Genomic DNA, 212726 nt, shown 5'->3' with positions numbered 1-212726 from the left:
GAGTCGGAGCGGCTGACAGCAAAAGTAATTCGTGCTTTGCGCAACTGTGTCCACTGTGTGACAAGGTTTCTTTTTTTTTTTTTTTTTTTTTTTCTTTACCATTGAAACCTCAGGGAAATAAACATCATTTACCTGCATCAGTCAACCCCGGGTTTCACCTGTCATCTGCGCACACGCGCACACGCACGTGCACATCTGGGAGAAAAGTCACTTGAACTTTCTGATAAAGCAAGCTGATTTAAAACAGATATCATTTCTAGGTGGAGCGCTGCAGTGATGCGAACTTCTTTTAAAGAAAAATCAACAAAACAAAACAAAAAAAAAACAACTGTATACCCAGTGACACTAGGAGCTTTTTTTAATTAGGCCACCAACACAAAATGCCTCAGGCCTTCTACTGCACAACAGCCCAGGAAACAAAAGATGCTTTGAAGTCCCACAATAATATGTTTGGCATCATCTTCATGACTTTGTGGTGCCACAGAGGCAACAATCCTCCAACAGCTCCTTTAAAATAAAGAAAAAAAACTATAGATATTAATTCTTTTTACCTCCACATTTTGTGTAATTCACTCATTTTTACAGTGCACATTTGGAAAAATTGAGTTTCAGCCAAATCAATATGCCATTTGAAAGGTATTAGTTTCAATTAGTGGAGCCAAATGAATCCTGAAAGGCATTTCCTCCTTCTTGCTGACAGAGCTCTCTGTCTCTCTCTTCGGTCCTTGCTGAAATTCTGTCAATAATTTTTAAGCCTTTTTCTTCTTATTAAAAAAAAAAACTTATTAGAAAAGCTCATACAGACATGGCTGTTTTGTTTTTAAGATAATCAAATAGCTGCCAAAGGGGCAAACAATGAACAAAAGAACTTCTAGTGTTCAAAGGCCATCGCCAGATATGCCATTGCATGTTCCACATTGGGATACACTGAAAACAATTACTGCTTCTTGTGGAGGTAAAAGCCAGTCAGTGACATTTAAACTTGCATAAATATGTCAAACAGCCCTTTTGGTTATAAAACAAACGGTAAAAATCCTACATTTCTCTTTCTGAGGGTGAACACAGGACTTGAAAAACAGGTAAAACGGCCATTTTTCAGAATTCCTATTCAAGGCTGCAGCTTGTTACTGTACTGAAGCTTCGGTCTCCGCGGCAAAATCATGCATCTACTCATCTGTAAAACGTAGCACAGAGGGGGGATGAGAAAAGTCACAGTCAAGCTGCACAGTGAAGAACAACACAAACCAGTGGAGGGGCTGACGCTGACACGGGAACAACACCTTCCAAACTTGCTTGCACACATGTGCAGACAGCACAGTGACAAACAAACACACACACACACACACAAAAAACAGCAATCATGAGGTTGGCCATCAATGCCATTCTCCTCAGAGGGTTCGCTTCTTGGTCACCGTATTTTGGCACGGCTGTACAAACAAATTGAGATTCATACAAGTGAGGGCTCCGGGCAGCAGGTGTTACTGTTGCAACTCTACCGCGCGCGCCAGACAGCTAACTCTCTCTACAGGCCATTCCCGCTAGAACGCCTCTGCAATGAGGGGGTAATTGGACTGATCACACTCTGTTTACCCATTATGCTGCAAAAATGAAGTGGGTTGTTCCTAAACACACTGTGACAGGCCAGCGAGGGAGGAGGAGCCTTTTCCATCAATGACACATCTTTTAATCTGTACTAACCTTGGGGCCGCGAGCAATGTGCGGATTCACTGTCTGCCGCTTTATGTGTGTGCGCGCGCGTGTGTGTGTGTGTGTGTGTGTGTGTATCTGGAAGGTAGAGACGGGGGGGAAAAAAGACAGAGGAAGAGACAGGCATTTGTGTTTGTATGAAGAAATATCTTGGGGCGCAGTTTTCAAGTGTCTGTCTGTTTGTGTCTCTGCCCCACATCCTGCGTGTGCGCTTAAACTATGACAAGGAATATTGCATATCTTCCTGGGTGGAGAACATCTCAAATTCTGCATAAATCGGAGCGCAAGTGAAAGAGAATAAGAAAGAAAAAGAAAAAAAAAAAGAAAACAGATGAGAGGCTGAGACTGAAACTGTGTACATCGGTGTAGCTCATTCAATTTTATGTGCTCTCCTCCCCAGTGTCGATCATTAGCAAGATTATCAGATGTAATCATCTCATTTCTGTTGGCGCGTAACTCAAGAGGGTCCGCCCGCAAACGCTGCCACCCTCTCTCCTGTGTCTGCCGGAGACGGGGAGCAAACTCTAAAGCTTTCAGGACCAAAATCCCATTTGTGCATCCGCTGTCTGCATCCCAAGCTTGTTAGTTCCAACACTTCAGTGATCCCGGCGGAGAGGACGCACAGGCAGTAGAAGGAACCATAATGGCCATCACCCAGACAGCTCGCACTCGCATGCAGGAGATGAACAGCAAGGTGCACTCCCCGCCCGGCTATACCCACGCCATTAAAACGAGAAACTTCCTTTTTATTGCAGATGGCAAAACACTTATTTTGCGCCTCCTTCATCGTCGAGATGAAAGAAAGGCATTTTAAAATCACAGTGGGAGGGGCAGTTTAGGACAGTTTGCTAGCGCAATAAACTGCACCCTGTCACTGAAAACACGGCTCTCCTCATTGGCGAATCCCTGTTTTACTATTATCTCTTTGATGTCTTTGTTCTTCACCCGTCTTCTGTACAGGATGAAGGCGGCAGCAAGCCTGTCAGGATATCAATACAATCTACTTGATCTCCTCAAGCTGGAAGTTCATCTGTAACACACGGCCGAGATGTTTCGCTTCGCAGGGAGCTCTGGAACGTCCGGGGCCAATTCTAATCTCACAGCCCTTCCTGTGAATCTTTGTCCATAATTCACTGAGGGAGGGTGTTCCCAGCTGATCACAGTGCACATCACCATCGCTTACCCACCTGCTCGGTTTATGGAGATGGAACCCTGGATACCTCGGGGTCCGAGGCCGGTTTGGAAACCAGCGGTATTATCAGTAATTCACATGATTTGTAGCTGGAGTGGCGTAGCAGGATAAATCCCCCGTTTCAGAGCTTGAGTCACATTACGAACCTCCAGCCCAGGTTGCTGCACCAAGAAGTCATTTGTGCTTGAATGGTAGAATTGATTTTTTTTTTTTTTACCCATTTTATAAGATATTAGAGTTATCAGCTGTTGACATCTGGCAAGTGTTGTCATACAATCTGAAACCATTAACAATTACATTCATTGATTCGTAGAAAACTCCACATAGTACACATTTCCACCTATTCCTTTAATCCCTATTTTTTTTTCAAAACATTAAGAGGAAAAAGGCATGACCTCTGACCTGTTGCACCCTGAGAGGACCCCCCCCTCCTCCCACACAGTTTCACACATAATCAGGCTGTAATGCAAGTGAACATATTTACAACTTTGTGAGGTGTTAATCTGAAATAAGTAATAAACCATTCTAATTGTTTTTCATTATAATCCCGATCCAAGAATATCCACAACCGTGGTGTAAATATGATCAAGGTATTTCATTCTATTTTTTTCATGCTCTGTTTCAATTTAATTGCGGAAGAAAATGTGAGTTTATCTCTCTGTGTGTTTGCTCTGTGATAGAACAGCTGGAGTTTTTCATGATCTCAAACTGTGTAAAAGTTGATATTGTAAATGTATGCAAGCAGCAGCAGCAAACTGTCCTTCACAAACAGTCTTAAAATGTTTTCGTGAGCCGAGAGTGAAGCTGCAAACCCCAGTTTATTACATGAAAGCTTTGTATACCTGTCATCAACCCTGAACTCCTCCTCACATGTTGTGAACAACTGGAGCTGCGTGAAAAATAATGAAACTAATGGGGAGAGAAGGTTGCCAGGAAACAAAACCTTTGCAGTTGTTGTGTTTCTTCTTAAAACAAAATTGCTGAAAACAAATTATTTCCATATATAGATAATTTCCAGGAGACCGGGTTGCTCCATCCCGCTAACTTTGTTCTCTGGGTAAAGAGTTTGTCTGTTGTTCTCTTTTGCTTTTCCTAATGAATCTTTGAATGTTGAATAAACCTGATGCTTTTTTAAGTCCTGAGTAATATCATCACAGTCAATCAATTATTTCAGTCAGCGCAAAGTTAAGGTCACCATTAGGATTAATGGCAAAACCCACAAAAATTGATCCCCGTGTCATAAAATAATAGGATGATCCTTTAACAAGAAGTGCAGAGTGCCTGGTTGAACGGCGCTGTCATTTCTGTCTCCAGGTTTCAGCTCTGGGTTTGCATGTCTCACTTCTTCTCCCACATCCAGCCTCGGCAAAATCCGTGCTTGAAACTGACATCCTGAGCCCGACTCGCTGTCGGTGTCAGCCACGTGTTGGACTGACAACCTTCAAACTCTGAGCAAGACACCAAGACGTGAGGAAAAAATGAAGAAATGAATTCTTTTCTCTATTAAACTACGTCTGGACCAATATGTGAGAGCGAATTGTATGCGGCTCCAATTAATGTTTTTGAATCCTCTTTGCTCGAATATGTCAACACACTCTGTCCGGCAATTATGGCCAACAATTATAATCATACAATTATGAAGCTGGTCTGTTCGTTCATAATGAACATGTTTGTTTCTTGTCACCAGGGAGCAAAGCGTCATCTGTTATCAAACAGGAATTCTTTGACCCACTTTAGAAATACCTGATCTGTCTCCTAAAGAAAAAAACAGGAAAACATATTTTTTTTTATTGCTTTCAAAAGGCAAATTGACCTGCGTAAATAAATATCTGAACCCTTTCAGATGTGCTCTCAAGGCTTTTCAAACTAACAGATTAATTTAATGTTAGATGATTCAGATAAATCTGTATATAAATAAATAAGTGATGTAATAAATGAAGCATCCATTGTCATAAATGGAGCCTCACAGGATGAAGACAAGGGTTTACCGCTTGGCCAGTGGTTTTTATGTTGAGTTTGCACGTTCTATTTAGTCTTGGACTGTGTAGGAATCCCTGCTAGAACGTTTGTAGACGACTGATGCTTTTAAAATCTAAAATAAACACAGTAAATGCAGGAAGGAGCAGAAACCACAAGGTTAAAGCCTGTTTGTTCCCCAGGGGTCACGCCGTTCTGAATAATTCTCCCCCTATTTATATCTATAGCTGTTGATCTATCTCTGAAAGGCTGCCGCACACCAAGCAGGACAATGAACTGCTGACACACACTTGGTCAAATATTTAAATATTTATGCTGCTGAGCCATATTGTATCTTAGATTTGATGAATTAAAACGGATTCCAACAACAGCGATCCACAGAAAACTCAACATTAAAGAACGCACAAAGAATATGTAGAATCTGTTCAATCAATGGGAAATGTCTTTCCTAAGCTCATTCGGCTCAATAATGATCTGAACGCCATGCGAGCAGGTGACCACCTCTATCGATTACTGACACACCCACAGAGACTGCCAGCTCCCGACTTCTACAGAGAATATCTCACTGAGTATAGAATACATGAAACCAGTAGCTGAAGGACACAAAGAGTGGACACAACACAAGTAAGTGACCCCCACATTTAACCTCAGTCTCACGGTCAGCTGACGACATGCGGTGGCGCTGGGGACCCCTGTGTTCATATTTCATCTCCTTCTCTGTTAACAGAAAGAAATAAAAATGCTGCCCTTATACATATGCATGGCTATTTGTAATGAAGACTTCCATAGACAGAGGAGCCAAATTCTGCATAATTGCATTGCAATGTATTGAAGAATGAAGTTTAGATGGGATTTGTGAAGAGAAACTCAGCTCTTCTTCCTGAAGTGCAGAAGTGTCTTTTTTTTTAATCTGCCTCGGTGCACAAGTCTGAGTGCAGCTGATTTAGTTTTTATATGAATATCATTTTTGATGCTAGGGTTAAGGAAAGACATCGTCACACGGACACAGGCTGGATTTAGTGGCTCCTGGCTTCCAGGCACTTTTTATGTCAGACCATTTTGTGGGAGTGATACACTTCTCGCATGGGTAGAGTTAAAAATCAAGTGGGATTTGTTGTCTAAGGTAGCTCCAGCATGACTGGATGAGAAACAACAACAACAACAGCAGTAGATTAGTGATAAAGAGTGATAAAAATCGGCTTGACACGAGTTCATCTACTCCCCTCCTTGTTAACATTAGTATGATGTTGGGGCAGATTTATTGTGGTGAAACATGGCAAATTAAAAGGCACCTGTACGTGTTTGGAATGACAAGTGATTAAAACACACACACACACACAAACACACACACACACGCACACATCCTTGGCATCTTCTCTGCTCCAGCATCGTAAACAAGTAGTATCAGTTTACTGTCCTGTTATATTTTATGCTGACAACAGAGAAGCCAGGGGAAAGAAACGTCTTCCCCATTATGGATTTTTGTCCCACATTTGCACGTCAGCTGTGTGGGCTCACTTTGGACTCCGAGTGGGTTTCCTTCAGGCTTTCCTCGCAGACTGAGAGGAAAGTCGATACCGCTTAAAACCCTCTGCAACTTTTCTGGGAATTTTTTTTTTTTTTTTTTTTTTAAATGAGCACTTTAGAATTTGGCCAAAGGTGAGTCGCCCTCTGCTCTTTTACTTTTTTAGAGGGTCTATTGGCTGGCAATTGCTTATCACCAACAACCGTTTTCCTCCCACCACACACACACACAGACACACACACACACACGCAGACACACATCTTTTTGTTACCCGGTCTCCCTTTCAAGTTCATTCCCACCCTTCTACCCAATCCCACCCTCTCTGTGTCTGTGTGTCTCCACTTGCACTTCCTCGCTTCTTTCCCATCTCACCCCCTTTTGAAGTCTGAGACAGCTCGAAATCCAACGTGGTTCTTTTTTGGACAGCCGAGGGGAAACAGCTCAGAGAGCGAGGCTCAAGTTCGATTACAGCTGTTAATCAAAAATCTACACTGCCCAGCGTGGCGTGATGTGAGAAATGATTTTGGTTTTTCGATCTGTCAGAGCAGCTATATGTTGCATGCAGAGGCTTATATGAAGATGTATTGTGCATCCACACACACACACAGACGAAGAAATGAAAAACTGGCCAGGACTGCTCTAAACACACACACCCGTGAAGATATGCAAGAGGGGACAAATGAAAATGAAAACTGAACAAATACACCCCCTCCTGAAATCTCCCTGCTCAAGCGACTGTGTCTTCTGTGGCTCGGTGCAAGTCGTTCCCCACACAGATAAAATATGGCTGTGTGAATCCTGGATTATGTTCAGTTCATGTTATTGGACATTCACTCTCAGCCCGCACATTCTGCGATGGGATTATTACATTGTGAAATCATTCTGATGGCATGTTTTTGTTTTTTCTGATAAATTATGCAATCTTGGCAGAGACACGGAGTTCACAACATGTCATTTTCTTCCTCATTACTTTATAAATCAAGCTACTGTGTGACGATTTGAAATATTCTGAATCCCGATGGCGGTGAGATTCAAGCAAAATGTCCTTTTTTATTTTTGCCTCTATTTTTGCACATCGTTCCAATCAGGCGTAATTATGAGTGTTATTTGAAAAATTTCTCATTGGAAAAGTAATTACGCGACAAGTAATTGGTTGTCTCACTCACTACTTCACTTTACTCTCGCACCTCATCTCCATCAATCTTCAAACAAATGCAGAGGCAACCAGGAATGAAAACAAGACCCCGTGTTCCACCCAGCAGCTCACCTGCAGTGGGTGGGGGGTACAGGAGATATCTATCAAGCCCATCTTTAAAACCTGAGAACTAAAACTGGCTCAACGTGAATGTTTCGCAGGCAGCTCGGAATCCAACAGTCGCATCACTAAAAACAAATCAAATGTGTTGGAAAGGGACAAAAAAACCAGAAAAACATCCAGATTAGTCAAATTGAGAAATGATCACATCGCTACTTGAAGTCACTGTTTTAACCATGAAAGCGGGATCGGACAATAAATTAGGCCAGAATGTGCATTTTCAGGAGGAAATGCAGCGCGGTAGCTGCAAGCTGCTGCAGGTTACCGGTGGATTTCTAGCTGTCAATATGTGGGAGTGAGAGCAGAAAACTCCTACTGAATTGAAGTAACCTGCTGCACAGCCGCATTACGGTTTGGAAAAGACTGTTGGACGGGTCTGGAGTTCATTAGGCTGCTGCTGTTCTGACTGATGAGCGGCTTGTGTCTGTTGTCCTTTCAGGCTTTACTCAATTCAAACGATGCAGCATTTGCCAGGACTTACAATTTTCCAAATTTCTCCCCATAAAAGCACAATTCCTAAAAACTGGAAGCCATGTGGGATGCAGAGGTCATTGAAATGCCATCACATGCTTTCATCTGCCACGGGAGGAAATAGGTGGAGAAAAAAAAAGAGATGTTGGATCATTCTGGAACTCTGGCATTAGTGGGGATTGGGTCTTTTTTTAAATTGTATTATAGAATGTGAGATTGTGTCAGAGTTCTAGGCTTTGTGGGAATTTTAAAAAAGCTTGTGAGTTATGGAATATGTGAGAGTTCTAGGATGGGTCGGTTAGAGGATCATTGAAAATTAAAGAATTTGTTAGAATTCTACACGCGATCATGAGTTCTGAATTTTATACAAGGATGTGACAGAGTTCTTGAGAATGTCAAAGTTCTATTCTATTGAAGGGTTCTGGAATGTTTCAGTGTCTGTGTTCTAGAATTTGTTCAAGAGACAGAGTTTTATAACTAATTAGAGTTGTACAACTTTTGAGAATAGCATACTTTAAGGGAACTCTAGAATGTGTCAGAGTTCCAGAATGTATTAGTTTAAGACTTTGTGATGTTCTAAGTGCCAGTTCTACGATGCCGCAAGAGTATGTGAGAGTTCTGAAGAGTGTCCCCATCAAGAATGTGTGGAAGTTTTAAAATATGTCAGGGTCCTACAGCAGGTGCTAGAGTTCTATATGTGGTTTTAAATAGTTTATTTTACAATTTCAGAGAAATGGATACTTTCTAAGAATCGTAGTTTTGTGCCAGAGTTCCAGAACTGGACTAACTTCCACATTTTAAAACGTGTCAGACTTTTAGAAAGTCTGAGTCATTCAGAAAGTGTGAGATTTTGAGATCTTGTGTGATTCTCAAAAGTGTCAGAGTTGTTAAATTTGTGAGCAAACTAGATTGTCTTGAAATATCCTAAAGAATATTCTGGGATGTACATGTTCAATTTTCAAGTACTTAACTGATCGCCCTGCAAAGCACCATATTCTGTCATCAAACAAATTACACTAAAACATATTTCTCCCAGCCTACAGATTACGGAATTCAGTTGATTATTACAGTATTTTACAGTTCTTACATAGCAGAGAACATTACGTCAAGTGATTCATTCATAGAGCGTTATGACACATGTCTTGCTGCACACTGCATATTAAATGACTAAAAGGTGATGATTCCACTGCAACTATGAAAACTGAATGAAAACTGTTGACTACTTCAAATCTGTGAAAATAATTAGTATTTTGTATTGCTGCTTAAAACTGTAGTATCTCATTCATGGCTTCACATCTTTTCGGTAGCTTTGTGATTTGCCCTTTTTAGATTTGTTGAACTTATTTTGCTCCCAACAGATAAGAAAATGAGCATTTTATAGAAAATAGTAGTAGTTCTGCATTGCACTAAAAATTGCACCTGTACCCATATGTGCACACACACACACACACACACACACACACACACACACACACACACACACACACACACACACCGATGAGTAGTTTTAGGGTTCAGTTATTTTGCAGTTTTCACTTCTTGAAATTTTCTCCAAAGATTCTTCAAATTAAGGAGAGAACATTACACGGCAATTTTTGAGAAATGACTGTAAACTAAGATTTGTTGATGGTAATTGTTACAGTAAATGGCTACAACATCCTGGACAGACTGATAAATCCAACCATTCACTGAACAGGTTGACCTCTAACATGTCACTACGCATTACCTGTAGATGTCAGCAAAACAAAACAAAACAAAACAAAAAATTTTGAAAAAGACTAAAAAAAAAAGAGTAGTCTAAATTTATAAACTCATTTACTCCCACCAAAAGCTACCTGTAACAAACTATCTCTGTTGGTTAGCTATTCAGCTGTTTTGCATCATAACGCTCCAGTAAATGTTGGGAATAGCAACATTTAAAAGGCATAAAATTAAAAAAAAATCATTCTTTAAACAACTTTGTGAGAACATTTAGCTGCTCTGATTGGTATTGCAAAATGAGCGTGAATGAATGAACATGAATGAATGAAAATGAACATGATAGGCATGTAGATATATCTTCCCCATCTTTGTTGTGCTGTCTCTTTTGCAGACTTACTATATTTTGGGTTTTGCAGCAGTTTCGGATTACGCTCCCTGACTCTGTTTTTACTTCTGCCTGAAGAAAGTGTTGAGCAATGAGTCGTACAGCCTGGAAATAACTTCGTATTTTAGCACTTCAGTTTGCCTCATTCTGAAGGCGATGAGTTGTTTAAATGGATCTTCAGTCTAAAATAGGTCTGTAGTTAACATTAGGCTAAATGAATGTTCGCCGTTTTATGTATGATGTAAAACATGTCATTAACTGCACTAAAACAACCGCTTTTTGTATTTGTACTCACAGTTTTGAAAACGATCTTTACTCGAAGGCTTTAGAATAAAGTCCTTAAACAAAAAGACCTATTTGAACGGGGTCAACTGAGAAATCAAGGTAAAGATTGGAGTCGATAACGATGTTAAAGTCATGTACTTGAAGGGGACCTGAGGATTATTAGCATTTGATATTGGATGGTTGTAATTACACATCACGGCGTATAAAATTGGTTTTCAATTGCTCAAGCTCAACAACTCTTCAAAATCAAAAAAGTAGTAGTTGTTTATTTTCTGGTCGAAGGCGACTCCCAGGTTCCTCACGGTGTTACTGGAGGACAGAGGAACACAATCCAGAGTCAATACATGTTTAGATCATTTCTCTCTCTGGTGTTTTGGGTCAAATGCAATAACTTCTGTTTTGTCTGACTTTAGGAGGATAAAATTGCGACTCATCCAGGCTTTTATGTCTTTAAGGTGACAAAAATACATTTTCCTTGAAGGACCCTGGGTTAACGATGGCTGCTCTGCTGCTAATGGCATAAGTGAAAACAAGACAGTAAATTGTAGAGAGGACAAGATGCCCACCAGCTGCACTTTGTTGTCTGAAACGGTTAAAGGATTCTTATGAGAGATACATTTCCCACCATTTTTCCAATGGTTCTATGAGCTAGTTTGGTTAATTTACTTTTTTAAAAAATGTCCATTTTGGGCCAAATAATTGTCAATAGATGATCCAACTTTCATATTTTCTTATTTTATTTAGTGAATTCAGGTTTTCTGACTGCTGTTGATCCCAAAAGACTCTGGTTGAAGGCAGGTTACACACCACAAACACACTCACATTCATGCTTATGGACACTTTTTTATCGTCACCATTCAAACAAACACACTTTTTGGGACTGCTGGAGAAAACCTATTCATGCACACTTCACACAGAAAAACCCTGTGACCTCTGGGATGGTCTCACTTGAGGCACTTACCCCAGTGCGACCTCAGGAAATAAGTATTTTCACATCGAATTGCATCCTGTTGTCTGACCTACGTGTCTGACAACCCAGTTTGCATTTGAGGAGAGTTTCTTCACCTGCCATCTTGATCTATATGAAACTTTTCACCTGAATCTTTCCACTGCGCTGAGAGCGGCGAAGGCTTCAGATATTGCCATCTCCTGAAATTGTGGTTTTTCTAAATCCTTGTTAGTTTGGAGCGGCGGTCTGCTGCAGCTATAAAGATGTGACAACCGTCTCCCATTTCAGCAGTGACTTTGACGACAACAATGTTAATGGAAGCAATAGAAGATGATGACATCTATTACTAACGGAAGGACGTGGACATGTTAAACAATAAAACTGCATAATTTGACCTCTGGTGCTATTAAAGTCATCTACGGCCCTCGTTCCACTGCCTATGCAATCAGCACATCCACGCCTGCCTGTATTCGGTCAGTAACTCACCCGCATGGTAGCATGACATGATCAGGTTCAAGACCACAAAACACTCACATCAGGTGAATATTGAATAATAGCATTTCTACTGTTAATTCTAAAAACGCAGAGCAGACAAGTAATGATGAAGACTGATTAGTTCAGGCTGAGATGTTCAGGACTGCATGAGTCACTGGGAATATGAAAGTAACCAGAAAAAGCTTTTTTCTCACAAAAGATTGAATGAATGACCAAATTACAGCTGAACTGTTGACTTCCCAGTGGTTTTAATTCATATAATGACAACCTTCACAGCTTTTTGGATTTGGGGATATGATCAGAAAGCTACGCGTGAAGAATATAATCAGTTTTTTATAAATAGTGTAGAAAGACTTGATGGCTCATACTGAGCCTCCATCCCAACCTTCCAAACCACCTTTGGGAAGAATTGGATTGTGAAAATGTACCAGATTATATCTTCCAGCATCAGTAGCGAAGCTCATTCATCAAATCCCTGCAGCCAAAGTCTACGTTCTGATGAAAAACCCTCCCAGAGCATTTGAGGCCATTACTGCAGACTGGTAATTGTTTCTAGAATGACTGAAAATTATATGTCAGTCTGATGTTCTGGAGTTAATTTGTTTTGCCATTTATGGCTTTAGAAATGTAATTGCTGCTTGGATTACGCTCACAGTCAAAGAACTGCAGTGTTTTTGTAAGGATAGGAGAAGCCGTGGGTGCTGGACGCACAAAACAAAAGGTATTTAACAGTACACAGAGCAAGATTTAAGCTATATGTTACGAAGGTTTATGTCAAATCACACTTATATGCTGTAACATCAAACCCAAATCACCGTCGTTCCATAAAGTCAACCAAGCAGAAAAAAACATGCAAGAGATTCACCGCGCTTGACTTGTTTTGGACAGGTAACTTTTCAAATGCTGGCGACAAACACAGACACATTATGACTGCTGAATATTAAGCACAAGATTTCACTTACACTGTGATTATCAGCAGTTACACATCTGCAAAAAAAAAAAAAAAAAAACAAGCCAGGGCTCTCTAACCAAGAGTGTTTTGATATCAAATTCCATCCTTTTCACTTCCTGTCAGCATCAAATGTGCACCAAATGTGAAATTACTCTATTTAGTAGATTTGTAAACACTGCACTAATAAAAGCATTTTGGTAACATGCGACACTCCTCTAAATTAACAGCAGTGAACGCTTCAGACATCGGCATCTCTAAAACTTATGCTTTTCTAAATCTCTGCTGCAAAAACAAAGGGATTTCATATAATTATATTTGTTAACTCACTGAGTTAATGACTGATAAAGGTCCTGCATTAGGGCAGCCTAATGTTACTGAAATCACAAGCCTAATTGTTGAAGCTGACCTTATGTTTAATTTTGCAGCAAATTTTGCTGAAAGAAGCAGGTGAAGGGGCTGCTCTGCACAGTCGAGGGATAAAATGCTGCTGCAGCTAAAAATCAGGAGCACCGCAAATAAATACAAACACAAGGCGAAAGTTCTTTTTATTATATAATCCATTTAAATGAAAAAACAGTGAAACCTTTTTGATCAATTACATATAAGTTTTGATTAAGTCTTTGCAATGTTTGATTTGTAAGTCATTTTAATATTTTATGTTTGTGTTCAGATAAAAATCAATACTAAAATTTTCAATGATGTCCTTTTTTTCTGATGCATCTTAACATTATAAGCAAGTTTTAATTCAGCGAATGCAGTGCTGTGGTGAGAAGTAAACATATCCGGTCAATTCCCACTGGACAGTCCGGGATCAGGGCGTCAAGGACACCTATAGGGACAAAATTTCACCGTTTCACCCAGTGAGTGTTGCCCGGATGCACCATTATCTGCTAGAAACGCTTCATTTGGGGAGGAAACAGGTTCTGGCGAGCCTTCGGGTCTTTGGAAGGACACAGCAGCGTCCTTCAATGGATGCAAGGCCCTTAATTAGAATGTGGCGAGGAACAGTGTGTGTGTGTATGTGTGTGTGTGTGTGTGCGTGTGTGTGTGTGTGTGTGTGTGTGTGTGTGTGTGTGTGTGTGTCCTCCAGCTGAGCAGTTTGAGTCAACAAACAAATGTATCTCAAAGTATTAAAGAAAATTAATTAAATTTCAATTAAAAGAGTAATAATATATGTCATTGGAGACAGAATTTAAAGGGTAAATAATGTAAAATTCCACCTTAAGTTCAGACTCCTGATGTGTCGTCGAAAGCCTTCAAACTTTGTACAAGGATTAATCACTTTGGATGATAATTTCCAGCATAATGATGGAAGTATTTACTAATACTGTGAAGTGAGCTGAGCTGAGCAGTCTGGGAAGGATAAAAGCAATGATAGCAAATGATATGATGTGAAACATTAAACATATTCTACTAATTAATTGATTATAAATGACAAATAGCTTTTTGTTAGATCAAATACATTACAATTATTTTAATTATCATTTGTTGTATTTAATTGTAGCTTCACGCTTCATTCAATATTATTGAAGTTGTAAAAATACTTTAACATCTGAGAATTAAAAAAAAAAAAATCATGACGCAAATAATCAGTATTTCCCTTCTACTGATTAACATATCGTCTTTTCATCACTGTCTTTATAATGCGTCTCAAATGATTCCAATCAATTAAAATAATATGTTGTATCATGTGATTGTATTTTCGGTTGTTTTGCTTCAGTCACATCGCTGTAATCAGCTGATATATTTTCAGTGAAGTGTCTGAAGATCCATCCAGTGACAGAGTAAGCAATAAGCATGGCGATACGAAGGAACAGTCTGGTATTTCCCTCAGGAGAAATGCAGAGTCCCGGCTGCTAACACACTTCCACTTATCAATACATATCCACGGGTGAACCCTGGACAAGACGCCAGTCCATCACAGGGCAAACAGACACACACACACACACACACACACACACACACACACACACACACACACACACACACACACACAGTCACACCAACAGGAGATTCTCAGTCATCGGTTTACCTCAAACATGTGGTTTTGGACAGTGGGAGGAAGGAAAACAGAACACTCGGATAAAAACAGGAAGAACATGCAAAGTCCAGTAATCCTGAGAACAAGCTGGGGGTGTTCTCACTGTGAGGTGAATGACTGAACCATCTAAAGAAGATTCAGAACATGAAAAGAATCAATCTTTATGAACAAAGAATTCAAATATGTCTGAAACTTCAAATTGTCCAAATGGATTTTTTCCAATATACTCAAATCCAGCCAGTTTGGCAGAGAAACTTAGAGTTCACGTTTTGCAACTTTGGTGGTTTTAACTTTGACAACAGGAATTTTCAGGTTCAGCTTCAGAGGTTGAGGCACATTGTTCCACTTTTAACTCTGATCATGGCGAGCATGCTTTGACTCTCGCTGTATTCCTTGGTGAAAGTTGGAAACTGTCATACACATCTGCTGAGATGCATTAGCAGTAAAATGTCCTTGTGTAAGTTTGATGATTCAAATGAATCTTAATATTTTGCATGAAAGCATATTTCATGGTTTTTTTTCTGATGGTTTCTTAAATAAAAAATAAATATATCATGCTTGAGCAAGGCATTCCCCAGATCGAAGATTTTCCTCGCTGCTGTGCCCTCTGGTGCCACGGCACGAAGGCCCACTCACACTAAGAAAAAACAACCCACTGCTCTACAAGCTTCAGCATCACCGGCGCACCCTGCATGAATCCAACACTAATATTTCTCGTCTGCAGCTCTTTTGCCCGAAGCGTCTATGACGGCTTCATTAGACACCTATTTGGATGCTCGTCTCGAATATACTTATGTCGAGTTCAAAACCTTAAACAGTGAGATAACAGTTAAAAAAAAAATCTCATGAATAAGAGAAGGATCACATTTAATTTGGTGTTTTACAAAAGTGCCAACATTGTCATTGCAAACCACTGGAGCAAAAAGAATTAGTGGCACAGAGCTTTCCAGGCTGAGAGTACAAACATGGAGTAAGAGTCTGGTGGGCATTCATAATTTCCAAAGTTTAAACTGCCTCCTGTAGGGCCAGGGGCTGAGTCTTATCAGCCATGACATGACTTTTACTCTCCGGATCCCCCGACTGCTCGCTGCTGTTAACTCTAATGCTTTACATTTTTTTCTACTGCGTTTTGAGAGGGAAACATAGCGGCTACGGCGCTCAATGGTTACAGAGCGAGGATACCGGCGATGGGGGTGTGTGTTCATTCCCATTACGCAGTCACTCCTCATCACAGCAGATCTGATGGAGGCACGGAGGGGAGCCGTGTGAGAGGCCAACGTACGGCTGCCACTCGTCACGCTGTGCGCTCCCTCTCTTGTGGGATGGGGCGGGGCGGGGGGGCTTAAAGCTTTCTTCTGAGACTAAATTAAAGGATCTTCCCCCCCTTTGCCCCGGCTCCTCTCGCTCTCTGTTGGGTGGCTTTCACCACAATGAGATGGAAATGTGGCACAGTTAGGTGGGACTCCTGCCTGGGCCTGTACAGAGGAGTGGAGGTGTGTGTGACATATTTCCAGCGACTCCGAGCTGCTCCCAGAACAGCTGCTGAGGACTGTTATGACAGCTTTCCACTGAGAGCACAGGAATCCATCTTCTCCCCACGACACTTCTATTCCAGTTCAGTCACTCTCATTTTTCCTTTTTCCACAGTTTTTGCAATGCTGTCATTCACGCAGCCTAGATTGGGTTTAGGGGGCTGAGAAACCGGTGGAAAACATTACTTTTCTTTTTTTTTTGAATAACACTTGGCAGGTGTAATTACTTAGTTCTGCGAAACGCAGTTCCTGAATGCTTGTAGTACTTAACAGCAGATATTAGAAAGGCGAGCTTTGATCTTCTCCTGTCTCTAACCATCTTGTCGTGACACTTTTGACAGCTTTATCAAATCAGGGATAATAATTTTGGACAAACCCGGAATCAGAAAAAGCATAACGACTTTTTTTTTTTGTGTTTGCCTGTTTCTTTTCAGTTCATGCCACTGTACAGCGTTTAATTTGATGCGCTGGGTAAAAATACATGTTTTGTACTTTCTATGAACTCTGTGGAAGGTAGAGAAGTGCGCGGTTCAGCTCCAAATGTTTCCCCCCTACACTGAATAATCTCAAAACGGGCACCTGTTTATCCTGGCTTTGCTCTGCAAAAACCAACAGCAAACCAAGAGGAGACACATTTTCTGAACAGCAGCTTATGCAAAAAGCTCTGCTGCAAGACACAGAATGTAAAATAAATTAGGGGGAAAAAAATAAATTAAAATCCTTCTGGAAAAAAAAAAAAAAAAAAGAGGCCCAGAAAACAATAGAATAGGATTTTGTTTGTATTTGTTGTGAGTCATTCGGAGGGCGCAAGGCAAATTTTTCTTTTAATAATCTCTCTGAAACAGATGACACTCATGTTCCACTGATATTGTCTAGCTGTGGGTTAAAGGCTGAAATATTCATGGGCTGCTGCATATATATATGAGTGCAGATGAGCGAAGAAGTAGGCAGCTAAACAGTCAACCGCAGGGCAGTTAGTCAGGCTAGTTTGTGGAAAGGGAGGGGATTTGTTTTCAGCCAGTGGAAAAAAAAAAAGGAAAGAGAAAGCTTGACTCACTCGTTCAACATGGCAACCAACAGTATGCACCCGTAAAAGAGTAAAAAAAATGAAACACGATAATGCGCACTGGTCAAATATTAATCGCATACAGCACCACAGTATAGAGAGCGAACATGCAGAACAGGTTCCCTGCACAGAGAAGGTCTTCGAAAAGGCTCCAATTCAAAGTTTATTCTGTTGTGTGAGCAAACAAAATACAGATTTTGACTCTGTGTTGCTATTATTTAAAACCATTAGCGAACCTTAAGTGGTTTCAGTGTGCAGCAGTGTTTTTTTTCCCAGTATGTTTCAGTAAAAATAATAGAAAAGACTTTAATAAAATAAAACCCCCGGTGCTGCATTCGCTTGCGACTTGACCTAGAGTGGAGACGACTCAGGTCTGAAACCAGGACTTGGCGTGAAAATTAGGCAAGTTTAAGTTTGTTGTGCGAGTTGCAGTGGCTTGCTGTGGTGAACCTGTTAAAAGGAACAGCAGAACAGAATAGATTGTCACAGTTTCAGAAACAAGAAGTGAATATAGGAATAAGTAAATGTTGCAAGTAAGCTTTCAAGAATTGGGAAATTTTTGATCATCACATCTTGTGTGCTGGCTGTATGTTATAAAAGTTGCAATATTTGGGAGCAATTCTGTTTTATAACAACCAGTGGGGAGATAATTCCTGATGCCCTAGCAAAAAAAAGAGGACAGTAATTCTCTCCCAGCATAACAGCAAACCCATCTTTGTGTCAAAGCTCTGATTTACATGGCTTTTGTCTAATGCTAGTGGTAGACTGTAGGTAGAAAAACAGAAATAACCTTGTTGAATGTTTTAAAATCTCATAAAAATGTTGATACAGTAATTACAGAGATGCATGCATTTTTATTGATTCAGTTACTTGTAGTTAAAGTAATGGATGTCAGAGGAAAGCCTTGGTACTCTGTATATATATACGTGTGTCTATGTATGATTAGGATACAGATTTATGTGCAACACCAGTCATTGCATTTACTGACTTCAATCTATAAATCCCAGCTAAATGGAGACGGCGGGGGCTGTGCCTGCTGATTGTACGCTGGGACAACATATTCTTCCCCGTGTATATTTTCATCTGATACACTGTGCTGCGGCTCTAAACGACTCCAGCTCGAGGATCTGCAGTGCAAATGAACCAGTGAGTGTATGGAAATGCCGGTGCCACGCTCTGAATTGTGCCGGACAAAGAAAGCAATCGTTCCGTCTCCGTTGGATAAAGAAAGATAAAGGTTACACAAGAGGGCAATTTGTGCTTTCCAGACAGCCGAATTAAATTTTTCTTCTTCTTCTTCTTCTTCTTCTTCTTCTTCTTCTTTATGTTTTGGGGTGACCTTGCAGTCAGGTGGGCATCAGGCAATAGTTAGGCGTCTGATTCTCAATGCCGACTGGAAGAGGAGCAGATCAAACTCTGCCTAAAGCCTTTCTAAGCTCCAAACTCTCAAATCACCACTTCTCAACCAGCGGACCACAGTGCGTGGCCTCTCTGGCTCTTGTCGGCTTATGCGTATGTATTTCTGCCACTTTGTTCTGAGCCGCTATGCCTCACACCAGCAGCTAGCCACCTCTCTCTCTCTCTCTCTCTCTCTGCCTATCTCGATCTTCCCCCCCCGTTCTTTCTCACCCTCTTCCACCATTTCCTGCACACGCCAGCAGGATTTAGATACCCTATGTATTATGGATGGGAAAAATAAACAGAATGCGCCAGCCATTTATATGACACACTTGTGAGATCACAGGACAGGAGCGATTAGAGCGGTCAAATAAAGCTTCAGCGGGAGACAGGGAGGGGAAAAAAATGGCTGAGCTACAGTATAAATCTGTTTCGTTCTTTGTGCTTCCTGCCTCGCCATGTCATCTCGTAACCAATTACATTAAGGCGCCACTCCCACACTTGCAGGGGAGTCTATTAAAGTGGGTTCCTAATCTAATAGAGGACTTATGTATGTTGTTGTGATAATTACTGCTTTCATTGAGGGTGATCGCACCTTCATCAAGCTCAGCCTGGGTACAGAGGACCTCCCCGTGCACGAGTAAATTAAAAAAGCTGCATATGCAGCGTTGATTCCTCAACATTATACGTAGAAGTATCATCACTTTCAAAGTCATGAAAGAGTTGTTTACTGTTAAAAGGGTCTAACTTTACGATGCAGGTACATACACAGAACATCTGAGAAAAAGAAAATACATAAAGCGATAAAGGGTCAAAGAGAAATTTGCAACAGCATCAGAGAGAATAACAGTTTGTTTTGTGAAGGTGCAATTAAAATAATGAGAGCATCATCATTTACCAGAGCTTACCATTTTTCTGTTTTAGATGAGTATCATCTCCCTCCTGTTTTGGCTTCTTTTTCTCAGTGAGGAAAAAAAAAAACAACAACAATATTATTTTCAGTGCAACAATTAGGATTTCGCAACAGTGCAATCAAAATGTGATGACAACTATTAACCTCAAGGTGGAGCGACCACAATTACCACTTTCCCACTTATTAATAGCATGCACACCAGAGACAGTGTACTGTTTCCAATGTTTCCTGAAAGCTACTGTGCACTGATTAAAGATTGAAAAATGCAAACACATCTGAGTGAAACAGATGCAATTAAAGTCAGAATTTTAATTGATGTTGGGAAGTACAAAATTGATGCACTTGCTTTTCTTCATGATGCTTTTTTGGTTTTTTTTTTTTTGCTTCAATTTAAAAAAAAAAAATGTTTTCAGTGGCCCGGAGACAATTATGTTTCCAGGATGTTTGTTCATCCCATTCTTGTTAACGGTGAAATGACTGGCCAAGTGGCTCAGAAAACACACACGGCGGAAGGAAAGATCTTCAGGCGTTGTTTGGTTTATTTACAGAACTAAAGTCATGGCTGGTTTTTCAGAGTAATGAAAGAGAGAGAGGAAAAAAAAAAAGCTTGTTTAAAGGGAAAAGAACAAGCCAAGCTACCTTTTATAAAGAAGTCGGAAGGACCTCACAAAGCATCTCACCATGATGACCATTACTGAACAGTAAAGGGTGGTTAAATAATAAATAATATAATGCAAGATAATCCAAACAATGTTGTACAAGTTGATATAAATCAGTGACCATTTAAAAAAAAATGAACGATTGTGGTACCTGTTCACATAAATGTGGTATTGTAGTAAACAGGAGTTTACAAAATAGTAACAGGGAGGATTTTTTTTTTTTTTTTTTTACTAAAACAACAGTTTACAGCGATGGTAAGCAAACTCAGGAGAGACAGCAGCTCTGCGACTCTTTATGCAATATGAGCAACATGTCAGGCCATGTTAACCACAGTAAGTGTCACTGTGCTGCAGCTTTGCGAACAGAATCACTGACGCGTCTCTGAAAAGCAGCGGTGTTACTGTGTTTCTCAGCTCTGGACACGGAACAAGCACAAGCTTGCGGTTTCTGTAACGTCGAAAAGCAGAAATGTCCTCAAACATTGTCTCACAGTAAATCGTACTGCATAAAAGTTGTACTTTTTCCCCTCAACTTTGGCAGGTTAGCCGAGCGCTGCCTCAGGTAATCTATTACACTGCAGGGAGCAGATGTAAGAGAAATTCAACATGTCTGAATAACAGCGCTTCATCTGTAACTTGCGAAGCGTACACGTGTCGCCGCTGCAGAATCTCCCAGAAATAATTTGCCGGGATTCAGCGAGCAAAAAAAAAAACCAAAAAAAACAAAAAACTACCGAAAGCCTCGCAAATTACGCAGCGCACCTCGGCGAGAAGCAAACAAAACCGCCTTTCATATCACGCTCAAAAGTTCATAATATCAAAGGGCACTGGCTGATGATAAGATATCCAGGAAATGTGAAAGCCTGCAGAGAAAATTACACGTATCCCAACAGCAATATCTTGGCCAAAATGAAAGTGATAAGTGTGTAACCTGGGTGGGAATAAAGCTATGAATATATCAGTGTATTAGGCTGCAATTTTTTCTGATTGTCAAAGTATATCTAAAGCTCATGCTTTGGGCATTATTGATATGTATAGGAGAAGACATCTATGACCTCTATTTACTAACTACGACTGCAGTGTGATGGATCAGGCAAACTTATGACAAAACAACAATCGGTAAGACACCGCGGCTGCTGGAAATCCTATCCGCTCTCCGAATGTGTGCTGCTCCCTCTGTATCTCAGTAGACACTTCATCTGGAATCACAGACTCTGTTGTCACTTTACTCTTTCGCAGGGAAAGGAAATTCAGCGGCTGCTGCATCTGAGGGTATTAGATATGAGACATACAGTGTTAAGCAAAAGGAAGAAAAGAAGGGGGAAAAAAAGTGTCCCGATGTTGCTTTTCATATATTGAGCAAAAAAAAACAGATCCTGGAAGCAACCAGACCAGGTATTTCACCACCAATATGCAGTGAATTTGACGCTGTCTTCTTGAGAAGAGAAAAGGAGCGGAAAGAAAAAGAAGTGCACACAGTGCTCACTTTTATCTGCTTCTCACCTTCCAATGCCCACCAGAGTTGGGAGGGATTGAGATTACTGTCCACAACGCTGCACAAAACTGTTCATTTTGCCAGAGACACTGAACCATTTTCGCACGCGCCAACCGCAGTGTTTCCTGTCAGCCGCATGACAAATAACACTCAGGGGTCCTCAAATGCACCAAGTTTCCGAAGTTGGATAAAGATGAATTCAAGTTCTCATTTATGCATAATTCATTATCATTATTCTTTCTTTCCTGTCAGTCGGCAATGTGTTTGAGTTCAAGGGCAAAGATGAAATGATAGTACAAAGGGGTTGGATAACTCACAATGGTAAAATGGCATTATATCTCTTCCTTAATGTTTAATCAACGCTGTCACTGAGCCCACACAAGGCGCAGTCAGACTACTCAATTTCAATGACTCCGCTCTGTGTGTGTGTGTGTGTGTGTGCATGGATGGTTGTGTATGTGACCGGCTTAGAAGCTAACATTCTCTGTGAAATGTCCTAGAAACTTTCTCCCTCCGTCGCCAGTGTATTTTTGGTGCAGAATGAGAGCTGAAAATCACCAATTAAAATGTCAATGCTAAAACCAGCAGCGAGGACAATGACAGACTTTCATCACGCCGATGCAGTGTGTTCCACATACATATTTCATAATTGCTTTACCAGCTATATTAATGAAATTTCTTCGCCTTTCATCACGAGAGGCTGCAAACCAAACCTGGTCATCTCATTCACGTGCCCGGCCAATTTCAGGAGGAAAAATTTAATTATTAAAAGTAGAAAATACAGTATTGTCTGTTTTATTTTTTTATGAGCTGTTGGTCTCTGTCAGGGTCTTTTAATTACGTGCAACAGAGGTTCTCAAACCTTATAGGGAAATGGAGTCACGGTGTTTAACCAAAACCTTTTAAAAATGCTGTTTGGAGCCATTCATCATCGTCCAGGGCACAACACAACGACGGCTCTCGCTTTCAGAGTTTTTACTCCTCGGAGTGCCTAACGAGTCATTAACAATCCCGTCAAATAGGAGATGCTCACAAACATAAAAATTCACGTTCAGGCTAAAACAAAAAAAAAAAAAGTTATTAAACAGTGCTTGCACTTTGTCAAACTCCTTGACTTTATTTTTTTCCACAGTCTTCTGCTTTCTGTCACAGATGTAGCCAGGAAAAATAATAACAATAAAAAGAAAAAAAAATCATAATAAAAAGCCCCCTGACCTGATAAATTATGTAAGAGTTTCAAGTCCTTCAGGTAACACGGTGGAAATAAAGCATGCACTTTAAATGATGCTCTTTCATTCTGTTAGGACTCAACAGGCTTGCTTAATAGCAGAAAGCAGCACAGCGGAATCATTCCGCGCACGTTTTATTTTCAGGCGGCTGCCGTAGCGGTAATACCGCGGCCGCACTGGTGAAATCAGCTAAAGCCACAAAAACACAACAGTTCCTGGAGAATTTCTCTGCTCTCTCTCTGCTCCTGCTCCAACGTTTTGTCGATAAAAAGTTACAGAAATGGGAAAATAATGTTCCGCGAGCTAACGAGCGTAGCTAACGGTCAGTTAACATGGCCGTTAGCGGGGAGAGCTTTGTTTCATTTAAGCTGATGGGACAGGAGGCATGTGTGCCACATCAGCTTCTGGCTCAAATCGCTTTGTTTTTGTTTTTTACAGCAACGCGTGAAGGTGACATAAAAGTCAAATGACAGTCTCCCCTCCGCGCAGTCAGAGGTCAACGCAGAAATGTCTCGTTGCAGCAGAAATTCACAAGTCAGTGTTCACTTGAGTTAAACTGGCGCAGAGGCGCAGCTCCATATTACCCTAAATAAGTAACCGAATCACTGGAACAATGAGAAATTAGAAGAAAAACAAACAATCCAAGCTGTAACATGATTTCTTTCTGTGATTTCGAGATAAACTGCTTTCTGGATTCACATTTTTTTCCAATTTCTTTTTTATTTACACAGCTATTGTTTTATGTCTGAGTTTATTGTGCAGTTTTGAAATTGGGTTACATGAGATAATAGAAAAGAGAACCTGTTCACATAACTGCACCAGTTTTATTTTCCCACCATGTGACTTATTTGGGTTTATTTACTGGGTTGCACATCACCCAGTATTTGTCTCTAGTGCAGAAAATAAAAATCCACAACTGTTCTCCAGGTACAGAATTTTCAATACATTGCTTAGAATGAAATGTACATCATTGCAATACATTTGAGAATGCATTTATTTGGAGAGTCTCATAAGATTTGCTGTTTTTGGAATATTTATCAGTATGATGGTGGCAAAGTGGAGTTTTACAACTGGAAGGATATCTGCACATTTGGGCTTGCATGATCAGAGATGGGTTGTGCTTTCTGGATTAAGTTTTCACTTTAAATACAAAAAATTGTGGAAGATATTTTATTTTGATAAACATGCTACATTCAGTTTAATGGAGCATTTTTGTTCAATCACTAACCGAGAATACATAAACTAGGCTGGCGGACACCCATCCGGGTGGGTGTGAGACATGTGCCTGATATGTAATATGGAAGAAGACTGCTTATGTGGTGTTGCTCGGGGGCCTGATTCCTGGTCTATGGGGGCTCAAGCCGTGGACGCCGTGAGACTGGTGCCATCATGGTGCCAGAACCGCTCAAAAACAAACACGCAACAATACTGATATTGGCACGTAAATGACATGTAAGACATTTACTTTTTGACAGATGATCACATTATGGTACAACACCCAAGCTAGTCCTGGTTCTCAGTTAGTCTCCCTTGTTGCTCTCCAGCCCCGCCCCCTTCCTGTCTTTTTTTTTGTTTTTCATGTCTGGTTCCAAAAATCCAAGATGGCCGCCTCCAACCTGGCTTCATTTTCTGAGGGCAGAAACCAACTACATCTGTTTTTAAAGTACGATCTATGGGCAACACAGGCAGTGAATCACACTGGAGCAGGTTAAGAGTTGGAAGTGTTTCAGTGTTGCCTAAAATAGTCCAAATACTTTGTTACTGATTACTTCTGAGTTTTACCAAGCAGACACCAAACTCATACGTAGGTTCAGCAAAAACATTAATAATTACTGGTGTCTGCATTATTTCATGGTAGTTCAAAACATGACTAACAAATGTGAAACAGCTCACAAAACACAACAAAAAGATAGTGGGTTCAGCTCGCACAACAGTCAAGTGGTGCAGGTGCTCTCTCATGACCTGAGCACAACGTGCCTGGTTCAAAATAATTTGTCTCAGATTGATTTCTCCTTCGCTCATTATTTCTCTTAAGGGGGGATTTGGGACAAACAGGTCAGAATTCAGTAATCTCCGAATAAGAAACTGATTTACGGCTAATGAGGAAAGACTGTTGTGAAGCCATAAAAGTCTCCTCTGGGTTCTTCTGGCTTTGGGTTTATGATCTTGATTTGGAGCTTAGACACTTGGAATAAACACCGCCAGCTGGAAGTTGGAATAAATTTATCAGAGGCTTTCTTTTATTGATTTATTGCCTCCAGGGCATCAGCTTATTGCGGTACAGTAGGTATGCGTTTTCCCTTCGGCTTTTTTTTCCATCATAATCTTTAGTCACCTTGGAGAATCTTGTTAGGCCGAATTTGAATTAATCAAAAACACAATTAAGTTTGGTCTTCAGTCAGACACAAAAACAGGTGAAATCATTGTCTGGAATCAAAACAAACATGAAACAACCGTGAATGACAAGAAAATCTGCCGCCTTTTGTCACTGCGAGGCGCAGATCCGTTGCATTGCGTTGCTGCACACTAGGCCGTCTCACTGTGGTGAAAATAAAGGCTGTCACTTTAAAATGGTAAATCGTTTCTAATGCCTCCTCCTCATGAAAGAAGGAAGTTCACATATTCAACAAAGGCTGCATGGGGCACACTTACAGCCAGCATGCTATACGGCGACTCTGCAAGACTCTGCACCCATGTGACACCACACAAAGAACAACACGTACATCCTATGAATTTTACATTTGAGGAGACAAATTCACCTGGAACAAAGCACAGCAAGAACCTGTCTGCAAACAGTAATGTGTATGTGTTAGACTTTGTTTAATAAAACACATATTGCTTGAATAAGTGATATCTATTTAAAATTACATGATCAGAATAACTTTTGCAGCAAACAGATATTTTGATCACACACAATGTCTTTTTTTTTAATCCTGGGCTCATCTAATGATGGCAGAACTGTACTGAGGCACGGCGGTGGACGCTCTTGCCTCACAGTGAGACTATCATCGGTTCGAGTCTGAACGTAGACGCTGAGCTTGCTTGTTCTTACATACAAGGGTTCTCTGTGGTTCTGAATTTGATGCTCAATTATAACTAGAAATTGTGCAAAAGTGTCAGGTGGGATGGGCTTCGGTGGCTCTAAATGACATAAAGGTGCGAGGAAGACGGACGGATTTATGAACCTAATTTACAAAGCTCAGAAATAATTGTGAAATCTTCAGAGATCTGCCAAGATCTGCAGCTGAAAGCTTCCCAAGTGATCCTAGAGGAATATTTAACCTCACTCTGTAAGTATCTACGCTTTGCTTCGTTGTTCGTTTGCTTTCATTTACCGTTTCCTGCTGCACTCATGTTAAAGCAGTAACTCTGAAAAGCTCAATGGACTCTACAGGTGCAGCCCTGCTCAGCTGAGAGACAACGTTAGCCTCTTGCTGCCGAGGCAGTTAGCAGTGAAAGAGCCTGATATTTCCCCCAGGAGTTACTGCGGAGCAAAGCAGAACCATAAGCAGAATAAATATTGGACTTGCTGCCATCAGGTTGCCTGTAAAGCCAATCCGAATGAGTGTTGATGCTACCCTGCGCTTCAAGTATCCGTAAACACTGTTCGGCGCCGTGTGCTGCATATCAACTTTATTCAGAGTATCGGCGTTGAGGTTCCAGCGTGTCGACTGGGCAAACAAATCAAGATGAGCAACCTGAAGACGTGAGAGCACAATCCAAATTCAACTAAATATTAAAGCAGGAGCACATGCCATCTTTTTCCTTCATATTACATTTTAATGCTAAGTGCCTTGAAATAACTACGTTCTAATTTTCCCCCTACATAAATAAAACAGAATTGTAAACATGAATGATGTTTTCAATACAGGTGTCTGAGGTACAAGTAATTACTGTGAGAGCAAAAGCACTAAACTGCAGTGTGTCAAATACAGGCTCAAATTGGATTTCCAGCAAGTGTAATTATGCCTGCAGAGGAACAAGATGGAGAGGAAAAGATAAAAAAAAAAAAGATAAATACAAAGAATCAACAAGACAGGAAGGAACTAACACCATAATTTCAACCAAGGAGACACACTGTGAACCAAAAAGTAAACTTTTACTAAAGGGATGTAACATATTTAGGTAAAAGAAATATCAACTGATTTTAACTCAGCTATTCCTTTTCAGACCAACCTAACCTGGCAAAACAAAGAGCTCCTCAGAGGCTGAGTTGTCTCTCACTACATTTATTTTGGACAGTTTAAAAAAAACAACAACCAACATGGTCTGTCAATTTGAAGCATGTGAAGAAAGGAAATGATCCAATCCAGAGAATATCTTAAGCACTGTATCTCAAATGAAGATTATTAATGGTTGTTTGGAATATATGAGAAGCGACAGTTGAGGCTGGTGGGATTATATATGGATAGATATGTTCCTTATACTTAAAGCATGATCATGCTTAGTCATTATAATGATCATTTATTGGGCTGTTGTGTTGCAGCACCTGATTCTCTCTCCCCGAGAGGGAACATGTATTATAGCAAAATTCAATACAGTTTTCCTGTGAGAAGCTGCCCTCTAAAAAAAAGATCGACTTTCAGCTTGGATCACCATGCAGTGTCTGTGCATACAACAGTCTGTCACAGTGCATTTGCATTCACTTCACCTGCATAGCTGCTCACAATCTTTATTATGACACAGCTGATTTCTTAGATACCCAATTATTTTCTACTTTCCTTACTCTTCTGCTTTTTTTTTTTTCTTTTTTCCACGATTCAGGCCTAATCAATCACACTCCCTCTCTTCATCCATCCTGAGGAATGGGGTGAAGAGGTTGATGAACAAATTGTCTCTCCTGTGCTCTCTGGGTAGCTGCAGCAGACGCTCAGGCCATTGCTCAAGCAGTCAACTCCCAACTAGATGTCCACAGGTAATGAGAATCAAGGATAAACATGTTTTTTTCCTCCTCTTAATTATGATGATCAGACTGCGTAACTTCTCTCACAGGAAGAATTCACTTCTCCATTTTTCATACAGACATCTGTATGTCCTTCACCCTCTTATGAAATTTCAATATGCTGATAGGAAAGCGTATAAAAACGCTTGTGTAAATTCAACATCGGTCTTTGTCTTTGATGGTGAAGTGATCCATTCTTCACATTATTTTGCAATCATGAGCAGCATATGCCTCCGGTGAATAAAGGCAGTCCGGGCCCTCCAAGCTTATTTGGATGCACAAAGTGCCGCCGTTGCAGACTTTTAAGATTTTCAAATAGGGGAGTCATTACATTTGACGAGAAAATATCACTATCATTTCCCTCTCAAAGCAGTCCTTTGAATGCAAAACAAACAAGCCAAGGCGTCACTATATACAAGGCATCATGGGAAGAAGATTATGTTCTCTTGACAAGTCTTATTTAGATGTGCAAACCAGAACACATTAGGCTCTTTATTTACTCCCTCTCAAGACATTACAAACACTTTGCGGCCCGGAGTGCCAGCCAGATCTGGAAGCGGGTCTAATTTTCATTTCAAATTACATGATTGCCAATTTGAAACATGTGTAAACAACATTATCTGTTTTTTTTTTTAAAGTGCACACAACCATTAATTCCACATCATATCTCTTTAAAATAAAAATCACCGATTATAAGCTGTTAGATTTACGAGATTAATCGTGCATGCAACTCTCCCACGCTTTTCAAAGGGGAAGGGAGGGAGGCAATGGAGAGCCTGCATGACTTTGTAGCAGGCAGATCCCATATTGCTTCTGTTTAATGTCATGTAAAGTACATCCATCTGAGAGAAAGCAAATAATCTACTACCACAAGGAGCGCCGCTGGCAGCGGACCACTCTCCTGGTAACAGATAGCGCCGGGGTGTTCAATCAGCAGTCAGGAGTGTAACAAGAGTGAAATCCTTTCCCGTGGTGTCTAATAGCATAAGTCCTTCCATCACCAACATGGGGGAGAGTCGGGGGCAAAGGTGGTTCTGCCTCCCATGTTATCAGAGCCGCAGTGACAGATCTTCAACAGATACGTGGGAGGAATTCAGAAACAGTCAACGTTTAATGACTGTGGCACGCTTCCAAAAATACAACTCTCTCCCCGCGTCTATGAACTGTGAAAGTTATCCGACTGGGCGAGAGGTGCTCTCTCCTGCACCCGCAGTCAATTTGTGTCTCGAGTCAGGCCCTTTACAGATCAAGCCGTTTGATCCGGCTCCATCGGCTGTGCCGCCCGGTCCTGAGCAGCTCTGGCCTATTGACCGAGGCAGCTGCGTCGCCTGCACCAGCCGCCGCCGCCGCATTTCCATTCGGTTCATCTCACAGTTTGGGAAAAAGCTCCAGCTCTGGAAATAAGGACGTGTCACCACCCATTCATGTCAAAAAACGATTGTGTTCCAGTCCCTGATGAGCTTCTGTGTGTGTGTGGTGTGCGTGTGTGTGTGTGTGTGTGTGTGTGTGTGTGTGTGGTGCCGATATTGAACCACTAGTTTTATACGACAGGCTTAGCATTGCAGTAACACCTGAGCTTATAATTTCCACCCATGAGCCTTGAGAGCCATGTACCTGGCATGAAGAAATATCCAAACCTGCCAACAGCAGGCAGTTCTGAAAAATAAATACGGCATAATTTGCAGAAATGTAAATATGGGGCATTTAGAGGCTTTTCCTCACATATTTTTGTCCTTTAAAATATAGGTGAAATCATGATTAGAAAAAGAGAAAGACCTCTGATGATGGAAAAAACTGATGTGTGCTATCATTTCAGTACATAATGGAATAATTGAAGCAAATTGATATTATTATATAAACGAGAGATCTAACTTTTTTCTTTTCTTGGAGACCTCTTGAATCAAGAGGAGTCAATCTGACTAAAGAAAACTTTCCATCTCTCGTTTTTTTCCACACTCCAAAAGGGTCTCGTTGGACCTTTCTTTGTGTGAAGCCCACTTGGTGCAGGCACTATATGTAGAATTCCCATGTCTTTCATCAGCAAATGAATATAATTAAAAAAAAAACAAAAAAAAAAAAAAACTGAAATAACAGTTTTAACATGGGGCAAAAACCTAAAGAAAGCCTGCACTCTGTGAGAACCGACTTCTTGCTGTGAGACAAAGTGTGTGCAAAATATAGGACTGAGTTCAGTGTTTTTTTTTTAAAGCAAAGCTGTTGTCAGTCTTGAAATATATATATTTAAAGTCTTTATCCTCTCAGCTTGTGAAGCAGGAATAATCTCTCGTAAGCACTCTGGCACTATATAATACAGTTGTAAAGCACTCTAAGTGATTGTATTTTATATTACTTTGCACATTTTCTGTATTGCCTCTCAGTGGAAAAAAAAGTTTTTTTTTCATATATTCCTTTTGATGTATTTGACAGATATACAGTCAATTTAACTTGAAACCAATTCTGTGATGTATTTTCATTAAGGAGTGTGTTCTCACTGTAGCAACACAAAAAGGCTTCTGTTTTCGGTTTTTGGTTTTAATTTTAATATGATTGCATTTTTTTGGTGCTGCTGAACTGCGAAGTTTGGATTTCAAGTATCGACATGAGTCATTTGAAAGTGAAATACACAAACCGCGGCCAACAAATTGCACAGTAATCATACGAGACATGGGTGCACAAAGGTATATTTTAGTTTCCTTTTGTTGCGGCGTAAAATGGAGAAACCTGCCTTAATTTTGCTTTATTTCAACCCTTCAATCATTTCTACACAGTTTCACAGCGACGCAGGCTAAATTTAGGAACTTAGGAAATTGGATTTCTGAAAAAGACGCTTTTCTGAAATGATTCACTGTTCCTGCGAGCGAAATAAGTGTGTTGACAAGCAGACTGAAAAGCTGACAACGCTTGGGAATGGATAATAGGAGATTTGAGAGTAATGTGTTTAGATCGATATGGACGACACTCCTCAGAAATTCAACATTCAGAAGTTTCAACAAGAAATTTGAAGAAATCTGAGGCAACAATGGCAACTTTGTTTAATCAAATTTAAAAAAAAAAAAAGTCTTCCCCCCCATTTTCTATGACTGCCACAGTCATCATGTGAGCTTGTTTGCATTTACATAATGGCAATAATTTAAGAGAAAATTAAATTACATTTTGCAGCCATAACTGATGCATCATATGTATCCTCGGTGAAAGGATGTGACTATTCTCATCACTATTTCTGATAAGCAAACCTCATGAAACCAGCCCAAAACGTTTATTTGATTGAAATGCATCCCTATTTATGTATTATTACATTGATTGCTTTTAATAGGGATTAAAAAAAAACTACTTCAATAATCTAATAATTTATGAGATTATTGCCAAAATGTCATCGCAAACACAACTTAAATATCGGGTTACACAGTAAGCTTTAAACATTGTGGATTTTTGTTATATTGAAAAGGCAAAAATTATTGCATTATTTGCGGCTGTTAATAATAATAATAATGCATTGGTTTTATATATTATGCTATTGATCATTATTAATTACTGGTTGTCATATGATTCTCTATGAAACACAGCAAACCGGCAATACCAGGACGCTGTGAACTTAAGGAACATGTTTTGTTGTTGTTGTTGTTGTTGTTTCTAACTGTAGCTTTGTAATACCAATGTGAAACCACAGAAATGTTAGAAATACACTTAAGCTTCATTCTCATTTTGGGACTGGTGATCGGTATTTGGGTATTTTGCAATGCATCCGAACTGAAATGTTTAACATTAAAATTAAAGGTCAAATCAAAATATGAGAAGGTAATGTGGCTTACACACACACACATACACACACACACACACACACACACACACACACAGAAAACACATGCTTCAAGGTGCCACAATCCCTTCCAGCTGCCCATCCAATCTACACAAGTCTTGAGCTGCACTAACACCTCAGATTGCTTTGTACTTTTCATTTATTCATTCATTCTGCAAAGCCGAGACAGCCAAAACAGCTTCTCGTTTTTTTTCTTGATCCAAAATATTCTATCTGATTCTGAGTGTGAAACAGTGTAAACTGTTCAACACCAGACAACGCCGAACATTCATTTGTATGATTGTGTTTTGGGTCCCACAACCTCCGCACCAGCAGACTCAACACACTCGTGGTGTTATTTTTACCGTCAGGATCACTTATAAAATGTATAACAGAGTTACAGCGGGAGGAGAAACTCCTCCTGTGCTCTCAGCAACAAAGGCAGGAGTCAGCAGAGCCGACACCTGTCACAGCACACCGGTCTGAGATTTCAATCAAAACCTCACCACAATTCGTTTGTAAGTCGACTGAAACTTGCTCCTCATGGGGTCTCGGTCCGTCTCTTCTGTGCACACGCCTTTGTTTGGATGGCAGTTAAAAATTGTTACAGCTCCTTTATCTGAGGTAAGTAATAAAATTGGTTATATTCTTCCAAATAGGCAACGTTAGGCTGATGGCAGGACAAACATATGATTGAATAGTGGCTTTTATTGAAAAAGGAGCTGCTTGTGCAGGATTTCTTGAATTTGTGAAAATGATGACAGCGCATGCTATTTATTCCCACTGTGTACTTTTCACAATAAACAATACTTCATAATTCTTCTGACACTTCTCAGATTCTCTTTTTTTCACTTAGTGCATTTGCATTGAAGAACATGGTGTGGAAATATGCAAACACACAGTACATAAGTAGTGCAAGCAGCAGTATATCTCCATATAAACATACACCAAATGCATCTGTCAACTTTCTCAGACTCTTTATCCAGCACAGGGGGGTGGGGCCCTCTCTATGTCTGTGTCGATATGTGTTTTTTAAGTCACAGAGGTAAGAAACTCATGATATTTTTGAAATATCAATGATTAAAAATAAGAGAAACCTTAATTCCAAACTCAGAAAAACCCTTGTAAGTTTGGGTGGGTGAGGTTTGCCGCTTTTCATTGTTAACATGTTAAAAGTGTGTGTCCTCAGTAATGGATATCTCTGCTTTCATGCAGCCATAGAGGCGCCTGTACCTCCAGAAGGAGAATGGGGCTGACCTCGATATACCAAACGCAGGACTGTGACGATCAATAAGAGTCTCACACAAGCCCACTTCAAATAATCCAAACTACTCTTTGAAAATGTGTCTGTCATTACACACAAAAAAAAATAAAAATGGGACCTCCATTTATATAATGTGTATCCTACTTCCTTCGGACTTTTATCTGCCTGTTTCCCTGCCGTGAATCAAGGCGCTCCTCCACGCCGGAGGCTGCATTTTCCTGCTGTTCTCGGAGAAGTCAGGGTCAAGCCTGAGCCGCACGCTTCTTCAGCGCAGACCTTTTGACTTGTCAAAGCCGGGAGAGTTAATGATGGCGCAGATCCATTAAGCGTCCCAATGCGACACGACAGCAAACCAACATGCACAATTGCCAGACCTCCCTCTCTGTGGAGCGTGGCCATCATTAATACACTCGCGTTTCGCCTGCAATGACTCGGAGCAATTGGTAAACAGAGAGGTCGGCGGTGGCAGCAGCCTCGGCGGCCGTCTGGGAAGGAGCACTTGTGGGGTTTTTTTTTTTGTTTTTTTATTGCAGAATTACACTGATTTCAGAAATAGTGGCTAATGCAAGTAATTTATTTTCAACCTCAATTTGTTTAGAAAAAGCATAAGAACAAATTCCACAAAAACCTTCAGTGAGTTGCATGTTTTTGCCGAGTGGCTCATGCCAATCATGATCTATAATGCCGAGTGAAAGAAGCTATCGAATGACGACAGGAGTGTAATTAAAATGTAATTACAGCAATTACATGTCATCTGCCTTGCATTATTTCAATTTAGCACTACAGTGAAGCAGCAGTGTTTATATGGCTGCTAATTGCTTTTGCAGCAGTATCGTGTTGCGATGGACGCTTCAACATGAACAACGTCAAAACCGCAAGCGGCGATAAATACAAGCAATTGTCTCTCAAACACGTACAGAAAACTTTCTCCATATGCAGCCAATGATGTGAATTTCAGAGAATTATAATAATGTTGATGCTGCAGAGATGGAAATGGTGAGAACGAGAGGATGGAGAGAACATGGCATATTTTTCTGTGTTTGCGGGACGTATCATGGAGGGCCTTGGCTTACATTGAGACGAACATGAATTCCAGATGATCAAAAGAACGAAGGCAAAAGTGAAGCTTCTGTGCTTTAATACACCGTTTGAACATTCACAGCATTTCCAGTAAATTTGCATATTCTTTGGTCTGCCTGTGCTTTGAATCGGCAGACAATGACCTAATAAATGTACTGTGGTAGGATTAAAGATCTCTGTAGACAATTTCAATGCTCAGAGAACTGTTTGTGAGGATTAAAAAAAAAAAAAAAACCCAAAACCTTGATTGTTTTCACCATTTTATATGTGGGTCAAGTCATAAGCAGTGATCTACAGGTTCTGCCAGACATGAACACATAGAAGACAAACTTTCAGAAAAGCTTCATGAAAATAATTGGATCCAGGTCCTCAATGCAAAGAGATGCCCAGTCGAAACTTTACAACAGGACACAACAGCTCCACAGTCTGGGACCAAACTCCATCCTCTGAGGTGACAACGCTCACTCATGCAAGGCTCAATAATGAAAGACTACCTTCAGAAATCTGGAGTGTAGAAGATGGAAAGCAAGTCAGCAGACCTGAACTCAGCTCCGCTGAACTATCAGCGTTTGAAGGTTTCTCTGTTCCTTTTGACTTTCATCATGTAATCCACCAAGCAACACAAAGCAAGAGGCAAAGAAAAGCTGTTGGGCATCGACAGAGGAGGTTTTGGGATTTTTTTTAAGGTTGCAACCCACTTACTGTACTTACAAACCGCATGCACCATTCAAACAGAAAACAAACAGGAATTCCAACAGTAGAAAATGTATTGTCAGCAAGCATGCAGTTTGTTCAATTGTCAAAATTAGTCGAGAGAATACTTGAATACTTGAATACCATTAATATCATATGAATCTATGGCAACATTAGATAACATGACTAACTTAAGCTGAACTTGATTAATAAAAGAGGGATCTCACAAATCTCAGATGAGCAGTTAAACAGTGTTTAGTTACCTGACAGCCTGCAGTCCATCACTGTGAACGCTGCCAAACATGCATCGAGAGAGCTTGACCACTTCCGGTACGATTTCTGAACATGGAGGCACCTGGCCAAGCAAATGAACAAGAACAACTCCTCTGAAGACACCATGCTGTCCCGGATGAAACTCAGGCTACAATCATGATATCAACCATCAGCTCACAGTGGCGGCGGCAGGTCGTATAGTGCAGCCTAATGAGCCCTGATCTACACTCTCCTCGATCACCCAAAACTTCTGCAGAGAAAACAGGTTTGTATTCAGTGGTGGAATTCTAGGACAGGACACAGTGCAGAGAGCAAGAAATGTATTTGTTCACTCATTTATCTATTAATTTAGTGTGTGTGTGTGTGTGTGTGTGTGTGTGTGTGTGTGTGTGTGTGTGTGTGCGCACTATAGGTCTTCAGTAATATCTGACCTCAATGATCTTTGGGTTCTACGTGTAGGACTGGTTGTACGGGTAATAGAGGAAAACTTCACAAGAAACAAGAATGAGCGATCTGTAACATGGTGATAGGAAATAATGCCATCACATTGAGTTCTGAGAATGCAATTCCTGGTTCAAGAAATTAGCCAAACAAATAATGAAAAACTGATAACAATTATTGAATTTCTTTCTCTATTTACTGTAAAACAAAAACGACTTGTTGCTTGTGAGCCTCTTGCTGCACTTTCAGATGCCTTCTGCAATCATCTTTTCCACGATTATCAATGTGCTGATGTGACGTATTAGCTGGGCTGTCAGCACTGTGTGTGTGTGACTCAATGCAGAATTCATTCACATTTCCAGCAGAAGATGCTTAATTTAGTTTGAGGACGTTGTATAGTCTGGATGTTGGTGGTTCTTGAAGGATATGGAATGATGAAGTAGCGACAAAGAGAAGAAATGGGAACAAACAAAAAGTCAGTGGTGTTGCCAAAGTTCATTGTTTCATAGTAACGTGCTTCTTTATTTGTTCACAAAACCAGCGTGAACTAATGTTTTAAACAAATATTTAAATCAGCTCCAGTATTGATGATCAAGGCTCAAACACACACCTAATTGCCTGTGCTGGTTTCCACGCCGCACATCAGTTTGCAAATATTTGCCTATGAGATTCCGACCACCGACCCCACTGAAATAGGCAGCTCACACCATTAAAAACATCCCAATTAGAAGGAAATTCTTCTGCTTCAACTTTTCTTCTGTTTTTCAGAAGAAGAGTAGTTTTTTTTTTCCAATGCGTGTAAGTTTTGGGGGGCATGTTTCTTGGTTTTATTCCAGCAGCAGTGGAGAAATCAGTCAATTCCCTGACTTTGCTGCTGACTTTGTGTGTGTGTGTGTGTGTGTGTGCGTGTGTGTGTGTGTGTGTGTGTGTGTGTGCGTGCGCGCGCATGGTGACATTAGTGTTGGGTGTGGCTGCCAGTGTCAATATGTATCATTCAATAACAGAATAAAATGAAGGGCACATTTCTGCAGTTTGAACAGGCAGATAAAATGACAGTTTGATTAAGGCTAATTGTTCATTGCTTTACTACATTAAATAAATCTGAGTTGCCCGGCTCGTATTATTATTTGTCCGACTTGTATCTCGGGGAGAATCACTCAGTTTTAATTACTACTACAAATTACTATGATTCCTAAAAGTAGTTTTTCTTTTTTTTTGTGTGTGTTTTACATGAACAGATCAATATGACATCTTTTCCACAATCTCACTGAAGTTGCTTTGTTTAGTGAGCAACATTGACTCTTATGTCTGTATCTGGCAGTGTGCTACCACAATATGAGTAAAGATACTTCAACAATAATATTTTCTCCATTTTAGTGAGGAAAAAAAATTGTGCTTATTCTGGTATTTTCATTAGCAATCAGCCAAATAAACAAATAGACAAATATTTTTAATTTAATTTTTTTTAATACTTGAATTACTCTGAGTGATCTGTGGAAAAAGAAAAAAAAACTAGAATTCAGCTTTAAAAGGGAATTTGAAATATTCACCTTGAATTCCTTTCCTCTGAGACATTTAGGTCAGTGTGAATGAACAGCAATGCATGTCATTTATATACAATAAAATATTTAGGAAAGAATGGAATCACCAAATTATTATATATAAATATATGTAATGTATTAAAAATTCGAACATTTCTGCAGAAGCTTTCATCGGGTCGTAGTGTCTTTCCACATATTACTGCACACTAGATAGATAGATAGATAGATAGATAGATAGATAGATAGATAGATAGTTAGATACTGTATTACATTTTTTATCATGAGACAAGGAAAACTATGGAAGAACAGTTCATTTAATTCTTCAAGTCTGACGGTATTGCATTGTTTTTGTGGTGGTGTTTGTTCAACAATTCTTCAGAAAAAGTTCTCCCACTCTTCAATATCCAATATAGTCAAATCGTGCTGAAGGAAATAGGCCTACAGTAGGCTATGCTCGGGGTAGATATGGGCCGAGCGAAATTGTATAAGAAATGGAGGCAATACTCATCTGCCTAGAGATTGCAGAGTGGAGTGACATTTTGATTTCTTCCCTGCAAGTTTGATGTTAATGATTTGGCTTTGGATGGGGGACCTTCATAGAGTCTGAGCCATATGAGTGCAATTTCCGTCCTGGGGATGAAAGCACATCGATTGCCCTCTGATGGTTTTTATGGGGGGCTGCTTTCATCCAGACTGAGACATTATTGAACTGCGCTCACCATTAATGCAGGGCTGATTCTGTGTAACTATATCAACAGGAGTCCAGCAAACATCCAATATACTATACTTGTATGGTGCATTCACTGTGGCGCGGCGTAAGTGTTTCTGAGTGAATATGCAAATATCAAAGTAAAGTGGGATAATTTCATTTCGCTGTACAATGAAGCACAAACCCTCACACGATCCAGTGAATAAAGAATACAGGAAGCCAGCATGCCAGCCGCACATGGTAGGCATAAAAATTAGCTTTTTATTCTCCATAATTGATTAATATTGCAATTAGACTTTGCAGTCGACAAACCCCTCTGCATTGACATCAGGGAATTTCATCCCTGCTGGTGTGCAGTAGGGAGGATGCTGTTGGAAGCCTTTCTGCCTTTATGAATCCCTCTCTCAGTGTCTGCTTGGATTAAGGAATCATCCACAGCTGCTTCTGCAGCGCTGATGGGGTTTGTGCTCGGGTTAAATGCTGAAATGTGCTCAAGTGATTCCCTTATAGTCCAAACCTTATTGAACTGACCCACAAAGAGATGGAGGAGCGCAGCTGTCTCACTGAATACATGTGCACAAAACCTACTTGTGAAGACATCACACACATGCTATTACTGCCTGTGTTTTCTTTGTATTCCTACAGCAGCTAATGAAAAAAGATCCAAGAGTTACTTTCATATAGATTGTTTGAAAAAAAAAAAAAAGTTCATATCTTGCATAAATGTATATTTTTGAATTGAGTTTTAATGTGCCTGTCACACTCAGGGACGCATGCTTCACTTCTAATGTGATTTGGCGTGATATCATTCAAGGTAGCTCATTAAAAGCGTCACATATCTGTTCAAAAAGCCATGTAAAATACAACTGGCAGGGGAATTATGGATTTTACAGTTGCTACGGAGCCACATGTGTTTCCTCAGGTTGTCCTCTTCATGGATTACATTCAAGATGACAGGACAAAGAAGATTTGGAAAAAAAAGAAAAAAAAAAGAACAACCTTCCAGTTTAACTGTTAGCTGTCTGCTTGAGACAGAGTCGTCGTGAAGCACCAGCAGAATGTGCAGCGATGCCTCTCAAGGCATGAAAAAGCATTCAATCTATTTCATCAATCTTGCTGCCTGGATGCAGTGAACAGTTGAGTAATCATCGATGTTCCTAATAAGCTTTTTATTTGTCTGCTTAAGCTGGAAATTCCCAATGAGGCTACCTCCACTAACCCAGTAATAGGGACACTTGCTGATTATATTTAATACCCGACACAGGACTGCACAGCGTGCATATTTACCTGGAGCCGAGGTAATGACCTCTGCTCTTTTTACTTAATTTACCGACAAATTATAAATATGGAACATCGAGGACTCACCTCCGCACTCTAAATTAGCACAGCACAAGGTGAGCTAAAGGTCAGGGGTTATTTTAGAGACCAGATGCGTTTGCATGACAGTGCTATAAACATATACCCACATGCATGTCAAGAGGTCCAATTAGGTACTTCCCCATCTGATTCGGGTAACGTGGCTCCTCCTTACTGTTGTTGAGGAATCAGACATCAGTGCTGCTCGCATACGATGCTGCACATTATCCACGGCGCCGCTCGCCCCTGTTGATCTGAGATCTCCTTATCCCTTCACTCCTTCACCTAATGGTCTGGAGTTAAGGAAGCAAGACTGATTGTCGGCCTAACCTGAACAACAAGTTACACAAAAGCCACACTGGGCGCACCCACAGGACACTTGCATCTCATCCAATTTGCAGTTTTGTTCTTTTGGCTGCTCGCTCCTCTCTTTCTCTTTTTCTTTCTCAACTAAGACCCACAATCCCCTCAGATCTCAAGAGGCTTAATCAGTGTCTGTGTCAGACTACTTCAAGGCAGCCTTTGGCCACAGCGGATATTATCCATCTTTTCCTTCTAACAAATCTGTCAATCCACTCAACGGAAATGAAACTTCTCCTTTTTGCAGACAAGAAAACTGTTTGTCTGCTGCAAAGCCTTCGCAGGAGAAAAACAAGAGGGGGAAAAAAAAAGAACAACATAAATTCAACATTAAACACTCAAAGATGAGAGCTCAGAGGTGATGTGGAAGTGGCACAGGCTTCACAAAAAAAAAAAGGAATATCAGGAATGAGATATTGGTTTCAAATTCACAATGTATGCAGAGGGGTAACCAACCAGGGGAAAGCTTGCTTTGATTTGACTCAATTTGCATAAACCCTCCCAACTATGCTTTCAATAAGTGATCTTCACCCAGGGAGTTGCCGGTGCATAGCAGATTAGCATATTCCAGACAACATAACCACTGGTTGGTTGAGGAAAAAAATGAAATAAAAGAGGGAGAAAGGGGAAAAAAAAGAAAGGAATAGAAAGTGGTATGAGGGCAAATTGGCAGAGTAGCAAGGGGGAGGGGGGATGAAGGAGGGGCGGGGGGGGGGGAGAAATGTACCAAGCAGACCTGTTTGTTTTGGATTTCATTTTCAGTAACACAGCCATAAACAGCAACTGCCTGAGACATAACCACCACTCATGACTCCCCTGCTAATTTGCTAATGGCTGGGTTGTTTCATAGTGCCCCCTAGTGGTTTGAGAGGAGTCTGTTTTTTTGTGATGAAAGAGAAAGTGGCTGATCAAAAAAAAGCCAAATGTATGTAACAGAAGAGAGAGAGAGAGAGAAAAAAGTCCAGCAGAGACTTGAGGCAGCTGAGGGCAGAACATGACAGGACAGGAAGGGAGATGGGCAAGCAAGACATCAAAACCAGATCCTATTCATTTGGCTGCCGCTAAAACATGCTGCAATATGTGGATAACAGACTGAAACAGTTGGATGTATGATGTATGAGGGACATGGGAAAGGAGGACCTTTGAGGCACGAGGCTCCTACGTGATCATTTCTTTACACACTAGAGGGGGCTAGATCATTGGGAGCAAGTTCCATTAAATACGAACTGATGATGATTACAGAAGGTGCTTCACTGTATGGAAGCATTCACACAACAAGACTCTGCCTCTCTCTCTCTCTCTCTCTCTCTCTCTCTCTCTCTCTCTCTCTCTCTCTCTCTCTCTCTCTCTCTCTCTGTCTCAGCTGCTTCCTTCTCTGCTGAGGGAGAGAAATTTGTATTTTTTTCCAGTCACATGGAAAAGATAAACAGCTACATCAGTGTCAGCTGAATCAGATATTACAAGTTGGGTCAGGTTAATCCCCTTCCCATCATATTACCCCTGAGAATGAACTGACATTGACGGCAGGGTGAATTAATGACAAAATAAAAGATATAGCACAGAGGGTCCACACTTCAGTGCCTGGGATAAGCTGGAAAGCCAGTTAATTTGCTGCAACTTTAATTTGCATGTATTTGAAAGGACAGAAACTAATTGGTATTAGATAGTTGCATGTTGATAGAGGAGAACTGTCAGAATATTGGCAGGACGGGGAATGCAGGGTCCATTGTTTAATTGCCTTCCACAGGGAGCAAAATCTCATTCACTGACACAGTGAAATTGGAGTCAATTATGAATTCCACCTACAAAGACCCAACATGCTGACACAATTTTCAGATTCCAAATACACATTTCCAAAAAAAAAAAAAAAAAGACTGAAAGCGGAGGCTTGATTCCAGTGCGAGGAACTGTAATCACGCTTGTTGTGATGTGTTTACTCAGCGCACATTATTATGTGTCGCAGTTTCTTTCACAGATGTGAGCCTGTGAAGACACATGCAGCAGTCATGAATTATTCTATAGCCCCACTCTCCTCTCAGCAATATCTCATCCTTAAAGTGGCTGCTTAATGCCAGAAATATCACAGCAGAGTCCATTTTCCCTGGGAGAAAGAACACTTCTTACGCTCTCTGTCACATGTGACAATGTTCATTTGCAGGGGGAAAAAAAAAGGACCTTTTTCTCCCAGAGACTTGCAACAGGTAATGCAACAGTTGTATTTGATAATGCATTAAATATGGACTATGACTGAAGTCTTGTCATCTTTGTAATTCACTGTTGTGTTTTTCAGTTTTCTAGGATGCACTTTGCCTTTGAACTGTGGTCATTTGCAGCCGACTGCTAACCTTACTTCCTTAATGAGGTCTAAAAGACGTTTGTATGGATTTTCTGATGCATTTTGCCTTTACATCATTTATCGTGCACAGTGTGACTTGGTTTTATAAGTGCTAATTTGAATATTGCTCGGCTGTGAATTCAGATTTCAAGATTTTTGAAATTTCTTTACTTTTGCATGACTTTCAAAATTTTGACCGAGCCGCCACAATAGCATCTCAGCAGAAGATGGAAATGAATACATGACACGTCCACTGACACCCACTCACACCTATTTTCCATCCATAAGCTACTAATTTGTAGCTTTTTTGCTCAATTAATTTCTTTTAGGTTGGTTCTAGTTTGCTTTTTTGTTGAAACCAGAGGCTATTCTTAGGATGCAAAAAAAAAAAAAAAAAAAAAAAAAAAAAAATTCCAGTGTGATTTTTGTCGCTCTAACAATGACGAATGCCAATGGAAATTGTTGTATATTGTGAAAAAATGTGCTCAATGTGATTCCACCCTTTACCTGGGTTATAACAGACATCAGTAGGCGGCAGGGATGAAAATGGGCGGGATTTAAAGCCTCTATGCTGGCAAAACAAATGATATGAAGCAGAGGTTGAGGACTGTGCCTCCGGATTTCTCTGTCTGTGTGTGATGGTCAGCACTTTACTCTGAGCTTCCAAGGCCACCTGGATGCTGACCAGTTTCCTTGACAACAGAGTGCAACATCTCAGCCATTATCTCCTCGGTGTCCTTGGTGATCCAGGCTAACTCTAATTAGTGTGATTCATGTATGAAGAAAAAAAAAAACCCAGCAAGGTTAAAAAAAGAAAGAAAAAAAAAGGTCCCAATTGCTCCAAGCCTGAAAGACAGAGACAATATTGTATTTCCCTTTTTTTTTTTTTTTCACTGACCTTCACTGTGTTTGCTTTGGGGCTGCATCCTGGATCCCGTCAGTTGTTTTAAGCAGATGCCTGTTGTTGATTTTGATTTATTTATCCTCTTATATCAGATCCCAGTGCTTGAGAGGCATCCACAGGCCCTGTAGTGGGGGGAGGCCGTGTGTGTGAGTGTGTGTGTGTGTGGATGATGTCAGCTTTACAGTGTGAGTAAAGACAGATGTGTTGAAGACAGACTGTGTCATGAGTGCAGGCGCAGTGGAGAGAAATGCGAGGCAGGAGTCCACCCGCTGTGCATTTTCCCGCACTCATTAGGCGATCTCTCAGACTTTACAATATGGAGAGATTTTTTCATTTCGTGTCATTAAAGGCAGCTTTGAATCAAAATAAATTCATTGCACTGTGAATTAACTCTTAGAATATAATAATGACTTGCAGCTTTTGTTCATTAAATTACAGAGTTGTGGAGGGGGGGGGGAAGAAGAGAGCAAAGTAAAAGACACTCTTGCTCAACTCTCAGAGCGCCGGGAGGTTTGCCTTTGTGCAGTCTCACGTGGTTTGGTACAGGCTCCAGTTACAGCTGTTATTGTTATCTGTGAGACAAATATTTAGAAGAGAAAATGTATTCGTCACATTAAACTGCATCAGAAATCGTAAATCATCAAAAAAAGTATTGTACTGGTAGAACATGTAGTATTTGAGTTTATTGTACGTCAATATAACCTCAAAGAATAAGCAGAATCAGTCAAAACAACAGTCACATTGTCATCCATCCATCCATCCATCTTCCATGCTTCATCCAATTTAGAGCTGCAGCCGATCCAGACTGGCTATGATTGAAGACGGGTTCATCCTGGAGTGGTTACCTGTCCGTCACAGGACACACACACACACACACACACACACACAGACAGACACGAAATTTAGAATCACAAATTAACCTCATCCGCATGTTTTGATACTGTGCGTGGAACCTGGAAAAAATTTGCACAGGAACAATTGTAACTCAACACTGCCACCTAGTGCACCGCAGGGAAATTCATTGTATTTTACAAAGAGCCCCTTTAAGGTCTCAACACTTTAAAATCCTTCTTGGATTCTGTTTGTAGGACTGATGACTAACTGGAACAGCCTCACAGTTGTCATCACATTTTAATTCGAAATGTTGAGAAGCTCACATTGGTGCACAGATTTCAACATGTCTACTTCCTGCTGAATCCCACCCGCCACCTGTTGATGAAAAAAAAAAAAAAAAAAAACATTGAAACCTTACAGAATAACAAAATGAAAAAAAAACCCTTTATGACTTGGGTATAAAACTGTATCTTCATGAAAGGCTTCACTGTTTGCTGTTACAGACTGCTTGAATTCTTATTTCATGACTCTTTTCTACTTGTACTGCATGTACTGTTAAATGTTTCAGCATTTATCATCGTCTCATAATGTATTAATCTTTTAACAAGCAGTTGCCTGCTGGAAAGTGAGTCAGTGAGTCATTACAAATGTCTGCAGTGCATCTAAAAAGTTCAACCCCCTCTGAACTAAATGTAAAAACAAATAAAGCTTTAAATACGAGTGCGGATCGCAAGGTTTCCCAGGATACACTCATAAAAAATGAAAACAGAAATAATGTTGTTCTAAGGTTTAAATCCGGAGAACAGAGTGTGTGGGATCCTGGTGGAAAATGTGGGGCTCAGGTGCAAAAACATGCAACAGCTTTCAAAGGGGTCTTCAAAAAGCTTGTGTTTAACCCTGCAGACCAGGGTTTTTTAATATTGCCTGCACACATGTTGGTTTGTGTCACACCAAGAAGAAATTTTGCTTCAATGCCAGATTTTCTAATGTTTTTACCCCGGATATAAAATCTGATTGTTAACCGCTGTTGGGCTCCATAGGCAATAAAAAGCACAACTCCTCTTGTGCTTCTAATCTGAATACTGTCTTAAACTGTCACCACTGCTGCAATGTCATATTGTTCTTAATAAATCTTTTTTTTTTTTTTATAAAAATCAACTTATCAGTATAATTCAGAATAAGTTCAGTAATAAAACCATGTGTTGTTATAATAAATGATACATTTCTCTTCCACTTATTTCTTTCTATAATAGTTTCATCTCAAAACTGAATAATAAACCATAATGTTTGTGCTCTCGGATTGGTTCTTCTGCTGCTTCCTCCCTGAAACTCTCAGGACCCCTCTGCCTCATAGGTCACTTATTAAAATACATATAAAAAATGAACTTTTTCACCCAGGGTGCTATAAAAGCATGTAAACAAGGCCATTAAAGGACATCAATAGGACTATAAACTTCTTAGCATGTATTTATTTGCAATCAAATTTGTTGTAAACCTAAATAATAATCCATAGTTATAATTTTCCGTTCAATTTTTCTCTGTATAAGGAATAAATCAATCAATAGTTTTCTGCAAACACTCTCTTATTACAACCTTGATCAACTGTAGTCCATTGATACTATTTGATAAAATTAACAAAACATATGTTAAACGCTGCATATTATTCATATTTCACTCTCTCGTGGTTGGATGAATGTAAAACTGATCCAGACCAAGAATTTCTCCATTGTAGTAAAACATACAATCACAATCACAATGTATAAATAGCATATCTGACATTTACTACTGGTTGATTTATCCTCAATAAATGTTTTAAAGAGCAGGGAAAGTGTATTTTTAGCTTCACCATTCGCTTTGACTCTGTAAAATCCATTTCAACTCTGATCCAGAACAGCCTCAGGGAACAAACATTTATAGCACAAACACAGAGCTCGGCAATCTTTATGACAACAAAAAAAAAATCCAAAGCAAAACACTTTTTTTTTTTTGTTGTTGTCATTTTCACTAAATAAACTTCATCTTCGGCAAAAGACTACAACAACTAATTGAACCTTTAAAATGAGTTCATTTTGAAAATTTCATATGTAAAATTTTTCATACAGCTTAAAATAGGAGATTTTGTATTGCATGTTTATCCATTTGGTTTTTTGGTGTGTTTTTTGGAGGTTTTCTTTTTTTTTTTTCTTTTTTCACCATTTGCTGGACTCATCCTTTCAAGAGGCGTGAAGTGGAATCGTCATACAAGAATTCCCAGACAAGCTGCACTTACTTTAATATTCATCACAATTATCTTCTCGTGCATTCTGTGACTGTCAACACATCAGGTCTCTTGCCTGATAAAGAATTCTGGTTCCCCGCAGCGTCCATATATTTTGGATGAAAGCCTGGAACAAGGCGATATAAAATAGCATGTCCTCACAGGAGACCACGGCGAGAGGTTACTCGTCCGAGTGAACCTTACGTAATGTTGCTTTTAGGCACTTTACATTGAAATCTGTTTTACGGAGCGCTGAGCAGATGTGCACGCTTCCTCCTCCCACATGTAAATAATGAAAGATTGAAATGGAGGTCAGAAAAATTTGCGAGCTGTGAGGTAAGGATGAGGATGAGCAGGCAACAGGAAGTCTTCATGTAAACACCATTAGAGCACTGGCCCACTTCTGTTAAAGTGTGTGTATCACAGGTGGGATGTCAGATCTGGAGCAGAGGTCGTGACCTCCCCCAGCGAGCGTCTTTGCATGTTTGAACAATTCCTCCGAGCACAGATCACGCTATCGCGACTTTCCAGATGACAACTCAGATGCTCGGCCTCTTATTAGCCTGATTAGCGAGAGCCAAGCAACCCACAAAGGTGATCGTATTTCACACAGCTGCCGGCCTGTCTGTTAAAGTGACGGCCATTGATCTGCGAAGCCCACCCTCAGTCTAACGACGGGCTGAGGTGCGGCGGCGTTTTGACAAATGCAGGCGGGGCCACACAACACTTCATATGAGCTTAATGCTGTGCACCGCCGTCACTTTGGGATGAAGACCAGATGTGAATAAACATACACAAACTGGCAGGCTGGATTTACAACAAACTTCCAAATAAAGAGTTGTTCTGGGACATGCAAATAAAATTAAAAAAAAAGAAAAAAAAAAGAGAGAGAAGAAAGCTTACTGGCATCTGTTCATGAGCAAACAAGTACACACACACACACTGCAGCAGACACCCCTGAAAGCTATCATGGTGAATGACAGTCTATACGTGGGGTGTCTCTGAATAGAGGCCGTGAAGTGACGGAGCGTAACTCCCATTGCTCAGCCAAGTATGGAGAGATTTGATGGAGCATCTGTTTGGAGAGCATCGAAACAACAGGCGGAACAAAAGTGGAAACCTGGATCAGGCCGTCTGCACAGTCATGCAGCTTCAAATTATCACCCATAATAGACACAGGAGTGGAACGTCACATGCACAGGACATGCACAATAAAAACCAACACATATGAATAGTTTTCCCTTAGTACACTTTAAATTGTTAACTAACACACATGTTGCTCTTTGTTGAGGTGTGTGTGTGTGTGTGTTCTGACAGAGGAAGAGGAGGAAGGTAAAGAAAAGTGAAGTAATTTATATCGAGAGCAGAAGGACTGTCGTTCAGTGATACTGTGGCCTTCGCCTTGTTGTCAGCTTAATATGATTGTGAGTCACAGCCAATGACGGAGCATCTGTTTGTGGCGCGGAGGAATCAATACTCCGGAGTGAAGTGTCATTCATCTTGTTACGCTGTGACTTTGGAAATACAAGCATCAGTTCATCCTGGATGTGAAGAAAAGGATAATAACATAGGAGTGCAGATATGAAGGATGCTTTAGATTTAAAAGAAGCTTTAGGGATTTCTATATCAACACAGTTATATGGTATTTTCTAAGAGTTTGAAAGATGCAGATGTGGCGATATCTTAAAATAATGCAATGTTTCCAATCTAGATCTGAAATACAACCAGAATCTAATATGGCAAGTCAAAAACAAAAAAGGAGCAGCTGAAGATGAAGAAGTGAAAAGTGGGATTTAATGAAGATTCATCCATTGAAATGGAGCCGATCCCAGTCGACAGACTGAGTGGATGGAGACGGCTACGCCCTGGACATGTTGCCAGTCCATCACAGAGAGACACACACTCCTATAGGTAGACATTCACACTCATGAGCAATTTTACAGTCGGTAATTAACCTCACGCTTTTCGACGGGGCGAGGAAACTGAAAGACCCCGAGAAAAAACCTGTACAAACAGCCAAACTGCACACAAAAAGCCAAAAGCCATAAGACGAGAGTGTTCACCATCACAGCACCGAGCGAGCAGCCATACTTGAACTTCCCAAGCAAAAATTGAGAAACTTCCTGCTGCTGCATGTTCAGTATACTCCCTATCTTCACAACAGACATTTCGAACTCACAAAGTTAAGTTTCCAGTTAGTTTGTCCAGGTGGGTTTTGCCAGCAAGTTCCAGAAAGTGTGTGGACGGAAGTCTCAACTTTGTAAACCGAACGCTTTGTAAACCTGTCTGAAAGATGACATGTCTGAGCTGCTCGCTCCATTAGCCTCTCCGTCAATGCTCTCCCTCCCCGCTCGGTCCCACCGTGATTTATGGGGGAGCGGAAAGACTGCGGCGCTGCAATTTGTGTCCTCTCTGTATGTCACCCGAGTGGTCTTACTATTTAAACCATCTGTGAAATAAGATGCTGCCGCCGGAGAGCCGCACTGTACGTTTACAGGTTGCTGTTGCATTTGTTTACCTTCCGCACAAGCTGACTGTTGCTGCATTTATTCATGAGAAAACAAAGTTGGAGTCCTTCTTCTATAAATCCCTTCCATATGCAGAAAGCCTTTTTATGTTGAAAATTTAATAACTGTTCAAAAATGCTTCACAATTCTCAATTTACTATTACTTACTACAGTAAAACCAATACGCTGGATAGAAATGCTATTGTATTCAGAAATAAGTGCAGCAATAAATGAAGCCAAATGTTGGAATCTTGCATTTCCTCTACCGGGACACTTAAGACAACGTTCAATACCTTTTTCATTACCAAAATCTTTCTTCTTTTCTTTTCTTGTGTCAAAAATAAGCTGTTTTGACGGGAAGTGCTCTGCCAGCCATCGCTCTGCAGCCGGTATTAAGAATATATCTGGCAACCCGCAGCTTGTTTTCCTCAGAAATTAATGCAAACCGAACTATAAATCTGAAAGAGTGAAGGTCAAAAATTCAAAAGGTTTTCCAAGTTTCATCTCGTTGCCAAACCACTGAGATTCTCACCAGATGGCATTAAATCTGGGGATTACCTCAAGAGGAATTACTGAAAGTCTCTGTGAAATTCGCTGCATTACTCAGCACAGCATGGCAAAGCTTCAAGCTTTTATGGTGTTTCCCCCAGAATTTTAAAAGGAACTTAAAGGTTTAGCACCATTTTTTTTCTGAACTACATTAGAATTATTTCTAAAAGAAGCATGGTTTATAAAAAAGAAATATCTTAAGCAAAAGCTGGAACTGACCTAGGCTCAATTGATCAACTACACAACCTAAACAATTAACAAATAAGATACAAAGTGACATTTACTCCGAGGTAAATGTGCGTGTTTTATCTGAAAAAGAAAGCGAATTGTGACAATGGACTTTGAGTTATATATAGTTTGTGTTATAACTTCCAGTTTAATACAATGAGATCTGACAATATTTTGTGAATTATGTTTTTGTGAAGAAACGAGCAGTAAATGAATCTAGACTGTGTGGTTTATCAGATTAACAATACAGTCAGCTGCCGCTTTGCTGACAGTGTGCAGGTGATGTATATGGTTTATATTTAAAGAAAGCATATCCAAACTCTTTGCCTGTGAGGGCCACATAAACAAAGACATACCAAGGGGAGGGCCACACAGTGTTATTGGGGCAGATGTGGGGCAGATTTTGTAAGCAGGCCACTGTAGTGTGGGCAACTTTGATTTAAACTTGTTACGATATGCCGATGATGCACTGATTTTCATGCGAATACATTTTATTGGTTACTGCATTGCTTTATCCAATTCATTATAGCTGATTTATTTATTGTCTAGAGCTGATTTCCGCTGACTATGAATGACAGGGAGCAAGTCCATCACTGGAAAACAAACAGAGACAGAAATGTATTCACACCTTCGGGCTATTTCCAGTCTCCAATAACCCCAGAAAGATGTTTTAGAACTTGGGGAGGAGAAAGCACACAGAAAAATTCAAAACATAAATAGAGGCTTGACTCTCTAAGGGAATCCAAATGAGGATTTTATTTTACTGTGAGGTGAAAGTCTGAGAACACAATGCAAAGACACTGTGTAAGCTCTTAATATAACACTTTCAGGCTTGCGCATGTAGTTTCTTATTAAAGGTAGTGTGATGAATTATAAAATAATGCACTGAAACTGCACATTTCGATCACAAAGCTTTAATTCCTGCTAGTCTTACAGATACTATGCAATACACACCTAAAAAGAAATATACAAGGATGAAATAAAAGCTGTAGTACTTTCTTCATACTCAACCGCAGCGATCCTCTTTTGTTTAGTTGAATACATGAAACTCTATCAGTGCCTTTTCAAACATTTTTTGTGTAGGACTCAAGTAACATGAAAAAGTAAAAAAACTATTTGGCAAAGACAGATCCCTAATAATCCCTAAAGTTAATCTCTGTCTGGTTCGATAAAAGAATACAATCTGTGTCAGCACTTGCCTCTGCCAGTGAGGCATGTACTCTATGAAAAATTCAATAAACACCATCGGTTCCTGGGCCTGATCAAACAGGCTTTTCGGGTCTCACCCTGATGCTCACCAGGAACTTCTGCACACTCCAACTGTAACTTCAATCACTCAGATTGGGGTTGTTTCTGAGTGTGGCACACATTGCTTCCATCATTTTAGTTTTTCACATTGTTGCAGGATTATTTATTGAAATTGATCAGATGACAGTTGAACGTGGCTATGAGTCAAAAAAAATCTGCAACAACAGAAATTTGATTCACAGCTTACAGTGTGTTCTGTGCTTCAAATTAAACAGATTTCAGTAAATCTCATAATACTCCCATGCTTTCAGAAGATTCAAATTGGTGGAAAGAAACAGTATACATGTTAAACCATGCTTCAAATAACACAAAGTGGAATAGATCAAAATGTAAATAAAGCCTGCATAAAAAAAACAGCACTAAATCTGTGGAGATGCTGTTAGAAACAAAAGAAGCTCCAACAATGTTCCACCTTTGGCAAGAGCAGTATGGAGGACAAAAACCTGAGATGTCTTCTGTACTCAATAAATCAATGACTAATGGCAAATTTAATTCTGTTAAATATTTCCAGAGATTTATATCCTCTAGAAATGACATTACAACAAAGTTTCTTCTAACATCATCCTCAGGCGACACTCTCCACTCAACACACCAGGAATGATTAAATCCGATGAGACATTTTCCCGAGTTCATTTGTGCCGTCCGGACATTGAAACACGCTGGATTATGTGACTGGATGTTTTCCCTCCGCTCAAAAGCTGTCATTTTACTTGTGCAATAAACAAAACTTTAAGCTCAGTTTCAGTTTACTTTTGTGGGGAAATTCCTCAGTGAAACGCAGCTGCAAGCTGTCCAACGCGCCGTATAACAAACCCCGAGCAGCACTCGAAGATCAATACGTTACACCCCATAACCATATGGAGACACAGAGTGTTCGTGTTATGTCCTTTATTGTCATTACGTCTCTATGAATTTATGTAAAAGCACTTTAATTATGCACAAAGCCAAAGCTAGAGGGATACTTTCAATATTTATTGATTATGAATGTCATGTTTCATCATAAACTCGTATTTATTGGATAGTTTACTCTCTGCTTCAGTTGACATTCCGGCGTGTTTGTAGCCTTAGCTGTGCTTTACAGGCTCCACATCAACAGCAGTTTAAACAGTTTATAATACAGCGCTAACAACGGCTGAAATACTGTAAACAGCCGCACTGCACAGCGCCATCTTCTCCATACTGCAGCAAGACTTGCACGTTCGTTGGTTCTGATACTGAGCAGGAAACAGGCATTTTGAATGTTTAAGTTCTGCGCTCCAGCGTGTTGCATGACCTTACAGTCATTATGCAACTAGACCACAACAGCGAGCCGCAGAAATAATGGGCGGTGAGACTCTACCTGGCCTCGCATTATTAGCGCAGCTATTCCTATTCAGTTTACCTCCTCAGCTGTGGGAGCTGTTTGAGAAGGAGGACAATAAAAAAAGAAAGAAAGAAAGAAAGAAATGCTGCACTGAATACATCTGATTTCCTTTGTTGCATCAAATGAAGCACAAACCGAGCAGATGGGAACATCTGTAGGGTGGATGTGCTTGAAATCAACCACAGCTACAGCAGCGATCGGAAGTGTGTGTGTGTGGGGGGGGGGGAGAACATCCTCGGAAAAATATAGGACTAATTAGTTAACGCTCTGTTCTTCAGCACTGTCTGCTGAGCGCCTCCATTATCTGTTAGTGCAAAATTAGTTGCCATTTTAGTATGCATATTTTCTAGGTCAGCATACATTATACAAGATTTACCCCCCCTGTTTGAATTCTTTCATATTTGTATGGGAAACTGTACTGAATTGCTCAATGGAAAAGTGATGAAAATCAAGCCGGCCCCTGGTTCTGTAATTATAAGGATTCTTTCTCTTCCCCCTCCCTGCGGCTTGGATTTTATCCTCCCTGGAGGGAGATCAATTGTAATCATCTGAACTCTCCATAGTAATGAAAGTGATGGAAAGCCTGCTTTCAAACGCTGTTTTCACAAGCTTCAATAAATGCTCCAAAACGAGTCTATTGGGTTATTGATTATCACATGATAGCAAACATCCACGGCTCCAAAACACGAGTAATCATTCTGAAGACTCACAGTCAGGAGATACTGGAGGATAAGAAATGTGCGTCATCCAGAGATACCAGGATTAACATGCATCGGTGTTCCTCTTATGAAGCAATAAATAATCGACCTTTATAAAAACTGATCTTGTGAATGTAGAAGATAAAATAATCAAAACATTCCATTTAAAGTGGATTGGTTTTTTTCCATGTCTTTTGAGGGATATATTGCTATAATTTTCGTATTCTTGCATTTGTTTTTGAGCCCACAGAGATCAGATTCCACCATGAACATTAAAAAAAATGCAATCTTAGGTCACAGAATAGTTGAATTTTTCCTCTCTCAAAGCACTTTGAGATGACCGTGTTGTATTTGGCACTATATAGATAAAACTGAACTGAAAAGACGAGATTAACGTTTAAAAAAACACCAGATGTACCACTCAGTGGCTGACAAATCAGCTAAAATGTCTGGGATTGCTGGTGGGGAAGGAGTCCTTAGACCAGACGCCACTGTCTAAATCACTCTGTTAGAAACACCAGGGGAAGGCTCAATGGAGCGCACACAACAAAGCCATGCTGACCAGACAAAAAAATCCAAACAGAGAGGAAAAACCTGGAGCACAAGGAACATAGAAATCACAGGAACACACCAAACACATATGAACCAAGAAAAGCCCAATATATATAGCAAAGCCACCAAGTGAGGCAATCTCACACTCAGGCACAGGTGAAAGACATCGGGCTTCGAACAACAATCAAACACTTCACCTCCATGTGTCTGAATCCAAAGATGGACACAGAATCTCAAAATAACACAGGAAAATTAAAAGAAAAGATATAAATATGATTTCTTCATAGTAAAACACGCCTTGAAATTAAAACATAAAAAAATCAACCAAGGTATCCACATGTGAAAATAGCAGCATAATTCTGTTAAAAAAACAACAAAAAAAAAAAAACGTGTAATTTAGTAATTCAATTTTTACCTGCAAAAAAGTCACTGTAAAGATGTATTCAACACCAACCACTCAGCACCATCTGGAACTATAAGACATTAACAGCATAACCACATGTTCAAAGACGGGACACATTTATGTTAAAACAAAAAAAAGGTTAAATTTTAAAAGCATTTTTTTTTCCACTGACGAATATCAAACTGAAAACCAAATGGCTATCAGTGAGTCTGACCAGTCCAATGTAAATCTGAATAAATTTGGCTACAAGGCAGCAACGCTTTTCTTTTTTTAACTCCACCGTAAGGTTGTGTTGAATTATTTTAAATCATGAACAGCAACGCTACCTTATGCTGCCATCAGCTCATGGGAAGAATATCCTTGAATCCTGACTGTCAAGTTGAGGTCTGCGTGTTCTTCAGGTACGCTCACTTGATTTTTTTTTTTTTTTATGTCCAAAGACAAAAGTTCTTCTCAAGTGGCGTCTCTAGATTGCATGCAGGCGTGAAGATGAGCAACCATGTCTGTTTAGGTGGCTGTGTTTTGTTATTTTTGGTCCTCTCATTTTTCAAACGGTGAAAATGATGTTATGACCAACAGGCTCAAAGGACATCCTGAAAAAATGATTCTAAATGAAGATTTTTCAGCATCTGCTTGTTAATACAATGATTTAAAAAAAAGTGTTTAATATAATTAAAATAATTTACTGTCACATGTGGGTTTTTTTTTCCATTTTCAGCACTTATAGAGCTAACTGTGTGACATAGTGATGTCTTATTACTCCCAGCCTCAGTGACAAACACTGGTAAGAAGACAGTCGTTGGAAATGGAGTAAATAATAGTGTAGACAAAGATAAACTCAATGTAGAGAGACCTTATTAAGAAAAACAATTAGTAACTGCGAACACTTATTTGTTTAGTCATACGGCCTTGCTGCTGCCCAATCCCATCAGATTTGCTTCTTCAAATCTTCAGTTCTTTGCTATCCGCCTGAAGGAAGCTGGAATTTATCCAGAGTTCTGAATCAAAAAGGTCAGACATTTATATGAAAGTCTGTGAAGTACCGATTAAGATGTAGACAAGCCGAACATGATTAATTGTAAAAGTTTAAAAGTTTCCTCAACCGGGCAGCAGCCACAACCCTGATTTATTTCTGGGATTCTGACCACATGTTCCCCCGTGCTACATCGGCTTACATGAATCTCGACCTTAATAAACATTGACAAATAAAAACGTATTCAAGTAAACACTGTTAACCACGGACAATTAAAAAAAAATGATTGCAATTATGAGCGGAACTAGGAGGAATTATGAGAGGAACTAAGGTCACGGATCAGATGTGAACTCTTTGGGGATTTTCAGCAACTTTTCTGAAATGAAAACAAACAAATTAGCAACAATGTGGAACATTTTTAATGACATTTTAACAAACACTCATATAAATGGACATGACTGACTTGCAGATATGTGTGTGTGTATGTGTGTATGTGTGCATGTGTGTGTATGTGTGTGTGTATGTTGAGACTAAACACATCAGTCACACCCTTGAAAGTGCATGTTGTTAATTAAGCTCCAAATGTGTTGAATGTAGAAATCTGAAACTTGAAGAGATACGATCAAAGCAACGTGTTTTTAGAAGGCAAGTGATGATGAACTTCTACAAAGAAAGATGAGGCTGGAGAAGCGTTCAAATTGATAAAATGCACCACTTCACATTTCCTCTCCACAGTTAAAGGCATGTGAGACTCCAGCTGGGTGCATCAATGCCAGTTCTCATTTACAGTGTTAAAAACTGTCATTTTGATTTAGCTGTTTCCTCACTTGAGCTCCAGCACTCTGTCTAGATTGGTCCCGATGCAGTCATGCTAATTGTAATTCTCACAGAAAATGGTTTGAAATCCTGAAAGCTTGTTCATCACCAGACGCTTGACCCACACAATAAAACTCACAGGTAACAAAATGGTCCTTCTCTTGAAGAGGCAGCCGGGGTTTCTTTATCTCAAAATTAGAGTGGCTTGGGATGGCGTTTTATTTTAAAGAAAAAGCAGCTTCTGCAAACTGAGAATAAATGGCTACATCAGTACACAAGGCTGGTCTCATTTGTAATTCATTCTACATTCCCTCAGCCTTGTATGTTTAGACATGTATTGTTGGCACTGCAGGTGCAGGCCTGTACAAAACAATACAGAAACTAAACTGTCTCATTTCTTCTTAACTTACCTGAACTTAATGTTTTTCTCACTCAGACCAAAGGAAAAAAAAACATGGATACTTAAACCATCATTTAAATGATAAAAACTTTAAATATTTGGTCTCAGTATTGTTAACTTATTGCCTGTTCTGTCCACATGCGGTGGAAGAGGAAACATGGAGAGATAAGCCCCAGTGTTTCCGTACCCTGCTCATCTCACGGCACTCGAAACCTCTTCACAAATATATAATCGCTCAGCATGTTGGAGTCTCTTAATGTGGACCCCCATCGGGGGAGAAGCTGTGTGGTTCAGTCCAGGGCTGCACAGTATATTCTAAACTTCTTGTGATAGCGATATCTACATGGACAATACACAAATCCAAAAATCTGAATGAGCGAGACAGAGACAAGTGAGAAAAATAGGACTCCTGAGGCTCTGTTTACACAATGTTTTCAAGGGGAAACAGGAAACTTGTTGCATTCTGGCAGTTTGTTTGGATGAAAAGGACGCGGTGAGTCCCTGGAACAGCCACTTTTGAAAACAGCTTCCAGAGTACAATGGTTTTAGTATACTTCCATCTCTGTGTCAACAAGAGAAACAAAAGCTTTTTGAAACGTGTAGCGCTGGCACATGTGCACGATGGCAGCATTCAACAGCTCTCCTGCAGATGTGAGTCGATCAACAACAATAACGGTGAATTTAACAGTTCTTCTTCAACAGAGTTTTACATTTCAATAAGGCTTAAGTGGCATCAGGCTCAGCTTTGGAGGGTCAGGGGTGTGGCCGGCATTCACAGTAGTGCAAGATAATACCTGTGTTTCCACCTGAAGCGGCTCAAAGCTTCTCTCTCATTCACAGAAGCTACATCAAACTGTGCAGGAAAGATTGACACAGACAGATAAAAGAAAAAAAAATCTGCTAGAAGGCAGAAACACAAAAGCACAAAACCAAACAAAGTCGAGAAATTTCTTAGCTTAACTGCAGAAGCATGTGATGGAAAAACAAACAATTTAAACACAGCCTAGTTACAGTTCATGTCAATGAGGAGCAAGAGCAAGACCGCTGTGATTTGGAAGAGAAATCAATACCCAACATTATCGCTATCACAAGTTAGACCTGTGGGTTGGATCTCCAAAGGCGACCAGGCCAGGAGTTAATCATCAGACGAGCACAGTCCTCAAACGCCTCACTGTATTGGAACACAGTGAGAGGTTTACCCTGCATGACTCAAGTGGGATCACCAAGTCCCGCCCGTGGATCCGGGCCTGGTGGTCGGACTCACCGGCCAAGTGGCATGGAAGCTCGCCTCGCTTTGCCAGGCGGAGCAAGAGTGGGGCTAAGTTGGCGGGCAAACTGATGAGGTGTGGTGGAGGGAGGTGGGGGTACTCGGGGATTACATGTGCCTGCCAACCACAAAGTCCAGCAAAGGGGAGCTTCCAGTGCTGCTTCGAGGATCGTCTCGAGTGAGGAGCATTCTGGCTTTGTGGTTCTCTGCAGCCAAAACTTTCCCTTGGTCCAGGGCTCGCTGTCAAACCACTCCTACTTCATTCTCAGACCACACCTTCTTCATGTGAATGAAAACAGCATGACAATCACCCACAGTGGATGAGATTTGGACATATCATTCAGGAGAAACAGCCAAACTGCCCATCACTGGAAATGGCTGAAGTCATAACAGAGACCAGATCAGACACATCTGGCATCGAGCAGTTTGGCGAGACCGGGACTTTAAAGAGTGGCAGTCTCTCAGTGTGTCAGCAGGCATCAAAAGCCGTGAGTATAATCAACAGCGGGATCTTGTTTTTTCTGATTTTATTGTAGCATAGAGATTATTTTTATTGTTAGGGTTTTGAGGGGTACCTGCATCTGCTCTATGGTTATATTTCTACTGAAACACTCAGTGACATGAAATATGATGATAGTTGTGCAAATATCTGAATAAAACTACTGAGCTTTATATTTATAATTTTTAACAATACTTGTATCTGCATTTAATATTTCATGTAAAGTAGGTTGCTGTTAAATGATGAAAGTCCTGAATGACTGATGCATTTTTTTTTTTTTTTTTTTACAGGTTACAATGAAATGTTTACTACTTACAGATTTGATCTAAAGTCCCACAGGTCCCTGAACACATCATCGTCTTGATGAAGATCCTCCAGTTCCACGGTCTCTGGATCACTGCACACCGCTGAACGTCAGGCTAAATAAGAACAAAACCAAGCTCAGAATTTTGTGACGCTTCTCTTGTTAGATATGCAACTCTTAGCTTTTAAGCAGATGAGGATTCTGGACGAATCTGCACGAAAGAGTGAAAAAAGGATCAATATGACCTGATAAACACTGCTTATGAAAGCAATAATGAAGTATAGCCTACAGAGGGAACTTGGGACACAGATTTTGCCTTGTTTAACAGCTCAAGGTCTGTTTATTTGCATGTTTGGCATTGCATGAATGTACACTGACAGCTATAATTACAGCTATAGCTGTAATTCAAATAAATCTCTCTGCATGCACACTAAGTGAAACAGATTTAAGCCATATCTGATCGGTGGTGCGAGCCCCCTGTTGCTACAGCTTTCCTAATAACAACCTCATGATCAATAAATGCCTCCTTGGCTTGGCTCTTATGTCACTGTCACTTAGTAATGCTTTGTGACAACTTGATTTCACCTCAGATATGTGCCTGCTGGGTGGGGTTCCTTTCCTTCTGACGCCCCCCTGTTGAGGATCATATGATGCTCTTGTGTTGCTTTTTAATGTTTTGCATATGGCTCCAGGGCCAGGATCCAAACTCGGAGTTGAATGGTGTTTTTGTTCAACAGGGATCATCCCCGAAGAGAGCCAGAGTGCACATGGCTGCCTGAAACAAGGCTGTCAAGATGTCCGCGGAGGCCCCACGCCAGCACGCCCCACCAGGCAGCTGCTGCCTGCCAGGCGCCCATCTACAAATAATCTACTGTAGGAGGAGGTGTCAGTCTGTTCTGCCGGAGCTTACAGTATGTATCCTATCCGAAGCGAAAGGTTCGAAGCTATTGCACAAGAAACTGTGCAGCAATAAGATTCTGAATTATCCTGCTGAAACAGTGAGTTTAGGCACTGCTGAACAAACTCAGCCAACTCTGAAAATTAAGCTTTGTACTGTGTTTCCATGCATGGATGACTAAACGGGCCTACCGGGCATGGGCTCCCATCAAGAGCAGTCAGGAAAGTAATTTATTGGAATGATTATAAAAAGTCGCACAGTATCTTCCAACAACTACACAGTGGAAAAAAGAGAGAAGACAACTGCAAACAAATAAAAAAAAAAAGAAAGAAAAACTACCAGAAAGGATGCAATTACAAAATAACTAATAACAGAGAAGACAGAGTAGCATTACATCAAACAGGATACACTGTGACAGCAAAGAGATGATTTGCAACTGTAAAATCATTCTAAATTAATAGTCACAGCTGCGAAACAAAAGCGCACACAAAATGATTGAAATGAGCTGCAAGACAACCTCTGGGAACAAACACAACTAAACAAATACACGCAAACACACGCACGTACACAAAATCTAGCAGACAGAGAACAGTGCAAAATGATCACAAGCAGTTGCAAAACAACAAGAATGAGATTATAAAACCTTGAAATATGAGAAATAGTTGCATACTGATGCAACGTGGATGAAAAGGGATGTAAAACAAAAACACGTAGCTTGATAATTAAAATAGGAAAACAACGCAAAACAACACAAAAAGCATGCTGTTTTAGGGAGCGCAAATTACTGAAAATAGAAGCAAAATGGCTATAAAGAGGTGCAAAACAATTACAGGCAGCTACGAAGTGACAAGGGGAGACCAGGGACAGTTTCAACACCGGTAATTAATTTGGAAATTAAACTGAACATGCTTGCAGTCGTCCTCTTTATATGGCACAACGCTGGATGATGCTAACAGACACTACAAAACTTTTGAGACACACAAGTTATGTATTCATTTTTTAATTTGTTTTTGTGAGTGTGAGACTAGAATTTGACATAATTTGAAGGAGTTAGTTTAAGTTAAGTACAGAAAGACACAGCACTGTTTTTCCACATAAACTGCAAGACAACAAGATGGCCTGTGTGACTGTGTTAAACTGCTGCGTTCTGAAAATAGAATCTGAATAATATCACAAGACCTGTTTGCAAATGAGTGGACATTGTTGAGTTATATTAGGTACATTTCAGCTTTTTCGTTTTTGCACTTGACATTTTGCAGTTTGTGGACATTTCCCAGCATTTCGCGTGTGCATAATTAGGAATGCAGGCTTGATATCACCGCAAGACACGAGGCATCATGCTTTATCATTTCACAGCAAACTGAACTTCTTCTTGTATTACAGCACAGTCAATCAGACGTCGACAGTCCAGCGATCAGGTGGCATGTCATTCTACATTAAGCAAGACGGCGATCGCTCCGGGGTTCAAGCTATAAACATTTAACTGTTCCAGTCACACTTTTTTGTTTTGGTATTTTTAGTTCATCTCAATTTCCTGTGACAAATAAAGACCTCTTGACTAATTTTCCTAGAAAATCACTATGCAAATTGCTGCATGAAGGCCCTGCGGTTATATGGCTCCGACCTTATCGCAAATTGCTTGCAGACAGTCAAGTTAACTGCAATCACTTTGTGTAAACAACTGGAGAGTATAGCTCATGCAGTGTTTCAGAGGCCGGACCGCCGACGGATGTTATGCGAACGCTCAGGCGACAGAGCAGATCCTGGAGGAGCCTGCCGGGGAGCGGAGGGTCATCACGTCAACCCTGAGACACCTCAGAGTTCAACAAGCTGCTCCTCCACTTGGGATTAGAGGAAGGACGCTTCTCTTTAAATACAGCGCTGATGTGACAGTGTGCCGCCATGTTATCTGCATGAACATTTAGCAAACATCTTAAAACCAGCCAAATAAGTTTCTGTATCTGACAGATGCTTAATCCATCCAGCTGCTAGACTGCTTCATTCATTTCAGGGATCCAAAAAAATCTAAAAGTGATCCCAACTGACTAGTGACGACACAAACCAGTGTGCAGATGGAGCGGTATATTTCTCTCCAGAGCTGCGCTGAGGAGACGGAGTGGCATGATGCGCTGAGAGAACGCCATACCATCATTCATTCAAAGTAAGTCTGGACTCTATAGGTTTCCATTTCAGTGAAATACCTCACAAAGCTGATTAATCTAAAGGTGGCTCACTGGACTGCGGTTCTTTGTCAGCAGCAGTATCACATGAAAGCCGGAGGCTGTGGTGCGTCTGCCGGGTCATCGCTCCGACTTCGCTGCCAAGACATATCATGGTATCTGTCAGAATTCATCTCCACAGCCGCTGCCAAGGAAATCCTGAAACCCTACTGGTCTGAGGAGAAATGCTGGCGTAAGATGAACATAAACAAACAAAGCCTTTAACCTGTGGTTGAATGAAACGGACCCGACCGGGTGACATCTCTGCATCTCTGGTCAGTTTCAATAAAGTGCTGGAGATGGATGCTTGAGGTTTCATTTGGGGGGGGGGTTTGAATGGGATCCTGAAAAAAACAACTGGATAGAAATCAGCCACTGCTGTTGGGTGTTTTCTTTAATTTCAAGAGAGGGTTTTATGTGGAAAAAAAAAGTTTGTCAGGAAGTTGGAGAGGAGGCAGCAAACAGGTTTGTCAAGAGGTTGGATGGAAATACCCACAATCACATGAGTGACTGGAACAAGAAGCAATCTATTCCAACTCTTTGGGAGAATATTCTAATAAGTAACTCAAAGAAGAAACCTTGTTCTGCGTGTGGGGGTCTCCAGTCTACGCGCAGCTCCCCGCTGCTGACCCTCCTGAAGTCCCCTCTTTGGTGCGCACAGCGTTAATAGTCCCGGGAAGCCCCACCTCCTCCACCGCCACCTTTTATGTTAATTTCAGCGTGATCCGCGCACGGACCGGAGACAGCCTCCTCGCCGTGGATCGGCGGATCCGCCGCCCCCTTGCTTCATGTCGGCCAGCCTTCCCGGAGAGACGCCGAACCCCCGCCGGGACTCCGGATCGTGATCGGCGCCGCGTCCGGACCATGAAGGCGCGCAGCTGAGCGCTGAATATCGCGGATCAGGCGCAGAAGAGGAGGTGAAGCCCACCTTGCATCCAGCCATGGGAGGTCAGATCACCAGGAATACCTTCTACGGTAAGGACAGCGGACATCAGGGGGCTCAGCATCGACACGTTATTATTCATGAATGCATTGTCATTATGATAGGGGGGGAAAAAAAAGGGAGATAAAATCGAGTTGTTCAGGCGATTGTGCAGCTGAAGGCAGAGAGCATGAAAACTGTAGGCGTCTGGATGCCTAAAATAAATCAGAAGTGAGAGCGCTGGTTGCTTTGTGCAAGTTTACGCACCGTTTAATAAATTCTCCCAGACTCACTTGGAATAAAAACAAATCATGTTTATTCAAATGTTACAGTCCATGACGGTTTAGAGCAACGACTGCATGTCGGAGATGCAAGTTTGATCTTGTTCTTCAGGTCACAATTAAAGCAAAACAGAAACCAAGTCACGTCCTAACTTTTTTTTTTGTTTCTTTCTTTCTTTCTTTCTTTCTTTCTTTCTTTCTTTCTTTCTTTCTTTCTTTCACCTGACTCATTGTATTTACTTCCCCGTCTCAACACTTACAGTAATTGTGTTTTCTGTCTGGCAGCAGGATAATAGCTAACAGGTGCATCGCATTCAAACATGTTATTAGTAGTTATTTACTCAAGTTTAGTCTTTGATTTCTTTAATCTCTACGGCATTAAGTGAAAGCATTTTATTTAATGACATTTCTAAGACTTTCTCCAAGAGTTATGAACATTATAAATAAGTTTTACTACGAATAAATCTGTTTTTCTGCGGTTCATAATTTGGTCAAGTCCTAAACAAGTATGCAAAACTACATTTTGAACTTTGAAAGTATGTTGATCTGCTATTTGATTGTTGTTTGTGCACCTGAAATTGAGATGTCCTCTATGGTGTACCGTGTTGCATGGTTTTGCAGCATTATATGGACAGATTGTAGGATAAATTGTTCTATTGCTTGCAGTGATAATCAGTATTTACTGCTCTAATTGAAAGCAGTTGTTCTTATTTAATTGTGGTTTTTGTGTGCACTGGTCTTGTGATGTTGTCCTCCAGCTCTTTTTTACAGTGTTCCAGTTGTTATGATGAGAGAATGAACAAAGGCGGACAAACATGGATGGGTTTTTTAATAATTTTATGCAATTTTATTGCTGTTCAACAACAGACAGACAGGGTTGCTGTTCACGTTTTTTTGGCCCTTTGACAAGACTTTTAGCCTGGGTCCTGGAAATGTAAATATCCATAATCCCCGTCTTGAGCGTTGGCTGCTGCATTGTTCTGCTTTGGCCTTTCCCCATTTGGTAAAACCTGCATGGTTGTTTCATGGATGTTCCTTAGCAGAGACGTGGGGCCATTAGTTAATGTGTTGCAGAGTTGGAAAAGTTTATCCCAAAATAGATGATTAGTTAGTGCAGTTTTGAGTTTAAGTTTTCTTTTGAGTTATTAGAAAAAGCCACAAGCACATATATTCAATCTTTATTCGTGCTCATTTGCCAACATACAGTATCATAAGTGTTTCTCCATCTTATGAAAGTTCTATCAGGATTGCAGGTGCAGATGAAGTTGGTCTCTTTTGCTGACTTTTGGAAAGTCACTCTTTAATCACTCTGGACAGGTAGCAAGTCCTAGCAGGGCACACACACACATTGGCAAATGACCACACACACTCCCACTTCAGAGCAGTTTAGAGTTGCCAATTAACTCCAAATGCCTGTTTTTGGAATGTGGGAGAACTTGCAAACTCAAGACCCAAACTGGGGAGAACTTCATTATGAGGTGAGGATACGCCATTATACCACTGAGCCGCTCAGACGAAGTGGTATTCCATGGAAGTAAAAAGCTCCATTAAACCAAAAATATGACCAAACTTTAAAGATAAAGCAGACTTTTCAACAGATCCCTCCTTGTGTGCATTTTCATCCTCAAACTCCAAATTAAATGTGCTTTCTTTTGAGGTTTTTTTTTTTCTGAATAATTTTGCTGAAGTGCAACACTGACTGTGAAAATAACCTCTCAGTCATGAGACCATGCAGGAAAAAAAGTGCTATTTTAAATTCAAGTGTTCCAGAATCACACTTGTTTACCTCTGATTGACATGACTGATGTATCTGAGTGAAAAAAAAAAAAGGTAAAAGAGCACTTTGAGCACTCTAACCTGCCGTCGAGAGTGTTTTGTCAGAGAGAGCCACCAAACCTCGTCGGCCAGTGAGCCTCAGAAGCCCAGGTGACACTGGCCAGGTACCACTCCTCGTCTCCGTTTGTCCCTTCCTAATAATGACAGCAAAGGCAGCCGCGTTGTGTGCGGCGCTGCTTCGAGTAACATTATCCTTCCTGAAGTTCGTCACGGACCGCTCCTCCATCACGGCGGGGCTCTGGTCACTGTTCGCGGCGCCGTCTCCGTCGCGTCGCGTGACTTTTTAAACACACTCTATCTTGTGGCACAAACCAGCTGTCATTTCCAGTAAATCAAATGCTACATTCTCATTTATTCTTTTATTTACTTATTTGACTTTCACAGAACGTGTCGTCCTCTGAAAGCTGTAAATTTATTCCCCCCGCTGCCTGAGATGAGGAATTAAAGCTCCTCCTAAAAGAAAAAGAAAATAACTCTGAGGAATTTGATTTCAGCAGCAGCAGAAACAACATTAATACAGTGAGAATGAAAGAATACATTGGATTCTGTAGTTAGGCGGCGAAGCATGCGACAGGCTGAGGTGTTGCTTCTGTTTTCGGGTCTCACAGGAAATACTGTATTCAGCGTCTGGCCGGGTCACCAGCAGAGGACAAAGCCGTCCTGTGGTGCTGTGCTGAAGACGTCACGTCTGACATGACATCATGGACGCAATATGGTCGGAGGACTTGTTATGACTTCATTTAGGACTGTTGTGCGCCGAGCACAATTCGACATTGTTCTCCAGTGACAGGAGCTTAACAAACACACAGCGCCGAGCCCAGAACACTTGGCAAAGATTCTCCAATTGTGATTCGAAGGGGAAGACTGCAGCAATATGGGACAAGATGCCCAGTTGTGAGGACATGAATTAGCATTCCTGCTTGGATTAAGTGTAATGCATTGTGGATTTTATCAGTTTTAAAGCTGGTAAATAAACAGTTTTGCTTCTAGATTTCAATAATGTGAAGTGAAGTCACATTTACCTCCAGGATCTGTTCTGAACATTTTGATCCTTCAAGGTCAATCACAGAGACCAGGAATAGCTGTCTTTCATCATTGGCTATTTGGCTCATATTCTTTTCTTGCAGACAAACACGAGCAGCTCCTACACATAGTGTGAAAACACAATTGAAAGTGTTCATTTGTGCCTAGATTGCTTTAACTGCCTTCGAGCCCGGGCAGACTGCTTGGACTTAATCGTACTTGATAGCCTTTAGGTGCAACTGCAGAGACAACTTCAGGCTTTGCAATGCATTGGATCCTTCAAGAGATATTTATCAGTGGAATCCAAATATTCCTGCTTTCGATTTAATGAAAGAATGAAGTCTGTGAGAAAACACCTCCTCCACTAAACCACAGTGACCTTGGTGTTGCACTTTGAGGAGGAATGTGGAAACAGGATGGGGAGAGCCGATCCATATGAAAGGGGAGGCAGCTCGATGACTGTCTTTTTGGGGCTTTTCACTGATAAAAGATTCACATTTTCACACGGGGAAAAAAGAAAAGTCTGCAAAACTCTTGTTTTGTCCTGTGACTCACTTCGTACCTGTGCCTACTTCCTCCCGTCTGAAAACCACAGTAAATCCACTGCTTTCTGCAGGAGCCATTATGATGCTGCTTATTTGTTTAAGCATGATTAAAAGCAAGCGTGTTGGTGACTTTCAGGCGTAAAGATCGCGATTGATATGGCCTCATTTAAACACGAGCAACCACAGATAACATGTTAATAGCTATGCCTTGCTATTAATAGAGTAGTTTTGAATAAAGCATATCAGCCATCTGAACATACACATATTGAGAACTTCTGCACAATCCTAAAGGTTGTTTGCCGCCGGGCTAATTGTACTGTTGTTGTACCCACGCATGTTAGCCAATCCACGCTTTTCTCTTCATTCTGCACTTTCATATAAGTTCTTCTTCTTATTATTGGACAGATGTGTTCCAACACAGAGCAAGAAAACAAAGAACAAATCATTTTCAAACTTGGCAAGATGTTGAATAACAAAAAGGAGGCTGGCATGAGAGGAAATAAGCGTTTACTGAAATTAAATGATTTTGGATGAACTCGCAGCTGCGTTGGTCTCATTAACCCAGGAGGCCATTCAATCTGCGTTTTGTTTTGTCCTTCAAGGAGATTTTGCATTTTATACGTTGTTTGTATCTTCAGTATGATGGCGGGTTTACTGTCCTACATTCACTTGCCAGAAAGCATTTGAGCATATAACTGTATTTATATCAAATGGAATGTTACCGGAGAAGATAAGAGATAAAGGAGAATGAAAGAATATGTCCGGGTTCACATTGAATGGTATTCTATTAAAGTGGAAATCTACCCCAGCGCAGATGGGAAAAATGCAATGCTCTGATTCAGAAAAACAATTTTCCTTCGACACAGATTCTCTGAACGGGCCATTTCCCGCGACATCCCACCGATGCCACCACAAGCCCAAGCGCCTGCCCATCCAGCCCTGTGGGACCTTGTCCTCCTTCCCCCTGCTCTTCCACCCCAGCACCAAGGGCTCGCAGATTGTTATGGACATGTCCCAGAGGACGGTCAAGAGACAGGCCAGCTTCTGCAACGCCATCACCTTCAGCAACAGGCCCATTGCCGTGTACGAACAAGTCCGGCTGAAGGTAAACTGTTTGTGTGTGTGAGAGAATGGACAGCTGGGAAAATAAACACCAGAAAGTCAGTCAAGTCTGATCCACTGCATTCAGCTGAGAAATAATTATGCTGCAGCTGGGATTAAATTGAAAAAGATATATATCAGTCTTCTATTTCTGACTGCTTAAAAATTTTTGAGGAGCAACAATTAATGTGGAAGCGAGAAACTCATCTTCTTTCTTTATCAAAATATTAAAAAAAAAAAATCTTTGTTTCTGTTTGAAAGGAAGGATCATAAGAATGAATCTGCATATTCTATTCTCACCTTTAGTTTGTCGCAAATTAACATGTATGAATGAATTTCATGTCTCCTGGGGACATGTAAACATCCAGCAGTCTGTCACAAAAGTAAAAGTAAAAAGTGATGTAAAGCACCCATTTCTCTGTCTCTCCCCCTTATTCTGACAGTAAGTTTTTATTTGTCTTCCTCCCTGTCTCCCCCCTCTTCTTTGCTCTCTTGTTTTCATTTTCTCTACTCTCTCTCTCTCTCTCTCTCTCGGTGTTTCTGCTCCTGTGTGGGCCAAAGCAGCGGCAGCTCAGAACAAGTTTCCACTTCACCTATCAGGCCATCTATGTCTCGAAAGTGAGAGAGCAGGGCAAGCACTGCCATGTGAGGAATACTGTTATCTTGCACAGCAAATGCAAAGTAAATAGAGGTACAAAATAAGACAAAAATCGTTTGCAGGTGATAAACATACCAAGATAACCAGGCTTACTGTGCCTGAAACAGATATGTTGTTTTTTAGTCCCGCTTGTGACTTGGCACCACGGATGGGAATGTCTATCTGTCGGCTGGTCCTGACCGAAATACCTGGATCGCTCGCAATGCAACGAAGTCCAGTCATCACGAGATCGAAATTCTTTTCAGTTAAATGTTTGCATCATATTTAGGCTTGTGACAGGAAACCTGTGCATCATCACTTCCTGTGTAAGTTGTTACCATACTGGTAAAAACAAAACAACGAGGTTTGACTTTATTTTCACACCAGAGGTCACAGTAACTAAATGTTTTCCAGGACGGAACAATTTGTTTTGAGCAAAGACAGAAAATATTAGACGCTATCCGTCATTTGGACAGAACAGAACGATGAGTGCAGCTCTTTGGCCATGACTCTGTCAGTCAAGATGACAGACAACAAAAAAAGGTGTTTCATACAGGAGTCAAATTTCACCTGAGAAATTACCACTCGTTTTGAAGCTTTGTAGCACTGTGGCTGCAGACAGGAGCGATGTCAGGAGGAGACAGATGAAACCAGTGGATAATTGCAGCTGTAATTATTACAGGGGTGGAGGGGAAAAATTACCCCCGTACAAGTCCTGGATGAGATAAATTAATCACAGATCAGCACCGGTACTGTTAACAATACCCGTCCTTCACAGAGATAAATGCAGCCGAATGTGAGCTTCCTTCTTTTCAGGTGAAAACGCTGAGACAATCTGTTTTGATTAAAGCTCTTGTTCTCTCCAGATCACCAAAAAGCAGTGCTGCTGGAGCGGCGCTCTGCGACTTGGTTTTACATCCAAGGACCCATCGAGGATCAATCCGGACACCCTGCCGAAATATGCCTGTCCCGACCTGGTGTCCCAAAGCGGCTTCTGGGCAAAAGCCCTCCCGGAGGAGCTCTCCAACGAGGGGAACGTGATCTCCTTCTGGGTGGATAAGAAGGGCCGGGTCTTCTATCGGATCAACAGCTCCAGCCCCATGCTGTTCTTCAGCGGCGTGCACGTCGCCGAACCCCTCTGGGCTCTTATCGACGTATACGGCCTCACCAGGGGGGTCCAGCTGCTCGGTGAGTCATCAGTTCAGAGAAACGCCTTGAGGGATAATAACTTACTTGTATTTTTTTCTTTTTCTTTTTAATAACGACTTTTCAGTCTTGCTCTTAAAGATCAAGTGATTCATTCTTATGAAATTCCACACATCCGTCAAACCTCCACCTTTATGTCGAATGCAGTACAACAATTTAATGTGCCAACACCTTCAGAGATGGTCAGACTCTCAACAGTCTCCATCTGTTTTTTTATGTTGAGAGCATACAATAAAATATAAGTATTGAAACGCAGTAAAGTAGATAACATCAGCCGCCATTGACCTCAGCGCGCTCGCGGAGCAGAGCGTGCGCGTTTGAACTCTTTGACATGTTGCTCCGACGCTGGAAAGCATTCAGCAGCCCGTGTTTTCTTTTTGCAGCGTGAGTGATTAAAAAGTGATGTTACAAGCAGCTGTGTTGGTTTTCCCACACCAAATAGCTCAGTGGAAAAAGATGGTGGAAGATTAGGCACATTTTGTAGTTGCCATGGTTGTTAGCATCAAAGAAATTCCCCCTAAAGTGAGGATTTCAAGACGAAATGTCAGAAAGGGATTGTGACACGACGCTTAAAAAGTCATTAAATCAAAGAAATTAAAAGCAAAGAAGTCATTTCCAAATATTAGCCGATTCAAAACCGACTAAACCATCTGAAGTGTGTTTGGATTTCAGTTTGAGATGATTTAAAACCCACCGTCCTTGGAAAATAGAAGTCTCCGGTTCTGAAAACATTATTAAAAAACAAAACAAAACACATAAATAGGAATCCTTGTGGATGCCTCAGTACTTATTTATAACCATTTCCAAGAATCGCACAGCCTCTCTCCAATGAATAGAGGCTGTCAGCACTGCTAATAAAAATAGAAGAGGCTCCCATATTGTGCAGATAGTGCCATTTAACCTCATTTCTCGTGGTGTGGTTGACAGCGAGAAGTGTGCTATCTCCTGATGGGCTGTTTGGTATCCAGCGCCAGAGTGCGACTATCTGGGGTTCACTGGCCTCGTGGTGCTGACCAGCACATAGTGCTTGTCGAAGAACAGGAGTGGTGTTTTGGTGATCCAAGAGGACGGACGGGAGGAGGCTTGATGTCAGGCACTGACATACTGCGGGGGATTTTTCCAAGGCGATGAATCCATCACTCTTTTGGATCCCGTCTTTATTTTTTATTTTTACATTTGATCTCCTTGTCGCCACCTCCAACTCACTCGAACATGTTTCAATGAGAGTCATGTCCAGCATATTGTGTGTTATATATAGCAACCGTTTTGTTTACCCGCTGTATAATTAAAGAACTGGATTTTCTAGAATGGGTAGAATGTTTTTTTTTTTTCTTTACCCCAATCTTCGCCTGTGAACGAGGCCAGCAGCTATAAATCCCTCTGTTTCTCCGTGGGTTTTCCCACATCGATCACGTTTATCCCTACATTGACGGCTTAAACTGAAAAGCCCCTGCCCTCAGTCAGCTGAAGGATCACTTAGCTATCAGCTTTCGTCCGCAGCCTGAGAGCGTCACTACTCGAGACCACAGTATATCTCAAAGGCCCAGTATTGTCTCAGGAGTTGGCTGCAGTTCAACAAACACTTGAGTCTCTGAAAAATGGGCGTGCACATCAAAGTCTGCTGTTGTGACTGGCAGACATTTTTATTACCGAGGGCTGCGTTTCGAGTCTTAATGAGGCTTACGTTCTCAGCTCTAAATTTCTAAAAATTTCACCTGTTGTGGGGCTTTTCTATCACACTATCTGGCCAGGTGGGAATTGCAGATTTCCAGCAGTTTTCCTTGTTTTTCTTTTCTTTTTTTTTCAAAGTCAAATGGAGCGCAGAGCTGTGAATAGGTGCTGTGGAGTGTGGAGAATGGCTTGGTTAGGTGACCTTGATTTGCCTTTTGAGATAAATGTGCAGCACAGTGAAAATATAAGAGTTAAATTGCGAGAAGCACGTTGTGCAACCGAGGTGAAGCGTTTTAAGAGCTTCAAATTCATTAAAAGGTGCACTCCACCCATTTTTAAGACGACTGTACTTATCAGTAAATCTCTAAAGTGAGCTTGTGCACGCCGCTGATTGACAGAGTTAAAGAGGGAACAAAAGCACCACGGCGCTACAAAACAACTTGGCCCCACACAGTTAAGACATGGGAGTGAATTCGCCTCAGGCTGCTGCCCTCCAGAACAGCCAAATTTCAGACTCACAGATTTTTGTCAAGGTTTTTTTTTTTTTTTTTTTTTTAAACTTAAAGAAGTCCTCAGACTCGACCAACACTGATTTAAGTAAAGCTGGAGGCGGCTTATCAAATTCCACACGGCTCATGTTGAGCCACAAATGCTTTTTACAGTGGCTCCTCCAAACAGCTGTCAACAGGCTGACGTATGAATTTGCGAGGTTACCTGTTGAAAGTAACATTCCGATGTTCAGCTTAAAAATGTGACCCTTCCTGGATTAATAAATATAGAAGATATACACATAAAGTTGCTTTGTGGGAAAAGTAAGATTTAACATTTCTGACTCGTCATCTGGATCGAAAATGAGGACATGATCATCACTTGTCCAGATTCCCCTTTGAGCTCATTTTCAGAAAAGATACGAGTCGTGATAGAAGATTTCCACTTGGCCTCGGCATTGAACCGCTGCTCCTGCCAGCAGAACTGCTCTCGTGTTCTGACCCCGTTTCCCTGCCGACACCGCGGGTCAAACCGGCCTTCACTCCTGCTCTTTTATTTCGCAGCACATGTTGGGAGCGTAGCGGTGTCTGATCTCATCCCATTTGTGAAAAAGCATCGTCCTGTTTAATCTTTTATAGAATACCTTAAAGTGTCCCTTCTCATGTGTCAGCTCACATCTACGTAACTGCTGGTGTTTCTGAAAAATGCCGCCTGAGGAGAAACCTCTGCAGTGAGTCATTTATAATTATTTTGCTTGAGCTGATGGCTTCTGTGACCCATACTTCCATACAGCTTCTGCCCCTTTAATTAGATTTGATGAAATTTCATCACTGAGCATTTTTCCTTTATCTTATTTCCTTTTTTTTGTTCTTGTTGAACGCATTGGCCCTTTTATTTTTCTTTCAGTGACAGAGACCTACTCCACAGGGCTACTCTCAAATGTCTGTTGTTTTTAGACCGTGGATTATCAAACACATGCTCCACAGGATTCTCATACCTTTATGTGTGTTTGATCTTTTACAACCTCACACGCTGCATTCAGGGATTCATCAAAGCTGCTATCCGTCACCACCTTTTCACTGGCGCCGCCGCTCAGTGAAGCCTGTATACCGCCAAACTGTTTTTTTTTTGGTTTTTTTTGCTTCTCTCAGGTCTTATTCTGATGTTTAAGGATCTTTTCAAGCACAGCGTTGTTTCCTCGCCTAAGCTGTTATCAAGGGAGTGCAGTTCAGTAGCTAGCCACCCATGCAACGAGTCAAAGGTGATCCCGAGATCACTGAGACTGCTTGAAAGCTGAGATGGTGTTGCGTAAGAGAGGAAGCTAAATTAATCTGCTGAAATCAAACTGAGCCTTAGGGGCTGTCCAGACCAACAATGCTGCTCATGCAATTTAAGAAAGACCTGTTACATCACCACACTTGTCCTACTCACGCTGCTATCAATAAAGACCAAAGTGCCCGTCTTGGGTTTTGTAGAGAACGGACTGTTCTGTTGAGGATGTGCGGAGCTACACCGAGACACTTTAGCCCTCAGGACGGACAAAAGCTTCCTTCAAGTGTATAATTTTGTTTCAAGCAGCATAACTTTTTTCAAAGCTTAATTTTTCAAGTGGATTTTAACAGATGTCTCTCCTTATGATATTCCTCAAAGATGTATAGCGGAAAGCAACTTCAGTTGGAAAGGTCGATTTTCTTTCAAGTTAACTTTTTCTGCATTTTTATCAACTTCTTGCTCCAAGTTCCTAATAAGTTGCAAGTGTTTTCTCTTTCATTTCCCTGAAGCGAAACACATATGGGAATGGTATACCTTTGTGCAGTCAAAAAACACATAATGGGGACTGGGAATGCTGCCTTGACACATGTATGGCTGCGGTCTGAACAGAATGTGTTTGTTTATGGGATGAATCCCAAGAGACCTCGCAGCATCCTCCGTTCTGTACAGGTATGATGGATTCCTTCCAAGTTAGATAAGCCGAGCGAGTCAAAGGCATCTTTTGATGGATGCAAGATGCTCCATTGGGGGTTTGTTTACTAGAGGTAGATGAGTCACTTAATCACTGACAGAATGGTAGTGATCTGCGAGGCCGGCATCAGCTAACATCATCTGCAACCTGCCTCTCCCGTCATTAGAGAAGAATCCAAAATGGCTGCCAGACTGTCAAGAGGCTGCGTCCCTCTCAGGTGATTAAGAGGAGGACGCTGACATCAATCTTCTATGAACAGGGGATTGCAGGCACCAGGCCTGTAGAGCGCCGCAGCAGGGAAAACCTCCCGCTGTATGCTTTTCAGGCTTATTAACGTCCCGAGAGACAGCACAAACACTTTTCCATCAAGGGACAGAGGGATGCAAACCTAATATGCAAGCAAAGGATATCGTGAGGAACTGCAGCGGCGTTTGTTTTTCAACTGAGCATGTAAATCTGTTGTGCTTCTGCTTTTATCTGAGACTTTACAGCAGCTTGTAAAACATGTAATGAAGGCAAAATGTGAAGAAAGACTCCACTGCACACACAAGCGAAGATACGCTGCAAGAACGCTGCCCGTGACATCCTGTGTTTGCTTCAGCAGGGCGCCTGTGGTCTGCGTTTATATTTTTTTTGTGAAACTGCTGGACTGAGGCCTGCTGCTCAGGGGGTCTGAACCGTCTGGTTTGACGCGTACACCAGAAAGATGGCAGCTTTTCACATGTGTTTGGATTAATCACAGTAACAAAGAGTCTATTTAAGTCAAAACAAACCCCATGTGCGCCATGTAGACACTCTAAACTGTGGCAGTCAAGGAAAGGAGGCATAAAGACTAACAGACATTTTTAAAAAGCGTAACACATCTCCTTGCTCCTCAGTTTGTCGGAACCAGTTTTCCCTCCCTTTTTCCCTGCCAGTCCAGACAAGCATGCCCTGCAAAACCTGACGGACGCCTCTTTCATGTCCAACTGAAACATGAAATTCCCTTGGATGTGAATGTTTATGAAGTAAATAGCTACGAGTGGTGTTTGACAGGACTTTGCTATGCAGCCTTTGTATGTTCTTCCGTCCCTGAGTGGATCTTCTCAAAGTACTCCCGTTTCCTAACAGGAGTCGTGGCGGCTCAGTGGTAAAGCAAGCAAGCTTGTGACCAGGAGTTAGGAAGGTTCGGATGCTATTGCTGGCATCCCTGAGCAAGGCCCTTAACCTCAAACTGCTCCATCTAAAGTGAAACTTTGTCTGAAATCATTTGTTATTGTGACCTTGAACGGGAACAATCGAAGTGGAATCTCTCTCTCTCTTCTCTCTCTCTCTCTCTCTCTCTCTCTCTCTCTCTCGCTCTGGTTTCCTGTGACACCCTGCAGACGTGCTTATGAGGTTAATTGGTGCCTCTAAATAACCTGAAGGTGTGAATGTGTGACTGTCCGTCTCTTAGAGTTAACCCTGATGAGGGACGAGTCACATGTCCAGTGTTGGCTGGATGGATGGATGGATGGATGATTGGATGGATGATCGGTGGACGGATGATGGATATATTTGCACCTGACGATTGTTTTTATACGTCTGCACCTTGTGGAAAAAAAAGATCCCCCTAAATGCAACCCCTAAATGTGATATTGACAAATTCATTGATTTCCTTAATAACTCAGCTCACAATGAAATAGAAAATATTAAAGCTGAACGGTCGAGCAGAATTGGAACTAATCTGTTGATTAAATATACTTTTAGAGTCTTAAAACTGAAAAGTGAAGCATTAGTTTCACCGTCATTCATTGGTACATGGTTGCAATATTTTGTGTGAACCCACTGCATATTTACTTGCATTAAAAGCAAAACTGTGATCAAGTTAAGTTTGCCTTTCACTCATACGTGTTTGAAAAACAGATAAAGAGATAGTGGGTGAAAATGAAAAGCTCAATGCTGCAAAAAAAATGTGTGGTTACCTCAGCCTGATAGAGGACTTTCCTTTCTTTGTCCGTTTCCATCTGTGTTTGCTCAGTGCCACACACACCTCTGACTATCTGGCGCTTCAGACAGTTTGATTTGTTGATTAATCCGTATTGAATATAGAGGCAGAGCAGGGAGGTGCAGTGGCAGCGGATAAAAAAATGGCTGCGTATGAAAGGATGAGCAAATTGGATGCTGTAAAATCATAAAACCTTAAATCTAATTTCAGAGTATATCTTAGATTGTGTTTGAGGTTATTACGCCGTGTCGATGTCTCTCACCTGTTTCTGCAGGGCTTCATAAAAGGAACAGGACTAAACTGTTGTTTTAATTCTGATTGATGAAGATGTACCGTCGGCCTGAGGGGTCTGATTACCCTGGTGTACCGCAAATGGATGTTGTACAATATCGTTCAATTTCTGGTCGGCTGCTGAAAGCCAAATCCTCCAAAAACAATAAACTGGAAATTCAGCATGGTAATAACAATATGGAAAGTCATCTATCAAAAGTGTGTCTCCAGCCAAAGGCAAGCAGCAGACAATGAGAGAGGAGAGGCAAAGAGATGCGCTAAATGTCTCCATATTATAAACATTTAGTAATTTCCTTCAGCTGAATTCGTTTGGCAGAATTAGAGTAAAATCATGAATCATGCAACAGCCTGCTGTTCGCCCCCTCCTCTCTCTGTTTGTCGGCCTTTTTCTTCAGCACCAGTGTTTTTAAAGCCTCTGGACTTTCAGACCTGACCGCGGCAGCATGGTGATCTCTGAGAGATTGTGGACGCTGTACGAAGTTCTCCTCTTGTGGAAACTACTGAAGCATGCAGGTTATATTAAACTCAAGATGACCGTGAAGCAGTAACATGATACCTTTTTTGGGTAAAAAATTGTGAGAACGGAGAGGATTGTGGTGAAGCTGTGGTAATCTTGTTCATCTCTGGGTTGGTACGATGTCCTTTTTAATCCAGTGTTTGGCAGATCACTGGTTCCTAAAACCTCCTGCCTCACCTGCTGGATCTGTGTGATAAACATCGCCATTTATCACATAATGTGCTTAGAAACAACATGTGCTTCTCACAATTGTTAGACGAGCTTATTTTGTGCACTGCATTTTACATAATAGCTATTCAAACAGGAATACGTGTATCTGCAAACTTTGTAGAATTGCAGTATAGATAGACCCTGATAACTTCAATTATTATGCAAATTCTAATCATGCCATTCTATCTGTGTGAAGCCATTTACTACATGGAGGCCAGACCTATTCATGTAGAGGCTTTCTTGAAAATAGAGTCTGTAGTACATCAGCTGTAATCAAGTCGAGGAAAAAAAATGGATGCAGGCAACCATGGCAACGGTGTTTATAAGACGAGTGTGAGTGAGGAGAACACGAAGACGCCAAGAAGTGAAGGAAGACGCTGCAGATTTACAGACTTCAAGTATATATACATAAAAATGTCTGTATCATGCAATTTTGCTTTGCATCCCAGCTACAAATACAAACAGGAAACTGCCTTTTTTTGTGTTTGATGGAACTGGATATATACCAGATGGTCTGAGGAGCCACAGTCAGGAGTCAACACAGAGACACAAGTCCACTGTCATCAGGACACTTATTGGATTATTTTATAATGTGGGTCATTCCCAGTCCAACAATTCATCTTCATAAGGGCATTTATTGAAAAATTCAGTGAAAAACACTCAGAAATTACCTTAAACGACCTAATAGAACTCAACAGAGTGTGAGGAAACACACTCTGGCATCGTCTCAAGGATGTACTGTGATCCAGATATCCATCGAAATTAGCAGGCGGACGACGAGCACACAATAATACTCTGTTAAACGAGATAGAGTGGTGAGTCATTCAGATGGCTCGTCTGTCCAAGTTCAACAAGAGAGGAACAACAAGAACAGCTGGTGCATACGCCGAGATCGTATCAATGTCTTTGGTTAAATGAAACTGAAATAATAATGACGAAAACCCTCAGTGAGTGAACATGATCAATACCCTCAGCTTGCTTCCAAGATAAGTCTTAAAAAGCAGGAACACCAAAGTCTTGATTGTTTTTATGACTTTAAACAGTTGCTGGCAAGTAAAGGAATTGATTTCGTTGTTGCTGGTGCTCAGTACACGCTTTCTATCGATGTGTACGATTACAGCAGTTGGCGCCTTCAGTTCGTTCATCATGTTATCAAAGCGAATCGAATCAGATTAACATAGAAACCATCAACACAGAAACCCAGGGGTCAGCAGCATGCCAAACCCTGGACGACACGCCTAAAGAGTTTAAACCTCGCCGCTGATTAGTTCGGCCTTGTTTACATAACGTTTTCAAGTGAAAATGGGAAAACCGTTGTTGCATTGTGGGAGTCTGTTTACACGACAACGACGCTCGTAGCCGCTGAAAACACTACTTTTTAATAGAACTTTTATGAAACACTGTGTACAAGAAAGATTCAGATTCTGTTTGCTACAGTGAAATAAAAGGCCCGGTAAGGAACTAAAATATCGGACCACTGTCTTTTTAACCTGACATCTGCCGTTATGTGTGCATTGGGATTACAGTCACTCTATTTATGAGAGCTCCATTTCTAGTGATCTCAGAGTTTGGAATTCATTTGATTTGTTGAACCAAAATAAATGCTGCTGGACAGGCTATTGTGCCTCAGCTGGGATTTAATCGGTCCAGATGGAATTTAATAGATTTGCAAGGAAATCAAAATAGAAATGGTACTGGAGCCTGTCAGGGTTGGATCCTTGGAGCTGGGCTGTACTGGGGAAAGCCTTCGCAGAGGGGGCTAATCACTTTCAGATGACCAGAGTCTCATCCCAATAACGGCGCAGAACAGGCGCTTTCTCCTTTTTGCACAAGTTGGTCCAACTGTGGGGTTTTCGCAGAGGTTACGGAACAATGGGAAGAACCGATAATTGAATAAGTGTGTTTCAGTTGGAGAATCATCGTCAAAAAATAGAGGCTACAGTACAATGCAATACAATTTGAAGACAGATGGAGGTGGTATAAAAGTGCACGGAGAGACACTTTATTTAAGTGTAGTTCAGATGTGCCTTTTAAATGGCCTTGGAGAAATTGTGCCCTTGAGGTGCTGAGTCTCACTTTCACTGTTGCCATTTATCACCTCAGAGTTCCTTTCTCCTGCCACGATTACAGCGATACAGTCAAAAAAAAAAAAAAAAAAAAAAAAACATCTGCCAGTAAACCAGAAACTTGACTCGATCTCTTAAAACCGCCACATATGCAGCTCCGGTTGCACATGGCATCACAGATATCTTAAACTGTCGGCTACTCCCATGTATTGATATCATCGCTCTCTCCTTTAAGGCCTCCTCGTCTCACACTCCCATGCTTTTCCCCAGAGCTCTTTCTCCATTGCTTTTTTTTCCCCCCACTTCTTCGATAAGCCAAAGCCCATCCCTCTCCTTTAAGGGACAGACCGAACCCCCCCCCCCCCTTCACCGCCTCTCTCATGACAGATGACTTCACTCACTCACTGCAGACAGAGCCGTGTATAGCCCCCGCTGCACATGCATACTTAAGGCAAATCCCCAAACACAGGCGTATGCACAGGCACACAATCTGCACAGCTGACCTTGTACAGAGGTTGTACTGCTATTAAAACCCCCCGAATGCCTCTTAATCCTGCTCCTCCGGGCCGAGAAATGACGGGAAACCTCCCCTGTCTATTTAGTGTCCTGTCATCGTCTGAGAGCTGCTGAAGACTCCAAAAGGAATAGAATATATAAAGAGCGATTTAGATCCAGAGTCAGTGCTGAAAACCCATGCATGACGTTTGAGCATGTATTTCATGGCGTAGAAAAGCCAGGCTGTTTGTTTTGGCGACGTAGTAAAAGCAGCTCTTTTCTTTTTTTCTTTTTTTTAGCTGGTGCACCAAAAGATGCTATAGCTCTTTCTGGCGTGCGTTCACAGGATTCTTGCTTTGACTTCGTACCTGGCCATCCTCCCCGCAGTACGCTCGATGTGAAGAAACTGCTTATTCCTGACGCTTGTCGGGACTTTCTGTCTCAGACGGCTGGAACTTGTTTGAATGGATAAACCTGCAACAGGTAGAGGGATGTTTACCTCTCTGAATTGTTTGCAGCAGGTGTATGTTTTGGCAAGGGCATGCCCCGAGTTCAGTGAGGCCAAGACATTCCTCCAACAAATGTTGGAGTCTGATTACCAATTTTTCTTTTTTCCTCAGCATTGCAATGTTAATATCAAGAACCAAAGCCAAGGGGTCAACCGTTGACCCTGCACTGTCAGTCTGGCGTGTGTTCCTTTGTTTGAATATATTTTTCTCCTGAGACAGAGTAGCTGAAGCCGTCCAACGACCACTTAATGTTACCGGTTCAGTTTCAGCCGCGCACTTAATCACATCAGTGTTGTTTCAGTTGCTTGGAAAAAGGTGATCCAGACTTACTTTGAGGACATGAACTCTGAAATTTCCAAGTATAACATAATTACCACATTTAGTACATGCTTTTTAAAAAGCGTTGCCAAATGGTAAGACTGTAGAAGGAGTGCAGCACTAATCCACATCGAGCGTTCATTGAGGACTGTGCTTCATTTTCCTTAGATTTCAATAGTTTATCGGAGAAAAAAGGCAAAAGTGCAACTGTGAGTGTTTAATTGACATTTTAATGAGAGAAGATTAAAGGGAAGAGTTGACTCTATACCAAAAGTAACAAACAGTGTTTACAACAGCTATAAAAAAAGATTTTGTGTTGTTGATAACTGTTCAATCAGCTTTTTGCTCCTTATTCTCAGAAGGTTGATGAAATGCATTTAATTGCTGGAAGAACCTAAAGATGCAACCATTTATCCTGGACTTCCAGCTAAATGCTTTAAAATGTACTAAACACTAGTGTATAGAGAATGTATAGAGAGCCTTTAGTTAGTTTAATTTTGACTGTGCGTCTAACTTTGCCTGTTTTAAACTCTCATTTGTAATAAATGAGTTCCTGTGATATGATAAATTGATCATTCATAAAAAAGTTTTAAGGACTTTTATCCTTTAGTTTAATTCATTTAACCATCCGGTAAAGATTTCTCACAGTTATTTATGTATTTATTTGCCATGTTATTTAGTTAACATAGCAATGGCTAAAATGATATTAGCTTCCAACCATTTTTCAAAGATAACTGCATTTTTTGGTATTTAGCATCCAGTTAACATTCAGCGCGCTGCTCCGTCCATCTGCTGCACTACATACATCTATGTGTATTTTTTTTAGTGAAATTATATTTTCTACTTTCTTAGATTGTAGACTATTGAGTCTTTCCCAGTACTTTGTTTCGACAGATGTGGTTCTCAGACAACAATCATGCAATGAATGTCAGTGTATGCGCATCTTAAGGTACAAAAAAAAAAAAGATGAATGTAGTGAATTCTGTGCTTCACACTGTGTAATCGCACTGTGTGACTGGAATATCTTCAATTTTGTCAAAAGTGTGAAACTCTTCCCCAGACTCCTCCGAGAATAAAACTCAGGAAGAGGTCATACATATTTATTTGGCTCACGTCTTTATCTTTCTTTGTTTTGTCGTCTTTTATCTTTTGTATATCTTCTTCTTCTGAGCAGGTTGAAACATCTTTGTAATGTTACCATTCCCCTCACAGCTTGTTCTGATGGCCGCGTCGCTCTCAAAACCAGAAACTGTGAACCGCAGGACGCCGTAATGGCAAGAATAGAAATTATCTCCTGTTTCCTGAAGTCGGTTAACTTTGCCTTGAAGATGATAAGGCTGCTAATAATAAGAGCCTCATGCCCGCTTGTGGACTCTCTTGACTGAGGAAGTAATTAAGTTCAAGCAGTTTATCAGCGGCCGGCCGGAGATGTGCTGTGTCTTTGTGTGATAAAGAGGAGCGGGTGAAGTATGTGAAGTGTCCACCCCGCCCGATTCCTCACCCCATCTTCCCCCGCCGCAGCCTCCCTCTCCATCCGCCTCTCGCAGGGGAAGCCCAAAGCGGGTCGGGGCCGAGAGCCGCCCGTCACGTCACTCGTCCCTCTCCTCAGATGTCCAATCAGGCTAATTTTAGCCCGTTTTAGAGGACTGTGTTAAATTTGGCAGTGTGTCCCTGAGCATGGCATGATGCAGATCTGTTCAAAGTGACTGCACGCATGGAGGGAGCCTTCTCTGTTTTCCTTTTTCCTTTTTCTTTTTTCCAGCGATGTTCCCATGTGGTTTTCGTCTTTCAGCGACCAGAATTAGCATAGGAAGGGCTATTTGTGCGGGGGTTAAGCAGCGCGGAGCAACATTCGATGCCTTTCCCTTTCAGTGATTGGAGAAAGCTAATTTTAGCTGATCATGGTCGCCCCGATCATGTTCACACTGTAAAAACACATACAGTCGATACCACTGCTGGGATGTTATGTAAACATCTTAGACCCGCCATGTCTCCATCACGGCTGTGTTTATGCTGTACACCTGAACGGAAAACTGGCCTTTTTAAAATTTCCAGTCTCAGCTGGTAGTCGTCGTCGCAGGCATAAAAAGTTGAAACAAGGATAAGAATTGGGTTATCACAGGACCCTGCTCGGCAGGCCTCAAACACAGGACCTCTTATTCCTTCAGAGTTACATAAAGCTCTTATGTCTTTTTATTGTGATGCAGCCGCCGGCCCGCGGCGACAGCATGCCCCCACTTAAACCCCCGATATGTTTCTAAACATGTAAACATTGATGCGTTTGCTCGTGCTGTTGGACGAATGCCTGAGTACAAAGAGAACTCGGTAATGAATATGTTACAAAGCAGACAAGCCGGAAGCCACCATTTGTTTACAGTGGCAGGTATGATGAATGAACCGTGTGCAAACAGAGAACACAAAACAAAGCAGTCTTGTTTGTTTGTGGGAATATTTCAGAATACTAAGTGGATACGTAATTTGAATTTCATCCTTTGTACTTTTTTCTTTCCCCTCAGGGCCCGTGAATTAAGATCATTTTCAGGGAGTGTTTTAGCCACACTTGAAAATATAGCCAGGTTATCCAAATAAATATTATTAGAGACCCAAAACAGGCTGTGTATATTCTCACAGAGTAAAATGTTCACTTAAAAAAACACACACAAAAAAAAAAAAAACCATCAGAAATGATGACATAACACTGGTGTGTGTGTGTGTGCGCGTGTGTGTGTGGTGTGTGTTTCTCTCCACAGACAGTGAGATGGTCCCCCTGGACTGCCTGCGTCCTCATTCTTTCACCGCCGCCCACCGGGCGTCCATTCAGCAGAGCGGCGACGACCCCCGCCTCTCCATCAGCCTGTGCAGCCTCAACCTGCCGCAGCAAGACATGCATCTGGAGGAGGATGATGAGGATGAAGAGAGACTACAGACTCTGAGCTCCAGCTCCTGCCACGTGCCCCAAAACTCCCAGAACTCCCAGCAGTGCTCCCTGCTGCCCAGCTTGGACACCGACCTGCACTTCCACTCCGTGCACGGCGTCCACGTCACGGTGCTGGACAAGCACACGATGGCGCGGCTGGATCACCGCGGCGACGAGCGGACCCTGGTGTTCACCAGCCGGCCCATGCGCTGCTCGGAGACCGTGTTTGTGAAGGTGAAGGCCGGCGCCACGCGGCCGGGGTCCCTCTCCTACGGCGTGACGTCCTGCGATCCGGCCGCCCTGAGGCCCAGCGATCTCCCCTCCAATCCCGAGTCCCTGGTCGATCGCAAGGAATTCTGGGCCGTGTGTCGGGTGACTGTGCCCCTCCACAGCGGAGATATCCTGGGCTTTGTGGTAAACCCAGAGGGGGAGGTGGTGATGAGCCATAATGCTGTCAGTGCCGGGATGCAGCTGTGTGTGGATAACTCCAGGCCTCTCTGGATGTTCTTCGGTCTGCACGGCAACGTCACACAACTCAGGATTTTAGGTACATTCAACTTTCTACTTCTCACTTTGCTACCGTGTTTTAAATTTTGAGATTAAGATAAAAACACCCTGTACGACCAATAAAGGGAGGAATAAAGGGGTATTTTTTTAATCTGTTCGCCAAATTCCAGGGTTCAGTATTTCCATTTTACTGTCAAATTACCTAAATGCCCTCCTAATCATCCTGTGCTCAATGCGAGTGTAATAAACCAAAAGTACGTTAATCCACTTGATTGTTTAACTGCTGTGCCATTGCAACCCAGAAGCAGAAGTGATGTATTTGTTGTTAAACCCTCAAAACAAAATAATTCATAGTTTAACACCAAACTGCTTGAAATTAAGTTGATTCCATCTCATTTCAGTCCAGCTGGGCTGTTCCTCATTAGATGTGGCGTTTGCACCTATTTGAATATTTAATGAAATCCAAAGCTCCTGGAACTCTGTCATGTGAAGGATTCGTTTCTTCCCATTCAGAGCGTCAATGCAGCCTGTGATCCTTGAAAGACCTCCGGAGGCTCGAGTCCCTCTCAGCCGACTCATGAAACAGTTCCCCTCTCCTTGTGCCGTCTGGGTCGCGCTCTTGACTTTTTATCATCTCATATATCGCTTCAGGAATTTGCATTCTGGCCCCCGCCATTTGCATATGAATGTTCACTTTGTGCCACCGGACGAACGGAATGTCTGGCAGCTTGGCCTGGCTCCAGCAGATAACGCAACACTACCTGAAATAATATACTTGCTATTGTTAAACACTGCAAAATAAATAAAAAAAATCAGTTGTTAATTTGTATTGAAAATTCAAATATTCATTACATTTTGGGGAAAATAATCCTCCTTTGACACAGAACCTAGAATCATTTGAAATTTCCAGATGGCCCACGTCGTGTCTCCTCATTCTGCTTCTGCAGTTCATCGCTGTGCTTTCTGCTCTCCCCTCTCTCATGTACTCAGTCAGACCAGGAACTGAGGAGGTTATTTCTGGCTTGCGTGGGCTCCCGGCAGCCAGCGTTATGTATCAGGACGCGGCCCGTGATGGCTCCTTCTGATGCCCTCAATATGCATTATTAAAATGTAATTGCACGGAGATTTGAGTCGCCGGGTTTTCCGCCCACGGTCTGGAGCGCCGGTCCTCCAGCCGTCTCCGTTTCGTCGTCCTCCTCGTCTCCCCCGTCCGTTTTCCCTCCTGTTTTCTTTTTTTTCCCAACCCCGTCTCGGTTCTTTTGGGGGTCCGAGCGTTCTTTGAGTCATTATCCACTCCAGCTGTGGGGAGCGCGTCTGTGACGTCTCCGGCTCACCCACTCACTGCTGCCGCACGCCGCGAGTTGCCATGGAAACATCTAGCCGCCGAGGCAAGTGACAGTTTGTCATGGCTGGGTGTTGTCAAAGCCTGTGAAGTGGAACAGATGGGAGTCTGTTGCTCTCGCATGGTCATTTTGTCCGCGTTATCTCCCAAGACGGAAATTTTTATCGTGGCACGTTGTAGCTTTGGTATCAATAACAGCCGAGCTTCTCGCTGCAGGTGTCCGCCGTTTGTTTTAGTGTGTCGAGCTGTGTGTCTTCCCACATCATGGCCGAGTTTTACAAAGGAATCAGGAGAGTATCGATCACTACCATCAAAATCTGCATGCAAATATTCTCACCTGTTAATCTGAACTCTTTCTTTTATAGTAAGGGTGAGCATCTGAGACGCTGTACTATATAGATTACTATAGTTTGAGTTTAAAGAATTTGGCTCACTTACTATTACTTAAAAAAAAAAATAAATAAAAAGCAACAACACATAATGCAATGCCTGCATCGTTTCTTTTCAAAATGCAAGTGGTCGTGCTCTGGAATGCGTGCACAGCATGTGTGTGTGTGTGCTGAACAGCAATGAGGCAAACGCAGCTAAAAGTAGAGTGACTTGCATTTAGCAGATGAAAACTCATATTGCCTCATAAATGCCGGACGTGAGCCGCTCGCCATATCAACTCGGGAGACGATAAATCACAATATTTCATAATTAGGTGTTGAAAGCCACCAAATGCATGCTCAACCACAAATAAGTCCCCTGCGCTGCCAGCACGACTGCGGACACACACACAGGACGGCACAGCGAGCTGTAAATTCATAATGGAGGAGAAAATGAGACGTCCCCTTGATGAAAGGGTGCAGGAATGACTGGAACCAACCACAGGTCAGTTTCAGTAGGTAATGGAGGGCTGGCTAAACGCATGCTAAAGGCACGCACTCTAAGCTGTAATATAAAGAAATAAACAGATGGCTCTAAAAACGGTGTGCATCAGCACAAGAGACAGTTATTATGAAGGTTTTATGTCTGGATCACAAATAGAACTATTTGTATTCATGACCAAAAATCTACTATGATTTGTTTATGTAGACTGAAACAGAAACTGCAGTGGGTGAAGTGGTCCAAAGGAAAAAAAGAAGAAAAAAAAAAGCATCAGAATCCCAAACACTGGATTAGAGCACACAGCTCCAGTTATGCAATCCGCTGTATACATTTTTGTTCTAACACGAGACCGCATTTGGTTGTTTGGAGTTTACAGTATTTTGCTTTTTTTTTTTTTCTTTCTGCAATTTCTCACCATCTGCGGTTCCTTTTGTTTTCTGGTTGCTGTTTTTCTTTTTTTTCTCTCTCTCCACTCCACAATGTCAGGGTAGGAAAATGTGGACAAGCAAATTGTGGCATAGGATGCAAAACCACTAATATTTGATAATTTGACACATGGAGGGACGGCGGTGCCAGACAAACGACTCGGCCCGGCTGCGTAACCGTATTCCTGCCATGGTCAGTTGAAGGACGGCGTGTAAACAACAACGACAAGTGCCTGCCGGGCTAACTGGATCAGGGTCTGTCTGTGTGCGGAATCGGGGTCGGTGTTTCCGTCTGGGGAAAAAAAAAAAAAAAAAAAGAGACGAACTGCCAATATGAGGAGCGATGCCAGAGCCGGTGGTTATGGGACGGATCATACGGGACGGACAAAAGATAGTCTGTGGAAGTGTTTTGTACCCTGCCCAGAGGGATACTGGACCGATGAATTGGGGGGTGGGGGGGCTACATCGACTCATAGGCTCTTGACTCACTTACAAACACCCACACACAGACTCACAAGTCATCTGCTTGGTGTTAGAACAGATTTAATGTGTGTGTGTTGAGAGAGATGGAGAGATAAAACAGGACATCTACTCTCCTGCTTCTGCTAATTTCCAGCTCTGATTTGCTCCTGTTGGAAGTGAATGATTGAATCGTTTCACATGCAGATGTTTCCTTTCCCTCGTTTGAATGCCGTTATCTTGACTGTGATCCGTGTGTCCTCTGTGTCCCGAAGGCTCGTCTCTGCACTCAGACCCTCGAGGCCCGTCCGTGCCCAGCTCCCCGTCTTGTACACCCAACACTCCCACAGTGCTTTGCAGCGGCAACTCCGAGTCCAACCTCAACACTCAGCTGAACATCAACCTCAACTCCAACTACCAGGCGCTGTTTTCCTCGTCCACAGGTTCGTCCAGACTGGTTCAGACACTCCCTCATTAAGTTTCACACAAAGTCTTTCCTTCTTTTTTTCCTGAACAACTTATTTTTTTTAGAGCTGTTGTTGTTGTCATGATTTTTTTTTTTTTTTTTTTTTTTTTTTACAAACACCGATACAAAATGAAAAGTTTTTTTTTTTTTTAGTTTTTTCGGACTTCACACCATGAATAAATGCATGAAGCCATCATACTGAACAAAACAGACGCGACCTCACAAGAGCAGAGGCAGACCTGTTGATCTGCCACCAAGCAGAGGAGTGTCAAACTGTCCCACACACACACACCCTCAGCTTCGCTGGCAGTGGGAAGCCAGCCTGTAGAATATAATGTAATAGAAATCTCTGTTTTCCAGGGAGGAGATGGAGGTCAGGATCACAATGGTTGAGGTGGAATGAGATACTACAAATACATTCAAACAAATAGTTTAGATATCAGTAGAAAGTATTTCACTTCTTCATTTTGGTTTATCCAGGTGAACAAATCCCTTCGCTTTCATTTTTCCCTTTTCTTTGGGATCCCGTCTTGTATTATTTCAAAAATCACTTTCCCATCACGTTTGAAGAAGATATCTAACAAAATGATAAAATCAGGCATGTTTCTTTGAATATACCTCATGAGGTGTTTGTTTGTCCTGCAACGACCTCTTCACAAGCGCTGGGTAAATTATGGGTTTAAAAATTAATCGATAAAAAAAGACGCTTTGAATGAGAAGTGAGAAAAAAAATGCATTCATGCCACAAGCACACATTTAATTACAGTACTTTTATGGAAATATTCACAAAAAAAACCAAATAGAAGTCCCCCAAAAGCAATATACTGACCAAAATACCATTAAAAACAAGTGTTGTCGTATAATTTACTGTAGTTTATAAATGGTGGCAGTGAAAATGAGTGAAATCCACGTCAGTAACGCTTCGTCATCCTCACACACTGTAAAAATACTGGAACAATTTCAGGAAAATGTTTCACACACATTAAATTATAAAAAACTTTGATTAAAAAGCTGTCTATACCTGAGGTGTCAAACATAAGGGCTGTGGGCCAAAACCGGCCCACAAGCTGCTCTAATCCGGCCCACCAAAGCCCCAGGCAAATTAAAAAAAATTGACTAACCAAATTAAAGTAGTTACATTAGTCAGTTAATTTGCACATTAATTAAACTAAAGTTTGCCTAAAACAATAGAAACATGCATAATACAACTGCTTTGGAGGTTTTGTGACTTATTTATTTCATTTTGCATTAGACTGTATCATACAATTGGTTTTATGTTGAGCTTGTAGTAATTATTGGTAGTGATGGTTTAATTTGATAAAATATGGACATTTTCATCATATGTAGTTTAAGCCACAACTCAGAAAAACTTTTAAGTATAAATTTCATGGCTATTATAGCAGGATTTTCCCAGTCTGACTCACTCAAAATGAAATCGGGCTGTGCGGTACGTGGCCCCTGAACTATTAACTATGTAAAATCATGACTTAAAGAATCTGGAGAAATCTCTGCAATAAGCCAACAGGTCCAATAGTCCAAAGGAATTAGGATTGTACATTGTTTGCTTTTTTTTACCAAAATGATTTATCACAACAAAAAAAAAAACCCAAATCCATCAATATATCCAGTGCCAAAGAAAGAGAACAGTAAGGTCTTAAACACATGCGCCCCATGTGTCCACGGTAAGATTCTGGCAAACACGGCCGCCAGTTTTCTGCTGAAGATTACACTGATTTCATCTTTTTTCAGTGCCGTGGTCTAAATCAACCGCCTCTCGATGTGCCAAGTTCCGTGTCCGGTTTTTTCCCTCTGTGTTTACACATTTCAGACATGCAGGAGTGCAATAAAACACACAGAGGTACACAAACACCGCCTCGCAATCTGCATGTAAGCGCACGAAGCAAATATTTACCTTGGCGACGTGAAGCAGTGATCCCTGACACTGCTGCAGTCCTGGGCTGCCGGCGGAGTGACAGCGGCGCTCCTGACGGATGATGGCAGCAGCGGGAGAGATGATTGAAGCGCAAACACAATTATTCTAGCATGAAGTCATCGTGAGGCTTCATTAGCAGGGGGAAAAAACAGTGGGCGGAATATTGACAGTATATGTCGCATCAGGAAAATCTTCCGCCAGGCCTGACGGTTTTTTTCATTTTCGGTTTTCTCCTCGTCCCAAGGTACAACTCCGAGCTCGCCGTTCTCCAGCCACCCGGAGTCGCCCACCTTCCCCGCCTGCTCCGGCTCGTGGAGCGACGAGTGCACCATCTGCTACGAGAACGTGGTGGACACCGTCCTCTACGCCTGCGGACACATGTGTCTCTGCTACGCCTGCGGCCTCAAGCTGAAGAAGATGGCCAACGCCTGCTGCCCCATCTGCAGGAGGACGATCAAAGACATCATCAAGACCTACCGGAGCACGTAGGCCCGCCGTCCGCAAAAGTCAAGCCATGCGGAGACTTTTGTAAATACACAGCACAAAGTAAAAGCCCTGCTTGTTTGTGTGTGTAGTCTGGCTCAGGTACTCTTCGACGGGACTTCAAGCATTTTTTGAACGCGTTACTTTACAAAAGCACAAGCGCCGCAGAGCACACACGGTGGTTTCCCGGCGTGATCAACGGGAGCGAGGCGTGTGCCGCCGCATTCAAAGCACATCATTGTACCTTGACCCAATTCTGTGAGAGAAGAAGAGAAAAATGATCAGACATCTGCCCTACTTCCTGCGAAATAAGCGATAACATCACTGCCAGTTTTAAAAGTACTATTGTCCAGAGCTGGGGAGAATCAAACAAAGAGAATAAGTCAGTGATTTCGCCAGCTGCTCCCCCACTTCCTCCTAAGAGGAAAGTGCTGTTTAGAAAAAGAATCGATTCTCTTCTAAATCCAAGAGAAAATTAAAACAAGACATTTTTTACTTTAGATTTCCGAAACGCTGTCAGACACCGGCGAGGAATTAATAGCAAGATGAAGAAAACAGGCTTTGTGTTGAAATGCTTCTCCAGCAATAAAATATACACTGAAATGATGAAAGTGAATGGCTAAAGAAATACCTAAAGGAGCTGTGTTGTGTAACGGATGAAGCGCTTTGCTGAATATTTCACCACCTGCCGCGCTTCTGCGAATCCCGGGCAGGGCGCAAACCGTGCAGAGGGTGAAAAAGTGTGAATACTGTCACCGTGGAAGGTCACGCTCGTGCTGAATGAGGATGTAAATCAGCGAGGAGGCGGCGAGGGGAGGGAGGAAGGAGGCGAGAGGATGTTGTATGTTTGGGAGGGAGAGAGAGAGAGAGAGAGAGAGAGAGAGACGGGAGGAGGAAGGGACGCCTTCGCCGGGTGTCTGTTTCGGTGCAGCGAAAGTCTTTGATCCCTCAGACATACCAGATACATCAGAAGTTTGTATGAAAGCCTGGAAAATGTGGGACTTGTATGGGCCGTGTGTCCTGCTTTTTTGGCAGCCACACATACACACACACACACACACACACACACACACACACACACACCTCCACCACCATCTCTGGTTGCTGAGTGAAGCTGACTAGATGCTGTAATTGCACAAAGTCATCCAAATAAACACTGGTGGGCAGTGAAATATTTTTAAAATGCCGAGAAAAATCAAGCCCGATGAATCGACTTCTCTTTATTCCCACGAGAAAGCCATGAGATTCCCGTACAAGTTACAGGCTGTTTCCTTCAGGTTCAGGTTACACACTTTTTTTTTTTTTTTTTTTTTTTAATATATCCAACTGAAACACAAGTATTTGCTTGTATCGGTGACGTGTTTTGTCTTCAAGTGGTTAAAAACGTGCACGTGGTGCAGTCCGTGACGAGGCTGTAGCTTTGTTATTGTGAGAATTTCGTTTGCATATCGGTTGCCGAACGCTGCTCCCCGTCGGTAAAAGCGAACTCCAAGGACGCCTTCGCTTGACTAATCTCCTGCATTATGTGCTGCTTTGAATCGTCGAGAAATACAAGGTGTCTCCACGTGTTAGTTTGGCCTCGGTGAAGCATTACAATTATTTCTTTTAAGTAGTAAAAACGCTGACTTGTTCTCAAGGCTTGTCGTCTCGTCACTTCTGGGGAAATATTAGCGGTTATGTCGCGTATCGTTTGAACGATGGTGAAGTTTTCTAGCGTGCCTTTTTAAAAAGATAAGTCAGGACAAACTCTGGTCTTTTACTCTGGAAAAAACCAGGACGAAAGCTGAGTTTCATCTTCATGGTGAAGTAATCGTTGTGACGTTTGCAAACTGCCGTCTTCAGCTTGTGAGCAAAACACCTCAGTGCGCTGAATATTAGTGTGTGTATTTAATCACTGAGGGTAAGGTGTTTAAATATCACCTCGTCCCTTCTGTCTGTTCATTGCCTAATACTGGAATTTCGCTGTGTTGAGAGACTTTCAGCTTTTACACTTCTACCTGATTTCTGACCAAAAATGACCAAGCAGAAATAAGACATTGTGCAACGTTTCTAACGGAGGAATACGGTATTGAGGAGTGTAATATGAACTGTACATTATGAGGTTTATTTATTTTTCAATGCTACTCTAAGGAATTATCTCTGTTTGTTTCATATGTGTGGCTATATTGTCCAAAATGTACATAGATATTTTATGGTTACATTGTCAAAGAATATTGAAAAGTGATTTTCCCTGAAAGGCTCCACGGGTGTGCCAGCTGATCGTTGCTGAAATAAATGATTTGGCATTTTGGGAAATGCATTTTCACTCGGATTACGAGGGCCAGATGAGAGAAAAGCAGCTAAACGAAGCGAAGTAATCATGTTTTGCACTTAGTTAGAAGTTTTGACAGTTTTAGATCACTTTTGTAGTTTCCCTTGAGGGATTTCTGATTTGTCTTACTTGACGTCCTCCTGCTATAAAAGCCATTCACAACTGTAGTCGCTACCTGTTTCGGGCAGGTTGAGATTTTCTAGGAATAAATATATATTTTTCAAATCTAGAAAATGGAATTACTACCTGTGCAGGTCGTATACTGCTCTCGTCCATAGTAAGCTGGGATTGGCTCCAGCAACCCTACAAAGGATTAAGCCGTATGGATGGATGGATGGATGGATGGATGAAATGATATTAAGGAAACCTGTTTAGTCATTGAGTGAGTAAAACCAGCCCACTTTGCCATTTGTGTGTATTTTTCTAGATGGTCTCAGGGAACGCTTCACCCAAGCTTGTTAAAGTAGGAGGAAAATGTGACTTTTGAAAAACTCAGTTAATGTAGTTTTCTAATTTTGCCTCATTAATGTCATTTTAGAAGGCTACGCCTGTTAGAAAATATTAGCCAAACATAATATTGTGCTCTAAATGGATTTCACTAGTGTCACTCTTTCTTCATTCAATCTATCGAGCAGAAGTAAAAATGAATGTGGTTTCCTCTCTCTGATTTCCCAAAGTGCCAAATACAATTTGCTTCAAAGCCATTTAGAAAACACCCTGTTACTAGAGAACCAAAGGCGGTAGATAATCTTTACCTTTGGCTTCATCTGGTCGGCCATCTGGAGAGTATTTAGATTGTGTTGCTCAGCGTATATATATATATATATATAATTTGTAATATTTTGCTCTAAAGTGACCACACATTTTCAGTTCAAACGACAACAAAACCAGCAAGTCAGAGCAGGTGGGCATTGTATATTTTGGGTAGGACATTTGGCTCATATCTATGGTTTGATGGGGATTTCTATTAGTCATTAAAACATTCTTAGTGGTTTATGAATTTGATAATTATGTTCTGTTTGTTAAATAAAACTCAAGTCTGAACCGCCGGCTTCCCCTTTGTGTCTTTTATTGTTTCTTACTTACAACTTAAAAAAGTATTTCCACCTCTCGCAGTTCTTCTTTAGACACAGTAGAAAGTAAAAGCCATACTTTGGACCAGGCATTTGACTTAAATTGCAATAAAATGTGGAAAGTGACAATTTTCATTTCACCGCCGCAGGTCTTTTATGTTTTATGCGCAGCGGGAAGCTGGAGTCAATCCGGCCCAGATGGAGAATGAGTGAGCATTAGCGCCATTACCTTCTCCCAAAATATACATGACACAAATGGCCGATGATGGATGTGCTTCTTATGCAAGGATATTCAAATTGGGCAACAGTTTGAGAGCAGAGAGGCAGTTGCACTCCCAGAGGCCCAACACCAGTAGTATACATGACGAACATCCCACCATCTACTATAAGAAATAACAAAGGCAAGGGCTTTTAGTAAACGGCCATAACTCACGGGAAAACTGTTTAGAGTGGAGGTATGTAGACCCAGCCAGAATGAACATCATCGGTTATTTACTACCCTGCAGGCCTGGCTCTAATGCCGCGCTGCTTTATGCACCTATCCGAGGGGCGCAAACACAGCCCGTGACGTCCGGACATGAAACAGGCGGCGGCGGTCGTTACCGGCCAAGTGTTCTCGGAGGTGAGAAGGGAAACGCGGCACCGGCGTCTGAGAAAGTGACACGAACGCCGCGCATCTCGCGGCGTCTCTGTACACACAGACTTTCCACTCAGACCTCTCAGTGAACCTGGCTGCCGGTCTTCGGAAAGCTTCAGGGGCTTGGCAGATTTGTTTGGGCTGTGTTGTGATATCTCCTCTAGACAGCTGTTTGGTCAAACACACCCACACCCACACACACACACACATCATCTAATACTAGTACCAAATCTGTATTCCATAGAAGCACAACACCATTGATTTTGAATTTTAACAAGACATCAGACAGTTTGAGTCTGAGTTTGTTCTTCTGTTGTAGCTAAGTCTTTAAGCTTTCGCTGTTCAGTCTGATGTAAAATCTTTCCCTCAGTCAGATTTGCAGCATCAAGGGACCGACTGTGAGAGCAGTTATAATAAAAAGTACAACTTTGTTCAGAGTCCAAAATATCAAGTGAAGCGGTTTCACCCTGGAATCGGTGAAGTGATGGAGACACAGGTGAAGGTTACTGGATGCAGTGATTTGATGCTTTGGAGCTGATAGCTGCTGCCCTCCAGTGGCCAGAAACACAAGCAGCACTTCAAGAGTGGGTCAGAAAACCCTTCAGCTCAGAACATTTTTTTTCCACAACCTTGAAATGTGAAATCAATGTCCTTATTTAGTGTCTGTCACAATTTCTTAGATGTTTGCTCACTGTTAAAAGACATGTGGTTTTACTTGATGAAAAGTTGTTTGACGTAGCTCGACTGGTAAATAGCAAAGATGTGACGGCATCAAACACAGTTTATATGATCAGGCAAGTAACAGTGTAGTGGTTTGTACTGTAGCTTCACAGTGAAAATGTCCCTGGTTCAAGTCTTCTAAGTGTTTGCATGCTTATTTTTTTCCTCTGGATATTAAGAACTTGTACAAAGCCACATGACATTACCAGCAATTATTGCGAGTGATAAATTTTCAATATATCGTTTATTACACGCTACATTAATTTGCAATTAATTCAGATGATAATTACTCCCCCTTCACATTGTTTGCATGCGCAGTAGAGAAAACTGTCTCTTCACATGCTTACATAATTGAAGGAATTAGGCTAATTTTATTTAATGGCTTTCAAAATCAAGGCTCAATTCAAAATGCGTCCATGAAGAGAAGTCAATTATTTTATCTCCAGCTCTTTTCTGCTGTGGGTTCCGAAAAGAGACAACATTCATCAATAGAAAAAAAAAATTGCTTACAGATATCATTTCACCACTTAACACGATCAATATTCTAAAAATCTGAATTTGAGTCATTTGAAGAAACTTCACGAGCAATCAAAAATGAAACTGACCTTTGTTCAAAAGTGCATTTATTAAAGTCATTCTTTTGGCTTTTCACTTATCAATGATCACACAGTTAATGCAAAACAACAGTGAGCATCGCATCAGAAAAACAAAGCGTCATGTCAAATTTACTGCCCAGCAGAAATTCAAAATGTTATTGTTGTTACAGAGCAGTTCAGCTTAGAAAGCAGTGGTGATTTCTCTTTTCAATAAAAACTGCAATAACAATAAAACCAGTATTAATATAAAATTTAAGGAATGAATAAATATAATTTTCACTGTTTAGGGGAATTTTTGTTTTAGCAAACTGCGGCTATCAATGATTGTTTTTAACTTTGAGGGTCAGAAAAATACTGTAAAGGTCAGAGATGCTCACAAATTGTTTCATCAAGACAATATTAAACATTTACTTGGTTAAAATAGTTCACATACAGGTGACATACAGTATAAAGAGATTAAAAAAATCATGCAGCACCGAGATAAGACTAACAGAAAGCAGCTTTGGCAAGAACTGAGAATTTCTTTAAGGAAACAAAAAGAAAAAAAGGTTTAATTTCAACAACTCAAGGCATCGTCAGTATAATGAATCATTTCAAACATGCAGTAAGCTTTAACTTCTTTTTCTTAAAAAAATGTTTAAAAATTACAATATAAACCTACATAAAAAGGGTTGAAGGAGAAGAGACAAAACAAGATCTTATTTCAAGTTAAAGGCGACTGCTGGAGGATCTCATTAACTCACTCTTCCACACTCTGGTGTTCTCTGTGTCATTAAGTCCCAATCCTGTGTATTCCTCAAACTACAAAGTCTCGGGCGCTGTATGACGTACACTCAATTTACCAGATGAGTTGTTTCATTTCAAAGTGAAAATTTGATCTGGCTGCTTTTTTTTTTTTTTTTTTTTGGCAAAGGTACCAGGTAAGATTTCAATCTTGGGGTTTCTCACAAAATAAGTCTTTTTTTTTTTTTTTTTTTTCTTTTTAAGAGTAGTCTTTACACGCTGTCCAGAGTTCTGCCAGCTCTACACACGAGTGCTAGTGCTTCTTCTCGAGGTAATTTGAGGGAACCCATCCTTTCCGTGGTCGACCATTGTCCAGAACTTTGCAGTACCACCAGCCGTTGGGGTTCCTTTCAAGAACCTCCAGACTTGTCCCCTCAGGAAAGCCCATGGTCTCCTCATCACCGTGGTAATCTGCTATGGAGACGTACACCTCTCTGAGGTTATTATGGATGATGTGGGGCTTGGGCTTCACTGTGGACACAGGGAGGAGGTTCTTCTGCGAGCCGAGTCCGAGGGACTCGGAGCTACCGGTACCGGATCTGTTCCTTTTGGGTAGTGTTATGTTGTTTGGCGCCAGGCTGCGCGGCACGGTGCCAAAGGAGGCATTGCGTCTCACCGTGGGGCTTGAGCGTGGGTGGTCCGTTGAGTTGAGAGACTCGTTTCTCCTGAGGGAGCCCACTGGAATAGCGCCGTCTCTGACGGGAGCTGATATGAAGACAGACTGAGGTCTGACGACCTGCTGCTGTTTGGTGCTGTTCTGCTTTAGCGAGCCAAACAAGCTGCTGGGTTTGGAGAGGCCGCCCGGTGGCTTGGAAGGGATGGGTGGAGTGACTTTCTTCAGGTTTTGGTTGATGTTGTTCAATGCCCGCACCCTTTGTTCATTCTTCTCCAGGCTGTTGGACTTGCTAAGGCTTCCAGGTTTGGTTGGGGTGCCATCAGATTCAGACCCTGCCGTGTCGTCTTGCTGTCGGACCGGCTCTAGGAAGTAAGTTGGAGCCCATCCTTCTGCATCTCCCCAACGGACGTACCACCAGCCGCTCTCCTGCTTCTCCAGCACCTCAACCTCCACCCCAGCGGGAAAGGTGAGCTCAGACTCCTGAACTTTCTCATAGGGATCTGTTGTGCGATACAGGCTGCAGCCTTCCACGTCCGAGTCGCCGCGGCTGCCTTTAGAGTAAATGGAGGAAAGGTCGGACGTGCTCTGAGAAGAGAAGGAGTCCTCAGAAGAAATCACTGATGCTGTCTCTGAGTCCTCCCCTTTGGTTTTGGTGCCGTTCTTCAGCTGCCCTGTGGGCCGCAGCTGTCTCCTCAAAGTGCTGATGTCCATTTTCTCCGCACTGGATGCCTTTGTAAGCTGCGGTTTGGGCCTCACCACTGGCCTGAGCTTTGAGGAGGACTTGATGGAAGAGGATGACTTGTTTTCTTCTTCGTCTTTCTTTGGTCTGGACAAGTCTGGGGTGGACTCACTGGATGCAGATTTAGGACTAGAAGACTCCTCGGGTTTGGTTAAAAGTGAGCTTCCGTTCAAGTCGATCTTGAGCTTGTTCCCTGCAGGTTTCCATCCGCCTGGTGCTGGGTTTGCAGTCTTGCCTGTTTCGGACAAAACACTTGTCTTGGAGGAATTTGAGTCCCGGCTGCACTGCCTGTCCGGAGTCTCCCTGAAGAGCTGGAAGCCGTCATTCTCGTAAATACATTCTTCTCCTTCGGCCTCCCCTTCCGCCTCGTGGCCATCTTCAAATGACTCGCCCATCTTGAAGGAGGCGCTGTGGAGCGATGAAGCTGGGGAAGGCTTGGAGGACAGATGGGATCCCTTCTCAGAAGAAGTGTCCTCATGCTTTACATCCACCAGAGAACCCTCTCCTCTCAGAAACTCAAATTCAGACTCCAAGTCCAGATCTCCGATGGCAGGGACGTCATACTCTGGCTCTTCGTAAACTGGCCTCCCGGCGGAGACGGGAGATTCAGGAGCCTCAGACCCAGGGCTACTTGGCGGTGCAGTCTCAACCGAGTCTTGCTTTTTCACAGGGGGAGCTGGAGGTGGAACTTTTGGGCGGCAGAGAGTGCTTGTCCTGCGATTGAGGTTGGGCTTCTTACGTTTATCAATGTAGGAGCAGGGAGCCCAGCCCTCCTTCTCCCCAATCTGGACATACCACCAACCCCCAGAGTTCTTCTCAAGGACCTAAAAAAATGTTGGTTCAAGATGTAAGAACACATTTCAGCAGTGTTTAAAAGGCAATGATAATGATAGAGCCAAACCTTCACAATTAAACAATCGAACTCACCTCTGCTTTCTGTCCTCCGTTGAAACTGATGCCATCAGATATACATGACTGAAACTCTGCAATGGTGTAATACTCCGCTTCAACTGTAGGGGGCTCTGGTGGGGAAGGTAGCTGAAATCCCTGGACACAAAGGAGAAAGACCGATTTAAAATATAGAGTGTAAATTTTCCCAAAAGTAATTCACTGTAGTACTGTTTATACCTAGTTTAAAAGGTGAATTAAATAAAAACAAGGACAAAAATACACTTCAGAACCCCTCAAACTAATAATGCTTTTAACACTAACAAACCTTTTGTTTTCTCTTCAACACCATATTATCTCACAGAAATACTTCAAACTCGAGGTGAATTCAATGCAGCGTCATTTTTTGCTCATAAATACCATATCTACTTTTTGTTTTCACAATCATGATTAACTAATAAATTGACTGACTGGATAGAAGGATAGAAGAAAATAACATTCACTCGTACCAAGGTGGCGTCTCTTCGAGGAGGAGGTTTTTGCCTGAGCACGGGGGAACCTATTTTAAAAAAACATACATGATTGTCAGGGCACTATTAAAATACATTAGATGGATGATAAACTTTTTAAAATAATCAATTGACACAGAGGCACAACTAACCAATTTCGACTCGATGAGGAGCAATCCGGGCTACAGCTGGCGAAGCGGGCTCTGCTTTGCTTTTCCCATCCTGAGGGGCTTGAACGGGACTGGACTCATTGCAGGGAAATGGCAAGCTGATCTCCTTTCTGGAGACCTGTGGACTCTCCGGGACTCCGTCGGTCTGCATGTCCTTCTCACTCAAAGCCTTCTTGTTGAGCAAGTTGCTGATCTCCATGATGTTGCCGATGATCTCCACCGGGCCAGTGACGTTCTTCTTCCGGGGAGAGAGGTCATCCTTCACCTTCTTGAGGTACGAGGCTGGAGCCCAACCCTCCTTATCCTGGTACCTATGCAGCGGATTGGAAAAGAAACTCATTAGCTATGTTAGAGTGAGAAACTGGCTCTTAATGCGTGTGAGCAGGTGTTACCTGATAAACCACCAGCCCTCCAGGTTCTTCTGAATGACCTCCACAATGACGCCTTTCTCAAAAGCAATTTCATCTTTGCCCTGGCTCGTATAAGGCTGCACCGTTACGTACTTCTCCTCTGTAAAAGCAGAAAATAACAACACAGCTAAGCTACAGGGAGAAGTGAGACCTCTGAATACAAAAATAATAATAGAAAAGAAAAGAAAAGAAAAACATGTCTGTTGTGTGTATCATCTTGCCAGATTTAGATTCATTCTTACGATTCTCCTGCAGTAATATGAAATACAAGAAAGCAAATAACTATGATTATGTTTTGCAGCAATATAGAAAGATACATCTTGTGATTACAATATATAATAATAGAAAATGCGTAATTCTGGAAGTTGCTTGATCTGTATATAAGTATATAAGTGTAGTATGTGTGTGTGTGTTCAAACATTAATTGGATAAAACAGAGAATTGTTGTAAATAACCAGTAAAAGTAACAACTAGTCCCTTCCCTTAAACTTTTTCTTTGCAATGGTAACAGAATTAGTTTTAACGCAGGAAGTGAATTATATGTAATATTGTTTGTAGTATGTTACATTCTATAAAAATCAAGTTATTGATGCACTGATAATATTGCAAGTTTTACACAGTTTGTATTGTATTTTTTTTTTCATGATTTCATGATATCGTTTTTATTTTCTGTTTCATTACCGTCCACAATTTAGCAAACAAAACAAAAGAAGAAAAAAGTGACAAAACACAAAAACAATAATAAAGGGATCTGTGTATGCACATAAAAGAAAGTGTTTTAGGTCACAAACTATCTCAAGTCCTTTTGCAGGTCAGGTCAAAAGCTGAGTTGCGACCTGTTTCCAGGCTGACTAAATGCAGAACAAATTTACTTTTTTTTATCACTGCTGGAGATATTTTGATAGGATGACCTGCTTTGTCTGATATGTTGTTTCTTCCCTATCATTGTAATGCTGTATTATTTGTGTTCTCAGATTGTTTTGTGCTTCCTGCTCATCCCCATTCGTGGCTGCACTGCACTATAATTTTATCTTGTAGACAAAAAAACCTTTTCAACTCTTCACAACCAGCCAAATCAGTACCAGGAAATAGGACCTAAAATGTGTTTCACACAGTTTGTAGTTTAGTTTATCAACTGTGGTGGAAAAGAATAACTCTACAGAAGTTGAAGTTGAATTAAAAATACCGATTCAGCCTCTTTTGACAGAACGTCCTCTAAAGAAAGGCTGTGAGAAGAGCTCACTTCAAATCATGCGTCCAAAAGTATTTTTCTTCACAGACATCACATTCTACCTCATTTTCAGGTTTTACATAATTTGCAAAAATCTTCTGACAGACGACACAATTGAATTTTCTTGTAAACTAGACTATCCCAACCAGTTAACTTAAATTGAATTTCGATGTTGATGGAGCAAAAATCAACGCTCTTTCTCAAAAAGAGTCTAAATGTTATGGTTTTCTCAAAGTAAAATGAAAAATATTTGTCATAATTCCCAGAAAAGCACACAAATATTGTAATTTGTCACCTTTGAGTCTCAAAAGACATAATTACAAAACTCAAAGGGTGGCTCCCAATGGAAACTACAGCTTACGGGTCACGCCGGTGTCCTCACTATGTCCTTGGCCTTGTGTAGAGAGCATCTCCTAACTCAGCACTTCGTGAAGACCGCAGGCACCACACTGATTTATGCATTCCCATGAGGCCAAGGGGCAGAGCAAACTCATCATTTCCTGTCATTATGGCAATTCCTGTCTAAACACAGGGAGCGCAGTCAGACATGTGTTCAAAAAAGAGAGCAGCTCGTGAAAAGCGCCGCTCTGTGTGCCGTCCTGAGGATTCAACACTGCGGTGGCAAATTATTCCATTTTCCTTTTCTCCACCCATTTCCATGCTTGTGTATGCACTGAATGGTTGCGGGATAGTAAGTTCCTTCATCCTGCACAAACTCCACGGAGTAAAAGGATATTTCAAGTGTGCTTTTTCCCCCCTCTTTGCCTGCTTCTTCCGGTCTCGTCCTGTTGGAGCTGCTATATCGGTTTCCTGTCACCAGCCACCTTCAAATAACATCCAGCAGCGCAAAAAAAAGGGAAATTCTGAATTGGACGGTATGTTAAGCCACAGAACGCATCGCCTGCATCAGTGTTATAAATTATTTGTGTGGCAAAAGCAAAGCCTCTGTTTCTTTTCTTGCTCTCTCCACTCCGGAGAGCGGCGCAGACTGCCAAATGCAGAAGTTTGGGTTGAACTCAAAAGTCCGTCTTCTCTTCGCTGTCAGTCATCCAAATGTGTCCCGACTGAAAAACTGGAGAGGAACATGTGCACACTTGTGACTGTGAAAGTGATTTTCTTTAAAAAAAACAAACAAACAAAAAAACAAGTTAGAGATGAGTTCTTTGTTTATCTGTTAATACAGGTTGCTAACTGCAGAAAAAGCCTACAGAATACACATTCATTTGTGATCTGCAAATACACTTCATTTGCTCATAGAGAGTAAAATATGGCTCCAGAATGCATTAGCTAGCTCATTTGAGATAAGTGGGTGGTTTTTGTTGTGCTGTGTTTTGGGTTTTTTTTTTTTATGATTCTGAAAAAACTGGCTTTGGCACACAGTGTATATAATTAGAACAAACACACTTTTCTGACATGATTTGAGCTTAGCATCAATAATTGCTAAACATATAAAGCTACTAATCTCACTTTTGCTTTCCAGGCTCATTTCATATTAAACAACAGTTAGTGGTTAGTTGTGGCAGATTATGGCTCGCAATAAATGGATTTTCTGGAAGGCGACATGGGACGCAAGACTGAACAAATGTATGCGTATGAGGAGGAATGAGTCGGGTCAAGTGATAAAAAAGAGGCTGAGGAGAACAATAAAGGCAGTGAGAGAAGGGGAAGAGGGAGGGGAGGCGATGCAGCGTCTAGCTGAGTTCACCTCGGCTCTGCTGGCGGCTGATGACGCCCCCCAACGTCCATCTCCGGTCCAGCCTCTTCAGATGAGCCTTTTGGCGCTTAGTAACTGACACACACACGCGCACACGCACACACACACACACACACGATGACCAAACGACAACAAATAAACATGGGCACGTAAAGACCAAGCACAGAATGTTACACAGACACACAGCAGACACGTGGCATGGATCCAGCAGGGTGAGCCTGGTCATGAGTTACAAGAAGGAACACATAAACAAGGCCACGAAGCAAAATGGGTATGAGTGGATGGAAGGAGGTTACAGGGGATTAGTTAAACCGAGACATCTTCTCCCTGGCTTATAATTAGCCTGTTGTTAACATGGTTTTCATATCCTGTTGTGTCAGAACATCTGGGACACACATTGCAGATGCCATCGGATTAATCGAGCAGCTGAGAACAGAACACCGCCGGGTTGGACATGGGTGCCTCAGCATGGCCGATATTTCTCATCATTTTTAATGGTAAAACTGTTTTTTTATTTTTTTTTTTTAGTGCCAGATTTTGTGTGAAATGCTAAACTGAACACACAAATCCCTCCCATCACTCTGTGCTTTGTAATTTCCACGGATGGAAACAACAGGCAGAATTCGAAAGACATTTTAAAAAGGGATGGATCCAGGGGGGCAATAATCCCACCCTACGCAACCCTGACAAAGCTCAAGAAATGTAAAAGAATAGTCTGACGTTTGGGAAATAGCTTTGTAGAGAGAGGAGATCTCATGAATTCACATTAAATATGAAGCTACGATGAGCAGCCGGTTGGTTCAGGAAGGCAGAGCGATTCATCAGTCTTATTAAATAAACACATTTTACATTTGCCTCATCTGTACAAAAACAAAGGGTAAAAACAACTGATCGCTGTTTTGCGAGGGGACATGTGCGCCTGTCTCTCCGCCAGTTGCCTGGCAACTGATCGAAGACAGGAAATAATCTAACCCACAATCCCTCAAGAGGTGACAAATTGTCATTTTACACTTCAGTTTTTGTGCAGATCAAACAAACAGGATGTGAGGGGTTTGAGGATGCGGCCTGATTTGCTGGAGACCAGGATGTTTCCACACTGCTCCAAGTCTTTGTTGCTGAGCGAAACAAGCTCATAGCGATGGCGTCAGAGTCATCGTGCAGACATTGAGCGCCAATATGAGTTGCCTCATCCTCATTCCCTGCCAGTCAGCAAACAAACACATTTTTAAACAACACATGTTGCCTATAATATGGCTAAAACTAGCAGCGGGAGAAAGTGTGGCGTTTCATAAAATTTAAAGCTTTTTGATTCGACAAACAAGTTTCTTGGGAAGTTTTCAGGAAAACAGCGCTCTAGTTCTGTGACAATGGGATGCCACTGAAGAACGCTGCACTGACAAAAAGACGTTTTATGATGTTTCATGCCATTCCCATGACTGTGGAGACACATAGAGACACATTACAGTGAGAGATTTGTCCTTCCCCAAAACCCCCTGGCAGACAACTGGGCTAACTACCTCCAGCTATCTCCAACAGAGTGACCCTCCAAGAATGCTGAACGACTGCGTGTGGAAATCTTTTGTTGATAAAAATGCATTCTGAGCACCAATGAGGAAATCGGGGCATTTTACGTATTGTAAAACAGTAATGGTTTTCATCATCATCTCATCTCTAGCGCCCTCTATCCTAAAGTCAGAAGATGTAGAACTCCACTGGTTCCATTGTTGCAGAATTGTACAGCAGAAGATGTTTGGCCAGAGCGCTGGAAAAACTTGATGTTTGTTTGGAAGTGTAATATGCAACTTAATTATTTCCTTGCCTCCAGTTTCTTGGCTTTTCGCTATCACACTGCTGCACACAGCTTTGAGAAACGCAGTATTCATGGCACAAACCCGACGCTCAGAGTCAAGGGAATTGAACTGTAGTGGTGTGATATTAAAATGTTTTCTCCGCCGATGCTGAAAAGGTTGAGACAACCCGAGCTTCTCCTAGATGGCTTGATAACTTCATCTGACAGCTCTGTTCAAATCACTGGATGGCCTCACAGCTTAGCGGATCAGCTTTTTTTTATTTTGGCAAGCCGTACACAGCATAGGTGTGTTTTCCATCAGGGTTCTGGATCCCTCTCTCGCTCCAGCAAACTCACAAAATCTAATATCAAATCCAATTAGCAATCTGCACTGATAAGCAGGCAGTAAGTTCACTTTAACGATAACCGTGACATGAAGAGCAGGACTTAGAAAGTCTGCTGAAAACACACGCCTCGTTCATGAGCGCAGTCCATGCGGCGGTCATATCACTTAATGCCGCACTGTTCCCGTCCCGTACAGTGCATTACTGTACAGGACGTCACTTGAGAGGCTGCGGTCTGGTTTCTCATAGCTGCTGGCCGCGCTGTTTACCCAGGTCTGAATCTACACTCTGTCAGAGCCTGCTTATGATGGCAGGCGGACACAGAGAGGTGTTCACGGCGAAGCGGTCTCGGCCGAACGCGTGGGCCGGCTGCGGCGGCGAGGCAAGGCGAGGCAGGGCCGAGTTTTCCCGTCTGTGTCACAGATCAAAGACTGACGACTGAGAGCAGTGGAGGTGTGTGTGTGTGCATGTGTGTGTGGGTACATTAGAGAGTGTCTGAGGCTGCACTTGTGTGTGGGTGGGCAGAGACAGGAACATTAGCAGTGACTTACCTTCTCCGGCTTTGGAGGCGCCCACCTCCGAGTCGTCCCTCGTGCCACTGTTGGAGTTGAGGTAAGTAGCGGGGACCCACCCCTGCTCCTCTGAGGTGCTGACGAACCACCAGCCTGTGGAAACACACACACACGATGAACATCACACTATATGACCAAGTGAAATGGTATGGGATGGCGTCCCATAAAAGAATTTGTCAAACATGCATGAAAAATGAGGCCGATCCTCTTTTTTTTTTTTTTGTTGCATAACAACTGTCTTCAGTCTATTGCTTTACTTTATTTTGCAGGTCAGCTGCGTGTTCCCCTGTTGAATATATTCAGCCTCATACTGACGGCGCACAAATGTGCTGATTCTGAAAAATGAGCAGGATGTGGCGTTCTGATTGGTTCAAGCTGCCCAAATAAACCACATCTTTGATTAATTTTGAGGATGAACATGAACTGACTTAATCATTCGGTACCCTTAGGAATGAAACGATTCAGATGAAATATTGAAAATAATCACTGTGACACACCCGAACGCCATGAGTTTTAGCTTTTGTGCTTTAAAGCGGGGCCGAAGATGGCCTCTGAGATATGTAGTATTTGTTGAAATTTTGCAGATGAAAACAGGCCTGTGATAACATTCCCTCGCCAAAAGAGCACATAGAATAAATCTCCCCTTTGACAGAAAAAAAAGGAGAAAAATAATGTCCACTGATGTGACCTCCCTCTATCAAATCAGCTAATTTTCTTTCACGGAGCTGTTGTTTGATGACACATCTGAAATCAAGAAGAACTTCACTGTGTTGCCAAGAGAAATCCGGAACGACAATCAGAGCCAAACACATCAGAGGAAACACCGCCTGGCCGTGGTTTCGCCTGTGACGAGATCTTCTCTGACCGGCATTTCATCAAGATCAGCCGTCGTTTCAGCGAGCCGAGCTGCTGCTACCTGCCAAAACATCACTCTGCGGCATTGGAGCTGGCGTCACTTGACTATCCCGGGAGTGACGGCATTAATTCAGCAACAAAGGTGTGTCTCAGTCAGAAAGGAGCATTTATAAGATTAGGTTTCTTTCTAGAATTGCAAAAAACTGTGAAACTCAGGAAAGCTTTAACGTTTTGATACCTTCTCGTAAAATCACTAACAGGTAGCTGGATGAGCAGCAGCTGGTCTTTTGACTGTGTTCTGTCATCGTGTCAAGCAGCTAGTCTGCCGATACAACCTCCATGATTGCATTATTCTGCGCTTGGAAACTGTTCAACACAAATTCTCTCACCGTCGCTGTTTTTTCCTTATGATGCTGAAAGAAAAAAAAAAAAACCTCTGTAAAGGCAGTGGGCGTTCGACACGGAAAAAGCTGGAAGTTGAGGATGTTGATGCAGGAGTCGCGCCACTGTGGCTCAGCTTGTTTTAAAGGTTCGCTCTTTGTGACTGTGTTTAGGCTTCAGAAATCACAAAGGAATACAACTTTTAGTACTTAGTATTTAACTAAATCCAGAATTTAAGTGTTATCAACCATTCTTTGCAGCAATGTAAAGAATCAGCATATAAATCCCACTGACAAGATAACCAGGTACACACTATCATTACGCTTGACCCACAATTTGCTGCTTTTTTATTTTTTTTACATCGCAGTATTATATAAAGTCAGTGAGATGGTAAAAATAGTTGACTGTACAAACAAGAAATCAACGTCTCTTTCTTTTAAAACACTGTGAAGGCAATTGTCTGTGGCCTGGCAAAGCTGGTTGAAAGATTTTCCTACGTGTGGTATGCCACACACACAAACATAGACACACGCACACGCTATTTGTTGTGGTAACGGGTACACAATATGGCCGACAGCTGTCCGAACAGCCTATAAAGAGGATAGCAGCGTTCCATGACACCTTCACAGCTGGCCCAAACCTCCAGAGAACATTTTTCTATAAAAATGGAGTGTCACCCGGTAGTTTGGAACACGATTAATAAAAAGACGCTGAATATTTTGTGATAGGAACAGAAGGACGTTGTACAGCTCAAATTACCAATATGGCAGTAATTATAAGAGGGGTAATGTGGTATTACACATGAGGGTATTTATCGAAATGCACACTGATTGTTCTTTCGACATGTATAGCCATGAATCACAAGTAGCGAAGGAGCAAATAAAGACTTCTAAAGATTATCATTTCAAATCTAACATGACAATACACAAGGACATTCGCCGTGTCCTTCAAAGGCACCGATGATTACGTGAGGCCTGAGTAATATTATATAAAAAAATAGACCTGCTGGATCACTGCTGCAACTAATCACCAATCAAAACAAACCACAGTTACAAGTCTCTGTCAGTGCTGAGTCACTCAGCCAGCTGTTATGGTCAAAAAGCATCACGGCTTTCACAACAGTTTACTTATTTCTGCGAAGATGACGACCGGAGTTGGAGCGCAGTCATGTTTGTGGGGCAGAATCATGCTGTTTTGCTTATAAAAACCAAGTAATTGCTTTCAAGTCTTAATTCTAATGACTAGCAAAAACTATCGCCGGTGGATTTCCTGGCAACGTGACGATATCGCCTGCAAACTGAAGCGTAACCTAGGTATGCCGAAGATGTCCTGCCGACAGTTTAATGAGTGACTTTCTTAGTGGGAGCAATAACAGAGAAAAACTATTAAAACTGGCCTTCTTATGTCTCACACATGCAAAGTCTGTGATTCATGGAAAAGGATGATTGATTCAACTGACCAACTTCCTGAGCTATACAGCGAAGCAGATAATCAGTTGCAGCTCGGGCGGGTTCAGATAAGAGGACGTTGTTTTGCTCCGACGCTGGCCGGGGCTCAGGGACATAACTAACCATGTAATGCGCTTTCTCTTTGCACCAAAGCTCTGGCTCAAACCTCTACGCCAGTGAATCAGATAGAGACAGCGAGCCACAAAAAACATCAAACTGTATCAACAACATTCAGATGGAAAAAAGGACTGATTTTTGTTTCCATTCCTCAGTGGCCATGGCTGCTTATGAGAAATATCGGGTATAAAACTTCATTTATTTTGATTTTAATTACAATGGCATCCTCATTTCCGAATCATTTTGAGCTGATGGTTGCAGGGCGCTGGAGCTAATCCCAGCTAACTGAAGGTGAAGGCGGGGTAACACTTCGACAGCTCCGTCACATTCACACGTTCAAAGTTACGCTAAATTAAATGAGCTCGAGTCTGAAGCCACTCCAGCCCCTGAAGAAACTCCTACATGTGCAACTTGCTGTTTTTACACAGACTCTGTCACTCATTGAATTTGTCATATTCACCTCTGCGAAGTGACACGTTGTAAAAGTGAACGCAACTGTAAAAATAAAGTGTGTTTTAATTGTGCGCACTTGGCTGTAGGTCAGAAAGCACATGAAGCAAAGCCGCGCTGCACAAATACATGCTGTTACTGATGTCAGGCCGGCTTTTCGCCTGTATTTTTCAACTATCCCCGCCCCGCATGGCAGGTGCTTAGGCTGAGAGCACTGAACCTCAAAAGAAGCAATAAAAGTGCCAGAAAAATGCACACACATCACGCAAGTGCCGATTTCCTGGCCACTGCAATTCTATATCAGACAGGTTGCAATTATATGGAACGTAAGGACAGAAAGCTCTGCCTCGTGTCTTTCACTGCCTGTATTCATTTATTCGTGAAAGCGCTCTTCCTGACGGATAAAAACAACAGAGGAAAAAAAAAAATACTGATTTAAGAAGCAAGCGTTTCCCTGCAATCTTTGCATCTCACGCCTCGCATTGCAAGAATCCCTCTGGATTATTTCTCCATGAGGGCTGGACTGGGAGGGGAGCATCAGCCTCACTGTTTGGATAAAGTCAGCTCCATATGCAACAGGGTTATCATTAGTAAATTCTTCACCAGCATACAAACCTCCGTCTGAGGTCATGACAAAAGAAACAGCTGCTTTGTGGATCTCCTGCTGCCAAGGCAGCAGTTTTGTAGAATTACATAATGCCTAACATTTCGATGAAATCACCCTGAGTTTGCATGGGTCTCGAAAATTTGCTAACCTACAGTTTACTGCTAAATGAATTAGAAGGCTTCAGCGTTGCACTGCTGGGTATTAAAATCTCAGTCGCCGCAGATTTTTTCTTTAAATACCTGTAGAATTGCATGTAAAGGAACAAATCTGGAATACTTTACCAAGCTGAATGTAAAACTCCTGGGAGCTCAGCAGATGAGGTGCTGCTGAAAAGCGATACAGCAGACAATGGAAATGAGATTAAGAGAGTATCCCTGCTCTCTCATTCTTGCTGTCAATTATCTGTAGAATTGAATTATGTCTATAAAAGGACATTGGCGAATCTGATCTGAAGACAAACGTTACAAAGCCAGACCTCCACCTTAAACTGTGCCTGTGTGTCATGTCTTGTTTTTGATCTGTTCGTACCACAACCTGCTTTTCTTTTCTCACTGCCACGTTACAAAAAGTCCTAGAAATCTGCTGCAGCGTTTAAACCACAAAGGAAAAAGAAGAACACAGCCAAATGCTGACTGGCAGTACGCTTTTCCTAAATGATATTAACTATTAACATTATAGCTACTTAGTCGACATCCTGAGTAAATCAAAAAGATTTTAAAGCATTTGAGCAGAGTGGAGTTTTGTAAGCCCCAACATTTTTTTGGGCCAGTGTTTGCACAAGACAAAAGCAAAACCCACAAACCTTCTAGTGGAGATCTCGTATAACACCGACACACTGACGGATCAAAACCGCAGACGTCAGCTTTTAGTGTGACAGCCTTGGAAAGGAAGAAACCAAACAGTTTGCCTTGACATGAGTTCTGCTGCTCAAAGACCAGACACAAAAAAAACGGAAATCGTATCACAACCCTAATTTACAATTTTCAGGTGGTCAACCTTCAGTCGCTCTTTTACTTTCCTGACACTTTGTTTTGCTTTTACTAACTAATCCTAATACTGCGCAGGTCTGTCTTGCTGCCCGTGCCGAGCTGTGTATTCCGACACATTTCCATTACAACCAGCAGGTTGAGGGGCAAGTCGCCCGTCTACTGCATCCAGATTTCACTCAGCGTGTGAATCAATGAGCCTCGACAGCCTTTGACCCCGTCACCAGTTCCCCACTCTTCCTTCATCGTGCCACTGTTGAAAGACGCTCGCCAATGCAGCCGACTGGGAAAACACCTCAGAGGAGCCGCAGTCCTGGAGATGCTGTGACGCACTCGTCCTGCCTTCGTCATTCTGCCCTCAAATCCTCCAACCAACGCATGACGTTCATTCGATGCCTAACAGATACCGCACATTAACATGTGCAACATTTTCTCAACGTTCTCATAAAAATGGATCCATGTGATTCTTTAAAAGTCTGAAAGATGTAAAAAGAGAAAGTGTTAAAAGACCTACACACAAGGTAACAGACAAATAAGGCTTGAGGATGGATGAAAGGCGACTACTGAGAGTGACGCTCCGGTGATCGGATATTACAATGATCAGATGTGACAGTGATCAGACTTCATCATCCTCGACCTCACATAAGAAAAATAATAGAAGTTATCAGATCGAGAAGCAGAACTGAATAATAGAAAAAAAAAATCACAAGTATCTGCATTTCTACTTCGGTGAAAATTGTATTTTTCCACCTCCTCTGCACAACCATGTTTATGCCCCGGTGGCCGGCCATGAGGGGATCTCATAAAATGAAATTGAGGACTGTGATACGTGGTAACCTTTTGCCGGATCTTCACTGAAGAAAAAGAAAAATGAAAGCAGCCTCAGTAAGGTCATTTTAATCTTCACCCACATTCATTCAAAAATATCACAGTCTTTGAATTAACTCTGATCCAAGCATGTGATTCGACCGACTGGAGAGTAAAAATGTGAACGTTCATCTCCACTGCTCCATCTTCACTGAAGCAGATCCTGATTGAGGACGTTTATGGGGCCATCCTCATCGTCTCACTTCACCTACTGTACATTGTAGCCATTGTGAGTGCTGATGCGTCCAGCAGACAGACATATAGCCAGAGGAGACGGCGTCTGTCCCTCATACAGTTCGTGCCATCTGGAATCGCTATCGCTTTCAAGACTCACGCTTCATTTTTACTGTAATCAACAACAGATTCCCAGCTGCAACAAAGCCACTCGATTTATGCAACTTTACTCGTTCCCCATCGCCAGGGGAAAATCTATAAAACAAAACTACAATCTGTGGCTGCAATCAATCAAGTCGGACACCTAGGAAAATGGCTCATAACACAGATTGACTCTGTAATCCTCGTCACTGGGAAACCACCACCGACACAGACGAGCTTTCGATTGTAATCAAAATAAAATAAAAATCATAAGTAATTTGTGCTTTGAAAGAACTTCCCACAAGATTTCTAGATACAGTGCATAGTATGAATATGAGAAGCACAGATTCAGCAGTGGGAGGAAGCTTTTTCTTTCTTTCTTTCTTTCTTTTTTTTTTACAACCTGAGATGATGAGGAATGCAGGAGCTCAGCAGTCCTGCAGACATCTGACACCACTGTTGAGTAGAGCAGAAGAGAACCCCATTCATTTCCAGCTTCTGTATTTATTAACAGTAGATCCTGTATCAAAGCACAAGGGGGGAAGGTCTCCAGCCCAATACACACACTTCCAGTTTTCATAAAACACTGGGTTTCAATTACCTGGGTGGTACGGGCGGGAGCGGGGGGGGGTGGCAAAAAAACGGCACAAAACGACTTTCAAGAGCTAATGTTGACCTAAGGAATAACCTTCACTCCCTGCCGGTCTCTGAAAGAAAGCCCTCATGGTCTCAGTGACGCTGTAGCCGTGGGCTTGTGTGCTCTCCGGGCTCCACTGATTTGGAGACACAGCAGTCCTTGAGCGTCTGAAAGCCCACCCCTCCAAATCCTGCTTTAACTCAATGGTCAATTCTTGACTCAGAGAAAGAAAGGACCCTTTTTGGCTGCCCAGACTGATGTCTGTACACTATTATTACCACTGCTACTGCTGCCTAAATACTGTTATCACTCCTTCTTTTTTTTCCTTTTCCATGTCTCTTTGACAGGATGCAAGAAACTAAGGCTGTAGAAGACGGTGCTAAAGGATCAAAAACCTCCCATTTGAGTTTCCTTAACAGAAAATAAAGAATATGATTTAATTTCTTGAGATGGTGATTAGTATCTTCTTATGTTAGGCTCAAAGAATGTAAGGGATGGGGATTTCTCTGAGTGGATAATGGCTCTTCCATCTGCTGCTGCGACTTCTGCTAAAAAAAAAAAGAAAAAAGAACACTTGGCAGGTTTTCCTGCATGGTGTCTTTGGTGGTTCATAGACAAGAATTATAGGGTTTTTCCTCCATTATACAAGCAAACACGGCTTTGCTGATGCTGCACATAGCAAACTGGAAAAAATTAAGCTTTGAGGATTCACAACATTAAGAGCTTAAAATTGACCTTTAATTCTCCTGTAAACAAGAGGCTGAACAAATGGAGAAAAGACAATGTGTTTGAAGCTAAAGGAACCAAAATAATGCAAAATATTAGCAGTTCTTTCATTAAATGATTGTCCATTATGAATTTTTGTGTGTGTGTGTGTGTGTGTAAAAGAAAATCATCTTTAATCTTCCCAGGATGGATCAGACCGAGGGGAAAACAATAAACACTGAAGACTGCTGGATCCAAACACATTCATCATCTCTGCAAAGCTCATGTTCACCTCGTTTGGTTTTGTGTTTGTATTATATATCAACATCTTAAATCTCTTCTTTTCTCGCAATTTGACTTCATGAATTTAAACAACCTTTAATTTTTTTTTAGCTGATCTAGCTAACTTAGTGCAATTTTTCATTTTTACACTCACTCTGCTGGGCAAAATATACATGCACAATATAGTTTTGAAAAATATCAGTAAAATATTTCACTTTAAATATACTTGGAAGGCTGTAATTTCTTCCTTTTGTTGAAGTCTGAATAGATTGCAACCAAAATGCAATCAACCTGGTGATGAGATCGTACCCTGAAATCACATGACACCGATGAATTTCAATGACAACACATTTTTAAGGAAATAAAAAAAGAATATTTTACCAAACCAACCAATACACCTTTACAGCTTCTAAAAACATGGAAAATAAAACAAAAAGGGTGACAATCAAACTTTAAGGGACACTTTTCTGATATTTTACAGCAGCTGGAACTGGGTCAACAGACCGGTGTTGCCCTCTTTTGAGCCAAGTTTGACAATTGGAATAACACCGTCTAAAATACAAAACAACCTAAAGCCATCATTACAGAAACACCAACTGATATACTTTACAGTTTTACAGAGGAGATCGTGTTTCTGCAGTGAACTTCAGAAGAAGAAGAAACAGCTTCTCTGAGCATCAAGCTCCTGCTGAGCTGGAGTCTCAGATCATCTTGCTTCCAGCTTGAAAAGAGAGGGCAGCAGACATCATTCTATTCGTACATTTTTTCCATGTGAAAATAAAACAGACATCCTGCCCATCCATCATGCCATGCTGTCGGCCAAAGCCGTTTAATCTGCCAGCAGTCTTCATGGGCTTCCAGCCCAGCAGTTGAACAACACCTGCAGGAATACCCCTGCTAATCTTCTCTATAAAGAGTTGTCAGACTAAATCTCTGTTGCACCAAGTCCAAAAAGGATAACTTTAGAAAGAATCACTGTCATAGCAAGTCAAGATTCCTGAAATTTCATAAACTCCAGTCCGTCTGTGTCAGCTGGTTGAACAGGGATGTAAGACAGACTGTAGAGATGTTGTGACTTGGGAACTTGGAGGGAGCGTTGCTCAAGAGAGTCGACTTTTCCTGACTTTTGTACATCATTTGACAAACAGTGTTTCATAGATGTGTTCCTTGAACCGAGTCCATAAAAAGACATTTTCATCTGTGAGCTGAGGGCATAATGCCTAACACTGCCCTTGAGGTGGAGGCGAGCTGTCTGCAATAAATGCAATATTTCCAGAAGTGCCTGCAAATGATTTTTTTTCCTTCCCTACATGCAACATGAAAGGGCAAAGTTTAAACCACTGAATAGAGAGCATCTGAACTGACCAGCAAGGATGCTAGCTTAGCTTTGGTTAACATCTCTGCAGTATAGTGTAAACTGAGGAGGCATCCTGGAGGATCCATTAAGCCATTATAATGAACCAACCTCTCTGAACCACTAACTTTGGCAGGAAATTACTTTTTCCATTTTTTTTTCCCCCCACGAGTTTCTCCATGCACGTCTTTCTCCTCCCGAGCCAGCATTCCCCCCGGCAAACTCTCATAAAATAGACAAATAAAATATCTGCAGAAGAAGTGAAGCCATAGTTAGTAATTAATTAAAAAACACATTTTGATTGGAGCACAGGATATGATGATATTTAACTGTGCTTCCAAGATTTCGCAATGCTCTGTTTGAAAACAAAACAAAAAAAAAAAAGTAAATTTTTGGGGTTGTGGTAAAGTTAACTAACTTCTGTGTTGTAGGATTGAATGCTAAAACAGAACTAGAAAACACACACTGGCCTAGATTGCTGATGCACCACATGAAGTGGTGTAAACTACTGTACCCACTGAAACAAAGACCACGACACAACTGTACTGCGGGGCCAGTGCAATGGAAAATACTGGCTTGGCTTGGGAGAGCAGGCTGGAAAAGTGGAGAAAGCTGAGCCTGCTTATAGGTCTGACCTAGATTCCCTGCCCTGTCAAAGGCATATATTATCTAATCCAAGGTAAGGAAAAGTCGATAACGGCACTGGGCGGCAGTCACAGTCCACACCAACGGCGCAGTAGCTTTAACAGCAGAACTTATGTGGAAGATTTCAGGAGAATGGCAACTATTACACGATGCTGCGGTTTTCCATTTCTAGATCTGCCACTATTACATTTTTTTTCTTAAGTTTTATGCAAAACACACACAAACCAATCCCACACACAGCACTGTAATATAAATTTTGATAGCAACATGATAAAATCCTGTTATTTTCCAGAAACTCTACAGTGGGACACATGGCAGTTTGAATCTGCAACGCTATAAAGTCCATGCTGCCCTTCTATCATAACAAATGCAGCAGACTCTTTCAGTAGCTCCAGCTCAGCACATTTGCTACGTAGTCCTGTATTACACAGATCAATCTGTCAGAGGCCATTAAAGAGTTTGTACTTATTCTGCAGGGGAATGGATGCTAAATTAAATGAGGGCTGAAATCGTCTCTGCTCACACCTGGAGTTGTTGGTGTTGGCGAAGGGATGCTGAGTGATGTAACCCAGCTTTAGCAGACTCCTACTGCAGGAGTGTGGAGATGTCAGGTAAAAGCTAGTGGCGCTGCTGGAAGTAGTCTCCACAGCAAAATGCGAGAGGTGGGAGGTGATATTTACTGTAAAAGTGTCAGTGTATATAATAAAAGTGTCAAATCGCCTTAGGTTGCATTTTTTAAAGTGTGCATTATGCCGCCTTGCTTTCTGGACACCTAGGAGGAGCCAATACTGGACCGAATGAATCAGCTGCAGGATGACCGGCCAAGAAAGTTTGCATTCAAAAGGAGAATAGATCAAAGCAACAACAACAAGGTTCAGAAACATGAGCGCCATAAGTCTGCAACGAGACTCCTCATACATCTAAAACATAAACATCTCAAACTTTGCACAGTGGTCAGCTAAAACACCAAGAGAGAAGGGGCCTCTACTTAAAAGCACAGGGACCATGCAGCTAAAATTCATGGAGGAAAGTACTCATAGAAGGCCCCCGATAAAAGGACTTCAAGGTGTTGGAATATCCGTCCCACCGTGACTCCCCATCAGGCCGAACTCCTACTGGAGCAGGGAGTGAAAACAAATACATGAACCCGGAGGCAGGACACGTGACACTTCAAAGCGAGACCTTACTGGAGGCCAGTGCGGCACTCAAGTCCATCGTGAAACCTAAGTCCGGACCGCCTTCCTGGTCACCGCTTCCTCCTCCATCTCCCTCAGCCTGTCTTCCTTCTAAAGAACACATGAGTCCCATTACCGTTTTACTGTCTCAGCACACCATTAAAGCTGAACGTCAGGCCTTATTAATGGGCCTTTACCTTTGCGGGCATTCTTCGTATGATGAATTTCCTAGAAGAAAAGTGAATCGGGCAGATGTTCACACCTGGATGTCAGTGATCTGCGAGTCTTATTAAACCGAGATGAATAATTATTTTTGTTTTTTGTTGTATTATTGTTGCATGTTAGCAAAACCAGTGCTTGTGGGGTTTTTTTTTCTAAACATTATAGAAACTAGACCTTGAAATGTTTATGTCAGATTCCTTGAATAACCTCAAGTTGTGCTGTACATCACTCATTAAGCATTCACTGTTGTTAAACAGACTCACACACACACACTAAACACAATCTTGGCCCTGTCTGCTCGCACTTTCCAGAGGTTAAACAGCTGACTAAGGACTCTCTGCAGCTGGCATTTGTAAATCCGGCATGTCTTGCTGGCTTTCCATTAAAGTGAGGTGGAATAATTAATACGAGTCTGGAAGACATTCCTCTTGCTAGAGGCAACATTCTGGCCTGAAGCCTAAACCAACAGTGGGAAAAAAACAAGTCTGACTGCAGGCCAAAGTGAGCCTCCAGATGGGGCTGAGTAACAACTCGAAAGTTTTGGACAAAGGAGGTGAAAGGGTTGAGTTAGGGAAAAGGGCAGAGAGTTTGAGAAGCCTTTTCAGGGACATACAGACAACGTGCAGGCCGCTTTTTCTCACTCTGCGTGTCTTTGTTCAGGATCTGCTTTGGTTACTCACCGCTTTCACTCTTTTCAATGACGTCCACCACCTCGCCCGCTTGAAGGCTGATTTCTGCAGGCTCTTGTTTCTCGTAGTTGGCCACCACCACATACTGTTCCAGGAGCATGGGGTCCGAAGCATCCAGACCTGGAGTTGACGGGAAAAAGCATGCCGTCAGCCAGCTGCTGGCCATAGGTCCACGAGAACGACTGGTGGGCACTCGCTGTGCCATCGGTCTGGAGAGCTCGACCAATCACAATATTCACAGGGTTCAGTGCATCTTCCCCGGGGTCTAGCCATAGATCTGCATCCCCCTCCAGCCCAACATCAAGGGCGACGGAGATGCTGACAGTCGAGGAAAAGAACCTCCTTCCAAACAGTGAAGGATCAAGCGGTCAAATGCAGAAAATCCATTCTGTGTGACTGAAGGGACCTCATCCTTATTGTCCAACAACACAGCTGAATCCAGGTCAGTACGGGCGAGCCGACACATGAACACAGTTCAAAGCAGCGATGCAAAAGAAGGAAAACTCGGGAGTGACAGAAAAGTGAGCTGAAGCCAGCTGAGGACAGGACACTGGAGTGGGAGAAAGAAATGGTTTCCCTTGGAAAATAAACCATCTGCTAAAAAGCCTCCCTCTCCTCAGTTGGGGCTGGAGCTGGAGGAAGAGTAGGGGGTTGTGTACGCCAATCATAAGAGTCGGCACTAGGGGCCTTAAATAGAACCAGATGAAGGGGCTGGAGCTGTGCTCAGAGGGATGGCCCTCTGTCTCCATGAAACACTAGAGCTCTGACTGCAGCATGCAGGCCAGCCAATGGAAATCTTTCTTTCTCTACTTTACCGAGTTAACCGTTTGAGCACCAGCAGTGACTTAGTTTCCCCGCTTGGTTTGTACTCGTTTTTTTTCACAGATTCATCGCCCAGTTTTACCAGATTTCAGTTTGATTAGGTAATTCCATGAATGTAAAAACAGATGTTTCGAATTGTAAAGGTCACTGTTATCTCACCAACAACCACACACATTTTTCCACTCCGCTAAAGCATTGCTGCATAAACCGACGCCGGCTGAAGCTGTAATTATGAAACACTCTCTAAACAAGCATAGCTGAAGGAAGTAAAGCAGATCTAACAAGTGTCAGCTGGAAACCAGACGCATACCAGCTCACATGGAGTTCACACATTAAAACCAACTTCTGCTGACCATCGAGTTCAAAGCAGCAAACAGGACTACTGTCTGCACACTTCAGATTACATGTTTAGGCTTGTGCTTTTATGGAGTGTTTTGAACAACAGGGAAAGGTCTGCAGACGCTGTCGAGTTTCCACTCTCTTTTCACGACAGGAACACATGCTGCTTTATGTTTACTGCAGGCTGAAATTGTGTATGTGAGCTTTTGAATCTCAGTCAGCAAATAGTTTCAGTGCAAAACTGACAATACTGAAGTTATTTTTAATATCTGGCACACAGAGTTTATGGAAAGAAGAACTGTGTTTCATCTGGAAACTGGAAAATGAGAGCAGTCCTTTCTAATAAATTGTAGATTTGAGGCTTTGACAAGGAATGTTTGTGACGCTTCAGATTAAACTGCCATTTCAGAAAAAGCTGCCCTGGCAACACATCCCAAGACTGAAGATTACCTTTAGTCCAAAACTAAAAAAATATTTAGAATTCAAGTGAGTGACTCCATTTCAAATGTCAAGGAGCTAATAACTCACAAAGATAAACTCAGCACCATTAGCATAAACTGCCAAAGAGTCTGACACCAGATTACTGTGGTCAGACTGCGGTTTTTGAAACATCACGTTATTTATGCAAAAAGTTTCAACTGGCCACAAAGTGTTGTAACTATTGAAAGAACATTATTTAGATACTGACCTCTTGTTCTTCAATGCATTATATGACAGCAGTGAGATTATTTACTGCAAACCATATCATGACTCTGTTTTAGTAGCTTATATCATTTGAAAAGTAAAATATCAACAATAAATCTGGTATTTTTTTCAGATTTCTGCAACGCTACTGTTCTGTTATATCAAATACCACAAGTTTCGTAAGCAGCAGAGTCAGTCATAATGCCAGAAAAGCACAGAATCCTTTGTTTCCAGCCATCCCTGTCCACATTTTCCAGATTTATTTATGTCATAACTTTATCAAGAGTAATTTAAATGTACCTCTCTCAGTACTAACTCATATCCTGTGTATTTATTCTACTACTCTGCCAAAAAAAATCACTAGTTGAGGACACAGTTTAAATAAATAAAATGTTTTGTCAGATAAAAAAAAAACAACAACACATACACACCCATGCACAAGCATGCATACACACACAATGTCAATATATTATAAAGACTGTGGATATATAACTCAGCAGATCGTGATCGTAAAAACCCATAATCCATGCTGAATGATGTAAACGGGCCTTTATAAAACACACAATTAACCACTGCTATGAGAGAGCAGTAAATTTGAGAAGTGAGGTGAGTAAAGGCTTTGTCAGCAAAGTCAATAGGCCCGAAAAACAAAAGCTAATATTTCAGCCGCCTTCAGGAAATGAAATGTTTTGCAACAGCAGGAAGACGGGACTTGAAGGAGAACGTGTGAGAAACATGAGGTGGAGCAGCCTTGGATGGGCCTAATTTCCAAAAAACTATGTGTAGGGACAGATGACTAAAAACTAAGACATACAAAAAGTGTAGCCCTCAAAGTCTTACTTTAATGTAGCACTTCAGCAAAATTACAGTCCTTAATTCAGCCAAAAAAAGTAAGCTTACAGGGGATATGTTGTATTTAGGCATGTGAGAAAATTTGCATGTTGGAACAGTAGCTTGCTTTGTTAAAAAAGGATCGCTAAAATAATAATGAATGCATGCAGGCAAGACCTCATGTGTCACGTTAAATCAGGTTGGTTCTCAAAGCGTCTTCAGGGCTTCCAGTGATTATTAATCAACACAAGTTTGTTTTTCAGAGGCATAATGACAACAAATGAAAAACAAAGTTTTATTGCAAAAACATTTTCACACACAGGCTATATATGAATGCCTCCAAGATTTGAAGTTTTAACTAGAACAAGAGGATTTATCCTCTTTCATGCCTGTGGATGCTGTCATGGTGTTTCGAGTGTTTTTTTTGTGAGATTCCGTGTCTCTTGTTTCAAGGCTCCTTTCCTTCCCCTCTTCATGTTTGATTGCTGTTCTCCACCCTGACATCTTTCACCTGTGCTTGATTGTGTGATTGTCGTCACCTGGTGGCTTTAGTGTACAATAATGGGCTTTTCTTGTGTGTTCTGGATGTCACTCCAACTGTGTCTCTGCCACTTTCATATATTTTCATGAGCACTTCGGAAACTCAACAAGGGCCTACAAGATTTCATACGATGTATTGCATGCATTTTTGTTTTCATCTGAAAAGCAAAGTCAGAGCACGTTTATGAGCTCTGAAAAGTATTTTTCTTCTTGGCTCATATCAGAAGACACTGCTATTAGCCACTTTCTCTGTTTACCTCTCCTCAACTCGGATTTATACACGTGCTTCCTGCTCCCACCCTTGCACTCCCAAACGTCCCAACTCCATCCAACCCCACCCCCCCTCCGCTCACCCGTCATCAGCTGCATCCAAAGATGACAGTAGCGGAACCGTGCAGTAATTCATGACCAGGAGGAGACAGTAAAAACATGGGCTTGAGGTCTACCAGTTAATACCAAATATGTTTTTCAGGATGAAACTTTCTTTCTTTTTTTTTCTTTTTTTTTTCATAGATAGCATTGTTGGCACTTGCCATTGTGTTTCAGTGCCACATTTTGAACCCCGGGGTAACTTTATGAGAGCAGAACTGCATTGCGAAGAGCAGAATTTGGCAAAGTGTGATGCCTTTGTTTGGCTCATCGGTAGCAGATGTGCAGTTGGATTAGAAAGGGACACAGAAGTGCTGTTCAATGTAGTACAGATGTACTCATGTCACTGAATCAGTATGTGGCCCTCGGGGAGAAGGGGCAGACCACAAATAAATAGTACAGAAACGTTCCCTCAAATTACCTTACAGCGAGGGAACCTTCACACTGCAGTAAAAAAAAAAAAAAAAACAACTGCTGAATATCTTCATCATCTTTTCATGTGCTGTGTATCCCAGTGTAATAAAGGGCTGCAAAAACAAGTTTATGTCCTTTGAAAAAGTTCCAGTGAAGTTTCTTCAAACAAAGGTCCACCACTGTCCAATTAAAGTTTTGCCTCGATGGCCCTTTTCTCACGAAAATGGCTGTTTTTACCCAAAAACATCAGAAGAGCAGAGGCATGAAAGATTTTTACAGTGTCTACATATGTACTGTTGCTTTCTAGGAGTCACTGTTGTTGATCGATTGCAACATTTCTTGAAACATAACCACAATTGTCATTCTATCCCTGGAAAACATGAAACTGCCTCCTGTAACCTGCATCTTTGTGTCAAAGTGTGACCCACTGAAAGACCTCCGTCACTCCACACAGTGTCTTTACCTATAGCAGATAAAAAAAGAACTGGATGCTTCTGATACAGAAAAAAAAAACACTGGAATCAGATTCAAACCACTAATTTAATGAGTGGGACTTCAAAACAATCCTCCACTTCATCAGGTTTTCCAGCAGAAACTCTGACGCCTTCACTGCTGCACAACGTCTTTGTGGAGAAAAAGGAGCACAAGTCCCCTGAATTCCCTTTGAACACAATGACAAATAAATCAATCAATGATATTTATTTGCGAACTCGTCGCTATACTGAACCATTCAGGCTTGAACATTTGTCGCGTTATGGAGGGAGAAACCCCGGCTTTGCCTCCAGGGTGGGAGTCCACTGTGACAAATGGTCACTTATGAGAAACAGAGCGGCTTGTATTGGATTTGCTCTGGGCTGGAGGGGGGTGGAGCATCAACACAGCCAACTTTCAATGGCAACTTAGAGAAAGAAAAAAAAAACCTATATTGATGCAAATGCCCTTTACATGAAGTCTTGTGAAAAAGGAAAGTTAAATACAATATTTGATTTACGCCTGGGTTCACCTATAGCATAAATCTTTAGGGTACTGTGAGACTCATCACTGAGCGCTCTGGAGGGAGGGGGTGGCTGTGTGAAAAGGCTCACTATTCAATAGCTGTTCATTGAGAAAGAAGCCGCTGAAACAGCACACGGTTGTTGAAGTGATTTGGCAGAGCTCATTTGCTTTAATGATTTCCGATGCCAGTTTAAAATCGTATCCATCTGCAAATACAAACAAACACAGAGACATCTTGACCCACCCAGCAGCTCGGCCATTAGCAGTTTAACCCTTCTCCTTCCAGCGAGCACGCGCACACGCAGACTCACGCTTACTTCACACACATGCGAGCACACACCCTTTCGGCCCCCGGAGACCTGCAGCTGAAGCAAAGACAGCGAGTCTGTGCGTATAAACACACACTCCCTCAGCCTGCACACAACACTGACATGGTTTCCACTTGCCACGTAAACCTCTTCTCCTCTCCAGCTGCTTTTCACATGCACTACACCCCCGAGCACTCCTTCACTTCCTCTCTCCTACTCAATTTCTGACTTCATCTAACTTTCTTTCTCTTTTTTTTTTTTTTTCTAATGCATATAATTACAGCGCGGGTGCTTTGAAGACAATCCGAAGATCCAGAATCTCATGAGCAGCAGTTGCTGCTGTTTGCTTTAGGGTTGACTTCTGACAGGGTGTCCCTTCACCAGCCACAAACACCTGACAGAGATTTGCACTGACAAGTCAAATATCAGCGCTCGGTGCTGACGGCTCCATTAGATATTGGACAGACGGCTCTCTTTAAGCCACATGCACAGGCGAGCCTGGCTGTAACGCAGAGTCAGTCATGTAAACTGCTTCAACCTCACCGTGCTCTTAAAGCATTGAGGACTAAATGGCACATGGTTCTGTGTCTTCCTGAAAACATAATTATGACACATGAAATCCCTCACTTTCTATCAAGCACTTTCCTTCTATTTTTCAGAAGACAAATGGCTAGTCAGCACAGTCGCAAAGACTGAAACAACAGGAATAATAAAACCAAAAGCGAACCTTCATCTGTGGAGAAGTGCAGACGTAAAAATATTGCCAGGTAAACAGAGCTCCTAATCGAACCTCTAACTGCCTGTAGTTTTGTGGTTAGGAGCCACATTCTCCGATTTGAGGGCCGGGGCTCAGTAAAGCCGTATGGGAGACCCACACCATGTAATTATGGAGCCCCTAAGCTGCAACTGCAGCACAAAATGTACCACAGACTCTCTGCATTTTTTTTTCTTTCCTTCGTTTAAAAAGGAAGATTCATCTTTTAACCACTAATGTCCAGCATGGGGGTGGGGGGCGTAAAGCATGCTGATTTGCATTTGTTTTCAGTTTACATACATTCTGAGGCTGATTCACTTTGCATGCAAAGATAAGTATTTAAATGCATGAAGCCTTGTTCATATGATCACAGTCTGTTGGAAACACTCATATTTGTCTGTTTGAGTTCACTATGGAGTGATCGGGTGGAACAATGAACCCCCCGGAAGCTCAACATGAAATGCGATGTTATGGACTTTGACTTATTGGTGAAGAAAGTTATCAGATATAATAAAGTATTACTGCAAATATATCTGAATTTGAGCTGGGAAAAACATGGATAATGATCAGTCTCAAAGTAAAAGTTTGTGGTATTAAACAAAAGTCTATAAATACAAGTCGTGATGAGCCAGATGAGGAAATGCCTCTTTTCACACTAACAGCAGCATTTTCGCACAAGGCTGAGCCAGTTTGCACAAACTTTAATAAATTAAAAAAAAAAAACCAAAACCAAAAAAAAAACTGTCATATTCAATTCAAGAATGTTCAGATTTGGTAAATCCCATTGCACGTTGTACGTTCATCCCTTAGCATAAACTCCCACTAGTGTTTTGCGCAATCTGGAGGACAGAGTGTGTTTGGTGCGCCTGACAGATGTGAACCTCGGTGTGCCCCTTTAGTAGATTAGCTTTCACACATGTGTGCATGCAATATCAAGTTTGCACTTTGCACAAATCTTTGGTGGATCAGGCCCAATGAATAGCAATATCAGGACATTAAGTGTTATATTATGGTTTCCATTCAACACTAAATGCATGCACATTGTAGTAGCTTTAGGACTGATAATCTATTCAATATCAAATGTAATCATTCAGAATCAAAAGCTGCAAATATGCAAGCTAAGGAGAGGATCCAGATGCAGCGGAATTTTAGTAACCAGGGTTAATAAAGCTGGAAGAAAACGTAATAACTTACAAAGACTGAATGAGGACACTCAACACACACACACACAGCTGAAATAATAACATTTTTCCATTTCAATATGTCGCAGGAATCCCCTCTTACATAAAGCCTCAATACCGTGGAACATATAATGAAATTAGGCTGGAGTCTTATTTCGTTTGGTGGCAGCTTCGGGACAGCTTTTCCTCCGAGCAGATCGCCCACAGCAAAATTAACTTTCAGGTCATCGACAAAGACTTCCAGAACCCAGCGAACGTCCCACGTCACTGCTTCAGATAGAGCGGCGGCCGCTGCAGCGCTGCATCCGATTGCAGGACTAACATGTAATTCAGTAATGTGGGTATTCTGAGAGAGCACGCACGACAGCGCAGCTGCTTGCTAAACCGCGCTCATACTTTTCCTGCTGCCTCCTACGCCTGAATCCCCATGCTCAGCTGAGTCACTCCGTCACAGACACACCAGCACCGATCCTGCAGCCAACGCTGGCCCGAGCACAGGCAGTAACAGGTGGTCAGTCCCACCTAAGACTGTTTTCCAAACCAAATCAGAATGTAAGTGTTTGGTCAGGATGCGATTCTGAAGAACATGTGCTCCTGGAGATGTACATGCCTCCAGTTTAACATTCACATCATTAGCAAAACAACGGAAATGACAATCAGTGCTGCAGAGCAGAGATAATGGATTTCTTTCATTATTAGATAATTTGATAAGGATTTCCTCAAAGTCAATCAGAATGATTTACAATTTGCTGTGAATAATTGAAACGGAAGAGCTATTCGAACATAAAAAGGCAGTAAAGAGAGTATGACGAGAAAACAGATGAAAACAGAAAAGAATCTGATTATTGGTTCAATAAAAACACACAGCACTGATTGACAGAGTAATTACATCAAACAGAAACTGAGGTTGAAAGATTTCCTTACCTGACTTACGTTTGCCAGAGCCGCCACAGTCTCTGCAGGAGAAACAACACCAGAGCAGCATGGTCAGAAATCACAGCATTGAAACCACTCGGTCAGTCGGCTGCTGGCCGCTGCTGAATGTCCGATTGGGACCATCCAGAGGCAGTTGGCACACGAGTACCAGCCAAGCCCTCGCCGAGAATGTATGCAGAACTTGACCCACGACCAGAGGGAGGGAGGCGGGTGGGACAGATATGGGTGAGTCCCACTGGAACTATCTCAAGGACAGTCACACAGCAAACCATCGGCATCGTTTTTTTCACCAATATACCACCATGTTTATGTGTATGTGTGTGTGTGTGTCCCGATGTGGTGTGTTTAATGCAGCTGCTGTTCAACAAAAACTGCTTTTATTTACTTGACAACAGTATCATATCTCCCTGCTGAGTCCCATTCATGTTAAGACGTGAAAGAATCTTTCTGTCCCTCTGCTGAAAAGAGAGGAAGTGTGAATGAATCTGCTCATCACGGTCACAGAGCAGCGACTCGCCGTTCGCTGGTCACGTCGCTGACTTCCATCCGCACTGAAAAGATATTCAGGCCTGTCGCTCAGAAAGAACTTTAAAATATTATCTGGTGTTTTTGGTGAAGCTGTTATAAAACAGTGGCCTCAAGCTCAACACACTCGAACCTGAGAAAACACAAGAGAGGACTGAAAAAACACTCCAAACGCAAGGATGTTTTTTTAATCCAGATACCAGAGTTTCTTCTCACAGTTTAAAATAATATATTGGAATCTAATTGGTAGTTGTAGGTTTGAGTCTGTGTGAATGAACGTAAATATGCTTGACCTGCCTTCACCCACAGTCAGCTGGGTTTAACCCTGAACTGGATAAAGTGATGAAGAAGATGGATGAATGGATGGATGAATAATAATCAATAAACTGCTTCTTTTTAAACAAATTCATTATCTGAATTCCAGGCTCGTTCATGCTGACATCTCAATGCTCAGCAAAGTTTGACAGTAGCCTGTTTAAAAGTGATTAGCGATTGAAACCGGACTGCTTTAGGAGTGTGTGGAGACTACGTGTCCTCGTTGACTCAACAGAGCTGAGGAGCGAACGGCGAGAAGAAACTGAGCTTTGACACAGATGCAAACAGACACCTGGCTCTCTGGAGAGGCCGGCAGCAGGACTGGAGCCACGGCTAGTTATGGATATGAGCACATGTTTGGATAAACCTTGTTCAACATTTGCCAGGTCATAGTCTGTTCATGAGCTCTCCGTGATTCCAGCGAGAAGAAGCATTTTATACCCGTGTTGCAATATCTGCAAGCAGAATACACTCGGTTGAATTCGACACTCCTATGAGCGCAGAATGTTTCAAATGAATGCATTAAAAAAAAAAACTTGTTTTACAACTCAGAAATGACTGCTTTTGGTTAATTTAACATTTTTTCAAAGCATTTTACTACCAAAGAATGAAAAATAACTGTTTGAGAAAGTCCTTACAAGGATTAAACCTGAAAAAGCAGCTTGAGTCAGGAAAGCATTTCTTTCTACCAAGAACCATGTCCTTTTTTAAACATCAGTGTTAGTACAATGCTTCACTGTTAATTATGCATGTATTTAGCTTCCCACTACATGCACTATTAAACCGGACTGTGAGAAATCATGAACAATATTTACACTGGATCTTCAAGCAACTTGTGCACAAACTATTAGAAATCTGGCTGCAATATCAGTAACAGGAAGAGCAAGAAACTCCTCAGTAAAAGCCAACAGCCACATGGTTGCAAATCTCTACTGGAAAAACACAATAGAGAACTTTGAAAACATAACGTTACAGAGGAAAACCAAATGCATGTGATGGGTTTTCTTATCAAAGCAATGCACATGACATAAATGACGGTAATAGATCTTCTTGGGATGGGAAACCAAGTAAGGTGGCTGGTAATGTAGCAGAAACCTCAAATTTATGGACTATGCTAAGGTAATGGCCTCTGAAGCTGTTTGACATTGAAAATAACTGAGATTTTATGAAAAATATGATGCGTTTTGTAGTTATTTTTCTAAAAAATGCGGTGGGTTGGAGATTAAACTGAGGGAAGCACTAAAGAGGGTTGGGGAGAAAAGATGGGGATAAAGTAGACGCTTGACCTGCCCTGCTTGCTCATGACCCTGAGCACAGAGGTGGAGTAAAATTCCTCCCAGGAGGAGCCTGAGCACACAGCTCTGGCTATGTACACCAGCCTATCACTAAAGTAAGGGGGGAAAAAATCTGTTTTTTCTTCTTTTTCTAGGTAAACTTTCTTTCAGTCGACCTCAGAGAGGCGGAGACAGTTGGAAGGAAGCCTTTACATTTCCAACTGTTTAGGTTTCCTCGTGCAGACGCCCATGCCAGGGCGTGCACGCACTGTACACATGCACAGCGGCTCAACACATCATTAAAAATTCAAACTCCTGAGAATTCATCCTGAGCTGCAGTTGAGAGTAACCATCTGTTTGCTGATAGCTGCAGTGCTTTCTTTGTAGGTGGGCCTGTTGGAGTGAGAATGTGTGAGATATTAGTGCTTTTCTCACATTTTTTTCCGCCCGGGCCGGCAGACTTAAGTATCAGGCCCGCTCGTTGTATACATTACACAGACACTCCTGCGTAACCCAAGATTAACCTCCGCAGGAGTAACTTTCAGCTCCGGGGTCGACAGTTCAACGTCAATAAACAGCAAATCATCGTGATGGAGTAAAAATCCGACGTTCACAGAGCAAGTCTGCATGCAAAGTAGCTTTTGGCTTATAATGATGCTGCATTTTTAAATCTGCACAATAGCACACACACTAGAACAGTAAACTCGCGCACACGGCCCCAAAGCTCCTGCAAAGCTTGGCTGTGATTACACTCTGATGTCAGGTTAAAAGAATGCCAGTTCGACCACATATCAAGCACTAATAACTTCCCTTGTGGTGAAGCACTGATGTCAAATTAGGCTTCGGGCTGCCAAAAAAATAAAAGACTTGCATACAAATACTGCTGCTCTCACACATTTAAAAATGCATTATTAAGTAGCGGGTTAATTAGGCTGCGTTCTCACATTCACTGCACTGGCATTCACCGTCCGTTTGGAAACAAAAAGAGGGTCTATAATTCAAAATTATAAGTTTTACACTTGGTGCTGAGCTAAACTATGTTTTCTCCTTTGCAAACAACACCACATAAATCATGAACGTCAACTGCTAAATGTAAATCCATCTTTCAGAATTACAAATATCATCATGTGCTTGAGATAAATCCACAACACTGTTTTAAAAGATGTTGTTTGACCGTTCGTATAATGATGTGCATTGTCTTCTAAACTATTTTAAGTGGCTGGATTCTTGCTGTCAACATCACAGTACTGTCTTAGGATTCCTGTTTATCATTTCATGAATAGTTTAGACTTTGTTTAAAACGGAAAAAAAATCTTGCCTGGAGGGGAAACCACTTCTCTGACCTATGACAACACTAAAATCAGAAAGAATGTATAAGAATCAGGGCGCTGCAGTGGTTGGCTCTCTTTTCTCAAAGTGAGAATTTTACCAGTTCGAGTCCAGACTTTGTACCTCTCTGTTTGACGTTTGCATATTCTTTCCTCTCGAAACTTTAGATTCCTCCCACAGTATAAGAAACCTGCATTTGCAGTGAACTGGGATAAGTGTGTTTGTTCTGTGATGGTCTGAAATCAGCTTAAGTGTCCTAACCCTGAATTTAGAATAACTGATGAATAGCCTTGGTACAGAAACTGATTTAAAAAAATCATCTTCCTGCCTACTAATTCACTCAAAGGCTTTTCCGATTTTATCATTTGCACTGACATCTTTCAGTATAGACACTCATAAAGTTCAGTGGTGTTCCATCCTTGCTGCAGGCTATAATGTTGTCAGATAGCCCTGTAACTTTAAGAATATTTAACATCAGTCAAGGATAACTTCACTTTAGAAGGAACATTTATAGTTTCTAGCATCATTTTGAACTTGCTTGCTGGCGTCCTCTCTTTTCCCAGTCGTTGTTGTTTGCTCTCTGTCCTCTCGCTCATTCCCGCAGGTATATTTTCAGGTCTTTGATCGCAGTTAATGGTCCCATCAACCTGCTCAGTGTTTATTATTTGTTGTTTCACTATGCTCCAAGTTTCTCCTTCCACATAAAGGTAAATGTAAATTACTCCCTTCGGCCGGTATGCATCTTCTGCTGGCTGAGGTCTTAATGAGTGAATTTCTGACTGTATACTCTCTGCCAAGTAACATAGGCTTAATAAATTTCCGAGTCCAAATACAGCAATGCTCAAGTCTGCAGTTATGGTGGAAAATTACCCAAACAAACTTTGTCAAAGTGACGAGGAGAAAGTCTCATGGAGGCTCATCAGCAAAATGTAAACAAAAAAAATTGGACTGGATGGTTCCGTTTGACATCTGACGGCAATAAAAGCAACAGAAGGAGATAATGTATACATATGATAAATGAAATTTGTCTGCTGTCAAACTCAGACGTGGAGATTCTCTGCAAACGGCAAACTGTTTCGAATCATTTGAATGGATCAAATGTGGAGGACACATTTTCCAGAGGGGATTAATAAAGTGTGACTTGCTTCCAGTTTATCACCACTCTAAAAATACAGCACAAAGCAAAGTCACATTGCAGATACGGCAGAAAAATATGCTTTACATCAGGCAAGCAAAACTGTGCATTGATAGCGCATATTATCACACCTATAGCTATAACTGAGAGCAAAAACACAAACCTTGCATAAACGCAAAACCTACTGTTGAAAGACTGGCTGATTACTGAAACACTAATTTAATTTTATATCCAGCCTCTAGCCTTCATTATTACAAAAGAGATCTAAATCCGAACTGTTCCTGCATATGCAGAAATTCAGGATCAATCTGAAAAAAAAGCTGTATCTCAATGTCTGAATTTATCTTGAAAGTAATTTAAAAGTCTGAATTCGCATGTGGAATATTTATATTACACTATACTTCTGAAACTAATCTGATCTGTGATGTTGTCAGTTTAAATGAAATGAAGTTTCAGAGGAAGAGTCACTGCGGCGATGGTCTCCAAACCATTCAGATCTGTGTCATCAGGCATCTGAGAAATACTAACACATCATTACTGCCATTAAAATTCATGTTGCTGAACTTAAGACATCAAAGGAGAAGATGTTTTTCAGTCTGTTTCGCCCGACTGTAGTTCTAAATCCACAGTTAGAAGAAGCACCAGCTTGATAAACTGTTCAAAAGGCTTTTCGCTCTAAGTACTTGTGTCATGTTGAAACGCTGTCTTTCATGAAACGGTCGTTGGCTCTGGGTCCACGTGTTACCTTACTCTAGTTAGTGACCCTCACAGTGGTCAAATAGAGAAGGAAAGGTTTGCACTTTCAAGCCTATTTCATGGCTCCCTCTTCCGACGGACCAGCATTACAGCCTGCAGTGTTTCCTTTGCTGCAGTGGCTTCTGTCGACCTTTAGATGGCAGCATCAGATGAGGACTCAAAAACAGGACAGCGGCGCTCTCATGTGGTTATTTTACTGACAACCAGACAATGAAATATGTCTGGCCTGAGTTTTATTACAAGGAGAGACAGTCCGTTTCACCTGGGGGGAATGTATGTCTTTGGTATTTTGGTGGGTCACTAAAGGGCAGCAAGACAAATAAAAAAATAATAATAAAAAATCTGTATGAGGTTAATTGGCTGTGGGGGTGACAGTGAGTGTGACTGTCTCTCTCTGTGTTTTCACAGTGACCTGTATGTGACCTTCATCTATAGTCAGATGTGACTGACTCAGAGCCCCTAACTAGAGAAAGTGGCTTAAGATGAATGAATGAACAGAAGTCTGCAGATAAAACTCACTTTTGATGTAATATATGGTTTTATGGGACAGAAAAATTCATGCTGGACGCTTGTGTTGTGATTGTATTTAGATTTGATGGGAACGCGAGAGTGTCTCCAGAGCTTGTGAAAATAAAAGAGTCCTTTAAGTCACATTTGAGACGATCCAGATACCCTCACAGTGAAGATGGCACCTGGGTGGCTTTGCGTTCAGATCCCACCGTCTCACTCCGAGTTGGTCTGGACAGAATGGAGGAGGATTTCACTTTGAAGTGGGATTAACATGGATGGATATTGGGGGGTCTGTTAGCAGTACGGAGACCCGTTACAAGGTTGTTCTTCTAAAAATAACAAAGAATCTTTCACATGTTATTGATGAAAGCAGAACACTGTAGACATAATAGTAAGGATGACACAAAAAGAAAGAATAGATTTAAGCAGAAAGTCCTCTTGCAGCCGCCCTGTGATCACTCTGCTTAGACTGTGATCTGAGTATGACGAATGACTCGCCTGAGAGCTTTGTCTGCCCCGATACTTGAACTCAGCCGTGCTCTCATGACACCGCTGATCCTCCTCCATTTGTTCTGGCATCAGGTGTCACCGCCCAGAAATCATTATTAATAAAACACCGCGCCTCTTGGCCAGCGCCAATCAATCATCTCCGACACAGCAAAGCCCCGGGATCAGGACGGGTCAGCGGGAATAAAAGGCATGGCTGCCCACTGCTGAACCACAAACACACTCTCGGCCTGCTGCTGTATCGAGTGTTTACAACCCACCAGAGGGCAATGTTTAGTATTGAACAGCTGTGTAACAGACAGGATGTTAATGCTCAATAACAGCTTATGATTTACAGCGAGCGGTGAAGTTACTCACTCTATGGGAGGGTTGAGGTCCTCCGTGTTTGTCTCAAAGAACTTGAGGACCTCCTCACTCTGAGAAATATGGGAGGGAAGCTTCATCAGCGCCTGTGGGACAGAGAGGGTGGTTACTGGTGTCGGTAAAGAGACGCATTCATAAGTTGCACGTAAGTTACAAAATGCATCAATTTGATTGACGATGAGCAACCAGTTTGCAAAACTTTGTCACTGCAGCGGGAAGCGAAGACCGGGCAGTGACGTGAAGGGCGTGGAGGGGAAGGAAAAAGCCTTCCAGGCCCCATGTGAGGGTGAAAACAAAGGGAAACACACGGGGGGGTGATAAAATGTCAGCTTGATTGACATTCAGCTTCAGCCAGCTGTAGCTGAGTCAGACAAGACGTGAACAATACGAGAGCGAGAGCTTCCTGACTGCTCACAAGTCATTTATGCCCGCTGTGTGAATCCTGCTGCCACACTTGGCAACACACCTGACCCACATTTCCTCTCTGCTGTCCGCCGAGCCTGAGAGCGTCAGGTGGTGCTGGGCTCTATTCACGTCTGCTGATTCACCCTCGGTCCCTGCGTTACCCGCGTGTACACCCGTTTCCCTCGTTTCCTTCATATGCCTGCCTATTTACATTGGTGACGGGAAACGACCAGTGCAGATAGACCTAGTTGCTTTCCTGTTGGGGTTGGTGGGGGAGATAAATGCTGAGGCCTGCCGTGAGAATAACGTGAGTCTGAAGTGTTGGTAAGGCCGGTTATTATAAACAGGACAAGAGTGAATCCCAGTAAAGGATCAGAAACAAAGAGTTGATGAATTTAGAATGTTATGACAAAATTTAAATATTTAGAGTTATTTCTACACCATTCTTCAGCCAAATCTCCTTCCAGTATAATAACTGTAACAGAATTTGGTTCTAATTCATTACATGTGCATGTGTGTATGTCATTTGCATGTGTTTTGTGCAAAAATCTTTCTTTTTACTGTTTTGTTAACAATTTGTGAAGCACTTTAAACTCCATTTATTCTCTCAGACATGATGTATGAATGTTGTGAAATCAAGACTGACTGACTGATCAAAATTATGAGCTCCTTTAAGTTCATTCAAGCTTTCATCATAAGCGCCTCAAATTCAACATAAATCCCACATTTTTCATAATAAAAACCAATTTCTTTATTCTCTCACTAAACACATTGTTTCTGAAACCGAAGTCAGACAAGCTCATGAAAGTAGAAACAACAAACACAAATAAATAGAAGTGGTATTGATTTGTTTAAATCTTGTGTCTTACTTTGCAGTAATTATCCAGATGCTTCAGCCGTCTGACGGCCACGTCTCTGATGTGACTGCGGCGAAACAAGACTTTACCTGGAAAATAAAAGGAGCATTGTTCGTTTACATTGGAAACATTGCAATTTAAAGCAAATGAAATCCCATTTGATTGCTTTTATTAGGAATTGGTTCAACATTTATAAAAACCACCAACTAAATCCATTTCCTGCTCAGTGGATTCAGCTGCTACTGAGGATGGGATGTAGTCTTAATACCAGTGCATGGAAACTTCTCTTCAGTTTATTGTCACTGGGGCCCATTAATGAGAGCCAAATGTACCAACAGTCCCATTTTAATCCCCACTTTTGAATCCCTAGGAGACTGACTCCTAATATCAAAGTCTCATAACATGAATCCCACTAAACAAGCTGTGCAAGCTGTTTAATGTGAGTGTGTGTGAGAAGGAAATACAGCTTGCAGCATGTTGTGCTTACTAAAAGATCAAAACATCCCTTGACGAGAGTCGAGCAGCACAGCCTGCCTAACAAAGGGTCTGTTCTCTGCTCTCCTCAGCTCTGGCCCACAACCAGTTTATCAGATTAGACAAATCCCTCTTCTGGTTGCCTCCTACTGACATGGCTGACCACAAATTGATTTGGCCTGGATGGACTGAGGAGCTTCACACAACAATGCAGAGTGGTCGGCCCTGCTATGGAGTGAGTGGGAGCAGCAACAAACAGTAGCTGTGTATGAAAATGTCTTACAGACTCTGACTGCTGCGCACTGAGTTTATCACCTGGCAAGAAAGGGATAATCCTCTTTTTCGGGTCCTTCTGCCCTCCGTCGATTGGGAATTTGTCAAGGATTCGCATCTGCAAACACGGGGAGAGAGTGACACGAAGAGAAGTTGAGCTTTAAAACTCAAAGACATCCTTGTTTCGTTACCACAAAAAGAACCACAGTGAAATAAACAGCGAGCAGTCTTTACGCAGCGAAAAAATGTAATGGCAACACCACATCAAGAGTCTTATCTGCTACGGTTTCATCAGGCGGGGTTTAAAGTGGAGTGAAAAAACTCTCCACTGACTGGCGACCTCTTTGTAAGAGTGCATGAGTTCAGCGCGGCGCGTAATTATATATCTTCTGAAGAGCTACTGTGTCATGCAGCTAAAGACGGTTTCACTTTGATCGGCGGGGCAGCAGACAAGGTTACGTCACCAACACTCCTCTGGAAAGTAAAAAAAAAATCCTTGAAAAGTGAACCAGCCACTTAAGGAGCCTTTAAAAGCCATATGGGTAGATAATTATCACTTTGATGTTAACACTTGATACATTGGACCATTTACGGGATCGATCCCTCGAGAGATTAGGCCTAAGGATAAATGGGTGGCAAAAAAAAAAAAAAAACAGACACAAAGTGCGTTGTGTCAAACAGTTCACAATGACAACATATTTCGCTTCATCTGGAGCCTTTTCAGCAAGTGTCAGCTCAGACATGAGAGCATCCGCCCTGTATGTATGAGAAACACATGCTGCCTGCTTTGTATGATGTATGAGGATGCTTTGCTGAGTGCCAGGAAAAAAAAAAAAAAAAGTGGATTGCAAATGTGATAAGTGTGTGTCGGTATCACTGAGAGGAATTTCTAGTTTCCTCCTCTCATATATTACGCCCACGCCACGAACGCACACGCAAGCATCCATAGCGCCGCCTTTCTTCAATTTGACATGCCTCGATCCAGATGTGCTCCGTTAAGCAGCAAAGACTGTCAGCGCCGGGCTGGAGTCCTCTCAGCCGGGAGGAGCAGAGCAGGAGACCAGAAACAGTCCAAACGGAGCCAAGAAGAACCAGGTGGACAAACAGAATCGGGCTGGGATGGTGAAGCTGGATCCAGGATGTCTGAGACTGTAGGAGTTGTTTGGAGAACTTCTCCTGTAAGGGGTGGTTTGGTTTTTCACCTTGTGGTTCTCCATTCTCCACTCCCTGCTAAAGCTGGAAATGTTTCACAGGGCGGAGTGTTTACCCCCTCCTCCTCAACACGCACAGCCAACGAGAAATGGTTTCCTTTGAAGGGGACAGTCATCATTATTGTGTGTTAAGGGCAAAGCAAAGGGCTGAGTAGGAGGAACAGTCCTGGTTAACCACACCTGCACACTACGCACAATGGCATTCCTCATCTTAGTCAGATTACAGTCCTGTGCTCCTAAAACTGAGACTGTTTTCTTTTTTTCAGAGAACTATTGCAATAACACAATTTTACGCCCAACGCTGTAATTTCCAAAAGTCCCAGTTGTTATAAAAGTGCATTGGCAACCGTATTGTTTGTCTGACACACAAAGCTGCACCGTCACCATGTTATCAGCCTCGCTGCTGGATGTGGCTGTTCGCTCCTTTTATGACTGGAGCGAAGCCACCTCTGCTGACGCAAAGGCTTCTCATCCAGGAGTGAGTGCGAACTTGTTCTGGAGGTGAAAGCTGCTCCTGCGGTGGCAGCTGTACATCTTGGAACAAAACTCTGGAAAAATCCCATCTTATGTCTTCTATATATTTATATACTCAGAGCTAATGTGAATGTCTTTCACACACATTCTCCTAGCACACCAATTTAGACACAATTAATCTTAAATGCTTGTCAAGCATTCAAAACCCACACGTGCACAAACAGATCCCACCCAGAATGGCTTGAGAGCCCTGAATGGAACTGGTGGATCTTCCACTCGAGCTTCATTGTTCTCACTGGGAAAACCTGCATGGAGACACTAAACAGGAGCTATGATGACATCTGATTTAAGTTCGACAATAAATGCCACAGGAAGGAGTTGCAGTAAACAGTATTTCACCACAAATGTATTCTGATGGTAAATTATGACAGCAGATGCTGAAACTGTTAGGGTTTGAAACATTTGGACTTCGCTACTTCTGGGAGAAACTGACAAACTGAAGCTGTGACACACAGAGAAGCTGCTTTGAGAGGAATCTCAGCCTGTGGGAGTGAGGATGAATGGATATTATTCAATCTCTTTGCTGTGTTTTGACATGTACTTGATAGTTGTTTACTGCAGAAACACTGTGGTGCAACCGTCCCCCGGAAAGTGTCTGAGATTGACTTGAAGAGGCTCGAGTTTTATTACAGCATTTACAAAAGCTGCAATGTCATCATAAATAAATGATGCAAGTGAATGTTTGATGTCCATTCACTTCATCTGGAGTGAGATTAAAGAGGTTTCTGTGCCAATATTTGCAATGAAGTAAACCTGACAATTACCAGAAATCTTAAACATGCTGAAAAAAGTTGGATAAAAGCTTGAGAAACACCCATCAGAGCATCCATCCAATCTCCACGCTTTCTTTATCCAAGATATTTCGCCTCGTAATGCAGGAAGTTCAACAACTGAAATCATTTACAAATACTAATTCTAAAGTTCAGTCGACTGGAGTGGGAGTTTAACTGCATTCATAAGTAGAAGGAACCCGACCTGGTTTTGCTGGTGATTTCTTTGATCCTAGCTTAAAATTGTCTTCTGTCACACAATGAGAGGAGTTCACAAACTGACACCAGCACTGCAGCAAAACAATAGTTTCCAGTTTCCCAAAGAGTTCAAATGCTGCGACCAGATTCACCTCTATCATAGCAGAAAAACTGCTTCATGCTGGCTTTGTTTTGAGGGACTTTCATGTAAAAATATATTCCAATAATAGTTTTTTGATATTTATTTTGGCATAGATTACTTTTGTTGAAAGTTTATTTATTTCAAGCAATGGAGAGCATCTTTACTTTTACCACCATTAAGATTGATTCAATGTAAATATCTGCAAGTCAGTCCATGTCTGACAACTTCTTCATGGGGAAAAAAAACTCTTTGAGGTCCCAACTTGTGTCAAGAATGTAGGCCAGCCAAATCATAATGCAGACCGGGTAGAACTGACCCCGATCCAACTGCACAATCCAAAAATAATGACGACTAAGGGATTTCTGGAAACCTCTCTTTCTAGAAGGAAACCAGGCCAGGTTGCACGCTCCACAATCCCCCTGAGGAATGCTGTGACCCGTGAACTCACTCAGCTGTGGTTGAAGGGTGTGTATCGGGGGGGGGGGGGGGGGGGGGGGGGGGGGGGGGGGGGTGGGGGGGGGGGGGGCTCACTCTCTCGACACACTCACCAAATCTGCTCACGTCAAACATGTGCGGGTCAAAAACATTTCCCTCTGACACCACAAGCTCGCTCGATGAAATTCAAACTCAGCACTGTTCTAAAATGAAAACAAAGGCCGCTTAACCAAGAAATCAATGTGCTTAACTCTGCACATACATTACAAAGAGGACGTTTCGCTGCAGGTCAGCAAAAAGAGCAGAAGAAGAAAAAAAAAATACAAAATGTGTTCTCGGTAATTTATGGTAATTGCTTCCCAGAGGAGCAGTTATGAATTACGTTTAGTGCACTGAAGAGGCTTAAAACATTAGCAGTGAGTGCCTTTTTGGATGTCCATTTGGTGATAAAAGTACTCCAACTTTGAAAGTCAGATAGCAAAGCCTGTTGACGGGGATTTTTTCTTTTTTAACTTCATTTCCAAGGACATCGCTTTAAAGGCGCTCCTTGTTCCGTGACCTTACTTAGCCTTTCATGCTGAATTAATGATTATCAGATGAGCTCATGGTCACACTTGTTGGGTCAGTGGTGCAAAAATGCATTTTTTTCCCCCCAATAAATTTCAGTCAGATTATTGCGAAGATAAAACGTGCAATTGTGCTCCAGAGTTTGGAAAAAGCTGGTAGGCGTCCGTAGGCACAAACACACAAAGGAGAGCTCAGTTGTGTTCTGAACTGAAGGCAAATATTTGCATACTGGCATAGCTGCAGGTATTCCTCCACATTCCTAACATTAGAGGATGTCATGGTACAGTAAATACAGTGTCTGTCTGCTTGAGACTTTCAAGAGGAGAATCTTTCTGTCCAGAAATGCAAAGGGGGCAAAACAGTTCATTGCCTCCATCACAACCTCTGCGGTCCCTTCTTTTACCATAATGACTTCGACTGCATTGTGTGCGAGTTATAATGTGAGCTGGTTTCTTTCGTTATGACCGAATCTTAAAGAAATCCAAGTCAGCTTCTTATATTTTTCTGAAATCATGCTTTAATCTAATCAGTTACACACCCATGTTCGTGTAGGAATAAATAAAACAGCTGTATGGACAGCTGCAGACTGTTGTTCTTCACGGATTAGCGTGGCCAGACACACACACCCAGCAGCAGGGACCTATGGACAAGACTAATGTTTACAGAGACGGGAGAGAAGCTCTGTTTCAATCGAACGGAGCAGGGCAGAATTTTCCTGACTATTAACAGGAGACCAGAGAACAAAGGGTTTCCTACAGCCAGCCCACCAGAGCCACAGCCCTGCAGAGTGCAGTCGGACTGAGAGGTTATCAGACAGGGGCTGCAGACAGCCTTTTACAAGAGAAGTGCACGATAAGGTATTCACCCGTTTAGGATTAAACCCCTTTACTGCACTGTCTAAGCTACTTAGATTGTTGGCCTCTTTCTCCGCTGAGCAAACAAGGTTCAGTCGGTTAAACAGCTGCAAAGCAAACACAGTAGGGAACTGCAGGTATTCCACTGGATCAAATATCCTGAAGACATTTTGACTGAGGTCATGTTTTTTCCTGCATCTGCAGACTGGATTTCCCCTATTTCCCCATTTCTAAGCAGGCGTCCTAAATGAGACCTTTCACCAAGCATGCCGCAGCCCGACAGCTGAACAGAAAGACGTGACCTGAAGGTCAAACTCCCCACAATGACTGTAAAAAGGAAATACAGTGAAAGCACACTAGCAGTATTTTGAATAGAAAATGTGACGCTGCAGGGCTTCTGAGTTTCTTCCAGCAGCCCTGCTGGGAAAATCTTTTAAAGCATGTCACCATTCTGCTCGAGAGACATACCTGCAGGTCGAAGAATTTGCTGTATCTCCTGTAGATGACGTGGGAGGTGGTGTCTGAGTAAGTGACGTTGATAAGGTACACCTATGAAGAGAAGCACAAACAAAAGACGGCCATTAGGAGCAAAGCAACATTGTCGAAGACAGCACGGCACCACTTTAACCACACAGACTTAACTTTAAGAGGTCTTCAAAGGTCAGGGGTCAAACACATACATTATGTTCCTTGGCAGCAGTCACACATCGGAAAACCATCAGGGGATCATTGAGAAATGCCATTAAAGTTCAAGTCATCTGTATTAGCATGTGCACTAATGGATAAAGTAAATAAACAGAGATGAATACATTTCATTTGAACTCCTTTCATTTCAAAAACAAGACGCTGTGACGTTGGCTTCTCACAATACCTGAATTTAACAGTGTTTGTCTGTAATCACCGTTTAAGAAAAAGAAATGATGCTCCCACTACGTCGACAAGTTCAAGCTGCTCCTTAACCACAGTAATGACAGCGAGCTGGTGCTTACTCCTACTGAAGCTGACAATAGACTATCATTTCCGTGGCAGACACCAGTCATTAATGGAACAAAACACTGCTAGTGGAAGTTTCCCAAAATAAACCCTAAACAATATAAACCTCAAAAACAACTGCGTAGACCCTCTGGGTGTGGAAACAGGCATTTGCAGCTACTGTGAGCTACTGTGTCTCTTTCTTAGGCATGGCACAGTATGTGTGCAAAGTAGCATTTATACAAAAATGTGGCACACTTGAGAGGGCGTCAGTTAAAAGTTTAAAATGCAGCCTTGATTGAGCAACAATTTTATTACAGAACAAGTGTGTGGTGTGGCTGATCCATGATCAGGCACAGACGGCCTGTCCAAACACTGAAGTGGGGGTACCTGAGGTCAACACACAGGTCAGAAGAGCCATGCATGGCGTTCAAAGTTTGAACATGACAACTCTTCATCCAGCCGAAGGTCACAGGGCTAGGCATGAGCGAATTCCAGCAAACAATGGACGAGGCAGAGTACACCCTGGACAGGTCTTTCACTGATCACAGCAAAACACATATAGAGACCAACAGCCACATTCACACCTCTGGCCTAAAGTCACCAATCTGAGATGTCTTTCAATTGTGAATTAAATGAAAAGGTTGTGCTTAAATCTCACTTCTGCAGAAGCAATCCCTTGCAGGCAACGTATGTTAAAGATTTCTCAAATACTTTCTGACTGCAGAGCTATACGTTTCTGGAATGAAGTCACACTTGAACGATGGGGACAAAAGACAAAGGGCTGCTTCTTTCCTCTCTCAAACCGGACAAGCATTTCCACTTGCTTAGCTCATAGATAATGAGATTTTTTTTTTCTTCCTCCTCTTCCCCAGCGGGGACTTCCCAGTCAAACCTCACCTCCGGCTTCAGTCCCAAGAGGAAAAGTGTTTGCCCTATGTCTAGTGGCCCCTAAGCAGGAGATGGATGAGGCAATTGATCCTGACGCTCACTTTAATTAATCCAGTCTAAACTGATGGACTAATTGATTTTTGCCGTCCCACTGAGACATACATGTCTCAAGGATCATCAGACTTGGTTACTCAAGTCAGTACAAAGCAAGCAGGTAATATATCAGAGAGTTTTTTGACTAGTTTCTCATTAGAAAAAATAAATAAATAAATAAATATATCACTGGAAACTTTTAATAATAACTGGTTTTTGGACTTTGTGTTACTTTTTCACTTGTTCCATCATCAGAGCAAAACTTATTACCAGCACTGCAAAAGTGGAGTCAGGGGAAATGAAACTGAACTCCCAGGTGCCAGTTCAAATCCACTTATGGTGTTTTAAGTTGCGTTTTGACTGCCGGAACCTTTCTGAAGTGAGTTTCAGAGTTGAAAAGGTATATTTTCCGAGACGTATTGAAAGTGAGAGCTGGCTTTCATGAAACGTTTGCATGAAACTGTAAGACTTGGGAAAACTTAAAATGTCTTCAGACAAAATGACTCTTGACTGTACCTATTTACAAATAAATTGGGTGGTTTCATGATATAAAAGATGTAATCCAGAAACATCTAAACACTGATTTGAAATTATGCCTCACCTCTCAACCATTCATCCTTCACCTCAGGTTTGTTTCTATTGTCTCTTAAATCTGCTGCTGTAACTAACATTCTTCAGAAGCCCAGCTCTGAGCACAACTTCAGTAACATTTGTCTCATTTTCAAACTGCTATTTTCTTCATTTCTTGAGAAAAAAAAAAAGTTGGCATCTCAAGTTATCTCTCATCTCTCCAACAATCATCTATGTATCTAAATTTTGTAGCAGTCCTCATCACAACGAAAAAACAATCCTTATCAAAATCACGAACAAACCTCCTGATTGCAGCTGACTGTGGGTTTGGATGAAGACTCACCTCTCTAATACGGTGTTCCCCAGGGCTCTGCCCTCAGCCCCATTCTCAGTATATGAGGTTTGAATGTTCATTCTCATTTTTGGCATGACTATAATTTTACACATTGAAAAAAAGTACCCATAACAGCCATACATAAACAGACATACAGCCAGTATTTTTAATTTGTCACTTCCACCTCTGTCTGCACAAAATTGTATGCAATCACTGGTGGGGTCTGTGCTGGAGTTGTGGCAGTGCTAGAAGCCGGTCTTTTCTCACTTTCTGGAAGCTCCATCCTCAATACTGCTCAGTTGCTGCTGCTAAGCATCTGGCGGACAATTTAGCGCTGTTAGCGGTACTTGTAATGAATATGTCAGGACACATTGTACACATCATTGAATATTTGTAACATACTTATGGTGGAAAATAAGTATTTTTAGAGCTGAAAAACTCCTTAATGCACCTTTAAAATAAGACAAATAATGGACGTGCAGTGGCAAACTAGTGTTGCTGCTATCAGAGCAGTGAGAAAAAGGTGATGCCAGTCCTACAGCTTAAAAACATGCATTGTTAACCACATGTCAAATAAGGTCGGCATCTACTTCAGTCTCAATGTCAAAATGCTCAAAATAACACAAGCCTCTCGTTATTTAATTGGGATGGCGCCTCAATGTCAATTTCAGCTTTTGCTTCAATAAAAAATACATTACCCAACAGTGTCAGAAACTACTTGGCAAATGAAACATTTCATGGTTTCATCCATTTTTTTAGTGATGCTAAACCGTCTCAGCTGGGCTGACATTCACTTCTGCAAAATTACTGACTGAGACTTCCACATTTTTCCTCTTGTGCAACACAGAGGTTTGCTTGCAAAAGACAAGCATGTTACTGATGAAAAAAGTCAATGATCAAAGTCACCATTCAACTCCCAATTTTTCTTTTACCCTCTGAAACAAAACTGAACATTGTTGCTTTTTTTAAAAAACAGATTCCATGCTTCACTTGGGTATCTTTACTCCATCACTCTCTCATATGCAGGAGAACAGTATCTCTGCCTTAAATGCTATCAGTCATGCCACTGGAGGTGTTAAAAAAACCTAGAATTGTGTAAGATGGCAGGAAGCCTCGACACAGCCCACCACTAGTTGTTGAACCAGTATGGTCACGTGAACAATCTTGCTGGCACAAACATGATTTTAAAAAAAAGCAGTTGGTTTCCATTGTGTCCGATGGGCTGTGTTGAAGACTGAAGTTCAATCACATGAGCTGCGTTTCACCGTCAGTCGCAAAACGGTATCAACGTCTCCCAGGCTCTGATCTGATCCGTGAACAGTAAACTCATCATGGACACATACCGACGTATCAACATGTTCAGGTAAATAATGCCAATTTAATTTAATGCACCTCTTTTGTATGTCAAATTCAATGAGTCCACTTGAGTTATTTGGTGCTTCTTCTTTTCTTTTTTTTGCATTAGAAAACAGTCATCATGTTTGTTTGTTTATTTATTTATTTTGATGATCATGTATTTAAAAAGAAATACATGGATTTAAACATAAAGGATATCAATGGGTTTTGACAAGCTATGTGCAAAGGAATCAGGAAATTATAGTAATACCAGTAAAAATTAATTTCCTTCCTGTTTAAATATTTGCGGAACAACAGCTGAGTGTTTTGAGGGATCTTTTATACAGTTTCCGTCGTCACAACTTAGCCATGAAATCTGGCAATTAAAAGAAAGAGTTGTGTTTAAAATAGTTTGAATATTTTCCTTTAAATTTGACTGGATGTCAGGAAACCATTCCTGTGAAAGTTAAATAATTAATTATATTGCAAAAATGTATGAGATTTCTTAAAGGTGAACAAAAGAACACATGGCATGAGTGAAAGTGTGAGTCATAACATCGTCACAAAAACACGTCTTTTTCAGTAAGTAGCTCAAAATCAATATAGGCTATAGGTAATATTCTTAAAAAAAAAAAAAAAAAGTAGGAAAACTAAGAAAATGTATGCGTCTCATTCCAAGAAGGAAATTAAAATGACCTTTGTTTCACTCCGGCTAAGAAGAGATAATATCATTCATGACTTGCTGGCACATGTCAACGATTGTTCAGCTGAAAACCGATAACGCTGGAATTTATCTTTGCCGATTTTACTTGCTGAACCGGCATGGTCACTCAACACGGAAATCATACCACTCATTAATACACTGCATAGAACTTCCTTTAAAGATCTAGAACTTAAACTTTATGGTGTTTCAAACCCCTTTAAAATCACATCTTGACATAATATGGAGTTTTGTTTAATAAAATTTGGTTGCTGATAATCAAATAATGCTAATATAAATCTTTCTTTATCTCCGTCTGGAACAGATATATTTCATTTAAAAAAAGTGTTAACTGTGTGTAAATTGTTGCAACTGTGACATTAAAGGTAAATACAGACACACACACATCTTACTTGCCTTTGGATAAGCGTCCTCTTGACATTTTCTGTTGTGATGTAATCTAAATAAATGCTGACCATGAAATTCTGTTAAATAGTTTTTAAGTTCTTAATGGAAAAAGTGATAATAGCAGCAATAAAATTGCATTAACTTCCAAGGTTATAATCCACACCGTCATTTTGAAATCATTGTTTTTGATATAAAGGTAAAGAAAAGTGAGTTCCATTCTGAAAACGTTGTCTGTTCTTTGCTCTGAGATGGTGGAGGTGTGCACACATTAAAGAATCATATTAACATCACACAGAAAATTAAGAAATGGTTTATCGCATGAAGTTAAAAACAATAATGACGCTGTATGCACTTGCAGTAAGTGGTGGGAACGTTATGCTGATCCGGCTGCTTCGGCAGCGTGAAAGTGCTCTACATGATCAGTCATGTTCACACACCCTCAGACACCGATGGCCATCACTCCCAAGGTCACACAGCCACTTTATTCAGCGTAACAGAAGATCCATGTATGAACGAAGGAAATAAATTTACCCAGAGTGAAGTGATCCCGGTAAAGGCACCACTTATTATTTAAAAAAAAAAAAATCAAAAACAGCATGAGCTTTCACACCAAGAATTATGAGCACGAACATCAGTGTTTCAAACTTGTCCACAAAACATCAGAACAAATTCAAGTACAGTTCTGAATTCAGAACTAAATGATCTGAAGTCTTGTGACATGATTCAAGCCATCCTTTTCCAATCAGTATAATGCATTTGAAAGAAATCCCTCAAATTGCTTTACTCATATTTTATTTAATTTGCTTTATCAATATCCGGGATGTTTGTTAAAAATGTTCTCTCGTCCCGCAGAGTTTCAAAGAAAGCGAACTCTACAGCCAGTACTTTCATCCTGTTGGGAGGCCTCCTCATGGTTGCGTATCTCTGCACAGATTTTAACGAAGGAGAAACTACCTACCTCACAAGTGTGGCTGCGAAACAAAACAGATCCTCCATAAACTCATATCCAAGATGTCAGCAAAACATATCTGCTGCTGGAATTCCAGGCTTTGGCTCGCTTTCTCGGGAAATTCAAGACTTTCTGTACCATCGTCACTGCCGCCACTTTCCCATGATACTAGACCTTCCTGACAAGTGTGGAGGAGACGACAACCCCGAAGACGTCTTCCTCCTGCTCGTTATTAAAAGCCCCCCGACAAACTACGAACGCAGAGAGGTGCTCCGTAAAACCTGGGCTAAAGAGAAGCTGCACAGGGGCATGTGGATCCGCAGGGTCTTCCTCTCCGGCACGCTGAGCGACGGCCTCCACAAGGAAAAAATGAACAAACTCCTGGAAGTGGAGCACCGAGAACACAAGGACATCCTTCAGTGGGACTTCTACGAAACATTCTTCAACCTCACGCTGAAGCAGATACTCTTCCTCGAATGGATGGAGCGGAACTGCAACCATGCCCGGTTTCTGCTGAACGGCGACGACGACGTCCTGGCCAACACGGACAACATCGTTGAATACCTCGATGGCCTCGGCAGCTACGACTGGAGGAAGCACCTCTTTACGGGCCATCTGATCAGCGGCGCAGGCCCCATCAGAAGGTCAACAAGCAAGTATTACATACCTGTTCAGGTGTACGAGCCCAGCTTTTACCCTCCCTACTGTGGGGGTGCAGGATACCTTCTATCTGGATACACAGCCTTAGCCATATACCACACGTCTGAATCGGTCCCTCTTCTTCCGATCGATGACGTTTACATAGCAATGTGCTTAGCCAAAGCAAACCTTCAACCCACCTCTCACACTGGTGTGAAAACACTAGATTTCACCAAAACCCTTCAAAAAGTACAAAATGATCCTTGTATATTGAAAGAGCTCCTCTTGGTACACAATTTCCCTCCAGCTTTTATTTATGTAATATGGTATCAGCTGCATGAAGCCAATCTGACGTGTGGCTATCACACAGAGATCTATTAGAACAGCTTTCGAATCAAACAGAAACAAAAGCACTTTCAACCACAATACATGCATTTTATGCGAGGATCGTTTTTAATATCTGTTATATATAGTTTAGTATTCGCCAGTCATGAGTGGTCTCATTACAAGAAACCCCAGAGGACGTGCAGCCTGTTTGTGAAAGCGTAAAATCCATCAGAGGAGCACGTCTTCATCCACTTATCAACTGGTGCAGTTTAATTGGATTTCAAATCAAATCTGAAAACAACACAGACATCTGAATCGACCAAAACATGGAGTACTACAAGCTCTCAGCACTACCTCCCTCCTGCAAAGCATAAATGATATGAAGAAAAGAGGTGATACAACAATGCATGTGAGGCAGCATATGGCTGCTGTGGTTTGAAAGGGGAGCATCCTCGAATGCTGATGGAGGTATTTTCTCCATTATAGAGGATGTCCTGTTCAAAACAGGATAAAGAGGCAGCTATCTAGGGAAAAAATTACAATAAAAATATTTGAATACATATTCAAAAAATTGGAGGCAAAGTCCATTTTTGCAATGCCATTTTTGTATCATAATTAGAAATGATAAAGGAAAGTTTTTTAATTTATTCTGTTGTGTATTTTTTTTTTAAGAAAAAGGTCAGCTATGAAGACAGTGTTGTGACTGAGCAACCAGGCTTCTGCATTCTTTAGGAATCAATGACTCGTTTTTGTGATTTTGCTCCCAATAAAATTTGTCTGGAGCTGCAAAACATTCTAATTATCTGAAATGAAGAGAAAAGCATCTCAATGAAATTTGCTATAAATTTAAGGTTGCACTAATGAAGCTTCATAGCTACAGTTCACATGTACTTTATCATATTTTTTTTTTTTTTTGCTGTTTTTCATTTTTTATTTTTTGTCTGTAGTTTTTTTCCTTTTCCTTTCTTTTCCTTTTCGTTTTCCCCTTTTTTCCTTTCCTTTCCTCCCCATTTAGTTTTCCTGGAAACAAAAGCAGTACTCACAGTTATTTTAGTTTGAACGTTTTTCCTGTATTATTTAATTGTTTTTCTTGTGGTTTTATCTGTTTTGATCCTTTTTTAACAGTTCCAGCTGTCCTGGCTGTTTTACCATATTTATTTCGTTTTAGCCTGGAGATCAGGCTGTTTCTGAAAATCAGTGTGGTATGCAAATAAAATCAAAATCAAATCAAAATCTTTCTTTGCAATTAATCCTTTAAAGCTTCGGAGAGTCGCTACAGAAGAGCCGCAGGCTGGAGACCCCTGACCTCAATGGCGGATTAACATTTCATCTGAAATACAAACGTGAAAGTGTCACTTGTTCTGAAGTAGAATTTGGAGAAACAATATAAAACATTTACTCCTGACAAAGCCTGTGATGCTGATTTTGCAACTGTCTGATGCCTCTGCATGCTGACATGCTGGTGTGACCCCTGACCTTCACACCATTGCTGCATTGTAAACTACAGTCTAAGATTGTTGACTCTTTTCCCCTGTCTCCATGCAGCACAGGATTATACTATTTTGCCAATTTTCTCAACGACCAAGTACAGAAAATGTGCTGACGTACTGACGCCACAAACATAATGATTTGTATATATGTATAATTTGGTGACTGATGAAGATGAATAAGTTCGGTGAGGATTTGTAAGACAGCAAGCATTTCAATGAGAAACAGAAAATAGACCAGGTGGTGGCGCCATGTGGACTCTTAGCTGTCTAAACTGTAAATTAACGCAACTATTTAGCAGAAATAACTGATAGTAAGCCCTCTCGACTCTGTTGCGTGGCTTTAAGTCGGTCTAAAGACACACACAACAAAGGAGTGTCCATATTTAAAGTTGGCTCTTCACCATTTTGGACAAGAGGAAAGGAAAAGGAAGAGAGAGAGAAAAAAAACTTACATAGTGTTTGGAGGGATTTCTTCTCTTCTGCACGTCCACGACATTTACATCAAGAACTGTGCGAAACTGCATGTTGATACACCGAATAATTCGCACCAAAAAGGACTACAAAAGAAGAGGTGCGTCCATGAAAACCGGACTGTTAAAAAAAAACAAAACAACAGAAGAGGATTTCCTCGACAGGGACAGAGTTGAGGAGAAACGACTCAGGCTGCGGGTGCATCCATAAAGTGCTGTTACCGGGCGGTGGCGGGGCTTCTGACCTCCTTGTGAAACATGACAAGGCAGTAAAAGTGTGTTTTAATCGGACTTCTTCTCCTCCCTCCGGAGGGGGCCGAGCGAGCCGCTGGTCCCGCCTCGGCCGGGACGAGCGGACCCTCCAGCAGCAGGCACAGCCCACTCTGAGCTGCTCCATCTGCCTCAGTGCTGAAAAGATGCATTCTTTCTTTTTATAAGCTGTTTAAACAGAGAGAGAGTAAAAGTGTTGTGCAAAAATGTGTTTACTTCAAAAATCCTGTAATTTCTCATCTTGGACTTGCATGTATGTAACTCATCTGCTTTTGGAAGAAGCACATCATCTCATAAACACAGCATGCAATAAACCACTTTGGTTCCTCCTAGTGGAAGAATCCTGATGATAAAAAAAACAAAAAGGAGAAAGAAATGTGAACGTGTGTGCATTTTGCCTCCCAGGATCCATCGTCATGGATGTGCAACATAGCACATGTGATGTGTGATATCTCCCAAGAGTGTTTGCAATTTGTGGAGATTGGAAGCAGAGAAAAGATACTCGCCTCTGCAGAGACTTGTTACATTCATATTTCTTTAGATTATATCATCTGTGGATAGACTGTAGTGAGTTAGTTAGGCCATGGAGGTTATTGCTTTGAGGGAGGCGGATGAATCTCAAGAGTCTCACAAAAATTATCATTTGTCTTTCTTTTAGGATATATTCATCATTCATCATCTATCTGACACAGAAGATGAGCGACTGAGAGAGAATAATACAATGGGGAGAGACTGCAGAATATCTTGCAGAATAATTTGCTTTTAAAGAAAAGAAAGAGAGGATTTGACATGTCAATACTGCTAAAGACTGAATTCTTTTGATAAAGTCTATAATTTTAACACATTTTGAGTGATTTCTTGACGACAATGAGACCCTCTCACACTTAAATATCCCAAGAAAAGAATTAAAACATTGGAAATCTAAAATAATTCACAAAGGCGACTTGAGTCATTCTATGCATGCTAGCGGTTTTGACACAAGCATGCCAACAGACTGAATGAGTGCAGTAAAACTGACTGTCACTGGGAGTTGTGAAACAACCTCACAATTATGACCTTGTTCTCTGTTGTTAACCCTGCGGCAAGAAAATTGTATCTCGCTCATATTACTTACACATAACAAAGCCATACTTGGCATGTATTACATGCTAAGCTGTTCATCTCAGCTCCCACAACATGACTTTTGACTTCTCGGGATGTGATCACAGCAGTCTATCTCCAGTTTCCCTTTCTAAAATCCAAGAAATCAAACTGTTTGTGATCACAAAAGCATGTTTCTGAAACAACATCCAGCTGTGGGACTCTTGGCATTGTGTTTTTATAACATTATGTTTTGGCATTTGGTAGGAGTAGGTCGAGTGAGGAAGCTCAGAATAATGTGGGAGTTGATTGATGGTTAAATGTGCTGTGCAAAATTGAATATGAGAAAAAAACAGGGGCAAACAATGGCTTTGTTATGTTCTAGCAAAGATGAGAAGACAACAGCTTTTCAGCTTTGTGCTGTCTTGTTCATTTACAGGCTCCACTGGATAAACTGCTTTTCATCATCAGATTTACATCTCCTCATCAAAATGTCTCCACACACTTACTGTTTTGACTGTTTTTCTTTCTTCGAGCGCACATTTGAAAACAGTTTCATTTAAATCTCCTTGGAAAATACATATTCACAAGTATCAGTGAATATTGTATTTAAATTGATATATTTCATTTGGGTTTGCAGTGGATAGATGATATTTTGAAATTATTTACCAAATGAAGAGGAGAATAACAATAAAATAAACTTTTCAGTGTTGATGTGTCATTTAATACTACATTCATATTCCTTATCAGAGTACCGCAAAGTCAAAAGTTCTTAAATGAGTTGTCTTCAATAAAGATGTGCCTTTATGTATTGTCACACAACTAAAATGAGCAAAATGGGACTTAATTTTCTTGTATCTATACAAACATTACGGCTGTTTGGCTTCACTTTTCTCTGCATTGCAGACAGTGTTTATGCTGTTGGGGAGCTATGTCACTGTTGCTTATTGTATAGATTTTGAAGAACTAAAAATCTATCTGAAAGGGATAGGGCTGCTCTAACCTGAAATTATTTCAAAAAAATGTAAATTGTAAATGTGAAAAAAATTGAAAATTTACTGAGATTTTCATGCTGTCATCACTGTTCTGATCATAAGTCTGATTTCTGTGTGTTATTCAAAAAAGAAACTGTCAAATTAAACCACCTGAAGGTGACCAGTCAATATATGAAAGAAACATAAAGTAGTTTTGTTTAGTATTTATGGTATATTGAAAGTCCATATACCAACACAGACATAAAGTAATTATTGACAGATGATCTGATTGTAATTACGCCACAGTATATCACTGAATATCAGCAAAGCTGTGATTTGGTTGTAAGACTGAAGCCGCAGGCTGAGTGTCAACTAAAATCACATCATGATGATAATTAATACAACAGCACAGCCTTGAGTGTTATATTGCTTTTATCGAATACTGATATGGAGTTTATTACTGGTAATAAAAGAAGTTCAAATAATAGCAACAATCTCCAGCACCAACTGTTTGCATCACAATGATGAGATTTAGTGACTATATTTCAACATTCCACATCTTTAATTCTGTGCTACAAAGTCAGAGTCAACTGTTGTCTTGGTGCTAAGTGCAAAGGAAGGGTCAGACGCAATCTTCCTGTTGGAATCTTTATTGATCTGTTATTGATTTGCTGGCAAGGCCACAGGACCCAAGTGGAAAGACAGAGACAAAAAGCACACAGCAGTATTATTAAGTGTGTGTATGTGTCTGTGTACTGTGTGCATGAGTGTGTAGGTTTGTGACCCTTTGGCTGGCTCAGGCTTAATCCCTGCAGTCCAAAGGAGGCACCCCTCCCAATGAGGGGAAATCCATAAAAGGTCATCGGACGAGAAGGCTCCAGGCCAGAAATCAAGGAACCTCGCCAACCAGAGATCCCCTGCTATCCCTGCCCCATCCCCCCAAAGCCCACAGTGATAAGGTGTCCACCTTGTGCTGCCCCACCCCCTCCAGCTGAGGACAGGAGGACCCTCCTTTGGGATTTGTCACTCAGTTAAAATCCCTCCACTGTCGGGGCACTGACTGAAATGCTACATCAAAACTGATTAACAAAAACACAAAAACTACATTCAAAATCGCTCAAAAATGTTTTTAAGTATGTAAATGTTGTTAAATTTCATTAGGAAATCTTAAAAAAAACATGAACTTTATTTTCAAACATGGGATTAGTTCTTTCAGTTTATCAGTACATTGAATCTATTCAAATACTGTGCCTAAGATATGAAATATTTTTGTTCCTTTTTTTTCGTGCTTTGCACACATAGGATAGATTATTCAGGTTGTTTGGTTGTGGAAAAAATTTTGAAATAAGAAAAAAAATGTAACGTTGCTCTGTTTAGCTAGGCTTAAGAGAAACATTCACGTTTCATTGCTTATTAACTAGTCAGTAATCAACATACAATCAAGTAATTCTTATAACCTTAAAGTCAGGGTTACTCGCCTTGATTCAGAATGCGCTGCAATGTTGCCATCTCAAGGTGAAGTAATGTACTACACCTACAATACTTCTAGAGTTAAAAAAATATAGTCTGATACCAGTGTATTTGAGAAACATGAATGTTACACCACAAAAAGGGAGTGTGAACAGTCAAGGCGGTTTTTCTATTCTTAGTTTGCATTTCAATAAAATTAACTTCTTTAAGTTCAATGAACAAATTGTGATACTTGGTTTTTATTATCTTAAAGGTTATCGGTGTTGTCGCCCAAGATGACTTGATTAGCTGATCACTCAGCATCCACCCTCACTCTCTCAGTGATGAGAAATGGACCAAAACTACAACTTCTACCATTTTGCGGTACGTGCTGTAGACGAGGAGTTCGAAAGAGCCGAGTTTAGGCGATAAGAGCCGAGCCAGGCCGAGTAAAGTCGAACCGAACCGAGTCGAGTCGAGCCGAGCCACAGAGCACGTCCTGCCGAGGAGATCCAGGAAACAGACGCCGCTCCAGAACTGCGTCAAGTTACCTGTTTACACCGAGTGACACCGCGACCGAGAGCGGAAACGAGCATGTTCATCCTCTCGTGTAAAAGATTTCCAACAGTTTTGAGACAGCCAAATAGCGCCATTCAATGACGATAATGATGATGATGATGATAATAATAGTAGTAATAATAATAATAATAATAATGATAATAATAATAATAATAATAATAATAATAATAATAATAATAATAATAATAATAAGTAGATTCAACACACTAAAACAGGATAAAGTCGGATAGAATAAAACCTTGGTTAGTTGTATATTACAATGTCATAATGATTAAAATAAAATTGCATAAAATGAAATAATGACAATATTTACAACAAATGCTAATCAAATACCGTTCACTTTTTGGTAAAAAAAAATGTTTTGAAACAAATACATTGTTGCAAAGTCCTCAGTAAGGAAAGTTCTAAATTACATCCTCATCTTACTGCTTAAATACTTATGTGCATATTTGGGTCAAATTTAATGATGACGTCATTTAAAACTGATACATTGTTGCGAACTCCTCAGTCAGAGGAGTTTGCAACAATGTATCAGTTTTAAATTATATTACAATACAGAAATGAACTGTTGTGGGGCAAATTGCATCACGTGACATGATAGAGATCCAGTCATAGACAGCCTTGATCATTTAAAGGCAGCTTTTAAATAGAAGTGAAGACATCTATTGGCATGCATCTGTTTTGTTTTATTGTTCTTTGTAAATCCAATTGATTGGTGTCTAGTCTCATCACACTGCAACCTTAGAATATATTACAAATAGGAAATGCTACATTGCTCTAAATTATTCAGTCAATTGTCCATTTATTTCTTTAAATTAATCATATATTCAGATCTATAATAGATAATTGAGCATGCATCTTAAAGTTCCATGAAGAGGGGACCCAAATTCTTTAACATGAAGTGGTAACTGTAATTAATTACTTTTTTAAAGTAACTTGCCCAATACTGGTTGTGTTGTGTTGTGTTGTGTTGTGTTGTGTTGTGTTGTGTTGTGTTGTGTTATGTTAACATATTTATTCTGTCTTGATGCAGATGGGGGATGGGGGTATTTATCCAACAGGTCCCTGGACCCACATTTCTATTGTCATAAAGGTGACTAAACATAAAATGATTAAAAAATAATTGAATGAAAATGATTCAACAGATAAGGATGTTGGCTGCTTGTAAATAAATAAATAAATAAATAAATAAATATACATTTGATGCGTTTTAACACTGCAGTTTTCTAATTTTATGTATTTGGGAATCTTAAAGTTAAATAAATGTGATTCATAAAACAATGACAATAATCAATGAATCGAGCATATACGTGGGGTTATTGAGGTAAAAAAATTGAATTGTTTTTGTTAATAAAGTAGGGAGTGTTGTGTTTTATGTTGAAGGGTCTCACCGGAAGTGTGCACTCCTCTATGCTAACTAGCTTGATGCTAGTCCGTTAACTTCTGTGTGGTCAGCCGACCGAGGCATGAGAACCGTTTCCTGGCCATTTATTTTTCTCCTCGGTATCGTGAAAGCAGTGAAAATGTCCTTCTGAACGTGATGATCTGGAGGATACTCGCGGTTTACTTCCAGCTCGATAGTGTGGAAAGATAAAACAGCGGGCTCTAAAACTCTACCTCCCTCCTCCTGCCCGTGAAGGCAGCTAGCTGCGATGTGATTGTGGATCAGCGCCGTCGAGGGAAGTTATAATTGACATTATCGCGGCTGAATGGCCACAGCACCGGCCCGTCCGCCTTCATTTACCGCCTGCATGCCTTCGTTATTTCGGTAGCCGCCGGAGCTCCGCGTCGGGAGGAACCGCTACATTGTCGAAGGCGGAAATAACCGAAAAGAAGCCCGCATCCACCCCGGCAGCGCTACTCCTCATCGGAGAGGGGAAACGATGTCTTTCTTCAATTTTAGGAAGATCTTCAAGTTGGGGCCTGACAAGAAGAAGAAGCAGTATGAGCATGTGCACAGAGATGTCAATCCGGAGGAAATTTGGGAGATTATCGGGGAGCTGGGAGATGGAGCTTTTGGGAAAGTGTACAAGGTAAGTTAATGTGACATCTGAGCCTTTTCTGTCACTGCCCTTCAAACAATCTGCTGTTATCTTCCATAAGGTGACTTAGGATATAACGACCTTTAAATTCAGACCAGAACCTCACCAATTCCCCAATTTTCATTTCGATTCTCGTCCATTTCTGCTCAAGCTGTCACCTCCATACCAATACCTCCAGTAAAAGTGTGGCAGGGCCTCTTGTCATTTTGGAGATTTAATCTGCACTCTGTTACAGGAAATCTGACTTTGTCGTGTCATTGCCTGGGTTAAAAAAAAAAGAAAAAAACTGCTAAAGGTGTGGTTCCCTTTCAGGGAATAAACATGGCCTCACACATGTCAAACTGCATTGTCTGCCTGAGATCAGGTCAGTAAAGCTCAGCTTTAGCTTCTTCTTTTTTTTTCTTTTTTTTTTTGAGCTGATCAGGTGTGTGGTTGTCAGTTTTATGTGATTTGTCCTGTTGTTTCACTAGCACATGCACACAATGCCCTCAGCTCCAATGTAATAAGAATACCTCCTAATAAAATGCCTTTCCTTCCCTTCCTTTCTTTATATTGATTAATAGATTTCCTAACAGGGCCATAAATTCAGCAGCATTGTTTACATGGGCTCCTCTTACAGACATTGCTTCCATCAAACAATAACAAATGAGAATTTACTGACAAAAAGTGGGGTTGAAATCAACTGAAACCGTAACATATGACCTTTTCCAGTCTGTAAGAAACAGAAACAAGCTGGTTTCAGTATTTAATGCTGTTATTTGCATTGCTTGGTTACGCTACATGGCACATTACTTTACCAGGTTAACTTTATGTCTGAATGCAATGCAAATTTGTTTATATAGCACCATGCAAACATCTATTAAACTCTTTGCATGTGTGGGATTGTTAAAAATTTCAAATGTAATTGGAATGCAAACTGTTTTAATTGGTTTTCAAGGGAAATTGCTGAGGAATGTTCCACAATGTGAAAACAACTTTTAAGGGTGAACTGGAAATGGGCCTCCATGGAGGTCCACACAAAGCACTATTTTCTGTAATCCCCGTTAAACAGCTTTCTCTGTGTGTGCCACTTCCTTCCTGGAACTCTTGTGATCGAATAATGCAGCTAATGGCCCATAAATCTTGATTTGCCTTCACTTGTTCCCTGGTCTTGTTAGCGTTAGGTTAGCTGTGACGAAGGCCAGAAGCACATGGGTGCCTTTGTTTTCCAGACCGAAGTCTTAAAGTAGACATAAATACACCTGGCAGTGCTGTGAGTCTCTGTTCCCACACATGGAGGGGCGGGGATGTGTTTCTGTCCTTCTGGTCACATTATAGTCAAGGCTTACTATGAAAACCAGCAGTTGTGTAAAGACGGGGTGGGGTGGGAAAGCTGATTCATTAATTTGTGAATCAGCTGTTTTTAAAATGAGGAATCCTCCCCGCATGCCATGCAGGTTTTGTTGTAGTTTTTAATTAGTGAAGAGGTGTGTCATGGACACGGTGGCTAATAGGAATGGCTTACATAATTCTGCTTGCACAGTGAGTCATCTCACATGATTGTGCTGAAGTGAAAGCCCTCTACAAGCGTACGTCAGTATTTATTCATACTGAAATATTGTTAATTTTACCTCAGCCCGTCATCCCCAGAATACAAAACACCCCGGTTTCCATCCTCCCATCCGACGTATCAGTCAAAAGTGTGCGGACCCCAAAGCTCAGTCCCCAAAGCTCAGTATGTAGCATTCAAGAGGAATTAAATGTCATGACCGAAGGCCACAAGCTCCCCTTGAAATCCTCGGTGACGGACAGCTCTCCGGTGTGAAGTTAATATTGAATCTACATATGTATTAGTGATGGCCTCTGCCAGACAGATGTCGACCCACACAAAGGGAAAGAGACGAGGAACATGTCAGGCCAGAAGTGTGTAAATATAGGATCTGACACATTCGTACGGTAGTTAACACGCCCTCCCTTCTCTTTTTCCCTAACTCCCCAAGATTGTGTCTGTATCCATAAACATTAGACTTAAAATAACTTCCCAGCTACTTGCCTCACATTCTCTGTGGTGATGTTTTTTTTTTTTTTTTTTTGTCTGCTAGTCTCTCCAGAACAGTCTAATCAATGAATAGGGAAGTTTGAGGCCAGTTACAAATATAGAAAGCAATTTCAGAAACTGATTAATTCATAAATTCATTTGGCTTAATCTCTCTCTTCATTTTCAGCCCATCAGTAGGCGTAGAGAATGAAAGGAAGGAAAGCAGATAGGCGAGAGCAGGAAGAGGTGTGCAAGAGTTGCATGATCAGCTTTTGTAAAGCAGACTTAAAGAAGAAGGGTGGAAAGTAAAACTCTTCACAGATACCTCAGCTTGTGATCAGACTGTAAGTGGAAGAAGTAAGAATAATGTGTCTATTTTAATGCATCCAATCTCTCCTGCTGGAGTTGTTAGAAGTGATGGATGCCTTCTAACAACAGTAAACCATCACCGATCACACTCTTCTGATATGAGTGTATCCCCATGTTCTTTTTTGAAGTGTTGCCAGAATATTCTCCAGAGTTGACCTTTTTGTGCCAACTTGTCTTTCAGGCCCAGAATAAACAGAATGGCACCCTGGCTGCTGCAAAGGTCATCGACACAAAGACCGAGGACGAGCTGGAGGATTACATGGTGGAGATCGACATCCTGGCCTCCTGCAACCACCATCACATTGTCAAACTGCTGGACGCCTTTTATTTCGAGGGCAAACTTTGGGTAAGCGAGCTCATGTGTTACTATTGATTTGAAGCCAAGGAGACAGAGAGGCAGTGAACCAGCCACGCTTGAAAACACACAAATTCATGGGAAGCCACGACTTAAACGGTTACATCATTCATGCAGCGCGCCAGATAAACGTACACATTACGAAAAGTACACACATCAGACATGATTACGTTGAATGCTAAAAACTCTTTGGCCTCCATGTCATTCATTTATAAGTGAAAAGTCAATATGGTCTCTTATAATAAAATCTTTCTGAATGTAGTCCTCGGTCTGCTGTCCTATCGCGAGCCGAGAGTGATACATGGTCAGTAGATCTCATTCTGTGTGCAGCAAAGAGGCCCCAAAGCAATTAGGTCCGGGCAGGTGGTGTCATGTGACCGTCCCTTGTGGACCGGCCACAACCATGGGAAGATAATGGAGTGGTTTTGGTGGCTGGAGAAAGTGCCGTGAATAATTCAGAGCCGCATGCAGGTCGTCCCCCCGGCCCCCGTCCTTAAGCCGCCTGATGAATGTACAACGCTCACCAGTCTGCATGTGCTGGGTGTTTGGTTAATGTGTAATATGATTTTTTTTTTTTTTCCCACCCACAAAGGAAACTTTGTCACCCACAGAGAGGGGGTCTGTTTGTGTGCTTGTTTTTTTTTTGAGCTGCTTTTGATGTGCAACTTTTTGTGTGAGGCTCCCATGGCGTGATACATGTGTATGCAGAACAGGAACATCCACTTCGTGTCTTCCCTTTGTTTGAGGCCTTGAATAGTGGGTGGAGCTTTATCATAGCTGTGATTGATTTCTGTGTATCAACTGATACCCTCAACCACCAGATAAGGTGCGAACGCAGCCAATATGGACATCCTGGTTTGGTACATTACCTCTTCTCTTACAAGTGAGGTCGGAGGTCATCTAGCCTTTCATCTCAATAACTGCATTAGAGAACAGTGATCAGTTCATGTAATGCACTCTGACCTCAGATCTTCTAGTAAATCCATAGTCCTGTCATTATCACCCAGTTCAAACAAAAAAATCACTGCCACGCTGCTGCATGTGGGATCAGACCCTCAAATCTGGAGCTTTAGCTCTCAGTGGATTGTTCAGCGGATTTATAGTCTGCAGTTTGTAAACATTTGAGTAGTCCTGCACGATATCAATATCGGATAAACCGTGACATGAGCTAACAGCTGTGCTTAATAGTCTTTGTTTAATAGTATTTTATGTTTTAGGAGTTGTCCAGTTCATGTTTTGAGTTTTTTTAGTTGTCTTGATTTTGCTGCTTTGGATTCTGTGAAGTTCCGGTAATATTGAAATATTGAAGTGAAATATGATCGGTGCGATCAGGCTCTATCTGATATGGTGACAGGCAGAACAAGTCTTTTGAGATATGTATGCTGCAAATGTTGATATTGCGATGATGATAATTCCGCAGTATATCTTGCAGTTCTTGAGTTTCTGGATAAATTGTTTTTTGGGGTCAACTGTTTGTGCTCTATAATGGGTAAGATTTAGTAAGATTAAACAACAATTAAAGACGATTTAGGATAATGTTAAGAAGTCTTTCGCTTTTCCAAGCATATTAAACTGGTTCTGCTGTGCCTTTATACTCATGTTGAGGTGTAAACGGACCTCTAGCAGGTTCTGATGACATGTTGCAGTTTCATGACAAAATGTGTTACCCATAGTGCAAAGAGAGGCTGACCTTGCAACATGCATGTGTACAGTTGACAAATGTGTGTTTTTTAAACTGCTTCAATGTTAAATATCAAATTGAAGATGAGAGGAAAGTTGCACTAATACCACACAACCTGTAAGCAGTTCCTAATCTGATGAGTCTAGTTCTGCAACACCAGGCTGCAATTAAGAAATTAAAAAACTGCAAAGAGGAGTTGAGGAAATGGCGTTTCAGCAGAATATGTGGTGAAACATCCTGGGCGTGAGTCACATGTAGACATACAGTCGCACGAAACTGCACCGTGTATAGAAAACGAGGTTATCGCCATTAAAGCAGAAATTGCTCTAACCATCCCAACAATCCGGTCGCAGCCTGTTTTCTCCCAGCGCTGCCGCCTCACTCCAACATGGACTCGATCTTGGTGGTTTTCCTGAAATGGGAAACAGAAGCTGCGTCTGCAGAAGACGCTCAGCGTTGCCGGTTCAGCTGCCTGATTGATCGGCTTCTTGGAACGCATCCCCAGCGTAATCAATTACACAGAATGTGGATTCTCGTGTCTTTCCAATGAAGATTTGTTTTTTCAATTCACTCAGGGAAACACAGGTCCTTTGTCAAGTAAACTCTGTGCATGTTAGAGCAGTCGAAGCGGGGCTTTATTGCATTATTTTTCCACATGTCGTTTTACCATTGCAGATCCTCATCGAGTTCTGTGCGGGTGGTGCAGTCGATGCCATCATGCTGGGTAAGTCCCTCATTCAGCGAAGGAAACAGGAAAAAAAACACTCTGAAGTTCTGGAGCACTTTCTTTGCTCCATCTCAGAGTGCCAGCTCTTTTTATTCCATCCAGGAGCCTCCACTGTGGGATTTTTTTTCCCCCCTCTCCCCAGTTAAAGAGGCCATTCCAACTGTGTAATTATTGAAGCTCAGATTTCAGGGACTGGATACTCCACTTCCAGCACACACAGTTTTCTGTCGTGTTTTGAAGCATCAAGAAACGCCTCTCCACTCATTTTTTTTTTTTTTATTATTGGCATTTGAAGTAGCAAAACAAAAAGGATAGCAGCTATTTCAGTCTGCTGTTTAATCTTGATGCCTCTTTGTGTTGTGACTCACCTTGATGTGTCCAGTTATACATGTTTACCAACGTATGGGTGGAGTTCTGTGCTCCTGTTGCTATTAGATACCATCAGAGTATCACACATGGCCCAGTTTGTGTCTGTGATGACGTGTTCATAGTAAAAAAATCAAAATAAACGACAGCTTGTATGTTTCTTCACAGAGCTGGAGCGACCCCTGACCGAGCCCCAGATCCGAGTGGTTTGCAAACAGACTTTGGAGGCGTTGATTTACCTCCACGAGAGCAAGGTCATCCACAGAGACTTGAAAGCCGGAAATATTCTCCTGTCACTGGAGGGAGACGTGAAACTCGGTAAATATCTGCATCTTTTTCTCGAGAGATGATTTTCTGTGGAGTAAGTAATCCCCGACTATCAATCGGCAGTACTGTGGAATGAATGAAGTGATACAGTACATATCTAGCAGGGTTAGAGTTCAGCATATCTCAGTGTTTTGCAAGGGAACAAAATGTATTGTTAGTTTTTATTTGATTCTACTTTCGCAAATTTAATGAACGAAATACCAGTACTATGTTAATAAGACAAAACTATGATGTTTGGTGCTATTAGTCAAGTCCAAACCAAGGTCCATCTCACCGTGAAGCGAAAGAGCTGGATACGGTCTATTTTTCACCACTTGTGTGCCAGAGTCGGGGGTACATCGAAACGGTTACGTAATGTTGGAGAAGTAAAAGTCTAAATGCTGCCGCTTAGCATCCATCGCCACAGGCTCCCCGATGATTCATGTTCTGTAGGCTGCAGAGGGTCATGACAGAGGCAGGCAAACAGTAATCATCCAGCCAGCCGCTGAGGACTTAATGATGGAACTGTTTCCCCTCTAACATGTGGATCCTGTGAGTGGAGGTAGGGAGAGAAAGAAAACTGGTGGAAATGGCTGAAGCAGAGCTGCAGCGGATGACGAGAGATGCTGGGAGCAGCTCTAAAAATGGATATTTAGATATTTCTTCATGCTTTCAGGGGTTATATTTAAAATCTTCAAGTTGCTGCTACTTTTTCACTCTGATAGAAATGTGCTGTTTGACTAGCTGTACAGTGTAACTTGATTTATTTAATTAAAAAAAAAAATAAAAATCCTTTTCTTATTTCTAATTCCAGCCGACTTTGGTGTGTCTGCTAAAAATACCAAGACGTTACAGAGAAGAGACTCTTTCATCGGCACCCCGTACTGGTGAGTCATCCTGCCTCAACACAACGGGGCATTCACCCCCTTTTCTCCTGATAATCTGTCTCTCCGTGAGGCCGGTCATTTATCTCTGCCGCGTCACAAAAGCGCCTTTGAATGTGCTCGAACGGAAATTGTCATTTATCAGTTTTAATGTGTGTGAATGCTCCACGACCTCGGCTTTAAATCCCAACTGGACTATAATAGGATTTTCTTCATTGTAAATTGAAAACTTTTAAAGGTTAGAAAGCCATCTTGAACGCACCCGTTCGCTCGCCGCTCACAAGTCGCCGTTTCGTTTTTCCAGGATGGCCCCAGAGGTGGTGATGTGCGAGACGTCCAAAGACCGTCCGTACGACTACAAGGCCGACATCTGGTCCCTCGGCGTGACCCTCATCGAGCTGGCGCAGATCGAACCGCCCAACCACGAGATGAATCCCATGAGGGTGCTGCTGAAAATAGCCAAGTCCGAGCCGCCCACCCTCATGCACCCCTCTCGCTGGTGAGATGGCGCGCCGGCGATATCTGGAGAGCCGCCACCGGAATGTTTCCGGAATAGAAATGAGGATCTGCTGAGTGTTGAATGTGTGGCAGCATAATGAATTGTTAACACTGTGTAGCCACAGGAGGCTGGTTTCATTTCACAAAGCGCGGATTAGAAGTGGTCACTCACAGACTTGACGGCTCTCGTTCTCAACAGGTCACCAGAATTCAGTGACTTTCTGCGGAAGGCGCTGGATAAGAACGTGGACCACAGATGGAGCTCTGTACAACTTCTGCAGGTGAGCGGGCCGCCTTCCTTCAGCCGCTACTGACGACAGACTACAATATCATACAGTAACTGAAACATTCAGTTGAAATATTACTTGGAAAATAACTGTTTATCTCATTGATCCGTTTTGTTCCCATGCAGCATCCCTTTGTCACCAGTGTCACTGACAGTAGACCTCTCAGAGAACTGATCGCCGAGGCCAAGGCCGAAGTCACAGAAGAGCTCGAGGACAGCAAAGAGGAGGAAGAGGAAGACGACACAGACGCGCCTCACGTACGTCTTCTTTTGATGGTTTTATGCGCATAACAAGTACTTACGTTTATTGCTTCATTCAAGAGCCCTCGGAATTGCTCTGCTGGGATGCATGCATTTCCAATTGTAAAAGAAGAAGTTGTTTACTGTATAGACAAAATGTTTGAAAGTTGCAGGTTCATAGTTTCATTTTTATAAATGTAATATCTCAAGAGTTCATAATTCCTTTGGATGCATTTCTTCACACATCTGTTATGTAAGTCTGCACAACATTGCTTGTTCGAGGAGGCAGACAATCCAAAGGTGTTAGCTCTTGTTTACTTACATAAGAAAACAGTCATTAATATTCTCATGCATAGCATGGCAGTAATTAGTTGTTGCTCATTTTTCCCTCTCTCTCTCCCTCTCTCTCTCTCTCTCTCTGTTGGATCAGGCGGGTCCTGGGCACAAGCGAGCGCCGTCAGACACCAGCGTGGCCAGTTCAGAGGACGATAAAGTCCCGCCGACGCCCTCCACCCTGGAGTCTGTTACAGAGAAGACGGAGGCCGAGCCCGCCGACGACCGCACCAGCGATAAGCTCTCTGATGAAGGACTCGGAACGAGTGAAGTAGACAAGACAGAGGAGGAGAAACTCAACGAAGTGTCTGACGCCAGTAATGAAGACCTGGCCTCCGGACCGACGGGGTCCCACAAGGATTCCAAACCAGAAGTGGAACAAGTCGACCATCCTCCCATTGAGCCTGCAGTGCCACATCCCGAAGAGCCTGGAGACACAGCACAAACCCAACAACCTGCCGCAAAGGGTCAGGAAGCAGAAGAGGAAGTAAAAGATACAGAAGAAAAGAAATCAGAAGATGAACCTGTCCCAGCAGCAGAGGTGGAAGCGGAGGCAGAGGAGGAGAAACAAGAGGAAGAGAACCAAGCAGGGCCAGAAGAATCCAGAGAATCGCAGGAAGTCGTGCCAGAAAAACCAGAATCCACATCAGAAGAAGCGGCACCAGTAGAAGAAGAAAACAAAGAGGCCGATGTGGACACACCACAACATGAAGGGTCAGAGGTCAGAGCAGAAGACGTGACGAATGGCACAGAGGTGAATGGAGACACAGAACACGTTCAACCAAATATTAACGAAGGCACAGACACAAAGTCAGGAGTGGAGGAGCCCTCTGCTGAGGTTGTTGCGGAAGACAAGGCCCCGGAAATTCAACCAGTAGAGAAACCAAAGGATGAAGCTCCTGAAGAACAGCAGGATCAGACCAGAGGGGAGGCTGGAGTGGAGGAACGAGCACCAGCTGAACACGTGAACGGAGTCTCCGATGAAGCCAAAGACGCCACCGTGGGTTCAGATCAAGTGGCCCCACCTAAAGACACTTCTGTCAAGGAAGATGAAGAAAAAGCACCCTGTGCAGATGAGGCTACCTCCCAAGATGCTGTGTCTGTTCCTGAGAGCGAAACGGATTCCGAAACAAAAGTGGAGCAAGGAAGCCCCGCTGTGATCAAACCTGAAGTGGAGAAGGACTCTGACTCTGGAAGCAGCTCTGCTGCAGATAGCAGCAGCCTCGACCTCAATCTGTCCATCTCCAGCTTCCTCTCCAAGAGCAAAGAAGGGGGCTCAGTGTCGTTGCAGGTAGAACGACTGATCCGCCACTTGTTAAATCAACACTCTTTTGATGGATCATTTGAAACCCCAAAACGTTCTTGTTTTTTTGGCAGGATTTGAAACGTCAGAAGAAAACTCTGAAGAAGACGCGGAAGTTCATGGTGGATGGCGTGGAAGTCAGCGTGACAACATCAAAGATCGTCACAGATAACGACACCAAGAACGAAGAGATGAGGTTCCTGAGGTGCGTCTGGGCCCAAATTGCTTGACATATTGTCTGTCTGAATCTGGGACGTGGCCTATTTTACACGTCTGCCTTTAAATAGTTCTCGTTCGTTTCACAACTCCCACAGCTTTTTGCAAATGCCAGATGGGTTATCTCCCATGATGAACGCCGCGTTATGTTACCGTCATCCCCCATGTTGCCTTTTAAAGACATGAGACGCACGACTGCGACTGTTCATACGAGCGCCGTCGAGTTCATAACCTGGTGTCAGTCACACAGAGCCCGATAGAGAACAGACACCACTCAGAGATATCCTGTTAGATATGAATAAACCATTAATTAACCATTAATTATTCAAATGAATAACTCCCTGCACATTATGAAATAAACTGTTTCGTGGTTTTTTTTTTTTTGAGAAGACATCGAAAAAGAAGATAGCAGTTGTTTGTGAGTAAATACTGTAGCGTCCTGACACCATTGATGTGGTTTTCCTCAGACGACAGGAGCTGCGAGAGCTCCGCCTCCTTCAGAAAGAGGAGCAGAGGGCTCAGCAGCAGCTCAGCAACAAGCTCCAGCAACAGAGGGAGCAGATCTACCGGCGCTTTGAACAGGAAACTACTGTGAGTCATTTCACTCATAATGCTACAGTCGTGTGGTGGTTTTTGTTTTTTTTTTCTTTAGTGGCCAACTGAAACAAGCTGCTTCATCTCAAAGCTGATGTAAACCTAGTGAAGCGTGTATCCAGACACCAGGCCTCCACATTCTCTGATCATTTAGCAGTTCGGTCCTGAGATGAACTCCTCACAAACCGCAAACTTTAATTTGAGTCTGGAAAACTCTATATGGACCCAGCTTTATATGCTTAAGCTGCCGTCGGTGATCTTGACCCAGCGTTTACTCCACTCTGCAGGCTAAGAAGCGTCAGTATGACCAGGAAGTGGAGAACCTTGAAAAGAAGCAGAAGCAGACCATCGAGCGCCTGGAGCAGGATCACACCAGCAGACTGCGAGACGAAGCCAAACGCATCAAGGGGGATCAGGACAAGGAACTCTCCAAGTTCCAGAACATGCTGAAGAACCGGAAGAAAGAGGTACGTGCGCCGCTGCACGACTGCTTCCGAGTGGCTTCAGGGATTGGGGGCGCTGGTTCGCTCATAACTTGGGATCATAGGCAGCTGCATATGATATCAGGGAACCCTTTAGCGGTGCATGCGATTAGCCAATTAGCTGGTGGCTCCCTCGGCTGTGCCGTGCTCATCCCGTGGGAATGCTTTCGCTTTGCCGCTCTGCCCGATGCTGAATGTGTGCAAAATGATAGCAGCAGACAGGCCGCGTCTGTCTCTTTGATGCCGCCTGCTCCATGTTGTTGTATCCATTATTCATCCGCCTCAAGGCTTCTAGCCGCCTCCCATTTTGCTGCTTGAGAATATTTGTTATTTTTAGGAAGCTGTTTAACGGTTCGCTCCCAAGTTAAGCAGAATATCTTATGCTTCTGTCCGAGGCTTGTTAAATACTCTTGCTCAGTGTTTACCTGTCATTTCTAGCTGTTTCGCAGCCTTCAGATGCTTTGCAGGGAGCTTTGGGTGGGCTTGTCCTTTCAGTTTTGCAATATGCGCCTTTTTTTTTATTGCAGCGTGATGCCTTGGTGGTTAATGTGCTGGTCCCAGGCTGTTCTCTGGGCTGCTTTATTAGCAGGACACCAAGCTTGAGGAGCTTTGCTTAGATGCACAATTCCAAAATGTGTTATGTGTTGTGTTGTTTACTGAAAATGTACTGAATCTGTTGACCTGACCGTGTCTCTGTGTGAGTGTGTGGGTTTCGGTCCTGAGATGGCCGACGTGACAAGATTTTCTCCAAGTGGTGCTGGGTTCATTTGGGTGCAATAATAAATAATCCCAGCTTTTCCCATCAGAGTAACTGAGTTGAGTGTTAAACATTTGTTGAATTCAAGAAAAAAAAGCGAAATACTGGAGAATACGGTTTTAAACTTTTGTAAATTTACAGTCACAGTGGAAAATACAGTGAAGGGGGATGTGAAAGGATCATAATCTAATCATTCCAACTCAGTTACTCTGCTTTTCCAATTCACACAGTCCAAATAATCATTGTGGCTTTGGGATTTAACTGAATGCAAAATAATTTAGGGCGACCTGTTTTTTTTGTTTTTTTGTTTTTTTTTACTAACATCCTCTGTTTTCGACGTGAATCTGTCTTGTGACAGCTCTGCGGTGCTCTGACAGTCTGCTCGGGTCTGTTGAAAACAAACATGAAGCGCAGGCAGTGGGAGCTCTCCTCAGCATGCCGACTCTGAATCGGTTGGTGGCTTGAAGCCGTATCCCCTCCTCTCAAATCAAGCCGTGCATGTCTCCCGCTGGTCTCGGCCGACTTTCTTATATTTTCGGAATGTACGACTTCAACAGGTTTTTGTTTTTTTTAAACGCAAACACTTCAGGCCAAACAGGGAATCGGACAGTCGCCCAAATACTTGAGAAAAGATCTCTTGAAACGTTTAAAGGAGGACCTTTCGCACCACAAGACTGTAGAGGTAAAGCATCACGTTCCTCCTCTTCTCTGTGAAAGACTCAGAAATTCTTTTTTCTATCCATATCTCCTTTTTTTTTTTTAACTTTCTCTCCCTATTGTCTCATTCAGTTTCACATATTCATATTTACTCAGTGAGTAGCACTTCCCTCCATTGTTCGCCTCGTTTCTCAATAGCTTAACTTCATGTGTTTAAATTCAACAGCAATAAGAGCAAACGTAATTGGACAACATTTTTATTGTTCCCTGTGAAGTTTCCAAAGCAAATAAGACCTTTATAAATAAGGCTTGTTGGGTCGAGCAGGCAGCTGGAACATGCCGCGTCCGGAGGCTGCCGGAGTACTGGAGCCCTTTAGATCAGCGAGGCAGAAAGGTTTCATCAGTCAACAGTTCAAATGTTTTATTTGAATATGGCAGGGTTGATACACCAGTCCATCCAGCTTTCTTTATTTACGACTCCAACCTGGGATCGTACCTGCTTTGTGAGGGCTTTTTTTTTGTTTTCATTTTAAAAGGCGAACCACACCCCTCATCAGCACTGTCGAGCAGTTCTGCACTTTGCCGTCTGTGCTTTATATTTCCTGGTATTATATTGTTATGGCTCCTGTGTCGAAGCAGTTTCTACCATGCGGTGACGACCAAGCCCCGCAGTTTATTAGTTGCCCCAGAACGTGAAGCAAACAGCGAATCGATGAATGGATCTCTTGAAATGAGATTCAAGTCATGTGAAAACGGGCCTACTTTCATTTTACATCCTCTCCTTTCTCTTACTGTTAACACTCCAGAGCCAGAAGCATGAAAAGCAACAAACAGCGCTTTTTTTTTTTTTTTTTTTTTTTGACAGCCTGGATTAGAGCGAAAAGCTGGAATTAAGAGCATGACAAGGCAATGAGAAGTGTCTTGATAACTCATTAATTGACTTCTTCCTAACACGTCACTTGAACTGAGCTGCAGCATCCCCAAAGCGGGGAAACCCATCCCTCCCACAGCCCGAGGACAGAATCGGTGTGAGTGCGGGTGTTTGTGTGAGAGGTGGTGCTGTCTGTGCCTGATCAGGGCGAGTGCGCCGTGTGCTCTCCTCCGCAGGCAGTGGCCCAGGTTATGATACAGTCTTTTCAGTTGTCCTCATGTGCTCTCTTCAACGCTCAGATGCAGGATGTAAGTGCCCCACCCCGCTCCTCTCCGCCTCCGGCCCATACTTAGATGTGTGTGTGTGCGTGCGTGCTTGTGTGTGTGTGTTTGAGTGACAGGATGGTAAGAATGTGTTGGAGTGACACATGTAAGCATGGGCGGCGAAGGGCTCGATGTTGGTTTTGAGTGTTGTCATCGCTGTGTTTGTGCAGTGTTTTTTTTTTTTTTTCTAAACCTTCCTCTCCTCCACAAGTGTTCTCTACATGAAGTCTGTGTGTTTTCCATGGCATCCCTCCTGCTCTACACTGTTTGCATAAGACTAGACTGAGCCCGGGGTGTGCGGTGGCTCATCCCATTCTGTCCCTGTGAGCTGAGGTCCAAACGCAGGCAGTCTGGAAAAAACACTCTCATGTGTTTGGATATTATGTTGTAACCATTTTTTTTTTTTTTTTTTTTTTTTTTTTAATAGTGTAAAACTGTTTTTTCTAAGATGTGATCCGCTTCACTTGATCACAGTTATGTAGAAGCCAAGAAATGTGATTTTCCACCATCTAGGTGGAAAAAGATAACTGAATAGGTAATTGAGAACTTTTATATGGTTTTCATAATGCGGGCTGGGCTCACAATGATGTAATCGTCTTTGTAGATGTGGTCTTGCATAAAAACGTGAATCTGTACTTGGACTGTTAACTTCTTTCCCTTTTCTCTTCACTTCCATTGTGGATCGTTGCCATCCATGATCTCTGAGTGTCTCCTCTGCTGAGTTCGGTTGATGATGTGACATTTTAGTGCTCTGTACTGTCATGAATTTGCAGTGGATTTCTAGATTATATAACAGATTCCAGGCAGTTTATTTTTTGTTTTGTTTTTTTTCCGCCGGTGGTGCGTTCGTGATGTTAACGTTCCAGCGTGTTGTGTCTCTCTCTCTGCTGTCCCTCTGTGATCCCCGGGCTTCGCCGCTGCTCTTCCTCACTGCCTGCCCTTCCTCTCTGGCTCCTCAGGAGCAGGAGTTCCTGCAGAAGCAGCAGCAGGAGCTGGACGGCGCTCTGAAGAAAATCATCCAGCAGCACAAAGTGGAGATCACCACCATCGAGAGGGACTGTCTCAACCACAAGCAGCAGCTTATGAGAGGTGGGAGGCAGAACATTTTCGCTCCACTGTTTATTATCAATCATCCGTTTTCAAGGGAAATCTTTTAGTTTATTTTTAATGTAGCCATCTGTGTGATAGGAAACTCAATAAAGGTCATGAGTGTCAAACACGCAGCTGTAAAAACATTCTATTGACATTAAGATGCTGCGTATTATCTGAATCTGTCTTTAGTTTGTATTAAATCGAACCAAAACCCCAACAGCTCAGCTCAGCCATTGTTTCTCGAACAGCCTGACAGATCCCATCCCCCTCAGCTCAGCCAGTGTGTGAACCTGACAGTGACGCGCAGACAGCTGAGAGTTAGCGGACGTGTCTCGGCCTGCTCGGCCCCGCTGCTTTGTTTACATCGTGACACGCTTCGCCGGCCAACGTGCACGCACACGTTCGCAAAGTCACAATTGGTCTCGTCCGACGTCTGTGTGTGCAGCTCGGGAGGCGGCCATGTGGGAGCTGGAGGAGCGCCACCTGCAGGAGAAGCACCAGCAGCTCAAGCAGCAGCTGAAAGACCAGTACTTCATGCAGAGGCACCAGCTGCTGAAGAGGCACGAGAAAGTAGGAGCTTAGGAGGAAATCTCCCCCAGAGAAAGCGTGGAGATTTAAAAGCTCCCCGCTGGACTGTAAAATGTGTCTGTCTGTGTGTGTGTGTGTGTTTCTTCTAGGAAATGGAGCAGATGCACCGCTACAACCAGCGCTTGATCGAAGAGCTGAAGAACAAACAGACTCAGGAGAGGGTCCGTTTGCCCAAGATTCAGCGCAGCGACGCCAAGACCCGCATGGCCATGTTCAAGAAGAGCCTCCGCATCACCGCCGTGGCGGCCATCACCCCGGATCAGGAGCGGGAGCGGATCAAACAGGTGCGCACTACAAGCCCCGCGAGGAGAACCGACTCAACGCGCCGCTTTGGCAGCACTCTGTCACGCAGGGCGTACAGCCACACCCACAGTCTGCCCAAACCAAACACCAGTCTGCCTGGACCTCAGATGACCAGACGAGGCACTCCCTCCGCCGTCCTCCAGGACGGAAATCTGCATTCTCTTAATCCGTGTTCGATGTCGGATTCCGAGTTTTACAAGAGCCGCCGTTAAAGCTGCTCCGTCTGTGCTTTTTCAGTTCGCTCTGCAGGAAGAGAAGAGGCAGAAGAACGAGAGACTCCATCAGCACCAGAAACACGAGAACCAGATGAGAGATCTGCAGCTGCAGTGCGACTCCAACATCAGGGAGCTGCAGCAGCTGCAGGTAACACACACACGCATGCACGCACGCACACGCATACAAAGCCTTCACATCCAGGATTTCTGGTAAATGTATGGAGTTTTTTCTTTCTCTCTGGGTTTCTTCAGGTCTTCTCATTTCCTCCAACTGTCCAAAAACGAGCATGTGAAGTTAATTGTTGGTTCTAAAATTACCCATGTGTGAATGTTAGTGCGTGAGACTGTCTGTGCTCATCCTGTGGGGGACCGGTGACCTTTCCACAGTGTTTCTGCCTTCACTTAGAATTAACTGGGTTCAGCTCCAGCTCAGACATATTTTGAAAAAATAAAAAAAACAACTATATTTAAGAATGTCAGATCAGAAATGAAAGGATTCATCATTAATTTCAACAAGAGCATCAGTTTTACATATTATTTTGTATTGAATATCGTCATATTTACACAATGAGATTTTTCTTTTAAAAACATTTGCTCATCAAAGATGAAATGATTTGGTTTTGAAGAAGTTAAGATATCGAAACAGTCCAGGAAAATAACATCACATTTCTGTAGTGCAGCTTAGAGATAAAGCTTCATAATGTAATGTAATAATATCCTGTGTATGTCACTTTTTATATAAAACAGGAAAAGTGAGTCCTGGAGCATGTTGGTACTGGGTGGGCTGCATGGCGTCTTCTTCATACAGAAGTGATGTAACTGTGACAGGCTCGGTTTATTCTCGTCTTATTGATCCGGTCGGGCCCTGCCGATGTCGACACGCCACTTTTGAGAAGGGTTTCTGATAACCAAACACAGTGATGAAACACTGTTAAACTTTTGAGCAGTAACAATGCTTTTCAGCTTAAATCAGTGGTTTGAAACTTTTGTCTTGTTGAGGCTGAAATTATGAAATTATTGAACACAGGTGAAACCAGGTCTGATTATCAACAGGTTGACCATGAAGCTGTGAAGTTTACATTTTTTTGCTTTGCCCTCAGCTTTTTTAATGGAGAACAATTTAATGATTAACGAAATAAGGACATCTTCTTCGATTATTTGTTTTGTTTTTAATTAATGCTGCACTCTATAAATCTTTAACTAGTTTCATTATGTGTGTTGACTTTAAATTGACTCAACAGATTTTTGGAATAAGTTCATATAGATTTAAGATTTATGTGGAACCTTCGACACATATCTAAATAACAATACCAAAAGGTTTCCATTTTAGAGCAATTCTCACTGGACCCAAAGATCTTTTATTCGTTTTCTACCCAGGAAAGCAGAACATGTCCTCAGCATAGGATTGCTCTTGTAAACCCTTCCGTCAGAGTGAAGTGTGTGAGCATCAGCCGCTCACACACGCACACACACTGAGAATCAGTCTGATGTTAAATGTTAGTGAAAGGACAATAGAGAAGCCTGTTTCCGTGGAAGTGACTGATTAATCCTGACTGCTGTGGGGTTTTTTTGTTTATTCCCTCCCAGAATGAGAAATGCCACCTCCTGATCGAACACGAGACCCAGAAGCTGAAGGAGCTGGACGAGGAGCACAGCCAAGAGATCAAGGAGTGGAGAGAGAAGCTCAGACCCAGGAAGAAGGTGATATTTCAGGCTTTTATTTCTCCTTCGTTTTTGCTCAGACCCTCCTGCAGATTAAAACTTGGACTGGGTTAACTCAGCCGTTTGGCTCTGCTGCCCCCTGCAGGCGCTGGAGGAGGAGTTCACACGGAAGCTGCAGGAGCAGGAGGTCTTCTTCAAGATGAGCGGGGAGTCCGAATGCCTTAACCCCACCACTCAGAGCCGGGTGTCCAAGTTCTACCCCATCCCAAACCTGCACAACTCGGGCTCATAGCCCGGCGCGTGCGTCCGCGCCGCCGGACAGTCTGCCTCCGATCGCGAATTCAAATTTTAAGAAAAGATGTTTCAGCTGCTTCGACTCCACCGTTAGTGAGCATGACGTGCCTACACACCGTTCCCTCACCTGATGAAGCGCTCCCGGCTCGCCGGGACACCGATGGACAATATGCACTTTTTTTTCTGAGCATGTTCAGATGTTTTCAAAGTCTGCAGTCGGTAGCGAAGGTCAGTCATGCTTATCAAGCAGCCTGCTACAGTCCCAATGATCTCCAGTGCCTCATTTCTTCCTTCTTTCTCTGCATTTAGGCCCTCTTTAAGTGTTTTCCTGCGCTTGCAGTAAATACAGTGCCCACCCCCCCCTCCTAAAACCCCCTGCAGCGTTTTGCACTTCAATAACTGCTTGTCATTTCTGCTCATAATCACCAGATGTTGACAGATTGTTTCAGTCATTTCACACAAGCTGGTGAGTAAATTCAGCTCCGAGGTTCAGTCTCACTGGGAGGAGATTCACAGAGTCAAAAGTCGAACACAGCACCGTGGTGGGGGCTGTCAGGGAGTTGTAAACATAACAGTTTAATCGGATAGTGCTCAACAAACAACATGTTGTAATTTTTGTGCTGGTTAGGTCACACACACACACACACACACACACACACACACACACACACACACACACATACACTCACACTCACACCAGGGTGATCTGTTACTGGGGTTTTGTGTTACGTGAGATAAATCACTTGACCTGCTGGTGGTTTGGTCACAAAACAAACGGTTTGCTGTAAACTTATGAATGCTTAAGGAATGTAAGGCTGTTAATTTGCACTGTTTTTTGCCACATGAGCTAAATGGAAAGAATTATGCAGTTTTGAACTCCAGACTGACATGTTTGGTTCATTTCGCCTGTTTCTCGTTTTGCCCCTCAAACACAGTTCTGATCCACGGACGCTGCCTTCGCTCTGCTCGCTGTCGTAAATGTATGAATGAAGCCTCTGCTAACATGGAGTATGGAGTGGACACGTTAAATAGACAAAATACAAGGAAGATCGGGTTTTTCTCAATGCATTTAGAGTAAAGACGGAATCAAGATGACTCATGTCGGGGATTCAAATCAAACATCCAGAATGAAGTCCAAATAAAAAAAATAGTGCTACTGTGTGTCCAGCAGCTGAACCTTATTGTAGACTTTTCTGAAACGAGATATAATCGCTCTCTTTATTGTTCTAACAAGCTTCTTTAATCTGGATGGAACAGGAAAAAGAGCAAACGCTAGCTGTTGTTGGATTTTTGGCAAATCGTGTGGCTGCTGTAGGTTCTCTGGCCTGTAGGGTAGCAACATTTAGTTGTCTACAATTGAACTGTACTAAATCTTACATGTTTTTTTTTGATAATTGAAAATTAGTTTTATTTTAATATTTTATCAAAAGTTTCACCTTTAATCCTAAATATAAATAAAGCATTTCATCCTCGCAGATTTATTGAAAATTTGAAATCTAAAATCTCACTTCTATGTTTCAGATTTTGACTTTGAGTTGTTATTCAGTTTGACTCTAACACATGGATAAAGCGGTGCTTGAAGGTCAATATTGATCAAGCGCCTCACGTTGTTAGATGACATCTTTCAGTTTTCCCCTTTGGAAAGTCAAAGCTTTCCCACCATTTGTCCCAAAATCTGTCTGCGCAGAGAGAAATGCTCTTCGTCTTGTATTTTTGTTCTTTGAGGTGTCCGTGACCTGCTGCTGTATCCCAGAGGGAAGGTATCGATGGTTCACGACCAGCTGTATTTTGCCACTTCGTACCATTGTATGATCTGTTTGCTGTCGTCTCCATGACTGGCGTTTGTGTCCTGAATGCTGGATTTGTTTTGGGTCAGTGGAAGAGTGTATCATGTGAGTTACACCAATCCATCCACAGATTTCAGATATTATTTTTTTTTAATAAGTTACAGCATTTTGATGTCATCCTACCACAATGAATATTCTTCATATATGCATTTTTTTGATGTCAAGATCAAATGTATTTAATGTGTCTTTATAAATGGACTTTTTTTTTTTCTTGTAAATAAAAATCCAGTTTATTTGACACCTGGAGTGAAACTCAGTCATCAAGACGCACAAATCGAAAAATAGATTTATTATTTTTCTCTTGTGTTTTTTTTTTTCAAATATATGTTGATAAAGTGTCAATAAGTTCAATCACGTAAAACAACCCGGGAACACTTTATAATTTATTCTTCCAACATGTAAAGGTATAAAGAAAATATATCAAATTCAGTGCGCTTTTACACAAAAATATACAATCCAATCGATCGTGATCATTCGAGTCGCTGCGGTTTCAGTCACACAAACGTGATTCACGTCTCTTCTTTCAATTATACCAACCTTTCAAGTAAGCCATGAACGTTAAAGTGGAAAACCCCCTCCCGTCCTAAAACCATCTGAGACCGAGTCGACAGGATGCAGTGACCTATGCACTTATGGAGCAAAAGGTTTCGGATAATTTGGATCGTGGGAGCAGATACTGTTAACGCCTACATAATCCTCAGTACAAATATAATCCTCAAAAGGCAACAGTTACAAAAAAAACAAAAAACAAACGTACACCAGACACTCAGTGGAACAAAAAAGATGCAAAGTGCAATTTGAAATATCAGCAACTGCTTGTTATTGCTTTAAAAATATATATATTCTCAGATGAGGATGCCCCTGTGGGGGGGAAAAACAAAGTGACGGCAAGCATCTGGCGAAGCAAAGTAAACATTATACACCCATATGTCAAAAACAATGAAAGAAACGGAGGTCTGTGTCCCAAAAACACCGACCAGCAGCTGAATCCTAACCTCTACTAAAGCTTTAAAGACGCTGATGCATTTCATGGCTGCTTTTATTCACTCACACTGACTTTTCTACAAATGGAAACAGCAAAAACCAGCTTTTTTTTTTTTTTGCATTGGTACAGTTATTGACCTACAAAAACAAAAAAAAAAACAAAATAAAGAAGTTGAGGAAAATCTGAAATGAAACGCGACGTGCTCCAGTAGTTTGTCCGACCTTTTAGGCACTGCCGGTGTGGCGGCGATGGCGGCGGCGACTGACCACCGTCTCACCTGCAGCGGAGGGGGAAAAAAACAGCAGCGTCACTTGGTTTGAAGCGTTTAATCATGTTCGATCGAGTCCGACGCCGTGATCTGACGTCTCGTACCTGTGTCCCTCTTCTGCCGGTGTGGAATCTGGACCGTGTACACCCCTGGCAGTCCAGGCAAACCTGGCGGTCCGGAATCGCCTGGAATCGCACAGAAACACACTCAGCTTTGTTCCGTCACGAAAACTCTGCTCGACTTGGCAGCCATTAAAGAATCATGTAAAAGTACCCTTCTCTCCTCTGGGCCCTGGGTAACCTCTTTCTCCCTTTGGTCCGGGGGTCCCGGGGGGGCCGGGAATGGTGCCATAGACTGAGGAAGAGGAGCAGAGGTTAAGAAGAAGACGAGACACGGAATTGTTTCAGAAACCTTGGCTCTCTCACCTCTGAAGAAGTCCACCAGGTCGGCGGTGATGTTGCCGTACGACGCGAAGACGCGGCTGTGACCAGGCACTCCGGGGGGACCGGGGGGTCCGGGCGGACCCTGAATGGCTCGGACGTTGGCCCTCAGAGACCCGTCGCCCACGTAGTCCTGCAGCAGGCCCTGACCTGCACAAGGACGTTCACAAGAGATTTCTTCTTCATTCTGATCCGACTGCGCTGGTAATTTGACACCGGCCTCGTTCCCTAAAACCCCGCCTCCTGAACTGGAGTCGGCCTGGATGGTGCGACTTTTCAAGGTTTTATAGACACGATTTCCTCGGCACTCACTCTTGATGTAGTCTGAGACTTTGGCGGCGACGTTGGAGTAGTCCAGCACGTTGACGTCGATTCCGCCGCGTGAGGAGCTGTAGCGAGGATCGCCCTGAGCATAGCTCTGGCTCTGCGTGTAGCTCTGGATCAAACCCGGCTCGCCGCGATCTCCCTTCGGGCCCATCGGACCCGGAGGCCCCGGAGGTCCGGTGATGGTTCGACGAACGCTGTCGCCTGGAAGGAAAGAGGCAGGAGGATCAGGAGTCCTGTTCGCTGGTTTTCTGGCCGGATGTGATCTCCTGTGGCATGCTGGGAGCTTACTGGTCAGATATTGCTCCAGCTCAGCGCGGATGCTCTCACGAGGGAAGGTTCCGCTGTAGGAAACCGACCCAGAGTAACCGCCGGGTGGACCCTGAGGGCCTGGAGGGCCTTGAGGACCAGGAGGACCAGGAAGACCTCTGAACCCGGAACCTGAAAGTGAGCAGAGACTTCAAGTATTTCTCTGTGGAATGACTAAACAAAAATTAGAAAAACAGTGATGTTTTCAGGGATTTGTTGCAGTGAGACGGGTTCTGGTGGGTGACTCACTCTGCAGGTAGCGCTGGATGTCCTCCATGCTGTAGCCACGCCCTCCCAACCCGTACACGGTGGAGGTGGAGACTCCCGGCGGCCCCTGAGGACCAGGAGGGCCAGGCTGGCCCGGGGTGCCCGGAGGACCAGGGGCGCCTTGCCGTACAGTTGAACTGATCCAGGAGCGGAAGTCTGGATCTGGGTGGATGAAGATGGGAGGAAGATGATGAGCGAGGGAGATCCGGGTCCAGATCGAGCAGATCAAGAGGAGTGTTCTTCTCATCTTACTTCTTATCAGAGCAGAGTAGTCGATGGTGGCGGTGGTGAAGCCGGACCCTCCTGAGACGGCAGGGTCCCGGAGGCCCAGGAGGACCTCGTGGTCCTTGAGGCCCTCTGGCGATTCCTCTGTCTGCAGATAGATCAGGTACCGTGAGTCTGGGTCCAGCCTCTGGACCGGTCCGCCTCGGGGCCGGCGGCACGCTCACCGTTCATGATGTTGAAGACGTAGTTGGCGATCTCCTCCACGGTGTAACTGCCCGAATAGCCCGACAGACCTCCCGACGCCCCCGGTGGTCCCGGAGGTCCCTGTGGTCCAGGCGGTCCCGACAGGTACCTCCTCACGTCGTCTCCTGCAGCAGAGACACCAAGGCTCAGCCTCCTCTCAGTGAGATGACTCTGAAGGTCCCGACTCAGACTCGGACTCGGACTCACTCTGAAGCATGGCGATGAGGCTGCCGACCGAGAAGGATCCAGATGCAGGTCCAGGAGGCCCAGGTGGTCCCGGAGGTCCCTGTACACCTAAATTAAGACCTGAGCCAGAACCTGAAGAGAGGAAGGTCAGTTAGGTTAGATCCAATCTACTAGAATGACCCACCAATGCATTTTAATACAATCAGGATCCTCACGCTGAATGTAAGCGATGATTCGAGTGGAGATGTCGTCGATGGAGCCCGTGAAGCCTCCAGGAATACCCGGAGGCCCGGGCGGACCTGGAGGTCCCTGGAGACCAGCGTTCGTGGCTCTGCCTGCATGAAGCAGAAGCAGAAGGTTAAAACTAGAACGGTGTCTCCGGTGTCGGCCGCAGGCGGCCGGCCGTCACCTACCGATGTATTCAGAGACGTACTGCCGCATCTCAGAGGAGGAGGAGAAGGAGCCCGGCTGGCCAGGCACCCCCGGGGGCCCAGGAGGACCCGGGGGACCGGGAAGTCCCGGTCCACCAGAATAAGTTGAGACTGAAAGATCGAACAGGTTTCATCAGAAGACGCTTCGGACATGTTATTGGTCCCATCTGAGAAGTGAGCGGAGGCCTCACCTCTCTCTGAGCTTCCTGGTCGTCCTGGAGTTCCTGGTTCACCTGAAGCCCCAAAAAACAGATTTGTTTTAAATTGACGCTCATAATCATGTGTGGCGTTTTATAGTAGCTACAAAATGAAAATGGAAAAGTCAGATTCCTACCTTGGTATCCTCTTGGTCCAGGAGAACCTGAAGGAATAAAGGAAATGGTGAGTGAAGAGCAAAGAAACCTAAACAACAGAGTACCGGAGCAGGTCCAGCTGGTCACCTGGTGATCCTTTAAGCCCAGCAGGTCCAGCAGGCCCAGGTGGTCCGGGAGGTCCTGGTGGTCCAGGGTAATAGGATCCTGAAAGAAGAGCAACATGTCGTGTTTCCGAGTCAAAACTAAAGCAGGAAATAGCTGAGGTTCAGGTTCAGGTTCAGGTTCAGACGGTACCAGAGCTGGAGGAAAAGCCCATGTCTCCCTTGTCTCCTTTGGGTCCAGGTCTGCCATAACCTGAAACACCAGAGAGAGGGTCAAGGGTCAAATCATACCAGACCAGACCAGAGAGAGGGTCAAGGGTCAAATCCTAAAATCCAACATACAGCAGCAACGTAACGATGGAGGAGCTGGACGAGCTGAAGCTAATGATCACTACTGGTATCAGTAAAAACAGGTGGGAGACACAGAGGACATATCTGATGGTCCTAAACGCCAACTCACCTGTTGGTCCTGGAGGTCCAGGTGGTCCTGGAGGTCCTTGTCTTGAATCCCCTAAAAGGAAACAGATTTGCTAGAGTGAGAGACGCCAACAGAAGGACAAAGCCTCAAAGAAAACCGATAAAATCAAATGGAAAAAGGAGGTGACGAAATTTAAAGGTTGTTTTAGTCTGACGTACCTGGACGTCCTGGAGGCCCGGGTTGTCCTGGTGGACCGGGTGGCCCAGGCAGCAGTGTGACCCCGGAGCCTCCAGCAGCTCCGTACTGACCTGAAGCAGAGATGAAAGTGAAGAGTTGACAAGTGGAACGTTTGAAGAGATTCTCCCGCTGAGTTTACTATCTGTGAGTAAAAGCTGCTCACTCTGAGTCCTGGTGGAGGAAACACTCTCACTGGTTCTCACTGATACTCCTGCTTCTCCCTGGTCTCCCTTATAGCCTCTGTCGCCTTTAGGACCTTTCAACACAAACAAACAACAGGTGAGGTGACCGTCGAAACAGTAAAGCAACTTTAAACTGAAAGAACGGCAACATACCAGGCTGGCCAGGCAGACCAGCAGGGCCGATCGGACCTGAGCGAGAAAGTCAGGAAAGTCAGATTCACACGATCACATGGTTAAAATCTGTTTCATGCTAAATGTCAAAGATATTCTCCAGACCTGATAATCCTGGAGGACCGGCGGGCCCAGGGGGTCCAGCCGGACCGGGGGGTCCGGGGATCCCGACGGCAGAGGAGCCAGCTGCAACATGAAGGCGAAGTTCAAATCTGTGGTTTCAGACACACGGCGGTCCGTAAAACACGCCTGATGGTTTCATACCTGCATTGATGATTCTTCCAGCCGAACCAGGTTCACCTGAAACAAGTCCAGGTGTGAGATTCATCAGGATTAAATCATCACAGAGTTTATTGTGGATTATTATTACATAAGACGTGGAATCCTTTTTTTTCAATAACTTACAAAACAACTAACTTTTTTTTATCTTATTTCAATTTCTTTTAGCCTCACTGATGTGTTCACTCTTTTTTGGATTTTTCAAATCATTCATCGAGTCAGCACTCAAACAATTAGAAAAAATTGTAAGAAAAAAAACAAGACTTTTAAAAGTTCCCATTAAAAACAACTGATGAAAAACGCAGAAATTCCAAATAGCTGTACTGAAGGTGCTACGCTGACTGAACACTGCCATCTAACGCACAAAGGAAGAACTACATCAACTGAACTGTGGCTAAATGCCTAAATGCTTGTTTATTAATAAAATAGCCAGATATGGATTTTATTTCAAATTCAGTTACTCACAGCACTAAAATGTCAGAGTCTAGATAAAGAGACAGTCGTACCTTTGGCGCCAGGTCTTCCTGGATTTCCTGCGATACCTAAAAATAAAAAAAAAATCAATACATCATCATTGAGTTACACATTAATAGATGAAGTTATTAACTTTAACATGTATTTCTTCATGGTCTGAATCATACCTGGTGGTCCTTGAAGCCCAGGAGTTCCTACAGATAAAAACATATTATGAACTCATATTCAATCAGCTGAAGCTAAATGTTTCATAGACGCGACGTTACCTGGAATCCCAGAATCTCCAGGAGGCCCGATAGGACCTCTGAGTCCCGGAGGCCCAGCAGGACCCGGGTCGCCTGAGGAGACACAAATTAAAGCAGGATCTGTGTTCAGAAATGTGTAATTCCAAACAAGTTTGTAATTCAGCATTATTTTTTTTAAAAATCTGTAATCATACTGAATCTATTACATTTACTCTACTTGTGCTTAGACTTAAGTATTCACCTCTTGATCCTTTAACTCCGTCCACTCCAGGCGGTCCTGATGGCGAAAAGAGGATAAAGATGTTATCATAAAAGCAACATTTCTTAAAATGCTACAATGTAACTTTATGTTATCAACAAAAATTTAAAAAAAAGATTATAAATTGAATTTTGGCAGAAAAGTGAGGCAGTATACAGATGAGGCTTTCAAAGCAGAGATGATGCAACGCAAATGATTGAAGAAAACATATAAAACACGTATAATAACAAAAAATAAATGTGAATAGTTGGATATTTGGATTAGTATATATTAGTTGGAGCATTTGTCATCTGTCATAGTAGAGCGGCAAATCTGAACAGAAACCAGTGAAGACTGCAGGAAAGTTTTTTATTTCTGCGTCATGATTCATATAATTTATGTTTTAAAGCTTTTGACTCACCCATTGATCCTTTTGATCCCTTTCTCTCCAGCTGAACCCTGCAACCCAGGTAACCCAGCTTCCCCTGAGGAGAGACACAGCTGGATTAAAACCTGTTTAAAATCTGATGTGATTTTAACAAACAGAGTTATGCACTGAAAGCCACGCTCACCTTGCAGACCTCTGAGACCTCTGTCACCAGAGTCACCTAACATGCACAAAAAAAAAAAAAAAAAAAAAAAAAAAATGGTTAAAAACATTTCCTGACTCCACATGTCTGTAGAAACCTGAAGAGAGTCAGAACAAACCTTTAGGTCCAGATGATCCATCACGTCCTCGTTCCCCTGCAGAGGGACAGGCGTGTTGGTGAGACGCCTCGACAAAGTGAAACACATTTGGCGGGAAATGAAGTTTGAATGTCGCTCACCTTTAGGCCCAGGTGGTCCTGCTTCCCCACGGAAACCCTGAGGACCTGAAAACCATCACAAAGGAACCGAATGAAAGCACAGCTCAGGCTTTCTTTTCTTTTCTTTACTTTTTTTTTCTTTTTAAACAGCATCTTAACTAATGAATGAGACAAACTAACCTGGAGGTCCAGAAAGTCCAAATCCTGATTCACCTGAAGCAAAAACACACATAATCACACATCACAGCAGAACTGGAAAACCTTCATATTCAGGTGAAGTAACTAAATTAAATAAAACAGAAATCAACCAGAAAATCAGGCTATTTATAAAAGTGTTGGACTATATTTACTGTCTTTGTGTTGTTTACATGTTTACCAACTGATACAACAGTGAATCGGTGGATTACTGCAGCAGTGATATGAGCTTTTTTTAAAAGCATGTTCAGATTTGGGGCTTTTTGAGACCTGTTGAATATAAATCTACTCTATGCTGCCACCTGGCGGTCTCTCCAGGACTTGCACCATGAGGAAGGAATTCACAAGTTTATTTACGTGTAAAAGAAGACAGTGAAACAGGAATGTAGGTGTTTTTTTCTTGACATTTTGTCAAAGAAGTTAGATAATATGAGGTGTTTCACAACAGACAAATGAAAAAACTGAATGAGAACACAACAGAAAAGATAGTATGAATGACTGGTGCACGCCAAAAAAACAAAGGGCCGGTGGGGTCTTGAGTTGAACGGGTATGTCTACGTGAAGGAGTTTCGTGTTTTCACCTTTCGGTCCGGGGCTGCCCACAGGTCCAGGAACACCGGGATCTCCTGGAGCTCCTGAACATGACAAACATCAAGCAAACCGTTTCTGAGGAGCCGTTTTTCTCCACGCCGTGTTGACGCCGTGGGTGTGAGCCGTACCTCTGTCACCCTTCATTCCAATTCCTGGAAGTCCCGGCTCGCCTCTGGGGCCGGTCGGGCCCTCACGACCCCGCAAGCCCTGCTGCCCCTCCAGTCCATGATCGCCTGTTTAGAAAGTTTACAACCTCAGTTACTCTAAAATCATCCGAACAGGAACATTATTTGCGGCGAGGCCCTGAACAAACCTGTGTTTCCTTTCTGTCCTTTGGGCCCCTCGGGGCCAGTGTGTCCAATCACACCAGGAGGACCTGGAAACAGGCGTCACAGTCAGAGAAACCACTCAGATGACTGAAATACTGGCGATGCATGAAGGTAAATCTGTTTTTATTCCTCACCTGGAGGTCCAGGGTAACCTGCATCACCTGGAAATATGAAAAGACGTTTGATCATGAGGTTAAAACCAAGAGATGAGACTAATTCAATCCGCAGATTCTGATTAGATTCCACAGAATCAGTGATTTTGAACGTCACCTTTGGGTCCCGGCTGTCCTCTCTCGTACTGCACAGTGGACGTCAGCAAAGCTGAGACCGAAAACGACAGTTCAGTGAAGTTCTGTGAACACACGAGTGTACCCGTGTGTGTGTGTGTGTGTGTGTGTGTGTGTGTGTGTGTGTGTGTGTGTGTGTGTGTGCATACACTACCTCTGAATGCCTGCGACTGCATTTCGGACCTCAGCATGTTCTGGATGGCCATCTGCAGATAAGCTGCGTCTATATACGATCCTCCGCCGCTCACGCCCGTCCCGACGACGGTGCCACTGCCAGACGTGGCGCCACCGGCTCCGCCTGCAGAACTGCCGACGGTTCCAGCTCGGGCAGCAGTACCAGCTCCCGCCACTGCTCCGCCACCTCCAGCAGACCCGGCACCGCCGCTGAGTCCTACGTCGACTTGGTTGGTTCCAGCAGCGCCTCCGCCGCCGCCAGCACCAACAGCGACACCGACTCGTGTCGTAGACCCGCCGCCGCCGCTGCTGCCAGCTCCACCACCCAGCAGTATCGTGTTGTCAACGCCGCCGCCTGCTCCAGCTCCAGCGGCGCCGTTCAGGTAGATGTCGTTCTTGGTACCGGAGAATTTACTGGTTCTCGCCGATGTGACGGCGGACTCAGATTCCAGAGCCGCCACACGGTTCTTCAGCTTCCTCACATCCTCAGCTGGGAAACACCAAAACACAACGTTAGGATTATTTCAGCTGCAGATATTCATCAGTACGGTGAACCTGAGTTGGCTTGAACACTCTCTTCCCAAATCCTCCAAAAAGAGGAGCAGGAGAAGTTTGATTAATAGTAAAATCTGCACTTTGTCGCCGCTGCGGTCAGGAGTTGAACGACACACAGCCTCGGCCCGCCTGTTGATTCACTGGCGGCCATTAAAAGCCGAGCGCTCCTCACATCTGGGGCATTGAGCTGGAAACCCTCCCCTCGCTACGGGCCTTTTTTAGTCTTGTTTTGGAGCTGTGAAGCCGCTCTGCAGGTCATCTTCACCGTTTTACTACAGCTAAAGCAACAACCAACTGAAGAAAAAAAAAAATCTGTTCAGAGCAGTTTTCAGATTCTAGTGATCCCTGTCAAATGTTACTGCTGCTTCAGCCTGAAAATAAAAACCTGGGGAGTATAAAAACAGCCACCCGCTGCTTGTTTTCCAGCTTCTACATGGTTCAACAGACATTTATTACATTTACTGTACGATAACTTCAATATCAAAGCAACCTGAGATTTTAAGTGTTCGGACTGATGAAAATAAAGATCTGTGTTCGTGGTAACGCAGCTTTCAGCTGGAAAAACACGTGAATGTTTAGTCACTAAATATCCCCCACATCCTCACAGCATCCCTGTGGTTCAGTCTGAAAACATCAGGCCCCATATACATTGTTTTTCCAACCATCTTCAATATCCCTCATAAGCTTATTTATGGATGTAAAAAGTAATACATTTATTACATATAAGACACTTCTGTATTTGAGGATGTAACAGATACATATAAATATGTTATTTTACAGTATGCATTTCCAAATTCTATATTCTGTTGTACTATATACAGTCCATGTACATCACAGGACAAATACGTTCTTATCTTATCTTTAACATATTAAGTGTCGCACAAATAAATTTAAACAAAAACCATCACCGGCTGAACTCTGTGAACTTTCTCTCCTCACTGATAAAGACTGATAAACTCTGTCCGTCCTTCAGGCTCACATTCAGTTATAAATAGACTTTGTACAGACGGTAAATGTTTTTTTTTCCCACCCTCTTATCATCACACCTTTACCAAGATAAATCCCCAACTTTCCTGCTGCGGGCAAAACCGACTGAGCCTGATCTCATCAAGCAACAATTTCCAAAGCTGCCCTGTGAACAATGAATGCCAGATTTTATGGGAGCGGGGGAGTAAACCAGGGATCAGATTTCCAGGGAGAAGCGTGAGTTTACTGTCTCATAGCGCTGCGAAATAACACTCACTTGCTTGTAAAAAGTGAAAAACTTGATTTAATGGCTCCAAAACAAGCTCAGGCAGAGCAGATGTACTGACTCACAACGCCTGGGCTTTTTTTATTTGTCTATATTGGGATGAAGCGTTAAATGCATTCGGCCTTACCCAGAGCGATGAGGCCGAACAGCAGTCCGAGCAGGAGCAGGGAGAGCAGGAGCAGACCCAGCAGCCACTTCCACCAGGAGCAGCAGGAGTCCGAGCAGCAGCAGAATCCTCCGCCTCCGAATATGCCGCTGTCCCGGTGAATCTCTGGAAACATTCAGTTATCGTCAGCATCAGAGAATCTGATTTTTACTGAAAAATTGCCCAAAAAAAAAAAAGTCAAGCTGAAGCAGAGAAATGCAAAAGAAACAAGGTTTTGGATAGATTTTTGTTAAGTTAAAAAAGAAATGAGCTACCTGCATAGGTGGCTTTGTCTTTCATGACAACACCAGACCCAGACCCGTCTGTAAAAAGAAAGACATGGCTGTCACAGGTTTGCTTCCAGGTCCAGAGAGACGTGAGGACGCCTCGGACGGATGCTCACATTGAAAGTTGCCCGTCTCTGCCTTCAGCGGAACCGTCTCGCTGTAGCTGGAAATCAGCTTCTCCTTCTTTATGGAATCTCCTGAAAGCGACCCTGAAATGGAGAAATGTAATTGCCTTATCAGTATTTCTTCTGTTTATTTTTTTCCAATTGAGTTAATATTAAACACAAATAATGCTTTAACTAGTGGTTCTCACTTCTATAGGAAGATTTGGGTTAAATCTGTTAAACACAGTCAATCAGGATGAGAGGACTGAACAGAAAACAGAAGCATCTTTCATGGCCTCACCTCCTCCTCCTACATGAACGCTGCTGCTGCTGGTGAACTGCTTCCCGCTGTCTTTGGCCAGAATGAGCATTTCTGTCTCCTGGCCCTTCTTTCCTGAGACGTTCTCCTTATCACAGAGGGAGAACTTGTAGTCTCTCTTGAAGGAATCCTCAGACTGAGTTCTTGTGGCTGGAATTAAAAGTCAGTCAGTAACTGTTCAGGTTGACTCTTCAGAAGAAAGTCTGGTTTGGAGGAGCCGCAGGTTCACCTGTGGAGACCCCGGTGCCGATGACCGCGCCGCCGTTGGACACGTTCTTCTGGACGCCGTATCCTAACAAATAAACGGCGACGATGGTGAATTTCGGTGCTGAGCGAGCAGAAAGTATTGGATGCTGTGACGGTGAAGACGTGCTGCCGTACCTGCGAGGTTGGCGCTGACGTTGGCTCCGCTGGTGGTGAGCACACTGCCGGATGTCGGCGCCAGGTTGTTCTGAAAGCCGTAAACTGGAAACGGAAACCGACAAGCGCATGATGAAGCTACTGTGGAATAAGATCCACACAACGAAAAGTCAAGAAACTTCATGTATGTTGGGTCTGACCTGACAGCGAGGAGGGCGAGGTGGGGGTGAGCGGCAGGGTGCCCCCGGATATGTTGTTGGTCTGGTAGGTGTAGGTGTTGGTGCTGCCGGAGATCACGGTGGTGGAGCCGGCGGGCAGCGTGGTGGTGGACCAGGAGAAGGTCGGGACGGCGGAGTCCAGCGTGTCGTACCCCCCCGACCGCACCGTGGTCGTCTCATAGCGGGTCGACTTCACGCCCGTGTCAAACGGCCCCGACTTAACCCCGACGTCGAACTGTCCCGACTTGAGGCCGCCGTCGTACTGGCTGGACTTGACACCGGAGTCGTAGTGGCTGGATTTCACCGTGATGTCGTACTGGCCTGATTTCACACCGGTGTCCAGCTGCCCGGTGGTCAGAGCGGTGTCATACAGGCCGGACAGGTCGATAGTGTTGAACCCTCCGGACCTCACACCAGAACCGTACGCAGAGGAAATCTCTGGAAAGAACAAACAGAAGAACAAGCATTCAGTGGTTTTCCCCCACTGGCTCTGGGATTGGAAACAGCAAACTCCTGATCATGAGCTTGTTTAATTTTTACTCAATCACTGCATCACAAGATGAAAACAATTGAAGTATTTCCAAAGGAACAAAGTATCTCTCTGCAACAACTGCAATGATACAAAATACAACCTCAGTCATTATAAAAAAAAAAAGTCTTCCTTTATTAATAATAATAATTTTGTCCAACAGGATTTTACTGTTTCTGATTTCTTCATTCCTTTAATCACTTTACTCTTTATTCAAAAATTTCTTAATTTCATTTTTATTAAAGCTGGGTTTCATTGTTCTGTGTTAGTCCCTAAATATATACTTAAATATATATGAACACTACTTCAGGATCCTTCTGTCCTGGAAAGCTGTAAAAACATGCCTGATTGTTCATATTGCAAGAACTCTGATGTATAATGTAATTGCAACACTACGAACGTTTTTAGAACTTGTTTTTAATTTCTGAAATAATTACTAGAGTTAAAAAAAACACTTACATCACGACCAGATGGATACCAGATTTCTGCATTATTTTTAACAATGAATTCATGAATACTTCCACAATGAACACACAGGTTCCTTCACCGTCTGCTTGATAATAAACTGAGGTCATGTTCCGCCGCAGATTGTGGCGATATTGTGGCTGACATTCTCAGAATAGCACTGAACTCTCCTCAAGTTCCTGAAGCCTCCTCTATTATTAGCCCGCCTCTGTCTGAAGAACTTCCAGACAACCAGATGCTCAGCAGCAGCAGCTGTACGAGAAGAGGTCGCCCCCCCAAATCATCGGGGACCAGACAGAGTATCTGCAGAACGAGTCCTGGTAATGGTATACCTGACTGAGAGGCCACGGACACCGTCCGGGTCTCCACGCTGGCTTTTTTCGGGACGGGCAGAGTGACGGAGGCGCTGGAGGAGCGGGTGGGGCTGACGCTGTTGGAGCGGCCCTTCAGCAGCTTCTTCACGTCGTCCAGCTCCGTCCCTGCAGAGCAACAATACCCAGTCAGTCAGTCGCAGTAGAGTGAGAAGTGTTGCAGGATTCCTTTTGTTTTGTGTGAAATCAGTGAAAATTAGATTGAATTTTTTGACTTTTTTTTTTTTTTTTACTTTTTCCCTTTCATGGATTTTCTCCACGGAAAGCCAGTACACATGGGGTACTAAAAGGTGTCTTTTAAATGAATAATGTCAATGATTTTTTTTAATGTTTGAGAAAACAGGAAAACAGCCAGTAAATTAATTAATCACTTGTTAGTCAGCTGAATGGACCAATACTAAATTTGTTGTTTAGTCAGGTGATTGTCGAGGTGAGGATCTTCAGTAACACAATTAATAAATACACCTATTTAATACATTAATATGGTAAAATAAATGCAATACGTCTGAATTAATATCACAATTTACCAGAGCCAAAAGGTAATATGATAATAACTGCAATCTGATAAGTTAATTAGCTTTAAAAAAAAAAGTTATTTTTCTTTTTTGCTTACTATGCTTATGTGTTTATATGTAACCGAGTTTAGCAAAGGCTGTTTGATAATATTTTTGAGGAAGGAATTAATGAACACAATGCACCTCAATCTTTTACTGAGTTGCCTAAAACATAACGTTGGTGTTTGTAGTAAAAGCCCAGTCTGGCTTTTCTTATATCTGTCATACAGATGTTTCTCTTTGGAATGTGCTTTCTTCTTGCATTCCCCTCTTCTCTGATACACACAAGGTCAATCCTGCACTTGTTAGATAATCGCACCACCTTTATTGCATATTCTGTGCAACTATAGCATGAATTTATGCAGATGACATGCTGCTGTATGTCCCACTGAATCCACCGGGACAGCGGGCTGCGAGGAGCTCTGCAGCAATCTGGTTGCACAGTCCTGTTTTAATCAACTTAATTTCTCAGTTCTGCTGAGTTCGAAAAGGTAATTCATGCTTTCATATCCTCCACATTAGATGACTGCAATTCCTTCACTCTGGTACCAGAAAGCATCGAAAGACTACATATTTTAACTCCTTATGGGTTTGATCACAATCCGCTAGTTGTGTGATCAAACTGTTTTTCAGTTAATCTGTGTTTTATATGATTTCTGACATCATATTTTTAAATTATTCTAAGTTCCTTCTGTTCCTTGCTTTCCTTTTATTGTCAAGCACTTTGTTTATTTTTAGGGATTGATTCAGGACAGTAGGACAAGATGCTCCAGGACAGTATGTCTGTGGTCAAAGAGCATCTGTTTTTAACACGCAAAGCATTTTGTGGTACATTTATTACATGACAAGTGCTCCTAAATAAAGGCTGATTGATTGTGAAGCTTGCCAGGTGTTTTACTTATGCAGTACAGACCTAATTAGATATATGTATAAATGTATCTGAAATTGTGCCAAACTAGCTCTTGTAAAGTTGTTCTTATTGTTTGAAAGGTAGAATAAAGAAGGAAGTACTTTCGAAAGTTTAACTTTTCTTTTGAAAACATTCGCTCTAACAATGGTTTTCCTTCAACTTTGATAAAAAGCACAGCAGGGTAATCGGACACCCAGCAGAGGGCATTTAAGGTTTCTCTGTAAAAAAGAAAAAAAAGTGCATTGTATAACAGCAGTGAAAGACTTGAATCAGCAGGGGGAGTGGTGAGCATCTGCCCCTTTCTGGATTTCCTCTGTTTTGTTCCAAAGCTGCAAACAGTGACTCATGTGTGCCATCGCCGCTGCCACAGAAATCCGCTCCCTGACTTCTTCCCCACACGGCCGCCATGCCAACAGACGCATTGTTTCGCCGTCGGCCCCTCTCTCTGTCTCTCTCTCTCTCTCTCTCTCTCCTTTTTTGCTGATGTGAATCTTCTGTTAGGGGGAACTAAACTGCACATGTGTTCATAATCGAAATTTCACGGACATAAATAAACCTGGATGTGAGAAGTGGAATGTGAATTCGTGAAGAACACGGGGCCAAGTCATCTGACGGCAGTAAAAACCTTCCACCGTCCACGTGCTTCTTCCAGTGAGCACGATCCAAAATGAGGGGGAAAAAAAAAAAAAAATACAATCTTTGGTGGCTTTATGAGCAATTGCATAACTACAGCAAATGGTCTAAAGTGGCCTTACATCTGGAGGCGGTAGGGGAGGCGCTCTGTAATCTGGCTCTGATCTCGCTCTCTGGAAGAGATCACAAGACACAAAGACACACAGGAATCCTGATTTAATAATGAAAAGAAAAATCCAAAACATGAGCCAAGACATTTTACAGTCAGATGGTGCAGAAACAAGGGATAAAGTAGCCGGAGAAAGTATTGAATACCTCTGCTTTCGCTCCTCCCTCTGGTGGCGCCGGAGCCTGAGAGGAAAGCAGAGAAAAAGGGGAAAAGGAAGGCATAAATACACAAAGACATGAAGCCTTCACGCTGGGAGAAAGTGTCGCCCTGTTCAGCTGTCACTCTCACTTACAATAGTTTCCATAATCTTTGCGTGTGAATTCGGGGGACGAATTTGCACTGGAGCTTCCTGCAAAGCACATGTATAAACAGCAGCGTGAGCGGAGCCAGCCTCCTTCACCTTTCCGAGCTGCTGGCCGGGCTCAGACCGCCGGGGCCGGGTATATTAATAGGAACGCACCGTCATAGCCTCCCGAGCGGCTGGACACGATCTTCCTCTCCCGGAACCCTGGCGACAGACCCCCCGATGAGCTGGCAGTCGGCACTCTCCTGGCGCCGCCGGACGAGCTGGTCCTGACCTTTGACACCGAGCTCACCATGTAACTCCCACCACCTCCTCCTCCTCCTCCACCTGCTCCGATACGTCCTCCTCCTCCTCCTCCTCCTCCTCCTCCTCCTGCACGCCCTCCACCTCCGCTGCCATATCCGTCTCCATCCAGGTAGCTCCCCCCTCCCTCGCCTCCACCTGAGGAGTCTCCTCCTCCGAAGAAGATCCCGGACGAGGAGCTGTAGCTTCCAGGGTTCAGCCCCACAGAGGCTGCAGATCAGGGATCAGATCAGCAGGTTATTTTTTGACTTCTGAAACTAAACCACTTCCAGGATTATGTCACATGAAAGCGATCTCTAAACAGACATGAAAACCTTCACTCAGTGTAGCCGCTTTTAATTTACATCCATGTTTCCCACTTCATACTCATCGATAATTCATGTCAGATTGAAATAGCATATTGAACAGTAGTATGACTCATGTTGTAAATCTTAAATTTTGGCTGTAATATCTAATTGTATCCATGACATCTGATATCATGAACTATCTTTATTTGATCTGTATATCTTACAATGTGCGCGCATATTATTTTACATTGCAGATTCATATTCTACATTGTGTACTAAATCCCTTATATTGATTATATACTGTTTTATATTGTGCATTATTACTTGGGACATGTTTTCTTGCTATCGCCTCTTCACATAATATAATCAATTTAATTGTTTTACACAAAACAAGTAAATTTCATGAGCATGTTTTATTCGACAGGTACATTTATTGACTCACTAAATACATTGTTTTGTTAGAAATGCTAGAAGATCACTATGCACTGTATACTCGTTCAATTTTACGCTCAAAATCCATTTATTTCAAGTAGCAAAGTCACGATAAACACAAATGTGAGCAAAAAAAAAAAAATCTCTATTTAGTCCAAACAAATCAAACTTCTTAACTGTAACTTATTCCAAATATGTTTTTTGATCTGTAGTTACAGTTTTGAAATATTTGTCAAGGAGTTACTTATAAGGGGAAAAAAGGGAAGTAGAAAAAAAATCCCCTTTTCTCCAGACATCTTCATTAAGTGATCAAGTGAGTCATGCTTATAAAGGATTTTTTTTTCCATATTATGAAACAGGAATGACTTTTTTTTTTTTAACTTTACTCTTACAAAACACATTGTTTGTGTGTTTCTTGTTGTTCTCTGTCAAATCTACTGAATATACTTTGAATCGCTTTTCCAGTCACATTTTTCAAAAAACTGTTAAAAGCTGCCAACTTTGGCTTTTTATGGCCTGATTTTATTTGTAGTTACTGAAGAAATATGTGGGCGACGGTGAATTAACTGTAGTTTTATCATCAATTTTACTGTCCCTAATATAAGTGAGGAATAAAAGCATGTTACGGGAGAAGAGTGGGAGGAAAACTGCACCTCATAAAAAGGAAAGAACTTCATGTTTGTATTAAAGATCAGCTCTTTTACAACCTCAGGAGTGCAATTCCAAAAAAAGAAAACTCCCTAACAGTGATGACGGCAGAGAGTGTGATAACTCTGTGTGAGGTACTTTTCCTCTAAAAGCTCTTTTTAATGCAGGAATTGAATGTCTGGCAGTACTTCTGCATTCGAATTGGATTCTCAAAAACGCCAGAGACGCACAAAGGCTGATTTCTGACGGCTAAGAATATCACATTTCAAAACTTTGTCCTCAGACGGACGCACAACTTCCTAATTTCTGGCGGAGGAGGGGCGGAGGAGGGGCGGAAAGCTGCGCTCACATGAAGAGAAGTAGGTTCCACTGCTGTTCTGGGTTAAGACATTCTTCTCCAAGCCCAGCCCTCCAGCACTGCTGGACATATTCCTGTGATTTGATCCGCTGGTTCCCTCTGGCAACGAGAAGACACACGGCAAAACACGGAGAGGCTGTTACTCATCAAGCAGCGCCATTGGCCGGCTATAATTACTGCATTATGCCGCGAGTTCGCAGACAATGATTGAGGCGATTGAGGAGGAGACTCACTCGGCGGGAGAGAAGTCAGTCTGGTGGTGGAGCTGAAAGTTTCAGTCACGACTGATGAGAAGAGAGATGATTAGTACCGCTTTGCACTCAAGTTCATTCATGCATCAACCTGTGTTATTTCAGCAAACTTCCATTTATTTGATCCCTCCCGATCCAGACTAGACTGACATCCAACATGCCCAGATCTGAGTTTGTTTCACGGACTCAGCGTCTCCTTTGCGAAAGGGATTATCTGCATTAAGTTACTGTTTAATTAGAACAAAATGAAAAACTACTACTTTTTTTTGTGAAACCATATACACATTGGGTTTCCCAATGTGTATATAGTATCTATCTTGATCTGAACACACAGTTTATTTCTATTTATAATACTTTAGTTCAACTTTTTTTGACATTAACTGTACATTTCAAAGAAAAATTTGATTTTTTTTTAAGAATTTGTATCTTCTGATAAACAAATGCAACTTGTAATTTCACATTTCCAATATTTCAGAATCATTTTTAACCATGAATAACAGTAGCAAGAAAATTCTCCAAGTAACTGCCTAAATCCCTGTTCTTATCCAAGTCTTTCATTTGATTTATTACACATGAAAAACTATTACTAAATCCTCCATTTATGAGTCAAAACACTTACAAAAGCAATAAAAAACTGTATATAAACTAAACTATCCACCAGTAGATCAAGTATCTGACTAGTCAGTCTTTTCTGGGGAATATTTCACTTGATTTTTAATGGAATAAACTTATTTTGCTTCAATCATCCATACAATTAAATGAACCTTTGAGCTTTGTCACATTTCTAATATCTTTATTACAAGTTCACTCCTAATGTTGAATTTACTCTTAAAAATGTGAATCAAAATCAGATCTCTCAGGTCCCTGTCTGTCCCTTATGATAAGTTATAAGTAAATCAATCTGAAAACTGCTCACATGGAGTTTGTTTACCTGGCAGGGTGGTTTTATTATTACTAATGACATGCTTTTACCACCAGGAGGCCTTTTTGCTTTCCAGCCACAACCTTTCATGTTTTACTGGCTTCAACTCCAGATTTGAATTTTCTTTTTTCTTTTTTTCATTTCCATGCTGCCTGCTCTCTTATATCCTCCTCCTCCTCTTCCTCCTCCTCCTTCTTGTCCTTCCTCTCACTAATACCAAAGTACTTAACCGATCACCACTTTAACCGCAGTTTGTTCAGTGACCGAAAAAAAAAACAAAAAAACCAAACAAACATCCCTCGAAGTCCTCTTTTCTCCTGCGTCTCCTCTCTACACTCTTTGAAGAGCTTGAAAAGTGCAAAATAAGTAAAGTTCACTTCTTATGTGGAGGACTCATAAAACAGAGAGGAAGAGGCGGATTACACGTTTCTCTTTAGTCCAAGCCAAACATATAATCAGGCGTTGCTCGACCTCCCCATCCTGTGTCAGGAGCTGCGGAGCAAAGATGAGCTGTGCCTTAACGCTCAGCTGTGACTATCTTGAGGAAAACCCCCGAGGATGACTTACACCCTGAGAAATGGAAAGTGAGACAGCGAAGGCATGCCATTAGTGATAATAAGACCCCAGAAAAGACAGACAAAACCACCACCGCCACCAAGGTAAAGTCTCTAAAGGAACCTATTTAAAACTGTGCTGGCAAACTGAGCCTTTAAACGCTCAACACCAATCTGTCATTATGCCGTCCAATGAGAAATCAGAATTCTGCTCCCGTCGTCACATTAAAGTCAAGGAGACGGAAAATGAGTCTGCTGAGGTCTTTTGAGAGGCTCTGCCTAAATGAAGGTAAAAATTCACCGGAGATGCACCAAAGACATTCAAATGAAACTCAAACTCTCTGCAAACCTGTTCAAGTGGTATAAAGTCATTCCATGTTTTCAACAAATATTCAGTGAAACGTTGTGAATGAAAACGAGCTCGTCCTCAAACTGAAAACAGCAGCAGCGGTCGACTCTTGGCGGGTTTCAAAATGAGGGAAGTTTACCTTTAGTGGACACACGAATCAGGGAAAATGCAATTCAGACACGTCTTTAACTGAGTACGAGAGTGGGATAGGCAGTGTAGGAAGGTCAAACGAGGCTCAAACCGAAAATGAGGAGACAGCTGATGCACGTGGAAAAATATAGTTGATTTAATTCATGTCTTGTGCATAACGTAGTTTATAGAGCTCATTGTTTTCTCAAAACCCACAATGTTTTCCTCAAGATTTCATATTTAACTTCCAACACTTACACAACTATGCATCTTTTCCAATACATTACCATTTCATAGGCCTAAATAAGCAATGTATTAGGTTTTATTAGTTATCTTACAAATACAACTTATCGAAAGGCCCAATATGTTATATATTAAATCATTTCCTACTGGTCTAATCGACAGAATTTCAAGAAACAGCAATCATAATGTCATTTTAAAGACGTTAATGTACTGTGCTGCGGGGTAAAGCTGAACGAATTATCCTAAGTCGGCCCTCTTTGTAATTCCACTTCGTACCAACAGATGGTGCAGTGAGCCGCCAGTTTCACCCAGATCCCATCATGTCACATGCTGGTGATGCCAAACAAAGCCAAACGTTTTTGAGCAGGATGGAGGGCGGTTTGGACACGACCGTGACTCAGTGCTGCGCAGAAGTGGAATCACATAAATCTTACAAGTTTTATTTACAACTTATGCAAGCTGTGACCTTTTAATCAGAAAAAAAAATCTATTTGGTAGTCCTCAGTGCTGAAACCCGACCGACCTTTTCTGCAGGAGCCATCTGCTTATGATTGTAACACGATGACAAAAAGATCCCACACGGCTGTCGCTGGGACTCACGCACAGTCGCATGGTGGATTTTGTCACTTAGAGGACGCCGCACGAACTCTTAGATGTTTTGGAAAGGATTACCAAACTGGTTTGTTTTCAGCATGAGGACGGCTCAACAAAACATGAGGAAGAAAGTCAGAAATCTCACCCTTTTCCTCTGAGAAGTCCATGAGCCTTGTTAACTCGTCCATCCCATCTTATCTGGTGAGACGATGATAAAATATTGACCACAGTCATGCACATCCAGCTGTTTATCCCTTATTGGTGGTAAAAAGGGGGATTTCAGCAAACGTTTTATGGGACAAGGGTAAGAAGACATGGAAGGAATGATTTGGGTTAAAGATCAATCCTCTTGTTTAGTTCATTATTTAAAATTAATTCCCACTGAAGATGGGAAAACTGTCCTCTCATCAGTCTTGTGATCATCTTTTATGAAACCACAACTTCGTGCTGTAATGGAAAACAGTTTTCTGTTTGGGCAGCCTGCATCTGACGGCCTGAATAGGCAACAGACCCCAGGCGAGTCGCGTAAACACAACACGTCCAGGTCACTTTCCAGACACGATCGGTTCTCATGTGCCTCAGAAAAACTTCAGACTGGTCTACAGTCTTCAGTAAACTTTGCATTTACTTTTCTGCACCTTTCAAGACCAAACTAACAAAAGAACAAAAGATGGGCAAAGGAACACTGTGCTCAGCCCTGAAAGACCATCCGCTCGCCACACCCTACAGTCCCTACCTGTGCATGAGCTTATTCTACAGCACACTCACATTTAACACCACTTTAAAATACAAAGCAGAGTTTGCCATATCATCATTTCTATCAGTTCAAGTGTGCAAAGCACAAAATATTTGACTTCTTTACATTGGGGTGCATTGAAAATCAATATTTCCCAGTGCATTCCTGACTTCTTAACATCTCATTAGAGCTATAAAACTTTTATTTGCATGTCAAATCCTGTAACTGATATCAACACCAAACATTGAAGGCTGAAAAAACCCTTGAAGAGAGTGCAAGGCCAGTGTAGTATATTTAGACGGATGTAAATAGCGCAGTAAAAGTGGGTGTAAAACTATCCTGAGGTGACTATACCAGAAAAATGATCCCAAATACACCCACGCACTTAACAAGCCCACTGTCGGGACTTATAGGATAAAGAGGACTTAAAGAAATTCCTATATAAAAGAGGGTTAAAAAAAAAAAAAAAAGCTTGACAGCCCATCACCAAACTCCAAGAGCGCAGCAGTTAGCGCAGAGATGCAAGCAGCCAGATGGGAATAAACATCCAGCATAAACAACTTTAAGAAAAAAAAAGTCTCCAGGTGATTCCAGTGCAGTGTGTGTTATTAAAATCCATACCTTGAGTCGACAGTGAGCCAGGCAGTCCTCTCAGGATGGTCCGCGTTTAAAGTGGGGCTGCCGCTCCGTGCGGGGATGTTCTTCAACTCCTGCGTCCTTTTGTGCGCTTTTCACTCAACTTCAGCAGACAAGTCCAAACAGAGAGGCCCGGGCACCGCTCCCAGCCGCGCCCATCGGCGCTCCGCAGCTTTGGCAGGCAGGTGTAGCAGACGGCACGAACCGAAAACGCAAGGCTTTGGAGAAGGAAAACAGCGCCGGAGGGATCCAATTAAAGCGGCGGTCCTGCGCGCCGGAGTCGAGGGCGAAACAGAAAAGTGATGCGCTCCCGCTGCCCGCCGCCTCCACTCACTGCTTTCAGTCTTAAAAAAAAAAAAAGAAAAGAAAAGTTGAGGGAGGAGGTGGGATAGGAAAGGAGTGTGTTTAAGGAGGTGGGATTTCTTCCTCTCTGTCTTTCCTACAGGGGGCTGCAGCCATTTCAGGCTCCGTTGATCTTTTGTGCGCAGAAGTCAATCCTGCTGCAGCTGGAATACATCTGGAGCGCATATTGTCATAAAAAAAAACATAAACTACCGGTCCAGCTCCTAACCAACTGTTTTTTTTTCTCCAACATGCTCGGTGTATATTTAAAGGGAAAAGTTACAGAAAGTCTCAATTTTCTTGTTGAAGTAAATTTGACTCTAATCTGACAATTCAATCCAGAAGATGTTGGGTCTGCAGCCCCAAACCAACAGTGTTCTCCAACGTGAACACTTTATTTTAAAGGAAAAGGTAAAAGGAAAGCCTCAATATGCTCGTGAAAATATATTCCAAACCAAAAATATCAGCTTCTCAGGGAGAAACCAACTTTTGAAGGGGGAAAAGGGCAGCAGGAAAGTTTCAGTCTTGTTGTCTGATTCTATTCTGAAGATTTAAACCGCTAATTTAGGCTTCAAAGCCACGAACCAGCAGTATTTTCCAACATGCACAGTCCGAATGCACTGTAATCCAATGGTTCATTCTATAAATGCTTACTTCAGTCATTAACTAACTGTTTTTCCAACATATTCTGTATATTTAAAGACAAAAAACATCAAAAGGAAAGAGACGCTGCTCTTTTAATGTAACTTCGAATCAAAGGTTTGATTTAGAAACTGTCTACACAGTCTCTAACCAGTGACAATTTTCAGTATGCACTGTTTATTGTATGATTTTTTTTAGTTTTTGAGTGGTGAAATATAATGGTTGAATCAAAAGTGCTCAAAAATAGCAAACTGACCCCTGATCAGGGTCGCTGGGTGCTGGAGCCAGTCCCATTTCACCATGAGTGGAGCAGGAAACACCCTGTTCAGGTATCCGGTCCATCACAGGGCAAACACACAGAGACAGACAACCACACACACTCAAATCCACATATAGGGTCATTTAGGGTCACTAATTAATCTCATATGCACGTTTGACCATGGGAGGAAACCCAGGTGCACATGATGGAGAAGAGCAAACTCCACACAGGAAAGTCAGTATCTGAACCTGGACTTTCTGTCTAGCCTCAGAGATGGCATGCGCCTCTGCACTAAGAGGGCTGCTCCATTTTTCAACATATTTTAAGGTAAAAACTAACAGGAAAACCTGAATAAACTGTAATCCATTAATTGAATCTATAAACATTGGCTATGTAGGTACAGTCATTACAGTCAAACCACTATTTCCTGTGTATTTTCTACAACCCAGGGTGGACTTTTAGACAAAAACGCATCACGAAAGTGTCAATACTCGTGGAAATATATCTTAATCTCAAGATTTCATCTGGAATTTCAGCTTCTCGGTCATTAGTCAACTGTAGTTATAGGATGTATTGTCACTTATAGTATGTGTTCAAAGGAAAATAGCAACAAAAAGCCCCAGTCATCTTGTGATGGTCACTTGGACTGCAATCTGAGATTTTTTTGAGTATTTTCCAATAAGCCTGCCTAATCCTAAAAAGCATCAGGAAAGTCCCAGAATACCTATAAAAGTGTATTCTAACATGAAAATACAATAAATGAATATTGGTTTCACTCACCAACTCAAGTAAAAAAGCAGCAAAAGAGTCTCAATGTACTTTGAGAAGTTAATTTAACATAGATTCAGTGCATTCATTTTGATCAAACATCAGAGCCACTGCTATTTTCAAACAAGCAAAATTTATGTTGAATGAAATTCAATAAATAAGGAATTGATAGTGTTTTTATGTTTGACAGAAATCTGAAGACTTATTCCATAAACAAAAGCGTCACAGACAGAAGCAACTGTATTTTCCGACAGGCTCAGTTTATTTAAAAGGAACAGGAAGAAGAAAGAAACGGAAAGGTTTCAATATGAGTGTGTGGGGAATACTTTTGGCTCATAGTGTGCAGAGTTTTCATGTTCTCCCTGTGCGTGTGGTTTTCCCCCAGAAAGTTTCTTCCCACAGTCCTAAAATATGCATCTGAGACCAATCGGTTTCTCGAAATTGTGCGTATGTATAAATGTGGTTGTGTGTTTGTGTGTGTTTGCCCTGGCGACCTGTCCAGGGTGCAGCCCGCCTTCACTCACAGTCGTCTGGAATCAGCTCCAGTTGAATCAAGCTGTGCACAAGATGGAGGGAAATTCTCAGTATACGTGTAAAAATATCCTGTAATCTAAAGACGGCATCTAAAACTTTGACTTCACAGCTGTTGACAAACTGTATTTCCAGCATGTGCTGGAAAACCGTGACAAAAATGTTTAAATTTTTGTGAGAGTAACTTTTCCAGTGTTCACGGTGTATTCTAGATGAAAACTCCCACTTGAGAAACTGACTGTTTTCAGGTTGGTCTGAGCTCCTCCTGTTGTGGTTATACACTCAGCAATGTCTGGAAATCCTTGTGTAAAACTGATTCGTCCACTTTACAGCCGGCATTGTGTATTTTCTTAAGGGAAAAACTGCAGGAACATGTCAATACTCCAGTCACTTTGGCTGTAGCTGCAATCTGTGCATTGAAAACTCCCTCAACATGTCAGTGCAGCGGCTGCAGGATCAGTTTATGTTTTTCCTGTTTCCTACTGAAATTAGAAATCGTCCACGTGAACATGTGACACTGCTGACAGTCTCCATGCAAAACTGAGAGGAAACGAGGGCTGCTTTTAGCTGCGTTATAATCATGAAAAAAGTTCCTTATCCCTCCATTTACATTTTATGCAGTTATGACTGAAATTAGATGCTGTATTTCTCCTCCGGCGGCCCGCAAGCGCCAGTAGGCTCCCTCACCCACCACACCCTGCAAAGACATCCACCCACTCCGCATGAGTCACACTCAGTATGACTCTAATCTGCTCAAAAGATGGAAAACAAATGGCCCCAAGGAGAGTGTAACGGAGGAGGAGCTGCTCCGTTCACATCTCTGTGCGGACTTGAATAATGCCAGATCCGAACGGAAAGCATCGGATTCCAGGATGGCAGGGCTAGAAAACAAAAAAAAAAAAAAAAAAAAAAAAAAAAAAGAAGGAATAGAGTGAATTGTTGAGATGACGCAAATTATGGGTGCAGCAGCTTCAAAGGTATTTACTGTTGAGTTCAGGAGAGTATAACATGGAAGCAAAAGTGTTAATCGGTTAGGGCCCATTAACATAATGTGGCATGTAAAGATGAGTGATTCATAACCAGGTGTTGGGAAGAAAACTCTTGTTGTGCAACGTTTACGGTGTGGTTTGTGAGGCTGATTCAGTGGCTTGAACTTTAATGGATTATGAGAAAGGAAATATCTGCAGGCGCAATTCCTCATATCACTCTCACTTGTTTACCATTAGCTGAACAGAGTAACGGACTGCCTGGACTTGCATATGTTGGACATCTTGATATATTCAAGAAGATGAACCTGATGTTCATTTCATGGGAACGTCTCCCTCTGTTCTGAGTTATAAGCTAGTAAAGCTCAAATAAATCCCAGAAAGAAAGAACGGCTGTGAAGTTAAAGCTCAAAGAAAGCACAGGCAAGATTTTGAAGGGAGAAGGTAACAGTTTATTTTTAGGTCTCTCTCCCTCTCTCTCTCTCTCTCTCTTTTTCTTCTCACTTATAACAAAATGAGCCTAAATGTCTGATCCTGTGGTTTGACAACAGAAAACTGCAATTCATCTATTACCAGTGATGACACTTTATACTGAAATTACCGTCAGATTCAAGCAGTTCTTGCAAATAACTTTTATAGGGTTTTATTTTCTGTCTTTCAAGAGTTTTTGAGAGCCATTTTCACCAAAATGAAGTTCCACTTTCGGTTTTAGGCAATTGCAACAAGTTTTCTGACATCTATAAAAAGAACAAGACCATTAATAGATTATTAAATGTGAAGAATCCTCAAACGCGATGTTGTAGTCATACAATCTTCAATTCAACATTAACACGTCAAGCTTCAACACACAGAGGAGAGATTGTCCTGTGTGGCATCATGTGAAAGTTGTTTTCCAAAATAAAAAAAAGACCATTATGTGACCTTGGATGTTTGTGGTTCACATAATTACTTTCACACTCTTTGAATTGGAAAGCAGACACGTCTCTCATCATCTTTAGAAAGATCCGCAGTAATCACCTCGCTGGCACGGCAGCCGACAGGCTGAAGGGTCAAATTGCTGTCTCCGAAGCACTTTAATTCACACTCTGTGTTACAGACCTCATTCACAGCAGTTTACAGGTGTGCATTTTCTTTGGTGAAAAAAGTGAGTCGTATCAGACCCTGAGAGGCATGAAAAGCCACAGATTTACTGCTTGTCACTTGATTTTCACACCACAGAACCACCCTATCGTCTCAAGCAGATGCTGTTGCAGGTTGGATGTCTGAGCATGTCCCCTCCAGGCATTTAACTTACAGGTATGCTTCCACTGTAACTCTGGAGGATGAGTGAAGTTTATAGACGAAACACGCACAAAGAGACATCGCCCACACAGTGGGAGCAGGTGAGGACGACCTGGAGATGACCTCCTAACCTGAAAACAGTTCCACTCAAACATAACAGAGCAAAATCAACAAAGTCTGTCAGCATCACATCGACACTAAGCCAAAACAGCACATGGAAAAACATAGTTTAAACTATTAACTCTGAACGTTCTATATAGTACACAGAAACACGGGTCATTTTCCTCTTTCATAATGTACAATATTAGGAAAATACCCTTGTAAATAGTCTTAGCAGGGATTTCCTGTAAAGTGCCGTTATGTTATGAACACTGGATCGATGAACAGCGGATTCTGTTTTCTCTGATCTTGATTGGCCCGACAACACTAAATCATGCCATATCTGTTTCATCATTAACAAATTAACCATTGCAAACATGTGCCACACCGTTTTTCTTAAAGTTATCTACTTTAAACGGGCTAAACTGTGTCGTCAAGGCCAAGTTTGATGGGTTGATTATGTGCTGTCTGCATTTTAGAGAAAACAACTGGAAAGCTATTAGCTATTTGCTCACTTACCTACACTTTAAAATACGAAATTATTTAACTTTGATTTCCAAATGCAATCATTTTTCGATTTTCTTAAGTGTTAGTTTTTAATGCGGCGATATAAGAGGGGCAATATTTTCATTCCGCTGACCCTCAAGTGCATCTGGACAGGAATTATCATCCGGTACAAACATGACATGAGACTGAATTTATGAGCACAGAACTTGCCCATCGGATCAGAGACCTGGCTCCCTCTCATTGTCTCACATGGCCTCTAGATTCTGTAAACCTACAACAGTGCCGCATTGCATGTACACCACAGTGGAGCAAAGCAATATTTTATGTCAACTGTTCAGGGTAAAAATGAAAAAAGAAACACATGGCAAAAGAGAGGAATCTTGACTCACACGTGGTAATTATGCTCAACCCTCAACCTTGCAAGATTCATCCACATAAAATGTTAAAAATCCCCAGCTCCCTGGGGTGGGTAATATAAAACGTCCAAGTGTTGATGTACAAGTCCGGGCAGCAACAACTTTTAATTCACACCTTTCACCTCACGGCTACAGAGAGACAGAAATTAGAAGAAAACACAGCATCAGCAAGATCTGGAAAACAATGAGTGGCGGGCTAAAAACATGCCTTGAAGGAGATGAATCAACATGTGAGAAGAAATGATTCACAACATGAGTCGGCCCTAGTAACAAGGGCAACAACACAAGTCCCTTCCATCAAACGTGACTGTCTGCTTCCTTTTAGCACAGTAGCGTCACCAGTAAATCCCCCACCAGAACACAGCAGTGGGAGGCAGCTTCAGGGAGTCCAGTTTCACAGGATCCTTCAGTAAAAACTAAGACATCAGCTATCAAAAAGAGATCCCACACATTCCCCCAAATATGTGTCTTAGTTCAACAAATAGGTATTTTACCTCTTTTCTTTCTTTACCAAAGTAAAAATTATTACGTCCTTGAGCAGTTAAGACTCATTCTTTTCTATTTTCTGCAGTCTTGAAGTCTTAAAGTTATGTAAACAGCAATATATGGCTTTGTAGGCTCAATTGTTAGATTAGGTAACATAATTATGATACTATGAGATTTCCAATAATTGAGCAAAGCCAAGTAAGTAAAACAAAGGTGGGATCATGTTTCTGAAAACAGTCTGAAGGTATAATACAAAACTGTTCTCCTACATAAATGCATTACTTTAAAAAAGGTCATTTAGTTTTATTCTCTTATTATTAGTTATTTTGTCTGTTTGACTTATTTAATCTCAAAAATCATCTTATTATTTAATCAAAGGCTTTTTCAAAGGTTTTGACCTTAATGAAACTCAATTGTTTAGGTGAAAAATACTTTTTGTTGCATTTTTTTAAAAACTACATTTCCCAAGACGCACTGCGGCCATACGTCATCGCATTTGTTCCAATCACAGCTCGTCTGCTTCAACCCGCAAAAATACGGAAAAGCACGACCAAAACTTATCGGTTCGAGTTTTATTCCTGTTTCAGAGCCAAATCTGTTTTATTTGACAGCTTTTGCGGCTGTAGTTGTCTCTTGTTTTTGAAGCGGAAGTGGCGGGTTTGCCCTTTTAAGTTCGGTTTTCCGTGTTGTGTTGTGTGGTGTTGTGTGGTGTTGCAGGCTAACATGACAGCCTGAATGTTCAAGTAAACAACGATTCAAAGTCAGTCTAGAGATGGAATTCACTCCTAAATCTGCCAAATGTCAGCCCGCACAGCGGTCTCCTTGTAGTTCAGCTGAGTCAAGCCCCTTTGGAGATAACGAGGGAAAGGTGAGTGCTTTATTTTATATATTTGACATTAGTTTACATGTATTTAGCTCCACATGCTTCACAGGAAGGAGACAGCAAGACTGAAAGCTGCAGAAAGCAGTCAGTAAAATATATTAGTAGAGCTCACTTTATTATGAATAATAATACACATATAAGGCCTGTATGGTTCAATGGTCAGACAAAAACTAGTCCACCTGGAGTTCTGTTCTCCCCAGGTGGCTGTAGTGATGGACAAAACTAATAATTATGTTTGAAGACACATTTGGGTTGCATGTAATTGAGACAAATGTAACTTACAAAACAAGAGTTTGTGTAAAAGCATGAGTGTCACTGCTGTGGCAGTCACACAGATTATATAGAAATGCTTATATCACAATGCATAATATACTGAACTGACCTTTACAATATGGCAATGACAGTGCTCTGTAGTTTAAATGATTTATTTACATGTGAAATGAGGTCGTATTTGTTTCAAGATGTTTATTTGGCTCCTCACTTGTTTCAGTGTAGTGTGGATGAATCTTAAGTCAGTGTATTGTTTAGACAATCAGAAAAAAAATGTCATGTTTACCCAGTACTGTATAGTGTCCGATTTAAGAGGCATGTTGAAGTCTTGTGGCCATGAACAGTGCCACATCTAACACACACACACACACACACACACACACACACACACACACACACACACACACACACACACACATACAGAATCCAGATTCACAATCTGCTATGTGTATGACTTTAAATGGAATGAGTCTACAGAGAGTTTAGTGCATTGGCCTCCCCCCACATTTCATCTGAAAAAGGAACACCCAGTTCTCTCTCTGATTCACGTTTTACCGTCATCCCACAGCATCACCCGAAGCTGAGCGCCTCCCTGAAGGAGAGGCTAAAGAGATCGAGGCGCTCTTTCATCTCGCCCCTCTCTGTGGCCAAACGCCTTTGTGTCGATGACTTGGAGGAGGAGGAGAATGGCCGACAAGTTTCGGCAGATTCCCATCGGCAGGCTGTTAATAGTCCTCCAACCGCCGTGCGTGGCGTTGATGTAAACAGTAATGAAGGGAGTGAAAGCCTCGCTGGACACATGCCCGAGACAACACATCTCACCCCAGAGGAGTTCGCACAACAGCTGAGGAAGGAGGTGAAAGACAAAATGGAGACTCTGCGCAGACTCAAGATGGTTAAAATGTACAGAAGCAAGGTACCGGCCACTTTAAACATTTGAATCCTGGTCATCAGGCATCCACTGCCTCCCTGTTTCAAAACATTTGCATAAAGTAGTTCAGTGTTAAATATGTTAAGAAATTACTGACAAGCAGTTGACGTCTGTGTGTTGAAAGAGTGGTAAGTCAGTGGGAACTTGGATCTAAATAAAAATTTAATTTGTCAACACTCTCTCTCCTCAGAATGATTTAACACAACTCGAAACGTTGATCAAGAAGTGGCGGAGCTGTGCTCAGGCTGCGCTGTACGAGCTCCAGTCTCAGGTCCCGATAGACGGGAGGAAGGCCGACCTGTCGGAGCTCATCGACCTCTTTAACCTGGACGACGGCATTCTGCACTTCGACCGCACAGAGGAGGACTTCACCGCCTGAAAATAAACTCTGAAATGTCTTCAGTTCATCTTAATACTACAAACAAACAGTCTCAGTTTAGTGAGGTTAATTGTTTAATTTGTTGCTGCTAAAACCGTCGTTCACAGAGAAGTTATATATTTCATGTTTCATGTTTTTGTACAGAAGCGTAAATAAAGTGTTGCAAAACAAAGCTTTTTGCTCAGTTGTGTTTCAGCTGATCCAGAGAGGGAAAGTTCCTCCTGGTCAGACGTTCGACTTCTGCTCTGAGGAGAGCCAGCGTCTGCTCCTGTGCTCTGGCCACTTCCTTTAGTTTGCTCATCTTGGCGATTTCCTGCATGCGCTCTTCTGCTCTCGCCTCCTCGTTGTCCTCAAAAGCTGAAGACAAAAGAAGTCGTATTAGCCAGGCGCGGAGGAAATCTTCCCCTGCCGTGTTTACAGCTAAAATTACTGTTTTCGCTACCTGTAGGCTTGCAGCTGTGTCTGAGTTGTGCCAGTTTGAGCTGCATGTCCAGAAGCTGCTGCTCTAAAAGAGCGTTTTCCTCAGCTTTCTTCGCTGTCGACCTGTTGATCCGCTCGATGTTTCTGACGAGCTGCTGCACACTCTTTAAATGAGTCTGAAATACGGAATGGAAGTGGCTTCACTTGAACAATGACCCGACTCATCAGTAATGAGATCAGATCACCAGCTTTCTGTTACCTTTTTCATCAAAGCTAAATGTTTCTCCAGTGTGGAAACTTGCTTGGACATTTCACTGTTTTGATCCTTTTTGCTGAGATGCTGCAAATTAAAAGAGGATAAGTGGTGTGCAGAAAGTCACAAAGTTAGCAGTAAAAATTATGTAAAAAAGCAGGATTATCTATCAAATGACTGCTCTCAGGATTTTCATGATGGATGCCACACCAGCTGTGGGAAACGATCCATCGTAAAGCGTTCAGGATTCCTCAGGGTGGATTTGTTTATAGCCAGTTTTTTTTCTCTCTTATGGTTTCGGGAGCCTAAAACAATGAGAGGAAGCTGAAAAAGCTACCTGAACCTTTTGCCAGAAGAGGAAACTGGCATTCGCACATGGAAACTCATGCCATGCTCATCAGCTTGCTCAGAATGAGTAAGCTTAATCTCTTCTCAACTACCCCAATTCAAATTTGTTCTTTTCATAACTATCTCGACTCCTGTGAGTTAGGGCATGAAAGGGTTTGAAGGTTTCACTGAGAGTAAAGTATTGTCCCGTCAACGTTTGGCGAAACTGCCGGTGCACGCCTCAGATTGGCACGCACGACCTAACGAAGAACAAATTGTTCTCGAACGCAGAATCTGACTGGTAAAGCTGTTAACATGGCATGAAGTGAGGAGAGAGGGCACCTTTAACCAGTCTCCACCTGTTGGATGAGTGTTAATAAGTGAAAAAAAAAAAAAAAGGCGAGGGTGCGGAGCTGGCGTGAAAAGGCCGAGTGTCTTCAATAAAAGATCCTCCATCTGTGCTGGAGGATGGTAATAATCTTCTGCATGCAAAACATCAGCTGCTGCCAAAACCCAAATACCTGCCTTCATATCGTAGACTGAGGTTTGGCCGGGGCGGCTGACAGGAATACCATTTCACCAAAAAACAGACATCTCATTATAATTTCAAGCAGGTACACAACTTTCTGAGAGCTTTGGCTTTATAATTAACACGTCAGAAATGTTTACTAAAGGAAAATAAGATGTAGTAAACAGAAAACTGAGTAGAACAAAAACATAATTACGGTCATATGTCGTTGCTCCTCTGAGAGCCGTAACATCTTGATGTTCCTGGCCTTGTCATGGAGGTCCTCTATCTTCTTCCTCAGCACCTTGTGCTCCCACTCCAGCTGGATCGTGCCCTTACGGACGTCTTTGCGCTTCACCATGGTGGCTATTTTCTCCTCTCCAAGCATCTGTTGTCATAAATCATCATTTGACAGACACATATTTTAATCACAGGCTGAATACGGCTCATTTTTAAACCCCAAACAGAAAATTTGATCAAAGTATCAAATTAAAATGACTTGAAAGCTGAGTTTATATCAAGGTAAAATAAAATATTATGTTGGTCTAAGCTAGAGATACATGGTTGATTTTATTTAACTCGCTGCCTTATTTGCTCTAAATCCTTGTGACAGATGGATTTGGTAAAACTTCGGTTCAATTCTTGGGGCCCTCACAATAATCGAAGTTGTTTATTCCTGGTTTCCAGGATCTAGAGTGTCTGTGTTGTTTGCTGCTGACCCTGATCTGTTTCCGGAGGTGATCCACCACGCTCCTGTGGTAAAGGATGAGGTCGGTGTAGTCGACAGTCAGGTCTGTGGCTGACAGCTCCACCTGGCCCTGCTTCAGTATCACCTGGACCATGGTGTCTGTCAGGAGTCGGTTCTTCTCCCGATGAACACTTCAGCATAAGAAACAACATGTCAGACAACAATTCCTTGGACGAGAAAAAAAAAAAAAATCCCTCGTTTCAGATACTGCAATCATTTCGGCCATCTGGTGTTTTGATCTCAGTGACGACTGTTTGTAATGACGGTTGTACCTTTCAAGTGCTTCACTGAGGTTTTTGATTTCCTGCTCGGCAGCCTTTTCCTCGTCTCGCCTCCTCTGCAGAAACGCCTGCATCTCAGCCAGAGTCAGAGCTTTCAGTTTGACCTGTAGAGAACATGGAATACTGACAGTTTAATATCTGGGTGTGCCACATAATTATAGTAGTTGTGTAGATTAAGTCAACATACTTTTGTCAACAGGTGAAATAGAAGGATTTATGTGAGTGAAAAGACTTGAAAATGTTATGCTGGTTGCATATTAGTATGTGTAATGATGTATTCTCAGTCTTTCACATCTCCACCATATTACCTGATGCTCACTCTCTACTTTTGTTCTTCGGATGGCACAAAACCTCTCCCAGATCGAAGGATTCAAGCCCCCGGGCATATTCTCCGGGGAGTCCAGGTCCTCCATGGCTTTGAGCATTTTGCCGAGTGCATCAGGAGGCAGAGAGGCACACAGACGATGCTCCTTTAGCAGGCTGGGGTTGATGTCAACCTGGGCCCTCATCTTTTGAACCCTGAGGAATAAAAGACCGTCTTGAACAGTTAACTCTCACATACATTATTCTACTCATGAAACTCTGTGGGCGTTACAAACCGGGGGCGACGTTTGAACAGCTTATAGAGGGCATCAACCACGGAGTTTGGGACATCAAAGAAGTCCTTCCTGAAGTCTTTGTCAAGAATCTTTGGAGATACGGAGGATAAAACCCTCTTAATGTCCCTCATCGCTCACAGACAGAATGACATTAGCTCTTTGTTGGCAGGCTTACTTTGTCTTCAGCCACGATGCAGTCGTAGGCCTCGTGAAAGACTTTAACTTCTTCCTCTTGTCTCTTCACTTCCTCGACGATTTCATCCTGACGAGAGAAACGCAAGTCATGAAATTCTATGCATAGCAGCGAAGCAGCAGTCTGTGAATCCATGTGGTCCGCAGGTTGGCACATGCGAGCCTGAACGATGGCAATATTTACCAGGAGCTGGATTAACACGACTCCCATTACCTTCAGATTCTGAAGCTGCCACTCATAAATTCCTCAAGTGTTGCTACATCACAGTTTACTAACCTTGTACAATTCCATTTTTTCAAGTTTGAGCTTGATCTCCAGCTCGCGATCATTCATCTCTTCTTCCATGAGGACTGACTCGACAAGATAAGTAATCTTGAGCTCTTCCTGTAAAAGACAACAAGGAGGAGTGAAAGACAAGGCACTCATGAGAAAAGAAGCTATTAGAAACTTCCTGTCAATCCTATATTCCAATGCCATGATAGTCATTGTGTCTCCTTCCTGATTTTCTTCTTTAATTGATGCTTCTTTCCTTTTTCCTGTATATAAATTGGATTTTCATGCACTGTACTGTGTATTTGCTCACCTGGTAAATTGCTACGACATATTTCTCTTTCTTCTCCAACAATTTTGTCAAAGTTTCATCAATTTTATGGGTTGCATCCATGGTGCAGTTCTGCAGTTTTTTCACTTCAGTTTCTAAGGACTGTAACAAAAGCAATCATAGGTCACTTATACCAAACACCAGCCATCAATGAATTTTGATCTATAAATGTAAATGCATCTTCTGTCCTACCCTTCTGTAAGTCTCCTTCTCTTCACTGAGTTCTTTGACTTTTTTTTCATACTCCTTGTAGGCTTTTTTCTCCTCCTCAGTTTTGGGCAAAACACACTCAGGCGGAGGTATTTCCTGTGGAGTAAATTCAATAGAAAGTATGTGCCCTTCATGCTGAATTGTCTAATTCAACTGGGACACACTTCAGCAAACTGGGAGGTTTGCTGAAGTTCACAGGAAGCAAGTTGTCTTTACTTATTTATAAAATAAAGGAGGGTGAAGAGTCATTTTCAAATAATTTGTTCTTATCCGGTTGTCAGTATGAATCTGGAAAAACGACTAAGCTTTGTTTTTCAGGTTCAGCAAAATCATTTGTTTCAAGTATTCCTGCAGGAAAAAAAAACAAACCATTCCATAATACTGCTAATGGACTTTCAAATAAATATTTAGTCAATCCAGCTGAAAAAGGAATCACTACTAAATGAAACAGAGTGATTTTGTCACAACTTAAGAACTACTAGCATGTCCGGTTTTAAATATGACACATCTGTATGCAGCCTTCAGATACTTCAAATAGAGAGCAATTAGTTCAAAATATTACTTTTTTCATATAACTTTTTTTTCACCTTCTTCAAGATGTCCTCTTTCTTGACTTGAAGTACCCCCTCCATCATGTCATCAAGAGCCCTTCCTCTACTGGCATCTTCCTGCACGCCCAAAACAAAACATCAATGTGACAAAAAGTGAACACATATCCTGAGGGATTAAAGACTGCAACAAAAAAAGAACTCCGATATTGATGGTTTGGATGTATTAATTGTGAGAATTTCCTATAGTCATGAGGTGAAAATCAATAATAGTTATTATTTCAGCCTACTTGAGCAGCCAAATGAGTCAATTCCTCCAGCTTCCTCCTCTCCTCCTCCTCCTTCTGTTCAGGGGTGAGATACTTTTCTGCTTTTATCTAGAGTGGAACGAAGACAAAGTCATGAACTGAAACATCATCTTTCACATTTGTGAGGAAGAACACGGAAATAAACTGCATGTGGCACAGAGCACTTCAGCATGTGGCTTTGTTTGAGCTTGGAACCTCAGAGTCCTCAACGGTGAGCAGCCTCTCTGGACACTCGCTGTCGGCCATGCCGGGCTCCCAGAGCTCCTCGTCGATGTCCAGCTGCAGCATGAGCTCCCTGACGCGTCGGTTCCTGTCGCTCAAACGTTTCAGCTCCTGCACTTTCTGCCTGTGCAGGGCCTCGAACTCACTGTTGAAAGCTGTCTTGATGCAATAAATCACATCCTGCATAAAAAAAAGAAGTTATTTTTTATGATTGAAAATAAAATATCTCGGTGAGGTTTTATTAATCAGGCAGTTGAAAGGACACTTTGGTGCAATTTCTTTTACATTTCTATGAATCACAAAATTTTTCACACACATTTTCACAGTTTCGGGGACAGGCTCTCTGACCTGCAGGAGAATGATCTGGTTGATCCTCTGCTCTGTAGTTATAAGGCAGAACTGATCATAGATGAAAGGATTTGAATGTCCTAACTGAGCAGAGAAGCTCCCTGCCAGAGAAACACTCTCTGCTGCTCCATGCTGCTCCTCCCTCTGCTCTTCAGGCTTCATGTCGCTGAGCTGCAGGAGAGAAGTGATTACCCATTTACCCAGTATCCATATGATTATAACGTCTATCTAAGCATTATGGCGGTGAATTGAGCTCGCTGATAACAGTTTAGGCCACATAGATATAAATCTCAAAACAACATGGCTGGACTGGCGTGTATTCAAGTATTTCAAAAAGCTACAACAGTGGAAGGTTAAACGGAGGACTGCGATTCAAAGCATCAAATTATTTTCCAGCTGTTAGCTTGTTTTGACTTGACTGGCTTCACTGTAAAAATCTGCATATGTAATGGTGACACATACTGAAGAGTCTGCGTCGCCATGGCTTTAAGAAAACGCTGCATTTCAAACGCAGACGCTACATGTGTGAGTGAATTGCTTCTAATTCATCTCAGGTGCTTTTCTTTGCGGTGGAATCTAGACCACACGTTATTTTAGCGCTTTGGATCAGTTTTGCTTACGGTGGCAGCAGCCATTTCAAGCTTCCCGATATTCTCGACCCTGCGGAGCTCCTCCAGCTCTTTCTGAGTCCGCTCTCTCAGAGGGTAGTTTTGCACCTTGAGATCAGAGTGAAAGGCCTGCAGTGGACAGCCAGAAGTGGAAAATCAGCACTGATCCATCTTCTGTTTGAGTTTTCTCTCAAAGCAGTTTTACCTTAATGACTCTGCCTTTGACCTTCACAGAATCCCAGCATTCTCTCTTCAGGACATCATACAGGTAACATTTCTCTAAAATGTCCTGTTTGATTTCAGCTCTCACCTGAAAATGTGGGGACAAGAGAAGATTCACTTTTACAAAGCAGCATCTGTATAGTAAAAGGTAGTAAGATTGTGTTTTGTTTTGTTTTCGCTGTTTTGCAATAACTATATTTACTGTATACCCGAGTGACTTCCTGCTCCACCATGGCCTCATATTTACTCTGTTCCTCCGCATTCAGGTTAAAGTGCTGCTCTGGGAGGTCTTCATTTTCATGAGCCATTTGCTGAATCTGCACATAGAGAGGACATCACTCAGACATTTTAACATCTCCATGTGTTTCAGAAATAACAGCGCTGAAAAATATATACACTTTCTTCTGTTCACCTGATCGATTGTTTGGATATGCCTTATGTGCTGGTTATCAATAAAACTGAGGACTGAACATCACTCACTTGTACAGGGGATGAACTGAAGTACTTACACCCCTATTGACATGTTAATACTTTCAAGTCAAAGTAAAACTGTTTTATGTCATAAATATTTCAAAATTTGTTGTGTAAAAAAAGTCTTTAAATTGGTGATATTCACACTTGATTTCTTTAAAAGATTTGCTACCGAGTATCATTGACTCTATCTGTAAATAAAAAAGGGACTTTGTTCAAGCTCGGGCCATACATTTTAACAACTGCAAGTATTTTCAACTCACAGTACAATGCTCACAGTATTCTTTGAATGCATCCTTATAACTGATATAATTATCAACATGTTCATGTCTCTATTAACTTTAAAGCAGAACCTCATTGAATGAGTAGATATTTCTTTTTACTTTATTCCTGGGTCTCTTGCACAATTCATATGCTGTTGTGTATGTTGTGTAAGTTTTGTTCCCCACGATAATTTTTTCTTTCTTTTTCAGTTTTTCATTCTACAGACACAAGAAAATACATTAATATGCACTTACAGCATCACGTAACTCCTTGATGGTTTCTCTCAGGTTTCTTTTTGTCTCAAAATATTTCTCATTGTCTTCTTTTATGACCTGTTTATGACATGCATTATAATTGTGAGATAGTGTCACAGTAAAAACACAGCAAAAATGTAAAAAAAAAAATAATAATAAATAAATAAATCAAATCATACATTTATAGAAAATCTGAGACATGACAGAAAAAAGAAATGTGACCCAGCACTCCGGTGAAGAATGAAAGCTGCTTCTTTCCCATGCATTATTGTCAGTGTGGTGTGAAACCTTCACCTGACCTGACACCCTCGCTGGTCTGTGCTGGCTGAGGAAATACTCAACAGGTTTTCACAAATGTTCTTCTGCTTTATTTCCATAACCTGCTGCTAACTATCTGGCTGACTTTGTTGTAAGTCATGATAATTCAAGCTGTTGATCAGAGGGAGCGAATGCCAAAAACAGCAGCTGTTTCCGCCACTCGGCCTCACGTGCAGGTGTGACGGGCGCTGTCACAAAGCCACTGTAAGACATTACAGGAACCCGAAACATTTTTAAACACATTCATCGCATCTTGTGCCGCAACTAAAAATATCATAAAATGTCACTGACTGCCTCTCGCCGGCTTTCCAACCAGGTGGGGTGACAATGTGCAGCACACAGACGGCTGGCGCTCTCGTCTTGCTCTGCCATGTCCGCAGATGTTCTTCCACTCACCTATTGTGCATTAACACATGGCACACGAATAATTACTACATGGTATTTATGGTAGGAAATGAGAAATTAACAAAATGATTGGTGGATTGCTGCATTACACTGCACTAGCTTTGATTATGTGATAATAAATTTATCATAATATATTATTTATCTATATTTATTTTTTCTTACCTCAATCTCCTTTTGTTTTTTAATCCCTGCAGCAAACCCCCACACAGGAAAGCCAGCAAGAACGGGGTTTTCAGTATTAAAGATGTCCTTCAAGTTTTCAGCCATACGCCGGCTATACTGAGTGGCTTCACCGACTTTGTCTGCGTCGACGCCCTGAGCTCTGGATGGAGCCACAGAAAACAAATTAGACTGTAAACATGTGAATTCCTTATTCCAGTCAACAGCATCAGTTCAGATTATGTTCAACCATCAGTAGTTCAAAACCATAAAGTCATGGGTTTCTATTAGAAAGTTCCAGATACACAGAGCTGATTTGAAAAATTGCATTTTTGTAATAAATGTTTATGGCTTTGATTGGACAGCAGTGTTGTTTTTAAAATATTACTATTATTATCAACAACAAATGGATCCCACTTTGTGTATGAAAGAAATGTATTTTCTTCATGGGATTTACTGCTCAACATAATTCAAATAAACAGCAAAATAGGTAAAGATATACTAAAATAAGTGCTTAAACAATGTGTGTGAAAGTGGGCAGATGAGCCAGACGTAGACTGAGAGTGTGTTCACATTCAGCAGAGAGATCGTGCCGTGAATTCTGTCACGTTTCAGGCTTCCTGTGGATCGTGACTCTCCTGCACTCGCTGGACACTCATCCGTCTATTTACTTCTGCCCCTCATTGCAATGGAAACAGAAGAAACTACTTCTCAAACAGTTCCCCCTGCTGTTCGCTGTGGAGGCACTGCTCGCCGCTTGTTTCACCTGAGGTTAGAGCAGACGAGGGAGCCATCCGCGAAGCCGGTGGTGAGCAGTGTGAGGCTGTCCGGGGAGAAGGAAACACTCCCAACTCCGCCGAGGCGACACGAGTGGCACTGCAGCTCAACGTACCGCTCCTGCAGGTGCAGAAATAGCGACACAAAAAAAAAATAAAAATGTGATTTATTAATGTGACTTTTGGAAGAACGGAACTATTGAAATCATCCCTGACCAAGGAAGCGGTCTCTCTAAGTCGTAGTAGGCCATCTCGGCCCACCGAAGCCAGCCACAAGCCGTGGGGGGACAGCAGGAGAGAGGCAGGGCCCAGCGGGTGAGCCCTCTCTTCCTGTTGTGGATCCAGCTGGAGCGCCTGCTGGCTGGAGGCGTCTGTATCCTGAGTGGATCAGACAGAGAGCGGGAGGCTTACAGCGACCATCAACTCAACTCGGTTCGAGTGTGTGATAAGGGAAGCTCACATCTTGACAGAACTTACACAAACCTGAGGAAGCTGAAATCTCTGTAGGGCTTTTTTCTCCTGGCAGTACGCAAAAACCTCACCAGCCCCCAGAACACAGGACTTCAGTGGATGGGGGACTTTATATCTGGTTGCCTTGAGAACTTCAGAAGAAAGGCCGCCATGTCTGTCTACAGTTTCTGGAGTTGCCATGAGATGGAAAGTATGAAGCAGATATCAGAAACTGTTAAGCAAATTGTAAATTTGACTGCTAACAGAGATCTCAGTCTAAATATACACATGTTAATACTCTCCTTAAATAGACTTGGCACTTTTGTCTAA

General features: G+C 42.1%; 7 protein-coding genes across 12 annotated transcripts in view; 4 read left to right on the top strand and 3 right to left on the bottom strand.

The window, feature by feature from the left end:
* The first annotated feature begins 61997 nt into the window (after positions 1 to 61997).
* Positions 61998 to 105084, top strand: LOC115398938 (E3 ubiquitin-protein ligase NEURL1-like). Of its 2 annotated transcripts, XR_003932620.1 has the most exons (8): positions 61998 to 62031; positions 66530 to 66768; positions 68268 to 68589; positions 81853 to 82566; positions 85898 to 86065; positions 88266 to 88932; positions 92929 to 92932; positions 105073 to 105084. XR_003932620.1 is itself a non-coding variant. In XM_030106005.1 (6 exons), the coding sequence occupies exons 1-6, from the start codon at positions 61998 to 62000 to the stop codon at positions 88508 to 88510; spliced, it is 1722 nt and encodes a 573-aa protein (XP_029961865.1). In that variant the 3' UTR covers positions 88511 to 89888. The 2 variants fall into 2 exon arrangements, 1 of the variants encoding a protein (XP_029961865.1); XM_030106005.1 differs by lacking the exons at positions 92929 to 92932; positions 105073 to 105084 and having other exon boundaries at positions 88266 to 89888.
* On the bottom strand, positions 94673 to 146332 carry LOC115398937 (SH3 and PX domain-containing protein 2A-like). Of its 3 annotated transcripts, XM_030106002.1 has the most exons (14): positions 146110 to 146331; positions 137418 to 137498; positions 132281 to 132356; positions 131504 to 131580; positions 130224 to 130315; positions 123504 to 123535; positions 115333 to 115461; positions 103586 to 103699; positions 100893 to 100976; positions 97939 to 98056; positions 97529 to 97857; positions 97377 to 97426; positions 96907 to 97026; positions 94673 to 96803 (listed from the first exon to the last, which is right to left on the bottom strand). In XM_030106002.1, exons 1-14 carry the CDS (start codon positions 146179 to 146181, stop codon positions 94878 to 94880), a joined length of 3300 nt encoding a protein of 1099 aa, XP_029961862.1. In that variant the 5' UTR covers positions 146182 to 146331; the 3' UTR covers positions 94673 to 94877. The 3 variants fall into 3 exon arrangements, with proteins under 3 accessions (XP_029961862.1, XP_029961864.1, XP_029961863.1); XM_030106004.1 differs by lacking the exon at positions 100893 to 100976 and having other exon boundaries at positions 115333 to 115499; positions 123509 to 123535; positions 146110 to 146332; XM_030106003.1 differs by lacking the exon at positions 100893 to 100976 and having other exon boundaries at positions 146110 to 146330.
* On the top strand, positions 141037 to 145417 carry LOC115398939 (N-acetyllactosaminide beta-1,3-N-acetylglucosaminyltransferase 3-like). The gene is made up of 2 exons (XM_030106006.1): positions 141037 to 141172; positions 143105 to 145417. Exons 1-2 carry the CDS (start codon positions 141141 to 141143, stop codon positions 144219 to 144221), a joined length of 1149 nt encoding a protein of 382 aa, XP_029961866.1. The 5' UTR covers positions 141037 to 141140; the 3' UTR covers positions 144222 to 145417.
* Positions 146333 to 151901: 5569 nt separating the features above from the next.
* Positions 151902 to 172025, top strand: slka (STE20-like kinase a). Of its 3 annotated transcripts, none has more exons than XM_030106117.1 (19): positions 151902 to 152512; positions 155089 to 155253; positions 157619 to 157667; positions 158205 to 158354; positions 159157 to 159229; positions 159531 to 159725; positions 159924 to 160005; positions 160137 to 160268; positions 160681 to 161874; positions 161961 to 162091; positions 162570 to 162693; positions 162984 to 163163; positions 165700 to 165771; positions 166746 to 166875; positions 167324 to 167448; positions 167556 to 167750; positions 168007 to 168132; positions 169572 to 169685; positions 169792 to 172025. In XM_030106117.1, exons 1-19 carry the CDS (start codon positions 152363 to 152365, stop codon positions 169936 to 169938), a joined length of 3534 nt encoding a protein of 1177 aa, XP_029961977.1. In that variant the 5' UTR covers positions 151902 to 152362; the 3' UTR covers positions 169939 to 172025. The 3 variants fall into 3 exon arrangements, with proteins under 3 accessions (XP_029961977.1, XP_029961976.1, XP_029961978.1); XM_030106116.1 differs by lacking the exon at positions 165700 to 165771 and adding an exon at positions 164525 to 164617; XM_030106118.1 differs by lacking the exon at positions 165700 to 165771 and having other exon boundaries at positions 151903 to 152512.
* A 132-nt stretch (positions 172026 to 172157) lies between these two features.
* Positions 172158 to 194445, bottom strand: col17a1b (collagen, type XVII, alpha 1b). The gene is given in 56 exon segments (XM_030106119.1): positions 172158 to 173049; positions 173145 to 173225; positions 173314 to 173394; positions 173466 to 173630; positions 173793 to 174008; positions 174096 to 174245; positions 174363 to 174542; positions 174633 to 174697; positions 174699 to 174753; positions 174830 to 174973; positions 175056 to 175166; positions 175250 to 175369; positions 175448 to 175576; positions 175657 to 175698; positions 175800 to 175826; positions 175906 to 175983; positions 176074 to 176133; positions 176341 to 176391; positions 176517 to 176606; positions 176699 to 176791; positions 176871 to 176906; positions 176994 to 177074; positions 177153 to 177188; positions 177674 to 177709; positions 177809 to 177835; positions 177908 to 177979; positions 178128 to 178163; positions 178546 to 178567; positions 178569 to 178603; positions 178691 to 178732; positions 178833 to 178868; positions 178952 to 178996; positions 179111 to 179143; positions 179707 to 179760; positions 179845 to 179949; positions 180030 to 180092; positions 180180 to 180206; positions 180316 to 180366; positions 180487 to 180996; positions 182441 to 182584; positions 182734 to 182781; positions 182862 to 182954; positions 183151 to 183318; positions 183398 to 183460; positions 183550 to 183633; positions 183729 to 184184; positions 185073 to 185219; positions 187331 to 187381; positions 187524 to 187559; positions 187670 to 187726; positions 187838 to 188008; positions 188060 to 188194; positions 189701 to 189808; positions 189943 to 189993; positions 192897 to 192949; positions 194109 to 194445. Coding segments are annotated over 55 exon segments (5193 nt in total). The 5' UTR covers positions 192940 to 192949; positions 194109 to 194445; the 3' UTR covers positions 172158 to 172996.
* A 6512-nt stretch (positions 194446 to 200957) lies between these two features.
* On the top strand, positions 200958 to 203069 carry sfr1 (SWI5-dependent homologous recombination repair protein 1). The gene is made up of 3 exons (XM_030106920.1): positions 200958 to 201308; positions 202162 to 202509; positions 202715 to 203069. The coding sequence occupies exons 1-3, from the start codon at positions 201213 to 201215 to the stop codon at positions 202901 to 202903; spliced, it is 633 nt and encodes a 210-aa protein (XP_029962780.1). The 5' UTR covers positions 200958 to 201212; the 3' UTR covers positions 202904 to 203069.
* The window catches only part of cfap43 (cilia and flagella associated protein 43), a 19874-nt gene continuing 10161 nt past the window's right edge, over positions 203014 to 212726 (bottom strand). The window contains exons 14-38 of the mRNA XM_030106681.1: positions 212430 to 212584; positions 212163 to 212324; positions 211937 to 212067; positions 211174 to 211333; positions 210898 to 211002; positions 210289 to 210366; positions 209509 to 209616; positions 209283 to 209387; positions 209090 to 209206; positions 208470 to 208640; positions 208095 to 208301; positions 207882 to 207968; positions 207631 to 207711; positions 207026 to 207139; positions 206816 to 206935; positions 206509 to 206616; positions 206215 to 206301; positions 206040 to 206128; positions 205749 to 205959; positions 205432 to 205544; positions 205131 to 205290; positions 204629 to 204799; positions 203583 to 203663; positions 203346 to 203499; positions 203014 to 203260 (exon numbers count right to left, since the gene is read on the bottom strand). Of these exons, the coding sequence (XP_029962541.1) occupies positions 203085 to 203260; positions 203346 to 203499; positions 203583 to 203663; positions 204629 to 204799; positions 205131 to 205290; positions 205432 to 205544; positions 205749 to 205959; positions 206040 to 206128; positions 206215 to 206301; positions 206509 to 206616; positions 206816 to 206935; positions 207026 to 207139; positions 207631 to 207711; positions 207882 to 207968; positions 208095 to 208301; positions 208470 to 208640; positions 209090 to 209206; positions 209283 to 209387; positions 209509 to 209616; positions 210289 to 210366; positions 210898 to 211002; positions 211174 to 211333; positions 211937 to 212067; positions 212163 to 212324; positions 212430 to 212584 (3251 nt within the window). The 3' untranslated portion in view covers positions 203014 to 203084. The remainder of the gene's footprint in view (positions 203261 to 203345; positions 203500 to 203582; positions 203664 to 204628; positions 204800 to 205130; positions 205291 to 205431; positions 205545 to 205748; positions 205960 to 206039; positions 206129 to 206214; positions 206302 to 206508; positions 206617 to 206815; positions 206936 to 207025; positions 207140 to 207630; positions 207712 to 207881; positions 207969 to 208094; positions 208302 to 208469; positions 208641 to 209089; positions 209207 to 209282; positions 209388 to 209508; positions 209617 to 210288; positions 210367 to 210897; positions 211003 to 211173; positions 211334 to 211936; positions 212068 to 212162; positions 212325 to 212429; positions 212585 to 212726) is intronic.

Source organism: Salarias fasciatus, chromosome 13, assembly GCF_902148845.1.
Source record: "Salarias fasciatus chromosome 13, fSalaFa1.1, whole genome shotgun sequence".
NCBI classification, from domain to species: Eukaryota; Metazoa; Chordata; class Actinopteri; order Blenniiformes; family Blenniidae; genus Salarias; species Salarias fasciatus.
The sequence above is the reverse complement of the archived record's forward strand: the minus strand, read 5'-3'. Positions and strand labels throughout refer to the sequence as shown.

Bases quoted from the DNA above. Each gene is read 5' to 3' on its own strand.
- LOC115398938 (XM_030106005.1), top strand. From the start codon at position 61,998: ATGGGAGGTCAGATCACCAGGAATACCTTCTACG. The intron at 66,769-68,267 runs GTAAACTGTTTG...TGTTCTCTCCAG, and splicing joins ACGAACAAGTCCGGCTGAAG to ATCACCAAAAAGCAGTGCTG. The intron at 86,066-88,265 runs GTTCGTCCAGAC...CCTCGTCCCAAG, and splicing joins GCTGTTTTCCTCGTCCACAG to GTACAACTCCGAGCTCGCCG.
- LOC115398939 (XM_030106006.1), top strand. From the start codon at position 141,141: ATGGACACATACCGACGTATCAACATGTTCAG. The intron at 141,173-143,104 runs GTAAATAATGCC...CTCGTCCCGCAG, and splicing joins CGACGTATCAACATGTTCAG to AGTTTCAAAGAAAGCGAACT.
- LOC115398937 (XM_030106002.1), bottom strand. From the start codon at position 146,181: ATGCAGTTTCGCACAGTTCTTGATGTAAATGTCGTGGACGTGCAGAAG. The intron at 132,357-137,417 runs GTATGTCTCTCG...CCGTGTTTGCAG, and splicing joins GCAAATTCTTCGACCTGCAG to ATGCGAATCCTTGACAAATT. The intron at 115,462-123,503 runs GTAAGGAAATCT...CGTCAACTCCAG, and splicing joins CTCTGGCAAACGTAAGTCAG to GTCTGGATGCTTCGGACCCC.
- slka (XM_030106116.1), top strand. From the start codon at position 152,363: ATGTCTTTCTTCAATTTTAGGAAGATCTTCAAGTTGGGGCCTGACAAG. The intron at 152,513-155,088 runs GTAAGTTAATGT...CTTGTCTTTCAG, and splicing joins CTTTTGGGAAAGTGTACAAG to GCCCAGAATAAACAGAATGG. The intron at 160,269-160,680 runs GTACGTCTTCTT...CTGTTGGATCAG, and splicing joins ACGACACAGACGCGCCTCAC to GCGGGTCCTGGGCACAAGCG.
- sfr1 (XM_030106920.1), top strand. From the start codon at position 201,213: ATGGAATTCACTCCTAAATCTGCCAAATGTCAGCCCGCACAGCGGTCT. The intron at 201,309-202,161 runs GTGAGTGCTTTA...GTCATCCCACAG, and splicing joins TTGGAGATAACGAGGGAAAG to CATCACCCGAAGCTGAGCGC. The intron at 202,510-202,714 runs GTACCGGCCACT...CTCTCTCCTCAG, and splicing joins TTAAAATGTACAGAAGCAAG to AATGATTTAACACAACTCGA.